The 288,358-nt window shown below is 37.2% G+C and overlaps 10 protein-coding genes across 41 annotated transcripts in view; 6 read left to right on the forward strand and 4 right to left on the reverse strand.

The window, feature by feature from the left end:
- Nucleotides 1-4,610: 4,610 nt before the first annotated feature.
- LOC306847276 (tubulointerstitial nephritis antigen-like) lies at nt 4,611-30,499 on the forward strand. Its single transcript, XM_079381125.1, has 12 exons — nt 4,611-4,979; nt 9,103-9,419; nt 12,788-12,854; nt 16,696-16,788; nt 16,907-17,021; nt 19,896-20,019; nt 20,132-20,282; nt 20,384-20,570; nt 21,336-21,381; nt 22,376-22,499; nt 28,506-28,551; nt 28,638-30,499. Exons 2-12 carry the CDS (start codon nt 9,110-9,112, stop codon nt 28,800-28,802), a joined length of 1,428 nt encoding a protein of 475 aa, XP_079237251.1. The 5' UTR covers nt 4,611-4,979; nt 9,103-9,109; the 3' UTR covers nt 28,803-30,499.
- A 2,065-nt stretch (nt 30,500-32,564) lies between these two features.
- On the reverse strand, nt 32,565-137,482 carry trioa (trio Rho guanine nucleotide exchange factor a). 2 transcript variants are annotated; one of them, XM_079381123.1, is made up of 59 exons: nt 137,227-137,482; nt 115,415-115,468; nt 95,027-95,101; nt 91,607-91,721; nt 88,849-89,041; nt 84,160-84,702; nt 82,511-82,633; nt 81,326-81,517; nt 79,777-79,908; nt 79,296-79,526; nt 77,752-77,874; nt 76,297-76,488; nt 75,456-75,625; nt 70,205-70,379; nt 69,435-69,630; nt 67,678-67,844; nt 67,449-67,568; nt 65,410-65,601; nt 65,074-65,223; nt 63,712-63,826; nt 61,412-61,527; nt 60,850-60,972; nt 60,565-60,759; nt 59,709-59,824; nt 59,518-59,584; nt 59,261-59,370; nt 59,039-59,108; nt 58,859-58,948; nt 58,643-58,735; nt 58,447-58,558; nt 58,180-58,370; nt 57,993-58,094; nt 57,115-57,144; nt 56,843-56,994; nt 56,561-56,660; nt 55,088-55,331; nt 54,711-55,006; nt 54,448-54,618; nt 45,835-45,930; nt 45,598-45,746; nt 45,448-45,514; nt 45,254-45,357; nt 45,052-45,121; nt 44,871-44,960; nt 44,571-44,663; nt 44,416-44,466; nt 43,527-43,604; nt 43,231-43,422; nt 42,936-43,116; nt 41,915-42,666; nt 39,734-39,981; nt 39,457-39,598; nt 39,344-39,371; nt 39,077-39,239; nt 37,365-37,486; nt 37,182-37,260; nt 36,869-37,069; nt 36,623-36,761; nt 32,565-34,322 (listed from the first exon to the last, which is right to left on the reverse strand). In XM_079381123.1, exons 1-59 carry the CDS (start codon nt 137,282-137,284, stop codon nt 33,777-33,779), a joined length of 9,285 nt encoding a protein of 3,094 aa, XP_079237249.1. In that variant the 5' UTR covers nt 137,285-137,482; the 3' UTR covers nt 32,565-33,776. The 2 variants fall into 2 exon arrangements, with proteins under 2 accessions (XP_079237249.1, XP_079237250.1); XM_079381124.1 differs by lacking the exon at nt 57,115-57,144.
- A 1,494-nt stretch (nt 137,483-138,976) lies between these two features.
- On the forward strand, nt 138,977-148,125 carry LOC306847311 (uncharacterized protein). 8 transcript variants are annotated; one of them, XM_079381190.1, is made up of 14 exons: nt 138,977-139,200; nt 139,345-139,413; nt 139,531-139,599; nt 141,598-141,622; nt 143,857-143,943; nt 144,218-144,366; nt 144,453-144,569; nt 144,679-144,721; nt 144,831-145,566; nt 145,702-145,765; nt 146,400-146,477; nt 146,563-146,664; nt 146,747-147,317; nt 147,500-148,125. In XM_079381190.1, the coding sequence occupies exons 2-14, from the start codon at nt 139,354-139,356 to the stop codon at nt 147,721-147,723; spliced, it is 2,325 nt and encodes a 774-aa protein (XP_079237316.1). In that variant the 5' UTR covers nt 138,977-139,200; nt 139,345-139,353; the 3' UTR covers nt 147,724-148,125. The 8 variants fall into 8 exon arrangements, with proteins under 8 accessions (XP_079237316.1, XP_079237317.1, XP_079237318.1 ...); XM_079381191.1 differs by having other exon boundaries at nt 144,834-145,566; XM_079381188.1 differs by having other exon boundaries at nt 139,198-139,249.
- Nucleotides 148,126-148,641: 516 nt separating this feature from the next.
- LOC306847092 (nuclear transcription factor Y subunit gamma-like) lies at nt 148,642-172,596 on the forward strand. Of its 18 annotated transcripts, none has more exons than XM_079380856.1 (11): nt 148,647-148,756; nt 157,778-157,887; nt 158,099-158,170; nt 160,700-160,813; nt 164,200-164,295; nt 165,745-165,921; nt 168,419-168,490; nt 169,875-170,030; nt 170,210-170,317; nt 170,520-170,579; nt 171,373-172,596. In XM_079380856.1, exons 2-11 carry the CDS (start codon nt 157,789-157,791, stop codon nt 171,493-171,495), a joined length of 1,077 nt encoding a protein of 358 aa, XP_079236982.1. In that variant the 5' UTR covers nt 148,647-148,756; nt 157,778-157,788; the 3' UTR covers nt 171,496-172,596. The 18 variants fall into 18 exon arrangements, with proteins under 18 accessions (XP_079236980.1, XP_079236982.1, XP_079236975.1 ...); XM_079380860.1 differs by having other exon boundaries at nt 148,673-148,756; nt 158,102-158,170; XM_079380857.1 differs by lacking the exon at nt 148,647-148,756 and adding an exon at nt 150,960-151,903.
- Nucleotides 172,597-181,376: 8,780 nt separating this feature from the next.
- On the forward strand, nt 181,377-222,461 carry LOC306847439 (potassium voltage-gated channel subfamily KQT member 4-like; the record flags this gene model as incomplete). The annotated part of the gene is made up of 14 exons (XM_079381393.1): nt 181,377-181,678; nt 205,605-205,695; nt 207,827-207,953; nt 209,307-209,482; nt 209,701-209,826; nt 210,575-210,685; nt 210,774-210,869; nt 211,016-211,104; nt 212,088-212,213; nt 216,496-216,722; nt 217,307-217,406; nt 220,666-220,797; nt 220,914-221,052; nt 222,258-222,461. The coding sequence occupies 14 exons, from the start codon at nt 181,377-181,379 to the stop codon at nt 222,459-222,461; spliced, it is 2,046 nt and encodes a 681-aa protein (XP_079237519.1).
- Nucleotides 222,462-227,120: 4,659 nt separating this feature from the next.
- On the forward strand, nt 227,121-233,722 carry LOC306846797 (protein JTB-like). Of its 5 annotated transcripts, XM_079380417.1 has the most exons (7): nt 227,137-227,309; nt 228,282-228,469; nt 228,575-228,615; nt 228,709-228,800; nt 231,694-231,773; nt 231,985-232,114; nt 233,674-233,722. In XM_079380417.1, exons 2-7 carry the CDS (start codon nt 228,366-228,368, stop codon nt 233,683-233,685), a joined length of 459 nt encoding a protein of 152 aa, XP_079236543.1. In that variant the 5' UTR covers nt 227,137-227,309; nt 228,282-228,365; the 3' UTR covers nt 233,686-233,722. The 5 variants fall into 5 exon arrangements, with proteins under 5 accessions (XP_079236541.1, XP_079236542.1, XP_079236540.1 ...); XM_079380415.1 differs by lacking the exon at nt 233,674-233,722 and having other exon boundaries at nt 227,121-227,434; nt 231,985-233,551; XM_079380416.1 differs by lacking the exon at nt 233,674-233,722 and having other exon boundaries at nt 227,128-227,434; nt 228,363-228,469; nt 231,985-233,551.
- A 4,826-nt stretch (nt 233,723-238,548) lies between these two features.
- On the reverse strand, nt 238,549-239,913 carry LOC306847726 (cocaine- and amphetamine-regulated transcript protein-like). The gene is made up of 3 exons (XM_079381851.1): nt 239,437-239,913; nt 239,026-239,106; nt 238,549-238,941 (listed from the first exon to the last, which is right to left on the reverse strand). The coding sequence occupies exons 1-3, from the start codon at nt 239,560-239,562 to the stop codon at nt 238,834-238,836; spliced, it is 315 nt and encodes a 104-aa protein (XP_079237977.1). The 5' UTR covers nt 239,563-239,913; the 3' UTR covers nt 238,549-238,833.
- A 5,175-nt stretch (nt 239,914-245,088) lies between these two features.
- On the reverse strand, nt 245,089-254,945 carry LOC306847157 (uncharacterized protein). 2 transcript variants are annotated; one of them, XM_079380959.1, is made up of 5 exons: nt 254,788-254,945; nt 249,526-249,615; nt 248,889-249,007; nt 247,244-247,363; nt 245,089-246,024 (listed from the first exon to the last, which is right to left on the reverse strand). In XM_079380959.1, the coding sequence occupies exons 1-4, from the start codon at nt 254,864-254,866 to the stop codon at nt 247,289-247,291; spliced, it is 363 nt and encodes a 120-aa protein (XP_079237085.1). In that variant the 5' UTR covers nt 254,867-254,945; the 3' UTR covers nt 245,089-246,024; nt 247,244-247,288. The 2 variants fall into 2 exon arrangements, with proteins under 2 accessions (XP_079237085.1, XP_079237086.1); XM_079380960.1 differs by having other exon boundaries at nt 245,089-246,049.
- Nucleotides 254,946-269,570: 14,625 nt separating this feature from the next.
- On the forward strand, nt 269,571-275,524 carry LOC306847634 (acidic leucine-rich nuclear phosphoprotein 32 family member E-like). The gene is made up of 7 exons (XM_079381692.1): nt 269,571-269,875; nt 272,256-272,405; nt 272,835-272,957; nt 273,108-273,270; nt 273,445-273,563; nt 273,651-273,708; nt 273,792-275,524. Exons 1-7 carry the CDS (start codon nt 269,822-269,824, stop codon nt 273,872-273,874), a joined length of 750 nt encoding a protein of 249 aa, XP_079237818.1. The 5' UTR covers nt 269,571-269,821; the 3' UTR covers nt 273,875-275,524.
- A 9,124-nt stretch (nt 275,525-284,648) lies between these two features.
- The window catches only part of LOC306847334 (pleckstrin homology domain-containing family O member 1-A-like), a 16,763-nt gene continuing 13,053 nt past the window's right edge, over nt 284,649-288,358 (reverse strand). Inside the window, exons 5-6 of one of the 2 annotated variants that reach the window (XM_079381230.1) lie at nt 287,339-287,440; nt 284,649-286,204 (exon numbers count right to left, since the gene is read on the reverse strand). In XM_079381230.1, coding sequence (XP_079237356.1) covers nt 285,137-286,204; nt 287,339-287,440 — 1,170 coding nt within the window. In that variant the 3' untranslated portion in view covers nt 284,649-285,136. The remainder of the gene's footprint in view (nt 286,205-287,338; nt 287,441-288,358) is intronic. The other variant, XM_079381231.1, reaches the window with a different exon arrangement.

Below are 288,358 nucleotides of genomic sequence, written 5' to 3' on the forward strand. Positions count from 1 at the left end.
GTCCTAGCTGGTTTAAGATGGTTTCCCAACCTGAGCCGAGCTGGTATTTAGTTGGTTTAGATGTGCAGCTGGCTGCTGATCTGCTGCAAACTGCCAAAAAAATCACTTTAAAACTAACCAGTTTACAAACCTGACCAGATTGAGAGACTAAGACCAGCAAACCAGGGTAGGCTGTTTTAAGATTCATTCACAAATTATCCTTGTGTGTTCCACAAAAGTCAATGGTTGAGTAAACAAGGACAGAATTCTTAACTATCACTTTAAATGAGAATGAGAAATAGAGGATGTTAACTTGGTAGAACTAACAAGAACAAGCAAGAGTTCCCACGTTACAGTTGACATTAGAAATGGCAGCATGTCTCAGCATGTGTTAATTACAGTCACCATAATACTCTGATCATCAGCCTTGTTGAAGCAATGCAGAAAAATGAAAACAACTGTTTTCTTGTTGTGCAACACAAGATGCCTTAGGTTTGCTTGAATGTTGAGTAATCATCATCAAAGATGAAAAATGAGTTCAGGTACAGCTCAAGAGTGCAGAGCCACTGTAAACTGAAGAAACTGAAGGAAACAAGGGGGATGAAAGCAGGTCCAGGCCTGCTGAAAGTGTCTAGAAATAATCATACAGTTAATATCAAAGTGAAAACCGTAGAAGTGCAGTCGAGAGAAAGAGCTTAAGTTTAACTAATCAGACAATTATTGAAAGACTCCGCAGACAGACCTGCTGAAAGATGGGCTAAAATTAAATGATTCAGAATATGTCGTGATGCTTTTTTCCACTGAAATAATACAGATATTCCTGTAAATCATCTGCACTTTGTCAACTCTTCAAAAAAAAAAAAAAAAGATTTTGCAATCTCGTTTGAATCACTTGTGGAGTTCAAGCCTAAATTCTCATTGTATCTAAAAGGAATGATAAAGGAACATCTTTCATGAATTGGAACCATTCCTTATGGGATCAAACAAGATAACTCAAAAATATTCATTCATTCAATAGAATTTTATTTGATTATAAAATGACTCTTGTATGATCCCCTTACTATCAGTTTCAAATAATTTTTAGGGTGTAATTTTTGAGGGATTTTTAACATCTTTTATGGTGTTCAGGAGCCAGTTGTAAATGTCAAAAACCTCAAATAGTAGTTAGTCAAAGAGAAACTGAGAGTCAAACGTAATCTCTTATCTCAGTCTTGACTCTGAAGTAATAAAAGCCTCACATCATGACTAGGCCACAAAGGACACTTTGAGATAGGTGTGAACTTTGTACATGTAACGGGGCGAACGAGACGTGAGATGTGCGGATCCATGTGCAAGCTTTTATTAATAAACAGTCAATAACAGGCAGGATTATCAAACAACAGCGAACAGGTATGGCACGGGCAAGACACAAGAGTATTCCAACAATACAACAAATATCCAACAAACAAAGGGTTAATCCAGGAAACACGGGCAAGAATCGAAATACTAGAAAACACAAAAGGCAAGGCAAGACTAAGACAACAAAGAGGGTTCCTTATCGCAGCTAGAACTAGGAGAGTTATAAATGCAGAACAATACTGGAACTAAACAGAAAAACACAGAATGGCTCGGTAAGGCAGCTAACACTAGGGGAGTGATAAACGCAATACAATACTCGGCAGAGAGGAAGAGGAAGTCCATGGTTTATGTAGGGTGTGTGATCAGTGCAATCAGCTGTGTGTGTCATCAGTGCAATGGATGATGGGAATTGTAGTCTGAGGTGGTGTGCAACAGTTAGTGTGGTGCAAGAGTCCATATGGTGAGCGAGTGACCTCTGGTGGTGAGTTAAAGGAAGTTCATAGACCAGATTCAAGACGGTACAGAATAGCTGTTTTGCTGTGGGAAAAAAACAGTTATAGCTGTGACAGCAGCACCTGAGCTAATGAATATTCTGATCATTTTGTTGTAATTCAAAGGGAAGCCTGCCATTTGTGTTGCCAAACAGAACTGACTGTTAATGATTGTTTTCACACAGGTTTCCCCAATAAGTGGTCAGGCAAATGGATAGTCTGCCTCTAGACTTATGTCTTTGGTTGAGTCAATGTAATTTTGTGTTTTTCGTGATGACAAACAGAGAAATTATTTGATGACGGCCCAGAGCCTTAGTGTTTACACTTTTCATAGGAAAACAACCTATAAATGGTGTGCTTTTATTTTTATTGAAAATGTATTTCAATTTAGAACAACAGCATATTTAGTTTTCTCTGTTCTATTTAAATCTAGAACATGGAGATCTACAAAAAATATGGGGGTTGTGTTCCTGGGGACACATGAACTGAAGCCAAATTCTTTTGGATATTTCCACGAGAAAGGTTCAGGACACTTTGTCCTTTTGACTAGCATATCTGAATTTGTCGTTAAAACTGCTTCATGAGCTTCCATCACTTCTGACTCATTTGCAACTCTCATAGGCTGCTGAACACTTAAACATGCCAACAAACTTGCACACGAGCAGTTGTTAAAGGGGAGTATTGAGAGCCTGTTGTCACATTGCATCTGTTCTGAGGGTCTTTTGTGGGTTTCTTCTGCTCAAGGAGACATCTTGTTCCAGATTGTTCCAGAATGACTTTACGATGGGTCACATCAGACCCTTTACCAACTTTCTTTGACACATGCACTATCAGTATTGTATTTGGGAACTGATTTTTCATTCTTGATAGAACAACGGATATTAATATAGTGAATCTGCTCATTTCTGACTCACGTGTCTTGTATATCCACACTCCCTTGTGAAACTTTTATCATGTGCATGATGTGAATCATTGTGCGTAGTCTCTGAATCACACATGCGTGTACAGTAACTCATAGCAAAGGCTAATGAATCGGGTCGAGTAGGGTAGGGACCCTCAGGGTTATCTCAGCCCATATGTTGCATACTTCTATGCTCACATCTGTGGCTAAACGTAAATATGTGGTGGGCTCCCAATCTGACTCATTCATGCAAGCAGCTTTAATGTAATGTTACTGATATATGTTGGAGGTTACTGTACATGACTCACATGAACAATTCAAACAATACCACCAGTGTAGGTCAATACAAGCAGTCACAAGAGGAAGCATGCATGCAAATCTGTGGTAAGGAGGCTTTTCCTTTCGACACCGTATGGCACTTTCCATCAGTAGGGTTAACAGGTTTTTTTCTGCCATGTTTAGTGAAAGGGGGTGCTTAACCCTTAGAAAAATGTGGTTTTCAACCTCAAAATCTGTTTTTATTTTAAATACATATTCAGATTTTTTTTTTTTACTAAAATTTCATCTCTCTCTCTCTCTCTATTTATATATATATAATGCAAATGTCAATGCTACTTGTGTGTGTGTGTGTGTGTGTATGTGTGTATGCGTACTTATAATGTATACATTGCAAATGTCAGATTTTTATGTGCGTGTATGTGCATATACACATAAAAATATACAAATGTGCATGTATGTATGTATGTATATGTATATATATATATATATATATATATATATATATTAACCAATACATATGCATTTATGTGTGTGTAAATTTTTAAAATTACAAAATATTTCAGAAATAAGTAACACTTTACTGTGCATTATAAAGTGTTATTACAGGGTATAATACATTATCATTATTCATAATATGCACTGTAATACATTATATCTTGTCATAAATAATTATAACCAAATTTAAAATGCATAGTGTAACAATGAATTGATAAGTGTTATAATGTATTGACTGCTGTTATAATTATTCATGAGATTGTATAATGCATGACAAGGCATAATTAATGCATTAAAACGACTTTTATAATGCATTATACATAAAGGCATTAAATTGTTACCTATAAATATTATAGATTATAAAATTATGATTTAGTTTGGAAAATAAATGTTTTTGGGCCAGTCAAGCAATATTAAGAAAAAATTCATTTGGTGCAAAATCACACACGTAATTTTCTTCTAAATTAAAATTAGATATAATTCTATTCTATTCTTTTTTTTTAATGGGGCTGTGTAATTCAAGGCGTTACCGCAAATTCAGTTAAACGGCACTAATTTTACTAATGCGCGATTAACGCAGCGCGCATTTTCTGTTTGACCAGTGGCCTGACCCGTAGTTGGAGAAATGGCACAGCGTTGCCGATTTAGGGACTTTTCAGACCCTTTTAATACCTTTTTTCCCCTCAAAAAAAGCGCCTAACAACAAATCTTTAGGGTTTGCCCAAACCTTATTTAGTTTCTGAGACTGCATCCATACTTGAAAATTATTAGGCCTAATTTAAGGTACATTTAGAATAGATCAGAACAGCTGATTATAAAGCAAAACTGGCAATATAAAGTGTCCTCTTGTCAAAGGCATGTCAGCTCGTGTTAAGTGAATTGCAACATGCGCAGAAATGAGCGTTCAGTTGTGTAATCAGATCAGTTGCCGGATATATGCAGCTCTTGAGAGCGTTACAAACAGCAATTTATTTATTTTTTCACTTTATTTTTCTGTTTTTCTTCTGGAAACTTCATTGGTGGTAATTCAACAGTTGATGTGATATAACATGAATTGTAAATGTAGTTGTCCGACTGACCAGCAGGTGGTGAGGGAAGAACCTACCTCTGAAATGACATTTGTGTACACAGAAAAACAAGAAAGAGAAGTGCAGTGGTGTGAGACAGATTATATAATGATCCGTAATGAATTAACCAACAGGAAAAGTGTGGCATGGAAAGATTACATGCCCCAAAAATGGTACAAGCAGTCAAAACCCTCAAGGAAAGGGGATTAACCTAAAGTAGCTCCTGTGGGAGGGAGAAAGTAAAGAGGGTTGGGTCGGAGGGCTTGTCCTGGCTCTATATAGAGAGGGAAAATCCGAGTGTGACTAGGGGCCAGACAGGAGGCTGAAGACAGTACTCTGTTCAATACTTTGACCTGTAGCTGAAACAGACCAGCTCACATTTTGTTCACTGGATATAATGAGAGGAAGGATTTGATTTCACTAAACAAGGTGGGGGATTTTTTTTTGTTCCAGCTATTTAAATCCTGTGCTTTCTGTGTAACTTCCTCCCTCCCTATTTTAATGCAAGTGTGTTAAACAGGTGCGTAGTTAAGAGCCGCAGACCGGCAGCACAGCTCTACAGCCTACAACATTCATTATCCTCTTTACATGTTCCAAGGATGGCATTTCATGAAGTAAAAGTAGTTTAAGTTGTGAAATTTAAAGCATTATTTCTCATTTTACTTAAGCTGTTATTGAATCTAGAATATTCTACATCAGTCTTCAACCTTTTTCAAGTGTTGCATTTAAAGACTGGCCTATAAATACCATTTTATTCTTTAGTCTTTTTTGTGTTTTGTACTATTTTAATGAAATTATATGATTTATTACACTTGTATAATCTTAGCTGAACTTTGGGTTAGGTTGGATTTAATTGAATGCTGTATTTTTAATGCATAATTTGTTTGAAATCAGACAATAATTGGAGATTGCTGCATTACATTTAGTTTTGTGTAGTAATATGATGAAAGTTATAGTTATTTGTCAGAAGAGTGTACTTCATTAACTCTATCACATAACTGAATGATACCACATTCAGATAAATTACATATGTAATGAATATAAAATATATTATAATACAGGGTTAGTGGATGCATTTAAACTGCAAATGTGTCTTATGTGTAAACTACACGACGAGTTAAAGAGTCATGGAAATCACTGCATGAAAATGATGTATGATTTCAAATATTAAATATCACTCAGGTCATCAGAGTGGGTGAAACTCACTTTCAGTATTACAATACATGTAAATGAGAAGTAGGCGGTGTCTGCTTTGACAGCCCAAGAAGCTGTGTCATAACTGTTATGCATGGAATCTGCTAGAAAGTCTCCTCAGTCTGCTATCTGTCTGTTATTTGATACTGATATGGAAGCTTCTAGACCTTAAAATGTAGCATTTTTCTAAAGAGGGGTTAAAATGAATCTTAATATTTGTTAGTGAAATTAAATTTTAAAAGTGAAGTTAAAGTATGAAGACAAGACCCGCTGTCTTGTGGTGACCCGCCAGCCTATGATTGTGGTGTTTGGATCAGCATGTTGTGTTGAACCACCTGTACAAATGTATCTAAGATTGGAGATATGACTATAATACTGTATTTTCTTTATCAACTCATTAGTTAAGTTTTGTGTGATCAAAAGCGCTGATGTAAGTCTTGATGAAAGCGAGTTCTGTATCATTTGTCAGACAGTAGATTATAATTCAGGGATGTGTGCAGGAGCAGCAGTTTTACTCTCTGCTGCACATCAAGCATCATACGGGATGCTTGTGATGTAAAACTCAACACGTCTCTACATGTTACCGTCCCGTCGAGAGCAAACAGGCGAGCCTTCAAAAAGCCAAAATATCCACATTACTGTAGTGACATCATTACTGATATTTACCAGAGTGATCGCCATGGTAATGGGGTCAAACGAGCATTTCTTTCACTGTTGTGACACTGCTGTCATATGTTTCAGTGTGTGTGAGGCTGAGCTCTGGTCAACTAAAGGCACAGTCATGCAGAAAATTGCACAGCAATGGACTTTGTTTCCGGGGCTGTTCTTTTGTCTGTTTGGGGGACATGGTGGCTGATTGGGTAATTAATGATGCTATTTCTGTAATTTGTTCGCCGGCATCTCATCTTTGTCAAGTCTCTTTTCTTTTTAACCCGAGACCACAACAGACAACTTGAGCGCAATTATGTGTGAACTTTAGACATTGTTTTCAGGAAGGAGGATCAGTGGAAGTGAGGAGCAGTAATTTGATCAATTAAATGAGGAGGAAGGCCACCCCAAACGATGACCTTTAAAAGGCTATTTAACTTTAAAGCCATATGTTATTTCAAAAGACACAAAATAAAGATATATAAATCTAAAATAAAAAAAATATATAGAAATCAGTTTAATGTGTAACTTTTATAATGTTACAAAAAAATTATATTTAAAATAAATGCTGTTCAGTAACTTTCTGTTCATCAAATAATCCTGAAGAAACAAATCATTATTAATAATTGAGCAGCAAAACAGTATTAGAATAATTTCTGAAATATCAGGAGACACTGAAGACTGGAGTAATGGCTACTGAAAGTTCAGCTTTTCCACCAAAATAATGAATTACATTTAAAAATATTTAATAGAAAAATTGTAATAATAGTTCACAATATTTGTATTTTTACAGTATTTTTTATAAAATGCAGCCTTGATGAGCATAAGAGATTTCTTTCAAAGACATTAAAATATCATAATTATTCCAAACTTTTGGCCAGTTATATATAATCTGTATATACACTGCCGTTCAAAAGTTTAGGATCAGTAAAAATTTTAATGTTTAAAAAAAATTTATGCTCATCATGGTTGTATATATTTAATAAAAAATACATGGAAAATATGTAATTTTGTGAAATATTATTGCAGTTTAAAATAACGGTTTTCATGTGACACTGAAGACTGGAGTAATGACTGCTGAAAATTCAGTGCTGCGTCACAGAAATAAATAATATTTCAAAGTATATTAAAACAGGAAACCAATATTAGAAATTCCAATAATATTTCACAATATTACTGTTTTTTCTGTATTTTTGATCAAATAAATACAGCCTTGATGAGCATAAGAGACTCCATTAAAAACATTGAAAATCTTACTGATGCCAAACGTTTGAATGGCATTGTACATATGCAGTCTAAAAACAATGATTTATATTTAACATATATAATGCTTGTGAAGCCCATTTTGTGTATAAATCTACATGAAAATGTGTTATTTTGTTATCAAAGATGGACAGCCTTTATAAGACAGCCTTACCCTGTTTGTGCGCCTGCCTTGGTTTTGCCTGCAGGAAGTAGCTGTTTCCGTAACTATGATAAGTTTTGGCTCCATTAGTTTGATACTGACATTATTTCCACCATGTCAGCTACTGTGTCCTTTCTTGGAATATGAAGATAAACAGGTCTATTTTCCTATTTAAACCAAACATTTTAAAGGGACATTCATCTTATCTTGACATTTTTATGCAAACACAATTTTTAAGTAATCAAGAAAGAAATAAAATAGTATTTACCATTGGGTTTTATAGTTTAAATTCTCCAAAATGATTCCAAGAGAACCAGGTAACTAAATGGATTAGCGGCACAAATGCAAAACATGAATTATCCTTGCACAATAATTAAGCAATTACATACAGATTTGGAGCGTATTGAATCAAATATGAAGCACATTTCTTGAATTCCGTTTAAATGTAAATACTCCAAGTGGATTATGTAATGTTTTGGTTTGTTTATGGGTTTAAGTTTCCACAGACATTTTTTCTGTATTGCTCAGTATGTGATCCATGATGTTGACATGATAACTGTACTGCGAATATCTGTTTTACTCATAGCTCAAATATTATAAATGTGACAAAATGTCTCAAGAGAGATCAAATATAGACAATGCAGTCAGTGGGCAATGGCCATTCATTTTGACCTTTTGTGCTTTCTCTGAAAAGGAAGAGCCTAGTGTAAGACAATATTTACATAGAAGTAGTCACTGCTGTGAGTCTTTCCTGGAAGTTTAGCAAGTACATAAAGACTGGTGGACGTTTACAGTAACTTCAGGCCTGGGTCACATGACCCCACCTTGTCTATTAGACACACCTCAATGTATGGACCGTCCCACAGAAACCCAAGCACACAGATAATAGTTTCAATCATGGACAAAAGTCAAGAGTGTGCTTACAGTTTTTTTCTCAGAATGATATTTCTAACCTCGTCTACTGCTGTGCTGTTATTGCGTTTGCAGGATGAGTGCATTATTAAAATAAGAACAAGTGGAACGTCTGTTTATCAGTGATGTTTATATTGCAGATTGTTGGCTTATAGCCTCGAGCTCAGTCTGCTTCAGGAAAGTGCAAAACAAACCATCGGCGTTAGGAATTGCATTGCTCTACCTAACACTCAAAGTTCTGTTTCCCGTATCTGTTGCTGTTTTCACTCAAATGTTAAAATATTATTACTGCTGCAAACATATTTTGAGCATAATTTTGTATTGGTGCATTAGATTCAATTCTGATTTGAAAGTTATGGTTGATGTTTTGCTATACTGATTTCTTTATGACAGATAAGCAATGTTGAAGCTCTTGATGCTGGCCGCCATCACAGCGCTCCTCCTGCTGGTGGAAGGGGGAATGTCGGCGAGGACTCAGTCCCGCACCAAGAGAGAACTGGCCAGCCCGCTGCACCTCAGGGGGATCCGGGACCCCTATGGCTCCTACTGCCAGAGGAGAGGAGGCTGCTGCGTCGGCCGAAATGACCAATGCACTGTGCCTTACCTGGACACTATCTGTTACTGCGACCTGTTCTGCAACCGCACCGTGTCCGACTGTTGTCCTGACTTCTGGAGCCACTGCCTGGGAACAACTCCTCCATATCCTCCCAGTAAGTTGTATGACAACATGAAGTCTGAGAGTGTGAGAGTGCTGGTTGCTCTTTTCCTTGTATTTGCCTACACAATGAATAGGGACTAAGACTTTCAAACTTCAGAAAGGATCCACAAAAGCACCGTAAATTTAATATAAAAAGGATCCATACGACTACGCCACTATATATTATATGTATTCTGAACCCAAACAACAGCTTCATATAATTAACAGACCAAAGTTTAAGTCATTATTCACTGATAATCTAATCTCTGGATTGATTTCAGCATAATAAACAGCATTTATGAGATAAAGCAAAGCAAAAGCAAAGCAAGTTTATTTATATAGCACATTTCATACACAGTGGTAATTCAAGATAGTTTATCCATCATTTACACTCATGTTGTTCCAAACCTGTAGAGTTTCTTTCTTATGTTGAACATAAAAGAAGATATTTTGAAGAATGCTGGTATTCAAAGAGTTGATGGTCCCCATCAAATCAAATCAAATCAAATCAAATCACTTTTATTGTCACATCACCACAGCACGTGTGCCTTCGTGAGTGAAATTCTTGAGAGCGTGCTCCAGACACTGCAGAAACAATTTACATATAAACAATTTACATATAGACATTACCATACATACGTACAGACTTATACAGATGACAATGTGTAATATACACATACATATACTCAGTACACATAGTGTACTATTTCCCTCCAGGACATAACATTGACCCTACTATGGAAGTCAATGGGGACCAACAACTGTTTGGTTCTTCAGAATTCTTCAAAATGTCTTATTTTGAGTGTAACATAAGAAAGAAACTTACTCAGGTAAATAATAACAAGATTTTCATTTTTGGGCGAACTATTCCTTTAATGCTGATTTGAAATATGTTAATTTTTGAGTTTGGCCAGCAGTTTTTGAGATTTCATTATTTTCCCTGTCAAACAGATAGGAGTTGGTCTTGCATGCCCAAAATAGCTGCTGGCATTGCAAATATGGCTGAAAATAGGGAACTTGAGAACCAGATCTTTTGTGAATCAGTTGATAAATCAATTGTTTGAAAAGATTTGACCTTAAAATATTTTTTGTTTCTCAAATCAGACATTGCTAGTCCTCTCGTGAGCATATTTGGGCTAATATCAATATTTTGATGCAGCAACAACTTAATTTTCAGTATGTTCCTTAAACAAAACACTTTATTGCGATAGTCCTCTTTAGACATTCTACTAACTATAAGTAACTTTGTAACTATATCTCAACTACATGTCAACTAATTCTCAGTAGGGTAGGTTTAGAGTTAGTAGAATAAGTTGACATACTTGCAAAGTTTTAGTCAGTATGTTGTATGTTGTGCACGCATCAAAATAAAGTGTTAGAAGATATTAAGCAGACAGTCTACTAATACTCTAATGACTGCTAGTTGACATGTAGTTGCAAATTTACTTACTGTTGTTGAATGCCTAAAGTGGACTATTGAAATAAAGTGTTACCAACAAAACTATTGTATGACTTCAGAAGACTTCATATATGGGGCATTAGTCATAAGGACTAATATCGTCATAAGTGTTTTTTTTGTTTTTTTTTTCAATTTGGACCCCCAGATGTCAGAGGTTCAGGTTTAGTCCTGTTTTAGCTTCCTCCATAACAAGAAACATACAACTATGTTCTCATATAGAAAAGATCTATAGTTTGGGATTAGTCATTTTTAATCAAGATGGGAAGCCAATCATTGGTATGCTTAGGGAACAATTTTGGCCCACAGCCAATGTTTGAAGTCTACACCATTAAGAAAAGTTTAGTTATTTTCTAGAAACATAATGGAAACCCAAGTCCAAATTCTTCCCTGTTAATGTTTTCCTGCCATTCTTGCTTCATGGATCTCATTGTGGTTTTGTAGTACCACTGATGTGTAAAATGTTCAGTCGTGGGCCTTAGAATGGGCAGAGAACAGTGGCAGTCTCATGAAAAGAGCAGAACAGGGCAGCGGAAGGCAGGGAGCAATGAATGGAGGTCAACTGAAAGAATGCCTGTAATGTACGAGGAGGGAAGAGGGTGGAAGGGTAACTGCAGGCAGGGGGGGGGGGGGGATCACAACAGGTATGTGCACAATGTGTGTTTGCTAAAGGAGGGGCAATCATGTCTATAGAGCAGGTATGACTTCACAGATCAGAGCTCAGCATTACTCAGACTGAGAGTGTTGCTAAATCTCAGTTAATGTTTTCTATGGAAGTCTGCTTTCATTTACAGTAAAAATAACATCTGATAGTTCATGCTTCCTATTCTTTCAGTACTTTGGGCAATTGCAGCTTAACTTTTTGATGTTTAAACTTGAAACTTGCCTATAAAAACATTTAGTTTAATAAAAAATAAACTAAATAAATGCAAGTCAAATTTGAATACTTAACAGTGAAGTGTGCAAATGGCAACACCAGACAGGCACAAATTTAGCAAAAAATATTCTAGAAAAATTTAACATGCTACAAACACAGATGCAAATTCTTCCATAGTGTCTTTCCCGAACGTAAAAGGAGGCAAACAAGAGAAAATGTCCCGTCACACTTTTGAGAGCTGTTAAGACATCTGCTACAATATAATATATGAATCTTTATTTGTATGTCACTTCAAAAAAATAAATTAAAAAAGATATTGTGACCACAAATTAAGAGTTTGTTCCCATGATTTCTTAAATTAGGGTGGTGTTTTAATAATTTGTTTACTTATTTTAATTTAATTGTGGCCAAATATGAAATACTGCATGTCTAGAAAAAAACAACTAGATATCAGGGCCACAAATTAAGAATATCTTTTCATTTGTCACTAATGGAGAAAACCTCATTTTGGGCCCAGATGGTGTAGTTACAACTACCAGCAGCGGCCAACTGAATCATGCTAACCAGCCAAAGAGTGCCCCTGTTTCCAAACGAGTTTTAAACATTCCTCTCCTCCCATTTTCCAGCATTCGGTTGAGCCAGCGTTATGTAATTCTATTCGGTGCCATTAATTGTGCAGAAATTATGCACTTTGAGATTAAAATGATTTTTATTTACATGATTCATGTGTGTCTGTTATAGTGTCTTACATAGACATCCTACTCCTCTTTAGTTCATTCTTACTGTAGTTTGTACTTTGTGTATTAAGAGGAGAGGAAAGATAGCCTGCCCATTTCGAGCCAGGCAATGTGGCAATCTCTAATTAAGCTCGTCAAGGCATGACGACAGCAGAGTCTCTGGGAAAGCAATGGAAAGCCAAAAAAACATTCCACGACGGGCACCACAGACTACATCAGACAAACCTTTAATCCAAGTGTTTAGTATGTGTGTGTGGTTCTTCCTCAAGTCTCCTGCAGATTGATTCATGATTGTTGTTTGTTGATTTCAGGTTCTTGTGAAAGGAACGGCAACAGGTTTCACTCAGGAGCAACATACAAAGAGAACTGTAATTTATGGTGAGTGTGAAATCAGGTCAAAGCTATATACAAATCCTCATTCTTTCCATTTCCATAGCACTGACAACACGGCCTGTTCAAGGGCACTGTGGATCTCTCAATCCAAGGCCATTGTTTGGCTACATCAACACTCATGTTGGCAGGATTTATTCACAGACCGAGAGAGTCTTGACTGGGCTGCTTCAGTGGGCAGGACAGTGGGACCCCTCGGCCCTGAAAAGATTACACATATTTCTGAGTTCCCATACATATGCTTCACCTTCAGTGCCCTTGTGATCCTGACAACGTGAACAGTACAAACACACTTGCAGGATAATGTACAGCACATATATATCCATAATATTTACCGCATGTCTCTCTCTCTCTTTACACAAAACCCCTTGCTAATAGGATTAGCTCTCCTCGTAGAATCTAATCCGTCGCACCAGCCATGGTCGAAGCACATTCCCTTTCACTGTTTGAGGAGTCAGTGGACACATAAACCTCCTTATTTAATGACCAACACATGGCAGTATATAATTGTGTATGCTGAAATTGAATATAAAGTGGTATATAGAATATAAATCAGTAAACTAACTGCTTTGGCTGTAAAATGACCCTTCTGTTTATTAGTGATGGATTGTTGTATTTTTGTTTTGCATGAAGAGGTAGTTATTCGAGCTCTTCATGTGCGTTATATGATCTCCAGCTGAGATTTGCTGTGAAAATTGTGGGTAATTGGTGAAAGATTCCACACATCTCTCCAGTTTAAGTCACTTCACAACCTTAAAAATGTAAAAATGTAAATTTGCTGTGCCGCCAATAGCCTCGTGGTTAGTGTGCCAACATAAAGCACATGGCCACCTGAGTTCGATTCCGGTCTCTAGGTCCTTTGCAGGTCCCACTTTCCTCTCTTCATCCAATGCTTTCCCGTCTGCTCTCTACTAACCTGTCTAAATGAAGATGTGAAAATGCCTTTTAAAAATTACGTTTACTTTAAATTTAAAACACTCAACTACCCATATATGCTAAATTACATTAAATTAAATTATTGCTGTCAAAAGATTAATCGCGATTAATCACATCCAAAATAATATAAAATAAAATTTTGTTTACATAATATATGTGTACTGTGTATATTTATTATGTATATATAAATACACACTCATACAATATATATTTTGAAAATATTTACATGTATTTAAATGTATATATTTATATAATTTATTTTATATATAAATATATTTAATATAGAAATATAACATATTTTTCTTAAATATATACATGCATGTGTGTGTATTTATATATACATAATAAATATACACAGTACGCATGTAAACAAAAACATTTATTTTGGATGCGATTAATCGTGATTAATCATTTGACAGCATTAAATTAAATTAAATTTGAAAGCATATTGTGATATAAAGTCGCAATAATAAAAAAATAAAGTTACAATTTTAAGAAATAAAATCACGGTTCTGAGATTTTATTCTCCATTTTTTGTTGGCTTCCATGCGGTCTTGTCATCCAGTTTGGGTAGTATAATGTTTGTTGGTCTACAAGCATCTGATATTACTATATACAGCTTTTTACTGTATTTTGCCTTGTGAGAAACTATTGATGATTAGACAAAACAGAAAAGCAGGAATTTCTTACCTCAATGCCAAAGGTTTGTCACACATCAGTAATATGGGTATTGTCTCTGGGAATACAGTGTGGTGTTGTCTCCAGTATTGTTTGTTTTTGGTGTAGTGTGTGCACGGTCACATATTGCAAATGTTTATGACAGGGTGGATTTTACTTGTTTTTGAACACATTAAGACCTAAATATGAGAGCAGTCAATACTTGCAATGCACTAGTGCTGGTTTTGAGAGTCTTGTGAGGAGAAAAGCTATTCTACAAGCTTGTACAAATGGTCGGGATGATAAAACAATCTCTGTGAATTTAGATATATTTGACTTGAAAACTTGATCTTGAGTTGAAGGCATTTTATTGTGAAGATTTTTTCATATTAGCTGCCTCATCATGTAAAAGTAGACAAAGATGTTCTGTCTGCAGATGTGTTTTTGTTTGTATGTCTGACTCAGTCTGTTGTTGATGTGATATGATTTGATCTGTTTGTTAGGCGTGATGGTGCTTTCTGTGATCACACTAACCACAAGATTGGCACCTCCTGGCATTGGCCCATTCTCTCCCCTCTATTCAGTTCTCGTTTTATCAGGATCTTTTTTTACGTTCTTCTGCATATAGGGATCTGCTTCCTGTGGTGACAGAGATTGATGAAATACTGGCTGCTGTCCCAGTGGAGTTGTTGTTCCCTCTGGTTCACATTCACCTCTGTAATGCTGAGATTTCCTGAGTTCAAGCCTCACCGTACGTTTGGCATGTAGCAGTCGCAGACCCACAGGCTCCTGCAGGATCTGATCCTGAGTCAGTGATGTGCTGAGCACTACTGGTGTCTCAATATAACTATATCTTTCTTACTCTTTCTCTTTTACATACACCTGGCTATAATGTCAGAAATTATTGCAATATTTGTGCTAGAGTTATGAGAAGAATGTAAAATCTTGGTCAGTTATCCAAATCTTATCCAGTTTTACTGGAAATCAAAACACAATACTGATAAAGAAAATTATATTTTGCAGACAGTTTTATCTATTTTGGCAATTGCATTTCTATAAGCCTCATCACAGCCTCTATATGAATCCCATGCATTCGTGTGTGAATTTATGTCTCAATCTGAACTACTATGTGAAGGTTGAACACTAGGACTTTGAACGTGTGTCACATGACAGAAGAGGTCACAAGATCTGCTATGTGCAACTAGATTTTTACAGAGAAAAATGTGAGTGTAAAACCCATAGCTATGTTGGTTGCCCGGTTGTAGCATACTGGTCCAAATAAAAAAACAACAGCACATAAAATAATAGCCAACCTTTCCTTGTCATGCGATTTGAGGCATCATTCATGTGCATAGTATAAATGGGCTGGACATAACCTGCTGAAGTTGAATTCTTCTCTTTGCGACTCATCCCGCTGCTCTCTAGTAATGTCTCAGCAGTAGTCTACCTCTGCTCTTCCTCTTTTAATCCACGTTCCTCTCAAACGTCAGGCCTGAACCTCCTCCCAAAGCACAGACTGACTAAAAATGGATATTTCTTCAAGAGCTGCAGCCTTAAAAGGCTCATAGGCCTCTCTCTCTCTATTTCGGTTTCTCTCTCTTGCTGCTTTTGTGTCTCGAATATGTCTGAAATGCTTCATTGTTTCTCTCTATGGTTTGGTCTGACGTCTGTCTACATTTTCTTTCTCTGTTTTAAAACACTTATATAAACACTGTTGTTTATTATTCTAAAAGTTAATCTACAATTTACTTCAGTCCTCAGAAACTGCACTGTTAATGAAAGAACAATGAGGGGTCACTTTGCTTTCCACAAAAACAGTCCCATGACTTACCTAACATAATATTAACCATGATTAAATGTTTTTAAACACACAAAAATGTTTGTTTCCCACTCTTAAAATGATAACCTCTTAAGAGGTCTTGACCCTCTCGACTGTAATTAACAGATAAACTCATAGTAAAAACCCCTGCGTTTTGCCATAATCTTTTGCATTAAGTGCACAGATCAGTTTCAAAGATTCTTATTTAAATAAACATTAGACCTCATATCAAATGACCAGAAAATTATATAATATTTACTTTTTCATCCTGAGATTGACAAGCAATATTTGTGTAGATCACTTCCTGTCACTGACTGTTTTTTCATGTATTTGTTCAGACCTTATTTTGTACTTTATTTGTATAGATTGTACATTTTCTGGATGTGTTCAATAACAGTTTTTATTGGTCTCCCACAGCACATGTGGTCAAAATGGGCGCTGGGAATGTGAGCATCATGCCTGTCTGATAGAGGATGACATGATCCAGGAAATCAACAGGAGAGGTCATGGGTAAGCATCAGGAATCCCATCTAGTCTGCCATTACTAATATTAAACATATATAAACAAGTGCACAAATAAAAGTGTATTCCTCTTTCCTGCTCCCTCTCTCTCTTTTTACCCATACAGTTGGAGGGCCTCAAACTACAGTCAGTTCTGGGGTATGACTCTGGACGAGGGTCTGCGGTATCGTCTGGGCACACAACGCCCCTTACGGACCATTATGAACATGAATGAGATCCAGGTAAGAGCCGATGTTCATTATTGCAGGACCCAGATACAAAGCGGAACATCACATTATCATTTACTAGGTCTTGTTTTCCACTAAAAATATATAAGCATCAGTTTTCACATGTTTATACTGTATATATAATGACATTTTGTGATGTTAGTTTTGCTATGCAATGATGTTAGTCTCTATAGCTGCATTTATTTGATACAGTAAAAACAGTATTATGAAATATGATTTGGCACTCAACAACATTTCTTATTATTAATGTTAAAAATATTTGGAAAACATGCTACATTTTATGTCATGTGATACATGATTCATTTTGTAACATCATAAACGTCTTTACTGCCATTTTTTATTATTAAATTTGTTCTTGCTGAATAAAAGTATTTATTTATTTCAAAAATCTTACTGACCCCAAACATTCAACCAGATATTAAAAATTACCTTAAAGGGTCACACTTTATTTTTAGGTTCAATTCTCGCTTTTAACAAACCATTAACAATGACTTTTGCCTCAATAAACGACTAATTTTCCGCTTGTTAAATTAGGTATTGGGTAGGATTAGGGATGTAGAATATGCCTATTAATAATAGGCATGCTAATAAGCAACTAGTTGATAGTGAGAATTGGCCTCTATACTAAAACGTTACCACTTAAAGATGTGATCTCTGAAATCAAGTCTTCTTATTTTATACAAAAAGAAAACTTAAGATATTTTTTACTGGAAAACAAGATTAAAAAAAAATAATTACGAAAACAAATTGCTGTGTTTAATGTCTGTTTATTTCACAGCCATTTACTAAATAAATAAATTAACTTAAAACATTGATTTGAGTTGAATGTGAGAATAAAGGGATCATGTGCTAGAGACATGAAGCTTTCCCAGAATGCCACGACTGACTAGTCAGAATCAAGTATGTAGATAATCTCTTTATTCATCTCATTTTTATGACCATTGACGGCTCTTTGATTTTCCACTCTCACACTCTGCGCAATGCAGTATGCCGTTAGAAATCATCAAAGCAAGAATAAAAGTCCGGATTCGGAAATCAGACTGTTGTTTGATCTTTGCTATTCATCAGCTGGTTGCAGTGCAGTGCAGTGAATGCATCCTATATGTGTCTGTCTGGAGGTGTGCTATTTGATGTGGCTCGCTGAGGCTTTCAATGTCTCTCTGCAAAAAGCTGCCCGTGATCCATAGCAACACATTACATAAGAGCTGATTCCGCAATGTGAGAAGGCTAGAAAGGATTTGATGCTGTTGATCGGTGAAACTCATTTATAGTCTGAAAATGTACCCTCGCTAGATAGGAACCCATACCCGTATCTTCCTCGCCTTCCTCTTTTCTCTTTCCTCTCCAACCCACATCCTCCAACACGTCTCCACCTGTCTCTAGAGTCGAGCCACTGGTCGTTTATGAAGCCTCTATCTGCCTAAAACACTAATGAATGTCCTGAGTGCTGCACACACTCTCACACACTCTTTACTTTCTCATTGGAGTATTCTCATTGCTCAGCATGAGTGCTCACTTTCCCTGTCAAGTGTTGCTGTGAGCCGTAGCCCTTCAGGGGTCCTTTAACCACCACAATTCACCACTGCAGTGCTGGACGCTTGACAAGCACCTGCATTCCACAGGATCATATCTGGTAGTTGTCAGGGAGAATCATGACGATATCACAGACTGGAATGTAGGAGGGCAACAACCAGCAGCTGTGTATTACCAAAGAGGGAGAGGTGCACAGCAGCCTTTATGAGAGAAAGTGCTAATACATTCCTTATTCAGGACTGATGAAACTTTGGGGTGTAAAATATGACTGAAAGTGGTCTAGGGAGTTATAGATTTAGGAGGTGTAAAGCAAGCATAAATGTGACCCTGTTAAGGTTAGGTTTAGGGTTATATGTTCACACCTGGTATTAACATCAATTTTGGTTATTCCAATCACAAGTGGAAGGCTAATTACGGGTGTAAACAGACCCTCAATTCAATGAAATATGATCATAAGTAGTCATCAGGATCATAACTTGTCAAAAGTTTGGGTTCAGTAAGTTCTTTTTATTAAATTAATATTTTCATACACTAAGGATGCATTAAATAGATCAAAAGTAACAGTAAAGATACAGTGTTACAAAGGATTTCTGTTTAACTACAAAACAGCTATGTAGCAACAGAAAGGTTGCTGTTATTATTAACATTCTATTCATCAAAGAATCCAAAAAGGACAGTTTCCAAAAAAAAATTGTATTCTATTATCAACTTTAACAACATTGCTAATAATAATAATAATAAATGTTTTATTGAGCACAAAATCATCATATTAGAATAATTCTCAAGGATCGTGTGATACTGAAGACTGGAGCTGTGCCATCACAGGAACAAATGACATATATGCACAAAACACTTATTTTAAATCGTGTTAATATTTCACAATATTATGATTTGTAAATAGCATGTGTACATGGTAATGTGTTTCAGCTGACCACTTGTGATCAAATCACCTAGAACAGATATTAATACCAGTTGTAAAGTGGACCGTTGAACTTGTAAATGAGATTATTTGGATGTTTGGATTTCACTAAGACTTTTTTTTTTATTATCGATGGAACAGGTAAAAAGTTGGAAACTCAAGATTTCTGGATTTACCATTGGAATACTTTTGAAAACCCACAAAATTTACAAATCACCATTATATAACCACACTAAGGCTTTATATAGTATTTTGTAGAAATGATTGCTGCATATGGAAATTATTGTTTTATGCCACCAAAATCACTCATAATCACACCATGGATGCATTTATGGAAATCTTTATTCTGTGTTATTCATGTCTTCAATGCCAAACACCGCCATTAAGCCATAAAAGTCACTTCCTTTTTTCTGCAGATGAATATGAATGGAAATGATCATCTGCCAAGTAACTTTAACGCAGCTGACAAATGGCCAGGGAAAATCCACGAGCCCTTGGACCAGGGGAACTGCAATGCATCCTGGGCTTTCTCAACTGCAGGTGAGTCAGAAAAGACACGACACAGACCACAGAATACAGTACTGTTTGTATGTTATATAATGCAGTTCCTCTGTCCTGTCGCTCATATGTGAACCCTGTGACTCACTTCTAGCTGTTGCATCAGACCGGATCGCTATTCAGTCAATGGGTCACATGACCCCTCAGCTCTCACCTCAGAATCTGATTTCTTGTGACACACGTCATCAGGGCGGCTGCTCTGGCGGGCGTATTGATGGGGCCTGGTGGTACCTAAGGAGAAGAGGGTAATTCACTTATGTTTTACACACAACATCAAAACCTTTAAATGATGCACATATGAAATAAAATTAGTCTTTTTATTTAAATATCTGTATTTTTCTCTCAGGGTCGTGACAGAGGAATGTTACCCTTTTTCTCCGCCCCAGCAAAGTCCTGCTGAAGTGGCTCGCTGTATGATGCAAAGTCGAGCGGTGGGCCGGGGAAAGAGGCAGGCCACAGCGCACTGTCCCAACAGCCACAGCTACCACAATAATATCTACCAGTCAACCCCACCATACAGATTGTCCTCCAATGTAAGTCAGCTGACCCCTCGAATCAAGCAGAAAATCAGTTTCTTTTAGGAAATGACAATAAGTCTTATTAGCTTATACCATACTGTTTCTCAGGTAACTTTATCTCGTTTAAATAATGTTTTACTGGAAAGCAAGTTTCATGTATAATCAGGCATCCCGTATGTTCTGACACGTTAGAATTACATTCTCTGTAAAACATGCAGACCTCTGCCCGCATATTACCAATGGTTAAAGCATAAGTGATTTACAATTTTTTTTCCCTCACACCCAGCATCTGTGTGCTTTTCTGTATTCAATTTCTTCATCAGTCAAAACCCTTCAACTCAAAGCCAAAGGGAGGAATAACTCAACTGTCTGGAGAGGCATTACATTAGCAGTCATGTCATGGTTGAACATATTTTCTACCCGAGCCATATCTTACCACCCATTTGTCTTGTTTAATGCATAGTCTAGGTCATATATACATGTCTCTAGGCATGTTTTAGATCATATATCGTTCACAGATGTGAATAAGGAATGTGATAAACAATTTGTTGTAGTAATACTGTATATGGAAGCATGACTGTTTAATATGTGTACAAAAATATTTTTACCCATGCATTTTAAGACTGCTCTTACTGTATATAAAATAATCGTTAAGTAATTTCATTATAAATGCATATTTCTTTTCATGGTGCAATATATATGCAGAATTTGCAGTGTAAAAATAGCATTAGGCTGGAGTATGCTGTTAACTGAACTCACTTGTTGCTTTTCCACTCACAGGAGAATGAGATTATGAAAGAGATTATGGATAATGGCCCCGTGCAAGGTATGGATTTCTCCAGTTGGTGTGTGTGTGTGTGTGTGTGTATCTGCACAATACTGTGAGCCAGAGTATAAGAATAGTAAAAAGCCCATGCCTAATGACTGTTAATGCAGTCAGCAACGATCAGTCTATGTCGTATTAGTCGCCATGGAGGTTGTAGACGACCATACGGCATTTAGTTTGGACAAAAAGCCTAAACTCATCATACATGCAGTGAATTCTTGAGAAAAGTCCCCTGCAGTAATATGATGAGGGTGTGTGTTTGTGCGTCGTTCAGAGCAGCTCCGTGATCCTGTGCCAGTGTTCTGTTGTATTGTTCCAGACAGGAGGGAGCACTGGGTTTACGCCAGATTTCACTTCTAATCTTTGCAAAAATTCTGCCTAACCTCTGGCTTATATTGAGGAACAGGAGATGAAAAGATAGTCTTCATGTGCAGCAGTGTGTGTGTTCATCAGACTCTGTTTACTGCTTAGGATCTCCAAGTAATTTTTTGGAAAAACCCAAAGTGTGTGAGAGGGTGCAGGTAATTCCTATAATGCAGTGTTTTCCAGAATGTTGAACCCAACTGATTTTTTTTCACATGCTGTCCTCAGGAGGGTTGCTGCTGGTACTCACCCACAAAAGTTTTGGCCTGTGAATTTAAGCAATGGGTCTTTATGCCATGTGGATTTGAGCTTATTTGAACTGCAATACAGTTACTAGTGGTCACTGTGATCTCACTTTGATCTGCAAGGGCACAGGATGTTTGGGTGAGCTTGTGCAGCCATAGTATTTCCTGTAGTATGACTGTGAGTGATAAGAATGAAGGATCGGCTTTTGATTCAATGATGTCTGAAGGTCAAAGAACAATTTGATTAAACAATGGAGATCAACTATTTTTAGACATAAATTCAAGACTTCTATATTTAATTGCTGTACTACTGTAATTTGTATTATATTCAAAATAGTGTAATCAAAGATACATAATGGATGTTTTATTTGTTTTTCCCTTTTTAGCCATCATGGAGGTCCATGAGGATTTCTTTGTGTACAAGAGTGGAATTTACCGACATACAGATGTCAATTACCACAAACCGTCACAGTATCGCAAACATGCAACGCACTCGGTCAGGATAACAGGGTAAGCTCTAGCATTGCGTAACCTTTCAAGAGGAATGAGTGTTTCAGAGAAAAAGTTCTTAGACAACAAAAGGTCTTTTTTTTTTCGTTTTACCATTTGTAATTTTCTCATACAGATAGATAGATAGGTCGATCTTTGGGTTCTTAAATTCATATAAATTAAAATACATTTACAAAAAAGTATAAACAACCGTAAAACAACGAAAACTAAAACTGTAAAATATTTTTTTTTATTTTAAAAAAATTTATTTTTAGACAGTTTCTTAGCCCATTTTTCTTAATTTACCTCACTAAATATAATAAATGATATAAAACAATTTACTATATGGGTAAGAAAAATACATTTTATAAAGAAAAATTGTACGATAATATATAAAAAGTAAATATAAGCAGTTTTTACTCTTGTAAATTAATCTTGTTTTAAGTATGTTTTTTTAAGGATGTGACTTTCTTCTGGTCTGAAGTGAAGACCTGAAGATTTTAAATGTAATATAGACAAAGTATTTTAGTGATTTAGGTCTTTCCCATTTAAGCAGACTGGAGCTGTATTTGCATGACTGGGGGCGCCACCATGATGGCTGTGAAGTGAACTAATTTGCCTTGAAAGGACTTGATAATATTTAAGACATAAACTCCATGGCCCCACTTGTCTGCCGAGCAGACATGTTTTTGTTGTTACTAGCAGACAAAACACCTGGATGACTGGTCTTCCAGTCCCACCCCCAGACACACACCCCTCAAAGCCTTTGTCTGGTTTTGCTAAACTCACTCATACATAACACACCTTAATAGCACTGCATCACTACATGACATAGTAAGGATTCACTTTACTTTGTCATAAAAAAACCTTTGTTAAAGTGAGGGGAAATACAACTCAGACTACTATTTTATTATATTTTATTTTATTTTAATTTCTCTCTCTAAAAATTTTGCTTTTTTAACAAATATGCCTCAGAGATTCCTGCTGTGCATAAATGTGGTTATTTCCCAGTCAGTGATTGTTTAGTTGGACAATGAGGGCACGGTCCGGTCCGGTCGGGTCGGGTCGGGCCATATTCCCCAGGTATGTGTCCGAAAACCTCGCCTGACCTGCCACTGGTGTCTGTGAGTGTGACATGCTTCAGTGGTGACGGGGATATGAGCGCAAGTCTGTCTGAACCCCGGCTTTTCTCCTGGCCTCCTGTCACTCGCTGACGCTGCGCTTCTCGCGCTGCTCTAGACGTTCAGAGGATGCTGCATAGCCCAATGAAGTTGGCATACGGGGGGGGGGGGGCAGCGGCAGTGTTTTTACTGGGAAAATCCCACCATGGTGCATTCGGCTAAGCCCAGGGCCTGGGAAAGTTTGTGGAAAGCTCATTGATGTCCAGTGTAATGGAAATGGCATTGTTCAGAGCAGACAGAGAGGCCTAAACCCAGCGCAGGTCAGGGGCTGGTTGGATGCGGTGGTATGTCTGTCATTGTCCAAAAGCCAAGGACATAAAACATGGTGAGATAAGAGCGTAGCAGAACTCTGAGCCGCATAGATGCCGGTTTTGACCCTCCAACTCTCCCATGTATTTTATATGGAGGCGCATTGCTTTTTTTAGGTGATTTTGTTTGTTATTTTTCAGATTGTACTGAATACTGAATTTATATATTGCAGAACTTTAATATATTTAACTTATGGCAAAATTGGTAATTCTGTATGTTGTCTGAGCATTGGCATCCTCTGAGGTCCTCTGAGGGGCTGGCATTATCTTTTCTCAGGTGTTCGGTCATCTCAGATAATTTAAGGGTTGGATCCAGACTGAAGCTTCTGTAATTCCTAGTTACCACGGGATGTTAATCCGTGACAGAAACAGAAACAAATAGAGACATAATTAGCATAGCTGCTGTTCCATCTAAGCAAAAATGATTTGTTCAACCCAAGCTAAAGAATAATAATAATGTACATTTGATCAGATATAACTGCAGTACAAGATTATAAGATGCATTATGTGAATGCTTGGCTAAAGAGATGTGTCTTTAATCTAGATTTAAACAGATAGAATGTGTCTGAACCCCGGACGTTATCAGGAAGGCTATTCCAGAGTTTGGGAGCCAAATGTGAAAAAGCTCTACCTCCTTTAGTGGACTTTGCTATCCTAGGTACTACCAAAAGTCCAGAGTTTTGCGACCTTAGGGAGTGGGTTGGATTGTAGCGTGGTAGAAGACAAGTTAGGTACGCAGGAGCTAAACCATTTAGGGCCTTATAGGCAAGTAATAATATTTTGTAAATGATACGGAACTTAATAGGTAGCCAGTGCAGAGACTGTAAAATTGGGGTAATATGATCATATTTTCTTGACCTGGTAAGAACTCTAGCCGCTGCATTTTGGACTATCTGTAGCTTGTTTATTGAAGATGCAGGACAACCACCTAGCAGTGTATTACAATAGTCCAGTCTAGAGGTCATGAATGCATTTATTTATTTATTTAGTCATTTAGCAGACGCTTTTATCCAAAGCGACTTACAAATGAGGACATAAGAAGCAATAATAAATAAAAAATAAATAGAAGAAATATTCTTAGAATATTAAAAATATAAAAAATAGTTGATCTCCATTGTTTAATCAAATTGTTCATAAATAGAAGAATGCATGAACTAGCTTTTCTGCATCAGAAACAGGTAGCATGTTTCGAAGCTTGGCAATGTTTCTAAGATGGAAGAATGCTGTTTTTGTAACATGGGAAATAAGATTTTCAAAGGACAAGTTGCGGTCTAATATAACACCCAGATTTTTGAGTTTAGAGGACGTAACAATACATCTGTCTAGTTGTAAATTGTAATCGAAGAGATTCTGTGTAATGTTTTTTGGTCCAATAAGTAATATCTCTGTCTTATCTGAATTTAATAGGAGGAAATTATTGGTCATCCAATCTTTTAAATTTTTTACACAATCTATTAGCTTAGATAGTTTAGATGTTTCATGAGGTCTTGTTGAGATATATAGTTGAGTATCATCAGCATAACAATGAAAACTAATCCCGTATTTCCTAATAATATTACCAAGAGGCAACATGTATATTGAAAATAGCAGAGGACCTAGGACACATCCTTGTGGTACTCCATACTTTACTGGTGATAATTGAGATGACTCCCCATTTAAATGAACAACGTGGTAGGATCAGGTAGGATGTAAACCATCTTAAAGCCTGCCCTTGAATACCAGTATAGTTTTGTAATCGATCTATGAGTGTGTCATGGTCTATAGTGTCTAACGCAGCACTAAGATCAAGTAATACTAGCAATGAGATGCAGCCTTGGTCTGAAGCAAGAAGCAAGTCATTTGTAATTTTAACAAGTGCAGTTTCTATGCTATGGTGAGGCCTGAAACCTGACTGAATTCTTCATAGAGATCATTTTTTTGCAAGAAAGAGCACAATTGAGCAGACACCACATTTTCTAAAATTTTAGACATAAACAGAAGATTTGAAATGGGTCTGTAATTTGCCAGTTCATTAGAATCTAGTTGTGGTTTCTTAATAAGAGGCTTAATAACCGCCAGCTTGAATGGTTTTGGGACGTGGCCTAAAGATAACGATGAGTTAATAATATTGAGAAGCGGTTCTTCTGCTACAGCTAACAACTCTTTCAGTCGTTTAGTGGGTACAGGATCTAATAAGCACGTTGTTGGTTTAGATGCACTGATAAGTTTATTTAGCTCTTCCTGTCCTATAGGTGTAAAGCACTGCAGTTTTTCTTTGGGTGCGATGAATGAAGCTGAAATACTAGACGCAGTTGAATCTACATTTGATATTGTATTTCTGATGTTCTCTATTTTATCAGTAAAGAAATTGATAAAGTCATTACTATTAAACTGTGAGGGAATATTTAGATCGGGCGGTGTCTGTTTATTTGTTAATCTAGCCACTGTGCTAAATAAAAACCTTGGATCTATGAGTTTGCGGATATGCTCTGCCCTGGCAGTTTTTAAGAGCTTGTCTATAGCTGGACATACTGTTTTTCCACGCAATTCTAAAAACTTCCAAGTTAGTTTTTCTCCATTTGCGCTCAAGATTACAAGTTTCTTTCGTGAGAGAATGGGTATAACTGTTGTACCATGGAGCAGTACGTTTTTCTCTAACCTTTTTCAATTTGAGCGGGGCAACAGCATCTAATGTATTAGAGAAGATAGTGCCCATGTTGCTAGTCATTTCGTCTAGTTCATGTGTATTTATGTGTACACAAAACAGTTGAGATAAATCAGGCAGGTTATTTGTGAATCTCTTTGGTGGCTGGAACAATAGTTCTGCCCGGACGATAACGCGGAGCCATATAACTAATATCAGTAATACTCAGCATGCACAATACAAGGAAATGATCAGTAACATCATCACTTTGAGGTACGATATCTATATCAGTAAGATCAATTCCATGCGATATAATTAAATCTAGCGTATGGATGAGTGGGCCCGGTGACGTTTTGCTTGACTCCAAAAGAGTTTATTAGGTCAGTAAACTCAAGTCCTAACGCATCATTTGTATTATCAACGTGAATGTTAAAATCTCCGACAATTAGCACTTTATCAACATTAACTAATAGATCTGAGAGGAAATCTGTATATGGCCCTGGCGGTCTATACACAGTAGCCAGAGCAAGAGACAGGAGAGATTTCTTTTGCATATCTAACTGTGTAACATTAAGCAGAAGTATTTCGATTGAGTTAAACCTCCTGTATCTTGTTTTCTGAGTAACATTGAGAATATCACTATGTATTGTTGCCACACCGCCACCACGACCAGTCTGACGGGGCTCATGTTTATAACAGTAGCTTCATGAGTAGACTCATTTAGATCAAAATATTCATTTGGTTTAAGCCAGGTTTCAGTCAGGCAGAGTACATCAATATTATTATCTGTGATCATTTCATTTACAATAACTGCTTTGGGTGCGAGTGATCTAATGTTTAGGAGCCCAAGCTTTAAAAGTTTTTGTTCATTTATTTTGCGTTTTTCTGGTTTAATCACGATCAGATTTTTTCTAGGTCCTGCATTAAATTTATATTTTGACCTCGCTATTTGGGGAACAGACACAGTCTGTATAGATTGGACAACGCAAGTACTTCTATCATTTAAGTGGGTAGAACAAAAGTCATCATAGTAGTTATTTGAGAATTGGCTTACTAGTCATATGGAGCGTATTGTCCTTCCCTTAGAATAGACGTGGACTAAACTATATTTATTCCAGACATATATAAATAAATAGCCCCTTGACGCATATAGTGATTGACAAGCTGAATGTTTTGAACTCCGATAAAAAGACATTGGAGGTCAATGGCTTCCTCTTATTGCTCAAAGCACGAGGACGGGTGGAGGAGCATAAGGAAGTTCTTGGCTTGGTAAAAGTTTGAACCCATCGGATTGTTGTTGACTTGAGGAGATGTAAGGGGGCGGGTGTATGCTGCTTCTTGATGCTCACGTCCTTCCTCTGCACCATTTCAGGATGTGTTTTGGTAGTCTAAGTATTTTCCAATTTTTACTCAGTTTTGAGTTGAAAGCTCTCAGGTGTGAATACAATTTTTCAAAAAATAAATAAATACACAAAGTTATTATATTATATTATAAAAAGACCAAAATGTGTATTTAAATTAGACTCTTTGACTGAAAGTGTGAATATTCCTCACTGTTTAATGAATATTTTTACCTTGTCTTCAAGCAAAATATGAAGATATAATATATTATATTATTATTTTGTAATTTAACCCAGCATAAATCAAAAATCATAAAAATATAAACAGTTTATTTAATATTATAATATATTATATTATTTTTCTTAATTTAACTAAGCATAAATGTAAATAATCAAAAAACTAAACTATTTTAATAAATAAAGATTATATTATTGATTGATTTTTATTTTATATATTTCCTGCATCTGTAGGCCTACCCAACTTGAGTTGATGAGCCTGTTCTTAGAGAGCTGATTTGAATACTAATGTCTAGTGAATGCACAGTAGCATATTGATTTTTATTGCACTTTTCCAGATGGGGAGAGGAAAGAGATTACAACGGCAGAACACACAAATACTGGGTGAGAAATTATATCCATCTTTCCTCTTCAACAGGAGCTTTTACACACTTTTACACATTGTAAACATGATCTCCTTCACGCCATAGATTGCATCCAACTCATGGGGGAAGAACTGGGGCGAGGATGGTTACTTCCGAATCACTCGTGGCGTAAATGAGTGTGAGATCGAGGTGTTTGTGATCGGCGTGTGGGGCAGAGTCACCATGGAAGACATGAACAACCATCACCATCATCACGGACGCCGCAAGTAGAGATCTGCAGTGTATGCCTCACTGTATGATTTAAAAGTCAATCAGGTCTTTTGCAGGTTTGTTAGAGTCTGATTTCCACCAAACCCCAGTGCCTTCTGAATATCTCTTCACGCCATATGCATAAAAAGTGGTGTCCACTGCCCCCCTCTGTCCAAATACACATCTCCACTGCAATTTTGGTTTGGAGGAATGTAAAACTCTAGTTTGTGTACACGGCCTATATCGTCTTATTGGTGGAAACCGTGACTACGTTCCCTGACTGGACCTCAAATAACAGCCACAGCCACAGGACTCAGACGCACTCAGGACTTAGTACTCCAAAGACACACTTCACAGGCACACACATGCGCTCGGCATCACAATGTAATTGTCTCAAATGTCTAATATTGTGATTATATTAGGATGTGTCTTTTGTTTTGTATTTTTCCCTATGTTTGGGAATCGTTACACACCAAGGCAGACAGTCAGACAGCACTCCATACGTTCTGCTATAAAGATAGAGGGATGGAGGAATACCAGGATGGCGGAAGAAGGTTTTAGGACCAATAATTTATTCCAAAAATAGCCTAGATTAGATTTATGACAGTTCTCTGCATTCCATTGAGGTTAAGGTTGTTTAAAATCTCTTTAAAGCATTTTAACCCACTCCAGTTTGTTTCACAGTTAGATTCTGTTAGGTTGGCTGTTAAATAAAGTTAAAGGAGGACTGTACAGATACAGCCACTGTTATTCACTCTCATTTTAGAATATAACAGGAAGCAAACCAAAATGTTTTTTCAAGCTATGAGACCAAAAAATGGACATCAGTTACTGTAATTTTAAAAATCTATAAGAATTGAAAGGCTGGAAGTGGTTTGGTCAACCTGGAGCTTAAATAGTGACCTTAAAGGCAAAGACAACTGTTTATCATCAGGAGCTTTGGTTGAAACTGTTATAGTGTGTTGGCTATATTGCGCTGGAATATATACATATAAATACCACAGATTCCATGTAAGAACAAAATCTGCTCAAGTCTTAAGCTATTGTACTCTGTGAACTAGTAAGATTGTACACAACGATTGACATAAACCTTATTTTTTTTGTTCTTGTCTGTTTTGTTGAATTATTTAATTGATTACTATTACCATTAGTATTTAAAAAAAACTTTATCTTGTACATAAAAATGAAAAAAATCTTAAATATGAGATTTTGGAAGTGAGGAGAAAGTGCACATGGGTTTGGGATCAGTGCTGAATTACTACTGTCTTGCTATATAAATCAGGCAAAACTGCAAACAGGGGGTCTTTCAGTATAAATTCAGCAACAGATGCTATAGTCTGCCCACCGGTCCATTAGCATTCTGTGAAACGTGTTCTCTATTAGTCATGCAAGAAGTTTCTACTAAGATAAAGCAGTTATATGCAGCCAGATGAGTCTAGCATATGGGTTTATGTCATGAATATTCAGTGTCTTAATATTGCTAGATTTTACATTACGGTTCGTTATACACTGATTTGAGCCCAAGCTGGATCGTTCTCCTTTAGACATTCTTCAGTTCTGTCTTCCAGTTCTGTAATTATGAATTAATGCTGTTATTTAAGAGCAAAGTGTGTTTGTAAATCGCTGGTTACTACTGTGCAATGCTACCATGTTGTTCCTTGTGTTGTCTGAACACAACGCAAACCACCTTTGTGATGCAATAAAAGTCCTACAGCCCACTTCATTATACTTGCACCTGTTTTTCTCCCCTACACATTAAAGTATTGTATTATAAAAGCTGTTTCACCCCACCTTTAAATCCACATTATCCTTCAGTGCAACACAAGTCACTGGTTTCATCTTCTGCATAATAGCATAAAATGATCTTACAAGTTAGTCTGTGGGTTAAGTAGACATTGCATCAAGTGAGGAGATTTCGATTTTTCAGTGATTCAGGTTTTATTAGCAATTCTTTTGGAGAACAGGAGTTATTTGAGGGAAAATACACTTTATTACATTTACTGCTCTCAACAAGTTTACAACTGATTCATAACATTTTTACAAAATGTGTTTATATACAGGTTGTTGTGAATGATTTCTAGTATTTTATATTCACTAAAAATAACTGAAAGAGTCAATTGTTCCAGAATCAGATCACAGTATCATGAGAAATCGGATTCTCCTTCAAAATCTGGTCTGGACCCCATCAAATAACTTGCACTCTTCATGGCTTGATAGTCATTTGAACTGTTATATAATGACCATTTGTGTCTGTTAATATTATAGTAGTAGATCACTTCCAAAATGAAAATTTACTCACACCCATGCCATCCAAGAAGCTTTTTCTTCAGTCACAAAGAAAGGTTTTTGAGGGAAATATTAAAGGAATTTTCCCCATATAATGGACTTCAATGGTGGCCAATGGGTTGAAGGTCTGATTAAACTGCAGTTTTGTGGTTAAAAAGTACATGTGTATTTTTCTTTGAAAAGTACAACTCGTTTCGTTAGAAAAGACCCATATTTCTCAGCTGGGATCCTGTAGAGCCTTTCATGAAAGTTGTCCTAAAACCAAAACAGTACCTGTTCTTGTCTTTGATGAACTTTTTTGATCCACTTCAAATGTTGACTACTGTAATTCTATTTGGAATCAGACAACCCTGTATGATTCATGCTGTAAATTCAGTATCGCTATTGTTGTGAATCGGAGTTCAGGGAACTGTTTGGCCCTACATTCACTTAAGAAACAATAAATGGAACTGAAAGTTCCAGTATTTAATTAATCAATCCAATTTTTTTTTTTTTTTTGATGGAAGCCAAAATAAATGAAAACAATTCTTGGTGCCCAAACCAAACCTTCAAATAGTCTTTACAAATCTGCACTGTTTTCAATCACATCTTAAAAATTTAAACCAAAACAGAATAAAGCACAGACGCCATGAGAATGTTCCATATGTTTAATTCCAAAATAACTGATGACAAAACTGAAAATATTTACAGCACATATCGCGTAAACACTTATGGTTTCTGTACAAAGAAATATACACATGCAAAAAGTATAAAATAATCCAAATAAAACAAGTCTAAAATGATAATACATACATTAAAATACAGTGAGATTAGAACTAAAATTAGACATTCAATGAAACACTTTAAAAAATGTATCCAGTCCAAGTTCCCACGCTGCAAAGGCATCTGTACAACTTTACAATGACAAATAAATTAGGGGACATGATGAATTGGGTCTATACAGATGAATTAACAATGTTCCTTCCTACCGGGAAAGAGTCACTGTCCACCACTCAAACATTTCATAACGCTTCAAAATCTCAAATATAACAGTTGACTGATGTATGACGCGAGGATCACTGGAAATCAACGTACTGAGAGCTGAGGTTACAGACTGCAAACCAATATCGTTCCAGTGACAACTTAAACTGTTGAGAGCTTCTTATGACTAACCTGTCACCAAAAACTATCAGAGGCCTTACAACTAAAAGGACCTACATTTGCATTAAAACTATCTCTATGAGAAGATAAATATCAATTTAAAGGCTTCACATTTTTTTGTCCATGATATCTTGCCATGACGAAATTATTCTCATGTCAAGGACTGCCTAATCTAAATGGGAGGTGCGTTTCAGAAATACTCCAATAATGCACAAAATATAAAAAGTTTGATCTGTGAAATGTCTATAACATGGACACAGAGGAAAATAAACAAAGAAAAACAATTCTTCCTGAATGTAAAGCTATGAATAACTCGTGTAAATAACCAGTCATAGCTACCGAAGGTATAAAATGTTCGTCGGGGAACAAAAAGAAAAAGAAAAACTAATTCTCATAAAGCATGGAGAGCTTTGGCATACCAATATGTATATCAACAGAAAAGTGACTAGCATAAGTGCCATGTAGACAACAACCCTGTAGAATGACAGGGCTATAATACTTAACGATAAAGACCGGATTAAATAAACAACAGCAGAACTGCAGTACCGAGTACGTGCTATTCTATGTTTTTATTAAAGGTATAACGAATGTCTTCATAAATAGTTGCATAAACCATCGAAGTTGCAACATTGCACGTGATAAGAACCGGAAACAATGTGAGTGCATTTACAGTATTCAGTCATTCTTCAATGCTGTCCCGTCTGCAGCTGATGAGCACAGACGTCTGGCCGCCCTATGGCTATCTCCCACTGGAGTTCTGCTCTCCACCCTATGTGACATTGCATTTAAAAAGGAAAGAAAGAAACAGGGCAGACACATAGTATAGAATAAGGCGTATACATCTGTAGATTGCACAACACAATTTGCTCTAGTCGTAAAAAAACAAAAAAAAGACTTGCAGCCGTTAAAAATTTCGCAGCTAAATGTGGCGTAATCATCATTGTTGAAATAAGCAACTAATTACACTAGGAGACCAAAACAAGCTTTCACTTAAAACGCTTCAACTACTCATTTGCTCACGATTTGAGTGTTGCGTTCATTCAGACTTGAGTTGATGTAACTGATTTTATTGAAAGATGTACCTGAAAATGTCATCGTTATTATGCACTGTTCATTTTTCTCTAAAGGTTCATTAAGAAATGTTCAGAGTCGAACGCTGTAAAAGCACAAAAACAGCCACTTGCTCTCTGGCTCAGGCAAAACAGAAAGTGAAAAAAGGTTGTTCTCCTTGCTAAATTGCATTTGCATCGCTTTCTTCAAAAACCTCTGCCACGTTTGTGCAGGTACATTTTGTTCTACACAAAATATTAGTCCATTTATGTAGATTTGTTGATCATTCAGCAAATCAGAGAAATATTATATATATATTTATATTTATATTCCATTGTTTTAATCTCTGCGTAAAAGTCTTCATGAAATTGGAAACAAGGCAGCAGCAAACTGGGAAAGGACTATCGATCTAAACGAAGACGAAGGCTCTGATTGGCAGATATGGTTGTCAGCACACATTTTGATAGGCTCAGGACTGAAGTCTTAATTGGCATCAGAAAGAGGATGAAATTTCTCGGGTCAAATCCTGGGCTGTAGCCTGCTTTGCAGGAAGGCTCTTATGCCTCCGAGGGGCCGCAGGTCGTTCTGGTGTTTGCGCCGATCAATGAAGGAGATGAGTCTAGAGGTATCGATGCATTCGGCCGAGCGACGGCCACCTCCAGGTCTCAGCCAGGGATCCTGTAGGCAGGTGGTGGCCGGGGGCCGCTTGGAAGGTTCGGCCCTGAGAAGCAGGCACATGAAATCCCGTGCCGCCTGGCTCACGCCCTGGAAGTAGTCGTCGGGGAAACTGAAGTCTAGGCGACAGATGTTGAGGCACGTCTCCTCCACGCTCTCGTCTAAGAACGGAGACGCCCCGCTCAGAATCACGTACGTTACCACGCCCAGACTCCATAAATCAGAGGAGAGAGAGATGGGATCCCCCAGAACCAGCTCGGGGGCCGCAAACTCTGGGCTGCCCAGCAGAGGGTGAACGTAAGGGGTCGAGTTCAGTTGCACTGCGTCACCGAAGTCTGTCAGTTTCACCATCGGCTGGGAGGGGCTCTGGTCCACCACAAGGTTTTCAGGCTGATCAGAAAGTGGGAAATTAGCATCACTTTGTAAGATTTTTTAAATAAACTAGTCTGTAGGTTGTCTGAATGGCAAGTTCTATAACTCTTGTAGGGAAGCCCTGAATAAATAAACATTTTCGATCCACCAGATCTCGCATGTTTTCCTTAAAGGGATAGTTCACCCAAAAATAAAAATGCTGTCATTAATTACTCACCCTCATATCGTTCCAAACCTGTAAGACCTTTGTTCATCTTCGGAACACAAATTAAGATTTTTTTTTACGAAATCTGAGAGCTCTCAGACCCTCCATAGACATCAACAAAACTGTTCCCAGGTCCAGAAACATAGTAAGGACATCAATAAAACAGTACATGTGACATCAGTGACTCAACTTCAGTTTTGCAAAGCTACGAGAACACTTTTTGCGTGCAAACAAAACAAAAATAACAATTTATTCAACCATTTTTCTCCCCAAGTTACTATTTTCCACCATTTTGGATAGTACCGTGATACATGTGCGCGCTTTCCCCAGAACATAATCAACTTAATCAGCATTGTGTATGTTCAGCATGCATGCATTTTCTCCTTTATGTAAACAACGCTGTTTGCATTGCACACATGCATCGTGGTTCTCTCCAAAATGCCAGAAGGGGTCACTTGGGGAGAAGAATTGTTGAATAAATAATTTTCATTTTCTTTGCGTACAAAAAGTATTCTCGTAGCTTCACAAAATTTAAGTTGAACCACTGATGTCACATGGACCGTTTTACCAATGTCCTTGCTACATTTCTGGGATAATATCTTAATTTGTGTTCCGGAGATGAACAAATGTCTTACGGGTTTGGAATGACATGAGGATGAGTAATTAATGACAGAATTTTCATTTTGGGGTGAACTATCCCTTTAAGGGACGACATCCTTTTGTTCAAAAACATCTATCTAAAGGTGTATTGCTGTAGCAGTGCTTTAAAAATGAACAACTTCTAAAGAGAGCATGCTGCCAGCATGCTAATTAAAATAAACACATTCAAAAGACAGTAATAATTCAAAGTGCTTTACATAAAAATAAAAGTAATCATGCAAGCATTCATAAGAAAAAAATAAAATAACTTACAATTTATTATAAAAATGTTTATTAACTTATATTTATTGCTTAATTATATTTATTAAAGTTGCAGTCCGTAACTTTTTTTTGTTAAAAATGATCCGAAATCAATATTTGAGAAAGTACATAACCAGCCAGTGTTCAAAACTATCGCCTTACTTTAGCCCGATTCACAACAGTTAGCACATAATAATGTTTTCTAATTTGAGTGGAACGGGTAGGTTTTCGCGGGAAATTCGAGCATGGCACTGCGTCATTATGTCACGTCTGTAAACAAAGAAGTTGTCCCGGCTAGTAGGCTATCGCATGTGAGGATCCTGCAGGTGGCGCATCGTTTATAGCCTTTTCTCACAGCAGCTAGAATAATTAAATGTATCATTTTGATGGCGGATTGTGATCCAGAAAGGATTATGTGTTTATGAAACACGTGTGAATGAAATTAAATTATATTCCAGTTTTAAACGTGCTTCTGAGTACAGATAGCCTGGGATTACACAAGATTTGTATTCTAAAGAAAATAATTTCGAAAGGAGCATAGTTTGCTTTTGGGGTTAAAAGAATTTCTTAATATGAAATTTGAATGGTATGACAATTAGATTAGACTGTACAGAAATTGAAATCTACACGCTAATACACACTATACCCATAGTGACGCAATGCTGATGTTGTTAACATTAATAATTTGAGAATAAAGTATAACAATAATAATAATTTTCACAGTTTGATGTGATATGAGCTAACCGAACTTTCGATTAAATCACCACTGGTAGCGCGATTTATTGTAATGCTTTTTTCCTCAGTTGTTCAGAACAAACGTGGCAGGCTTGCTTACCTGTTCAGATGACAATACAGGTGCATCTCAAAAAAATTGAATATCGTGAAAAAGTTAATTTTTTTATTGTAACATTTCAAAAAGTGAAACTTTCATATTTTCTAGATTCATTACATGTAAAGTAAAACATTTCAAAAGTTTTTTGTTTTAATTTTGATGATTAGAGCTTACAGCTCATGAAAGTCAAAAATCCAGTATCTCTAAATATTAGAATATTTCCTAAGATCAATCAAAAAAAGGATTGAAGCCGTGCCGAAGCCGCACCTGGCTGCAATACTAGGTTTTCAACAGAGATGGAGACTTACGGACTGCAGCTTTAATGTTTTATATTTTATTTATTAATTGTTTATGAATTATTCAATTACATGTAACACTAACCTTTAAATCCAGATGAACTATTCTGCAGTTGTGCAGGTATTGCAAAGCTTCTAAAATGTCCCGGAGGTAAAAGGCCACTTTTTCCTCAGTGAGGTTCCCCCAGCTCACAATGTAGTCCAGTAGACGGCCCTGATCAGACCTGAACAATCACACAATACACAAGGTCACATACATATCTGAGTGTGACACAGTCCATTCTGATATTAAAGTGTGTGTGTGTGTGTGTGTGTGTATGTGAGCTCTCACATCTCAAGGACCAGTGCATAGCTGCTGGAGGTCTCAAAGGTGTCCAGTAGTCTGACTAGGTGAGGGTGCTGGAGTCTCTGTAGGACGATGAACTCGTGGGTGACCTGGTCTCGCTTCATGAGTTTCTTATTCACAAACTTGACCGCTACTGTGCGCTTTGATCCCCTCTGGTCACAGCGTTTTACTACAGAGAACCTTCCCCTAAGAGAGAGAAACAACATTAACACAATTGCAATGTTTCTCTGGTTTTTATAGAGGAATCCATGTGATATCATAACTGTGTATAAATATTCCCATATTCCCAAATATTCACCTGCCCAGCTCTGCTACCTCAGTGTAGAAGGACTCAAAGTTGTCTTTCCACATGACCCGGATTCCATCGCTAGTAGTTCCTGTGAAAGGCAGTCCAGTTAAGTTCATAGCCTTGCACAGATAGATCTTTGAAACACCAGGTGGACTGTTTGCACTGCCAGTTTGAAGGAGAACACATTCTTACCCAACACTCTGAGACTGGCTGATGATGTCACACTGCCTATGTCATTCGTTGCAATGCAGGTGTACATGCCATCATCCTCTGAGGTCACACCTACGATACGCAGAGTGGCCTCGCCAGTCTCACTGCGATGCAGCAGAAAGAAATAATGATTTATGCAGAAAACAAAACCATTACATTAGCAAAAACTGAGTTTAATAACTACAAAAAACACAATAAGATCAATCTTATTCAGTATTTTCTTCTTGCTTGCAGAGGAAAAAAACTAATATTTAATCAAATAACTCTTATTACAGAAATTAACAAAAACTTACTGAGGTCCTTAAAACAAAGCAGTATATAAATGTATATTGTTATGTCCCAAGACGTAATTACTTTTTATTTTGTTACATTTGTGCAGAATTTGATATTGATACAGTTTGCATTTTTGTGTTTTGTTTTTGCACTCTCTCTCTCTCCTCCCTCTACTCCATGCAAAGCTTAAAGATCAGCTGGTCCTAATTGTCATCAACTACTGGCTAGCTCTGATTGGCTGCTGGAGGGAGAGCTTGTGGATTAAGCTGGAGACTCCCTGTGAAGATGCCCCTTCTTTGCCATCGCTGCCTCCTGAGACTGTTTTCTCCTGTCCCAGACATTATCACGTGTGCTGGTAGTTGGTCTGTTGGCCTTCTGGTTGTTAGTGTACAACGTATTTACCTTTGAATCTTTGAAAAGATGTTGTTGCTCTTTTTTACTCAGGTAAATTCACAATTTGGTGGATGCATTTTTTTTAATGTTCATGTTTTCTGTTTTGGTTAGAAAGGGAGGAAGGTAAGACTTCTGTTGTTTTTAACTTTGTTTTGTGAGTTTAGAAAGTTGCACAACTTAATATCACAATCTAGTATTGCTCTAGTGTTTGCTCTGGGAAGATACCTGCCTCTACTAACTTGCTTTACAACTCTTTTATTGCTCGTTTACGTGCGCCTCTAGAAACTGTCATGTTATAAAAGTCAGCTATTAAAAGCAGATCTTTTTTTCGACAACAGTTGAACTTCAAAGGAGGAGACAGAGTGAACTTTATCAAATCGAAATCCATATTTTCAATAATATAGATCTTCCTCACGAACCAAAGTTTAAAGCAGCCAAACAAAACTTAACTATACATTAAATAACGAGACAGCGGAGTTCGCAATAATGAAATATAAAATGGATGTTCGAATTCGAATAATTTTAACAGATGGACGAGCCCCCAATTTTTAAAGTGAAAAAAGTGAAGTGACATTCAGCCAAGTATGGTGACCCATACTCTGAATTCGTGCTCTGCATTTAACCCATCCAACGTGCACACACACAGCAGTGAACACACACACACCGTGAACACACACCCGGAGCAGTGGGCAGCCATTTTATGCTGCAGCGCCCGGGGAGCAGTTGGGGGTTCGGTGCCTTGCTCAAGGGCACCTCAGTCGTGGTATTGAGGGTGGAGAGAGCGCTGGACATTCACTCTCCCCACCTACAATTCCTGCCGACCGGGGACTCGAACCCGCAGCCTTTGGATTACAAGTCCGACTCTCTAACCATTAGGCCACGACTTCCCCGTTACCCCCCTCCTGAGCATAGACTAGGAAGGCACGTAACAATATTGATAAAATAATAACATTATATACTGTACGCATATCACCAAAACTGAAAGACATTGTTTTTTCTCCTACATTTTTTTGTCTGTTTGTCCGCACCTGTAGGCTATGCTAAAGTGGCCGTTGTTGGTGAGTGTTTTCTGATCGGGTCCATTCCATGTGACTGTGGCTTTGGGGCGGCCACACACTTTACACCTCAGTGTGACACACTCCCCTTTATCACAGGTCACATCACTCAGCGGGACGAGGATCTCCGGGGGAACTGGAGGAAAAAGATCTACATCAACCCCTTATTATGTTTATGACTTTTTTAATATATATAATTCTAAACAAACAGAATGATGGACTTAAACATTTTGAACTTACCATCATATATATAATTGGGATTTAGAAGCTGCAAAATGGAAAACAAAGTTTTGAGCATACATTTTTCTGAGGGCTTTTTCTATAAATTAACATTAGAGACAGATTAGTGTTACCTTTACAGAGACCTTGTTGGTTAGTCCCTCTCTGGATTTCCTGTATCCATTTTCAAGCTTGGCCTCTTTTTTATTTTCCTTCTCTCTTTTCTCTGACTTCTTTCGAATACGGAGGGATGTATGCCATGATGATGATTTCCTGCTGGAAAGTGAATGTTTAAAATTATTACAACATATTAAATATCCAACAGATGATAACCACTAAAGGCATGTAACTAAAATAGGTTTGATGTTATTGCAGAATGTGTTATGTAAACGGTTAGAGGCGAGCTCTTACTTAATGGTCCCCTCTGGTACATCAGGGATAATGGCGGAGGTGTGGCCCAGCACGTATCCAGGGATCCAGCCCTCGGCAGCTGGGCATTGGTCGGTAGCGGCGCGAAACACCAAGAACATGTTCTGCTGATTGGAGGCCAGGATCTGCACCACCTCCCCTTGACCTACATTTATCTCATCCTCTTTCAGAGCCACATAGTCCTGAGTCACCAACATGGTGGAGATATTACTGCTGCTGCTGCTTTCACTCTGTGGACAAACAGACACACATACAGGTCTTAATATTAGAGACACCTTATACTTTTAACACAATACCTGTAGTGTACAACACTGTAGGTTTTCCTAAGGGTAAATGACAGTATTTCCACATTTACTTATTAACCCTCATGGTCTGTTTAAACAATCAGAAAATGATGATATGAATATCATTATTTTCATCTTTAATTTAAATAATTGTTTAATAAATCTCTAGGTCTCTCCCCTATAAATAATGCAATATTTGTTAGGGAGGACATTTGAAGTATTTTATAAAGTTAAAATCAGTTTTCATTAGATTAGGAAACGTTTCAGCTTGATGCTTCAATGGTAACAAAATAGAGTCTTAAGGTCTCTCAGACCCAAAACAGAACATGAGGGCTTTTGGATTTCATTTTTGGTATTAGATGATGACAAAACATTCCATAATAACTCCCATGCTCAATAATATTTACAACTTTTGATTGATCCTGCAAGTGCACTGCATTGAAAACATGCATTATTAAACGAGAATAGTCAAAGAAAAGATAAGAAACAGAAAAGAAAGAGAGACAAGAATCCATGTTAGTTACAGTAGCCTGTTAAAAAGATCTCAAATTTGGAAGTAGGTCACATGATCAGCAGAATTAAAACATCCACAGATGTTTCCTGCATTAGGTCTGTAAGATTAACAGTTAAGATGCGGTCACATTAGCAAAATTTTGTGGACAAAAAAGCCCAGTGTCTATTGTCAATAGTATAGTGAATCGATTTATGAAGCAAAGCTCACACAGAAGTCACTTTCTAATCAAGCAGCTTTCTGTGGTCAATGTAGCAAATCCATGTGACTAATTTAAACCATTAAAGGGATAGTTTACCCAAAAATGAATTACAGAATTCATGAAGATTTGTGTCTTTCCAAATTCGCAAGACCTTCGTTCATCTTCAGAACACAAATTAAGGTATTTTTGATGAAATCTGAGAGCTTTCCTACCCTCCATTTACAGCAACACAACTACCATGTTCAAGGCCCAGAAAGGTAGAAAGGACATTGTTAAAACAGTCCATGTGACATCAATGATTCAACCTTAATTTTTTGAAGCTAAGAGAATACTTTGTGCACAAAGAAAAACTCTCTTCCATATCAGTCTTCGTCGTGCATTCTGACGTGGAACCCCGGATGTGGTGCGCATGTGTCGTGGTTCTCTCATGAATGTGCGTCAGAAACTGACATGGAGTAGAATTGTTGAATAAAATCATTATTTTTGTTTACTTTGCACACAGAAGTATTCTCGCAGCTTCATAACATTATGGTTGAACCATTGATGTCACATGGACTATTTTAACGATGTCCTTACTACCTTTCTGAGCCTTGAACATGATAGTTGCGTTGCTGTCTATGGAGGGTCAGAAAACTCAGATTTCATCAAAAATATCTTAATTTGTGTTCCGAAGATGAACGAAGGTCTTACAGGTTTGGAACGACATAAAGGTGACTTATCCCTTTAAGAAATCTGTGTCCAGAAATCTTTCACCCTGATGCAAAATTTCCGCTCGTGGCTATTTCTATTGAAATTACTGTATTTCACCCACGAATATTATGAAAACGACAGTAAACCTGACCATACTTTTATTCTTTTAGAAAAGCTGATTTTCTTGTACATACCACAAAGAAAGCTTGAAGTTAAGAGCTTCTTTTTAAGGAAGGGAAAACCTATTTCTTGTTTTACAACTCAATAAACAGTTAGTATCTGGCCAGAAGCAGAACTGTGTTAGAATTCTGAGATGCAGAGCAAAGGATCTGTTGGAAGTCCACAGAGTAGAAACCAGGTTAGGAGAGGCAGAAATGAGACAGAATCCAGGTGGGTTAGAGATTCATTCATGAGGGAAGACAGGAGCAGAGTTGAGCTGAAGCGCTGCGGCCAACCGGGGCAGGAGTGTCTCTTACCCCGTTGCTCTGAGTGGACTGGACAGATTGCTCACTGGCAGAAGAGCAGGTACTCATGCGGTCTGCGTCCTTACTGTGGGTGGAATGCCGGTGACTTTGGTTCTGGTTTTGCCGTCCCAGTGTGTCACATGCTTCCCCGGGGAAAGTAAAGGAACCAGGCCTGCTGGCAGGGGATGCGGGAACGGAGCTCCAGAACGAGGTGGAGCTGCCGCCCGTCTTTGGCCCAGGACTGCAGGGTGGGATGGAGTCTTTGAAAGCTGGTGTGGCTAATGGGGAGGCCATAGGCGAGACCGTTCCAGGTCTGGGTTTGACCAGTACTAGTGGGGCCACAGTGGCTCGAGGGATCTGGGCTTTGCCGACTCCATCCCTGCTCTCTTTGGAAGCGCTTTCTGTAGAGTCCGTCTGTTTGGAGTGAGGGCTCGCAGGAACCTTCACCTTTGGATCAGGCTCTGTGGTGCAAGAGGGTGAGGGACCCCTGGAGAGAGGTCTTGGGGACATACCTGATATTTTGTCGGGGCCGTCAGGCTCATGGGCTCCGGGCCCCAGGGCGGGAGAGTGATGACGGAGTGGTTGAGGCAAGCGCGAGGGCTGGGGGATACGGGAGGGGCGGGAGCGGGAACCCGACCCAGCCGGGGGCCCTCCGCCTCCTCCGGGGACCATGACCTGACCCCCGCTACCTCCAGCCTGTATGCTGCCTGTGACACCAGGCCCCTCGACATGGTTCCTCTGGTAGTCTATAGGAGATGTAAGCGCTACAGGAGGAAAGACATCTAGTGAGGACAATGAATTTGCTCATGAGCATAACATCTCAGATTATCCAGATTTTAGGAGGGTGTAACAGGCAAAAAAAGACTTGCAAAACCAACCTAAAGATAATGTCAACTCATTAGCATTAGATAATGCATTAGACTTCATGAACTTGACATGTATATAGTATTTTATTAGTTCAAGTTCAATTCAAGATGATTTCTAGATTATTTAAAGACTTCTATATGCTTAAAAGTATTGCTAGTTGCTGTACCATTGAGGAAATTGCGTTGGCTCTCCAGGATTTGGCTGATCTGCAACATCCAGACTTGTCGGACTCCAGGGTTGCTTGAGTGCAGAATAAAGGCCTCTTTGCTGCCATTGGACATTCTGGAGGTCAGTGCGAATTTACATGGGTCTCCATCCACACTATCCTCAAGCCCCAGACAGCTCGCCTACAAACATACAAACAGAATGTTTTGACCTTCTTTATACAATTTTAGATTTATCACCAAATCTAACAAGATAAAATTAGCAACCAAGAAACTGTCAGACGAGGATGCCTGTACCTTGATGCTGTATTTGTACAGGTAACCAGGCATCGAGAAGCCCCTCTTTTTATCTAAAGGTTCACTGAAGATGACAATCTGCTCAAAGAGGAAGACTCTTCTCTCTTTCATTCTGTTCAGCAGGCCACCATCCGGTTCAGCCACCATGAAGGTGTCTTGCAGGAAGAGACGCCCCTGAGCAATGATCTTTCCCTGTGAAGGACAGAGAGACTGATCAAATGAAATAATTCACATGTAAAACACCACAATTGTTCTTGATAATAATCTCCTGATAAAAACGGTCACAGCAATCTTACATCAAATCCCTGGAGTCGACCAACATTCATCATGTCGTTGCATCTTTTTGGTACAATGTACATGACCTCAACCGCTTTCTACAACACATCAATAACGTCATCAGTATAAATACGACAACCAATCAATATATAAATATACACATATATACAATATATATCTATATATATATATGGTGCTATCTTCTAAATTGTGTATCAGATCCAGATGAAAATAACCTGTAAATAAAAGCTGAAACGTTAATCTCTCATCTCATATTCATATTTTGATGTCAAACCCAAATGTTTTCAGTCTACAACAAAAATAAAGGAATTGGCCTTATTGTTCCAATACTTTTGGAGGGCACTGTATATATATATATATACATATATATATATAGCTTATACATATATAATATATATTACATATACATTTATTTATTCTTTTATTTGACAAGGAGACATTAACTTGATCTAAAGTGACAGTAAAGATATGCATTATGTTACAAAAGATAAAGATTTATACTTTTAAACTTTCTATTCATCGAAGAAAAAAATATTAAGCTGTTACTAAAACTGTTTTCAACATTGATAATAATAAGAAATGTTTCTTGAGCTGCTAATCTGCATATTAGGATGATTTCTGAAGGATCATGTGACTGAAGACTGGAGTAATGGCCACTGAAAATTCACCTTTGCATTCACAGGAATAAATTACTTTTTAAATTATATTAAAATAGAAAACAGGTTTAAATTGCAATAATATATTTTACAATATTGTTTTTGTACTGCATTTTTGATCAAATAAATACAAACGTGTTGAGCACAATACACATTACAATAGGACAAAAACATTTAAAACACATTGATCCCAAACTTTTGAATTGTAGAATATAGCACAGAAAAAACTAACCTCCAATTCTACTGAATCAATTCCAACTTTTTTGGAAAATTTGAGGAACTCCTGTAAATAAATAAACCAAAACAGAGACATCAGAATCATGATTAGACTAACAACTCTGTCAATAGGGCTAAAACAATGAGATGCAGTGGACCAGATGGACAAACCTTAAGCAGCAGCTGGTACTTCATGATTCTCTGCACGGGTTTAATGAGCAGATCAGTGATCTGAAGCCTGTGACTCAGACACTGCTTCAGATCCTGCAAGAGAGGGTCAAAAACGGATCTTGATACTTACATCTAATGCATTTATTCAATATGACATTATAAATATTTGATTACATTCTATGTGATTTCTATTTGGTGGTATATACTGACATAAATGCAAAATATAGTTCATAAGGAAATAAAAGCTCTGTAATGGGCAGAAATGATGTTCAAATCAGACTAAAGACTTCAGTTACGCACCTCAAAATAGGTGTCGATATACTCTGAGACAATATGCTCAGATTTAGGTTTGTTCTGGCAGTAAACAATGTACATGTGCAGTCTCCGCTCCTGAAAGGCATGATGAGTTCATGAGTAAGCACAATATCATATTACAGAAAAAAAGTTTGGTTGGTTGCCTAAAAAAGCTTAAACATTTTACATGTTTGACGAAGAGAGGGCCGAGCCGGTCAGGATCCTCAAGGCACTTCTCAAGCTCTCCCAGAAAGAAACTGAAACATTAAGGGTTAAAAAATCTATTCAATATCTGTCATAAATTTGCTTAAAATGAACTGCCATAAAATTGCTAATTTTTCCCCCATCAATGTACATCATTTAAAAATAACTGAAAATATAATACTTACTCTTTGTGCCAGTCGTATATCTGCTGAATGTTTCCAAAAACTATTTTGTCTTTTCCTTTCATATCATCTGGAACTCCATCCTCCCTCATCCTGGTCATGTAGCCCTACCAGACACACGCAACATGTATGAACTTCGGATCTAGTCACATGACCACTCCCTGTATCTCAGCATCCTGTGAACAGTAATCATTTACCTCCACGACCAAACTGAGATCTCTCACATAGTCCCTCTCTGTCTCAATCAGTTCCAGCAGGACATAACTAAAAGGAGAAAGGGGATACATGTTATAGACACTGACAATGAATGAGGACAATAACAGAGAAAGAAGAGCGTGATGACATACTGCCGTCTCTTGAGGAAGCCGGTCTTGCGTTCCTCTATCTCATCGATCGGAGAGGAGGAAGAGAGGAGGGAGTTATCAGATGGGTTGAAAGAGGGGCTGCTGCTGTCCCCTTGCTCCATAGACAAAGAGCTGGGTCTGTCCTCCAGAGCCTGCGTGGACATGAGAAATCAGTCCAGTCAAATAAGATGATGGGTATATTGTAGTATTATATTATATATATATCTGTGCACTTCTTACCATTTTGCTTTTGACCAGCTCCTCAATGGCATTGACTAACTCTGCAGCGCTGGGGGTCTCAGAACTGGAGGGTCGGACGGAGAGACGGGAAGAGGTCTGCAGAAATAAAGAGAGTGAACGAGGGAAGAAAGCCAGACTGAATGACAAAGAGGAAATATGAACTATGTGGAGCTAAACTGTAATCTGGATTCATTCAGGCATGGATTTAGGGTCTAGTTTATTGTCTTTGCCCTCAAGGACATTTATGCAAATTTTGTTTATTACAGAATTTACAATAGCCTTATGTTGAATGCATCTGTAATTAACGGTAATTTTATGATGATGTGTCTGGAATCACACCATTGTGAACATACAAAATTTGCATCTGCAAACAGGAGATATTTTGATTTCAACCAAAGCTGTACCAATTATTCATAAAAAAAAGGCCCCATGAAATCAAAATTGCTTTAAAATAGCAAAAAAAAAAAAAAATCATGTGTGATAGCAATATATTAACATAATCTTTAAGCAGATATACAAATAAAATGTAGTCTTTATATTGCAACCAAACAGACCAAAATAGTAAATATATCAAAATAGGAAAGAAACCTGTTGAATTTCATGGGGTCTTAAATTCATACGGATGATCACACTTGATGTTAAATGATAGACTTTAGGTTCACAAAAGCTTGATGCTCGACACCGGAGATTGGCGGTGAGTATGAAGGTAAATTTGGTGCAAACCAACTGAGCGTCTGTGACAGCTGAATTTGTAGTTGTAGAGAATAGCCACACGTGTATCGGTAAATTTGAAGTCACAGACAAAAGTTGCAGACTTGTAATTTTTTTCTCTCTCCCACAAACACAACACAACAGTTACACCTTCTCGAATCCTTCATTGCAGGAGCACAAATCCTATTCTACAGATCACAAATCAAGAAACTCGTACGCTCACATGTTGCTACTATTGCTGCAGTGAATATGGTGCAAAACACATTCACACACCTGCATCAAAAATGTGAAGTCACGGACGAATTTTGTACATCCACAAATCAGTATTTGAATTCTTGCAATGAGACTTGCACACTTTGTGTTTTCATGTTTTTTTCTCAGATGCTTTTTCTAGCACAAACACAAGTACATAACGACAGCGGCTTGAATCTGCTGCTACGAGTCTTAAATGCTGTTTTTCACCTAAGTTTTTTGGAGTCATCCTTACGGTGATTACATCAGCTGGTAAGTTAAATTATAAGGTCAGTTTACCGAATCAATCAGGGAATTAATCAGGGAAGCATAATAATTCTACACTGCCTTTTTATCGCAGGTTATGTCAGACGTTACATATAGCTGCGAGCTAACGTGAAAATATTAAAGCAAAAAAATTTGTAGACACCGCTGTTATGTACATATTTTGTATTTTATTTTCAGATTTTGATCTATTGGTAATTTCACCTGCAATGGAGGTGTATTGGAGTCTTTTCTTGTGATTGAATCATAGAGGTGTTAACAACAGGCTACCATCAACTATATTAGCCGAATTAGACACAGGCTGTTGCTCACTAACCCACAATACATAGGAAGTTTGGCTAACAAATATTATGAATGTTGTTTATTTTATTATAACCTGTAAGTTCTGTTATTGTATGGTAATTTTTTCTCTGACCATAAACTACAATAACACTGACAGGATTGTGACTATGAGGGGCAGAATCATCAAATGGCCAGCTGTCAATTTTATTTAAATTAGGTAACCCAAAATACATTTGATTTTACATTATATTTACATTCATGCATTTGCCAGATGCTTTACTCCAAAGCAACTTGTGCTGCATTATGTACACATTTTATTGAGTTAAGTTATCAAAACAGTATTTTCAATTACTGCTTTTTTAAAATTATTTTCTAGTTTGTGGTCTGGATCATGTCATCTGCAATACATTCCAGTAGGAGGCTTTTTTTGTGATTGCCATAGTAACGGGGATAACATGAACTGGTAATGCCTGGCTCACACTACAGGATTTTTAGCCCGATTTTCCTCTCCCGAGAATCGGAGCAGAAATCTTGTCGAGCACCTCGCTCGGTCCCGATGTTCGGCGCAGATTATCTCGTAATGTGAGGCGTTCACAGATCGAATTTTGCACCTCCCGATCTGCTCGCACAAAATCGGGGCCGCCCCGATTAATATCAAACATGTTTGATATTAAGAATTTTAAATCGGGATGATGACGGCTATGATTACGTCAGTGCATTCACAATAGCCAATAAGAAAGAAGTCTACAAGGAGACGGAAGTGACGAACAATTTGAAATGGCGACCGCGAAACCTGTACGTATCCGTTGGAGTGCAGAGATGGAGGAGCAACTTGTTGAGCTGTGACAACATCATGATTGTCTATTTAATGTGTCAAAGCTGTATCACAACCGTAGCGATAAAGAGAAGAGCTGGGGGGAAATCGCGTCTGTTTTAAACGTAACGTTCCCAGGTGAGTATAGAAAGCTGCTAGCGCGCTAGGCTTGCAAATGTAAACAAACAGTTGAAGTGTCAGTGAACATCTGCTAAATGTCTGTCAAAAGATAACATAGCAACTTATCAGTATCAAACGACCACAAACCACCCCTCCCCCTCCTTCTCAAACACTCACTCTCTCACACACACACTCACATAAAGACGATATCCTCAATCTCTGTATGTCACATACACATGCAGTCCACTCTCTCAACAGAACATAAGGGTTAAAACATTACATCTTTATGAGCTCTATAATTGTTTGTACATTTTGAGAAAAATACTTCAAGGGACATTAAAAGTTTATTATAGCCTATTTATATTTTAATAATATTAATTCAGCCGAATGTAGTGAGGAGACTGAGTGTCAATGTATGTATTGTATATTTTCAGTGGAAGACATTAAAATGAGAGCCATGACATTAAGGACTCGGTTCACAAAACTTCTTAAACCCAAACCTAGCGGCAGTGGAGAGAAAGGGTTAACACAGAAGCAGAGATGGCTTTTAAGCAGCTTGGACTTTAAGAAGCATGTTGCCCAACGCCCCTCTGAGACCAGTGTAAGCATGCAATATTATGGACAGGCATGACATGTGATAATGTGTGTTTAATAAGTAATGTAGTAGGCGTCATCATGTATCCACCTTTTTCCTATACCCATGGCGTTTTGCATGAATTATGGGAGTAACTTGTGTTAAACTGTAAATAATCAGTGATGTGTTTTAAAAATGGGGTACAATAAGGTAGCATTATTCTCCTCACAGTTCAACCATCAAATATTAAAGAAAAATTACTTTCAGCAGACATAAAATTGCTGAAATTTGGAGCAGTTGTGGCCTAATTGTTAGAGAGTCGGACTTGTAACGCAGAAGTCATGGGTTTGAGTCTCGGTACCAGCAGGGATTGTCGGTGGGGGGAGTGAATGACCAGTGTCCCCAATTTCTCCCCGGGTGCTGCAGCGTGTGCACTTGGATGGGTCAAATGCAGAGCAAATAATCAGAGTATGGGACACCATACTTGACCACACGTCACGTCCAAGTAAATCCAAAAAATCAGGACGTGTATTTCCACAGCAATATTAATGAGGTGTTAAATATTACTGAAATACATAGAGAAAATAATCTGGAGGAAGAGAACACATTGAACTCTTTTGAATGGAAGTTTCCCAAACCTGAATTGCAATCCATAATTTAAAATGCAATATGCACGTTTGGAAAAAGGTGGATAATTATTGGGAGAATACAGTGAAATTGTTATACAATTGTTTTGGCAGTACTTTGCTGATAGATGGATGGATAAATGTTTGTAAACCCCACTGACATAAAATTATTAATTTTTAGCTTGATCAATCTGTGAAAGACTTATTGAGTGAAGGACAGGACATTGATGACCCCACCAGTGATGAAGACATTGCAGACACATCTGAGGCACTAGGTAGAATTATAAATGTAGATGTACAAGACTCATTCAGAGTGTAAAGTTGCACAAATCTAGAGACAATGACTTTTCATGCATTTTAAATAGTCTAGTTCTTCTATCATTAATTATTAGCATTAGTGTTTATACATGTCACTCATACATCACCCACTGGGGTTTTGGCAACATGCTTCTAGTAGGGCTCCAATTTTCACAACAGCCAAATCTGCTTCAGTTCTCTTATTATTACATACTTACCGTGTTTACTTGCCACAGGGAAGTCGTGGCCTAATGGTTAGAGAATTGGACTCGTAATCCAAAGGTTGCGGGTTCGAGTCCCTGGCCGGCAGGGATTGTGGGGGGGGGGAAGTGAATGTCCAGCGCTCTCTCCACCCTCAATACCACGACTGAGGTGCCCTTGAGCAAGGCACCGAACCCCCAACTGCTCCCCGGGCGCCGCAGCATAAATGGCTGCCCACTGCTCCGGGTGTGTGTTCACGGTGTGTGTGTGTGTGTGTGCATTTGTTCACTACTCACTGCTTATACTTGACAATACGTCACGACTTTACTTTACTTGATCATAATAATTCTAGTCTGTTTGTACTGCACAGGATGGGTTTAGAGATTTTTTTATTTTTTTTAATAAGTTAAATAGATTATTTTCGGATAAGGTAGCAACTCATCAATATAAAACATCCTCAAATTACACACACATTGTCTTCCTGTAATTCATGTGATTCACATGTTTTTTGAAAACCTTCAAAAGTTTACATAATTGATTCTTAATGCTGTGTGTCATTACCTTCATTGTGGTTCTTTCTTGAGTATCAGGGAATGTGTAAGACCTGAGAGGATGTTTCTGAAGAAAATTGAGCAGTTTTATTACTCATTACTAGTTACTCCTTTCAAAAGTAATATTGTTACTTTACTTATTACTCTCTGGCAACAGTAATTAGTTACACTACTAGTTACATTACTTTTTCTTCACGCCCCACAGAATTTGTAACTGTGTATCTTCCACATAAAATTCTTCTTGAATATTACTAATAACATATTTCTTCCTCATCATTTGGCCAAAATCCACATTGGATCGCAGTCACAAACACTCAATAGTGATTGATAGTGACATTCAAGTAGAAGTGTTGTATTAATCTCATTAATTGTCATGTGCAGCTTTAAGCTAATTATAAGTTCTTCATTACATTATGTATTTTATCAAATCACATAAGTTTGTAAGAAACGGTTTAATTTTTCAAAAATATTTTTAATTCTAGTAATATAATGCACCATATGCTGATCAGAGGGATGTGGGTGGGATGTAAAGCCAGAGTAAAGTACAGCCACAACTTACACATCAGTGTTCAGATCATCTTTTTTCCTGACAAAATCAATATAATGCAATATTTCTATCTGCTGAATGTAAGCTTTTCCATATTCCAAGCTTGCCTGCTGCACTGGGGACATCACATGCATGTCATGAAAATTATGAAAATAAATCTAGGAATTATTTGATTGTTGGATTTTAAATCAGCGGGGTTGAGGCATCAAACGTAACTGAGCTGTTTTATGGATAGTAACTGTAATATTATCACTGAAATCTTATTAGTAATTAGTTACTAGTTACTGCAAAAAGTAATATTATTACAGTAACTAAGTTACTAGTAACTAGTTAGTGCCCAACACTGATTAGGACTACTAGAAGGCTACAGGTAGGTGAGTTTTATCAGGGTTGGAGCTAAACTCGTTTAATATTTAAACTATAAACAAATGTACTGTACAGTATAACGGTGAGTGATTTCAGAAAAAGAAAGAAAAAACCTTTATTGGTTGCTGTTCTCCGCTCCAGAAGTTTTTTCCCCCCCCCTCCCCTGATAGGCACCCAAACTATAGCTCTTCTGATCAAGAGGTCCGTGGACGAAATCCTCCGTTGCCTCTACAGATGCACAAATCACTTTTGCTCCATTTGTCATACAGATATGTGATGCAAAACGGAGAGTGCGCAAAACTTTTGATTTGCTGCGAGCATTTAAGACTCGTAGCAGCAGATTCAAGCCGTTGTCGTTATGTACTTGTGTTTGTGCTAGAAAAAGCATCTGAGAAAAAAACATATAAGAAAACATTCTACAAGTGTGCAAGTCTCATTGCAAGAATTCAAATACTGATTTGTGGATGTACAAAATTCGTCCGTGACTTCACATTTTTGATGCAGGTGAATGTGTTTTGCACCATATTCACTGCAGCAATAGTAGCAACATGTGAGCGTACGAGTTTCTTGATTTGTGATCTGTAGAATAGGATTTGTGCTCCTGCAATGAAGGATTCGAGAAGGTGTAACTGTTGTGTTGTGTTTGTGGGAGAGAGAAAAAAATGACAAGTCTGCAACTTTTGTCTGTGACTTCAAATTTACTGATACACGTGTGGCTATTCTCTACAACTACAAATTCAGCTGTCACAGACGCTCAGTTGGTTTGCACCAAATTTACCTTCATAGGTGAGTTTCTTTACTTTAGGTTCGTAAACTGGCAATCAAAAACATTCATCAAATAGAAATAGAGGGAATTCCAGCAGAAAGTCTCACCCTTGCTGTGACTTCCAGACTTTCCAATTTGTGTCTGGGTGTGGCCTCAGGTCTGCTTAGCTTTTACAGGCCAATCAGACAGCAGAGTGAATAATGAGGGGATAAGCACAGAAGGAAGGGGGGAGGGGTGTGAATGGGCGGAGTTTGGAGGGTTGGTTAGAGGGGTGAAGAGTGAGGGTGGTCTCTGAGATTCAGAGTCATTGTAAGGCACATGACCCTTTTTCTACAGAATCGCAGCTCCCAGAAGTTCACATTCGCATATACCTGCACACGTACTTCTAACATCACATGTGCCCTTATACTCTGAAGCTGCATTTGAAAGTGTTTGAGGAACCCAGTCCGATCATAAACCAGCTCATTAGAAGGACAATCAATTAAAGGTGGGACTAAATCTATATAAATATTAATATATATATATATATATATAAACAACAACATAAAATAAGTAAACAAAATAATAATTAGAAGATAGAAAAAAATGAAAAGGATGAGTAAGGGCATTTTGAGGTTCTAAGTTTAAATCAGAAAGATTTAAACAACAGAAAGAGTCTTGTCTAGATGAAAGTGGAATAACGGAATCAAACCAAAATGAGGAATCCGCTTCTAAAAGAACACTACTTCAAAGTGGAATTCTCAGAAAGTGGTCTGCTTCTAGATCTCTACCAAAAAAAAACAAGTACCAGAAAAGACAGCAAATAAAAGTAGAAAGAAGGGGGTTCTCAGTTCTTTTAATAAGCTGGGGGTTATGGCAAAAGAAAGCAATGAAAAGTGATATGAAAGGAGGGAGGCAAGAAAGGGAGGAGTCAGATGGAGAGGTATGGGAACTGAGATAAAACAAAGACAGGACACAAATCAACATAATGCTATGGCAAACAATACAGCCCAAACAAAACAAAAGAGAAAAACAAATTAGTGTCACAAGCTGTTCTTGAGCAGCAATGAGACCAACTATAACTCAAGCATTTAATCCTACTGTAGCCATTATAAACGAGACTATAGGATGAAGATTTATATTCTATCAGGGGGAAAAAAATTCTAAGGCTGGCATTAACATGCATTTCATGTTCGGATTGTACGTAGACCAGTGGTTTTCAACCTTGTTGACTCGAAGGCGTCCCACTGCCCAACAAAATATTTGAAGGATCCTCCTTCCCCCAATGTAGGATATTACCAGTTTTTCTATTGTATTGTAATTACGACAAAACTGCTTGTTTTCAACTTCTAATTTAAAAGAACTGGTAGTGCTGACATATTAAACTAGTGAACCACAATTGATTTTGTTTTGTTGATCTTTATTTTAATTTAGTGTTAGATTATTTTAATATATTCATAATAATTTATTAATTTAAATACTTTTAAGTCATTTAGTGGACCCCTTGAAAGTCTGCTTGTACTCCATAATTTAGAACCACTGGTCTAGACATTTTTAGCCATATTGCATTTACACCTTCATTCCAATATACTGTGATTGGAAAAAGACCTGATTGCAAAACTGCAAATGGATAGTTAAAAATTTTGTCATATCCTGCAATTTCATAAACTGCAAACCCCTCAGTAATGTTAGAAGGGGGAAAAAAACAGGAAAAAGCACGCTTTCTTTGGGAGAGAAATGAGGAAAAACAATAATTCAATAAAAATATGAAATTGTTGACTGATTGTGAAGAAACACATTTCAGGCTTAATAAATGTGATCAGAATCCATTTAAGACCATCTCCAAATGACCCAGTCTTAAAAGCCGAATGTTAATGCCAGGTGTGATGGGGGTCAATATGACACAAAATTCCCATTTCGGCTTTAAAATGATCAGAAAAACAGTTTTACAATGCTTGCATTGTAGTCACACATGAATTGGAACTGAGCTAGAACTGGAAAACTGAAACTGAAAGTAAAGACTGCATATCCCAGGAGGAGATATTATTTAAAGCGGGGGCACACAGAACTGATTTGGGGATCTCTAACAGGATTGAGGTTTAATGGTTAGCAGTGAGAAAAAAAAAAAAAAAACCCAAAACAAAAAAAGAAGAATAATCAAAAAAAAAAATAAATAAATAGCCAATCTAAACTATAGTGACTCTCACTCGTACCAACCTCCCTCCTCTGTCGCCCCCCTCTGCTCTGTCATGTGCCGGCTCACCTTGTCATCCTGTGCGTCCGGCTGGAGGAGGCTGTGCTGCTGGATGGCCATGGGTGGAGGAAGTGGCACAGTATCAGCTCCTTCCTCTCCCTCTTCCTCTCCACAGCTCTGCATTCCTGACGACGATGATTTGGAGAGAGTTCCGCTGCTCAGACCCTCGTTACGCACCCTCTGTGGAGGTTCAGGGACAAAACGATAAATTAGGCAATATATTCAGAAAGCCAGTAAGACCAGCTTTGAAAAAGTATGAATAATATTCAAACCTCTTCCAGAGTCTCATCCTGTGGCGTGGCTGCGCTGTCGTCAGAATCCTTCTGCGAGCCTGCATCTGCGCTCTTTCTGACGTCACGGCTCTTCTTGTGTTTGTGCGCCAGCTTCTTCACGTGCCCGTCGGCTTTACCACTGCTGAGTCTCCTCACAGGGCTGGTCAGCCATTTCCTTAATGTGTTGCCAGTGCGTTTGGGCCCAGGGGAACTATGGGAGCCCATCACATGACCTGGCTGCAGGGTGGCAGAGGAGCCTGGCAAGATGGCATCGTTACTGCACACAGAAAGCGCTTCTGGAAAAATACAGAAAAGATTGTGATTATTTGATACAGGTCTGTGTGGATTATTGGGAAGCGTTTCGGACATTTGCCCACCTTTGTGGTTAAAGATGCCCTCCATCTCCATGCTGCTGCGGGAGTGGGCGATACAGAGCATGGCACAGGGAACCAGGCCTTCCAGGGCAGGGGAACGGTCAGTGGTCCGCACCAAGCACCAGTCCGGCTTATCGTGGAGCCTCTCTAGTACCTCTACCGTCTGTCCCCTTCGTACTGTCAGTTCATTACTGTTACCGGCCATGAAGTCATGGATGACCACTGTGAGCTCACAACCACCTGACAACTGAAGAAGAAAAAAACGGCAAGCAAAGAGCAATGTTTTAGTCCACACAGTTGTGTGGCCGCAGTGTGTGAAAACAACCAGCCTATAATGGTAAAAATCCACCCACTCATATAGTTATAATCTAAAAAAAAAAAAAAAAAAAAAAAAAAAAATCACAAACAGGCTCTCAGAACAAGCCGTTTCAGATTCTCCCTCTGTTCACGTCACCGAGGGGAAAAAGTCCCGCCCATTTGTGACACTGCCCTATAAGCATAGACACAGCCCTGAGTGAGAAACAGCGGTCCGACTCCACCATTACTGATTACTTGCTGTAGCTGCTGGAGATATACAGTGTCGGCGCCAAAGAGGCATTTCAAGTGTTGTGTTTTGGGATGCACTAACGAACATAGGAGTCTCCATAGACTCCCTCCATCTGAGCCGCTGAGGACACTGTGGTTAAGTTTCATTGTCTAAGGAAATGTCCCGGAAAAAATTGGTAAGGTCCCCAATAAGTGTAGGGATCGATACCAATGCTTCATCAGCTCCAGAAAAAGTATCACGCTTGTTTTCCAAATTGCCCTTCTGAAAGAGCTTCTTGGCACTCTGTAAGGCTAATGATGCTAAAGCTACAATCGTCTCTGCCTGTTTTCACTGGTGCTGCCCATGAATGATCGTGAATAGGAATGTGGTAGTTAAAAGTTGCATATGAAAGCAATGCGAGTCGATTGCTTCAGTTTGTTGAGCTCATAATCACGAGTGGCACTTATAATGTTTGTGATAGCATGCCATGCACCACGAGACCAGCTATGTTGTTATTTTTATCACGCTGTGCTCCATGTCTGTGTAATTCACAATCGCGAATTTATTATGCACAGTACAATCAGATGACTGACTTTTAAACAGAGTATGTTTTCTGTAAAGATTACAGGCTTGTACTAATAGTGAAATGTTTATTTGCAAAGGCTAGCACTGCTAATGCCGGAGCTTGAGCTCATGAATCTCCGCCCACTTCTCCGGGAGCACCAGCTCATTTGCATTAAAGCAATATACTCAAATACAGCACGTTTTGGCTCATGCCCTAAAAGTGGCAATTATAACAAGCTATAAAAAAAATGATCTGTCAGGTATTTTGAGCTAAAACTTCAAATACACACTCTGGGGATATCAGTGACTTATTTTACATCTTGTAAAAAGGAGCATAATAGGTCCCCTTTAAGTGTCCTTCTCATAGACAGGAGGTGTATCCTCACCTTGTCGCTGTCCAGTGTGTTCTGTGAGGTCCTGGAGGCCAGTGAGATGGTGTCTGGCTGACTGCTGCCATCACCCTGACTGTCAAGATCCTCTCCATCCCTGTACACATAAACACACACAGGAAATTAACTCCTAGTCTTAGTAAAGCTCCACATACTAAGAAAATGTAAAGAAAAACAAACACAGCAACAGTAAAATGAAGCTGAAGGGTAAAAATGACAAAATAATATTAGAAGGAATAATAAGAATATTTCAAGTAAGAAAAGAGATGTTTCACTGGCCTGGGGGTGTATCTGCGACCCTTGTGTTTGGCTGTGGAGGGTTTGGGGATGTGGATGGGCTCCTTCAGCGCCCCCTTCAGATGCACAGTGCGCTCCTGAATCACTTCACGGATGTGCTTTATCCAGTCCTGTTTGTTCTCAATACTGGACGCCTGTGTTTGTGTGTGTGGAGAAAGAAAACACAGAGAAATACAAAATGTTGAGTAAGAGTTCACATTGATTTTCTGTTCTATGGTGAACTAAGGGTGAGTTATCTGTGTGGCTGTACTCACCATGGATCCATGTTTGCATCCCTGACTTAGCTTCATCCGAAATATAGAAATATACAAGATTTTACTGCTTTATAAAATGCCATATCATACTGCATGAGACAATGGCCGATAAGACATAGGGACAACATTAATAAACATATTTTGTGATAATTTAGAGACAATTTTGCTAACGTGTTGTGATACGTTGCTTATACATTAGTCACTGCCATTTGAAGATGTAAATAGTGATGAGAAGAATTTAAAACTATTTTTCAAACAAAAAGAATATCAGCTACTGTCTTTTTTTTATATGAAATACATGACAATGATTCAGCTTATATGATGTAAACCACACATAAATGGACAGTAAATAACTATTTTGTCAAATTTCACTAAAGAGAGTTTTGAAAACAGTAGCCTTACAGTTTTAAAGCAGCATACAGTCAGTTACTGTGAGACAGAAGCCACTTGCAATGCACATAAGCCACCACCAGTAGAGACTATGCTTGGTCTTTGTTTCCTTGCACTTTATTAACATTAACCAAAGTTGCAAGTGCTCAAATCTGCGCATAGAACCACTGTCATCGTTTGATAAAAATATGTTTTTGTTGCCATTGACACTCTCTTAGGTGTTCTATTTTTAAGTAATATTTCATGTCAAATCATATCAAGAGCACCTGAGGCATGCTGTCAATTACTACAGAAAATAATTGACATTCCCCTTCCCCTGTTAGCAAAAACAAGTCTTCACATAGAATATGAGGATTTTGCCAATTTTCAAACTTTTACTTGTTAAAGTGCATAAGAGACAAGCTACACAGAGATGAGACATAGAAAGCTGGAGCAAAACAGTGCCATGCTTGTCAACAGAACAAGAGAAAGTCAAAAAAGAGGGTTACCTTGAGGACAATCTTGTTGTCTGAAGTTGGGGTCCGTCCAACCCAGAGGGCAAATTTACACGGATCTCCTTCCACATGCTCAGTAACACCCAGTTCAGAGGTCTGCAGCCAAAACAAAGCATTTGAAACAATCAGATCCTTTGCATAAAAAGATGCTTCAGTGCTTTAATCTTGATGTGAAACTTACAAAAAGCTTGCTCTTGTAGATGTACTTGCTCCTGCCATTGGAGTCTTTAACCTCCTTGCTGAAAATCAGTGACATTTCAAAGAGGAACAGGTGACGTTCCCGTCCTTTACGGATCAGGGTCTTGGGATCCCACACCTGGAACGCCTCCTGCAGGATCAGTTCTCCCTGGGACTCAATGTTCTCGTCAAACCCTGAAGACATTCACTGCAATCAGAAACAGTTTCATCTGCCCCATATGTCTTTGAGTGTCTGTGTGCATCCACTCACCTTCCAGCATGCTCAAGTGCATGGCGTCATTGGCTCTCTTGGGAACACTGAGCATAACCTCCAGGCCATCTTTGATTTCACCTTTGCCTTCCTCGCAACACGTCAAGAGCTCCTACAAATGCAAACCGAATTACCACTAAGTGTTTACAATCAAACCATTCTGTAAGTTTCAGATGAATTCAAGATGTTTTTTTACCTTGAGGAGCAGCTGGTACTTGGTTATTCTCTGAACAGGTTTGATGAGGTATGATGAGATGGAGTTGGCCAGGCGATGCCTCTGTTGGATTTCCTGTAACAGAAATTTTCATACACCGACTTTCACAATTGGGATTCAAATTGGCCACTGACAGGAAAATGATGAACGATCAAAATGAATAAAATACATTAATCATAACTGAAACATTCAACTCACATCAAAATATCCTCCAGCATGCTCAAGAATAAGTTGAGTGGAGTCTGGTTTGTTCTTGCAGTAGTTCACGTACATTTGGAACTTATCGGCCTGATGAAAGATGAAAGAGGCATTTCAATGACCTTAATTTGAAAGAAGTAGATACAATATTAGTATTCAAACACAATTAACTCTACTCACCCAAGTCACAAAACAGTGGCCCACATCTTCAGGAAGCTGCTCGTACTTCTCCAGCTCTTTGAGGAATATACTGGTGACAGAAAGAAAAAGAGTGATATATATGAGCTACTTACAGAGGACGGGAAACTAATTCATTGTATTTTGGATGGGAAAATGTATTCTTTAAAATTAATGCCATTCTTTAAAAAATGCTTAAAGCATTTGCATTATAAATGAACTCACTTGTGATGGAACTCGTAGAGGTCCTGCATGTTACCAAAAATGATATGCTCTTTATTAACGATCCCTGGTGGTATCTCCTCCACGCCACTGGTCATCTCCCACAGATATGTCTGGATGAGAGGAAAAGGTTCAAATTGACAGATTTATTTACATCGTAGTCTGAAGTAAAGGATTTTATCGTGATTTGCTTCGAATTTCTAGAAATCAGGACAAAAGATCCAAATAAAAACTTTTATAATATACAATAAAATACTCACATCCATGCACTCTCTTAAGTCTCGCACATAAGCTTTTTCTGTCTGGATCAGCTCAGCCATGATGAAGCTATTCATATGGAAAAAATACAATAAATCTGAAAATGTAGATCTTTCTCAATCTAAAAGTCCAAGAATTCGTTTGAATAGTTCAGTGACCTTTCCGTCAATGAATAACAGTAAATAAGACATACTCCTTCCTGCGAGCAGACTTGCGCTTCTCTTCGTTAAGCTCATGGGCAGCATCTCTGAGTTTGACCTCTGACCCTGGAGCACTGGCTGGAATGATGTCCAACTGCAGGTCTTTACTCTGGAAATGAAAAACAACTTGTTTTAGTCCCAGTCTTCTGACTGCATATCTTTTTCAGGACTATTCCCACTGATTAGGTTTACATACACAAAAATATTCTGATAGCAGAAATAAAATAAAACAAATATTATACTTATACTGAAGTTGAAGTACTAAAATGACTAAAACAGTCATTAAACTAAAACTCGCACATAACAAAATTACTACTACTTAAACTAAAATGAAGACGGAAAATATAAAAATAAACCCTAATTCAAAATATGAACAAATACTTTAACAGTATGTAATTTATTGCAATTTTGTGTCATTGTTATGGACGTGAATGAGAACTGTTTATTAATTTATTGTGTACAACTACAATTAAAACAAGTGTAAAAACTTGCAAGTGTTTCTAGAAAAGAACATCAGGAAATAAGTTTTAATGTACTCTGAATATGTTAATTACATACAGGAATATTCTAATAGCTGTGAATCTTGCATTACATTTTTTTTTTAAAGACTTGAGCAGAATACTGTACAGATCTTAAGACGACACTTGAAAAAAGTATGTAAAAAGGATTGACGCTTAATGCATTTTACAAATAGTTATCTTAATCTGCTGACAGCCTGATGGCAAAAAACAAACTATTTATCCAGATTATGGCTCCAAACCATGTGAACTCACTCAAATGCTAGCATGTGATATGTCAAGACTCAAAATGATCCGATATCACACTATTATGAGAAAAAAAAACACATACTGCTTTGTTTGAGTCTGATGATATGCCGAGGGCTTTCTCTAGAGACGTGCGATACTTGTCCATACGAAGGGAGAAGTCTCGATAGCGTTTGTCCACAGCCGTGACCCATTTCTTAATCTCAGTGGCATGGGAGTGGCCCTTATCACAGAAACCATCCGCTAACTGTATCAGCAGCTTCACCCGTTCTTTGGTTTGCTGGGGACACAGGAAGAGAATGAGCTTTAGGTAACTGCAGAGTTAAAAGGTGCAGCCCAGGTGTTTGTCATCGCTGTGGCGCAGTTGTACCTTGGCTGTGATGTGGAAGTCTTCGTGCTCCTTCAGAAGCTCCTGTGTGTGGTGGATGCTGGAGCCTGTGGAGGTGTGTGTGGACAGATAGAACTCACCGGTGTCATGGATCCACTCCAGAGCCTGGACAAAGAGAAAGAAACACTTTAAAATAGTGATTCATAGCAAGTGTGCTGCAGACAGTGAGGTAAAACAATGTTAAATGCAAAAACAAAACACCTGAACATATAAATGGTTATAGGCTTTTTCCATGTGTGTATTATTAATGTCATTCTCCAAGCAAACGCTATGGCCCTAATCTGGGTTTTAAAACAACATTTTCATGACTAAACCAAGACTGAACTGAAAAGACATGCTATGGCATATGCAGACACGCACATCCCTATACACACACATACAAACAGAGGATGAAATAGGTAAATGTCTTAATTATAATGTCTCTGTGCAGTTTAATTAGAGTCATGGCAGTGAGTCATGAGTCTGTCAGTCTCAGCCTTGGGCTAAGAAAAAGTGAATAATCAGACATCAAAAGAACAGATGGAGGAAGAGGGAGACATCAGACCTGTTTGGCACTGCGTTCAAACACCACATACTGCTGACACTGGTCCAGCCTTCTCTTCCTCATGGTCCAGAAGTGCAGGACCCGATTCTCCCTTTGCAGTAACTCGTTCAGGATATCTACAAAATCACACATGATCATTTTTAACCATAATGCACAATGCAGTTCTGAAGCACAACACTTTGAAGACCAACCCAGATCTTTAACTGCTAGGGCAAGCCACTGAAATCATGTTAATCATTATATTCAATATGTGTTTTAACTCAATAGAAATTAGTAGATACAAGATGTACAGATTATTTAATCAAATTAATCTTTTTCTGAGAACGCCCTCAAATTAAGATAATTCAAACAATATTGTGGCAGACGAGTAAATCACTGAACAGACACTACAAAGAGTTGCTTAAGTAGTTCATATCTTGTTTATTTCTTGAATTATATTGTTTATGGCTTGAAATGCACTAATGGCACGCAAATAATGATAAAATAATGATTATTGTTTATTTTTATTGCTATTATTATTATTGTTATGGTTAGCCAACCATTAGTGCATTTCAAGCAATAAACAATATATTAACTTCTACTATTATAAAAAATATTATTAAATGATTATATTGTGAATTGAAATTTGAGCTATTAAAAATATTTTTACATAAAACTTTATCCATTTTGTTATAAAACTTAGTTAAATGGGTAATTGAAGCTAAAATAGTTATTGCTAAACTAATGGCAGGAAAATAATAACAATTATAAATGCATCTATTACTACTATTATTTGATCAAAATGAATGCATAACAAACATTTTAGACTAATTAATTCTATTAACTAACTATTGTTCATTTAAAATTTAATTATAAAAAATGTAAATTAAATGGGCAATGTTTCAATTTCTCTAATGTAGGAAAATCGATTATTACTATAATTAAACACCTTTTTAATATTTGATATAATTACATTTACATAATTAAACAATTTATTTGACTAAATAAATTTAAAATTTAGAGCACTAAAGATAAAATTGGTACTCAGGCGGATGCACTTTACAGTGTAGTGTGTGTGTGTGAAGCATGAAGGTAAAGTGACGATCCCCAGTGGAGTAATGCTGTCACCATTCTGCAGTAAGCTGCCCTATCTGTGCGGCGGAGGCCTGACCCATTTACGGTTTCCTTATCTGAGTCATTGTAAGCCCACTCAGAACAGAACAGGGCCTTATTCACAATGCACACATTCTAAACTGGGCTAAAGTGGGCCAAAGTGGGACAGCTGCAAAAAACTCAAGTGTGGGTGCAGCGCACTGCTCGGCCACTAGATGGCGTACCACAACAATTTTAGATGGCTTGCAGAATGTCAAATAAACAAGCACTGGATCTAAACCCCTATGGGGAAGACAGACTGTGTTTTGTCATATCTCCAGACAGGCAGCAGAGGGAAGACTGGTAAATAAGAGGAAGACATGCAGAGAGGCAGCATCTGTAGCATTGTAGTTTGAAAAGTGGAACACGATTTGAAATACTACAGGGACATATGAGGAGCTCCATGTGTTTATTATATGTCTCTCTGGAATGCTTGATTGATCAGTTGTGGTACTCTACAGTTTGTGTGTGACCCTGGACCACAAAACCTGTCATAAGGGTCAATTTTTCAAAATTGAGATTTATACATCATCTAAACGTTGAATAAATTAACTTTGCATTGATGTATGGTTTGTTAAGATCGGACAATATTTGGCCGAGATACAACTTTTTGAAAATCTGGAATCTGAGGGTGTAAAAAAAATCTAAATATTGAGAAAAATCACCTTTAAAGTTGTCCAAATGAAGTTCTTAGCAATGCATATTACTAATCAAAAATTAAGTTTTGATATATTTACGGTAGGAAATTTACAAAATATCTTCATGGAACATGATCTTTACTTAATGTCCTAATGATTTTTGGCATAAAAGAAAAATAGATAATTTTGACCCATACAGTGTATTTTTGGCTATTGCTACAAATATACCCCAGCGACTTAAGACTGGTTTTGTGGTCCAGGGTCATATATTTTTTTGCATAAAGTCAGCTAAACTGTATAATTGACTGCTAACACAGTCATGTCTGTTGCATCACTTCACTGCCTCCTACTTCTCACGAAATCAGCTCGTTAACACTAAAATTGATATTTCTTGTCCATATATTAATATATTTAGTCCACATCTGTTTCATTAGCAGGATAATACACAGTCAGTCTGTATATCATCCTTTATGCAATATTTCTAAGCAATAATCAGGACCGTTTTGACGTCAAGCTGTGGTCAGAACTCACTTTTGACCTGCTGCTCTGGTGCTTTGACGTGACTCAGCATCCCTGGCATGCTGACACTGTTTCTGTGCATGTATTTCAGGAACACGTCAGCATTCCGTCTGGCCAATGTGCATGCCTGAAACAGAGATAGCAACGAAGAATTACCCAAACACTGTCAAAACGGTTGTTGCAAAAACAACACTAAAAATTCAATAAATGCTCATGTTAAAAATTAAACTCTAAGCGAGGTTTTATTTCTGCTAGAGTAAGCCTGCTATTCGTGTAACTATTACACACTTATGTAAGACTTGAAATTCTTTAGACCAAACTACCAGAAATAGCAACAGTACAAGTTTATACAGCAATTGCATAATTGAATGTCCATCGACCGCTTAGGGATGTAATGATGCACGTGAGCCGGCTGATACATATATGTGACAATTAAAATCGGTTGAGATGCTAGACAAATCACAATATAATTGGGGGTAGGAGTTTAAGTGAATATCTCTCTGAGGGAACGGACTATCTTTAGGAAAGTTTAGATGGTATTTTCTTTTCATCTTGCCTCTGATGCATATTAAAGTAGCGTTCATAAGCGCAGCGCTGCTTTGTTTGCAGCAGTAACCAAGGAAAGGCTATATTTCCGCTGTTCCATAAGTGCCACCTGCTGGCAGAGAGTGAATCTGTGTTTTCCTTCAGACCATCTGCTGTTTTTGTTTTGTGCAGATGTGTTTTATATATAGTTTCACAAAACTGAAGTCAGACCATTTTGCTTGTGATTTTGTGATTCAAATACAGTGGTTGCCTCTTGTTATAAATTGAAAGAGCACAGACAAAGCTTTAGTTTGTTTTTATGAAGCGATTTCTTTTATTTGTGTTACTTATTTGATTTTGGGTTTGTTTTAAAATTTAGTTTTGTTATTTGACATTTAATTTCACAAAGAAATGTGCAGCATTTTGTCCAAGCAGTAATAAAAGGACACCTTTTCATTTATAACCGGTCTTAAATCACATTTTGTTAAAAAATCGTATCGTGAAATCAATATCGTGAGTTGAGTGAATAGTCACATCCCTATCTACCACGTTTACATAGAAAAACACCTGAAAAACAGTGACGGAAACATTGTGTGTGTGTATGGCTGCTTATTCACATGACACAGCTGTGGCTGAATCTTCTCGAAGTTAACTCAAAAAGTAGCTTTCTGTTTGTAGGTAAATATTTACTTCGACTAATGATGTTAGTACTCTGTGTTAAGTATCTAGACGCCATCTGTTTGTTTTACTGATTGCCTGACTTCAGATAATTCAGTAAGAGATTGATTCAGACTGTTCTGAAAGATTTGACTCAAAGAATGATGTGCCCTCTAGTTTTAGATACGTTACCTTAAGGAAGGCCTCTTTCTGCTCCAGATGCTTGCTGATCATGGGGGTGACGTGGTCGGTTTCACAGTTGGGCCCGAGTTTGTCCGCTCCTCCGCACCAGTCCTCCTCACGCTTGTACTCCTGCTCCAGACTCTCCAACACACTGCATACCTACAGCATAGACAGGAAGATGAGCCTTCAACTGCCTGTTGGCCTTTTAAACTCATTACAGTATGAATTATCAAAGACCCGGATGTGATTGGTCAATGAATTTAGTTCAATCTACGCTTAAATGCACGGCTATGATGTAACAACAACTTGTGACACAACGTGAGTCACACAAACCCTTCTACAGACCTGTTCGGAGGTCTTATAGAAGGCCACAGACGCATTGACCAGCTTGAGCCGGTCTTCCATCTTCAGCATGAGCTGCTGCCAGTGGGAGGCCACGTTCTCAGCGCAGTCTCGGATCATGTCCATGTCATAATGATTAGCCTGCAGCAAGGCCTCGGCTTTCTGCTGGACCTGTAGGGCGCTTTGATGGGTTTTCTATTGAGAGGAAGAGAAAGCATGTCAGATAAGACACACAAAGACAACGAATAAAACAGCAGGCCTGAATGGACAAAGATTTAAAAAAAAGATAGAGGGGCAGGAGTCAGATGGCTTAAGACAACAGACGGTAAGATACGACTGATAGTTCATTATTCGTCCACAAAGTGTTGTTTACAGATTCTATCTTGAAAAACAGAGCATCCCTGTATTCAGTACAGAGATGGCAAGAACAGGAGTGTGATGGTAGGAGGAAATGAGAAGGCTCCTTTGATAGGCAGTCTTTGTGCCTTCAGGTTCCCAATAGTGATACAGTGACAGCGGATCTGATGTTAACCTGGTTCTTCATTTAAGGAGGGGAAGTGGAGAGCAAACAGACTGTCTGAGCAGGAACACATGCGACAGAGGAAAGCTCAGGCCATGTCAGGATCATCTATGAGCTACAGCTGCAGATAAATGGCCAACTAAAGCAATCAATCAATATGTTCAGACATAAGGTTTCATGTTGCAGTGTGCATGTGCTTCTTCAACTACATGTTTAAGTTCAAGTGGGTGATTTTTTATTAAATAAGATTTTAACTTGTATATTAAGGTCACATTAAAACCTACACCATGCCTTCAGTTATCTTTGGTATTTTTCAAATACCTTTTACTGTATATAAAAGTGTGGGGTCTCACCAAGTCTGCACTTATTTGATCAAAAATACAGCAATGCACTTTGTACAATACTGTAAAATGTACAGTAAGGTAATTTAATTCTGTGATAGCAAAAGTGACTTTTCCGGTCTTCAGTGTTCCACAGTCATTCAGACATCATTCTAATATGCTGATCTGATGCTCAAGAAACATTCTTATTATTTAAGAAATATACAATATACTTACTATAGAAACCGTGATGTATATCTTTACAGACTTTACAGTCACTTGTGATTTGTGGGAAGTCGTGGCCTAATGGTTAGAGAGTCGGACTAGTAATCGAAAGGTTGCGGGTTCGAGTCCCCGGCCGGCAGGGATTGTAGGTGGGGGGAGTGAATGTCCAGCGCTCTCTCCACCCTCAATACCACGACTGAGGTGCCCTTGAGCAAGGCACTGAACCCCCAACTGCTCCCCGGGCGCTGCAGCATGGCTGCCCACTGCTCCGGGTGTGTGTTCACGGTGTGTGTGTGCGCATTTGTTCACTACTCACTGCTGTGTGTGTGCACTTGGATGGGTTAAACGCAGAGCACCAATTTCGAGTATGGGTCACCATACTTGACAATACGTCACGACTTTACTTATCATATTAATGTGCACTTTTGAACGGTATAGATTTTAATTTACTATTATTACTTGTTCCAGAACAACAGTGTGAGTGAGCTTGAGAAATATGGGATTAAAAAACAAAGAAGAGAGGTCACTTTAAACAGAATCTCCTTATAATGTGTCATTTCCAATCAAGCCATAATTTGTGTCAAATTATTAAAAAAAACTTCTTTAATTGTGTTAAGGCACATAAATTCTAGATATGAAATGAGCCTCAGCAATGATTTGCAGCAAAGAATGTTGGTACATAAACTGACATGTGGTGGAAATTAAACAAAAAAAAGGCAAAAAGACTTTACTTTTAGTTATTATTAGTGGGCAAATTAAAAAGTAGTTGGAGTGAAAACCGAGTTTATGTTTGCAACCCATAGGTAACTGCCCTTAGTTGAAAAAACATCTGTGCGCATATGTGGGGGCACGTTAGCGCAAATACATGTTGACAATAATTATGGTTTGAGCTATTATAATAACGTTAATGAGTCTATTGCGAGAAAGAGGCAAGGAAATGTTGAAAAGATTTGAACCAAAATATGAGGAGCACTGACCTCGATAGCATGCTGGAACTGCTCATGCTCTCTCTGTAGCTGCTCAGCTTCTTGAAGTGAACTGGCCGTAATCAGACCTGCATTCAGCATTGACTCGCCATTTCGGATCCAACCCAGAACCTGCAACAAGTGAAGAGATTAACAAACACAAATTGTTATAAACCGTGAATAAAGTATATATTGAGGAGTATGTAGTAAGTTTCCTTTCTGAACATAGCCTGTGCATTACCTGTTTGACTTCAGCCTGTAGGTGGCGCAATTGCACACACTGCTCCAGGTGTCTGCGGTGCTGCTCTGCGGCCAGGTCCAGCTCTTGTTGTTTCTCATGTAGAAACTCCAGGAGATCCTGTACACGGGTGGCCATGTCCACATCACGGTCACACAGCAACTCGACACCTGAAAAACATGAAGAAATGCCACATTCTCAGCTCTCATGTTATTCACTAACGATCATGAAACTGCTGGACAGCAAACTCTTGTTTAAGGACTGAAGTGCTACAGATGATGTCGTAACTGTCATTTCCTATGACAGTGAGAGCAAGATTACAATCAAACATCTACATCTCCATCTCCAATCTGCCCCAGAGACCGGTCCAAACACCCACTCAGTCCTCATGTCTGTGCAGAGACCGAATTCAGTGAACAAGCTCAGTAGGAAATATAACCTTACATAACCTAATACATATGTATACTGCCCCACAGCTCTGTGGCCAATGACAGCTGAATGACCTATAGCATCATTTATGTGAGATGTCTCCTTTATGCCAGTATGAGCTCAAAGATCTGAGCACTTGCTGAGGACAATGTTTTAAAGTAGGTGAGTACCCTGTACATGTGACCCTGGACCACAAAACCAGTCTTAAGTCGCTGGGGTATATTTGTAGCAATAGCCAACAATACATTGTATGGGTCAAAATTATCCATTTTTCTTTTATGCCAAAAATCATTAGGATGTTAAGTAAAGATCATGTTCCATGAAGATATATTGTAAATGTCCTACCATAAATATCAAAACTTAACTTTTGATTAGTAATATGCATTGCTAAGGACTTCATTTGGACCATTTTAAAAGGTGATTTTCTCAATATTTAGATTTTTTTTTGCACGCTCAGATATTCAAATAGTTGTATCTCAGTCAAATATTGTCTTATCATAAACCATACATCAATGGAAAGCTTATTTATTCAGCTTTCAGATGATGATGATGTGTGTGTTTGTGTGTGTGTATGTATATATATAAAAATTTACCATTATGATGTTTTTTAAATACATATTTATTATTTTGGTTTATATTAGTTCAGTTTTCTCTATCTGTACCTTGACCAATAATTTCTCTATTTGTACCTCACGCTTTTATGCTTTTATTTGGGCTTCTCGATACTTATCTGCTTCATAGACTGAGAGTAGGGTTAAAACGATGAACAAAAACAACACTGTTAATTGAGAATGTAAGTTGTTCACCAAGGCTGGATTTATCAGATGAAAATAAACAGTAAAAAACAAAAAAAAAAAGTAATATTGCAAAATACTATTACAAAATAAAAGCACAGTTTATAATGTTAAAATATTTTAAAATGTAATTTATTCATGTGATGGTAAAGCTGATTTGTTAGCTAAGCAGTAATTACTCCAGTCTTCAGTGTCACATAATAAATCATTTTAATATGCTGATTTGGTGCACAAGTAACATTTCTTATTAATATCAATGTTAAAAACAGTTGTGCTGCTTAATATTTTGTGAGAAAACTTCCCCGGGATTCTTTATTGAATATAAAGTTTAAAAGAACAGCATTTATATGAAATGCAAATGTTTTGTAACATTACAAATGTTACACTTTCGATTAATGTTATCCATCCTTGCTGAATAAAAGTATTAATTTCATGCCAAAAAATTGAAAATAAAATGCATTACAAACCCCAAACTCAAAGTGAAAGTAGCTATTATGCATATATACTGAAAAGCCCATATTGGCAGGTTTGACTCACCAGACGCCTGCACCTCGTTGACGTACTGCAGCAGTTCCTGGCCCTGGTGGATGACGTGGAAGGCGAGGTTGTTCATGGTCAGGGCTTTATCAGCGTGGTGCTGCAGTCTCTGTTCGGCCAGCGTCAGGTCCTCTGTGTCAAAGTCATTCCTCTGCTGTGACAGCTCCTCATTCCATGAGTCCAGATCTGAGATAATCTGAAAAATAAGATAGAATATATCAGTGCAGTCTGAGAGACACAGATGTCATTACTAATGCGAGATCAGCCAGGACAAGAAACAAAGTGACCTGTCCTGACTTGCTCTTATAAGTTTAGGGCAATATGTGTAACGTCCTCCATCACTTTATAAACTCTCTCTGAGTGTGTGTTTCTGTAAGTGTGCAAACTGGAGAAAGAGAGTAATTACTTTTGAGTGCAGATCATCCTTGAAGACTTATGATTTACTAACAATTATTAAGCAGATTAGTCATCAGGGAGTCAAAAACTGTGAAATATTACACTCAAAATGAGGATTCTGTCATTATTTACTCTCATTATTTCCAAACCCCTAAGACAACTTCTGTGGAACAGAAAAGTACTGGCCGCTATTTCCCATAAAATGAAAATTAATTTGAGTGGATTTGAGTATCCTCAAAACTAAATTATATGGGTTTGGAATGACATGAGGTTGAGTAAATGATGACGGAATTGACATTTCTCAGTGAATTATTTCTTTAAAACACACGCTGTCCCCCCCACAGACACTTGATCAAGGTATCCAGTGAACTCACATCAATGGCATCCCTCTCAAAGATCCTGAGCTGAAGGAAAAGCTCCAGTTTGATCTTCCTCTCCTGAAAGAGCTCCTCCATCTGAGCCTGAGCCTCATCCAGCTGCTGCAGGACGCTCTCGATGTGGTTGATGGAGCTGTTGTGAGGGGTCTTATTGCTGGAGATGGCCGAGTCTCTGCAGGAAAGACAGTGCAAGAGCCGTTACAGCAAATGTAAATTTGTTCTGGCGTGTGCAAGAGATACAGGAAGAAACACATTTACTTCTTACAATAATAAAGTCCTTTGGGAAAGTCAAAGCTGTAATAAATGTTAGGAATGTTAGGAATTTTCAAGCCCAAGTCTTATGGAATTTGAGCAATTTTTGCTGTTTTCTCTGTTTATAATTTCTTTACATAGGCACAATTCTTATATTTGGATTTCCCGACTCTTATCTCCTTCAAGGATTGAATGGGGTCAAAACAAGGAATCGCAGGAACCAGAAAGGATCAAAAATGACTTCAAGTTGTTATAAATCACGAGTAATAATACTGATTTATGAATCTGTTTGACTGATCCATTAAAAAAGTTTTCTAGATTTTTAAATACTGCTGCAAATGTTCAATATTTGAGATGCTTTTTTTCCCATTTAAACTCAATTGGTTTAGTATCTCCTAAAATTCATAGCTTCCAAATCAGATAATATTTGTAAATAAAACCATTTTAGATGAACAGAGAAAAAGTTGCTATGTAAACAACATTTGTTTCACTATGCAGCTCTGATCGAAAATGAGGAAGATTAAAACTCTTATCTTGCATTTAATACTGTTTTGTGAATCTGTTTTGCTGATTCACTAAAAAGAAATGTTTTCAAATGGCAAATAGATTGTAAATTAAACAATTGCAAATGCTTACTTTTTGTCACATCAATTTGCTATTTGAGATTCTATTTTATCATTTAAAGTAACTTGATCCAACATTTTCCCATCAAAATCTGCTTTTGATGTAAATACGTAACAAAATTCATAGATATTAATTTAGATAATATCATTTAATCAATATAGTTTATTTCAGACAGAGAAAACAAGTCATTGTGCAGCTCTAATCTCTGTGGGATATAAGTAAATGATCAGCAGAATATTGAACCCAAAACTAATGAAAACCGACAAATATTAAGGCGCGAAAGAGGATGTGACTTCAGGCTTGAAATTTAAATGTAATAAAACAAAAAGCCAGCACTAATTAGATTAAAATTTCATAAAAAAATGTAAATGATATGGTCCTAAATGCATTATCTGCGAATGGGAGAGAGGATTACAAGCCCGTTGGAAAGATAATATGTAAAATATGCAACATTATCCTCTTTTCATTAAAAAGGTTAATTATCAGGGACCGCTTTAGTAATAATTGTACAAGAGGGTGAGGGTGCGGGAAAATACGAGGCAGAAACAGTTTCAAATTAGTCTGTAAGGGATAGAAAAAGACGAAAGAGTCCTTTCATCCCGTCTCAAAGGATACAAGCGGGTTAACTCGGATTAAACTTTATTAAAAAAGTAAAAATCATAGTTATCAGGGTAATAAAGGCCCATTGCTTTAATTGATACTTCAATGCTGGATCGCTGCGGAAAGTCTGTTCCCACGGTGATGTATTTTTATCATACTGCAAGGCTTGCGTGACTGAGTGGACTTCATACGGAATAACAGAATCAACACTTTCATCACCGATTCTCAACCGCAACAAGCAGGGTTTTGAGATTAGACAAATACTATGATGACAGTCTTGCATCTGTAATGTGAGTAACTGAGTGTGATGCTGAGATACGGATATCTCTTGTGTGTGAGTTGGAGAGTTTGTGTAAGTGCGTAATGTCTCTGCGGTGTGGGCATTCTGTGTGTTGGTGTGTGCTGGGGACCTTTCTGTTTGTACCTGTAGGCTCTTGGGGTTTAAGTATTACCTCTGCATAATTAACTGGGCGGTTATGAAAGCAGGATTATGTAAGACACTAGAGAAAGAGAATAGCGAGAGACAGTGCACACGGAGGGATAGCCATCCTCAAAATCACGTGTGTAGAGAGAGCAATTTGCAAGCGGAGGAGGAGAAGAATTAAGCCACATGTCTTCATCTGCTTTTCTTTAAAAAAAAAAAAAAAAAAAAAAAAAACACTAGTAAGAGAAATGCAGTGTGACTGTTAAACTGACAGGTCAAACTGCATCAGTTTTTATACAAAAACAAGCTGAAAAGTTGAATGTATGAAATAAATGTTATAATATAATTTCATATATAAAACAAAACAAACATAATATATAAAATTAATTGCAATTAGTCAGTTATCAACATTTACAGGTTTATATTAAAAGTTAAAATTTTATAAATATTCCTATTTTCTATATAAAATTAAATGTATAATTCATATAAACTACTATTATTACTACAAATTATATGACATAATATTATAATAAAAATATATAATAATACATTTGTATTATAAATTATATTTAAAAATCTATTTTTAAAATGATAAATTAATGTTCGAATAACTGGTGCATGTGGATCAACTAATGAAACTAAGGGTGTATTCACACCCGTCTTGTTTGGTTCGACTGAATCGAACTCAAGTTAGTTTCCCCCCTTGGTGCGGATCTTTTGGGCAGGTGTGAATATAGCAATCGCACTCGGGTGCGCACCAAACAATCGTACCAAGACCCAGCTGAAGAGGTGGTCTCGGTCCTGTTCCAAACGAACTCTGGTGCGGGTGAATGGATGAACCAATGAATGGATGACATTAAGCACACGTGTGGTTTTGTTTACAGTTTCTGGTTCACTTGCAAAAAGGGCAGTGTGAAAACGAACCGCACCAAAAAAATAAAAAATCAACATTGTATTTGGTCCAGACCAAAGCAAGTGAACTAGAGGGCTTTCCTGGTGTGAATACACCCTAAATCTAATTAAGTGATATGCTGATAAATTTTAGGGATTTCAATTAATTACATGTACAAATATCAGACTAAATTGTTAATTTATCAGCATATGACTTAATTTAATTTCTTAAGGATTAATTGCACCAGTTATTATATGAAACTTAAATGTACTAATTCATATAATTTCATATATTACAAAAGAATATTTAATAAAATATTTAATATAATATATATACACAATAAAATGTATCTTTTAAAGTAAAATTTTTATTTTACTTTTTATTTCATTTTAGACAGTAACATCTTTCCTCTTTTGTGTTTTGTGGTTAAACCACTCTTTTCTGGCTCACGTCAATCAAACTCCAAACATACTGCATATTCAAAACATGCAACTGTGTTTCCTCAAAATTCTAAACCCATTATTATAAAATTACTATCATTATGTAATGAAAATAAGTCATTTGAGATGCATCAAACCATTCCTCATTCCCTGAATATCTTGTTATTTTGCAGTATTGTGCAGCCCACTGCAGTAGTGCTGGTAGTCAGGGATTCAGAGTTGTACTGATGAAATGTGGCAGAGCTGAACACGTGAGAGGGGCTGGAAGCAGAGCAGTGAGTTTGCCCTGAGGGGGCTGAGAGACTCCACTCCAAACAGCCTCTGGTGCTCTCTCCTTCGCCTGCTTAACTTTCTGTTGAAGCATCCAGCTTTACTGAATCTCAGCCTTCACGTTCCTCTGCTGCTGCAGCTCTTCCCACATGCAGATTATACATGTGACCAACCATCAGCACTAGCACTGGGCATCAAGTCTCAGCCAAATGATGCAACTTTACAGCTGCACAGACACTAACCAAGTTACAGTAAAGTAAAGACAGTACAGTATTCCAAATGCAAAGTGAATGATGGCAGATGGGGCCAAATGAGTGCTTGAACCATCCAAAGGTTTGGTCAAGAAAGGATGACTAATGGTATGCTCAAGTACAAATTCGATTCCACTTGACAATACCATTAAAGGGGACATCAGATGCAAAATTCATGTTTGCATGGTGTTTGAACATAAATGTGTGTTGGCAGTGTGTGTACACAACCACCCTATAATGATAAAAATCCACCCAGTTCTTTTTTTTTTATATCCTGACCAAGCCGTTCACAGATTCTTGACAGAGTGACGTCACACAGGCCCAGGCCGGTCCCACAACTGTAGACAGACACTGGTGTTTCAACATAGACCTGCCCTGAGTGAGCTGTCAACAGTCTGCCACTATTTCGATGCCAGAGCAGAAGTAGACAAGAATGTCTCCTAAGCGATTGAAGTTTTTTGTTGTTGGATGTAATAATGAGAATAGCAGTCGTAATTTACTTCCGACATCTGAGCTGCTGAAGATGCAGTGGATCTCTTTTGTTTGGAATGCGCCGATCCCCGATCTACATAAATGCATTTGTTTGCGCGAATCATTCGTGATCCAGCTTCAACTACAGAAGAAGTTAGTATAAGGTTCTTTAATGAATCTTTACAAATCGCCTTTCCTAATAATGTGCTAGTTAGCCAGTTCTGCGGCTAAATGCAGCTAAAGTTAGTCTCATGAGAACGGCTCATGAGAACGGCCCATGGAAGAGAGGAGCAGGGTGAGCAGAGCTCATTAGCATTTAAAGGGACATACACCGAAACGGGTCGCTGTGAACAGAGCAGTATTTGACCAGGTTAAAAGGGTGTTGTTTTACACTACCACTGAGAAATTTTAACCAAAGTATGTTATAGACTTTTCATTAAGACCCTAAAGAATCATACCAACTTGTGGAAAATGGGCATCTGATGACCCCTTTAACGACTCTTCTAGTACTTGAAGAGTTATTGGTGCTTAATACAGTATATACAATTATACTAAACCAAAAACAAATACTACTTTATGATAATATTTTGTAATTTTTTAAACTGAAAAGAGCAAAAATATTTCCCAAATGTGAATTTTTAATATTGACAATTAAAGTCCTTTTGTGCATCAAGAATACATTGATTCATATTAAGACATCATAAAATGGGCACTGTCTCAGTGAAGAATCACTTTGAACGATTCAATGAATGAGTTGTTAGACTGAATCATCACATATCTAAGCATCTTGGACTGATTCACTAAAAAGAACTAGTTCATAAGAGTTATTGTTCGTAAGAAGGACTACACTGGTTCTGTTGTTTGTGAGGAACCGCTGAAGATAAGTCTGTTTATTGTCTGTGTATTATTTGGTGGAACCCAGTCTTTCACTCTAGGCTTCAGACTGCAAACTTAAAACTCCTAGTTGGCTCCTTAGTGTGTGTAAGATTTCAAAAGATGGCTTTCAGATGAGAAGATTGTGCACCTGAGTTGTTGAATGAGATCTTCTCCCTCTTTGATGACATTTACAGTGAATTGCAGTGTGGTTTGCTGCTGCTGCCCAAAACGCTTGATCAGGTCCTGAACAGCCTCCACCGACTCAGCATACACATCGTCCAACAATTCCTTCTGCAACTCCTCCAGCCACGTCCACAGCTATGCACAAAAGACAGGCATTAATCACTTTTTACTTTGCTCAGAGAGCTCTATATTATTATTTAAATTGCACATTAATTTTGCACATTCATCTCATGCTTAATTTAGTTTCTAATTTCTGATCTGATATTGAGTGTTAATGTATCTGGTTCTGGCGCAAATGTGCAAAACTACACTCTTTCATAACTGGGTCGAATGACCAACTAAAACTATTTTTTACTTGACATTCTCATGGTGCACACAAAAGATAATAAAAAAATAAATAAGAATGCTAAATATCTTCATAATTTTAAGGCACAAAAATCACAGTAGTTACAAAAAAAACTCCACATTATGCATAAAAGCAGGAACATTGCTCAGAGCAGGCGATCTGAGGCCTCAGGGGAACTGTTTTGAAGTTTATTGTTGAAGGTGGTGAATTTGCTACAAAAGCAGTGCTTTGATGATTGCTGAGGAGATGCTCTCCAGAGGTGCTTTAAAGACATGAATTTGAAGACAAAGAGTTTAACTTTCCTGAGAGGATTTTAACAACCTGACAGTTTAACATACGCTGAAACTGTCCCGAGAGGTTGCATTTTTTTATTCAACCTTTTTTTGCATGACTGCAAAAAACATTCAAGTTACTATTTTTTACATTTAAATGAAACTACTCAACCATCCCTAGTTCTTACCTCCTTAACATGGGTGTGGAAAGCCACTGACATGTCCAGCAAGATTTTTCGCTGCTCTACACGCCTTACAAAGTCCTGGATCCGGTCCTCCAGCTGATGGGCGGCCTGATAGATCTCCTCTGGGTCACACTCACCTGTCTGGGCCAATTGCTCCGCAGCTTCAAGCAGCTTATCAGCATTTGTGTATGTATTCTGATAAAGAGAAGACATATATGGACTGTGATTATGATGTTCATGTTAACCGGTAAGAATATTTTGCTTCAATGCATTTTGGCACTGACTAGTCCAGTAGTTCTGCCACTAGTCAACATGACTGTGTAGAACAAATAAAATCATTTACATAAAGTTAAAAATAGTCCATGGACTAGTCTACTAGAAGTGATCAGTTATAACTAATTTCATGTTTAATGGATTACATAAAGGGAAAGTTCACCCAAAAATGAACATTTTGTAATCATCTACTCACCCTCATGTCGTTCCAAACCTGTACGAGTTTCTTTCTTCTGTTGAACACAAAAGAATTGAACACAAAATAATATATTTTGAAGAATGATGGTAATTAAACAGTTGATTGTCCCCATTGACTTTCATAGTATTTCTTTCCCTACTATGGAAGTCAATGGGTACCAAAAACTGTTTGGTTCTTCAAAATATCTTATTTTATGTTCAACATAAGAAAGAAACTCATAAAGGTTTGGAACGACATGAGGGTGAGATGACAAAATTTTCATTTTTGAAAACTATCCCTTTAATCAGATTCCAAAAGTTAAGTACTTTTAATTAGATTATATTACATTTTAAAATGCTTACAGTAATAATATAATTACTTTATATGGATTACATGATCAATTATTCATACATTATTTTCACAGTTCTCTGATGTTGGTTAATGGTCACATTGACATGCAGGTACAAACAAAATATTTATACTTTCAGTGTTCAAATATTGTTTTTATATTGAAAGTATTTATTCTTTCTTTAAGATGCACTTTTATGATTTAATTTAACTAGTTTCAACAATTCGTAAAACCTTGCAGTTCCTTCACAAACCCCAAAAACCATGATGTTTAATGTTGCACTCAACTCTAACAAGGATAGAATATATTTTCCTTCTCTTTGTATTTTTATAAATCCACAAAATATTCCTATTCAAAACTGTGATATAAACGAGTTTTGAAAAAGTAAGAGTAATCAAAAAAGTAGTCAGAATGCATTACCTAAAATGTGTAATCTTACTAAATACAATTTACATCACGCAATTTGTAATCGATAATATGCTATAATTTGTGAGTAATCTACCCAGCACTGTTAAAAATGGATAGTTGGGAAAGACCTTGCATGTTATATTATGTTTAGTGACTCCTTATTAGCTGTGCTTTAGACTTAATTAGAAGAATACAGAAAAGCCCGATCAAATAAAACTTGAATTAAAGGGGAGATTTTAGAGTGTCGAACCTGTGCAACTTCCTCAAAGTCTTCATGACGTTTCTGCAGGGCTCGAGCGCGATGTAGAGATTTCCCCACTCCAGTGTGTTTGCTGAGAAATGCTTCACCGTGGTTCTCAATCCAGTCAAGAACCTACTCACACACAATGCACACAAGAGGAAAAAAATTAAATTAATATGTGAGACAGCAGCAGAGCTTTCCAGTCCTTCTCTAGGTGAGAATGTGTCCTGTCAGATAATGGGAGTCAAATCAAGGTACCATGATACTGCAGGGTCCAAGACAGAAAAGAATATGCATAAAGGTGTCGTTCACAGTGTAGCTCTCCCTCTCTGCCGTTCATCGCATCCCCAGCACCTGAATAGTGGTTTCCATGGCAACACTTTCCCTCAGCCACAGAATGAGCTATTCTGCATTCTCTGGGTCGAACACCTCGCTGCAGAAAACCACAATCTCTGCACCAATAAACTGGCCCTGAACCTCTGAACACAATGTACAAGATGCCTAGTATAATGCTATGGCAGCGTCTTATCCTTGACTTTAAATTATGTGCAACTATTTCTGTTTGTGTGTAAACAATTCTAATCCCAGAGAAGTTGAGCCAAGATGTTGCGGTGGTGTTTTCTCTCCTGTATTAAAGCGGCAGTGGTAACCTTAATTACATGCTAAACTAAAGCCTGCCCAGAAGTATGAATGTGGAAATCTCCAAAAAGAAAACAAAAAATGTCTGCACACTGCAGTACACTGAGGAGTATAAAAAGGACTGGTACTTTAGTACCAAGTCGACATTGAAAAATAGTAACTATACCAGTCTTCCTTTACTATCGGTAGTTAAAAAAAAAAAAAAAAAAGCGCAAGTGTTTACAAAGGACACAAATTTTCAAATTATGTGCTATATTACATCATTAATATTAGTCAAACAGAAATATTTCAAACAAAAATAAAAGACAAAAAATATTAATATTTAGCATTTTTAAATCAACTATGTTTATTTTAATTTTATTTATATATTAGTCAAGAAATTATTTTTATTTTAACATTTTGATATTTTTATATTGTAAAAAAGTTTCTTTTTATTATTTGAGATTTAAATTATTCAAATTCATTAAAAAACGGAACATGGAAAATCTGTTTAATTCGAAAGCTATATGCCATTGTATTTCATTTATTTAAAAAAAATCCCTTTGTAAGTATTACCAAAATTATAATAAAAATACTTTGACAAAAATAGTTTTGTTGTGTATCAAAATTAGTATCAAGAATCAGGAAATCCCACTGATATTGACTACTAAACTTTTATGTTAGGGACAACTAAAATTACATCAGTTACTTTGGTAACACGGCTCAGATGCCTGTGGAGTCCTTCAGCTATTCATGCAGACTCTACTTCCTTTCCTTTGTATCTCCCTCTCACATCCTTCCATCCCATTGTATCATCTTGATGCTTTTTAAATCGTTCCTCAAGGGTATTAAGAAATGCCACGTGCAGTTCTCAGTACCACACTTGGGGTATTTTCAGGTGAATGAATGTGTGTGTGTGTGTGTGTGTGTTTTACCTGCTGAACATCTTGCTGGAATACACACAGCTGCAGACGTTGGTGCAGCCGGACCTTACGGTGCTGCCAGATGTTCTCCAGCTGTCTCTGGTGATGCAGAACCTCATGGATGATGTCCAAAACATGGTGTACTGCTTTGGAGTAATTGGCAGAAGCCGTCAGCGAATCAGCGCTGCCAGGGGTCAAGGGGCGCTGAAGTTTGTCCAATAAGGCTTTTCCATCTTGGCTCACCTGGGAAAGAGCAATGATGAGAAAACGATTGCACAAACCTAATAGACTAAATGAAGTTGTATTGTTACATCCACTGTAACTCTTCATAGCACTGCATTTTATAATAAATATAATTAGCTGAAATTGCCGCTTTAGACGTGCCTGTAATTGCTATAATGTGCAAGTACCATTTACTTTGGGATCAGCACCCTTAAATGGTTTTTCAAAAGTGCCTGGCAATTTAGTGATTTCGAGACACACGGCTCGGTACCTCAGAGTAGGCAGCGGTGATCTGCTCATACAGGCCTTGGTGATGGTGGATGGCGTCCTCTAGGTCCTGTAGCTCAGAGGGCAGATCCACCTCCCCACATGCTTTACACCAAGAATCAACATTGCTCATGTACTGCAGAGAGACACAAATACACACACACACACACACTTACAACAACAAAATAACAATAATATCAAGCCCCTCATAATAAAAGAAACAGTAATGAACAGCCATAAGGTAATGGACTAGATCTGTTAGTGCCAAGAACTAGATCAAACCAACTTATTTGGTTTAATTTTCAAAGCTTTTCTATGTAACCATTCTACACAAGCTTTGAAGAAGTTCTGAACAGTTAGTTTTTTCCATCTAAAGTGTACTTAGACAAACAAAGCGATTTCTTAACACAATTTTCTCCTCAGAACAAGATTTTATCCCAAATCTTTATTAAAATTCATTCAAAGACATTAAAACAGTATGTACTTTAAAAATTCACTTTAAAATAAAGGCAAGTTTTGAATTGAACATCTCATAACTCTCATCACAATGTTGTACATTATGTGCATATCTGATTATATATTCCAGTATATAATGTCCATATAGACCTCTGACATCAAAAGAAATGGAATGAATTAAAACTTATAAGGGCAAATGCAGGATGAGAGACATGGTTCATGTCAATTCAAATCAAATTGTCTTTCATCTCATCCCACTCTTCCTCAGAGATGAAGAGCAGAACGGGGCTGAGGGTCTGGTTCAACTCAAACAGAATCTCATGCATGAGGACAGCCGAAACCAGACTGTTTTGTGACTGGCAGCTGTGGTGATGCTTAAAGGAAAATAAATCTCTGGAAGGGAGATTGTTGTTGATATAGCCCCTCTATGAAAACACTGCATGTGTGAGAGGAATATTTTATTAGGGAAAGCAAGCTTCACCTGTCCTCTCAAATATGCTTTTTCCCACATTTTCCAAAGACAAGTGAATATTGACAACCTTTCATTATATTTCAATGAAAAAGAAAAGCCATCTAGGAAACTGCTCAGTATAATTGTGTTTCACTCAATATTTGTGTATTTTATGCTTATTAGAGTATTGTGCTGGTAGCTTAGCAACATGCTACCATCAAACTCCTTTAAAATCAATTGAAAGTTTGCTCATCAAGCGGTCATCTGTTTAAAGCCTTATGGAGAAACCACTTACAAGGGAGGGTTCAAGACCTTAGAAGGCAGCTGCCTATGTAGGTGCATGATCTTTTCTGAAATGATCTTGTCTTTGGATTTCTTGCTGATGCTTTATTCGTTATTCTAAATTAATCAAAGCTTAAGTCTGATTATCACTCTCTTTTAACAGCACAAGAAATCCATTCCTCTTTTCTCTCGCTCCAGAAGTCATTATGAAAAATCTCAACACATCGCTCATTGGTATTGGTTTTCATTAGAGAACTCGTTGGTTTTCAATGATACTGTTAAGTGCTTTGACACAATCTGTATTGTTAAAAGCGCTATATAAATAAAGGTGACTAGAGAAGAAGTTGCAAGCGTTCTCTCTAACCTGGTCGCATTTCTGGTGGAAAGTAGCAGACATCTCCAGCAGGGCGCTCCTCTCGTCCAGCGCAGCAGCAAAGGCTTTCCACTCCTGCTCCAACTGACCTGAGATCTGTTTGATCTGCTGGGACGCATAGTGGCCCGCCTCCAGCAGACGGTTCCCCACCGACATGATGCGGTTTATGTTTACGTAAACATTCTGCGGGAGACGGAAAATATTACTACCAAACAAAAAGCCAAACTGATTAATGATTAAAGCTTTTAGTATAGAATTTTAATATTAGCCATTTATTGTTTATTGGCTATAACAAAAAACTTCATGGTATCAAACAGAATTTTATTACCAGTGCAACACTAATTCAAACTGATCCCCTTTCACAATATCACATTTTGAAAACTGCTTCAGAATGGATTGTTCACAAAACACTGCTATTAGAGGACCACACTACTATACATCCCAGCAGATTCTTGTCTGTTGAATATGCAAGCCACCCATCAGGAGTAGATCAGTAGTGTGCAAGTCTGATTACTTTCTGATCAATAACAAAGCACAACGCAAGTCTGAACATGAATAACAAAATTCAAAAACTGCTCTTTGAAAATGATCGAGGCTCCTTTTAAAGAAACAAATATCCTACAGACCTCAAACTTTTGAAAGGTACTGACATGAGAAAAAAAAATCAGTGATGAAACATTAACCACAAGGTTCTTGAAAATACCTTATAATGGCTTATAACATAAAAAGTAAATTAATGCTATCATTAAGCTTTTAGAGCAACATTTGAAGACTTATCAGAGCTCAATATGCCCATCGTCTACATCCTCTTTCTGTCTCTTTAAACAGGAAGTGATCAATACTTTTCTCTACAGTAATGGGGCTTTTTAAAGGATGCCCCTAACAGGGCCCACAGTTGGTGGGCAGCCACCCAAACAGGAAGCACTTAGGTGGATCATGCTCTACGCTCCATCTCTGATTATATGATGAGTCACCATCACTGAATAAAGAATCGGTTCTTACATTGTAAAAACTAAAACCATTACGCCATTACACTGCTTAAAAGGAAGAAAAAACCTAGTTTGGTCAGTTATTAAAATAAATGCTATGAGGGAATTACAAGAAACAGGATGCATTTAGTGATGCAGTGGAAGGGACATTTTCAATCTTCTGTGAAAATTCTAGTTGAAATCTTACCATGCAGTTCATGGCAAAGTGGTTGTGCTGGGTCTGCAGCTCCATGGCGTGGGGGTGGTTGTTACCAATCTCAGTGTATCCAGCCAGAAACAGCCCTTTGTTGTGCATGATCCAGTCAAACATCTGCAGAGACACAGCAATCACACACACACATCAGGCACACGTTTGACTGGAAGCAGGTTAAGTGTATGTATGTGTGTAATGCAAGGTATCCCGTTGGGTGAATGTTTTAACACGTGCATTGTTGTGTTCATACAGCTGAAATTAGTAAAAATAGACAATCATAAAAATGACCCGTTTCTCAGGAATAAAGAATAGCTGCTGGTTTCCTAGCAACATGCAAATCTTCCACCCACTATGAGAAACATTGAGACGAATTAGTGAGAACTTGTAAATGTGCGCAGAACCAGAAAGAATGAAAACACAGGGTTTGCTTCAATTTAAAGCGGAGGTTCTCAACCAGGGGTCCGGGGCCGCAACAAACTTCCAAATGACTTAAAAGTATTTAAATTAATAAATTAAAATAACATATTCATAAATTAAAATACTAAAATAGATAAAGATTTAACATGAAATAATGTCCTTTTTGTCCTATTAGAACATATAGCTGTTAAAACATCTGGATCACAAAATGAATTATGCTTAATCCACTTAATATATCAATACTTCCAGTTTGTGTTAATAAAACAAGCAGCTTGTCATAAATACATACAAATATCATCCTATATGGTGAGGAGGTTGGAAAACTGTGTTGAACAACAGGGAACCTTCATGGTTGAGAACCACTGATTTAAAGGATATTCTGCACTAGGGTTGTGACGGTGAGGAAATTTCCCCACCAGTTAATCGATGTGTAACAACACCGGTAGTACCGGTATCACCGTGGGGGTGGTTGAGGGGATGGGGTTCCCCTCTTTTTCACGCTTTCCTTCGCTTTTAAATAGCTTGTAAAAGCAGGGTGCGCATTTTACGTTCACTTTCAAATTAGCAGCAATTCTGCGTAAAGCACTTGTTCGTTTGAGTTTTCCCTCTTTTCCCCACTTTCCTTCGCTTCTAAACAGCTTAAAAGTTATGTGCGCATTTTACTTTCACTTTCGAGCTAGGGGCAATTTAACGTCAATTCAAGCATCAACAAAATACAACTTCAAACTCAACTTAGCCTATATATAAATCATAGAACTTTTATTAACAAAACAAATAAAAATAGACCATTCTATAGGCTATGCCTAATATAAAATAACAAATAACTTACACAAAGTTTAAATGGCCTAGGCAGGCCTATACAAAACTGAAAATCAGCAAACACTGTGGAACCAATTAAATAAGAAATTAATGTTTAAAAAAACTTCCAAAATCACGTTAGATAAACGGTAAGTCAACATGGCTTTCCAAAATGCTAAATATTGCCAAACATGTGCTTTTGCATTTAATATTTAAACTAAATCTTCCGCTATCATCTTGTCTCTCTCACCCCACTCTTCTTGTCAGTCACTACAGTTCTACAGTCAGTTCTACACTCTACACAAGTTAGCTGTATCAACTTGTGGCATAACATCAAATTTTCCCTTGACCAAAGTAATTCCTGTTTATGGATTTACCTCTATATAAAACGTTTTGCATCTATATAGGTATGTATGTGTGGATCTCACCTTTTCAGCATCCTGCTCGAAAAGCCTGAGTTGGAAGCACTGGTCCAACTGCAGCTTGCGGACGTGCCAGGCCTGATGAAGGTTCTGCCTGGTGCTGTGCAGTTTTTCCAGTAGGGCTGAAATACGGGGCACCAGGCCCTGGGTGTCAGCGTTGGGTTGTCCCTGCCCTTCCCTCTGCCCTGGCGGGACTGGCACAGTTCGGTTAGCGTAGCTCTCGCTGCTTTGAATCCTTTGCAGCAGTCTCTGGCCCTCATTGTCCACCTCCTCCACAGGAGCCTTTATCACCCTCTTCTTGAGGGCCGCGTGCTCCTCTATCATGCGCCGGGCTCCCTCTAAGTCCTGCGGGAAGTCTTTACGTGTGACCGTTTCTTGCATCTCCTCCAGACGGGCGAGCAGGTGCCGAGCGTTGCCCGTGAAGTCTTCGAAGGCCACACGGATCTCGATCCACTCTTCGTGGTTGTAGTCCAGGCTGCCCTCAAAGTCGGGCGTCAACTGGGATGGGTCCACCACCTTAGATAAGCCCTCCAGGGAAACCATGGTGGTCTGAAGGTGGGTGTGATGGAGGAATGGAAGGAACCAGAAAAGGACAGTAAGGGTAGAGAGAGAAAGGATGTGGGTGGAATATGAAAATTAATCAATAGGCACAGTACTAGAATGCACAATAAGACTTCTAATGCCCTAAATCCTATGTGAATTGATGCAGCCGTTCCAGGCTCCATTAATGACCAGCAAGGCAGGACTGCTATTTTTAACTGGGGGCATAAATCTAATTTCATACAGGCACTCAGGGACCGCCTGAGGTCCAAACTACCTAGAGACAGACAGACTCCCAGCATGAAGCCTGAGGGCGTCAGAAAGGGTGATATCATCACCACCAGCACTGCAGTAACACAAACCAGCGCTGAACTACCTGAAGCAGGAAAGAGCCTCGGGTAATCTTTATACAAATGTATATGCATGCATACCAAATTTGTAAAATCGTTAAAATAATCAACTTTGGCTTTCGCTATGATCCAAGCATTCGTCAAGTGTCTAGCGGCAAATTCATGCTGAAAGTGAAACTGTGGCTTAACAACCATATCCAATCAGAACACATCTGATGTTTAATATCAATGTTGTTTTCAAACAATGAGATTCCACGTTGGTCCACATGATGCACAATAATGTTATGTTTATTATAAGCACACACTGCAGTTACGTCATCTGCCTCATTAATTGCCCAAGTCGAGTGGATTCTGATTGGCTGTCATTGTTTTTATTGCAAGTCAACTGGATAAAATGGTTCTGTAAGTGAATGCTATATTGCAGCAGAAATCTATAAAATGTCCTGTCAGCAGCCTGTTTGTAACATTTTCAGTCTTTGCATTGATTAATAAAGACTATTTTATAAAATATGACTTGCCTGTTTACATTTTTACATATTTAAACAATTTACACATTTTAGTACCTTTGTTTCTTTTAAAACAGCAGCTTATCAAGCTCCTCAAGTCTATAAAAGACGGTTTCATTACTACATTCAGTTGTGTGATAGATTTGAGTTAATTATTTTAGCCTTTTGATATGTAGGCCTATATTAAGAGAGACCTTTTTCATGAAAACAGATGCACAGATTTGATCTCTTTAGACAGATAATACATCTTTAAATTACACAGAATGAGTTGAACCAAAACATTTACTCCCATGATGTTCATTCGTGTCTCACGATTGGTTAGGAAAAAAAACGGAATAAACATGGAAGAGGTAGCTTTATGGCATGTCACTTTTTCACTGCATTCCTGGTTAGGAAAATTGACAGATATAGGCTTGAGAAAGTGAGTGAATGTTATTTTCGTATCATGTATAGCTATTATTTTGAATTAGCTTTTGCAGTTTTTATTTTAGTTGAAGCTTTAGGATTTTTCATGTGCTTTTGTCATTTTATTAGTTTTTCCTTTATTTTAGTAATATTAGTACTTCAATTTAAACATTTTATTTCTGCAATATTTTCAGATTAGATTAGATTTTAGATTTAGTTAACAATACTGATATCAAAAAAGTTCCACTCTTCCATTCATTTCTTGATCGCATATTGTTTGTCTGCTCCAAGAGAACTAAAAAAATAGTGTGTTATTCTTTCTACAAATAAATACATGGGAGGACAGAAAAAAGAAAACAAATGTGCACGAGTAGGCTTCATCAAAGCCGTGAAAGAGGAGAGAGTGGAGGTGTGTGCTTCTTTTGTGGATTCAAGGTAAACGCGGTCTAAACCTATTCATCAATTCAAGTCCTGCTGTCATACAGGCATCTGCAGCCTTTCACAGACACACATCAACATGAGCACGCTGCCCATTAGTCCATTAACTGCAATGAGAATAATGTGAGTTATGGACTGCATTTGCTTTTTTTGCCTTCTGCTCATATTTTGTTCGGTAATTATGAGAAATGTGGCATGTCATGAGCAGTGGGCGAGATGAGAGCTTTCAGCCGTTCCTATGACAAATTCCTTGACCCTGCCCACCAGAAACATTTCATCATGTGTTGTGCGCAACACTTGTTTGGACTTACATGGACCACCAGATGGTAGGGAGTGCTTCTGATCCTCCCATTGCAATTCATGCACAATATCACAATATTGTGAGAAGAAAAGCGGCCAAATAGGGCAAATTGATGAATATATGCAACTGACCCCAGCATGCTGACCTGTGATTGGCCAAAATAAATATCACCTACTTCAAGCCTTTCTAATACAATGTAATTTAATATTATTTATTATATTAATTTATAACATTTATACTATAGTATTTCTTAATATTTTAATAATAAATTAAGCTTTTTTTATATTTTAAGTTTTCATTTCAATTTTGTTAAATTATGTGGTCTGGTCAATTAATCTTAAGCTTTTTTATTTCAGTTAGTTGCCGATGCAACATGAAATTTTGCATCTCATATTTATACATTTAACTAAATTTTAATCGTTTTAGCTTCAGTTAATTACAATAACACTGTACTAAACTTTATTTAAGGCATTTTAGATTAAAGTCTGAACACTTCCACTGATTTTATGAGGAGTTCACACAGGCAGTGATAAAGTACCTGGGGAATGACTCATTTTCAATGAGAGTGAATGATTTTTATGGACCACAATCGCTATTGACACTGGTGAATCACTTGGTCAACAACTCGACAAAGCTGAGAAAAGTTTACCCCTATGCAAATGAGCAGTAAAGTGATGCAGCAACTACCAATGGGAGTAAAGATAGCGTAGCTTGTTCATTATATGATGCAGTTAACATGCAAACAGAATGTTCAGAATTTAGCCGAAAGAAAATAGAATTATTGTCCAAAATTACCAGCAATAGATCCCATTTGTGATCATATATGTGCAGCCCATTAATACCAATAGGCCATATAGCAACAGGAACTGGAGTAAATCACTGTCAGTGTGAATAAGGCTTTTTGAATTCATGTGTCAAAAAAAATTCTAATTTCTTGTGCTGGAAAGCTCCGACTTCTCCCATTTGACTGTTGAGGAGTCCTAAATGTCAGCAGCTTCATTAATTAAACGTAGTTCTTTGGCTACCTCTTCATATTTCTGTTTTATATACAGTACTGTTACAAACACTATTACCTGGTGCCCTTTATTTTTTCTTCAATATTTCACATGAGAAAATAGAGCAGGACTGATGTAGTGAAGAATTTACATCACAGCTGCACATTGATCTTTTTGGTGTTATGAACGTTGCCATAGAAACAAGTCCAAGGACGTGACGTGAAGCTCAGAGCAGAATCTCAGAGGGTTTTTTTTTTTTAATTATGGTAATTCCGACATGAAGACTAGCTGGCGGTGATGATGTAACTGTAACATACCAGGTCCCGATTGGTCTTTATCATATTTGTGTAATCATGTTTTATTCATGGTGGCTTGAGAAACTAATTATCATTTGATCTAAAACATTATTCTTTTGCACTGGAAATTTCTGCAGCTGTGACATGAGCTATCATTTTTTTCCACATGTGGTCTTTCACTGTCAAACTGAATGCATGCACACACAAAAGCCTCTCCTCCAATAAAAACAAACGCTGCTGCACTCAAATAAAAACAAGCATGATTAAAAAAAAAAGCTTTCCACTCTGACTGCTCTGTGAGCGAAAAAAAAGTTGCACCAACACCTTGCAATCGAGACAGCTCAATATATAACAAATGCAGAAAATATGCCGAAAAAGCACTTCTGCTGCATCCACATTTAAATTAATCTAGTCAACCCACACACACACACACAGACAGAACATCAACACCCACACACTCCCACACAACCAGAGCCACCTTCAAAGCTCACACCAACACAGATCAGATGTCACAGACAAACCTGCAGATTATTAATTAATAAGACGAAAAAATGCAGCAGAGAAGCCATTTCACCTGATATTTCAGAGAATTGCAGGAATAATCTACATTATTAGTAATCTACAAACACTGAAGTGTCTTTAATTCTTTCAAAATTAAGTTTGTGACGACAACCAAAAGCACTGATTTTAACACTGCTAATTATACATCAACCGGGTAAACAGAACAATCTAATTATAGCATGCAACAATCAAAATATACAAAAAAAAGTGAATATGCAGTGATGGACAGTAAAGCTCTAACGACATCAACATCTACCTCCAGCAACACAACCCTACAAGTAAGAGATTGAAAGGTGACCGTACCTCAAACTCAAACTTGGAGCTGCCGAAGTTGGTCCTCTGTTTTTGCCAGAAGTTGTCTGGTTTGATGATGAGGGCGACGTGGATGCAGCAGGGAAACGATTCCTGCAGGATCTTCAGCAGAGGCTTGATGGAATCCCATTTGGAGCCACGCATGTCCACGATGACCGTGAAGCCATGTTTGCACACGTCCTCGCTGGATGACGGGAAAAAAAGAGAGAGAGAACAAAATATGAGCTTTAATCTTCTTTGCATTACATAATCTATGGTGCATCCTCCTTGCTAAGAAACAAAAGCAACCGCTGCACAAATGCAACTGGAGAAACTAAAAATAAAGGGAAAAAATTATTTCCTTTATCAAAAAAAAAAAAATCAATGCAGGTACAACATAGCAGAAGGAGGGATGCATGGCATAACTTACCCATTAAGCACAGCTGCAACATATCTATTAAATGCACACAAAACCTGCTTTCAGAGAGCTGAAGGCATTCAGTATCCAATCTGTCAGGGTTCTACCTGTCTTAAAAGCTCTGACACAAGCTGCGCTGCTGACCGCATCAGTGCGTTACTCTGAAATCCAGAGCGCGTCTCACACAGCTATCAGTCAAACATCTGCCTGTCTGATTTCACCTCAGAAAGTGTCTAATCGAGGAGCTGTCGGTAATGATGAGCTATAGATGAACACACAGCCTTGTGTGACTGCGACACTGTTTTCCTCTCTCTCTCTCTCTCTCTCTCTTTCTCCCTCCCTCTCTTGCTCACTGGTTCACCCTCCCATTTTTTTCCTGCATACTCGCCTGCTCTCCATCTCTAAAGATGACTGCTCTTGCTCTCTCTCTCTTTATCATGATACATCTCTTCCCATCTTTCTGTGTGTTTCTCTTTTTTGTCTCTAGGGGATTTGCTTTGTAACAGTAGATCACTCTCTCTCTTTCTCTAGTGTGACTGTGTGGGTGCAGGGGACAGAGTTTGTGAGTGAGGATGATGAGGAGGAAGAGCTGTTGGCAGTGGCTGAACTGCGGCAGGTTCTTGATCATGCCCACGCTGCCTTTCCCACCAACCACTCTTCCCATCGCGCCCCCTCTTGGGTTTCTCTCATATCTAAATCTCTCGCTTTCTATTCCCCTCCCTCCTGTTAAAAGTATAGAGCGACTAAATACATTGCAGCATTACAGGCTGAGGAATGTTTTATTAAATATGTCAAATATGATGATAAACCATCCAGGCAAGCTGCTCTAAGATATAAAATCCATTCTGATAAGAGAAAGGGGTAGAACAGAAGCAAACCGCTATATGGGTGCTTCCTTAACTTTATTATCTGCCTGCTAATATCACATGATTGTGTCATTTTTTTCAATTTCTACAAAAAAAAGTCACTTTCATCACATTTCTCCATTCATTTTGTGGAAGAAATGACATTTTGAACATTTTTGGAACAAAATAGCAGATTCCTATATCTTGCCATGTATAATTTCATAGCTAGCATTTTATGCATCCTACATAAACAAATCATATTTTCACAACTCTTTGCATAATTTGAAAAAATTACAGCTTAATTTCTAAATGCCAGAAAAATGCAAAAGCTTGATTTTCTGAACGTGTCACATGCATCATTTTCAATAACGTTAACTGAAATAAAGCTGAAATAACGTATTTAAAACTTAGATGAAAAACTAAAATTAGAAACTAAGTCAAAGTACTAAATAACTCAAACTAAACTCAAAATAAAGCTAAATATCAATATAAAAAGCTAAAACTAATAAAAATATCAAATCTACATAAAATTACTAAATAAATACTGAAAATATAAAAAATAAAAGCTAACTTCATATATAATTAAATACTACAATAGTATATAAATAATAATTAAATAACACTGATCCACTGACACCAATGTCTGCTTGGTAATAAAGTACACAACTTTAATGTTCACTATCGTTAACATTTATTAGTTATAAATTGTTAATTGTGGAGGAAATGATCAGACAAATTGATATACATTTTTCACACAATGCATATTTAAATCTTTATGTTTTGTTGAGTATCTCACAGTTTGTTTTTTTTAAATGTAACTTTAATATGATTTGTATGCTTCATGATTTAAAATATGACTCTGCATAAAGACTGAAACAATAAAATTGATAAGATACAAATGAAGGCATGATGAAATGTTTTAATGTGATGCTCATGTATGAAATGTGTTATAATAAAAATCAACCCAATGGATAAAAGTGCCAGCACTTAAAGAAACCCCCATGAAGGTCATAGTGTGCTCTGCTCTCTGCACTGTACCAGAGTTACCACCCTCATGCTCCAACTAATGGACGCTAAAGGCTCCGTAAACACACGTTTATAGAGCATGACTGCTCGGCAGAGCCGTTTAGAGGAATTGAGCTGAAGTGCAGACTTGGTCTGCCTCATTCAATTTTTATAAGCACAACAAAAGATCACATATGAAGAGACACAGCATCCCTAGTTCACAGGTCAATTACAGATCAATGCACCCAACTATGAGGAAAAGAAAACAACACGGCGGTAAGCAGCAGGACAGTTGGCACATCCACTGCACAATTTGCCAGATTCAATCCAGTTGCTTTTGTTCTTTTTAAAGGAATGAGTCTGAACGGATAGTGAAAGAAAAGCAGTCAACAATGCCCAGCAGGTGCATCCTGGGATGTTTTTTAAAACATACTGAAGGAGTTCATATGCTCCTGGTGGGCAGAGCTCATTCTAGCTGAGAAGCGAGTGAGTGTGTCAATACCTAGGGATGCCGGCGAGGTAGGCGATGAGTCTGCGGAGATCCTCGTGTCGTATTCGGTCATGGTTGGTTCGTGATGGGAATGTTAAAACTGGACCGCCGCGCTTGTCCCTTCCCCCTGGAGAAATAACAATGCAGGAGTGATAAAGAGGGTCGACAGAAAGGGAAAGACATTAAATCAGCTAATAAAAACTGCCACTATTATCCCATAATCCCCACAACAAATACTCTGTATTTTGGTGCACATTTACCTGTCACTCGTGTAATTTGGTATTTAATGTCTTTATCAGGCTATACTCAGAGTAGACGGCATACAAAACAGCATATGGCACAAACTAATCTAAAAGGGCAGGAAGTACAGTCCATTCAATATGTTGTACACAGTCTTGTTTTCATGCCAAATTACTTCTACTCTGACTAAAGCCTATAGTAAAAAAAAAAAAAAGGACCATGAATGAAAAACACTGGAGCTGTAAAAAGCAGCACATTGCTGGACTGAAGAGTCTGATTCAAAACCTGTTGTTGACAGTATCAGGCAGTCAGTCATTATCGAAATAATCTCGTTACCATTAAATCAAGTCAAAGTTTTTCAGTGCAGTGTCTTCAGAGAATCCTGAATGACAGCGTAGACCGTTTTTGTGAGTAACTGTGAAATAATTCAAGACGAGACCGTTACATGATTTGATATCATAACTGTAAATCTCTCTGAATGACTCAGCTGCTGTTCACTTTTCAAGTGGTTAGACACTTGAAATAAGCGTCTCTGAAAGAACTTTTTAGTGTCTGGGAAAAATGTTCAGCTTATAAGTGTGCTAAGGAAAATGGACCGAATAAATCTAGATTTAGGTAACATTTATGTACAATTTAGTTTTATCCAAACGAGTCAAGATCAGTGGGCCAGGATGGTCAAGTAGTCACCCAACAACCAACTAGCTGACTAGTGAGGCTGACTAGCTTACTTAGATTTCTTCTTCTAATAAATATTAGAATTTATTTTCTGTATTTTTTTTCTTCTGTGGAAAACAAGAGAAGATTTTTTTAAATCGTTTTTGTCGCCAAAAGTCAATGAGGTCCAAAACAACATTGTATTTTCAATCCCATTGACTTTCATTGCATGGACAAAAAATAAATGATTCTTTTATGTTCCACCAAAGAAAAAAAGTCATACAGGTTTGGACAGACATGAAGGGTGAGTAAATTTTCCTTTTTTTTAAAGCTTTTCAGCTAAAGCTATTAAACATCACTTTTAACAAAGCCAACAAATTTTAAGACAATTTCATTTAGATTTTAAATGAGCAATGTGAGGACTGTGAAAATTGTGCACAATAAAAGAAATATCATTCTGCCCGTCTGAGTGCCAAGCGACTGTGCTAACTTCTCATTTCTCAAAAATAATGAACTTGGGTTTGGTGCATGACAAAGACCTGGATGATTCAAGGAATTTCTATTGGTATAAATAGTGGATAAAACTGTATTCTGATGTATAGGGTTAGGCCGATAGACGATGCCATCGTCCATCACCGATGGTGGATAGACATCCCGATGTTGAGCCAGCATCGTAATCCCCCCCCCCCCCCCCCATACCCCTCCTCCGCAATCCGCCGCATCCGGCCGCCTCACAATATCGTGTTCGGAAAGAAAATGACTGAACCCCTAAAGGGAATTAATATGAGATGGGAGGAAAATATCTATTTCAATACTTTCTCTCGCAGTTATATCATTGGGTAATTATACTGAGCATAAAATTGCGGGCATGAGGGAGCCGCTATATGCCTGGCATTGAACTGCTTTTGAAAGCGCGATCACTTTTTAGTTTCACTTTCGAGATTCACAATCACACGTACTCTGTTTATACTATGGAGCGGCAGTACTTGCCACACATTTTACAAGATTAGATTGTCAGTGGTGCTCAGGATCTGCAATTCATTCACCATCGTCCTCAGTCCTTACTCTGTTTATGTGGTAAGTTAAATTTTATGTACTGTAATGTAACAGGTAACTGTTAGAGATTGCTAGCCTATTTGTATTCCGTGCCTTTCTGAAAACGGATTCACACTTCTGGCACACCCCTAACTCCCCCAGTCTCCCATGCCCCCATCCACCAATCAAAGCCCAGTTCATTAGAAATAAGTAAACAATGTGCTGCTCCCACTGATCCTCCTCTCACAGCTCCAGTTCATACAGGTTGTGTTACTAAGCCAAAAGGCCTCAACTCCAGCACAATAAACTCATTGAGCGGCTGGGATATCCATGAGGATTTTCTCCAGCGAATGTGCTGAATCTCACTAATGGAGTGTGTTTGTAATAGGATAATCCATTTTATCCTCTGACGTTAAGGAATATAAATAAATAAAAAGCGCATAACTGCAAGCTTATGCAGAAATTGCTGGGTGTTCACACTGCAGGTTCAGTTCCTCTGATCGGTTCTTTATTTTTTAAGCACTCTCATGCCTGTTGATTGTGCTTGTTGTTGTATCATGGGACATGTATGTGACGGTTACTCATCCCTATGGAGACGCAGCCTTTGTTTCTGAGTCATTTTAGTGCTGGTCTGTTAGTCGTACAACTAAAAGAGCCAAACAGAAGCTCAGAGAGCAAGTGAGAAGGAGAGCTTTTTCAGTCTAAATCAAATTATGGCCTCTGTAAGGCCACAATGACACACCGACTAAAAATATTTTGGGAAGTTACAGTAATATTCAGTATTTTGGGTCAAAAACACGTGGTCCTGTGATTGTGGTCAAGGGTTGTTATAATCGACAATGACATAAACCTGAAAAAAATTACATTTTTTAACAACTAAAAACTTAATTAGAAATGTTGCTTTTGCAACTAACTGAAATAAGTATTTCAATTTAAGGGATAAAACTGCTAAAATTAAAATAGTTATAAATTGAAGCCAAATAGAAATATTTAAAACAAAAACTAAAACAAATGACAAAAATCACACAACAAAATTACAAACTTTAACAAAATGATAAACTAAAATTTAAACTGAAAATCAAAAATTAAAGCCAATTCAAAATATGAATAAATATTACAATAATAAATTAGTCATATTAAAATAACATTGATGTGACCCAAAATTTCCTGTTCAGGTCATTTCCTGATCCTATGGAAGCCTTTCTAAAAACAAATAAAATAAAAGTTGTAGCTTTTTACACCACAACGAAACTAACAATTTTTTAAAATCTTTTTTTATAATTATTTTTTAGTCTGAGATGGAACCTGGCTTCCATACTATCCTGTTGGAATACTCCTCTGTACAGGTATGAGTATTTTTCCATTTTTAAATACAGGAAATACTGAAGATACACACTCTTGTTAACCATATGTAAAGTACTTCCTTCTGAGAAAGTATGTTATGACCACTAGACATACAAAAGACACATAGTTATAACAATAGCACTCAAATCAACAACACACCTGACAAGAAGGCCACTTTTTCCTTTAGAATGGGCAAAACTTCCATTGCCTTCATCTCTTCATTTCTACGAAATCCTGAAAAACAAAACGACAGAACAGAATTTAGAATCCATGCAAACATATCATCACCAGAGCCTTGGTCTAGCGGTTAGCATACTGTGCATGCTCTGTTTTCTTGAGCAAATTTGAGTTTGCCTTTGGTCCATTTAAAGCCTACGAATACCAATTTAACATTCTCCTTTTCAGACACATTTACATGTATTTAACTGAATGTAAAGACAGTCCAGAAACATCATCATTTGTTCTTCTGTTCTTGGCATGATCAGATACCGCCTCGAGCGCTGGACCTCGTTCAAGCACTTTGCATGAGATCAGCAGCAACCTGGATGAAGCATCACTTCTGTTCATTTGTTTTTATGATTCACAGGTTTGAGCTGACTATGTTTGGTGAGTCTATGCCAAAGCTGAGTTAGTCATGCATAGCCAGCAGACTGACTTTGGTCTCTCAGAGAGCCTAGACTCACATTCGTGAAAACATAACCTTGCTTGGATTACTTAATGTACCTTTTTCCTCTCATTTCTAGCCTGGATTAGCTGAAAGAAATAATGTAAATAACATAAGAACTAATATGGTATTAGTTCATGATCTACAAGTATCCATTTCAGAGCAGGACAAATGCTGGAAGACTCTGCTCTGGCACAATGCTCGCTAGTAAAGCATTACGGACATGGATGGTTCAGTTGAAACATGCTGTCTTTAATTCCACTCCTACTATCCCTCCATCCCAGGGCTGCTAATTAAGCATGAAATATGGTTGAAGGAGCCGATCCCTCCTACACAGACACACACAGCTAAAAGATAGAGATGATGTCATTTATCCATTTTCCTGCAATGCTTCCCTGTGGTGTCTCAGCGCCACTCGCTGTACAAATGAACACCTTTCTCTATGTCACTCTGCCTCTTTCCTCCCCTTCTCTTTTTTCCATGCATCCCACTGGAAGGTTTGTTTTTCCACCACTGCTACTGTGCGAATCAGACCATGCGATCTACTGAAAACATGGAAGCTTCTGCAGATTATTTACAGAAGTTTACAGGAATATCTCATCCAAAAATGTACAAGATGACAAGGTAACTTTCCTCTGTGAATGACAGGAGTTATTTACAGCAGAATGTCCAAGCTGCTCACATTTAAGCAAAATTATCTATGAACATCTTTTTAAACCTGGTACAAAAGAAATCGATCATATGACTTCAAAAGTATTAGAATACAAAGCATGAATTGTGTGGACCACTTTAATGATGCATTTATAGTGCCTAGTCCCAATCCACTTTCATAGTATGGAATAGAGCAGCTCAGACATTCTGCTAAACCTCTTCTTTTGCGCTCTGGGGGAGTCATACATGATTACATACAGGTTACAGATGAACATTTATTTGTAATATAGTATAAAATGTATAAAATGTGGGGGGGGGGGGCAATTTTGAGCAGTGTTCTTCAGGAGTGAACAGTTAGGATAAACCGAACAGAATGGTCAGTTATGGTTAAATGTGGAGGCTGGGAGAGTTACAGACAGTGCTGCTGGTCAGAAAGGCTGAGTTTCAGTAACAGTACGGTTTTCTCTAAACCCCGCTGAGCACATGAGAAGACCAGGGTTTAGGTTCTCTTCTGTATCTCGGTATCTGTTTGCATGCATGAGTGTGTGAGGAAGAGAGCCCACACTCTTCCCTCAGGGTCTGAGCGAGACAGGCCGCGGTACGATGGGCCAAATGAGGTTCTCACTTCGGCAGCTGGATGATGTAATGGTGTGTGTGTGTGTGTGTGTGTGTGTGTGTATTTGTGTAAGTGAGCTCCACTGCAGTCGAACAGGAGAGGGTGAAGCCCATTTAATAACGGTTCACAATATGACTCCAATGACTGAAGCGACAGTCATCTGAACACAGATGTGCTTCCCTTGTAGTCCATAGAAACAAACACACACACACACACACACACATACTTGTATCATATATTCATATTATAACCCACATTCTAAAATCCTAAAATCTTTTGTACCAAAGAATACATTTAAAATGTAACTTAATAATAGTAATAATAATAATACATTTTATTTATACAAATTCTAAAACTCTATAGATTATTTTTTAGAATAAAAATATTTTTATAAACTATAATAAAAAACTTGTAATATTTGAATTTTATTTGATATATTTTGTTATTATAATAAGCTTATTATTTTAGTGAATACAATTTTTTGTTTTGTTTTTTTCAAATGAGAACACAACCCTGGATGTCTGTCAGATTTAAACAGCTTCTAGATTAAACTATAGCTAACACACACAAGGTTACCACCTGTGTAAAACTAATCATTCTAGGTTTAAATTGGGGTTTCCGCAAGGCTAACAATTTCATTTATCGCATTGATTTCACATTAATCTACTCATTTCCTCACCAATGACAGAAGACAAAGAAATGACCTCCATCTCACATCTGAAGTGCCTCGTGCAGGAGATGACCATTCCCAACATATCTCACCAAAATGAATCCCATTTCACAGCCGTGCCGCTGTCCTTCAAGCTTTGCGTGCAGGGTAACTGGATATTTCACTAACATCTAAAATCCATCATTTCAGCATCCAAACCACAGAAATATAACAAACCACTTCAACAAATAGAGACATTACGCTTGGAGAAAATCAGACAGCTATTCTTTTCCCAGAGCTGGAAGAGCTCTATATGTGGTTGGGAATTCACAGTCTGTGGAAAAAGAACTAAGGAATCTGGGGGAAAAATAACATGAGCATTTTTTTTTATAAGAGAAACTTCAAAAGGACACTGTGGTACCAACAAACTCTTCTTTAGTGACAGGAAGGTGAATCGTGGGTGAGTTTTAAGGTCACTCAAAACAAGCGATTAAAAAGGAGGAAGAACGCACACAGCCATGAAATCAATCTGTATCAGTGCATCAGTAGGTTCCTCCAAGCCTAGCCTTTTTCTCTCTCACAGATGATTATTTTTTCAGGGCTTATCAGGTATCAGAAGGAAACAGACAACAAAACATGTCTGAAAACATAGCCTCACTGTTTCCAGGTAATAGGTTTCTGATCTTCCCGATATTGAAGTAATGACCCGAGATAACAACAGTAACTTCAGACAATCTGAAACTGGCATCGCTTCACATATACCGGCAACAGTTTTCTCTACATCTAAACAGCAGAGCACCGGATTTTTGGTAGATGGCAGCAGAGCGGCCACACAGATTAACACTACAGTGACGAGACACGCAGAGAGAAGAAGTGAACAAGAGAGACAATGTAATGGATGTAAATAGCAGATAGGAAACAGTGTTATTAAATAAGAAGAGATTTTTGAACAAGAGAGAGAGAAAGACCAAGAAAGACAGAGTGAGCAAGAAACAAAGACACGCATATATGACTTATAATGTAATGTATTTGAACAGTATTAATAGGCAGCATTTATTGTACTGCTTTTTATACTTTGCTGTCAGTTAAGACTCTTTTTTTAAAATAGGGTTTATTCAGCAAGGACAAAATTTATTAGGCTACTTTGTAACAACAACAAAAATGTTTCTTGCACACCAAATCAGCATATCAGAATAATTTCTGAAAGACCATGTGACACTGAAGACTGCTGAAAATTCAGCTTTGCCATCACAGGAATAAATTACATTAAAAATAAATATATATATATATATATATATATATATATATATATATATATATATATATATATATATATATATATATATATATATATATATATAAACAGAAAATGGTAATGTTAAATTGTAGCAATATGGCACAGTATTATAGTGTATTTTTGACCAAAAACATAAAATCGACCCCAACCAATAAAGCATGAATTAATATACAATAATTAAGTAATGATAATTATCTTCTACAGTCTATTATGACAATGAGAATTTGTGTCTGATATATGTCTAATTGCAAAATACAAATATGTCTGAAAATGTCAAAATACAAAAGCTTTATTTTAAAATACAATTTCTCTTACAATTTCTAATTTTAACTCTGGAGTGAAATGTGAAATGAGGACATGTTTGTGAAATTCACACAAACATCAGTTAAATATATGTTCTGTAAAGCTTTATATGCATTACTCTTTGACAATACACACAAATGTGCTACTGTACATTCATAAATACAACTTAAATTATGAACAAATACATGAATAAATCCAATCATACGAAGCTGCAGATTGCTCTCAAATTTCCACTCCCCCATCACACTTCCTCACTGTGGGTCAGACTGAAGCAAACAAGGGTCAAAGGTTCAACGAGTATGTGCCTGTGTATGTTGCAGCCGCAAATCGCATCACTCTATGTCGGCCACATTAATGAACCCCCGTCCCACACCAGCCTCACACAACTAATGAGTTCACTCATTCGTTCATTTCCGACTGGTCCTGCTGAATGAACAGTAGACAAATGAATCCTGAACAATTCAGCAGCTGTAATGGTCTGAGCGGACGTTAAGCGGCCTGCTACAGATTCAATTCCTGTTTTGCTTCTATTCATTGGGGAATAATACATTTAGGCCTGTTGCAGTGCATAACATTAATCACTGAACAAATTTTAAGAATCAATACTGGATTAAAATGAGATTGCTTTTAAATGATAAATAGTTTTGCTTGATGCTAACCTCAAACTATGAACTGCAGTCATGTTTAAAGCAGACGGATATAGGCACCCGAGAACGATTAAAATTTCCACCCTGTAGCTTGTAACCTCACAACAGTCGGGTCAGATCAAATCACTTCAGCGCCACCGACCTGGCTTCTTATTGGGGTGTAGCTCGAGTCTGAATCTCAGCAATTAGCCTATTAACCTGAAATGCTCCAGAGGATTGAGATATCAAGAAGACAACCCATGTGACCTGTCCCATCACCCTGAGTGAACAGCTGCAGAACCGGGTTAACACTTGAGCTGGTGAACATGTAACCCTACAGGCCACCGGAGGAGCACTAGGAATGTAAGGGATGGACACTAGGGCTGACCACAGTGGAGCTTTACACCATGTCCTAACAAGTTGGAACAATGTGTCAAACGAAAAAATGCCCTAACCAGCTATGGCCATCAACAACGAAGCTGGGTCACAATGGGACAACTCATCCCCTTTTTAAAACATCAAATCACACATAATAATAATAATGTAGTAAAAAAATAAATAAATAAAATGACAACACCTAAATTAAATAAATAAAAATAGATAAAAGTAAAAAAAAATAAGTAAAAATAAAATAAAATAATTGTTTAATGTTAAGTTTGTGTCTCGGTCAGAAGGTTATTTTTGCTCATCAGAAGTAAAGGTATATGTGAGGAAATGCTTTTATTACAGAGAGCATGTGATTGGATGATATTTTTGGTTCGATTTCTGGACGAGAAAAACTGGCAGTTTTAATGAATGCCTGCTAACGAACTGTGTCAACTTCTAGGAGCACATCAAGCAGGTGGCTTTAAAGCTAATAAAAAAATAACTATAAGCCACAAAACTCCAATTTTGATTTTATGTGATCTTAATACTGTATGTATCTCAAATATACATGCATTTTTGTTGCATATATATATATATATATATATATATATATATATATATATATATATATATATATATATATATATATATATATATATATATATATATATCACAGAGCTCAAGCTCTTCTCATTGGGCCAATCATGTTGACACTGTTAACGTCATGAAGCATGTTACCAAACAGGGTAACATGAACTGCACAGGACTGAAGTGTACTAACAGTTGACAAACTGAATGAAAAGGTCACTTCAGCTTGCTGCATTACAGTCAATGCTGTGTGTGAAGCATGAAGGGAGAGTCTGTTAGCGTGAACAAAGCCTGTTTCTCCTATACTGTAGGCTTGCTGCGATAGACGTGTTGGCGGTGATACCGGTGTTTAGCTGCAACACTTACGTCACTTGCCCACTGCAGCACCGTCCCTCACAGTCATTTTGATTTTTTTAATAGTAATAAAAATAATTTAGTTCAGTTAGAGAACAGACACTACAATTAAAACTGAACGCGGCTGCTCAATGCAGCACACCGAACGAACAACAGTTGCACATCACATCAGATTGAATTTATCACGTGAGGAGAGTCGAGCTGACTGACATGACGAGTGAGGTGAGACAGACAAGACGACGGCAGACGAGTTTCAAAACTAAATGTAAAAGCGCCCGTTTAAAAAATATTTCGGATTTTGAAAAGCTTGTTGACCTGCTATTTAACTATGGTGATATTGGAATTTTATATATTTTTTTCCATTAGTTCTCCATTTATTTGGATCCACTTTGCGGATTTTTATTTTATTTCAACTGTGTGATTTTTTTCCCATTATTTTACAGTCAAGGTGTATGCAGTCCATACCTCCAAACTTTCTTAATCGTTTTGCTAATAAACCCCCTGCGTTTTATAAACATGTTCCTCAGTCTTTACTGATTTTCAGTTTTGTATACCTATTTAAAATTTGTAAGTTATTTGTTATTTTATATTAGGCATATAGCATGGTGTATTTTTATTTGTTTTGTTAAAAGTTTTTGTTATTATAAGTTTTTTGTTAATAAAAGTTTATTTTATATATATATATATATATATATATATATATATATATATATATATATATATAACACACACACACAGTATCTCACAGAAGTGAGTACACCCCTCACATTTTGTAAATATGTTATTATACATTTTCATGTGACAACACTGAAGAAATGACACTTTGCTACAATGTAAAGTAGTGAGTGTACAGCTTGTATAACAGTGTAAATTTGCTGTCCCCTCAAAATAACTCAACACAGCCATTAATGTCTAAACCGCTGCCCACAAAAGTGAGTACACCCCTGAAAATGGCCAAATTGGGCCCAAAGTGTCAATATTTTGTGTGGCCACCATTTTTTTCTAGCACTGCCTTAACCCTCTTGGGCATGGAGTTCACCAGAGCTTCACAGGTTGCCACTGGAGTCCTCTTCCACCCCTCCATGATGACATCACGGAGCTGGTGGATGTTAGAGACCTTGCACTCATCCACCTTCCGTTTGAGGATGCCCCACAGATGCTCAATAGGATTTAGGTCTGAGACATGCTTGGCCAGTCCTTCACCTTTACCCTCAGCTTCTTTAGCAAGGCAGTGGTCATCTTGGAGGTGTGTTTGGGGTCGTTATCATGTTGGAATACTGCCCTGCGGCCCAGTCTCTGCTTCACTATGTCACAGTACATGTTGCACTCAACTTCTTTGGTCGACCATGGCGAGGCCTGTTCAATGTGGAACCTGTCCTGTTAAACTGCTGTATGGTCTTGGCCACCGTGCTGCAGCTCAGTTTCAGGGTCTTGGCAATCTTCTTATAGCCTGCGTCATCTTTATGTAGAGCAACAAATCTTTTTTTCAGATCCTCAGAGAGTTCTTTGCCATGAGGTGCCATGTTGAACTTCCAGTGACCAGTATGAGAGAGTGAGAGCGATAACACCAAATTTAACACAGCTGCTCCCCATTCACACCTGAGACCTTGTAACACTAACGAGTCACATGACACCGGGGAGAGAAAATGGCTAATTGGGCCCAATTTGAACATTTTCACTTAGGGGTGTACTCACTTTTGTGGCCAGCGGTTTAGACATTAACGGCTGTGTTGAGTTATTTTGAGGGGACAGCAAATTTACACTGTTATACAAGCTGTACACTCACTACTTTACATTGTAGCAAAGTGTCATTTCTTCAGTCTTGTCACATGAAAAGAAAATATTTACAAAAATGTGAGGGGTGTACTCACTTCTGTGAGATACTGTAATTCCAAACCTTTGACCACTTTAGCATTATACTTGATTGTTTGTATGTTATCTGTTTTTGGTCTGCCTAAATTTAGCTAGGACCCCCATAGAGGTCCAATGTGGTGCCCTGCTCTCTCCACTTCAACAGAGAAACAGAAACAGAGGGTAGTCGCACCCTCAAGACACAGCCTTTCTATTTCTGTCCTCCCTCTCCATCAGTCTGTCGGTCCTTTTTTCTCTCCTCCCCTCCTTTTCCATAGACAGTCTGCACATCACACACCTTTTCAATCTCTTTTTTCTACTTGTGAAGTATGAAGTTTCTATTCTCTATATACAGCAAGCTGAGAATAAAAGGCAAGCATTGTGCTATACCTGCACTGTTTGTGCTATGGACATGAATAATACCTCAAATCATAGAGCTTGTTGATTACTTTTCTCAGCAAAACCCCCAAAAAAAATCTTGTGATCTGATCACTGACACCACATACAAAGGTCATCGGAAATAGAAGTTCAGGAACATCCAAACCAATTTCCTCCTGTCAGAAGCACAACCACAAACACTGACACATGTGCGCACATTTAGGAAGAAAACATCAGACAACACTTCACTGATCCAGATAGATGTGTTTGATTAGGGAAATATCCAAAATGTTTCCAGGAACAGGACTGGGAACCAAACGACTAGTTGGTTGGATGACTAGTTGAAAAAGGAGATGACAGATTCTCTCCCTCCATACTGAGTCTAGAACAACGAAAGGGGATATTTAGATGAGAGAGAGAGAGAGAAAAATGAGGATAAAAATAAAGAGCCCAGCAGTTAAAATCACTGCGGGACTACAGACAATTATACACATCAGGAGAGCAACCTCAATGTGGAGGAGTAAAGATGCCATTATTCTTCATCAATCAGTCATTTGTCCCTAAATGGTCCCTATATAGTTTATATAATTACAACAGAAGCTAAATCTTCTCATAATTATTCTTGTGCAAAGCAGAAGTGTGAAAATATCTCTATATTCCTTTAGATTTTTAGCATATAAAATCATTTCAGCACCACAAATATTGACAACAAAATATGGTACTATTATACAATCAATACACTGATTCAAATAAGATGGTAATAATAAAAGTATACATGAAATCGGTCATGTACAGATAAAGCCCATCTTTAAATCAAGCAGGTTCACAGAATTGACACTTCTAACTAAACTTCTAACTTATTTTACAATATATTAAAATATATAAACACATTTTGTAAAAATACTATATTAAATTAGTAGTAAAAATCAATACTTTCATAAATATTAATACAACATTTAAATATTAATTTAAGATATTACTATATACAAACATTTTCCAAATAAATAAACTAAACATTCCAGAACATAAACATAATATTGAATAAAAAAAGCAACTAAAGTTAGCTATGATGGACACACAAAAATGAATTTTGGCATTATTATGAATTTAAAATATTTTAAAATGTTAAATCTTGAATTATCATCAAAATATTAAATAAAATGAAATAATTAAAATTGTATAGAATTAAAACAAAATAAAATATAAATACATTGAAATTTACAAAAACTGAGGGAGGGAGGGCGTTTGGGAGCACACACAAATATGAATGACTGAGTTTAAAATGTGTCTTTCATTCCCTTAGTATCACATTCTCCACATCTGCGCTAACATTTTTATCAAAGAGTTTCACATTTTTTGTTTCCATATACCCTGCAAAACAAGTCACGACCAATACACAACTCAACAAAAACAGCTAGTCATTCTGCTAGGCTAATAACATGAGCAGTTTCAACCAAGTCACAGCCCTTATTTCACCAATGAAGGGTGTTATCCACAGATGGTGGGTTGGTATCAGATGTGCCCATGAGTGTCAAAGCTTTACCTGGCAGCTGAATCAGCGTGTTGCCTGTCTGTGCGTAGTGCCACCTGTGGTTGTCCAAAAGTGACACCACATTCCCATTCCACCAGCTGGACAGTGAATCCGTATCCTCAACAACACCGCAGTGCAGGTACATGACTACAACTTCTGCCACTTCCAACTCTAAAAACTCACTGGGATTCCTCAACGGGTCGTGCAGACCACGACAAGCATGAAACGTTCGCCTCGATGTTCCTCAAGATGTAGTTAGCGATAGTTTCGCTCTGCGTGAAGAGCTAGCGTATGTAAGCCCCTGCTAACAGTCGTCACTCCAGGATTTAGAGGAGAATAGGCTTTGTCCAGGACTGCTGCTAATCTGAACACAAAGTGAGTTTGAACTCAGAGGGGTGGACCGTCACATCCCAACAAAATCATTTAGCATTTTTCAACCTCGGCAGGCTTTCCTCCAGACTAAAAACACAAAAATCAACAAGCGCTCAAGTTACTCCAATGGAGAAGTATTTGAAGCATCACCTTCTGATTCACAAACTAGGCTACTCATGGTTTAGAATAATAATAAAGTAAACAAAACACGAAGAGGAAACCAAGTAAGGTCAAAACAAATCCGAAATTTATTGTGAAACGAATGAAGAAATTGCAGAATCTGTTGATGGAGCAGAAACAACTGCCTGTACTGGAGGATTACGCAGAAGCTGCTTAGAAAGTGATTAGCTCGAGTCTCGTCTCAGGCCTCCTCCCTCAAGCCTGCCCACAACAGACAACAGAAGGCCATTAGAAATGAAGAGACCCACACTACTGGACAGTGAAAACGGTCTTCATGTGTGACATTGGACTAATTAAACTAACAACCCATTAGTTGCACAAACAAAAAGTTACAGGATTAAGGGTTAAAACAGCAACACAACTAGAAATGCACCAATCTTCTGGCCAATAACAATAAGTCTGATATGGACAATAACCACGAAATATTAATATTCTACATTAAAATATTTCATAATATTTTTATTAAAAATGTTGTCTTAATAAATTAAAACAAAAATGTTTTAAATGGTACAAGTGAATTTAGGCATCACAATATACTGCTAAAAAAAGGCACGATCAATGAGTCATTGTGTTGATGCTGCATTGTAAAGGGTGTTGTCTAGCTCTGAAATTAAATAGAGGAAGTAGAGAAAGCGAGTCAAAAAGTGAAAGCGAATTCAAGAACAGCTTGTTCCTCCTTCAATATGAATACAGAAAAAAAACCACACACTTGTCCAAATCTGCTAAACAAAATACTCTCAAGGTGTCTACTACAAAAAGAGTGCCAATTCTTTAAAGCCTTTTAAAGAAAGAAAGAAAATGTATGTTTGCATGGCATTTTATAGGACTTGCGTTAGGAAGCTCATTGAGCCCCGCTGCTGAGCATAATGAACAGAATCATCCAGTATGAAGAAACAAAACAGAGGAACAATATGACTTGAATTACATGCATGTTTCTTCTTGTTAAACAAACACATCAGGTTTTCCATGTCTACTTCTATTTAATTAAAACACCCAACAGGCTCTTGCAACACAATTAAATCTTCCAGACTTGAACTTAAAGAGCTGAGATGAGTTTAGTCGGACCTCCAGAAGGGTGTGTGTCAGGGAGTACCGTGACTCACTGTGCCCTGGTCACTGCTTTAGAACATGCTTCATCCTGACATTAGCATTGAATTTGAGAGCACGCTGCTAGCTTTAAAAGACAAAGTCCTCTTCTGCTTCACGAGATGGTCTGGAGCCGTTCAGAGCTCGCACACGTGCTGGACGTTAAAAGTAAATTAAGAGGTCATACGTCGCCTATAGTGTGTGGCCGTGTTTTGCTCAACGCCAGCTGAAAGTTTCAGAGTCACAACAACATGAGCTGCTTCTATCTGCCAAATGCATCATGTTTGCACAGTGACCTATATCTCTGGCCTGCCTGAGAGAAAAAATTCACTTGGATGAAAAAAGATGAGGAATTTTGGGAAGGAATGTATGTCAAAGCACTAATCGGACAGGATTTGTTTTCAAAACAATTACGATATTTAGTATTAAATAAAAACAGTTTTCAAGAAAGGTCCAAATAAAACAAAAGTGCCGTGTTTACATTCCATAAAATGCCGCAAAACCACACGCAAAGAGATAATGTACAAAGAAATGGGACGTATTTGTTGGGACATGTCACCTTTTCTTGTAAAACCGCATCTGTAAACACATATCACCTCGGAAAACAACTTCAGCTGTATTCTCTTCCTGTGTTTAACCCTAGCGAATAAAATCAGACACTCCCCCATTCGCTCACATGCTGTATTACTGGCCATCCTGACCACACACACTCCAATCACTTCTGTTGCCATGGCAACAGGTCTGTACTCTACATTCCTGGGATATTTCAGGAAAAGGAAGTGTGAGAATTCTTCAGATTTTCTGTGATGAATCACTTGCTCTAGGAAGGCGTTCATCCATTCACTTTGCCCACAAAATACCCTCAAGCTTAAGTTAAAGGTTACAAAATCTATTGCAACCTTATTCTTAGGCTGAAATAACAGTAATCTGTCATTAATCATAACACCATTATAAAGTTACATGGGACCTCTTAAATAATGCAATTTTGACTGATTTTATTATTAATTTATACAATTCTAATAATATTATCATTATTACAATTTAAGTTAAATATTACAAGATACGGTAACCATATTTTTATACTAAAATAACAGTAACCCCATCATAAAGTAACATGGGACCTCTTATAAAATAAAAATGCAATTTTGATTAATTTTATTGTTAATTTATCATTTTAATAATATTACAACTTAAAACAGTTATTTAATATTTTTAAGAAGTAATTTATTCCTGCTATGGTAAAGCTACATTTTCAGAAGTTGGTGTTACTCCAGTCTTCAGTGTCACATGATCCTTCAGAAATTATTCTAATATGCTGATTTGCTGCTCAAGAAACATACCTTATCATCAATGATGAAAATAGCTGTGCTGCTTAATATTTTTGGTGGAAACTGGTACATCTTTTAGCAGTCTTTGAATGGCTGAATTGTATACTGTAATAATGTGCTGGTTTATAACGCCCACTTTCCAAGTCCCATCCTACATTTTTTATTATTTAATATTGTTTTACTCAAATACATTAGATAATGAAAGATTGGATGTGATTCTTGCAAAACTATGAAAAGACAATTAACGTTAAAATGAAATTGAATGGCACTGTAGAATGGACAGGAAGACACATCGGCCGATGCATAAACGTGCATATGGACGTGTAGATCTAATGTCAGTGAGTTGACAGTGATGAATGCAGTTGTCACTGCTGCCCGTCACATTCATGACACTGACAGACCTTCAGGCCTCACAAACAACCTGCAATCCTTCACTCTCACTCAAATGTGTCTGTTCTTTCTCACTTCAGTGCTCTGTTTACTGCTTGCCTGTCATACCTGTTTCTTCTAAATGATGAGCACTTTCCCCACACGTCTCGTATATCTTGCTTTTCTCAAATTCCCTCATTCGATATGTTTGTTGTTGTTCTCTCATTTTCTCATGCTAAAGAGCCTCCTTTAAATCACAAACACATTCTAACTAAATTGAAATTGTCATTTATCCACCATTCATTAAAAATGTTTGATATCGATACCGATACCGATACCGGTTCCTGAACGATACTTTTTTCAATACCAATTTTATGAAAACAGTTTTAACAAGATTACATTTTCTCAAAAAACTTTGGTTTAATTTTTTTCAGCTTGTTGACATGTATACAGACTCAAAGACGCCACTGCACAAAGGAACAAAATATAGCCAACACAATAAATCAGTACAAATAATTTTAATAAAGCTCAAATAGTTTTCAGTTTACACTAGTGCGTGCTCGTTTTAAAATGCATAGCTCAGACAGAATCATCATTTCTATTCATTTATTCTAGGTTGTTAAAGACTTCAAGAAATTTTAAATCTTTATCCACTTTCATAAGTGGATGTTTTATTTTCTTTCACAATATGTTTTATTGTTATTAAATTCTATGTTGTAGTATGTCTAATTATTTGAATGCAAACTACTTAGTTTATTCAAATTTATTCTTAAAACAGCCTTATGAAATGTTTTCTTTTTCCTCAGAAATTCTGTGTTCTGTGTCTGGTTTTCAAATGAAGGCATAAAACATTCATTTCATTTTTCTTTTAAATTATTGAAAATAAAATTTTATTTATTTATTTTGGCAAACAAAATTTTACTATTAAAATTAAAACATGGAAGAAATGTTGTGTGATAATTACTTAAAAAACAAGAGTTTTAATCATTTTAATAGTAGCCTAGTAGTAGCAGTATGTACTGTCTGCTGAACAATATTAATTTATTTCTGCCGCAGTGTCTTCCAAGTTAAACCGAACTTTTATTTTGACGGGTTTCCAGGAATACCTTTACAGTTCTGTGTGTATATGATATGACGCAAGTTTTACTCAAATCAAATGGTAAAATGCTCATGAAGTGACTCTCAGAGCAGTTCTGGAGCTGTTGTTCATGTGTTTATGTCCTCATTTAGTGAGACGGCAGAAGCTGAAATGCGACGCGAGCTTCAGTCTGTGTCAAGTAAGCGAAACTGTGCGATATAGAGAGCAGACTGCTCCATACACTTTCGAATTGCTCTCGCGGATGTCAAACACTGATCAATCAGCACCGTGTCACTTTTAGTGAAACACACCTAGTGCTGCAGGCTTATTGGCTCACTGACGTTAATGAGATTAACCCCTTAGGTATCGAAATTTGGTACCGAACGACAAGACGTTTTCCGATACTCGGTGGTATCGAGGCAATTCGGTTGGTGCCTAAAAAGTATCGAACTCGATACCCAGCCCTATTCATTAGTCATTCACCAAACTTTAAAAACATTAAAGGGATAGTTAACCCCAAAATTAAAATTATTTAATTTATCAACCTTGTGTCATTCCAAACCCCTAAGACCTTTGTTCATCTTCCAAACACGAATTAAGATATTTTTGATGAAATCTGAGAGCTTTCTGACCTTCATTAAGCAGCAATGCAACTGACATGTTCAAGGCCCAGAAAGGTAGTAAGGACATTGTTAAAATAGTCCATGTAACATCACTGGTTCAACCTTAATTTTATGAATCTATGAGAATACTTTTTGTGGCAAAGAAAACAAAAATGATGATTTAATTCAACAATTTATTCTCTTTCATGTCAGTCTGCGGCATGTGTTTACAAAAGAATTGTTGAATGTTGTTATTTTTGTTTTCTTTGCACACAAAGTATTCTCGTAGATTCATAACATTACGGTTGAACCATTGATGTCACATGGACTATTTTAACGATGTCCTTCCTACCTTTCTGGGCCTTGAACATGGTAGTTGCGTTGGTGTCTATGCAGGGTCATTAAAAATATCTTAATTTGTGTTCTGAAGATGAACGAAGGTCTTACAGGTATGGAACGACATGAGGGTGAGTAATTAATGACAGAATTTTCATTTTTAGGTGAACTATCCCTTTAACATTTTGATGGGAAAAAAATATTTTGTCCATTTCTTTCTGCAACTTCAGAAACATTTCTACTTTTAAAAGGAAGATAATCTGGATTAGAAGTCAAGAAAAGAGAAAATTATGTTTTAAAGCACCAACCGCAAAAACAGAGGATTTGGGGAGAGAAATGAGAGATTCCAATCAGTCCTCTGGAATAATTCATTGGATAATGTTCATTAAATTGAGTCACCAGATCACTAAACATCTACATTGCCTTTTTCACACTGCGAGAACAGAATAAAAGATAAACAAATTACACTGATGGATCAATTTAGAGCACGAAGAGCATTTGTAGGGCAACCTCTGCTTGAGACATACAAGTGCAAAGATGTGCACGTTAATATCTGTGCATTTCAGAGGGCAAACATCTTTACATTTCATATCTATCTTTTTTCCATGTTCATTCACCCTGCCAGAGAGCATTTGATGTTGCTCTCTCATCTGGCTGCTCCCTGCCAGCTTTTCTGAGGTCAGGCCCCCTAATAACAGGGTAGAGAAAACCAGAAGCTCACGCAACACACAGAAGATCTTCTGAAAGAGAGAGACTGAAAAAGCACAAAAACAGATTGGAAATATACAGTCATAATTCAAAACAAATGTTTCTAGTAATGACACTCTGCATGTGAGTGGGGGGGAATAATATTAGACATCTCTTCCTCAACATCTTATGAGAGCCAGCAGACGTCCCTGACTGACTGACAGGTATCTGGAGGTTATGTAACGGATGACTATTGGATCTTTAAAGTGATAGTTCACCCAAAAATGAAAAGTCTGTCACGATTTACTCACCCTCAAGTTGACAGTAGCCACTGACTTCCAAATTTTTTTCCCCCCATACTGTGGAAGTCAATGGCTACCATCAACTGCTTGGTAATGTTCTCCAAAATATCATCATTCAAACAGAAGAAAGAAACAAGTGCAGGGTGAGTAAGTGATGACGGAATTTTCATTTTTGGGTGAACTATTAATTAAAGATGGATTTGATTGATCATACATTCAGGCAACCCACAGACTAATTGCTTTTTATTTGATTGCTATTTATTAGATGTGCTAATTTTGTACATCTCTAACCAACAGAGCAGAAGAAAAAAAAGATGATCAATTATATTAATATCAATATCAGTTATATTTATTGAAAAAGGGATTATTTCATTTCTACACTTCCTTTACCCACCATAGCAACAAGTTTCGTCCTTTTTCTGGCCCTCAGAGCAGCACTTTTTATTTCAGAAGCTCAATCTCAATCAACCATTTCCCCACCGGAGCAATTTGAGGTCCTGACCGACAACACAAGCTGATCAGGGCAGATCTACTTCTCTAGACCACCCATTTCACGCCAGCCTCTCATACTACTCTGTCTTCTGAGTCACATATTCCCCCTCAAATCCTCCTTTAATTCACTTCTTCTGGCCACCTCATCGCCATACTCTACATAATAAATGCCTGTCCCTCACCCGCTCGTCCTCCCACCCAAATTCTGTCCATATCCTCCTATAATCACACCCATGTGCTGTCAGACACCAAAAGAACTGGAAATCATTAAGCATTACAGATTGTCTTGTCTCTGTGACAATTTGAGGTCTATATAGGGCTATGAGAAGACACCTTTTAAATATCTTTGGTTTGAAATAATGTAGAAAGGGAGCACATTGAGCTAAAATGGCTGGAGCTTGGCAAACTTTTTCCAAACTAATCATAAAAATGAGTGACTTAGTATCAGACTCAGACTGACTGAGCTTTCCATTATTGAAATTCCTGAGTCTCCTTTATGACCGTTACAACTCCAGAAAAGAGGAGACTAAACACAGTTTAAAAAGTCCAACATAAGTGCCTACACTAAGCCCTAATCCACAGCAGCACATACTGTAATCCAGTGAGCCAAAACACTTACAAGTACCTTATGTTGTACTATCACACTTCTCTTTTCCCCTTCTTTTCTTAATTTAAAAGACAGGCAACACACAACAACTTCAAATCTTATAAACTAACAAAACATTTCACTTTAAGTGTGCGCTATTATGCTATATTCGTTCATTTTCATTTGAACAAACCGTCTTATCCCTAATGTTATAAAAGTTATGTAAAGGCTGTGGGCATCAATGTTGCCTCAAATAATGCAGCTTGTGACAGGTGCACTATTCCTTTTCTAACCATTTAGATTTAGTTTTTAGTCTGGCAGACAATAAATGGGTTACAAAATAAAATATAAAAATTGATTCTAAAAAAAAAAAAAATTTAAAAATGAAAATACAGTATATTTAAAAACATTTTTGGACAGTTAGGAATGCACTTGAAAGCTAAAACACCCATGTAACCATAGTTTGGCTGGTTAGCATGATCCAGTTATCTTCTGCTGGTAGAATGTGGAAAAGAACAGACAAATAGATTTTTTGCACAAGCAACATTAAAATATATTCTATTTCATTGTATTACAGGAGATGTTTTACCACAAAAAAAACAACAAAACTAAATAAAAAATCTTAAGTGATCAGCCTCTTTGGTGCCTTGCATGTCACAAATCAGAATAAAATCGCTAACTAGATTTGAATGGGTGTTAACTTAAAATGCTAAAAACTACTTTAATTTGTTGAATGTTGTGGAGATTTAGGCTAGGTCTAATATTCAGACTCACTATAGTACTGTAACGCTTCGATCCAGGCCTATCTTGTTTGGACAGTGATCTCCTGTGACTGTAACGTCAGACCAGCCTATGAACACATGTTTGTGTATCCGTTGGTCATGTGCTCTGTGGGTACTGAGAGGGGCAAAGAGTCTTTGATGGGGTGGGTCATGACGTCTATTTATAGAAAGCACAGCTGCGGGACCCAAGCAACTTTTCTGTGTCAGGATGTTTGCGAGAGAATGCGTAGCCTATATTGTGCGATCAGTACTCCATTTATAACACTACAATGCCTGAACTGATATGAGTTTGTCTAAAGCTGTATTTTGAACTATGGTAAAAGAGCTGCAAGTGGTTCAGTCTCTCAAATGGAAGCCATTTTGGATTAAATATTAAGGGACAGCAGTTATTCTTTGGCACAGAGTCATGAATGCTTCCTCCAGGGGGCTCATGTTTGTAAACTGGTTGAAAGAGAGAGGTGAGAATGTGAGAGATTACAACAGCTGAGTCGTGCTGCTTTACCCAATAATCAAACAGACAGGTGCTCCATTAGCCAATCAGCAACAAGAAAAGATCAACAGCAGCCAATAATCAAACATAGAATAATCAGATCATTTAAAGCAAGGGTATTGATGGTGTACAGTGTGTAAACAGTTGATATCTTTGACTACAAATGACTCGCAACAAAACACAATTGAAACCAAACTATAATATTAACATTTCTGCAGCAAGTGCAGTATGCCAATTTTCTGTATGCAAGTGCAAATAACCATACTTTTGAGACAACAACCGGAAACCACTTCCAGAATGAGAAACAGAGGTCATGTGACAACAATGTAGCACACTGACATATTTGCCATTGCATACCGTTTCACATAACCTAGTATTCAATTCCAAACATAGGCACAAAGCCAAAGGCACAAACACAGCTGTTTTTCAGGTGCTATTTGAATGCTTGAGCTGAGAAACTATACACGTATTCAAACAAAAAGCCTTCACTTTATTATGAATGCAAAAAAAAAAAAAGTTGCTCAGAAATAATGCAACAGATGGTGGGTGAATTATGCATCACGTTACACTATACAGAGCAAATTCACATCAGACTCTCGGCTTTGTTGTTACAGCACTACCAAGATGTCATCTCATGATATCTAAAAAATAATGTCATCAATGATTGGTTTCTTTATAGCAACAGGTTATTCATATTTTCCTGACATTTTTCATGAATATAGCCCACCTCAGCTCTTCAAAATAAATGCAGCTTTTCTAATAACAAGCTACTTTTACCAAACAAACAGTGGTATAGCCAGACAAAACCACTGATTTATGTCACATTATAATGTGCATGCAGTTACAGATCAGTGAAATTAGCTCTCATGCTCTCCTAAATGGCCCTCTATCTTTCAAATCAATTTACGTCAATATAAAAGAAACAGTTCAAAAACAATTCACCATTTATTTGAGCCCTTGTTATCGAGAAATATTGAGTTAAACTGATGTTAAATCACACAAAGAGTGTGTTTCTAGTTTTATTAAGTGTAAAATAACATTTATGCTGTTGTCGAACTCAAAATGCGTACTACTAGAAAATGCTGTCATTCTAACCAAGACCCTCATTGTGCCATTATTAATACATTATTTCATCAGATCATCATATATTTAAAAAGATAATTAACTACTTTATCAAATGAGTAGCTTGGCCATCTAAGCTTCTTCAAAATAGAAGCAGCTTGGTAAGCTACAGTTTCACTTCCCCAATGCTGGATACTATTACTTTTATAATAGTATGGACTGGTTATTTGGAGAAGCATACTTTAGGGTAGTAAAACCTTCCTTACAGCAAGCACAGGCCATAAAAGTGTTCGTAACAGAACTGCTGGATGTCTCGCTCTGAAAACACTGGCAGATTCCTCCCTATTGCGCACATGTGGTTCATTTTAACCCCGCAAGTGTGAACTGTCAACATTTCTGTGGCTCTGGGAGCAGCGGTTTCCTGACTCAAAGTCATGTCAGAGATGTAAAGAATGTGTATCATACACAACATATGCTCCTGATCATGGCCAGCGAGCCATGTCCACACTATGGACAAAGAAAAAAAGAAGTTTATACTAATGGACGAATGGTTGATCAGAAACAGGGTTCAAGTCGCAGATAAAACAACTCATTGGTTGTCTGTGTATACACAACGTCACACACTTTCTGTTGTTTGATGTTTATCCAGCAGGCATGATATTTGCTGTGCTTCTTTTGCAGAAAGAGACATCCAGTCAAAACATCAAACCGAGACAAGAACCCTCAAACACGTCTTTCCTTTCATGATAATGTACAGACAAAACAAACAAAGCCAAAACCTGCCAAGCAGAAAAACACAGGTGAAAGTAAATAGCAAAATTAGACGTTTTTTTTAGGTTGTGATGAAACTGGAGGTTTTGGCCAATCAGACTCAAGAACACAGCATGAACATAAACCATCAACAGTTCTGAAGTTCTTTACCTGTTTTTTGATTGGAGACTTCGGCTTTGGGCTCACATTTTGAAAGTGAACAATCTATGAAGTTAAAAACAACAAAAAAGATGTGTTAAACCAATTAAAGATAGTCTGTAAAATAACAGCTTCGTTATAGTTGATAGTTATGATTTTTAGTGTGTGTGTATTATTTTAAGAACATTTTTATTAATAAAAAAAAAAAAAAAAAAAATTGAAGTAAAAATTCATCAGTCTGCCAGCAGATTCGTAGATTCTCATAAGTTTCAATATTATGTTTTTAAATAAATTAAAATAACAACATAAAATATTAAATACTACTGCCTTCTAAAAAGCAACATTTTAGACAAATTCTAAGGCAGCAATTTTTTCATCTTCTAATTTGTATCCTTTTGCATATATAGATTCTGAACTAATTTCATTAATTATTGAAAAATACGAATGAAATACTGCAATACAACTGAAAATATATAGCGTGTTGTGCATCATTGTTATCATTAGCTTAGCAAGATAAACTCTTACTTGAGGTTTTATGATCAAGTCAGTTGCTTGTGTAATTTATTAAATAACACAGTTAAATTAAATAGAATTTCAATGCTGACTAAAGCCTTTTAAGATCTTTAGTGCTAGTGGTGCCTGGGGATGATTTTTTTAATTCTCTCTAAACAGATAATAGATAAGAAGAACATTCGACTAACATCAGTTTTAACTCCATGTGCTTCAGTTCTCCTTTACTGGCAAATTAACACTGTAACTTCTGTCACTAAATAGTATGTGTAAACATACTTGGCCAATAAAGCTCATTCTGATTCTGATTAACACCACACCCAAGCTCTGGAAACATGAAAACTGTCTTTGCTTCATGCTGACATGCTCCAGTGACCCTAAAACGTGCTGATGTTGGCATGGTGGTTAAGCTCTGAGTCTGGGCACCAGTCACTGGACTAATCCAGCAGAGGTTCTGACCCCATAAACTGCCTGACAGAGGGGAATTATGGGAGCTTCTGTTTTGTAAGGATGCAAAAAGCAGTGCTACTGGCACATGTTGCATGTAGTCACATGTTTACGGGCAAAATATGGAACATGTGAGGGCAGGATGAAAGAGGAGCGTGTGCAAAAAGGATTCAAAAGCAAAGGTTGCACTTTGTACTTCTTAATGCCAGTTTTCTTATCAAGACCAGCCGTTTACTGCATTCACAGCTTAAAAGTGAAGCCATAGAGCTTGCATATGTCACAAGAAAAAAGCCTATCCTTTTCAGAAGATCAATGGCATTTTAATGAACATTACCAACTCAGAAATGTAAATAAATAAATGAATTTATCATTGATAAATCATTCACAATATGATAATTAAGATGCTTTTAGAAAAAATACTGAATGAATATCCATTTCTTATTCTTCAAACAAAAGCTATACCTGTAAAATTAAATGCTTTTGTATTTAGTTCACAAGCTAACCGATTAGCCAACTGGCTTTCCATACCACTAGCTGATTTGCCTGCTAGCTTAACTACCACTGCTACAAATGATAACTAAACTCTATTTTGATTATCTAGATCATCATTATGGATAGATTTTGGAATAAGCATTGCAAATGGCCACCTGACAAACAAGCAGCTGCTTTTGAACGACCACATTTATCATGAAATAATGAATGCGTTTAAAAATAGGATGTCAAACTTTACTAAAATACTATTTTAGTAGTCTTTATATAATATAACATTTATTTATTTATTTAGAATTAGCTTTTTGATTTTCAGTTTTCATTTCAAACATTTCTAATTTTCATTTAGGTTTTTCAAAAAAAAAAGATCAATTATGGAAAAAAGTTTAATTTTATTTAAAGGGGTCATTGGATGCAAAATTTACTTTTCAAGTTGTTTGAACATAAATGTGTGTTGGAAGTGTGTGTGCACATCCATCCTATAATGATAAAAATCCACAGTGTTTTTTTTTTTTTTTTTTAAACCCCATTTTAAAATCCCCTTTCTCAAATCAGGCTGTTCTGAGATTCCTGTCAGAATGACGTAGTTCTGTACAGAAATTGGTTCTCTCTAACATTCGCCAACGCTCCCCTCTGGGCTCCCGTAGTTCCGAATGGTCAGCCCTCCCCCCATGGATTTGCCATATAGGGTTGGGCCGATATACGATGCTACCGTCCATCGCCATAAACAGTACTGATCGTCACCCCACGGAAGAGCAGAGCTCATTAGCATTTTGCAACATGGACTAAAAAACGGCTTGATGAAAACAGAGCTAATTTTGACAGGGTAAAGGAGGTGTTTTTTACACTACCATTGAGAAATTTTAACAAAAGCATGTTATAGACCAGTGGTTCTCAACTGGTTTGGCCTTCGGACCCACGTTTTCCCCATGGTCATCAAGCTGCAACCCACTATATATAATTTGTTAAACAAAAACAAAGCAACTTTATTTCACAAAAATTAAGTAAAGCCGATAATACTGAATAAACAGCCTATAAGGTAAGGCTAATAGCAGTCCCAAACTAGTTTTTGTTAATACAATTAAGTTGGTATGAGCCACCACAGTCAAACATATACAAAATGACACGTGGAAATAACATGGTATTTTTGGGTTATGGAAACAACAGTAACCATGGTGAATAAACATGAAACGTGGAAACTGCTCCTGAATAGAATGAATATCATACCTTCACGCAAATCCTTCCCAGCTAACACACGCAGTACCAGTTATGTGATTTATCCAAACTGTACTTTTAATTTCAGGCTTGTAGATTCTGTGCTATGAAGTGATATACAGCGCGGTGCCACATTCGCGCATGCTATAGAAGTGTGCACGCTACGAACACAGTATAACATCTGGCAGGACAGGATAGTACGCTTTTCTGAGGTGAGAGACTTTTCATTTCATAAATTACAAAAATAACATTAGAATAATGACACTGACATTAAACCTGTCAACATCATCTGACCGCAGATACTGAATCGAGACCGCACGTTTTTCTCAGGCACTCTTTACTTAAACTGCATCTGACAGAAGTGTCAACAGATTTCATTCACATCTTTTAAAATAAAAGTCTCGCATCAGAAAAACATTTATGATTCGTTTCCACTGAGCAGTACAGTTCGGTACGGTACGCAATTATGTCCGTTTCCGTTGTCAGAAGTTGTGAATGGTACCAAAATAGCGAACCATATCGTACCACTTTTTTGGTACCCTTTCATTGGGGTACCTAGCACAGCAAAGGGTACCAAAAGGGTGGAGCTAAACTCATTGCAGAAGTTGATTGGTTTACCAGAATAGTCACTTTTGCGTGATACAAGGGGATAAAGGTCCTTCACTCGTTTCGCTCTGCTGTGTTCTGCTTATTACATCAGAGTGCGCAAACACACACAAAAAAAAAAATATAACAGTGTAATTTATACTTTTATATTTTCACACAGATAATAACCGTTTCTCAATGTGTTCTTGTGGACTTGTGAAACGTCATTGCCCAAAAACCCACGTAATTTTCTAAATATTACTGTTATTCTGTCATGAAATGTAGTTTTAAGAGTTTTTCAGGCGAGAATGTAGTTGTTTAAACCTCAAATCTGCGGTTTATTTATAAAGATCTAGCGCCTATTTGAAAATTAGCTATTCCGATTTCGAAGCTCCAGGGGATCAGCGGGCGCTCAGTGCTCATGTATCCGCCTCGAGCAGCCTTGCGCTCGGCTAGTCCTCCCGACATTTCTCTGTAGAGATTAAACGAGAATCAATTCGTTTTGTATATATTTAACAGGCATTCGTGGTCTCATGAATCTATTATTTTTTCCTGGTCATATCGGTTTGACTGAACACAAAGTTTAACTTTATAATTATTTTGAACTTTACCGTAGTAACTTGCAGCGCTGACTTTGTAGCAAACGCTTGACTGTGAATTGTTTGCTTTTGTCTTTATTTCCTCTTATATAAGCCTCTGATTCTTTGTACTTATACTTTAATAATGGCTATTATTGTTCATAAAAACTGACATAAAAGAGGCAGAGTTGTGCTTATTGTCGCACTTTATTGTCGATCGCTACTTTCCGGCATACACCCTGCCTATCAAGTAAAGGGTACTGCTGGCAGTGGAAACGCAAGCCTGATCAGGGTTACCCGTACCGAATCGTACTGTACTGAACTATACAGCACCGCTCAGTGGAAACGAAGCATTAGAATTATGTTTTTTGTCGTTGATGCCGTTTCTTTGGCCGTACACTCCACGACCCACTCAGAACGGACCGACCAGTTGAGAAACACTGTTATAGACTTTTCATTAAGACTCTAAAGAATCATATCAACTTATGGAAACTGGGCATCTGATGACCCCTTTAATGAATGATAACACTGTCAAAACATTGGTTTATTTTTAGTTTACATGCAGCCAATCAGATTTTCCTTTTTTTTTTTTATATTTTGAATTATTTAAAATTCAAATCATTGGATTATTCAATACCTGCCTGGATCATTTTAATATTTGATACTGCTGTTAGAAATCTGAAAAATTATTTTTTTTGTGGTTCAAATTCAACACCACACTCATAGAGGGGAACTCAATCACATGACTGCAGTCAGGCCATGCCACGTGACAAGAACAACATACCATAATTTAACGCTGGCTGTTAGACAGAGGACATATGACTTCCCACTACATTTCTCAACAGGTATGTTAACCATGCTCTTCCTGGAAGAGTCTTTGTGTGTTGGTCTGTGCTGTAGGTGTGGTGTGCTGGGCTGGCTGGCAGGTGGGGGAGGGAAAAGCAAAAGACTTGCAGACAGAAAAGGGTCCCTCTAATCAGACACAGGATCTGAGGAGCTGTACACCCCCTCTCTCTTCCTCTCAGATCCTCTTTCTATCAGAAACTCACTGCCACAACATCCCATCTGCATCTCTCTAATGTCATAGAGAGTGGTGCTGTGAGACAATGAGGTGATAAAAGTGTTATAAAGGCCACACACATATTATACACATGTCGTGCATAGTCATGGTATGAAGCTCATGGTGATGATAATTTGATATAAAAGCATGGTATTATTTGCATCTGAAAGAATACCATTACACTGGTAATAGTAAACCAGTGTTTGTATATATACCACTGCTGTATATACAGCCCCACGGAAAAAGAAACTATGTTGTGAGTTTATAGACAAAAAGACAATAGCAAGTTATATAGTTATAATGGGGGGGGCCATGGCCAAGACCAAAGAGCTGTCCAAGGATGTCAGGGACAAGATTGTAGACCTACACAAGGCTGGAATGGGCTACAAGACCATCGCCAAGCAGCTTGGTAAGAAGTAGGGATGGGACGATACACCTACCTCCCGATTCGATACTATCACGATACTCGGGTGCCGATACGATATGTATTGCGTTTTTTGTAGGAATTTTGATTCTACAAGTATTGCCATTTTTGTTTTTAACTCTAGATCATGGGAAAAAGTTGAATGATACACTTAATATAGGCTACAGACTGTATTAGCAGTCACTATTGCGATTCGATATTACAATATATTGTAATTTTGTTTGCTTATTAAAGACTAGACAAATATTTGATTATACCCTTAAAAGAGACTGCATATGAGTCATTAACAAAAACAATGCATCACATCTTTCTAAACTTTTATTTCAGGAGCATACACATGCACAGTGTATATTTAAAGTACCTTGAACCATGAAACTTTAAAGTACCAAAACCCTGAAACCCAGAAAAAATACTTTCTGAAATAAAATAAAGTGCTATGTTACATTGCATACTGTTTTAGTCATGTTTTCCCGGCAGTTGGGATTCAAAACGTGAAGGTGCAGAGAAAACTCTGGAAGAGGTTTGATCCTCTGCCTCCGTCATTGTTTTGCTTTCTCACGCCGGCTTTAAATGTATATGACATCATCTGATGCAGTGGCACTGCGCACGCAGAATGATCGTTGTATCAAAGCACCGCGAGAGCTCCAGAGAACAGACGGCTCCCACTGATCTATATATAATGACGGCTCCGCATGCTTTCGAATCGCTCTCACGGTACTTTGATGTCATACACTGATCGTCTGCGTGGTGCTGCTAAGTCGAACACACCTAAAATTACAAAGCGCTAATTACAAAGCAGGAAGCGGGAATTACAAAGCGCTAACTTCTCCCCACCACCTCTTAGGAAAAATAATGAAATAAAAATGTATTCTGAGGTAAACCAATCAATTTATAAATAGTTTTAAAAAGAATCGCTATAGTTAGGTGAATCGATTTTTTCTCCCACCCCTAGTGAGAAGGTGACAACTGTTGGTGCGATTATTCGCAAATGGAAGAAACACTAAATAACTGTCAGTCTCCATCAGTCTGGGGCTCCATGCAAGATCTCACCTCGTGGAGTTTCAATGATCATGAGAACGGTGAGGAATCAGCCCAGAACTACACAGGAGGATCTTGTCAATGATCTCAAGGCAGCTGGGACCACAGTCACCAAGAAAACAATTGTTGACACTACGCCGTGAAGGACTGAAACCCTGCAGCGCCCGCAACGTCCCCCTGCTCAAGAAAGCACATGTACATGCCCGTCTGAATTTGACCAATGATTCAGAGGAGAACTGGGTGAAAGTGTTGTGGTCAGATGAGACCAAAATCCAGCTCTTTGGCATCAACTCAACTCGCCGTGTTTGTAGGAGGAGGAATGCTGCCTATGATCCCAAGAACACCATCCCCACCGTCAAACATGGAGGTGGAAACATTATGCTTTGGGGGTGTTTTTCTGGTGTTTCACTGCACCGCATCAAAGGGATGATGGACGGGGCCTTGTACCGCAAGGGCATTGAAGCCAACCAGGGCATTTAAAATGGGACGTGGATGGGTATTCCAGCATGATAATGACCCAAAACACACGGCCAAGGCAACAAAGGAGTAGCTCAAGAAGAAGCACATTAAGGTCCTGGAGTGGCCTAGCCAGTCTCCAGACCTTAATCCCATAGAAAATCTGTGGAGGGAGCTGAAGGTTCGAGTTGCCAAACGTCAGTCTCGAAACCTTAATGACTTGGAGAGGATCTGCAAAGAGGTCTGGGACAAAATCCCTCCTGAGATGTGGGCAAACCTGGTGGCCAACTACAAGAAACGTCTGACCTCTGTGATTGCCAACAAGGGTTTTGCCACCAAGTACTAAGTCATGGTTTTTGAAGGGGTCAAATACTTATTTCACTCATTAAAATGCAAATCAATCAATAAATAACTTTTTTTAAATGCGTTTTTCTGGATTTTTTGTTGTTGTTGTTATTCTGTCTTCTCACTGTTCAAATAACCTACCATTAAAATTATAGACTGATCATTTCTTTGTCAGTGGGCAAACGTACAAAATCAGCAGGGGATCAAATAATTTTGAATGAGACCAAATTCCAACATAATTCCAACCTGTAGCAGGCATCATGAGCTTAAATCAGCTCATTTTGTGCATAAAATTGTAAAATTTCTCAGTTTAAACATTTATGTTCTCTATGTTCTATTGTGAATAAAATATTGGCTCATGTGATTTGAAATTCTTTTAATTTTTATTTTATTCAAATTTAAAAAAACATCCCAACATTTCCAGAATTCCGGTTGAAATAATTTTATATTTGAATATTTTAAAATGTAATTTATTCCTGTGATGACAAAGCAAAATTTTCAGCAGCCATTACTTCAGTCTTTAGTGAGAGTGCAAAAAAGACTTCTACATAAAACAAGGTAGGTACTTTTTTTAGCAAAAGATGGTAGAAATAACTCCATCTGCTATGTTTTCTTTCTGTAGGGTGGAATATCAAAGTGAGGTTGAATAGAGACTGGAGACCAAATATAAACACGTGGGACATACTTGCAATGCCAAGCGCATGCCTGACACGGTTACTCACAACTGGGACATTTAACGTGCACCGTGCTAACACATGTACACAGACCACACAACATAGCCTCTAGTAAATCAAAAACGCTTCTCAAAAATGTTTCAGTCAAGTCTGTTTACGCCCCATTCATTTAACGTAAAGCGGACTAGATGAATGGGTGACTTATGAGGTGGTAAAGATGAATCGTTCGTTTCATTAATCCACTCTAAATTATTTATTCTAAAACACAAAAACTTGCCAAAAATCACACAAACATGCACAGCCCAGTGCTCAAAAGCAAACCGTTGAAGGCAACAGATTACAAGATCAAGCACACTATTCCAGTCCAAATAAGGAGAAACAAGCTAAGCGGACGGTGGAAAAGGCCTGGTTCAAATCCACTCCTGAGGAGAGAAATCATTTTTCCACTTTCATTCCCAAATCCCCAGCAAAGAGCCGTTTACCACAAACTATTCAGTAGCTCACAGAAGACAAAAGAGCCATTGCATATTGCTGAGAGTGATTTTAAGACTTGGATTTCACACAACCGCAAAACATACGCCAGCGGCAAAACAATACACACAACAGGGTTGTTGTGAGGTCACTTCTTTCCTTTTGGTGTGACCAGACAGGAAATGAGCTAGTGACGTAAAGAGGCTCACAATACAAAGATACACACAAGGTCAGATTGTGTTTGTTACATGTCTACAACTTTAGTCACACCCAAAAGCCCCTCCACTCAAAGCCAAACAAGAACAAAAGCAGAGGGCTGCTGTGATTCAAGCTCCCATGTCTACAGCCCTGCCACTCTCTTACGACACAAGCCCAGTCATTGTGATCGGACCCTCCTTTTGTAGAGCAGCAGGCGGATAGTCATCGATCGGACTCATACGTGAATCATGTGTTTGAGGAAAAGGGGCCTCTCATTGCCACATGCTTGCTATCTGGCTCATCCAGGCCTAATCAGGTCTCTGTAACGAACAAATAACAAAGCTGCGGCAGAAGTCCTAAGCATGTGAAATTGTCTGAATGCAAACTTAACGCAATGACGTCATAAATATGCAAATTAATATAAAACATCACCTGCCGCCACAAGTGTCACAAAATCCTGTGGGAAACACTGCGAACGATTTCTTCGATTTCATAATCGTTTGATTAAATTGTCTGCGATTTATTTGCGTAGCTTGTCAGAGAACTACAGCTCTGTGTAGTAAATGCTGCTCCATCTGAAAGTAGGTGATGGAGATTTACTAATCACAGAACCGGCTTTACTGATGAGATGTGCATGAAAATCGCATCCGATTAATCGTGCAGCACTAAATCTGAACATTTTGTGAAATATTTAGTGGGGAACAAATAAAAGTGAATAAGTGTAGGACTAAATCTGGTAAAATGTTACACATTGCTCTTTGTATTGTTGTAAAACACATTAATGAAAACAAGTAAATATACGTATATATAAATATAAACTATAAAATTAAAAGACATTTATTTTAAATGTATAGTACAGTAATGAAGGCAGCAACATATGATAGATAGGTGTCCTATCTATCAAATGTTGCTGCCTCCTTTACTGTGCTATACATTAGATTATTAATAGCCTCTTGTTCTGTCCTATCATAGCTCCAATAAAGAGCGGCACAAAGTGCTTATGCACATCCCGTGTGCAGAATGATGCGCTTGATGCAACACGAAGTCACAGCGTGTAGCGCTCCACATAGAGAAGTTCAAAGCACAAAGGAAAGAGATATTGATGCGCAGTATATTAAATCTGTGCGATAGTTTGAGTCTTTTTCTTTTAACAGTTTTAAATTTCAGTTACTGTGCGCTCTTGGAGATAGTTTCATCGTTTTGACTGTCCTAACCAAACATGACACGCAGTTTGAATGCTGAATGAAGGTTGACAGACAGCCGCAACGAAGAGAAGAGTTTTCATGAACTTGAATGTAACGACTTAAATATTCATCTGTACCTCGCATTCAACTATAGAACGGCTTCAGAACACTTTGACTTACTTTACAATGTTTTTGTGCTTTTGTGGGGCTTAACAATAACACAGTTAAATATATATGTCATATGTCAATAATACAATATCGGCCGATACTCTATCTGGCAGAAAATGCCAGTATCAGAGCCGATACCGATAAGTATCGGATCGATGCATCCATAATATAATATAATAATTAGGGCTGTGTATCACCAGCAAATATAAATCACACAACCTATTCGATATCCATATATCCATATATATATATATATATATATATATATATATATATATATATATATATATATATATATATATATATATATATATATATATATATATATATATATATATATATATATATGGATATATATATAATAAAGCTTGTATTTTTAATTTCAAATATTAAAATGGGTCATTTCATGCTATTTTAAAGATCATTATTTTGTGTATTTGGTGTAACAGAATATGTTGACATGCTTTAATGCTCAAAAACACATTATTTTTCAAATACTGTACATTGTTGCAATTCCTTTATGCCCCGCCTCTCTCAAACGCATTGTTTTCTACAAAGCCCCTCCTCCCGACAAGCGCAGTCTGCTCTGATTGGCCAGCTGACCCAGTGCATTGTGATTGGCCGAAAACCACAAGCGCGTGGAAATGTAACGCCCCTTATCATAATCGCGAGCTTCAGCTTTCAAAGTAAATATAAAGACAGTTAATAATATCCTTAGTTTTACCATCAGTTCAAGCCCGAAAGGGGAACAGAGTCACGTGACAGACACAGTGATGATGCTCATATGTATTTGCAGTACAAAAGCGCGGTTAAGACAGCTGACTCCACTGTGATGTGACCCTCTCTCACACACACACAATGCGTTACTCTACACTGCGCAAAACTCTGCATTTGAACAGTCAATAGTAAATACTTAAACTAATAACAAAACATACTTACAGTGGCTGATTCAGAAGCACCAGATTGTCATAGCAGTAGGATTTGTTTTTTTTGTTTTTTTAGAAATAGCCTTCGTGCACAGCCACCCTTGTACTCTCCTAGGTTCACGAAACTGTCGTCCATAAAATGCATTGCACAAATTCGAACATTTGGGTTGTGCTTTTCTGTTGTAAAGAAACCTTAACCAATGATTCCTAATTGCCTCTACTTTCGGAAGGCCAAATAAAGTGCTTTTGCTTTCGCGTAGAAACGCACGGTGTCTCCCTGTCATGGCTGCATCAACACTACTGCGGTTACTAAAACCACGGCTTCTTTCTTTGCGTGAACATTTGGGCGGCATTACACAAATATTTCCACATCGTGACTTCGATATGTGGGGGCATGTTTGAATGAGGCGTTTAGCCCGGTCTGGATCAGCCTTCTCTTTTATATAAAATAAATCCTTTTGTGTGAGACTTTGAGCTTTATAACTCTGCAGATCTTATACACGCACAAACAGCTACATAACACACTAAAGAAAAGGAAAAAAAGACATCGCATCACATATGAACCCTTTAATATTTTAAAAATGTAAACAATTTAGCAAATTATAAGTAAAATTAATTCTCAAATGAATTCCTCAAGTAAAAAGTTTCTTAATTTCTTAAAATAATTATGAACGGTGTCTCTTAAACGTCAGTTCATATTTTATTACCGTATTTGATTACTGCTGTATAAATACGAAATAGGTAGAATAAGATCAAATCCAGAGGTATGAATGATATGAAAGAAACAGTTTGTGGAAAAATACAATGAATCTTGACAAGTTACTCCTGCGATCAGAGACATAGCTCAAAAGCTGCACAACTCCTGTAGGCCTCTGCAAAGCAGCTAAAGAACACAGAAGCATTATTCTGAGCCACATCCATGTTAGACAAGTATGAGCTGATGTGGTGAAGTACGCTTGTGTGAGAAAAAAATAAATAAAAAGACAACAAATAAGCGGCAAAGGCCGAACTGTTTAAAGACCAAAAACACATAGGAATCAATCAAACAAAACCAGGACACAGACGGAGAGAGCAAGAAAGAGATAGAGAGAGAGAGAGATCTCCCCATCCCCCTGCTCTCATTCCCAGATCTATTTTGACAGTCTCCATTTCTTCCCTTCTCTCTCACTATTCTTCATCCTCCTGTCGTACTACTCCTTGACCTTAACAGCGATGAAGAAGGTGATGCTTCATGACATCCGAAAAACAAACCCCTATAAAGATTGGTTCAGAAGACCTCACAAAAACCCAGATCAGAATCAGATCAGTACCTATGATAACACAAATACTCTAAAGGTGTCATGAACAACCCAGAAATCAAAAATGCACATATTTATACCAGCCAGTGGGCCTATTAATCATTGAAACATCCCAGTGACAAGTCATTTATGACATTACGTAGCTTTGCACTTCCCTACTTTAAACATGAGTGCAACTGAACATAGTAAAGCGCAATGCATTTAATGGAATTAGACTTCATGCTCTCAAAGACAGGAACCCGCCTCATGTTTAAATGATGAGCACATACTCAAGTCTATGGATTTTATGAAGGCCTTCCACATGATTCATTCATGCCTCCAATCAAGCACTCACAAACCTCCTCCCAAATGAGAGTTGAGCTCTGAGATCAAGTGTCTGCTGTTATATTAGAGCTCATTATAGCATCGTTTTAAAACAAGCCCCAGGAGAACAGCACTGAAAGAAGAGGAAAACTCACTGGCATTATTATGCAGGTCAACACGTAGTCAGTCCCAACAATCCTTCCCTTTTTTAGATTACAATTTAGTACCATGTTTAGCTGAACGAAGAAAGGTCTAACTTCATTATTTTTTACTACAGTTCATCTATAAATAACTCACAGCTTCTCAACATGTATACACTCTTAAAAATAAAGGTTCTTTATTGGCATCAATGGTTCTATGAAGAACCTTGAACATCTATGGAAACTTTCAAATGCAAAAAGGTTCTTTATGGTCGAAAAAGGTTCTTTAGATTTTTAAAATAGTCTTCAAAAAGGTTATTGAAGATTAGAGTAATGGCTGCTGAAAACTCAGCTTTGCCTTTACATGAGTAAATTACATTTTTAAAATAAACTGGTTATTTTTAATTGTACTAATATTCTGCAATATTATTACTGTGTTACTTAGTGAGCATAAAATGATTCTTTCGAAAATAATATAAAAAAAATATGAATTATCCAAACTTTGGGTCAATTTTAGACATTTTATGTTTTTCGGCTGAAAATAATACCCCCTTGGCAGAATAAAAGTGTTGATTTTCCTACTTTTTCTGTTTCAATTTAATGTAGAATATATTGACATTTTATTTAACATTTTACATTATGTGCACATATTAAAATGAGTGATAATTCAATGATGTCATTGAACCATAAATATTTCTTGCTCGTCAAATTTTAACAGGAGGCGATTCAGTCACAACTAACGTCAACACGGATGTCATAACATTTTTATCAAAATGTGGACCTTTTTGTATTCTCAGAAATTATGGAAATTAAAAATGTAAAATGGGAAATGCCTATGAACTATTGTGCTTGATTGTTCTTGTTTACATCCCTCAAAAAGGTCTATAGTTCATACAATAGCTGAGCAATTGCCATTGAGAATAATGGGAATGTTAACGATAAGCTTTCTACAGGTATTTCAAAACTCCTTGGTGAGAATGTACCTTAATGACAGGCTGAGAGAGACAGAGCACAATGTTCCCTGTCCCCCATCTCTAACAGTGAACAGTGAGGAGATGCATGAAGTATACAAACTTCCCAAATTAAGTATCATATCAGAGGAAGGACGCTTGGACAACATCAACAAGAAGAGAATGAGAGAGGTTCAGATCGATCTGTGAAACGATACGCCAACCTAGCTGCAACAAGGGAATCTGCAGGCTGTATAGAGTAAACTGAAAACAGAGCATGGGCAGAGATGGGATGAGAGAACAACTGACCCCAGGCACTGGACTGAATCCGCAGTGTGCTGGAGCCGATGGCTGACTGAGGAACTAGGCCAACGTGATGAAAGCAAAAGCTCATGTCAGTCTTACACAGCACACAAAGTGATGCAGATGTGCCTTCTCAAGTCCTCCAAGTTTTGAAGAAATGCCAAAATTCACAACAAACCTATGACAATTAACATTTAGGCAGCCCTGGATGAAAAGAGGAAGAGCTAAGGCAGTTTGCAAAACAAGGCGGGCATATGAATGCATGTTCTGAGAAAATCTATTTGAGGATGGATGGCATCGCCCTCCAAACATTTGATGTCTTTTGATGGTTCAGGCAATGCCCCTACGTATTGTAATGAATGAACTGGGCCACGTGTCAGGGGGCTTTTTAAACCAAAATTTATTTCAGGTGTGCCTTTTAAGGGACCCTTTAATACACAAACATTTCTTTGCCACAGTTGTTTTCAAAAAGGGAAGTTGGACTTCTGCACTATTGTATTCAAACAACAATGCTTTCCTTTTGTGAATGATTCCTGATGATTACTGGGAATGATACTGTCATAGCTTTGTCAATGGCCAAAGAGCTGTAATCAAGAGCTTGATATCACCTCATATAACCTACACTGTAAAAAAAATGAAAACTCAAAAATCTGCTGAAGCTGGTTGCCTTAAAATGGCTCAACTTTTTTTTTTTTTTACAGTGTAGCCGCATTGCTCGTGTGGCTAGTAGGTTGACGCAGATGTGCATTTTTATGGTAAAAAAACAAATAAAAAAAGTGACGTGACATGTGGCCAAGTATGGTGACCCATACTCGGAATTTGTGCTCTGCATTTAACCCATCCAAAGTGCGCACACACACAGCAGTGAACACACACCTGGAGTAGTGGGCAGCCATTTATGCTGCTGCGCCCGGGGAGCAGTTGGGGGTTTGGTGCCTTGCTCAAGGGCACCCAGTCGTGGTACTGAAGGTGGAAGAGATTAACAATAAAATTAGCAGGTGAGGCATAATATACAATCAGCAGGTCATAAAAGCAAAATAAAACAGAGTGATCAAGACTCACACTATGTATCACCAGCTACCTCTGGCTATAGTTTCAGAGCATATGCTTATTTGACTTGCTTCTTCATTACGTGAACTCTAGAATTAGAACATAAATTAACTACTGATGCAGTCTCATAAAAAAAGTTGTCAAAGTTAACATAAAACATATTCGACTAATATATTCACAATTAATAATTGACAGTAAATATTTTCCAGACAATGTTATTTCTTTTAAAAATTTTAATAATAATAATAATAACAAAGTCTGATTAATATTTTCTCCACACAGTATAAATTAATTTTTATATATAGTCGTATATTTAAACGTCATTATATTTTAAGACAAATCATATTTACAGGTCCTTGGCATCAAAAAGTTTGAAAACCCCTGTAATAAGAGCAATTACTATTATCTGTGCTGAAGACCAAATATGCCGTCAATACAGGTTCTCATCATACTGACAGCTTCCACCAAACAGAATAAATGCCAATAACTGATGTCATCAATAACACATGTTCCTGCACACACAGTTTCTCTATGAGAGATGTTTCACCTCTCACCCTCATTTCAGGCCTTATTCTGTCTCTTTTTATTCTCATCTGCCCTCTCCCGCTAACTATGTCCCTAGGCCTGTCGCGATAGTCGATAAATCGATTAATCGCACGATAACAAAAAATGACCTCGATAATTTTTCCGGCTGCGATAATTTAATTTGCATACTTGTTTGTTATCCGCGACTGAATGACAACTCTCGTTTCCTTAGCATAGGAGAAGTGAACCCTCTTGTCAGTTGCATTGTCTTTTGTGTGGGGAGGCGGCGCTTGTCAGTCACATGGACTTTGTGTGGGAAGGCGGGAGTGCTTGAGGCGACTGCAGAGAAGAGCGAAAAGACGAGACGCAAGTTGTGACATGGAATTGGTTTCAAAGCCAAACGCGACAGCTGCAGTGTGGGAGCACTTCGGATTCAAACCGAATGACCGTGGTGAACCACTTAACCTGAGCGAGCCGGTATGTCGCATTTGTTTTAAAACAGTATCGACTAAAACCGGTAACACAACAAACATGCACATGCACCTAAAACACAATCATCCGTTGCAGTAAATAAAAAAAAATAAAAAAATAAAATATCATCATCCGTTGCAGTTTTCCCAGATGGGAAATAAAAAAGCTACAGTTTTTTGCATATGGCTTGAGGCTTTTTTGTTTGTTTGTTTACAAAGGTCCTAACAGGCAGTTTTGCCTGTTATGGAATGCATGTTGCGCCTATTGTTTAATATTTTTTGAAGTGCAATTTTGTTTACATCCATTTTATTTATTGTTTTTGGTATTTATTCAAATGCATTTTTTGTTAACAGAGACTGAGAGTCCATTGCTTTTATTGTTTTTGGTTGTTTTGTTCATTGTTATTGTGGATATTTAAAATGTTTTCCATTTTCAGTGTTAAATAGTCTTTGGAAATAAACGTTTATTGAATTTTGAAAGGTGTATGTGCATTATTATGCCATTATAATTATTCTAGATGAAAATGGTCTCAGATCGACAATATTATCGTTTATCGCGATAATTTCTTGGACAATTTATCGTCCAGCAAAATTTGTTATCGTGACAGGCCTATATGTCCCTCATTTTCACTCAGGATGATCCAGCATTGGCCTCTGTGATTTACTGTCGGAAGCTGTCTTGGCGTGTCTCTCTCTGCAGTTGAATAAGTAGGATCTTCTTGTGCTGTGCCAGGAAACAGAGGGGGCAGCGAGTGCACCATTCCTAACCCAGCAAATGTAGGTCAATACGACCTTTCCCTACCACACATGGAGACAGAGAGAAGAGCCGAACCAGAAACTGGGGGAAGGAAAGAAAAAAAGAAAAAAAAAGGATGACAGGGAGAAGGAGAGATAGAGAAGCTGGATAAATCAAGAGGCCATGACACAACAGAGACATAGAAGGAGAAAAGGAGAAAGAGAGAAAGAGCCTGGGGTGAACGGGCTGAATGCAGGGACGATCCAGCTGGGGTGGTAACAGTCAATGACAGAAAATGTAACTCCTCAATGCTAACCACATGACGTCTGTGTGTCAGAAAAATTCATCTAACGCTACAGAGAGAAAAACGGAGCCACTGCCAGGCCTCCAAAAACTACCAGGGGGCCTATTAGCCAAGGACAAAGGCACCATCAAAATCAACAGAAGAACAATTTAGCACACAATGTAAAGTTCAAAAAAGTTATACAAGAACGAGAACGAACATACAACTATGATTTTAATAATAAGAGTAAGTACTCAAAAAGAAATAAACAAACAAAAAAATCAGATATATCCAAGGACATTTATAGTGATGTGCAATTAAGTAAAAAAAAAAAAAACCTTCTTCAGTCCTAGTTTGACACCACTATAAATCATTGGGTTCCATTCCCAAAGTGTGCGTGAAATCTGCCAGCTGCATTACGGCATTACTGAGTTGCGAGGTTTCTCTTTAAAATAACATATAACTGACTAACGAAAGACACGTTATCTGGGTCTGTATAAAGGTGTTTATGGTGTTTGAACTGGTTTTGAGGTTGGCACATTTGTCATTTCTTGAGGTTCTGTCTTTGGAGAGTGTCATATTTGCTAAACGTGACGAAAAGCTGGAAAGGTTGTGTGGAAAGCCCTTATGGAGATGATTTGAGCACATGCTCCCTCATTTATAATACTCAATTCATAAACATTAGAATGAGATCAAATTCATGTGCAACAATACACATTGTGAATGCAATTATTTAGTGCAGGGCTCCAAACTGCGACTAAAATGGTCGCATTTGCGACCAAAAATATTAATTTGCGAGTGAAGTTTTTGCTGAGGTCGCCACTGGCGACTATATATAATTTGCATGAAAGGACTTTTTTCCCGATTGTTTTGCGCTCACATCTTTTGTTATGTTCACGTATTAAACTTACATAAGACGGTGCGCATCAAAGTTTGGAAAAGAGTTTCAAACAGTCCTCGTCTCTGCCGCACACAGTCTGCTGAACGCAGTGAGAGAGACCTGAAAGGGCCTGTTTACACCTGGTCACTTCATGCATTTTCTCTGATCGGATATCTATATGATTTAAAACGTTTCCCCATTTACACTTGGCCACATAAATGTGTCTTCGCAAAACGGATATAAATCCGTTCTTCAATTCCCGCTTCATATGCAAATATAACGGAGTTCACGTCAATGAAAGCAATGGATAATTTTATTAATTATCAGCTAATTTCAATATCAAGAGAGCGCGCGGCATCAGCACTGGAAAGATAGGCTAGTCTCGCTACTTTTAATGAAGAAGATTGTGTGTTGAGCGTCTGCGGCTTACTTTCAGGTTCATTCAGTTTGCGCGTCGCTTGCTGAAGAAATACTCCGCTACTCATCCGCGGTGATGCTTGTTGCATTGCGCTGTCATATCTGACTATAACATGCCATATAGCCTATAAAACGCTCTCACACGTCTATTATTTTAATATTATGGGAGGAGTAAAATTACCATATGTGGTTTCAACAACCAGATGCATTTACACTTGTCCGGTCGATCTTCTTATCGAGATCTTAGTCTATATGCTGTGTTCTGTTAATGCATGGACTTCCTGTTATTTGAAGCGCACTTGCCATCCAGTAATCGCAAAAAGCTTTGTGCTGTCTTACTTTTTAATAAACAAAGTATCAGCTTTAAAATGCTACGAAATTCAAATGATGCGGTTTGGGTGCTCTTTAATGCGGACCACAAGCGCACACTTTCGGTAATATAAACACCAGTACCCCGCGTCCACACGGTCCGTGTATGCGTCCGGATCGCGCGAGCGGAGAGTATCGCACTTAATGCTCAGGCGCGATCTCTTTAGCACCTCAGTTAAAGCAAGTGAACCCATTATATATTTCCATTTACTACTATAGTATGAAATGAACATGATCAAAAGGTAGGCAATAAGAAAGCCTATAGTACAACTTACTGAAATGTTTTATGTAAAAGCTCATTGTTTCAAACTGAGGAAATGTATAAAGCTTGTAAACATTGCATTGTAATACATTTACCTCAGAATAACCACTCAGTGTCCATAAACTCATCAGTCAGCTAGAAAAATAACTATAAAGAGGAGCGTTTTGCTATATTCATGCGCTGTTGCATATTAATATTTTTACTTATTCTGTTGTACATGATTCAACTCCTCCTATAAAATTGCATTTTACTAATGAAGAAAAACAGACTGAATGTGTGAAAGACGTGACAACATTTATAGGATGCACTGCACTCAGTTGCCAAGTGATGCTTATGGTCCATGATATTGGTACAGATTCTATGTAATGAACAATTCTTTGTGACTGTATATTTCAAGTTGTAAAAGACATTTAATTCACACTTTAAGTGAACCTTAGTCCCCCGGTCGACCTGATCATCTACAAGATGGATTAAAATGCTGATAAAGCCTAGAAAAGATAAGACATAAACACATGACAAAATGATTGAAATGTTAAAATAGGGGGGAAAAATAAAATGATAATAATAAAATAAACCACTTTTATTCTGTGGCACCTAAAAAAATAATTTGGCGCCTACGTTTTTCTTTTATAGGAGCCAATGGCTCCTTACTCGATTTTTTTGTCTGGAGCCCTGTAGTGGGATGATCAATTATATATGGCTCAACCAATGGCACGTGTTTGGGGGTGGGGTGATCTGTTTGGGCTAATGGCAGATGGAAAGTGTTTGAGAAACATGTTTGAAAACAGTCATTTTTGCATTTCCATTTGGTGGTGAAAATTGTGAAGTCGTTTCAGCAGCCATTACTTTAGTCTTCAGTGTCACATGATCCTACAGAAATCACTATGATTTTGTGCTCAAGAAACATTTCTTGTTATTATCAATGTTGAAAAAAATTGTTTTGCTTAATATTTTTGTGGAAACTGTCGCTTTTGATCAACTTAGTGTGCCATTGCTGAATAAAATTAGTAATTCCTTTCCAAAAAATAAAAATAAAAATCAAACCCACCCAAACTTTTGAACTGTAGTGCGTATCATCATTGATTTATTAGACAGCAGACAAGAAGATTAATATCTATGGCATGTTGATGGATGATAAACACGGGGTCAATGTGTTTAGTGAGGACAAGGGTGAGGAAGTGGGGTTAGAGACAGAAACATGGTCTGTGAGCTACTGCGTGTTCAAACATGACGGTACACTAATATGTGCAAAAACTGAATAAGACCGAACTTACTCATACAGTCAGACGGGACAAATAACACAAACATCAAGAGGCTGTAAAATGGGTAATAATATTAAACCGTAACGTAGCAGCTATGCTGAAAAGAAGCAAGATGCTTAAAACCAAAAGCCTCTTGAGGGTTCTGGAACAACCAAAGATTTCCGGTGTGAAAACAGAAAGATGCAGTACTTCCAATTGTGGTTTCACTACCTAAACCAAAACAAAACCACTTTGCTTGTATCTCAAAAGGGTACTGCAATTTGTGTCAAATTTGATGTAACACATAATTTAGAGAAATACTTTACAAAATAAATACGTGTCTACTTTCGAGAAGGTTACCCAACAAAAACAAGCTGTTATAACCTGATTTTCTATTTAAGGTGGTTGCCAAGCTGGTGTTCAACTGGTTTAGCTGGTCAACAAGCTGGTCCCCCAGAATGACAAACTGAAAGTCCCAGAATCCATGTGAAGCCAGCCTGAACAGTCCAGCTTAGGCTGGTTTAAGATGTTGTTTTCTTCAGGATAGGACTTTGTGACCTAGTCTTGGACTAAATATTTCCTTAATGCATTCTGCAGAAGCATTAAAATGTGTCTTGTGAATGATTAACCAGGGCTGGTAGATCCTGCTATCAGAAAAACAGTAAGATGTGTGTCATTCTCTATATATGTATGATATACAATACTGTATACATCATCATCAGATAGCTCTCGATTATTTTCCTGTATATACCTCATTGCATCTTCACTAACAAAAAAGCAATCTAATATTTGATTAAAATGAATATAATATTCCATAAGCTAGTTCAAGGCTATGTAATTGTGTCATCAATCTTTCTGGAATAGCTTTGCTAACTTAGCAACCAAATGCTACATGATCAATCAGGCTACCGATTAATCCTGTTTCGTAGCTAAATCTAACCGAAATAACCACAATCGTGTCTGCCGATGTCTTTTACATGAATAATGGCCTTATAACGTTACGTGCTGTGGTATTAAATAGCCTTTCACCACATCAATCTATCACACCATGCTAGCTAGTTAGCAGGGAGTTAGAGAGTGCCACGCCAGGTCATTGTTTACATTGCTGACTACATTTGATTCTCAGATCCGTCTGATATTTCGTATATTATTGACTGTCTGGCTAACTGACAGCCTTGTGTTTGAAAATAACAGCATTTCATTTATATTCGATAACAGTTCATTTAAAAGTGGCATAAAGAGGACTGAAACTCTGAATTTACTTCATTTTTATGGCTGCCTCTAAGATACTACAGTATTGAAAATAATACTAAAGATGATAATGGACTTCATGGAGGTTTGTGGGGGAAAACTGTATCTGTGAGTATTAATTTATGTATGCAGAAGGTGGCCTGCACAACACTTCAGCTAACCTTATTTCTAGCTACAAGCTCTTTATCAATAAGTTGCACGATTGACCCAAATATACTTAGCATAATGATCTCTATTATCCCTTACTAAGCGGATAAAATCTATAAGAAGTTAAAGTGATTTCTGTAAATATCTATCTGAAATCTTTAACCAATGGCTCGCATGAGCTAACGACACAACCAACAGATATTTGTCCAGCTGGGCTGTTATAAAGCACATTTTCAACCTAATGTAAGTTGTCAGACCAGCATAGTAGCGATTTTTGCACTTAATGCATTATATGGTACAAAATCGACTGCAAATGTCCAGGACGATCCAGCTTGCCCACCCACCCTACAGGGGCCAGTGCACAAACAATGTCCCACAGCCGGCGGGGCCTCGCGCCATTCAATCAGAGCAGCCTCGCGAGCTTCGCTTACCAGATTTGAAGAACGTCGCTATATCAGCCGCCTCCTCGGCCCCTTCCCCCGAGCTCATGGCTGTGGCGAAAAACACAAAAAACTAATATCCAAATCCTAAAGTTGTTCTTTATTTCCCCCACAGGCAGGAGGATTCAGAAAAGATGTCCGCCCCTGTGTCTGAGGAATCTGACACGGACGGGAAAAGGATCACTTCTGAGTGCTGGGGAACATCACAAAACCTCCTCCATCTTGGGTAACACACATTAATAGCGCCGGCCGGCGGCTCTCCCGAGCGTAGCTGAGACCGAAAGTCAGGAAAGACGGCAGGGGGCGGGAGTTTGCTTCCGAAAAAGCCTCTTTCCTGCCTTTTCCCTTTCCAGTGACCTTAACTGGGTCCTCATGGGCCCCATAATGAGGTTTGCTTTAGGTACAATATCATGGATTTTGAAACTTTCCCTTGACACTACAGAGCGTCTTTATGATAGATCCTATATTTATTATAAAATACAAATTGATGTACCAAAGATGTCTTCTCGGAATTGATCATCTCTCTCAAAGATAAAAGTTTTTTGTAAACCCATTTCTGCTGTATAATTTAAACAAAACAATGAGGTGACTTAAGCCCCAATAGTTTATTAAAATGATTACACTCTCATATTTTCTTCTGGTCATTTCTGCCCCAATTTACTAAAGGCACTGTCATTGTAGCAACTCAACAAATAGTTATTTTTTATTTAGTTTTTTTTTTTTTTTTTTTATGAGTGAGGGTGAATGGATTTTCTTAATTTTGAAGTACACAATTTGCTTGACTGCAATGAAATAATACATTAATTATTATAAAACATGAGATAATATGAAATGCTAAAAGAAATTGCATTTTTTTTTCAGGACATACATTAAGACCTTAAATATAGGCTATATATATCCAATTCATATATAAGCAGGTGGGTTTCTTGAAGCATCTTGGAGTCGTGGCCACAATTCTTCTGGTTTTAGTCCATCTCTGTTTCTTCATGTCATTCCAGACAGACTGGATGATGATCAGATCTGATCTTTGTGTGGCTGTTGTCAGACAAAAATCTCACTGGATTATTATGAAAAATTAATGTTTGGAAATGTAAACTGATATTTCCTACTGACACACTACAGCAAAAGATAGGAATAACTGACTTAAACCCTTTTTTGGTGAAAATACTAGTGTTGTGATAATTTTGGCCACCACTATGCTTTAAAGTTCCTCTGTTGTTGTTTTTATTTGATAATTTTATCAATCTTTTTTAAATTAAATTGTAAAAGAGAGGTAGAGCATAAAGTATTTGTGTATAGTTGCTGTATTTTATTTTTCCCTGTTGTCTCTAAATGTCATGAAGCCTTCACTTATTGCATCACACCGACATCTGGTGGAGAAAACTGCGTAGGATTCAGATAACCAATGTGTGCTGCATTTGAACAGAATGCTATTTCTAGCTCATCTATATAAAAATCAGTCAAAATATGAAAAATCTGTCATCTGATTTGTCCCAATCCTGCATGAATTTCTTCAGTGGACCACAAAAGATTATGTAAAACACTAACAGAATGAGTCTCGGTCACCAATCACTTTCAATGTGTGCATTTTATTGTGAATGGTGACTGAGGCTGTTACTCGCTTGAATTGTACGTAATATTTAATTTTATGTTCCACAGAAAAAGAGAAAGTCATACAGGTTGGGAACAACACAATTTTGATTTTTGACGAACTATTTGTCACCCATCCACTAGAGGTAGTACGAACGTTTTTGCAGCAAAGAGAATTGTACCACAGAAGAAGTCGAGGACTAAGGAAGTGGCCAAACGGGGGAAACACTTCATTGCACCGCTTTTTGTTTTTACTTTTCAAGAAGAAACCGGAAAGAAGAAGAATACGTTTAAGAAAATAGTTTCGTGTTGAGTGCATTAAAAGCACAGATCACTAATTCGCGTAATCTTGTGATAATTCTTGCTTCACAGTAGGTGCGTCGCAAATATGATTTATTACGTAGATGTATTTGATATGCTAAGTGTAATACGTTTACTTGATTCATGGTTTCTCATGGCTTGACCAAGAACATACTGTGGGAATAGCACTTAATAACACAACACCGTGTCTTATTTTAGTTTCGAAAGATGGCCGATTTACTGACGGTGTACGACGATGAACAGGCCAACAGCTTCATTGACTGCACGGTAAATGATCCGAGTGCACAAAAACAGCTATTAATGTTGAGCTTGTTTATTAAAACTTCATGTAAATGCTTTGACCTAGCTCTGTGGGACTTAATATTGATAAATGTTGTTCCTCAGATCTGCGATAAAAGAATACGGGGAGAAACGCATTACAAAATCCACGTGACCACATTACAGCATTTGAAGGTAACGTTAAGGAGAAAAAAATCCAGTGTTGTGACTGAAGGAGTACAAATAATGATTGATGGTAACTGAGCACCAAATCAGCATTTTCGAATGTTTTTTTTTTTTTAAAGAATCATGTAACGGGCTGCTGAAAATGCAGCTCTGCCCATCACAGGAATACGTTTCATTATTAAATATAGTAAATAGAAACTATTCTTTTAAATTGTAGTATTTTTTCACAATGTTTTATTGTATTTATGATCAAATAGCATAAAAATAGTATCCTTGGTGAGCATAAAAGATTTTTAATAGCATTGAAAATATTTTATTTTTCCAAACTTTTGACTGGTAGTACATATATAATTTAGTATTTGTGTTTTGAGGTATAATATTTCAAGTGGTTTCAGATTATAAAACTTCAATGTGGTGTTTTACTCACTTTTCTGCTTCGTTCAACTTTAGGATTTCTAATGAATAGAGATCAACCAGCGAACAACATCTTGCCTGTTCATTTCTTGTCTTAGACACGTATACACAGGTTATGACCTTGTATACGGGTTATGTCTGCACTTCTTTACCAGTCCAAAAAACTACTCATTCTTCTGCTTTTAAAGCAAATTACTGGAGTGTTTTGGACTTTGATTACATTTTTGCCTTTGTCTTTACTGTAAGACAGTGAGATGCCAGTCCAATTACATTTCATTTTGAGGACCAAATGCACTTTATCATTTTAGAGGTTTATCTTTTTGCTTTAACAAGGCTTTCGATCCCAAAACCCTTGATTTGATCTGTCATTGAACCTTGTCATGGATCTTCGATCTCCAGAGCAGATGGAGCTGCTTGAAACGACATGTCAATTCTTGTACACTTCTGCATATTTGAGAAGATTCAAGAGCACTGCCACATATTGCATTGTTTTTTTTTTTAGTCTGAGGGCATCCTCACACTACTCAAATAGTTGTAATCTGCACTAAAATGTGATGTAGTTTGGCAGCCTATAGCCAATATGGCTGTTGTTGGTGCAGCAAGATGATATGCTTCTTCACAAGACTGCTAAAGGATGATTGGATGCTGCGTGCTGAAATGGTAGGAGCTGTGAAAATCTACCAGTTCCAGTCTGATTGGCTGGCCACAGTGTTTCCGGGAGTCAGACTGCACAGCTTTTCTTTTGAAGTCTCTCAGCTGTTCCTTTGGTTTTCCAAAGCTTGTGAGATTCTTGTGAAGATACTTGAGTGACACTCCTCAAGCACAGTCATATATTCAGCTTGATTTCAGATTTGTGCATTTGAAATAGTTTATACTTATGTGTGGTCAAATGGGAATTCTGACCGTACAAATCTTACCATGTTATTTGTTTTGTGTATCCTTTGTGGTGACTGCTGTGCCATTATAGCTACTGGCTACAAAGGGCTGGACAGAAAATAAGCCAAATTTACTTCTCTTGTATCACTTGGTTGTTTTATGAAATGGCACAGGATACTGAGTCCTGCTTAAAGCCAGTAACACATTTTCAAGTTTTTGTTATTTTGAATGACTTGTATCAAGAATGTTCTGACTGGACTCTGAACATTCTCATTCAGATCTTTTCAGCTCTTACAGATCCATCATGACGTAACTTTTTATGAAATGCCTCTTTCATCTTATTTCCTCTTAATTAAAACCCAACCTTATAGTTTTTTTCTGGAAAATTTTGGATTCATTTTCCCACACACAATACTTCCTTCATCATAACCATACTTGCGGTTCTTTAAACTTGAACTTTTTATCCAGAATGATGCACAATATGGGTTCCACAGAGCACCTGGGGTAAAGTGCCTTAATCAAGAGGCCAGTGATAAAAGGTCTCCCCCTATTGGGGTTTGGACCATCTACCTCTACCGTCACAACACTTTGTTGCTTATGTGTTATTAACCTCTGTTTACTTTATTTCAGCATTGCAAGTAGGTCCTATGAAGTGCACATAAGTAAAATGTTTAAACACCTGTGCCTGTTTTTCCTCCACTGTTTATCTCTTCAAAGAAAGAGGACACCCTAGCTTCACAAGGTAAGTAGTAAAAGTCACAACTTTATCCAGAATTACTTCTAATGTCTAGGCATCTCACGGCCCCTGATTCTGCTGGATTTATTAAAACAAATTACTTTATAGTATTCCTGTGATTAGTCCTTATTGTGTTCAGCAAAAAGAAGTCGATTAAATTTTGTTCAGACAGAGTTATCATCAATGTAATAAGATTATATGAAATGTCCTGAAATCAAATTAATTACTTTTATTTATTTATTTTGAGATTATATTGAAATTGTGCTATTTAAAACCATACATACTGTATCAAATCAGGAAATTCAACAGAAATCTCAAGGAGTTTGTAAGTATTCAGATTGTCAGGTGTCATCTCATAAGTTCAGAAGGGTTTCCTTAGAGAAGGATGTCCTTCTCTCATCAAAATGTGTGGACATTGCAGCTATAAAACTCACAGGATTCACCACTGATGATAGGAATCATCACAAGAACTGATTTTTGTCCTTAAAGTGATATCAAGACCTACAAAATAGAAGACTTTTTTTTTTTTTTTTGTCTGTCATGGATTTGAAGACAAAGAAGAAACATAATCCTTTTGGAATCACACAGACCTGGATTTTTTTTTATCCATTAAGTGGATTTTTATATTTGCAGTGAAACCATGGAAGATTTAAAAAACAGGAATAACATTTTTTTTTGTTATTCAAAGAATAAGACCTGAATCTGTTTCAGGATTTTAAGGGGAACATGGGTGAGTTTTTCAACTTTGCGTGTAAGGTTGGGCATGCAATGGAAAATCCAACCTTCTTTTCTTTCCTATTATGCCGTGTATCGGAATGATACAGCTTCTTGAATGAGGAAAAAAATGGGACTTGAGTTTGTTTATCAGGATTTGATTGGCCCACTGCGATCGTTTCATGTAGGTGACCGGTTGTTGGGAAGTATTGAAACTCGTTTGGCTATTGGACAATCTTATTGTCTCGGCTTCTCTTCTCTGATGTGTACATTTGATGTTGCAATCATGTTTATAACTTAAAGATTATGAGGACATGTTTCAAAAAAGTAGTAATGATGATGTGCACAAATCTTTATAGATCTGTAAAATTCTAACTTTCAGGACCTTATGGTTCAATTTATTGTTCGTGCTCTCCAGTATATTTTTTTATATTTTTCTTTGTTCAGTGCGAGATGATAAACTTGTAAATTTGTTCCCCAAAAAACATCATACATGCTGTAAATAGCACAATGCTTCCAGTGTGCTCAGCAGATTTTTATTTTTTTTTTTTCAACTTCAAAGTGTCCCCTTTCAAATTGGTGATTACCAAAGCAGGCATTGAGGACAACAGAAGTAAGCATGCCATACACATTACGTGTATGGACAGTATCACGGGAGGATAAGTATGAATTTCTATAGCATCTGGACTGGTCACCATCCTGGGGATACTGTTTTGCCATGGCAATTTGTAAATGCTAGTACAGTCGATGTACCAGCTCATCACCTGGGCAAAACCTGTTTCTTGCACTATGAAAGATCACTTTGCTATGAAACTACTGGACCTTGATGCTGGAAGATTTTCCAAAAGCTTCTTAGATTCTAGAGATCTGGACGCTAATATGGATTCTAAAGTGGATTGGATAGTTTGGTCTTGTTTCAGCGTTATTCCACAATTCGAGAGCAGATTGTCATTCAACAAGTGACGTCTTTCATGATGGCTGAAAATTAGATGGACTCCCTGGATTCTGATGGAAGAGGTTTCAGCACGGATATGGTGGAAATAGCTATTATATACCAGTACAAAGAATGACTCAAGAACTGCTTTACCTGCCAAAAAGCCCCAGAATCTAGATTAATGTGTTTAAGCAGAAACGGTGTTTGTAGAAATGAATTTTTTTCTTGTCTGTTTGATAGTATGTCAAATAGAAACGCAATTTTGAAGCAAACACCAACATTTTTTAACAGAGAGGAGTCTTCATCAGCTAATTTGTGGAAATGTTTCTGAAAGCTTAATACACTGTGGTTACCTAGTGGTAGCACTGTGGTTGCAAAAAAAACCAACCATTACTGTGATCTGACCTGTTTAAACGGGTAGAAACAGCTTATAAAAACAATGCGTGACAATGCACCTTTTACAACAGTGTGGGTGTATTTTCAGACTCTGCTGCAGTAAAAGAAATATAGGATCTTTTAGACAGAATATATTTTTTTGTACATTTGTAAACTTCTGAAATGATTGTTTTATGAGCTGATTCTGTCCTTATAGGAGAGATTCCGAGACCACCTCCACTGCCAGAATGGACAGACATAATAGAATATTTGAAATACCTGAATCTTGATGAGCCCATCATTGGTAAGATGACTTCATAGCCAAAACCATTCAAATTAACATACAATTAAAATATTTGGGTAAAGTGGACTTAAAGGGATAGGTAACCCAAAAATAAAAGTTTTGTCATCATTTACCCACCTCACGTAACATCACCTACACTGAAAGAAGATGGCATCCAAAATAACATTGGAATTTGGACCCCATTGGCTTTTATTGAATGGCTGATAAACAGACATTTTCAAAATATCTTTTTCAATTGAAATGCACCACTCACTCTTCCTTTTTTTTTGTTCAGGTCTCCACTCCCTGATACAGATTCCAGATCATGTCACTGAAGATGGCAAAACTGTGTTAAAGTACAAGTGCCGAATGTGTGTCGTGGAGATGGACCTTTACAGCATGGTGGCCCATATCGTTGGACGGAAACACAGACAAAAACACTTGGTATGGTGATTTTGTTCCTCGTTATACTTTTACCCTTATACTGTTCAGAGTGAAATAAATTGTTGGCATTTGATCTGTCTTGGCAGGAGCTGAAAAGACCAGACTTGGTGACATGGCAAGACAACAATCAGAAACAGCCAGGTCTCGTTGCCAGAGCCAAAGCTGCAGTAGTCGAAAAGCAGGAGGGATGGGGAAAGCCAGTGGTATTATGTTCTTAGTGGATTTGTTGCTTGTAAAAGTGTATTATTTTGAATAGTTTTGGATGGAACACACAGAAATATTTATTAATATTCATCTGTAATTTAATTTTAGGCACTCAAAAGACCTCAAGAGAAATTCAGAAATGTTTTCCAAGGTGAATATTTGACCTTTTAATCACCAGCTGATTTTTCATAGAATAGAATTTATTTATTTTTTGTATGAAATTCCCTTTTTTTTTAACAAAACCTTTTCTTTGTAACAAGCAGGAAATGATTTTGGGGCCAGTGTTCATGAACAACCCTACTATGGACAAGACTCTCTTAGGAAGCCACCTTTCCCTGAACGGGTTCAAAAACAGACATACTTAGATGAAGAACGACAAGGAAGACCCTATTATACGGGCGATAAGTATGACCAGTACAATAGTCCTAATAATCAAAGTCACGCAATCCACCAACAATTCTATCCAGAAGAAAACCGACATCAAAAACCTTACGAAGATGCTGACATTCGAGGAAGACACTCAAGAGGTGATGATTATCCTGAAAGAGCTGAAAGAGAAATGCATGCAAGGCCCTATGCAGACCAGGGTGGACGGAGATTTCAAGAAGACTATGAAGGAGAAAGTCTTGGCGGAGGACAGTTCTCAGGAGGTAAAATAAATCGATTTAATGACAAAGACCTCAGAATCCGCCCGGGAACATCAGAATATCAGCAAGAGCAAATGGAAGGTAGGCTGTATGCAGATTATGAAGAGAGAAATCCGGCCATGAATCCCATGTCAATGCAAGGAAGAAGCTTTAATGAGGAGAAAAGGGGGACTGTCAGAGAAATGCACAGTAGGCCTTGGGACAAAGCTAATGAGGTACAAGGTTACCCCACTATGCTTAAATCCAGAGATCCAAGAGTATATTCACAAGAAGCAGTTCCAGCTAAAAAGAAAAAGAAGAGCAGATTCTCTGATGCTACCGCAGAGGAAATAGCACACGCACATACGAGGTGACGTGTTGATCATTTCATGTCGTCACATTCAGAAAATACGTTGCTCAATATTATGAAATTTGATGGGTGTATTTCTACAAAAATTTATATAAGGCTGTTGTCTTTAATGTTTCCCTTTTTTTTTTTCTTCAGACATTCAGATAAATCCACCCTAAAAGAGAAACCAGGAGGAGCACCGTTTAGAGCAAATCCTCCGGTAAAACTGCAAAGACAGTTACTCTTATTTACACGCAACTCAACGGTGTATAAAATGCTATTTTAAGATAACTTGTTTTTTTAAATATAGTGTATAGGTATTCCTATGATATACTTTGTCATGAACTGCATTTAGATGTAGTTTAATTTACGTGCACTTAATTGGACTAAAGCAATAATTTTGCTTGTTAAAATGTAATTTAAATGCTTTAGTCCATTTTTGTGAAATCAGACTAATGATGCAATAATATTGCAGACAAATTCCAGTAATTTTAGTAGGAATACTGTAGGAATTCACTAATTCGTACCTTAACGTAAAAACATAATGTGATTGTAGCTGTTCTTTGTTTCTAGCGTGGACTGTACAGTTGGCTTCATTGTTGTCCGCATACATGACAGAGTGATGTACCACATGTAGTCTATCTTTCAAATGTTCAATCTCACATTGTGTCATATATATATATATATATATATATATATATATATATATATATATATATATATATATATACTTCATCAGTCAGATGAAGACTGTGGCTAGACTATGCACTAACCCACTGTAGCTCCATTATGTTGGTGATATAAATTAACTTGGTGTTTGTTGGAATACTTATTGTGTTTTTTTTTTTTTACAGTCGTTAAATAACCAATTTGTGGATTCTGGAAGTACATCCCATCTTAATCCAAAACATGAAAATGTTCTGGACATACTTGTGAGTGCTGAATATTTGACAAACATGAGAAAGACTACCTGATAAACTGGAGTTTTCATTTGACCATATTCTGTTTAAATTACAGAATGACATTAAGATTGATAATATGGACGAAGCCAGATTTCTTAAAGAAAAGCTGTGCACAGTTTTGAAAGAGTTTCAAGAAAACAAATCCAGAAGTACTGGGGTAAGCACAGTGTCATCTGCTAAGAATGATTCTCATTTAATTGAGTCTAAATAATTATCTATTTGTTGTCCTTCATCTAAAGGGTCATACTTCACAACCTGTCGGTGATCATAGAGGGGTGAAGCAGACAAGGGATGACCCAGATGGCATGCATTTGGAAAAGAGAGGTTTCCAAGAGGCCAGACGATATGATGACGGTCCCAGAAGTTTCCAAGAATCCAGACAATATGGAGATGACCCTAGAATGTTTCGAGAAGCCCGACAAATTGGGGATGACCCTAGAGGTCTTAGAGAGCCCAGACGTTATGAAGATGATTACAAAGAGTCAAAACGATTTGATGGCTATCCCAGTGGTCTTCAAGAAGCAAGGCCGTATGCTGGTGATCCCAGAGGATTTCAAAAGACGATGTTACAAGAGACCCCACGAGACCTTCCAGAGAGGAGACGTTATGAAGAAGATCCTAGACAAAAGGAACATTTCGAAGATTATTCAAGAGCAGAAGCTCCAAGAAATACTCAAGAGGCAAGATATTATAATGATTACAGAGGCTTTGGAAATTTGGATCCTGAAAGAAATTGGGAGCATCAGAAAGGACGTTCATTAGAGCGTTTTGAGAACAGAGGCCCAGCAGATGCTGAGAGGGGTTTTCAAGGTAATCATACATCCAATTTTTTCAAATGGTTGAAGGGCAAACTAGTCTTCCTGAAGAGCAGATGCCAAGGAATAACCTTGTGATTACAGTGTTTTGAAGTGTTATGAAGTTGCACCAGTTTTTGTATATAAAATCTTCTATATAAACTTCTGATTGATTCCACGTGATTATCTTGATTTCAGAGAGCTTTGGCAAGCCTCCTGTTCACTTTCAACCAACCTCTCTACAAGAAGCAAGGATGTATGCTGGAAGAGCACAGCAGAGGTCTCATCAGAGTGACTGTCACCCAGGCGATGAACCCTATGACCCATTCCACCCATCATCCTCGCCCCCTCCAGAAGCATCCAGCTCCACCAGTCTCGACAAGATTGCATCAACTCTTCTTGAGCTTGTGGCTCGTAGATAAAGTTAGGCTTATGGTTATAGCTTAACAATAGTCTACAGTGATTGATCATCTTAATGTAATTCATAAAAAAAAAAAATCTTTCAGTAAATGGAATACTGTTTTCATCCATACATACTGCTTATCCTCTGCAGGGTCACTGAGGGCTGGAGCATCTCAGGGCTCCCACGCGCGCGCACACACACACACACACACACACACACACACACACACACACACTCTCTCTCTTTCATTCATACTGTTTTCAGTTATTACCTAAATTCTCACTGCTTTTAGTTTGTCAAGATTTGTAGCCTGTTTGCTATTGTGTTTTTAGTTTGGTTTGTGTACTATAAACTGTAATGGGTTTTGTTCAAATGGTTTAATTAGAAAGATGATTGAAAATAATAAACAGTTCAACCCAATTTTAGCTGTCCTTTTTTTTTTTTTTTTTTCAATAATTCCTCTTTTATTTAATATATTGACATTGGTTTTGATGTGTGGCGTGTATAACACTTTTTAAACACATAGTGCCAAACCCTTGTAAATAAAGAAAATTTGATTTTTTTTTTTTTTTTTTTTTTCAAAATCCCAATATTATAATATTTGTGTGAAAAGCTGAACACAGAACTGGATACACCTATCATATAAAGTAGATTTTTAACTGTTAATTTTGTTCTTGGGATAAGAGTGTTTTTTTTTTATGTATTTTGTGACGTATGTTATTTATTAGGTGTTTATATATATTCTAAAATAGAAACTATATATATATTTTTTTTACTTTTAGAAAAATGAAATACTGAGGTTAATCTCTTTATTTTGATTCCACAGACAGATAATAAGACGATAATAACAGTTACATTCAAAGCAAATGCTCAACCTCTAGCTGATCTGAAGAACGATCACGTTCAATGGCGAGAACGTCACAGTTAACGTAACGCTTCTTCCGGTTAAAAAAAAAAGTTGTCAAATCATCGGCCATCTTGTTTCCTGTAACAGCCTGAAATAAATTAAATATTACGACGAACCGGACTACACTACGATTTCATCGTGTAAAGTGAGTATAAAAATTACATAATTTGCTGCGTTACTGTTCGGTTGCTATCTACGGCTTGGTTTGGATGAAACGGGTGTCGTTTTGGGCTCGTGGTCCAATAAAAGTTTTCATCCAATGGACGATTGTTTTGGAGCATGAACATGGGCGCCATTTCCCTCCTCGCTCTCTGAAGCGCTTATTGGTGGCTATTGGAAGGGAATGGAGGCGGTCAGGAAACTATTGGACATAGGTCGCCATTTTGGCTCTCTAGCGTAAAAGACATCTATTGGCTAACTGGTTCATTTTGAGCCTAAATGGTGGCAGTTTCGTAACTACCAGAACCCTTAGAAACCTTGATTGGTGGAATCTAGTCCGAGGTTTGATTGGTCTGAAGGACAGATCCAAACGTAGTCTTTATTGGTTAGACTGTCTTTACACCGCTTTACAAATATTTTAGGTAAACTCGCTCAAAGCCTTCCAAAACCATCAATATTTCACTTTTCCTAATTTGAAGGGATTCACAGTCAATGCGGCCTGCTAACGTAGCGAGCACTGTCTCTACCTTTATGTCGCTCTTTTTATAGTCCTTGTCTGTCCATACAATCTTACTGTCTGATGTTTTGAGATGTAAATCATTCTCACAATTAAAAATAAATCGGACACTTGGTTTAATCTTTAACAATGTTACACACACACACACATACTGAATGATTGCATGGTTTCGGTTAGCATGTCTCCCGGTTAGCCTGCAAATGCTTTGCTGACTTCGTTAATGAAAAAAAGCATCCGTAATTTGTATCAATAATAGTGTTTATTACGATTTATCAAAGGTATAAGAAATACCTGTCCGTATGTATAATTTATTCGCGATGGAATTTACTTTTCATTTTGCAAAATGTGCCGATGGTATACATAATGTGCCATCGTATACATTGCATAAACAAATACGCTTCTAATTTGTCGCCTATGAATGAATACAGAAAACAAAATACTAACGTCATAATTGCTATATTTAGTAAAAGCTGTAATTTAAGACCTAATTAACATGATTGTAATGTACCAGGTTAAATGGAGGTCAATTCGTAGCACACGAACTCATTATTTACCATTGGTTCATCAGTGAGAGTTTCAAAGCAAAATCATTGCTTATTGACCTTGATTTTACAAGAATTATAATGGCATTCATAGCAACTGTTGCCATAATCTTTCAGCACTGTTGCTGTAAATAATTTACTTGCTTTCCAGGTGTATTTTAACAACAACAAAGTATAGGAAGCATTGTGCTGCATTATGTTGCTTTGGTTTTCATCTATCTATCTATCTATCTATCTATCTATCTATCTATATATATATATATATATATATATATATATATATATATATATATATATATATGCTTAGCCCTCATTTTGATGCTCATCTCTCACATAAGTAAAAAAAAAGTAGTATCTGTCCTCACTGGATGTCTCAGCAAAGAGTTGGCTCTTTATAAAAAAAAAAATGGAAATCTTAAGTCTGCTGTGCTTTGACTAGTTTTGGGCGGAAGGTGCGTAGGCCGTTTTGCATGTAGTGACATGAAGTTTCTGGAAATAGGCCTAAAGAAACTAAAAGAATCAAGTGATGATGTATGATTCAACAGATCTACAAGTAAAGGTGTGATTGCATAAGCAAAATATTGTGGGCAAAAAAAAAGTGTATTGACAATAGTATGTAAATAGATTAATCTTAAGCAGAAGTGACTTCAATCAAAATTCCAGATTGCATCGATTCCTATTTGAAATAACTGGATTCTGTTGAAAATTTAATGTGAATTAGCTTAACAGTGGTAAATGTGACCATACCATTTGTATGGTTGTTGTACGAATAAACAATTGAATTAAAAGTTAACAAATAAGCATAATTTTCAGTCACATGAGATAGTGCTGTATGGTTACACTTATTAAAGGTTAAACCATTTACCATGAACCTTCAGGTCAACTTTATATTTATTTAGGACACAACTAACGTTGTGTTTCAGTTTCATGTGCTGCACTGCATGCATGTTCCTGCACTCAAATGAGACTGCAAGACAAGTCTGACCTGAGTGACTTTCCACTTTAAATCATGCGGCTACAGCATGCGGCACCCTCTATGAGACCACCCTGAGCCAATCACTGTCCACAGGCTCATTTGCATCACTGCACGGCCAGCCACTCCGCTCCTCCGAGGGGCGGGCTTTAGAGACATTTAGTTTGACATTGTAAATAAGCAAGGGACAGTTGTTTGAGAAGTCAGTTGTTCAGTCCAGCCACAGTAGAGAAGACGATCTGCAGGGGACAGATTTTCAGAGGCTTGCAAACCGAGATGATCCTCCGCCCTTCCTGCGTCCTTTATGCAACTTTCTGCTGCTTTTGTCAGGTTGTTTTTTTTCTCTCTCGTTCTTTTCATTCCCTGACCCCTATCCTGCTGCTCAAGGTAACTTAAAACAGGAAGTTGAGTGTCTGTGAAAGGGGGCGGAGTGGAGAGGGTAAGCAGGGAGGAGGGGGATGACACGTCCTACAGGCGGCTGGCTAGGCCAATAGCGGCAGAGACCGACTCGGGCTCATTTGAAGAATCCAGCGAGGGGGTGGGATCTCGGAGACAGGCGGGCCGAGAGTATCGTTTAGCAAGCTAGATTGATTACAGTCGAGTGTTAAAGGGAAAGCAGTCAGGAGATTTTTGCCCCGACTTGTTCTACTGCTCTGCATTGCTCTCACACTTTTATTTCTTTTTATCCTTCCCTTTTTCTCCACCTCTCCCTCACTTTCTTGCCTGTTTTTCCGGTCACTCGTGCCGAGGCAGGGGTCAGCTGAAAGACAAACAGTAGGGTTGCCAGGCAGAGGCCGGCTCCAGGCGGCTTCAGAGGACTCGGACAGGGGAGGAATGGGAGGGGGTTGTGTGTTTAGGAAAGGGGGGAGGGGGGTGGCTCAAGAAGATGGGCTAGTGGAAGGGGGAGGGGTCGGATCGGGGGGCGGTAGGTGATCGCGCTCCCCTCGGCTCGTGGCTTTGAATGCAGCAGCAGATCGCCTGTCCCACACAGCCTTTTGTCTCCTCCTGGGACAGAGCCTGTGGACTTAAGACAGTTAAGGAGATTCTCGAGATGTCCTCCCGTTCTCCACCGTCCACAGCGTGGCATATGAAGGGCACGGGGTAAGTGTGACTTACGACTGCAATCAGACAGTAAAGCTCTCTCTCTCTCTCTCTCTCTCTCTCTCTCTCTCTCGCTCTCGCTGCAGTAATGGGATGCTTCCTCTGTCCTCTGCTGCGCGTTTCTCCTCCTCCTTTCGTCCTGTACTTTTCCCCTTGCTTGAAATCTGAGTGTACTTCTTTGTGTTTCCTGTCCTGTTCATTTTGAAGTCCTTATCCTGACTACCAATGTTTGACATGATGTAAACATTAACCAGCTGTAAATTTTAACGGAATTTTAACTTTCCATCGTTGATCTGCATGGCGTACTCTTTGATCGCAGTTGACCTCTAAGTTCAGATCATTCAGTTTGACTTCTTGATGGTCCCGTGCTGTTGAGTATCTCTGGTACATCTGTGATGCTTACAGAGACAGATAGAGATGATGACCCTGGCTGCATAGGACCACTAGTCCCGGTTCACCTTTCAAGGCCCAGTTTCATGGCTTGTTTACACTTGTGACAGTGAGGCAGAGCAGAGGACAGTATGGATGTGGGCTCTACGTGACCATCATGGATTGGGGTTTATATGGGAGCTCTTAGCCCCCTAGTTCATCATGTACAGATGGCTGTCCTCACACGATGCCTCGTCACGGAATCCGGTCGGATTAAAGTCTCTTTTTCGCTCGTGTACTAAAAAGTTTCCATTAGTGATGGTATTAAGGTCCTTTTGGGGAAAGGAGTTACTAAAAATAACTAGGTAGAGCCTTGACTGCTGCGTCTCAGCAGTTCTCAGTTAAGATTTTAATATAAGTTTAGCTCCTTACTGCACCAGTTTGCAAAGATGTTCAAGGGTAAAATGTCACACCTGACTAAGGTTTTTGCACATTCCCTCTCGTTCTTGGGGTTTTGCGCTTGAGGTTGTTTTGAAATGTCAGCACAGAACCTTTAAAGTTTACAGTTGGCTTTCTGGTGCTGGCGTCGACACGTCATCGCACCTTGCCGTTGCTAACGGGCCCATCAGTGGATGAAGGTCACAGGAATGTGAGAGCGGCTCCCGCATTCGATCCGTCAGTAGGGAGAGTGTGAGACCAAGAGGACAGTGCATCCCTCAGGGGCGCACAGACAAGAGGGGGCCATTCACCATCATGCTTCTCTAGGGACGGCATCATTACACACAGTAGGGTCGCCAAGTTGCTGCAGTGAAAGTTGAAAAACCAGTCTCCGTTTTCTTTCTTTCTGTGCTATAGTATATCCCTCACTCTCGCTCTCTCCCTCCCCCTAAACTGTTCTTTTCCCCCTTTCTGCTTACTGCTGAATGACCTTGAGAGTTCAGGGATGGCTTCCTGGAGTTGACGCGAGGCCGAACCAAGGGCAACTTTGGAATGATTGATCCATGAGATTAGACACAGATCAGAGTGGCGGTATTGCCAGCCCCTATGTTTTTTGCTCTGAACATTAGAGCAAACAAGCACGGCTATTTGTTGGTTAATTTGTAATTCATTGCCGGGTGCCTGGGTGCATTTTGTTGTGACCAAGTCGATGATTAACCAGTAACCACAGCAGACTTTGTCAAAAAAAAAAATTTCTGTGTGAATGTTTGGGTAGTTAATATGTCCAGAATGTAGCTTTAGAAATGTGACCTTTCTGTATGACAGAATGATCACAGAAAACATCATGTGTTCTGTGTGTACTTTTAATTATTGTGGCTGTATTTGGTTCAAGGTCTTAAGTAATATGTAATAAAGTGATTTATGTAGCCTATGTTGTATTATAAAAAGAGTAAGTATGCTTACATGCACAGTTATACACAGATTTTGCGTAGTTGTAAATATGTACAAATTAGTATACGTGACACAATACATATGTAATAAAAAAGTTGTCAGTAAGTGCATTTGCTTGTGCAGCTATAAGCAGGCTGTACATGAGACAATGTGTGATTGATTATTTATTGATTGATTAAAGATTTAAATCCTTATCACGTATATTGTATTACAGTTAATGTATATACATTCTCATCTCTGAGTCTGTATGACTTTGCAAAACCCTGACTGGTTTGATTTCAGTCTGACCAACATGTTTAGATGACATTTTAAAAATATACGTTGTTTTGGTGTGACTAAAATCAAACTATAAAGTTTAAGTAAATCTATTTAAAACTTCGGAAAGTATCTTTCTTCCATTATTTTCTTCACCTGTTCTTGAAAAACAGTTTCCCTCTGGAATGCTCCGATGTCAGATAAGATTGAATTACCTCTATGTGCATTCATCGTTTGGTATGCATTGAGATTTGGTATTCCTAAACTATGTAGGAGAGGCATGCTGGAAATGAGGAGTGTGAGCAAAATGGAGATGTATGACAGGATGTGGAGATAAGTATTTAATTTTAACAGCGTCTCCAGTGGGAAGCTGTTTCTTCTCAAATGGCAAGCAGTTCTGGGGTTAAGTTCAGTATGGGCCTGTCAAACAAAAAAGCAGACTTTGAAATAAAGTTGATTGCTCTGTAGCTTTTTAAGTCCTGGCTGTTAGAATTAGGCTCATTCTAGAGGTGGACTTCATGTCTGAGAGGTAGCTTGGATCTCAAGTCAACACAACGGCTGGCATCCACAACCCTGGTATTGTCTTATCAGCACAACTGATTTGAATCTTTCCAGCACGAGGAAGAGATTGTCCTAAATTTATATCTGCAGCTTAGGAAACAGCCCAAACTAATATAAAAGGCAATTGTTTTGCGAGTAGTAACTGTAAATGCAGTTCTTCTGTTGTGTTTGTGTCACAGCACTTTCTCCACTTATGACTCCTCCTTGGAGGCCTCAGGCCACACTTTCTCTAACCATTAAATATCTGCTGCACAACCAGCTTAACTCGTCTCTTGTCAAGGGGTTAATTTGCGATATCTCAAGTGGTGAGAACCACTCGTCCCTGATCACACTGAAATGTTTGAGCGTTCCTCTGCTGCAGTCCTGCACGGCGAAAGCCAGACTGGCAGTGATGTTCTTGCTGATTCAGCCTCTGCTAGCGGCATTGACTTTCTGAGACACAGAGCACCAGCGGCCATTGCCGTCAAGGCAACCGAACAGGTCAGGAGAAATTCTACACCACCATTGCATTCTGACTTGCTGAAGGACGATCGTGACTGAGAGTTGAAGCATGTGCATCGACCCTCACTTACCTTTTTGTGTCCGCCTACAAGTCTTAGTGTGAATTATATTGTGATGTATTGCAGTTCCATGGTTGCAGTTGGGTCAATGACGTGACACGTTTTATTTATTAATTTCTATGTATTTTCTGTATCTTAATATAATTAAAAATGCAAAAAATGGAATTCATTTGAATACACATCATCTACGATGAACATGTTTTTAACTTCTGAATTAAAATTTTGATATTTTTGGAGGCAAAAATTCTAAAATGTCAGGGTGATGCTAGAAATTAGAAAAATCTTGAAATAAATTTAAATGCTGTAATCTGATGCAAATCATGGGCAAAAATGATATTTTAACAGTTGCTTCATTGTAACTAGCTTGTTAATATTTGAAAGAAGCCTCTGTTAATTATTATTTTGCTTACAAAATAACACAACACAATACAAAACATAACATAACCTCAAAAGAACAAGGATTCTAACCACAATGCTAAACCAGAGGTCTCGCTCCTCCCATCTCAGGTTGTGTGTCTCGATCTCGTTAAAGGAGTCAAAAATAGCTCCCACTCAAGCAGCTGGTCTAAGCGAGCTTTGATTTAACCTATTTATGTCTCCTTTAATGGCGTGTTATCTCATTTAATTTGCCTCACAATTTCCCAGGTCCATGACAGTAATTGCCGCTGTTATCGCCTGCTAATTATCCAGCTAGTTTTCTTAATGGTCTTACTTGAGACGTTAAATTATCATTTCTTATCAGGCCGGAGCTGGCACATCCACACTCACAGATGTACGGCAGAAGACCGTCATAAGAGCGACACCTGATGCTGTTGCTTCCCAGCAGCAGAGCGGCCGCCAACGACCTCCAGAGTTTTTCTTATTATAAGCATGCATAATGAATTTGACTGACAGTTGACTGCTTCAATCAAGCCTGAAATGATCTAGAGCTTATCAACATTGGAGTCACATGAGCCATTGATTTGTATTGTGCTTGTCTAATGCTTCTGATCATGATTATTTTGGAGGGAAATAAAGACTGTGACACTAAACGTGATTTTTACTGTCACAGGGTGATTGTAACCATCCTAATCCTTCGATATACGTAAGAGGAGACGGAGATGAAAGCAGGTCACCGCTTTTTGCCAGTAATCACGCACATTTCACTGTGTTGCTCCTCCGTTTGACCCACATAGTGAGGCTGCTCGGCAGTCCGACTGCTCCCCCTCCATTAAGCCCTTGGCACTTTGTCTTGTTATTGGATTATGGCTGAACTGCACGAGTCCGAGTTCTTTTTTACTGCCTCGCTCCTGCTCCGGTGGCACCCCACCCTGCTATTTCTGGCCCTGTGTTTTCTTCCAGAGAAAGAGAGAGGTGCTTTTGTAGCGTCCGAGGCGGTGCAAGCTCAGGCAGGCTGCCTGAAGAATTCCTCACATGCCATAGTAACCTGCCAGCTTTGCTCCTCTTGCGTATTCGGTTTGCGTTAGTTTGTTTGGTTTGCCTCCATTGCGTCAGTGCCGAGCCATACTGTCAGAACAGCACATTTGGTCCTGTTCCAAAGCTGTTTGGGTATCCAGATGTGCACTCCAGGCTTCGGGTCACTGGCACGAAGGAGGACTTTGTTCTCCAGGTTTTTCACTTATGGATTCTTGGCTTTGTTTAGACATGGCTGAGTTGACCAATCACACCATCGACAGTTGCGCCAGGCATTTTACTGTAGTGACGCATGGCTATCACACAAAATTATACGGACTTCTTCAACCCAAACTAAACAGTGTACAGGTACATCTAAAAAAATTAGAATATCATGAAAAAGTTCATTTTTTTTCTTGTAACTTATTTCAAAAAGTGAAACTTTCATATATTCTAGATTCATTACATGTAAAGTAAAACATTCCAAAAGTTTTTTTGTTTTAATTTTGATGATTAGAGCTTACAGCTCATGAAAGTCAAAAATCAGTATCTCAAAATATTAGAATATTTACATTTGAGCTTCATTAAATGACCATCACTACAGTATAAACTCCGGGTATCTCTTATTCTTTGAAACCACAATAATGAGGAACACTGCTGACTTGGCAATGATCCAGAAGATGAACATTGATGCCCTCCACAAAGAGGGTAAGTCACAGAGGGTAATTACTGAAAGGTTTGGCTGTTTACAGAGTGCTGTATCAAAGCATATTAAATGCAAAGTTGACTGGAAGGAAGAATTTTGGTAGGAAAAGGTGCACAAGCAACAGGGATGACCGCAAGCTTGAGAATACTGCCACGCAAAGCTGATTCAAACACTAGGGAGAGCTTCACAAGGAGTGGACTGAAGCTGGAGTCAGTGCATCAAGAGTCACCACGCTCAGATGTCTTCAGGAAAAGACTTCTGAACCAGAGACAACGTCAGAAGCATCTTACCTGGGCTGTGGAGAAAAAGAACTGGATTGTTGCTCAGTGGTCCAAAGTCCTCTTTTCAGATGAAAGTAAATTTTTGCATTTCATTTGGAAATCAAGGTCCCAGAGTCTGGAGGAAGACTGGAGAGGCACAGAATCCATGTTGCTTGAAGTCCAGTGTGAAGTTTCCACAGTCAGTGAATATAATATATGGAAATGAGTGACAAAAAATATTGACCTTTTTCATGATATTCAAATTTTTTAGATGTACCTGTATAATGTGGTTTACTGTGGTTTATTATCTGTCAATTATGAGGCTTTCTATGTGAACATTAAGCCTGACATGTCTTGTTTTCTCTCCCTCTTTATCTCCTAGCAGATCTGGAGATGTCGGCAGACTCATTTGGAGCAGGCGGCAGCGATGCCCAGCAGAGCCTACAGTCCTTTTGGCCCAGAGTGATGGAAGAAATCAGGAATCTTACCGTGGTACGGGTTTCTCCTAGCTTTTTTAATCTGGTTTCTCACTTGGATACAGTATAAACACTGCCTTTAAAAAAAAAAAAAAAAAAAAAAAAGTATTTAATAGAAAATTGTAGTCTACAATGTAGTATTGCAAAAAGAGTCTACCACTGTTCATTAATGGGAATTCTTAATGTTATTATGAGTTCTCCTCTAATGCACTCTCGCACTGTTTCAGAAGGATTTCCGTGTGCAAGAGCTTCCTCTTGCTCGCATCAAGAAAATTATGAAACTGGATGAGGATGTGAAGGTAAGAGCAGCCATGCTGAATCAACACAATCACTCTAAGCTGATGGCAGCGCTCTTCCTGTCTTTGATTCTTGAGAAAGCAGCAACCCAGCAGTTGTCAACTGTGCATCAAGTGGCCAGTTGCATGAATAATTAGTGGAGTTTGCTATGGCAACCTTCACTATTACTCCTACTTAGAATTAGTTTTTTTTTTTTTTTTAAATTCTTACCCATAAGTATTGAAGTTATGTATGTTCTACACCATTTGTCCTATAGACATCAATCAAATAATCAAATCAATCTTACTCGCCTGCCAAAATAAAATAAAATCTCGTAGATTTTCATGTAGGGCGTAGAGCCATTTCTAGGGACCGTATAGGATGGTGATGTACCAGAATTTCTACAACTAAAAGTAACAAAAAGAGCATTATTGTTAGTTTCATCCAGAACAGTTAGCACATCTCTGATGATGCATTTTGACTGTAGCTGCTTTTCCGTTACTGTTCAAATTGCGCAAATTGAAAATTGAAAATACTTCCAGTGGAAACGCATGAATTTTTAAAAAACTCACATATTGCAAAAAAGGTTTTATGTTCACATGAGGTGGTTTTTCAGGCAATTCGAAACAATGGAAACACTTTTTTCACATTTACAGGTCACCTGGCATACGTAAAAATCACAAGATCATTCTTTAATGTACCATAACCTCTAATAAACACCTCATTCGTAGCCGCTCTCAAAAATAAGGAGCTTTCCTTGCCATTAATGCTTGGATAACTCCTTATTTACACTACACACGTAGTGCTTGTGTTTGTACAAGGCGTGCTGCAGCACGTTTCAGAAGCGTCCCAGAAGCTGCTTCGCTAAAGATACACTCATACGTCTCCTTGATTTAAACTATTGATTAGTGTGGTGGCTGCGGTTATACATAAACCTACCAACATCCGTCGCCATGACTTATCACGAGAGGAAAAAGTTACGTTTTAGTTGCATAACATTAGTTAATAGAAACGCCATCAATTCACAATATTTTTTTCATTTATGAAATATCACAAAAGTTTTGCTCAAATCTGTAAAGGAAATTCAGTCAGTCAATGTCAGCAACGATTTTGCACACACAAAGTTGATAAGCTACAACAAGTAAACGTGTCAGCAGTCTAGACATACATCACCATACATTACATTACATACATTAATTTTAATATAAAAAAATATGAAATATTTATAGGCGGCCGAAAAACTACCATGACTAATGTTAGTTTATGACCTGTGGACACGACACTCTGAACAACATACCAAGTTCAGTTACTTTATTACCAAACTTTAGTTACCAAGACTTTATCTTTGGTTTTGGTTTTTGGCTAAACAAAATCTATAATTTTGGCTTCAGTAAAAAAAAAAAAGTTTTGTAAAGCTAAAAATAAGGGTGCGTCACTACTTTGGGATCCTTTTGCTTAGTCCTAGAATGACCCAGAAGTCTCCTAGAAACCATCAGAGCACGCTAGCAACCGTATATCGACATGCTAGCCATTTTCCACTTCACCCTAGCAAAGATATTTTTTTCAGCACGTACAAATTAAATAATCCAAATATGATTCACAAACTGCCATTAATGACAGCGCATGATTATAAAGTGTGGGTTTTCTAGTTGAATATTTTGTGGTCTTCTCCAAATGAAAAGCTAATATTTTCAGTGGCTTCAGCTGCAGTGCGGTTTGATTTGAACCACTACAAAAACAGTAATCTGTTATTTTCTGAGCTTTGTGAATAGAGAAACTATTAGATCCAACTGAGTCATCTGGCCATTTTCTGTGAAACAGCCTGATATCGGGTAGTGTGTAAACATTGAATAGACTTTTTCCGAGAACTAAAAAGAACTTCTCTCATAACAACTTCAGGTCAATGTATCACCAATATTTACTCTATTTGCTAAATCCTTTAACAAAGCAACATGCATATAAACAAGCCTTCAAGTATAAATAAGAACATGGCATCAGCTCTGCCGAAAGAGCTAGAGGACATTTCAAGAGTGCTGCGAGCCAAGTATTAAGTGGCGGTAACACACTAATGCCCTTGTAGTGCAGTTTCATAGAGTGAGAGAAATAAAATGACCAGACATAAGGTTTGGTATATTTGCTTGATGGTTTAACCCTTTATAATGAGCTGGATTAACCCTAAAGCAGACAGCTATCTCCTTCGTTCTTTTGTGCTACAAAGATAATGTGATGTTGTAGATGCCACAGGGCATGATCTTCCCACACAGCCTTAGCCGCATGGGAAGCAGGCATCAGGTCAGGGTGTTGTCCAGATGCTTAAAATAGCCTACAGCTTAGAGAGGGAAGAGAGAAAAGCCAAGGCAATTAAGAGCTCAGGAGCAGCAGCATGGGCAAGACCCTGGGTCAGGTCTTGACGTAGCCTCTTAGGCCACTACGCATGTCCATCTGATGGCAGGCCAAAACATGATGGGCATGGGCGTAGTGAGTGTCCGCATATGATTGCATGTTGTCGTTTTATTCCCCCAGTATTGACTTGCTTTGGTAATCCTCTGTAGATGATCAGTGCTGAGGCACCGGTGCTGTTTGCCAAAGCGGCACAGATCTTCATCACAGAGCTCACTCTCAGAGCCTGGATTCACACTGAGGACAACAAGCGGCGCACACTACAGGTCAGTCATGATCATTCCCGACTTCCCTTTGTCCCCTCGCCCTAGCCAGCTGAGATAAGCTAGTCTCTTCTGTGACAAAGTCATCTTTTTTGTGTGTTCCTTTTTTGGACAGAGATGGTAAAGGAGACAGGAAATGATAGAGAGAAGATGGTGGGTGGGATCAGGAAATAACCCTTAGCTGGTTTTAAATTAGGGTCACTTCCACAAAAGTGCCACCCTGTATTTCAGAGAACTACCCGCTAAACCATGTGTCCAGTGATCTTCACATGTATAGTAGTTCAATCTCAGTTTAATATGAGCTTGGGTTTATTTCCTTATTCCACCCACCATCTTCCACCTATTGTTTCTTGACTCCTTCACCATCTCTGTCCAAAAAATAATAATTTTGCCTTATTTTTAGTGAATTTAATGGTAAAGAGTTACATTTGTAGATCACTTGTCAATGTTTAGTACTTTCAAATATTTTCAAACATATTTGGATTATAATGTTATGGTTCAGTCACTTTTACCGTTGTTTGGCGACATTTCATAGGCAAAATCAACCCTGTGAGAAAACTTTATCATTCAGTTAACTTTTTTTGAAGAGATTTTTAACAGAGTTAAGCCAAATTCAGTTTTTAGTGAAAGTAAATTGTAAAAGCCTGATATAATTTAGCTATAATTTTTTTTCACCATGAGAATAGCCACAGAAGCTAGCATGGCGTTAAACACAAGCAAACAAATAAACATAGGCAAAATCCATTAATTTCGATAGAAATAACTGCAAACTGGATTTTTACGTCAAGTCAACAATATTCCTATGCAGAGTTCTCTCATATTCAAGTTGGTCATGCGAACCCATTGTGTTGCCAACAGAAATCTGCTTGATTTGAAAATCACTTCTGTGTGAGCCCTGCTTCATACATCTCTACACTATTGACAATGGTCCTTTTTTGCTGTAAAATTTTGCTAATGTGCCTGCACCTTTAGCCATTGTTCCTACTACCCTCTGGGGCCAGTTGCATAAACTCAGCCTCTGTGTTAAGACAATATAAAAAAAAAATCAGTCTCATTTTTTTAATTTAACTTAGACTTATCCATGCTGATTTTGCCTCCCTGGGCTGTGAAACGCTGCTTTGAACCCTGAATGATGCTCATATGGCGCTTTTCCACTGCATGGTACGGCACGGTACGGTTCAGTACGGCTCACTTTTGGGGGGTTTTCCACTGGGTACAGTACCTTGTACTTTTTGTAGTACCACCTCGGCTGAGGTTCCAAGCAAACTGTACCGTTACCAAAACGTGACGTGTAAACTCTGCTGATCACTGATTGGCCGGAGAAAATTGTCACTGCCTGCGTCATTGAACTTGCGGCACGGACCTTATCCACCTTTTTCTTGGTGTAAAAATAGGCGCGGCCATTTGTAAATTCTATGGGTCTAGCTTCCGCGTCCAGCTATTTTTAGCTTTACAAAACAGTTCATTTTGATGCTTGAGATTGAAGATTGGTGTGTCTTATCATATTATTTTAATGTATTATCTTAATTATGATCACAGTGGTTTGTAGTGCAAACAGTTTTACCGTTTACAGCACGTTGTTATTCTCCTCGTTATTTATTTTAGCGTCTAATGATCCAGAAGTCTCACCCAAAAAGAATAGACCGCTAGATTTAAATCAGCACAGCCAGCAAAGGATCGAACGCAACTGTTTTGAATGAGCGCACCTTTCTTTTAACAACCAAAAAATGGCTGTTTCGTTGTCTGTTGAGGAAGTACAGACGTTCCTCTCATTGTTAGCCAAGAAGCGTATCCAGCGAGAGCGTGATGGAGCGACGCAGAATGAAAACGTTTTGGCAGCGGCTATTTGCACTGTGTAAATAACGATAGATGCTATTTACACTGTTAAAATAGCAAGATTTTCTTATTGCAAATAGTGGCAATTATCTGTACCTCAGTCTTGTAGTAGGCTACATTATAAAACAATATGCAATAATAACGTACTGAGTGTAAATTATAATTTTAATTCAAATTATTAAATGGCTGCCACCTTATTGGGACAATAAAGCCCTCCCTACACCTACCCTAACCCTACCCGATACTTTTATTTTCAACTTTTTGATTATTTTCTTCATTTTTGTTGAAAATAAATGCCTTTCCGATGCGATATGAGATTTGAAAAGGGAGGAAAAAAAGTTTGGCAAAAGGCGGGCTCGAACTTGGGTCGATCGCATCAAAAAGCATGCACATTACCATCTACGCCATTGAAACAGATACTGAATGAGTGTCTTTTTTTTAATGTTGACTAACCCAATCACATGTTGGTGGGCGGAATTAGTGTAAATAGTCTTTGCCAACAAGTGTAAATAGACACGCCGAAAAGTTTTTCAGGAGTCACGGCAGTAGAGGCAGTGCAACTATAACAACACGTGAATAATCCCACCCACTCTAAAGTGGTACTAAACTGTAGTGGAAACGCAAACGGAGCCAAACTGAGCCGTGCCGAGTCATACAACGCAGTGGAAAAGTGCCAATAAAGTGGTCTCTTAACGCTCTTAAATTGCAAATATATGCATTTGTATAGATTTCATTATTATTATTATTGTGACGTGATAACATTTTCTTAACCCAAATTACTGAATGTTAGATTAAAAATATATCTTAAAAATAATAAATATATAAATATGTATGAAAATATATGAATAACTATATTATATATGTGTGTGTGTGTGTCTATCTATATATATATATATATATATATATATATATATATATATATATATATATATAAAAAACATACTGTATGAAAACAGTTCAGTGGCGTACAATGTAGCAGCCCATGTCAGCATAGCCTTTTTCCGACATGGTGTTCAGCAACAGATTTTGTCACTGAACAAAGCTGTAATGACTGTTAGACCGTCTCTTTAATATGTAGATTGTATTAGCGCTCAGCCTGTGAGCTTGCAGCTGGCCCGCAGTTCCATTGTGAAGGCATCACGCCAATCGTGTCGCCACGACAACAGTCGTCAATGGAACAACTGCATGGATGTGACCCTTCACCACCAGATATTAATCATGCTGCTAAAAATAGCTGCTGATCTGGGGGGTGACAATGGGTGGTCTTTGCAGCCAATATCCTGTGGAAAATACCACTAGTTGATGGTCTGTGGGGTGAGATTGTGTCACTGTTCACTAAGAATAGTTGATGTAGTGAGTGGGATACGTTATCATATTATATAATCAAATATTGCTGCAGTTTTATTTTGAAAAAAATTAGCATCATCCTTTTTTTGGGATTTTTTTCATTTGTATGTCACCTCAATTCCTGTGAAAATACAGAAAATTAAATGTGATGTTTTATTCTTTTTGGATTTGTTTTTGACTGTCTGGTCTTATTTTCTGTTTTCCAGAGGAATGACATCGCCATGGCCATCACTAAGTTTGATCAGTTTGACTTCCTCATTGACATCGTCCCCCGCGATGACCTCAAGCCTCCAAAACGGCAGGTGCGGAAAAGAGAGAAGCTTCAAGCTGTCAAAATTGATCATCGTCATACAGTTAATTTTTTTTCCTCAGCATCTGTGAAGAGGAGATGTTGCTGTGTTGTCTTTGGCAGCCTGGGGGCGCTGTAAACATCCTTGACTGGAAGCTGGGTGTAGGGTTTGTGAAGGCTTTCAGTCGGATGTTTGCAGCACCCTGCTTCCCCTATCTCTGCACAACCAGACATCATATTTAATCATTTCTTCTATGTTTATTTTACAAACGTGGCTGTAGCACCATGTGCCTGACTCCAAAAACAACCATGTGCGGTTATGTCCCACAGCATTGGCAGCAGAGCAGTGATTGGCAGGCAAAAATATTAATTTCTGACCCTGCCAATCACAGATTTTACCAGCCACTCAGATGCTTTACCAGCCATTTTTATTCTTTCTGTTGAAATAAGGGACTCACTACATGAAATTATAGAAGTATGTCACACCCTGCACACTTCCCTGAAATAACTTCTGTAGAGCGCATTAGCAACATAAAGATAAACATCTAAATTGCCTTTCAGGACTTTCTGTTTAAATCTGTTCTCTGAGATTTATACTTTTTAGAATTTTTCTAGTTTATGTGATATAATGTTTTAGCTACATATTTAGAAAGAGAGAGAGAGTAGAGAGTGTGTGTGCTATATAGCTTATATATGGGTGTCCATTTCCAAAATTTTCAAAAAGCCTTGGAAATCAATACAACAAAACTAACATTCCTTAAATTGGACTTTCATTCTTTCATGAACGCCAGGGACGAAAAAAACAAAACCCCCCAAAAGATAATGAAATAATGTGAATAGTCAGCACATGTAGACAGAGGGAATTTACCCAATATATCCAATGATCTGAGCCCTTCTTGCTCAGCAAAACTACTGTCTTTGTTCGACCCGATGGCTTTATGGTCCTGTGGTGTTTTTGTGTGTGTGACCAGGTGTGTAAACATCCTACACTCTCAGCTGTGACATCACCAAGCTGGGAGAGGGATGTTTACTCTCTTTGTCACAAATAAATCTTCAGGAATGGAAGGACACGAAATATAAAGATACACTTCTGGGTACAAAACGTTTGGGTATTCCTGCTGTTTGTGTCAGAATAGCACAGCTGATTGCCTGCCATTACGCTGCGGTTGAGTGTGGGAGTTCAGGCCACAGACTGCAGCTAAAGGTCTCGTTTCTGTCCAGCTAGAAGATTGCATTACTCGCTCTTGTTTTGCCTATAAGTAATTTATCCTCATCCTGCCTCTAATGTTACAGAGCAAACATAATTTATGGAGATGTAACCAGCAGATAGGCCTTATGAACTCTTGATTTCATGTGTGTGTTTATGGGTTTGTTGGATGCTCTCTTGCATTTATGAAGATCCCGTTGAAGTATGCTGCAATATAAGGTATATCTTTCTCTATAATTGTGCCTGTCTGTGTAGGAGGAAGTGCGTCAGTCCGTCGCCCCGACTGAGCCGGTCCAGTATTACTTCACTCTGGCGCAGCAGCCCAACGCGGTGCAGGTCCAAGGTCAACAGCAAGGCCAGCAGATGGCTGCTCCCACCGCCACCACACTACAGCCTGGACAGATTATCATCGCTCAGCCCCAACAGGGCCAGGTACTCGCCACAAACCCAAGAACACATATATGGAGTATCGCTTTTTAACTATTAACTTTGAGACTGAATCCGAAATCACATAATTCTCTTCCAACTAGTAGGTGGAAAACAGTATGTGAACAGAGTAGTGTGTCCGATTTCACTCTATTCATAAAACATTAGGCGAAATGATGACCGAAGTACACATCTGATGGACATTGACATTCACGTGACAATGACATCCTGCCGAATATAGTATGTCAAGAGTGCATTCATACTATATAGTTTTTAGCAGTCGCAAAGTACCTGCATATTCAGAGAGCATGTGATTTTGGACACAGTCATCATTAACATATAGTAAACATACAAATTTTACACAGGAACAACAGCACATATATCAATGACTCACCTTGCGTGACACAGCAAGAAGCAAATCGTGATATATGGCTATGATGTAGCTAAAGCCTCTTGACTTTTTAAAAGACACGGTCTACTTTTTTGAGTGTCCTGCCCAAACGTCCTGTATTGATAGGAAATATGTCAATACAGGAAAGAAAACTGGCATCTGGAGGAGACTGTTTGCCCTTGTAATTACCCTAGTGTCTATTATACTACGGTCTGGTGGACAAAAGGCTGAAACTTTATCGTACCTACTCTCTCACACAACACTTGAGCCCTGATTACTTTGATCAGCCCATTACAGGATCATTTGAAACATGATTGGTCAAGGTTGAAAGCTCAGAGGTGTCATTCACACGTTGCTATCAGGTGAACGGTAGAGAGTCCAGTCACTCTCTCATGTGATATCTGTCCAGAATCTTAGCATTAACACAGCAGTCCTCTCCAAGCCTCTCCTTTTTTGTTTTTGTATAATTAACTTTTATTTTATTAGGTTATACTGGTTGAATTCCACCAGTGTGAGGCTCTTTTTCACTGTCGCACTCTTCTTCTCTGTGGTGAACCTCATTCTCTCTCTAAAGATCAGTGCTGCTTCAGCAAGCTGCAGTTTGCTGACCTGTCAGACTTGGGCAAAGTTGCGCTGCAGTCACCTTAGAGAGCATTTGGGACAAAAATATACAGTGGGGTTTAAAAATGTCAGGCCAACATGAAATTAGATTCAAAATCTAATTTCAACCTGAAAGTTTTGAAATATTGAAGAATGAAAACCGAAATGTTATGATGTAAAATCAAGAAAAATATTTTATGTTTGTGGACAATTTCATGCGAACTTCATTGTGCAAAAGATTCCTTTATTTTTATCTTTTTCTTCATTTATTCCCTTTTGCTGATTATAGATTTTTTTTTATTATTATTATATTTTTATTCAGCAAGGATTAAAATTGAAAAAATACAAATAAAATCAAATGTGACAGGACAGACATTTGTAATGTTGGATTTCTATTTCAAAGAAGTGCTGTGTTTCTGTTCTTCAAAGAATCCTGAAAAAAATACATATTAATATAATATTTTTAAAATATTAAGTATTTTAGTGCAAACATGATTTCTGAAGAATTATGACATTAAAGATTCAGTTTTGCCATCAAAGGAATAAATTGCATTTTAAAATATATTAAAATATGATTTTCTTTAATACCATTTAACAATATTACAATTTTGCTGAATTTGATCAAATAAATGCCTCCTTGGTGAGTGTAAGAGACCTCTTTCAAAAACTTAAAAAATTGTTTTGTTTTTTTTAAAGACCTCAAACATTTGAACAGTAGTGTATATACAAAAGTAGGAAAGAAATGAGGTGTGAGAAAAAAGGCAACCACGTTTATTGAATAATTTTGACAAAACATTTGTCAGATTGTGACCTGTTCCTTCAAGTGCTCTGCTCAAGCTCTCTTCTGTTTACTCTTTAAGTAAAACTGTATTGTTAGTGGGTTTTTATCTTCATACCTGAGGACCGAGTCGGTTTAGCTTCATCTCGCTGTCTGCTCGCTGCTTTGTGCCACTATTTGCAGTCATTTCCCCAAATCCAAATCTTCCATAAACTGCCGTTATTTTCAAATTTACACCAGAGCTTGCACTCATCTGTTGTAACGGATGCTTAATCTCCACTGCTGATTTAAACTCTGCTTCAATTAATGCCTGTTCACACCAAATCTGAAACTACAGAGTGACACACAGTATCCAGTATTCACAGCAATTCTTCACACTTGAATTATTCACACTCAATCCAATGCAGAAATTTCCCCTCGTAAATATTACGTTATTTGTAAATTATAAATTTTAAATATATATTATTGCAGTGTGATATTTCAGGCTTGGTATGAATTCGAGTTGTTTATTTTTAAAAGCTTTATGCATGATTTATGTCATTGCAAAATGTGAATATGGTGTCTGTTCATACTACATGTGACACATGCTTTCATTTCTTTATGCTATTTCTGGCTTTCCAGTGCATTGCCTTTTTTGTTGCTTTTTATGACATTGAAGAATGCGCTTTGCATGTGCTTGCTTGTGTTGTCAAGTTCACTCTCTCTTTCTCGCATTATTTCCTCCTCTTCCTCAGGTATTGCAAGGAACCACCATGCAGCAGCTGCAGCAGGTGCAGGTTGCTCAATCACAGGCAACCCCTATCACGGTAAACACTTCAAACCCCTCAAAATGGCCCCCTATTTTTCCAACAAAAGTCCTTCTTTGAAACTCAAAGGAGCTTTTTCGTGGCTTTTTTTCATGACAGTTGAATAAGAACTGCATTTCAAAGCACAAAACATCAGCAAAAATATCCCTATTTCATATACTATACATTAAACAATGCAGCAAACAAAAGCAGAGGTATGATAAAAATGTGTTAGTGCCTTAAGGTCAGTCCTGTTATTGGCTGTATGAATTTTGTTGTGTTTTACTTCTTTTTTTTCTTTTTTTTATATCTATTATTGTTAAGTTACTGGTAGCAGGATTTTTTCCCGCCAAATTCACCATTGCAAGATTTTTAATCACATTGAATTTTTTTTTGCCAGTTTGCTTGAACGAGCACTTGACATTCATATGGGGTCATAAAAATGTAATAAAGTTGTTTATCATGTCACACCGCTGGACTGACCATGTCAACTATCCATATTCAAATCGAATAAAGTACCATTGTTTTATGGTTTAGTCTTAGATCTTGTAATATGGTCTTCGCAGTAGTAAATAGGAATTTTTCTCGATTGTGCGATGTGACCACAGACCTTGTGTTTTATTGATTTGATCTTAAATCTAGTGGTTACTGAAAGTGAGACTTCAAAAGGAACCTTATAACATTTTGCAATGAGAAAACTATTATATATGAAAACAGCTTTTTGCTGTTTATATCAATATTATGGAGATTAGGGTTTAGCCATTCAGCTTTGCCATCACAAGAATAAATGACATTTTTAAATATATTTAAATAGAAAGGTTATTTGAAATTGTAATAATATTTCACAATGTTTTTACTGTATTTTTGAACACAGTTGACTGGTATTGTGTCTGATATATTAGATTAGCTAAGTGGTTAACCGAATGCAGAAGGCACAATTTTCTCCTACCAAAAACCAAAAAGAGGAGCAGATATTATTCACACAGGGCAAAATCTGTAATTCATATGCCCTCTATTTGATGCTACATGAGGTCACTGCACGTCTCAGGCAGATAAAGTTGTACTGCTTAATAAATTGCTGTCGCCTATCGGGTGTCAGTTCCTGAAGAGGAGAGATCATCTGTCACAACTCCGCAGTCAGCACCCAGGTTTCTCCGTTCAACACGAGAGGCCCAGGATCACAGTCTTGCATCTCTCCCCTTTCCTCAAAACATCTTTAGTTTCACTTTCTTTTGAAGGCCTTCCCATCCCACAGTACAGTGAGCTGTAATGCTAATGCTACTTGGTCTATTCCAGCGTTTGTGCTGAAAGAGACTTGAAAGGCACACAACAGATTGAAACTCAACTTGTATGTAAGTTTGAATCCGCAGTCCCATCCTCATGACTTCCGTGCTTCCTCTTTCAGAGCGCTCCGATGACCATGCAGGTGGGCGAAGGCCAGCAGGTGCAGATCGTGCAGGCCACTGCACAGGGACAGGCGCAGGCAGCACAGCCAGCTGGACAGACGATGCAAGTTATGCAGCAGATCATCACCAACACGGGAGAGATCCAGCAGATTCCAGTAAGAACCTAGGAGAGAAGATGTTTAGCATTTTTGTCATTTGGATCTTTTAAAAAGATTATAAATTGGTAAAAGGGAAGGCAGCACACCTGTGCTACATGAAGACCAGGCGGCAAACATGCTCGTTAGTCAGAGGTAATGATATGTGCTCCTCATTGCCCCCTTGTGGTGTCCTACAGGTGCAGCTCAACACCGGCCAGCTGCAGTATATTCGCTTGGCTCAGCCCGTCTCAGGAACACAGGTTGTTCAAGGACAAATACAGACGCTTGCAACAAACACTCAGCAGGTAAATTATCATCTTAGATGGTTAACAATATTAGCTCAATTAATGGGCACAAGTTAGGGATACTTTAAAAGATCATTTTCATTTGGTGACACTATTGGTGCAGATGTTACACAGTTGTAAATTTCATATAATATACATTTCCTTAATTTGATGAATTTAATTAAGTTGATGGGTGTCATTTTGTTGAATTGTTCCTTCACAGATTTCACAGACAGAAGTACAACAGGGTCAGCAACAGTTCAGCCAGTTTACTGATGGGCAGGTAATTACTTTTTCTTCTCTTTTTTTCGTTGTAGTCTTTTTTTTTTTTTTTTTTTTTTTTTTTTTTTTTTTTGGTTTTAAGGTTTTTATACACATACGTTCAATAAGTTTGGGGTCAGTAAGATAAAATGTCTTATGTTCATGGCTGCATTTATTTGATGAAATATACAGTAAAACAATAAAATTGTGAAACTGAATTATAATTATTATAATAACCTATTTTCTCAAATAATAATGTTTTCTATTTGTATGTGTTGTTTATTTACATGATGGTAAAGCTGTATTTTCAGCTTCAGTACTCCATTCTTCAGCGTCACATGATCCTTCAGAAATAATTCTAATATGATGATTTTCTTCTCAAGAAACATTTATTATTGTCATACTAAGTCATAATCATTATCATTATTATTATCAATGTTGAAAACAGTTTTTCTGCTTAATATTTTTGCAAAAACTTTTTTTTTCAGGATTCTGAGCTAAATAACAAGTTAAAAAAGAACAGTATATATCTGAAATAGAAATTGTTCTTCGTGGTCACTTTTTATCAATTTAATGCATCATTGCTGAATAAAAGTATGAATTCATTTCAAAAAAGGTTGCTGACCCCAAACGTTTGTGCTTAGCATTAAAATATTAAAATTACTATTCTACTATTCTATGTGTTATAATTACATGCTCTTCTGTCTTAACACACCAAACTTTCTGTTAGCCTTATTACCACAGCTACCGTTTCAATGCAGATATTTATCACTTCTGTAACACACATCCCTCTCTTTCTTCCTGTGACTCTACAGCAGTTGTATCAGATCCAGCAGGTGACGATGCCAGCAGGACAGGAACTGACCCAGCCCATGTTCATTCAGTCCACCAACCAGACGGCTGACGGGCAGGTTACCACGCAGGTCAGTGCGGACTGACGCTGTCTGTCAAATCCTCACTGGTCCACAGAGCTCCCGACATCACCACAATGAAGGAGAGGAGCCACCACACACCAACGCCCAGTCCTTCCACTTCCCTTCATCTCATGCCATACTTTGATCAAGTTCTCCGACTGGTTTAATTCAGCAATCAATTAATAAACTTCAGATTTATGCTTCATAATTTACCGTCCAAAATACATGTATTGCTGTTTTGTTAACAGAGTTTGGGTCTCTTTACTACAATGCTAGAAGGATCAATGTGTAGTGGCAGAGATTTGATTCCTGCCATATTGATTTCAACTGTATGTCTTCTGCAATATGGCTATGAACCCACTGTCTTCCTTGCAGTATAGTTAGAATATGTCCTTGTTTCATAGTTTAATGTGGATATGGGTAGAGATTATGCTTTCAGATCTGTTCAGTGATAGTGACATTAGGGTGAGGCTTGTGAAACCCGAGCTGGAGGGCACTTCTTTTGTGGGGAAAAAAAAATCAACCTTTTTTGTTTGTTTTTTGGGCCCTCATCCATTTTGACAGATTATGCCATCTCATGATGTGTAGAGTTCTAAACTTGATAAAAGCCATAATCTACACATTCTGCATCCCTGTAGTTTAACTCTGTAATTCAATAGTAATTGTATTAGTTCAGTTATAGTATCTTGTATAGTTTTGAAATTTGATAACGTTGTATTTGTTAAAGGGCTTCTTATTGTTGGGTTTTCTACATGCAGAATGGTCCTCTTTGTGTGAATGTGTAATTGACGTGCTTTTCTTGCGTGTCTTTCTGGACCAGTTTTAAAGAGACTTCCTTTGCCCCTTGAAAGTGAACTGCTCCACTGTTACCTACTTGTAAAAACAACACCTTAATTAAATAAAAACCCCTTTTATATAAACCTTTTTAATACCAGTTGCAACCTTTTTATTATTATTATTATTATTATTGGCCTCTTGTTTTTTTCGTATTATAATTGTTGGTCATGTTTTGCATGTAGTTATGACTGCCAGCATGATATGCAATACCTAGCTACAAATTTTATTTTTGTGTCTTTTTTTGTAAACAGACCTTGGTTTGTGAGAAAATAAAAACTCCCAAAATGGTTGGAAGTTGTTTATTTTATATCCGAGTCCATTGTGGGCGTGCTTCCTAGTGGTTTGAGATGAAGGTTTTAAGTCATCTTGTGTCATATCCTAGTCTCATTCTACCAAATGAAGGTTATTTAGAATTATTTATCTATTGTTTTCATTAGGTTATTAACTTTGAGTACATTTATTTTTAACACAGGGCATTAGATTTGCCTCTAGGTTTGACATCACAGTTGATCCTGTACTGATGGAGAGTGGTGGTGTTTTTTGAACACACGGTGGCGCCATTTCAACCTGACTAGTGCTCAATCACTGTAGGCACATTAGTGATTAGGACAGGGCTGTCCAAACTCGGTCCTGGAGTGCCGGTGTCCTGCAGAGTTTAGCTCCAACCCTAATCAAACACTCCTGAAGCTGCTAATCAAGCTCTTACTAGGCATACTAGAAGCTTCTATGCAGGTGTGTTGAGGCAAGTTGGAGCTAAACTCTGCAGGACACCGGCCCTCCAGGACCGAGTTTGGACAGCCCTGGATTAGGAGAACTGCGAATCGAATCTAGTTTTCAAAGAACCACTTCTAAATGCATATCAAGCCGTTGTGTTATTAATAAAGGTTTTATTGTAATTCTGTAAAAAAATAGTGTCTCGGTCCGTTAATTGCTGATATGACTCAAAAATAAATAAATTAGAACTTAATAATAGCCTACTTTGCATTTACATCAGATCTTTCTAGTGCATTTGCTTACAACAGTTCTTCTATTCGGATTTAAAAGATCGTTTTCATATTCTCAGATTCTCTTACTCAGTAATAGGCTAGTTCTTGGCTCATTATAAATCGACTCATGTTCGAGAAAATATTTCTTGGTTCAGTAAAATAATCATTCATAGGACTGCTCGGACTGTTGACCTCAATCATTCTGAATCAAGTTCACCTACGCGATCTTCATCACATTCCAACTTAGGAAATCATCAAATGCAGCCAAAGATCATTTCCGAGGCTTTTGTTCATTCGCGCAAAATCACAAAAACAAACTTTAAATTTTCCATCTCGGTTATTTTAATGTCAAAAAAATGCAACGGTTGAGTCACGGGTTTGAGAATGAGCTCTAAGCTTTGGGAGGTCAGGCGGCATTCCTTATCCGGCCTAAATCTATAAAGGAAGTCTTGATTAGAAGGGCACAGAGAAAGTAGTAGAAAGAGTCAGATGTGTAGTCAGAGTAATGGCTGGAAACTCATCCTAAACATTCAGCTTTTGAGAATACAAGTAGTTTACTAACTCTTTTTAATGAACCCCAGCGCAGCTATTCTTTCATTTCTTTTCTTTCATTGCTGTTTATTTTATTTAAACAATGTTTCTGAAAGCCTTCATAGAGTGTAAATAAGCGTACACTTCCTGTAAGTGGTGTGAGGCCAGGACTTCACCTGTGGACATGCTAATCGTCTTATGCGGTGAACAATTACTGCAGTAATGAGTGAGGATTGGATCTTAATATTTGAGATATGGGATCTGGTGAATATCTGTACCTAATCCTGGCATGACTTGGATTTATTAACTGTTTGTCTTGGCTGTTGAGTTTCTTCAGGTCAAGGAATCATCCAAAAGATTAGCTGAAACCAGTCATCATGAGAGACCATGAGAGATTTGTTAATTTAATACTACCATCAAAATCATGTACAATAAATCATCTGAGCATTACACGGTTGTTGTTGTTTTTTATTGTAGCCTGTCACCTTGTACCAGCCTTGTTGTCATTGAGAAAGCACTTCTAGCTGTTTGCTTGGCACAGCCGTTGTGTTGATAGTTTAGACACCTCATCATATCAAAGGGGAAACCCAGCGGCTCAGGCTTCAACTTTGGACGTGGTTCTAAATTCCATTACATGACCCTCAGTTACTGATCTCTCATACTGATTTAGTACTGCTGCTCGGCCTACCTTAACGGTATAAAACAGTCTTTATTCAGTTCATTTGCAGTATACTTTATTTGTACAACAGCTTTACAGCAAAAAAAAAAAAAATAGAGCAGATGTCACTAGAAAGACATCACTAGTTTTTAACATAACCTGTGCTTTTTTTGTTAATTTTACAAAGTATAACCAATAAATGACTAAATTCTATACAAATTTGTCTGAATAAAAAAAAAATAATAATAATAATAAAATAAGTTGTTTTATCTTCTACAAGTGAATTTAGGCATCAAAACATTATAATTTTCAGTAAAAAGTGGATATTAATTTTGAGATTTATCTATTTAAGTAAATAACTGTTGGATTAAACAGTTGGACTCTGAACTGGAATCTTAGTAGTGCTGTGTTATATTGAGGATAATCCATGTTTTCCTTGTGCTCCGTTCAGTTTTGGAATCTGTGAATGACTGACCCATTTGTTTGAGACAAAGCTTTAGGAATTTGGCTCCTTACGATATACCAATGTCTGTACCAGTAATCTCAGAGAGAGTCTGGAGCTACAAAACCCTTGTCCAGACTCTTGTGGACATGCCTGAGGCCTGAGCTGTTCAGGTGCTCTAGTGTTTGGGTGTTTGAGGTGACAAAAGTGGGCAAGAACTTAGGCTCTGTGTCCACCAAAGCATTTTAAACCAGCTGAAAATGCCAGGTACTTTTTTGACAATGCCCAGCTGTGAGTGCTTGAGAGCTCTTATGGATAACGAAATGCAGCTCCAAGCATTTTTCATGTTAGTATCGTTGTAGTCCGGAAATGCACATTTCAGAAATATGCTTTAGCCTCAGGGAAAACGCTCTTTGGTGGATACTGCCTTACAGATGTGCTCTATGGTATAGGTCAAGGAGTCTAGATACAAAAAGGCCTTGTATTTGGGTGGGAAAAAGGTGTCTCAGCCCTCACAGGTCTTTGAAAAGGTCTCTTTCATTCAAGGCACTGGAACCACACCAGTTCGTCCTGCTCAGCAGAAGATATAACCGTGCTTCTGTTCCAGCATCTGGGCTGCACTTGAGTCATGACATCATTTTGGAAAAGGAAGTAATGGATTTGGAAGTTAGTTTAAGAGAGGCAGGTTCTAGTCTAGCCACAGACTGCACAAACTGTGTTTGTTTTGTGCTTGTCTGACCCACAGAGTGTAATTTGATGTATAAATAATTTCTGTTTTAATTTTCAAAGGTTTTACGTTGTTGTATCATTATTATTGTATGTTTCATTTCATTATTTTGTACCTGTCATTAACTGAATAAGGAATAGCATACTTTTACTGTTTCTCTTACTATTCTGTAATATGATAATAAGCTAATATGCTATTCCGAATTCAGCCATTGTTGATGTTTCCTCTTCCTCTTCTATTGATTTATTCTTTAGTCCTGTCTTGTTATTGGTTGCTGTTCATCAGTCCTGTTTAGTCCTTGTGTAGTAGATGTGTCTTTTGAGCTTGTTTCCCATGTGCTTATAAAAATTCTCATGTCTTGTCTTTGGTGTCATGTAGTGTTGTTTTAGAATAGCTTGGTTCTTTTGTGAATTGAATATGTTTCGGCTGTTTTTGCTTCATGTCATGTTTTTTATTTATTTAATTATTAATGGTTCTGAACTGTTCTTGAACTTCTCGTGATTATTTTTGGGTTCCTGATTCATTGCAAAGCAGTTAATAAAGTACATTGGGGTTCACTAGTGGTAGGGGATAGGATGCTTTTAAACAAATTCTAATGAATATAAGCTATTGCTTTGTGAAATGATTTCAAAGTTCTCGAAATGCCACAAAATGAGCACATCTGCTAGATGTAATTGAGTCGAAATTTGGATAAAAAAATAAAGGTTTTGACTACCCGATCTCATGAGCAAACAACTAGGCTATTTTACAAGGTACATATTTCACATTAATTCTTGTGATGTAATTCATATGGGAATGGGTGATTTTGAAAAATAGTAATTGTAAAGAGTATGAAAAGGTGTCTAAGCCCCTAAGAATCAGTGGGGGGTAAGCACACAAATGAAATTGTACAAACTCGAATGACTGCAATTCACCTTACCTGATATCTACAAGACCAGTTATTGAACATCTGTTGTTTTTTGTTGACTGTAAAAAAGATGTATTGATGAAGTCAATGAAAAAGAAACAATTTAGTAAGCCAAACAATATTTTTGGTGTGGGAAACATTGCTGAGCAGTCGTGTTCTACAGAGCACAGCGGAAGTGAGGGCCTGAGGTCTTACCAGTCCTGCTGATGTGTGTGTATTTTTAAATTCTCCTAATGCCCCTCTGTGGGCGTTCAGTTTTGGAAAACACAGTGCTTTCTGGGACGTGAGTGAATGTGTCCTGTGAGTGTGAGTATTTATGTGTAAAGAGCTCTTATAGTTTTCCCATATTGCCTCATCACATTTGTTGTCCATGCGCCAAAGGAAGGTGAGAAGGTGTTTATGTCTTTCAGTAGATTTGTCTCAGCAGTGACATTTGGCCCTCAAAGAAACGGGTACATTTCTCCCGTGTCCACTGACCTTGCACAGCTGCTGTGTGTCATCAGAATTCTGGGCTAGAGGTTTGGGACTTGTATCTGTCAGTTTTCGTGTTAATTCCTGGTGTTAGGAGGGGACTGATTCTCTCTTGTGAAACGTTTGAAGTTAATCCTATGAGGTTGCTATGGGTCACCAACTCTTACACAAGAGCACTAAACAGATTAGAATTTAAGAAATTATATGTAATTAAGTAAAACCGAGCTCGGTCTTGTCATGTCACATGTAGTTGTCTTTATTGGTTTCTTCAAGAACCTGTCTCAAGTTCAAAAGAAGCATAGAAACTCCATGTTCAGTGTTAACCCGTATGACATGAAAATAATTAACCAATCATATCTGCACTGATATCGATTACATTTAATTGCTATTATTGTTTATTTAGTTATTATTTAAAGTTTTCAGGATATAATTACGTTTACATTTATACATTTGACAAATGACATTGCATTTAAGGTGTACATGTTATCAATTCATGCACTCTGTTGGAATCGAGCCCATGACTTTGGCGTTGCTAGTGCCATATTCTACTGTTTGAGTGTTTCCAGACTAGCTTTTTCCCTTGTGAAAATTTCACCTGATGTGGAAAGTAACCCTTAACATTTTTAAAAATGTCTGAGCCACAAGCATCATTGTAAACTTTTAAACTTTTACGCATCTTTCCTGACTAAATGGATGGATGCAAAAGTGTAAAAAGTTAAACAAATTAATAGCGTTTCGTTTTTCAGTCTCGCTCATTTGCACACATTTCATTGCAAAGCTTTAAAGGAGACCTATTATGCTCCTTTTTACAAGATGTAAAATAAGTCTCTGATATCCCCAGAGTGAAGTTTTAGCTTAAAATACCCCACAGATAAATTTTTATAGCTTGTTAAAATTGCCACTTTTACGGTATGAGCCAAAACGCGCTGTATTTGAATATGTTGCTTTAATGCAAATGAGCGGTTGCTCCCGGAGAAGAGGGCGGAGCTTCAAGAGCTCAAGCTCCGGCATTAGCAGTGCTAGTCTTTGCAAATAAACATTCCACGATTAGTACAAGCATGAACTTTACAGAAAACATACTCTGTTTAAAAGCCAGTCATCTGACTGTACTGTGCATAATAAATTCACATTTATGAATTACACAGACAGGGAGCACAGCGTGATAAAAATAACAACATAGCTGGTCTCGTGGTGCATGCTATCACAAACATTATAAGTGCCACTCGTGATTATGAGCTCAACAAACTCAAGCGATCGACTCGCATTGCTTTCATATGCAACTTTTAACTACCACATTCCTATTCACGATCATTCATGGGCAGCACCAGTGAAAACAGGCAGAGACAGTGACTACGTTTACATGCGCACGAATAATGCAATTATTTCCAATAATCAGATGTCATGAGCAAAGCTCTTACTCCCGTTTACATGCAATTTCCATTATTCTTATTATTCGCTAAGAATTGTGTTTTTTTTTTTTACTGCCATTATTTACATATCCCATTGCACAGCACAAATGATGGACTCAGAAAGAGCAGGTGTGTTTACTGGCCGCCGTTTTAATTTATTTACGCTTTTTCGGCGCCATAGAAATGTGTGGAATTTGTTTGCCTATACGCTGCCGTTGCGTTCTCGCCATTTCTGTTAATACGATTATGCTTGCTGAGATTATAAGCTTAATCGCATTATTTAAATCGAAGTATTGCGTTTACATGAGGTAAAGTTTAATCGCAATATTGCCAAAATGTAATTATAATCGCATTAAGAGGGTGCATGTAAACACACTCAATGAGAGCTTTAGCATCATTAGCCTTACAGAGTGCCAAGAAGCTCTTTCAGAAGGGCAATTTGGAAAACAAACACATGATACTTACTTTGTCTGGAGCTGACGTTCGCGCACAAAGCATTGGTATTGATCCCTACACTTATTGGGGACCTTACCAATTTTTTCAGGGACATTTCCTTAGACAATGAAACTTAACCACAGTGTCCTCAGCGGCTCAGATGGAGGGAGTCTATGGAGACTCCTATGTTTGTTAGTGCATCCCAAAACACAACACTTGAAATGCCTCTTTGGCGCTGACATTGTATATCTCCAGCAGCTACAGCAAATAATCAGTAATGGTGGAATCGGACCGCTGTTTCTCACTCAGGGCTGTGTCTATGCTTATAGGGCAGTGTCACAAATGGGCGGGACTTTTTCCCCTCAGTGACGTGAACAGAGGGAGAATCTGAAGCTGCTCTTCTGAGAGACTGTTTATGATTTTTTTAGATATAAAAAAATGAGTGGGTGGATTTTTACCATTATAGGCCGGTTGTTTTCACACACTGCGGCCACACAACTGTGTTCAAACACCTTATAAAGGTGATTTTTCCATAACCCTTTAAAAATAAGCGGTTAATGAATGTGCACTGAAAAGTTTAAAAACAAAAAAGGGGTTCACTGTGAAAGAATGTTGCAAACTTGCACAAGAGTGCATGCAGGGAATAAAGCATAGGGCTTAAGAGGCAAAGGACTAATGCATTCCACGATCGCTCTAAAGCAGCAGCAGCCGAAGCCATTAGGACGGTCTGCATAAAATCACATAAACGAAATGCAAAGTATTGATTGTTGATGTCCCTCTTCTTCGCTCCATCATCAGCCATCAACACCACATAATTTAGGCATTAATTCTCAAACTTTTATAACCATAGTTTACTGCAATATAACAGAGTGACGAGAGACTATTACTATTCTTATTTTACTTGTGTCCTTATGGTTAGGTGACACATGCAGACAATATTGGCATTTACTGAAGCACATGTCCAGAGCTTAGAATACTGTACAGCACATCCCCAGCACCTGTTTCAGAGGGTTTATCTTGGCCTTGACATCAACAAGATGGCCTTTTTATTGATTCTCTCGATATGACTGAGTGCTCGTTTAAGCAGAAGTACATTGATCCAGCATATAGTTGGCTAAATGTTTGATGTTTGCACAGTGTGTGAATTACAGCCACTACAACTTTAAGGGGGATTTATATTTTTATTTTCTATTATACTTTCTTGTAGTTTTAAGGGTGCAAAATTAGTATTGTGCAGAAATCTGTGTCACAGCAAGTTAACGTAAATAATTTGACATTTTAAACAAACACACTTTATTTTTGTTATAAATTAATTTCATAAATATATAATATCGAAGGAAGAGTAGTTAGTAGTTGGTCAATTTATTTAAGTAGCCTATGTTAATTGTCATGTTTGGTGATATATCAACCTCCTCGACTATACGTGCCATGACTGACTTTTTGGCACGGTAAGTTTTATTTAAAATGTCTGTTAATTTCTTTTAGAAGGTTCGAGTCTTTATTAGAGGAGCCAGACCTCCCCAAACCCCCACAATACGCACGCTGTGTTGAGAAAGCAACTCTGTTTTGACAGTTGACTCACTGAGGTAACGTTTGCACAAGGGCGCTTTATTGTTGTTAAAGCATGTCTCTGAACCAAACCCAGTCGTAGCATCTACATTCGTCGTGCCGAACACCTCAATGGAAATCTCGGAAAAGATGTGACTTTGTCCTGAGGGAAAACAGAAAGCATAATCCGTTCATCTAAATTTGGTGGCGGTGCCAGCCATCCCTCCCTCTCCTCGAGTCTATCCTGCTCTCACTTTCATCAACATCGTGCTGCGCGCAGCACGTGTCGATTACGCACTCTCTCCGTCTACACCGCTGAGCGTCTTGGACTCTATAATATGTCACGGACTTTTGGGACAGTCTTGAAATGACCGAACTACGGGCACGACTTTGAATTCATCTCTCACGGACTGGCTCCGCTTCTCCCCAAGAACCGGAATGAGCGTCGCGCTCCGGAGGGGGAAAATCGGGCATGTCTTTTAATTCTAAACATTTATTGTGTTTGCTTAGACAGGAAAACTTGAGTTACGGGATGCTTTGGGATTTTTTTGTGCCGCTGGATGTATTCCAAACTTTTGAGTAATTAATTCGCACGGTAGCATCTCACCATGAAGTGCTCATTGTCCAGTTGAGCAATGTGGAGTCAGGGTTAATGAACGTGTCTTTGTGATTAGTGATAGTGACCTTAAATTAACAGTAATAACATGTATCACTATATGAATTATTATTAATTATATTATTATAAAAAATAATGTATTTTTATTGTAGTATGATAATTATTTACCTATCATGGTGTTAGAAATTTGAAAAAAAAAAAACAGCTCTGCGAATCAGCTGTAAGACACTTAAACAAATACAAATAGGCCTAATCGTTTTCAGTCATTGGGGAAAAAAGACAATATTGGCTAATCTTAGCTGTAAATGGTGCACTAGTTTGCGTGTGTCAACACAATAATGTTGGGTAGCCCTTCAAATAACGGAGGCATTAGGATGCTGGACCCCCCTGCACCCAACGATGACAGGCGGGTTGAGTTTGTGGCTCTCACGGCTGTTCACACTGAAAGAAGCGAGCCGTCAACCCCAGAGCGCGGACACCCGTCTCACCGCACCGGCCTACTGGGCACACCACTGCCGGTGCCACCGGGCCGGAGGGCGACCCCTTCTGCCTCCAGCAAACGCTACAGAAAGTTACAGAACAGCCTGTACAACGTGCTGGAGAGACCCAGAGGATGGGCGTTCATCTACCATGCCTTCATGTAAGTCACCCACAATTTTGGGATGCACTTTTTTGTTTCCCATTCAGTTTTTGTTTGTCAAAGTCTTAAGCTAAGCAAGAAGCGTGTTGATAAATGACCTCAGAGAAACAGTTAATGAGTGGAATGTAATTTGCTCACACATATGGCCCACCTGCCATGCGCTCACCTGGAGTCAGTGGCAGTCTCTAATTCTGAACAAGCTGAGTCGAGATATTTTCCTATTAGGTGACCCTTTCAATAGACCATATCATTTCAGCATCAGCCAAGATTGATTTTCATCTCTCACAATTGGATTAAATTCCCATGCTGCGTTCTTTCAACAAATCAAGTTTGCTTGAATGGGAGAGCGCCCGTTTGTCATTTACAGATGCATTGTATATGGCTTTAACTTGGTTGAAATCATAAAACGCCTTGGGATGCTCTAATACAGCACATTATTAAATGTTTATTCATTGTTGCTCATTGTGTTGCCAACTTAAAGGGCCGAGTATTTAGTAAGAGATGTAGAGCAAGTGCTCCACCATGCTAACTTTGACAATTGTTTATTCAAAGTTAGTTATTAGCCCACTTCTCTTTGGTTGAGAGTCCTGAATGGTCCCTATTCTAAAATAATCCACTATATCATTGTATTTGACTGGTCAGAAGTTGTTCCCTGCAGGCAGGCACGTCAGAGGTCATTTATGGATGTCTATGACTATTTAGCCCTGTGCAAAGGAAGCAGGTGTTTGATGTCTTTAAGTGTTGAACATTACGATGTATTTCTTTCTTGTAATCTGATTTTTCATAAGAAGGCCCATTTTGACAGTTTTTATCCTCTGAATGAGTAAAAGCGGAGAGATAGACATTAAAGCGGAGAGATAGACATTGCTTCCACTCTCTTACAGTTTGAGTGCAGAAGGGAGCTTATCAGAGTCTCTCATACCTCTGCCTGTCATTCATCTCCCTCACTCAAAACCACAATACAGAATTCATTCACGATCTCCTATTGACTGCTTTTTGTTTTCAGGCCCAATCTAATTGCAAATTCCAAAATAACTTGTAATTGCACAGCTTCAGGGTAAACAATTCAAGTTTGATTTAAAAATATGTATATTTTGATTATTTGAACAAGTATGGGGTGCAAATAACATTATTAATCTTTTTGCACTTTAAAGTCAACATGATTTGCTGGTCTTTTTTTTCACTTTTACTACTGTAACATGACGTACTTCCAAGTGAAACAGGAAAATCAATGAGAAAAAATGTAGGGTGGGACTTGATTTATCCACCATGATTAGCACGCGGAAAGTGGGCGTTGGATATCAAAAAGGAGCCAGACATAATGTTATTTCCTAAAACAAGACCAGGGACTGGGTCACAAAAAAAAAAAAAAAAGTGTATAAGATAAATTGTGAGAAGTTTGTAAGGTTTAGTTTCTGAGAACATCTGGTTTCTTTTTTTTCTTTTTTTTTGAATAAAATTATAGATTTGGTCTGGTCTGTATGTATATTATACTTATGAGGTTGACTTTAATACAATAAAAACTAAAATAGGCAAAAATGTACAGACATTTTACCATCTATGGACCTTTTTTTGAAGTAGGACACACCTGACGGCCATTTTTAAATGTAAAGTATGTGAAGTGTGAGTCAGAAGGTCACTAAAGTTCCAATACTAAATCTAGGCTCAGCAACTATTTCTGTAAGTGTTACGTGAAGTACCTTTATTAAATGGTAAATCACTTTTGGTCAACCTGCTAAAAGAGCCTTCCCTTTGTCCATGAAGAGAAGATGTCTGGTCTGGCGTGTTTCTCCCCAGTGTAGTTTAAACAAGTATAGCGGTCTCTAAGCCACTGCCACTATTTGTTTACACCATCTATGTTGAGCACTCTCTCCCTCTTCCTCTCTCTCTTTCACTCTTTCCCTCTCTCACCCGCACACTCATACTTACTAAATGCACACAGAGTCCGTATATATATTATAGGTCATTTTAATATATAAGGTAAATTTTTAGCAGTTCATTATCTTTGTTTGAAATCGGGATTAATAACAATTATTTTATTAAACGGAGTTTATACATCAAACAGTACTCAAAACAGTGGATATTTGCTTTCTATACCTAATGGAATGTAAATATTTTCCAGAATTAATATTTCAGTTTTTCACTGTATAAATGGGTCTTCATATATGAAAATAAATATTAGTCTTTATATTTTTGGAGGATCATAATTGGGGCTCCATATACTTTTATCTGTCCTCTGAAACAGGTTTGGTGCAGCTACGATACAGAGAAAATTGAGAAATACATTCAAAAACTTTTTTTTTTCTTACTTTCGGTATTGGCGTAGTTTTTTTTTTTACGGCAGATTAGTTGACAAACTTCAAGGTTTAGGAAAATACTTTTGCTCTTGAAACTGAACACTTTGGAGCAACACGGTAAAAATGTAGATGAGCATTCTTATAATAACATTGGCTCTCTGTCCAATGAATGAAATACAGTGAGGAGTTATTAACAGTACCTGATATGTCAAGGTTATGGCTCTCAAGTTTCAGACACCCTGTGTCTAATTCTCTGTTTCTATTAACGCCTGGCCATGTGGCATTTGGGTGATGTAAATTCTGTCAATGTATAGCACTGGTTTCTGAATATACCATCCAAGAGCAATTATCATGACATGGGCATCAATGCAAGTAGATGTCCGATAAATAGTGTCTATACACTTCTTTGACACATTCCAGTTAATTGCTATAGTGTACTTCAGCCAGAGTCTCTTAAATGTCTGAATTAGCCTGCGAATATATCCCTGTGATAATGGGAACTTTAACTGTAGATTAGAACCATACTGCGTGGCTTGGGGAAATTAAGTAGCACAATGATCACTAAATTGAGACTGCGATTAAGCAATGTGTAATTTCTTAATCACTTAATTAGCTCTGCCCTGCGAGGCTGCTGGAGGCAATGTGTTTTTCTCATGGTACCTTGTTTTTGGCACAATTGTTGTGTAGAGCTTCTCAAACACGCTTTTTCATTCTGATCTCATGCTGAACACTCTTTCTCTATCTAAAACCCAGCAGTTAGATGGGTTTTTTTCACACAGATTTTAAACATGCCTTCTAAATTAAATGATAGGGAATAAGGTGAAGTGGTCGATATTTTGACTCAGAAGTGGAAAAGTTCTAAAGGACAATTTGGATGGAGTTAGCTTTCTAACCAACAGTTGACTTACACTTTTTAACAGAGGATATATATTATTCCGACACACTGTATATATTATTCAGATATATGTTATTCAGAGTGTCTTGTCTTAAAGTTGTCATTTTATATATATATATATATATATATAGATAGATAGATAGATATACATTATATAATATTGTATTATTATATTATATATATATTTATAGATTAAATATTTTTATCAGAGATAATATAGATTATATAATAATGAGTTAATTGAATATTATAATGTGAATATTATACCATGCACTGATACTACAGTGACAGTTGTGAGCATCTTTGATTTTATTTATTTATTTATTCATTTATGTATTACATTTTTTTTATATATACAATTGATAGTATTGGCATTATTACTTGAACCACCAACTTATTTTACCCTGAAGGATGAAGGTTCACAAGGCAGCACAATAAGAAGAAAATTTGTAGATATTTAAATCTTATGTTGGAAATCTGTAATCAGGTAATCTGCTCTGTGACTTTTACTGAGGCTGTGGGAAAAACAAATATAAATCTTTTGATTTGGACAGGATTTAAATCACAAATTACATCTGTGAAAATGCATTTTCTCCACTCAGTTGGGTGAAAATGGAGCATTACATGCAAATCAGACCGAAAGGACACCTGCTGCTGATACTGACACAAATTCCTTCGGTTGTGACACTGAGTCTGGAAGCCTGTAAAATGTTTATGCATGGGACAGGATTCTTTTTTCTATCACCCCTACCCCAGATTAAGATGTCTTGTCAGAGGCTAAACTTACAAGCTATCAGAGTGTTGACGTGACGTTTGTAAGAGATGAGGGTCAAAGGTGAACATATGTAATGTACATGAGCGGATGCCTAGGATGCAGCTGGAGTTTTAGTAGGCCAAAGCTGACCTTTATGTGTTTTCCACAGCACCACATATAGAAAAGGAAAAGGTTCTTGGACTGTAAATGAGGGCAACGATGCCAGGAGTTGTTAAACAGTCTCAAACTGAAGAGGTGAACAGCAGTGATTACAGTGGAAAACATCTTCATCCCTCGAACAGCCCTTGAGTCACACTTCAACCTCACCCTACAAATTAAACAATAAATGAGCTCTCATTTTGTTAAATGACTTCTCTATTTATGAATGACTTTATTTATTTCTTTTGTTGTTGTTTTTTATTAATGGAAACAGCGTTGCAGCTTAATATAATAAAAATGCATTGGTATTGGCTGCTTTAGCACAAAAGAAATGGACGTAGCCAAACAAGAAGGAAAATATGGACGTGAGAGAAGGGAAAAGTGAACAGGCCTGCATTTTTTATCTCCTTTAGGATTCAGTATGTTTAGCAGTTTTACCCATTCTTTAAATTTAAGTAGTCAGCCAGAAATAACAGCTTGTCCAGAACTGATGCTCGGTCCCTCAAAGTGCTGTACACTTGAGTTTGAGTAAATAAATATATTTTAAAAAAATTGCACTCCCTCGGCACAAACATGTAGCCTTGCGCAGTGGAATTGCGTGTGTAAGAAATGCTTTTGTGCTCATAGTGCTGTTACGCTGTTCAATAATGCATTTTGTGCTTTTAAAGAAATTACGCAGCGATCATAAATCCAACGGGGATAGGACCCACCTCTCCAGGGAAGGTCATTGAGTTTTCTTCTGTGGTGGCCGTGACCTTGTCAAGTCTAGCTGCTGACCAGAGGGGCCACCAGGAGTTTTAGGATATGCAGCATTAAGGATCCCAGATTTGCACAGTAGATTTGTAGCAAAATGATTTGTAGACCCCAGACAAACCACAGATAGTTGGTTCTGTCCACCTCCAGATGACAAGGCAATGATTTAATGCACATTCTTTAGTAGGCTTTTAAACATGATGATGGCAGACACTTTTCCAGTAAGCTATGATAAAGAGTGTTGAATGATATATGGAATTGTATTTCCAGCTTTGAGTTGCCTTTTTTAGTGTTTAGTGAGATGTTTCAGTTGGATTTTATTTAATGTTTGTTTTTGATTTGGTTTGATATGTTTATCATTTCCTTTTATTTTGTTTTTGTTTTTATTTAATTATATATTTTTGTATTTTATTTTGTTTTTCATTTTGGTTTAATTTTTTTTTAATAGTATGTTTAACAGACAATAAATTACACAATTATGATTTTGTGAACCAACAACATCAGCATCAGAGCGCTGGGTGTCTTAATCACACATCACTTTATTTTAAAATGAATCGAATTGGACCCAGGATGATTCTGAAAGAATACTCTGCTGTTGCTGTAGTAACGAAACTCGTGCGCATCTGATTGACAGATAAACTGCAATATCAGTGTTGTTTTTTATTTTGTGGATATTTCAGCTAACAGTTTGATTTGTCCATTCAATTGAACAACATTAATTTAAAGTTAAAGTCTCTCTGCGGCGACTCAGGATGCTGTTCCAAATCCTGCTGCACCACACTTACTTACTGCTGCCACTTACATAGTTTACAAAAAAAATAAAATCACATTATATTTGTCCCAAATTATTGTTGATGTTCATGACTTTATCATAGGCTGAACTCAAAAATCTGCTGAAGCTGCTTGCCTTAAAATTTTAAGTTGGCTCAACTTTTCTTTTCTTTTTTTCTTTTTTTACAGTGCATGAACAACTATATTTTTTGTATGACCATCATCATCATCATCACATCAAAAAGTTTAAATCCCTAGGCTGAGGCCGTGCAAAATAATTCAAGGTTATCCATTTTCCATAGTCTCTTCATTTTCCCTGACATCTCTCTTTCCCTCGTGTGTTTACTTTTTTCACTAATTATTTTCATCAACACATCTCCACCTTGTTGCAAAACAACCACCTCATTATAATTTTACCTAAATGTCAAAATTGGTACAACAATAGCTACATCCTGAATTAACACTGAACATGTTTTTGCATTATCATGGGTCATGTTTTGTTCTATAAGGAAAATTAACCATGGTATTATTAGGCCTATGGTGAAAGTAACCTTTTTTTTTTTTTTACCAATTGTATAACCAGAGTTTTACTACTACAAATACCATGGTGAACTATATAGTGTAAAACTACAATAGTCTGTTTACAGATGCAAATAAAAAAGTGTCAGCACTTGAAGTCCTGAACAAGACAGCTTTGCCTCTCTGCTCCACCTGGTCGCTTCCACTCCATTCACGAGTCTCGCATCCTTCTGGCGGAGCGTGCGCGAGGCGAAGCGCGATGCCAGTCAAGACTGACCGTTTCATGATTTATTATTTTAATTCGTTTTTTTAGTATTAATATTATTGAATGGCGAATTCGGAAAGAATCACTTTAGTACATTCGGCAGGCAACAAAAATATGTAGGGCAGCCTCCAGCGGGCCAAATTGGCTGCCAGGCCGCCGGGAATTCTCCCGGTACTCCCGAGTCCGCCCCTGATAGGGAGCTAATTATAGGCATAGATCGCGCTCTCTTTCAGTTTGCTCTGTTTTGTCAAACAAACACCACTTCAAACTCATCGATCCAACTTTGTTCATTCCTGAATGTGGGTTTTTATATGAACTGTTTTGGACTGCTGTCTTGAATTGGGTGCAATACCTGTGAGTTGTTCTAAACACGGCTGTGCTTCTCGTCCGGTGTGCGACTACATTCCGCACATGTATTCAATGCGCGCCCTTGAGAGCGTGCAGTCTTCTAACGTGTTTTCTTTAACTTGTTAGGTCATATCTATGATTTGACGTTTCAGATGCGTCTGAAATGACAAAAACATATACATATTTTGAATTATTTGATCAAAATTATTGCTAGGGACAGTCTGGTAGTGGCTGGATATTGGTAGGGACAGGATTGGTAGCAAACCCCCCCCAATTCTACGCCCCTGTCAGAATGGAAGCTAGTTATGCTATTTGAATGCTTGCTTCAGGACCCGTATTTTATATTGAAAATCATGAGGTGATCCATCACAGTATCAAAATGGTTTATTGAATATAACTTTCTGCTCAGCATTTTCATTCATCCTGCTCATGACTGCAGTGTTGCTTGTTTCCCATTAGCCTGTTTTTATTGGTTAGCGTCAGTGGAGTGTGTAAATTCTGCCCCATTAAAAACACCCAATATTTATTTAGCTATCACTCTCCATTCCATGAAAAGCTTCAGCAGTGTATTATCTCTTTTTCTCACACCACCTTTAATTTCCGCTCAAGCTACGGCTCTCCCTCTCATGCCCATACTACTCCACTGCAGTGGCTATCCACTCATTTGACTAGTGGTAATAAGGTGAATTAGGTGGAAGAAGAGGAAATGCCTTTTGAGTCTTTCTGCTAAGTGCTAGTTGAGGGCACATTTAGAATTGATTGTTAAGTACTTGTGAGTGGACCATAGCCTCAGGTCTTTGGCTTCACTTAAGTATCAATATGATAGTCCAGTCATTCCAGGATGAAACATAGACGTACATAGTTTGTTTTGAATTAAATTTGCTAGTTTTGTGTTGTTTTGTACAATGAAAAGGTGTTTCATAATGACTTGTTTGTTTGTTTGTTTTTGCAGTCATTTTGTTTGTTGAATTGTTTGTTTTGGGTTCTGTTTGTTTTGTTTTATTTATTTATTTACTTTTTTTCATCTAGGTTTTTTTCTTGTTCTTTTTTTTTTAATAAGTTGGATTTATTTTTTGTCGTGTTTTTGTTTTAATTTTTTCTTAAGTTTTGTTCTGTTTTGTAAAAAACTGTTTTGTAAAAACTCTCACAAGGTGGTGCCCTGTTTTACGGTGGTGCTGTTATTTTCTCAGTCTAGGACTGAAGGCTGTTGCTCAGCAGATTGAGTTAAATGAGGTGTGTGTTGTGAATGCTCTCTTTATCTGCATTAGTTCACATTGTTTATTAAGGCTTTGAGTGACTTCATTATGTTGAATTTTCAGAGGAAATACAGAGTAGGCTGCTGAAGGTTACTGGTCCTATAGATGTTCTTATTTCTCTCTCTCTCTTTCCTGGGAAAAAAAAAACAATAATTAAGCAAAAAATTAGATTAGCATCAAGCTAATTGTATTTTATTAGAATGGATGAGGTGATTATGCAGCAATCACTCTCACGGCCTTTAGATGTTTGGGTGGTGGGTCACTGTAGTCCAATCAGGAATTCAGGAAATGTGAGAGAAATTTTGCCATTTCCAGTCAAGACCAAACATGCATGGGGAGTTTTGTTCTCCGGCCTCCTTCAATGAATGTTGCATCCCTAGATTTCACGCAGTCACTCCTCACATCTGTGGCAGTGCCTGCTGACACTAAACTGATGTCTCATTCAATACCCTGTCACATTCTGTACATGGTGAAGCGTCCAGCTGGCACTACCGGCTTTATTCAGGTTCCTGATAAATTTATACCATTGGAACGTTATTCAGTGCTAATGTTAAGTACGTGTGTGGAGAGAGAGAGAGAGAGAGAGAGGGTTGTTTTTTTTATTTTGTGTATCCATGCAATGGCTGCTGCCAACATGCCATCCTTTTCTAAAGGTGATTGACAAACAGACTAAAATAAGATTTTTTTTTGCCAACACTTATGGTGAGATTGTAAGTTAAATAGGTAATATTAATAACAGGAAATAATGATAAGCCATTTTTATATTCCATAATTTTGTTTAATAATTTTAATAACAACATTATGTTAATTTATACATATATTACCGTTCAAAAGTTTGGGTTAATGTTTTTTACGTTTTTTTTTTTTTTAATTAGTATTTTATGCTGACCGGGGCTGCATTCATTTGATAAAAAAATGTAAAAAGAAAAAACTAATAATAATCTTGTTAAATAGTAGAATTTAAAATAAATGTTATCTATTTAAGTATATTTTAAAATGCATTTTGATCCTGTGATGGCAAATCTGAAATTTCAGCAGCCATTACTCCAGTCTTCAGCGTCACGTGATCTTTCCATTTTTTTTCTTCCATCAAACACAAGAGTTTATTCTTCTCTTGTCCATACAATCAAAGTCAGGGAAAAACACCATTAAAATGTAAAATAAATAGTCCATACAACTTCAATTTCATTTTGTTCTTCACACAAAGCTATGCAAGTTATTATTCACTCTCTACTGCAGTTGTCATATCTCATTCATGTTTACGCATATCCAAATATATGACGTCATGCTGACAACCATCATTGCTTCTTTAGATGTGCCTTGTAGCCAATTGTGATACAGAAATGTTTATATGTGCATTTTCAAATTATGTAAAAGATGCAAATAAATTTCAATTATTGCGAGAGCCGTTGCAGTAAACGGTAGCATGGTGCGGTGGTTCGTCCTTGTGACAGAGCGCTGGAGAAGAAGTCCTTATGCGGTGTATTCATTTCTCCTTTCGGGGCAGAAATGTTTCCCGCGGGACGACCTGTCTCTCTCAGGATGAGGCGCAGCGGGTTTTAAGTTTCCAGGATAATGACGAAGAGGAGATTGGATTGTTCTCCAGCTGATAGTCTAGTGTTCTTACTGTAATTTACAAACGCTGACTCAGGGTTAAGATTGTGTGTATTCTGCGCTTTGTTAGTGTTATTTTTTTTTCCCAATGAATCACAGTGATTAATTGCCATGTTAATCTAGCAAGTGCATAACTGCCAGTCAAATCACTGCTTTCGCAAAGTCGGCCATGCTTAACAGATTTCCTAGAGCGGGTAAATAGTAAAGCAACCATGTGTGATCACAAATTTGTATTTGTGCAACTTTCGTCATGTTTATCATGCAAGGAATGCAGGAACACTCTTTATTTATTGACCTAATTCAGTATCCATCTGAATCTGTGAGTCAAAACACCCCCTCCCGTGGAGATAAGACAGCGACCTGCATTTGAAAGCACAGAGTGAGACGGAAAGACCAAAGGCCCAAAAGTGCATAACCGTCATAGCGTGTAACGTGATCCAGACTAGTGTTGATACCCCTTTAATCTGCTTTAATCTCTGTTTATGTAATGTTATTTTTGCCAGGCAAGACTCAGATTCTGGTGCAAGCCTTTGACCGAGGCTTATTTTAAGTGGATGTAACCATCTTACTGCACTCAGGTGGTTTTTACAACTCCAGACATCAAAGTTCACCACCAGAGATGTAAGCATGATAGGGATGCTTCAAATACTTCTGCCTTTAGAACATTGTCTTGTATAAGTGTAGTTGAGAGACATTTCTAGCATTTGATCCTGCTTTCATAAACACCTTAACAGTGAATGTTAGTCGTTTGATGTTTGCATTTTTGAGGGGTTTATGCTGGGGTCCTGAATTTATTTTGGGGTTAAAATAAGGTTAGCCACTCCTCGTTAGCAGTGGCATCATGAATTATTAATTTTATTGTTTGCCAACCAAACTAGTTAATAATACTCTGCAAACTAAGAGGGTTCGTCACAGGGGGTTTATATGTGTATTATTAATGGTTAAAGCACCATTAACTTAAAATGTCTGAAAGTCACACTCAGCAGTATAAAATGCTGTTTTTATCAAGTGCATGTGACCTACATGCTGTTTTAACCTTATATCTGTATATAAGTGCATGTTTGTGTACTTGTGCGCATGTGTATGTACACAGACAATAACCACTCGCACTTTTTATTTAAAAGTGCTCTGAAAATTACCTGTTTGTTTGACTTATAACAGACAGTAGATAGTTCAGACAAAAACTGAAAATTCTGTCATCAATTAATTATACCGCTATCATGTTGTTCCAAACCCAATAAAGCTTTGGTTAATCTTTGGGATTACAAATTAAGTTATCTTGAAACCTGAGAGGTTCCCTCCATCTAAAGTCCAGGTATCCAATGTGACAATTATCAGCCGAAGTGCCCGTGAGTTCTGCCAGAGGGCACTCCACCCCATTCCCTTGCCACTCCACCCCGGACTCCATTTCAGTTACCCTCTGCCTAGGAACCAATAATCTGTTGTCACCTGTTTCAAATCAGGAGGACTATAAAAGATGCACTCACAGACAAACACGTTTGTTTTTCTAGTAGTATTCCTAGTTTCCGTGTTTCTTCCTGTGTTTTCCTAGATTCATAGTTTTGCCCTGCCTGTGTTTTGACCCTGGACTGTTTCCTTATTTCTGATTGTTTGCTGCCTGCCCTGACCATTGCCTTTTATTGGATTACTCTTTTGCCTCGCCTGATATTGTCTGACACGCCTGTCTGACTACGCTCTTAATAAAGCCTTGCATTTGGAACTTCAACTCCGTTGTCACGTCCCCATGTTACAATTAAAATTGAGAAGATCCAAAAAGGTCATTAAGGCATTGTAAAATTAATCCATATAAATTGAGTGGCTTATTCAAAAATAATTGTTTAGATGTAAATAAAAGTATTTTATAGTTTACAGGAACAATGAAATGTAGTGATTGAAAACATATTAATCTTCTACTTTTGCAGACTAAAATGGTTTAAAATGTTAAAATGGCTCAAAACTTGTCACACTACTCTAGTGATTATTTTACATAAAATTTTACAATAGACACATACCTTAAAGTTTTGACTACAAAAAACGCTATTGTGCATGAAAAAGATACTATGCATTGACTTTCGTGAAAACGTGCCCCAATTGTTGGTGGAGAAAACATACTTGTGTAATTGGACATTTGACATTATGACTTATTATTCTTAAAATTCTGATTCTTAATGTAATTCTGTGTATTTAATTTGCATAGAATGATTAGAAATGGAGATTTTAGTAAATAAGGAGCCCATGTGAAAGTCTTTACTGAAAAATGGACAGAGCTAACCTCCCACTCCCACCTCCCTGCTGGTTGCCGGTCGGCAGCTGATGTCTTGTGTAAGTCCCCTTAAGTGTTGTTAAGGCACTTTAATTTATAATGGCAGGTTCTATAAACATGTCGGGAAACCTCACCATAGCAACATGACTAAAACAAATTCATAATACAGAGAGGTATTTATAAGGGCTAGGATCCTGACGACTCTCACAAAGTGGTTTGTTGTTTGTGTATCTGATGTGAATGAACATTTTAGTGAACTAATAACCACAAACTTTGTTGCTAGTACCAACATCCATTTAAAAAATACTAAAAATGCTATCAGTGATGTTTTATAGAATTTTTGAATACAGAGAGTCAGTCTGGCCCATTGACCTCCTAATTTTTGGTCATATTGACTATCTTTGCACTTTTTCTATTAGTTGCAGTTAAGGTCTGTCACATCATTATCTACTATAAATCAATTTATTCATTGCAAATCTTAATAATTAATAGTGTTTTTTTCTGTGATCGTAGATTTTATTTCCATGAAAGAATAGTTTTTATTTTGGAATATTTTTTATGTTTTCCCTGTGTTGTTAGTTATGGATAGAGCTGTACTGAGTATGTATTTGGATATGTAACAATGAGGTAAAGTTTTTACAAGTTATTTATTAGGCCTGACAGATCCAAGTAGGTGTGTGTACAGTATATGTGTGTGTGTGTTTATCTGTGTATGTGTGATACTATGCATGTTTTTCTTTGGGAAGCTACCAAAGCTTCCTAGCATCTGCTGGCCTGGATGCTCTTATCTTGGCTCTGTTTCCTACAAGAAGTCATATGATGAATGAGAAGAATTCACAGATGATCTTGGTGTTTCTTGTTGTGTCTCTCTTCTTTGCTCAGTGGTTCTATTAAGATAACAAGACAGCCAGAAAAAAAAAAAAAAAAAAAAAAACAGATCATTCAGATCAGCATGATCTCTTCAGCCTCACTTTTTCTCCATAACCTTGCTTCCTCTTTATATATATTTTTCTATAAACTATATAGCAATTGTATTTTTATTAATGGATTTTTTTTATTTCTTTTAGGATATTAAAACAAATGTATTTATTTTGCTTATTTAGCTATTAAACAAAATCAATTCTTGTCTTGGCAATTACAGATTTGCTGAATTTTCAGCAGCCATTTACATCATTCTTTCTACTCCAGTCATGATAATTTCTTATTTCTTTCTTAACATCAATGTTGAAAACAGTTATGCTTGTTGATATTTTTGTGGAAACCATGATAATTTATTTTAGGATGCTTATATGCTCCTTATATGCCATAAAAATGTATTTTATTCGAAATGGAAATGTAACAATGTAACAATGTAAATGTCACTTTTTTTTATTAATGCATCCTTGTTGATAAATGTTCTAAAAAAAAAGAACTCTTACTTTCCTACTTTGTTGAGATATCTCTGTTAGGTTAGATGGAATAATATTATATATCTAACATGTGTTTGCTGCATCAACTGTAACTGTATCAGTAACTCCAGGTTAAACCTCAGTAGTGATGAGACAGCAGTGGTGGAGTCTCTGTACTGTGTTTTGTGTCAGTTTCAGCAGTGTTGACAAGGTGCTGCACCCTTGATTACACTCTTGCGTGCCACTGTAGTCGTTTAGATGAACCAGAAGGACCATGTTTGAAGTCTTGGTCAAAGATGGTAGCCTGCTGATCTTGTAAATAGTACTTTGAATGATAAGCGTAATGGTGAGATAGCATTTGGCGTGCTCTATAAACGTCTCTTGTTTGCAGCCAGCCAGATTGTCAGTTAATAAGGCTGTCTTCAAAAGAACGTTCCCACCCGAGGGTCAGAGGGACGATTCTGTGGCATCTCAGCCAAACACAGACACTGACGCTCTGTGATGAGGCTTGTGTAACTTTGATTGGCTAAATCTTTTTACATAATTCAGGGGGCACTTATTTCTAGGAATTGTTTTAGATTTTTTTCCGCCCACGGTGTTATGCACATTTTAGGATACTGTGTAAGTGTGTGTGTACATATTTCTAATACACACAAAATATATACACTTAAATTGAGGTAGATACATTTTTTTAATTATTTGACAAGAAGACATGTACATAAACTACTATGGAAACACTTTTACCAAATAAATGTATATATGTGCATCCAAAAAGTATTGTTCTAACCTATTATACTGAAAGTTTAGCCTCTAAAACAGATCCTTAAAAGCTATTTTAACTATTTAGGGTTGTGAAGTTACATCCAAAACACTTGTTGGTGTCCTTTGACCCTTACCTATAAATCTATATGTCTTTCTATGTTGTTGTGTCTTTTTAAGACACACATACCCTTCAAAAGTCACCTATGCTCACCAAGGCTGCATTTATTTGATAAAAAAAATGCAGTAAAATCAATCATATTGTAAAATATATATATTTTCATGTAAATGCATTAGGTTTTGATTTGGATATATATTTTTAATATATTTAATATATATATATATATATTTTAATTGATATATTTATAACATTCTAATATGCTGATATGGTGCTCAACATTTTGTGTTATTATGAAAGTAAAAAAAAAATAACATTGCCTAATATTTTAATAACGTTGCCTAATATTTTTGTGTAAACCATATTAAAGTTTTTAAAGATTCTCTGAAAAATAAAGTTTAGAAGAACAGCGTTTATTTGAAATAGAAATCGTTTGTAACATTATAAATGTCTTTATAGTCACTTTTGATCAGTTTAATGCATCTTTGCTGACTAAAAGTATTAATTTCTTTCAGAAAATTAAATCTTACTGACCCCAAATCTTTGAACAGGTAGTGTACTTTCACTACCTAACACTTAGAAAGTAATAGCCTACACCAAGTGCAATATCTACTGTTGCGCTATAATCTTGTTTTGAAGTAAAGATTATTTATTTTTATTTTTTTATTTACATTTTAATTTAGTAAATGTATGCATGATAGTAGGGTTGTGCCAATAGACGATAATATTGTGTGTCAAGGATAGTCAGAGATATCGCATGTGGCTGATTCCTTTGACAATAGCAAGACTATTATTATCATTGTTGTTAGTATTATTATCAGGCTAGTAATACTATGTATGTAATATTAGGGCTTATTTGTTTTTTTCTTTTGCATTTTTACAGTGTTGCGCATTATAACCAATCACATACGATTACGTTGAGCTTATAAATGCTATGACCAATCAGAGGCATTCAGATGAGTCATCGCTGAAAGCGCCTGGCAGACTGCATTCAGCTCTCTCGCAAATTCTCTCATCATAAACAACAAAGTTCAGATATACGTGCGATGTAAGTTTTAGAGATTTATTCATTATGCAGTGTAGACAGCTTCACTGATTATAACGGAAGTGTTTTTTAAAGTGTATAAACTTGCGTTAGACTGAAGTCAGTTGATGTTCTTTGGTAATGTAAATGTTCTTTGCTCGTTTTCTGTTGCTGCTGTTTGAATAACTGAGGAAATGTAAGCCTTATAAATTATAATTAGTAACTTACAATGTTTCTATTAACTTATCATGTTAAATACAAATTTAGTCCAATTAAAACATTAGGCTGCTTTTAGCCTTATGCTGGAGTTGGTTCTCATTCTGGCACTGAAACTAAATTAGCACGATAATATTGTATATATCGGCGATCTCACATGCTGACGATTGGACGATATGACAATACAGCATATCACCCAACAACGCATCATAGGGTTAAAGTTATTACATGCCACATAAAGGCTTTGCCGCTGACCACCGAGGATGTGTAACCTTTTCCTTTTTCTCACACCCTTGAATTCCTAAACATCTTAATCCAGTCAGTCTCAGGTCAAATGTTAAAGCCACTTCTTTCTTTTGTTGTTGTTCAATCCACTGGCCAGTTCCTGTTAATCTCATAATCCACTAAAGGAAATTCCCACTAAATGAACAGAAGTTCTGTCTATTTCTGACCATTTAATTGCAGTTTCACTTCTCTAACCGAACAAAGACCTTGGCTTGACCGCGCACCTATTAAACAATTATCCATGCTCCATGCTGAACGTGTTACTCTAAATCAAGAGAAAGTTTGGAGGTTCGTATCCATACAAAGTGGATTAGAGTAATGAAAAATGATCAGACATAAGTAGAAATATTTGGTTGTCCCATAAATTTAATATTTTTAGATTTAGAAATAATTAGTGCGGTCAAACGATTAATTGCATCCAAAATTTAAGTTTTTGTTTACATAAAATATGTATGTGTACTGTGTTTATTGATTATGTATATATAAATACACACACAGTATATATTTAGAAAATATTTACATGTATATACACTTATATATTTATATTATTATATTTTATATTATATACTGTATACATATATTTAATATATAAACATAACATATTTTTCATATATACATGCAAGTGCACTCATATATTATGTAAACAAAAACTTTTATTTTGGATGTGATTAATCATTTGACAGAACTGTAAATAATACATAATGCAATGTTTTTGAGTGAGCATGCATGGTATATCCAATGCGATCAAATAATAGTAACTTAAAAGAGTAGATTTTAAACTTATCAATCATTGTTTGAATCAGAAAGCATCCAGTTTGGAATGTAATGAATATATGAAGGAAATATACTGTGTGAGAGCTATTATTTTGATCAATGGGGCTGTTTTAGATTCATTGATCCACAATCATGTAACCTGTCCTGATATATGACTTCGGTATGGCTTGATGCCACTATATTTATATGTAGTTTAGATCAGAAACTTACAATCTGATCAATAATCAGAACATAAGATTGTGCAGGTAAGTGGATGCCGCTGGCTGTCCCTGCGCTGCAGTATAATGACAGGGAGAAAAAAAGGATACATTTAGAAACAAGTCTGCATTAAATCAAAGCTTCTTTGACAGAGCTGTGGGCCACATGCACCAGTTTCTCCTCACCTCATGTGTAAATAAAGGCATTATATTTTGCAAGGGTTCGGGCTTTTAGGGGTGACGTTAGCAGTGCATTGAGCGGTGAAATGTCAGCACATAAATACTGGAAATCTGGGCAATGAACTGTGCGCGTGAAAGAGTGCAAGTGTGCAAGGTGTGTGTGTGTGTATGTGTGTTTTGAAAGCACTGCTTCAAATCCTTTGCAACTGTGCAAGTTTGTGTATATTTGTGCGATATTGAATGTGGTGTCAGGCACATTTTAGGAAAAATTTGATATTTTCACAAAATACATATTCAACTTGGTTTGTTTTTTATTAAACTTTATATTTAAAATATTTACTAATTAAATATGTAATTAACCATTAATATTTGATTGATATTTTATGATTATTAGAATATTTTAGTTACATTTTTCTTTGCTGTTAGATTGTCGGTCTATCTGTAATACCGTTCAAATGTTTAGGGTCATAAGAGTTCAAATCTCTTACTTTATGTTCCACATCTGATATTTACCATTATCATGCAGTAGTTTGTTTTTCAATATAAAATTGCAACATGGAAGGTAAGAAGTTTTTGCATGTGACATCGTGTTTGTTCAGGATATGGAGAGGATTCTCTAATTGTCTGCTCATGGTAACAGCATTGTCTGTAAATGTCAAGCCTCTCATCATCCTTCTGCCGTCCAATTAACATCTCTCACTGCTCTTCTGCTTTTCCTCTCAGCAAGCTCAGCATATATCCCACTCACAATACAGCAACTCAGTGGCCTGTGATTGTGCCCTTTCAAACTATAGCGTGAATGAGAGTTTCGAGATAGCTGAGTGTGTTCAGAAGGCCACAGAGTGTGTGTGTGTGTGTGTGTGTGTTGGTGAACGGATGTGTGACATGAATGAATAGTGGAGACGCAATGATAGATGCCATTTGCAGTTGGCACAACAGTATATCAGTGATCTGATTAAAATGAAGTAATTTATGATCTTCCGCTTACATAAAGACTGCAGAAGAGATGGTGTTCTCACAGCTGAATTTGCACTAAAAAACACTACAACAGCATAAAAGTGTCATAATAGTAGTCTGGATGCGAGCCTCAGCAAAGGTGAATAACCACTTTTTTATGGTTTGCTCCTCACACAAAGGTATGGAAATCTGCTTCTGCCTCAGAAATAAAATAAATAAATAAATGTAATTACAACTTTTCTTCCTCGTAATTCTGAGTTTATATCTTTAGTCAGAATTGCAAGAAATAAACTCAGAATTGTGAGATGTGAACACAATTCTGAGAATAAAAGTTAGAATTGTGAGACATAAACTGTAAATTGCGATAATAAAAGTATGAACTGTTAGATAAAGCAACTGCCTTATTTATATTTTATTCTTTGGCGGAAGCAAAAACAGAATTATGACATGTAAACTTGGAATTCTGAGGAAAAAAGTAATCTCTGTTTTACCAAACTGCACGAAACAAAGTCTGAATTATGAGATAAAAAGTCACAGTTATCTTTTTTTTATATTCCATGGCGGAAACAGGCTTCCTTACAAAGCTGGTATATACTGTTTAGTTCTTTCATTTGTTCTTTGTTCATTTTGGACTTGACATCGCATGTTTACTATGATCTTAGATTATGTGGTAATGATTCAAACATTTTTACTTTCGTGCTCCTCTGATAAAATGATACAGTTTTGGAACGACTCGAGGGTGAGTAAATAATGACAGTAAATTAATTTTTGTTGAACTATTGCTTTAAGTCAAGCAAAACATAAAACTGAACCAAACAACTTTGAGGACTTGAGCAGTAACTAGTATTCCCTTTCCATATGGGAAGTGTGCTTTTAAAAATATTTAAATGACCTCATAATAACCTCATTCCACATGCAGGGCAGTTTTTCATGATTCAGTAGCTGGAGCCTGTGCCTTCTTCTGGGAAGTGTCTGTGTTCATTTTCACTGATAGTATTTCTGTTTGTATGATAGGTATCAGTGTTAACCCTGTTTCGCTGACATTAAGGATTTATGCTTTCCAGACTGGTTACAGCTTTACTTCCTGCTCTTGTGTTGTCTGCTCCTGCTTCTTCTTTTTGACATCTTTCACAACTGTGTACAGTGTATTAAACACTGACTTCCAATTCCACTTTACAATTAAATGAATTATTTTGAACTTAGCAGGCAGCTCTCTAGACTGTGGATAACAGATTTGTGTTATGGATGGATTGTTTGGTTTTACACAGTGTTTCCCAGCAGAGCTTGTGTTGCCAAACCTGTGTCTTGTTTTATTTATGCTTCAGAAATATGTTTCCCCTCATTAGAACAGTTGTTTTTTTTAATTTTCAGTTCTTGGAATGTGAAGATGGCCGTATACACTCTTAAAAATAAAGGTGCTTAAAAGGTTCTTCAAAGCGATGCCCTAGAAGAACCATTTTTGGTTCCACAAAGAACCATTCAATCAAAGGTTCTTTAAAGAACCATCTCTTTCTTACCTTTTTATAATCGGAAGAACCTTCTTTCGCCACAAAGAACCTTTTGTGAAACAGAAAGGTACTTTAGATGTTAAAGGTTCTTTATGGAACCAAAGGTTCTTCTATGGCATCATGATGCACCTTTATTTTTAAGAGTGTTAACTCACCATGCTTTTGCAGTATTACCATTATTTTGCTGTATTTGTTCATTTAAAAAAATAAAGCCAACAGTTTGCATGGCTTTAAGTTTAATTATAAAATAAATAAAATGTTAAAACTTTCACACTATTACGTTAACTTTAATCATTTTAAGTAAAGTTAACATAATAGTGTGAAGGTTTTAACATTTTCTAAGTTTTATAAACCCTGTTTGCTGGGAAGAGTTGAATGGGACTGAACCGCAAAATCTGTTTTTCCTAGTAGTCTTATAGTCCTATAGTAAAATCAATTCAAAATCACAGTTTATTGTTATAGAAAAGCTGCATTAAGATGCATTGCTTGGATTCCTGAAAGCTTTACCACATTACCAAGTAAGCCAAAACTACAAACTACGATTACAATAATAAAACAATTGTTGGTATTGTATCAATATTTGCTTGAGGTCATCATTTTTAACAGTGACAGATGTTTAGATGTTCTTTCTTTTGTTCAGGTTACCATACACACGTAATTGCACTATATAAAGCCTTGTACAGTATCAAGGCATTCATCTTCTTTTGCGTCTTCAGCCTTTCTTTCCTTTTCTTATATTCCCTACGGACACCTCGCAGCATTAACAATGTGGTTGTGTGTACTGGACAAATTTGCAGGCTGTCACAATTCAAGGTACGTGGATATTTATAGAGCTTTCCACTGCTGCCACCTTTGTCCTCTGCTTAGAGGCACAATCTTTTTCTCTTCTGTCTCTGATTTGCTGTACTATTTGTTTTCTAGCATTTTAACCCATATTATTCTGTGTGCGTGTTGTCATAAAGAAATCATACGTAAATCACATGACACCTTCCACTTTTTCCATTTCCAAACATTTATCCTTCTTCCACTCTCAGCGAAGCTTAATGTTTATCTCTCTCCTTGTGTAACTGATACCTGGTCCATCAGCCTGCCCTGATTGAATTAGGGTCAGAGACTCTGCCGTTATGTGCAGATGTTTTGTGGCGTACAGTCTACAGAGTCCAGCTCAGCAATGTGTAAAGCCCTCACTATTCATCATCCCCTCTGTTTACCCACATGGCCCATTTCTATGTCCTCATGCTTTCATCTCACTGTGGCTTTTATGGCATATTAACAGTCCAAGTGATGAATTTAGCCTAAGATTTAGTCTAATGAGGGCCACAGCAGTGTCCAATACAGCATACTTCATCTTAATGTATCGCAGGGAATGAGAAGAGAGAAACGGGTCATGCTGCATTATTGCGAGGATTATTTCATAACCCACATTCAGTTTTATAAAACTAGAAAAGATGTTACTTAAAAGCCGTAAAGCCTTCTTAGGTTTACCTATGGTTTCTGTTTTCTTTGTGCCAGACCTGGATTGGTGGATTGTTTGGATTCTGTATGAAATGTCTGATGATGAATACATTTATGGTTAAATTGAGCAGTTTACCTGGAATTAAAAGGATAGTTCATGCAAAAACGAAAATTCTTTCATAATTTACTCACCCTCATTTTAATAATGATATGAAATATGAGATATGAAATAACAGATATAAAAACTAATAACAGATATAAAAACTAAGTTACTATTCCATATATCTGATATATAAAAACTATTCCATATATCTGATATTTATCCAAATATATTTGAATTATTATTAATTTATATATAATATTGTAATATAATAGAAGAGCACAAAAGCAACAAAAAAAACTTTAAATCACAATTTAAAGGCAGTTTGAAGGAGAGTCAGTAAGGTTCATTTGTTGTCTGTGAATTTGATTTCACATGGGTTATAGCTTCTCAAAACTGTTTTTCCTACACTGTAAAATTTATCTTGATTAAGCTTTTTTTACATTCTAAATTTTGTATTATTATTTTTCAAAGCTGTAAATAAAACAAAGATTGATGTAGTACATTTTGAAAGAAAATAGAGTTTTAGTCATTCTGTACTTCAGAATGTCATGTTTACTTCAGTGTGTATTTGCCGTTTCTGAAATTTAATAGCAATTTCTGAGCAAAAAAATATTTTACTACCCTTTTTTCAGTATAAAATTCAACCTGGACCAACTGTCAACACAGGCACACCATCAGAGAATGGTATCGACATGATTTACAGCCAAATCATGTGTTTACCAGGAAATACAATCACACGTGGCACTGCATTGTTTTCACCTCACGAGACTATAATTTCTGCTGATTTGAGGATTTGATTTCTGCTTTTGGCAGATTGACTTTGGGCTTGGAGGTTGGGTTCAAAACTTGCTTCTCAGCTGAAATGCTAGCCGCACATTGTCTTTGCATGCTCCAATGTATCTATTTTTTACTGCATTCATCGTTTTTTGATGGAAAACTTTTGGGGGCAGCTAAGCAGTTTCTGGGAATTTTCTTCCTCTGTCCATCCAGTCAGACTGTTGATGATTCAGGACTGGGAAACTGGGCCTTGGCTTTTAGTGCTTTTGGCCTTTTTTTTCAGTCTGTTGTTTTATGAGGGATCGTTTTACCTACAGTACATTAGTTTGGCAGTAATGAGTCACACTCAGCAGAAACGGTTCAGGGATGAAGTGACCTTTTAGTCTTTTGAGGTTTTGCAAAATATTATTTATGCATAAAAAATGTTTGAGGAGCATGTTTAAAACTAATTGACTTAAGATCAATGCCCTAATAGTTCCCATAATATTTGATATATCTTTATTAGACCCATCATTCTCTCAATCTACATATATACTTAGAAAGATACTAGATACTAAAAAAAGTATCTAGTATCTTCTACTCCGCACTGCAAACCGATACTGCAGATGGGGGAAATTTCAACCTTTCAGAAACTATTTAAACGTAAAACTTTGGAAAATGCCTCCAGAAACCAAGTCCATTAAATACGTTTGAAAAGTGTTTGTGCATGTTAAATTAACACTAAAATCCATGCATTATTATTTCTGTTTGTTTACTTTAAACAACAGGTGTTTCCACTCACCCGTGATTTGCAGAATAGGAAAGGATTTGCAGGATTTTTTGGACTCTTTCTTGGGATGGTAAACACTGTAAACATTGGAAAGTGTATTATTATCCGTGGCTGTTTGCCAGTCTTTGTCTCCTTTCTATTTTCTGAGTGAATCAGATCTGTCAGTCTCATAACGCTCTTCATTCCTTAGAGTTTGTGCTATTAGCAACCTACTGTTTCTATCAATAATTGATTGTGAAAAAAGCCCCAGGAGTTGAATTTCAAATGTCCTTATGGACCTCATTAAAGAGTTAGGCTAGTTCACCCAAAAATTAACATTCTGTCATTAATTACTCACCCTCATGGCATTCCAAAACCGCAAGACCTTCATTCATCTTCAGAACACAAATATTTTTGATGAAATCCGAGAGCTTTCTGAGCCTGCATAGACAGCAACGCAACTACCACATTCAAGGCCCAGAAAAGTAGAAAGGACATAGTTTACAAAATTAAGGTTGAATCACTGATGTCACATGGACTATTTTAATGATGTCCTTACTTTCGTTTCTGGACCTTGAACGTGGTAGTTGCGTTGCTGCCTGTGGGATTTCATCAAAAAGATCTTAATTTGTGTTCCGAAGATGAACAAAAGTCTTACGGGTTTGAAACACCATGAGATTGAGTAATTAATGACATGATTTTTCATTTTTGGGTGAACTATTCATTTAAGCAACAAGGTTCCTTTGTTATGACTGTTTGAATCATCTTGCTTGTCCTTACAACCAAGCTCCTAACCATCACATTACGCCCAAGAACACAGCTGAAAAATTTAATTCTGTCCTCATACAGCTAGATCGCAGAGCTGAGAAGTAAGCTTGTATGAGTGAGCGGGCCAGATGTGTCCGGTTTGGCATCATCCCCAGCAGCAGCTGCTTGCGCAGAGCCAGTCGGACTACAAGAGCTTCTCTGAGAATCCAGCTTTTATTTTACAAAGCTTCAGCTGGGAGCACCTGGAGCCGTCTGGGAGTCCCAGTTCTTGCGAAAAGGCCCCTTTTTCCAAAGAGTCTGAGTGCTCCCAAGAAATGGCAGGAAGTGGGGCTGTAATCTCTGCTTTTATCCACTCCATTTTGAGTGGGCATGCTGGGCTGTCCAAGCGGGGTCTGTGACAGCAGTGATTAAGAGCATCTGTGTGTATGAGCTGAATGCCAGCTTGGATTATGGGGTGTCATGGCGAGTTTCTCTGTCCACCAGAGGCCAATAGCCATCAGTACGTGTAGAACACATGTTTGTTTTTGAGTTTTTGGTCAGTCTTTGCTGTGTTGCTGTGATATTTGTGGTTTTGTTTGTTGATTTGTTTATTTTTAGTTTTGCTGTTGTTTCCTGAGATGTTGAGGTCTAGATTAAAAAAATAATAATCAAGTAATAAATGTGCATTAATTTAACAGTTTTACATGATAAAGTATTATTTAAAAAAAAAAAAAAATACAACACTCGCCCTAGTTTTGTATTGTATTTAGTTTGTGTGTGTTTGTTTGTGTTTCAGTTTTCTCCTAGTGTTCAGCTGTCTGGTGCTTTCTGTTTTCTCCACCATCCCAGACCATCAAACATTTGCCAACGAGTGGCTCTTCATCCTGGTAAGGGGTTAAAATGACACAAACTATACCTTAAACAGTAACAATACTAATCACTTTAGAGGGAAACTATATCATAAGAATGCTGATTCGTTTATGACATCACATAGAACATGCACAGTCCCAAACCCTTTACTAGCAGCTTTCCCTAGCATGAGCATCAAAGGCAGCAGACTGGGAAAAAGTTACTATAAACAAATATTAGCAATTTATATGTTGATTAGTTTTTCAGAATGCACAGCTACTTTTAAATGGCCAGGCTCTTTTCGTACCTAGATGGTATAATTCCAAAATCTACCAGCAGGGCCAGAAGCAGCCACTTTGCATGTTTATTTATTAAATATTTTGGCTAATTTTATATAGCTATTAGCTACGAATGAAAGTGTAAGTACTCTCAGATCCATTTAACGCATTTTACCATATTTAAATACTGAAATGTACTGAAAAGTGCATAGTTCACCCAAAAATTAAATTTCTGTCTTTATTTACTCACACTCATGTCCTTCCAAATAAATCTCTTGTATGATGAATTTCTTTTATATTTTAAGAAGATATTTAGAAGAATTTGGGTAACCAAACAGTTGACTTTAGTAATTAACTTCCATTGTATGGAGAAAAAAAAAATACTGTGTGAAGTCAATGGCTACCGGTTTGGAATGACATGAGGGTGAGTAAATGATGACAGCATTTTCATTTTTGGGTGAACTAATCCTTTAGCTATGCAAGTGTAACAATTAATATTTTCTTTTTATAAAATGGAATAATCACAAAAGTCGTTCCTTTTTTCTTAATTATCGAATGAATCTACCTCATCCCTCATCTCCTGACAGGTATAAGTCTGCCACAGTACACATTGTTTCATATCTATTGAATTACATTCAAATGAATCCACTGACTCTCTCTTACCTGTAGAACAAATGGTTTGACTTCCTTCCTGTGTTTTATATCCCAAAACGTTAGCAGCCGTGGACTATCTGATCTGTCTAAGCTTCACTAAACAACATCCACATTGTCTGCGCGTCTCTAAATACATTCATAATAGCACATCATCTGAATAATTAATCGCACAGGGCTTTCTCTGTGGCTGTTAGTCCATCCAATCGCAGGCTGTATATCTTTTTTGAGGTGTATTTGGAGGTGTGTCTTCAAAAAAGGTGAATTGGATCTTTTTTTCTGTTTGCCAGCATTATGGATCAAATGTGCCGTGTATGCAAGCCTGTTTTGCTGTCTATTGTGTTACCAAGAAGTTTATTTTATTAGTCCAGCCGGTATTGTTCTGAAATTCTTCGTAAGCATAAACACGTCGTACATATGCAGTAGAGAGTTACAAATTATTTTACTTGTGTATCAGTGTTCTGTGTACGGCTCTATTATAACACATGAGGGGAGCGTTTGCTCACTTTATAACTTCAAGGAAACACATTTTTTAAAATTATAAGGCCTTATTTTCATTACCGTTTTAGCAGCATCTCAGGCTGGATTAATTTCTCATCTGATTGGCACACGGTAAGCATTCGTGTACTGTCTCATGTCTCCCTGTGGCTGCGTTAAGTGTGCATTTTGTTTTCCGCTGGGATCTTTGCTCTGGGAAATGGCAGTGTAAGCACACGGCAGGATTCAGGTGTTGTCGAGTATGCAAGAAGTAGCCGACTCCATCCAATAATCCTAGCTGCAATTCTATAATCACTCATTCAGTATGAAGTGCTTTCCCTCTCACACGACTTTCTCTCCCAATTTTTTCCATTTAATGGTCTCCTTCAGGAAAGGACTATGTTGTCTATAATGCAAGTTTTGGTATTGACTGTACACTCAGTCTGTAATGTGTTTGTTCACATTGAGAGCGCGGGTGCCACTGCAGGATCTGTAATCAATACAAGCATTTAGCGTGGGCCTCTGTGAATCCAAGCCGTCTGTGGCATCTTTAACAGGAAGAGAAGCAGTCATTTGAGTTAGCGTAAATTAGAGCTATTTGGCCAGTCTAGTAGTCTTTACTGCCAGGTAGTTTATTTTTATATTTATAGATTACTGGCAGAACGTTTTTAGTGCTATTTTGATAAATTTGTTACCATATTTAAAGTACAAGATGGACATTATTAAAAGGAATGACTTTGATTTCATGTTGTTTGACTTGCAGGAGTTTGTGATGATCGTGGTTTTTGGGCTGGAGTACTTTGTGAGGATCTGGGCAGCCGGATGCTGCTGTCGGTACAGAGGATGGCAGGGTCGGCTAAGGTTCGCCAGAAAGCCCTTCTGCGTCATAGGTAAAGACCAGGAGTCTGAGATCAAAAGCACCATGTCTATTTAAAGTTAAGGGGAATAAAAGGTGTTTGTATAAAGATCTATGACAGAAAATAACATTCACATGTCTAAATATAGTCAGTCCAATCAGGTTTCTTCTAAATATTCTGTCATAGTCTACCCACAATCATCTGTATCAAGACATATATGTGACCCTGGACCACAAAACCAGTCTTAAGTCTTCATATGATGTATAAATCTCAATTTCGAAAAACTGACCCTAATGACTGTTTTTGTGGTCCAGGGTCACATATGGCTTTTTTTTTTACTCTGGAGCACAAAAGGAATTATTATTTAAAGGTCAAAGCTTTTTCATATTCAACAAATGTACACTACTGATAAGATTGTCTTCATATATGTTGAAAAGTACTCTCATGCTCACCAAAGCTGCATTTATTTGATCAAAAATAAAGTTAAACTGTAAAAATATTTAAATAATTTCAAATGTAATTTATTCATGTGATGGCAAATCTGAATTTTCAGCATCATTACTCCAGTCTTCAGTGTCACATGATCCTTCAGAAATCATTCTAAAATGCTGATCTGTTACTCAAGAAACCTTTCTTTTCAATGTGAACAACAGCTGAGCTGCTTAATGTATTTGTGGAAACTGTAATAATTTTTTTTCAGGATACTTTGATACTTCAAAAAGTATCCAAAAAAGTTAAAAACAGCATTTTTGTAAAGCAGAAATCTTGGTCAAAATTTATTGTAAGGTCCAATTCTCGCTATTAACAAACCATTAACTACGACTTTTGCCTCAATCAACTCCCTCCTAATTTGCTGCTTATTAATAGTTAGTGATAGTTGTTAAGTTTAGGTATTGGGTAGGATTAGGGATAAAGAATATGGTCATGACGAATATGTGCTTTATAAGTAATGAACAGCCAATATGCTAGTGATATGTTTGCTAATAAGCAACTAAGTAATAGGAAGAATTGGTCCCTATCCTGAAGTGTTACTGAATTTTTTTGTAACTTTGTGATTGTCTTAACTATCACATTTGATCAATTTATGTCCTTGCTGAATAAAAGTATTAATTTCTTTTTAAGGAAGAAAAATGTTACTGACCCCACACTTTTGAACAGTAGTGTGTATTATCAATGTACAATAGGTTGAGATTTTAACCCATTGCACATTAAACATAAATGACATCAGTAGATGTCTTGCAAAAAAAAAAGATTGTTTGTTGCTCTATATTAGTGGAATAAGATGCATTTAAATATTTTTTTAATAAATGCATTTAAATATTCTATTTTCTTTGTTTCTCCTCTTCTGTTTTTTGTTCTTGTCATCTATGTTTTTTCATTTTGTAGACTTCATTGTCTTTCTGGCATCGCTGGCAGTGATAGCAGCGGGCACACAGGGAAACATCTTCGCCACATCTGCTCTGCGCAGCATGCGTTTTCTGCAGATCTTGCGCATGATGCGCATGGACCGCCGGGGAGGAACCTGGAAGCTGCTGGGCTCCGTGGTGTACGCTCACAGCAAGGTGACGCCACACATGCTAATCCATCACAGGATGATTCAATATAATGTCACTGTGACATTTGTTTAAATCATGTTTTAACTTATAAAACATATAGGCTATATAATCCAATACAATACAAAGTTCTCCAGTTAAGTGTTATAAAATCTTCTGAAATACTCTTTTTATAGCTTTCCATTGTCCACTTTTTTTTTTTTTTTTTTTACTTTCCTCTGTTTCAGGAGCTGATTACAGCCTGGTACATTGGCTTCCTGGTGCTGATATTTGCCTCTTTCTTGGTCTATTTGGCTGAGAAAGAGGATAACCCAGAGTTTTCCACTTATGCTGACTCCCTCTGGTGGGGAACAGTAAGTACAGCCCTCGACTGAACTAATGACCCGTGTCCCTGCCTTCAGTTGTGTTCTCTCAGTCAGTTCCCTAGCTCAGAATAGCTTTGTGAGAATTGATGTTGCAGCTATTTTGTTTGATTTCTACTGGGATTATACTTCTGCCTCTAATAGACTGATTGCTGAATAATACCCTGAATCTGCTGAGTTAGAAATGATTTTCTCCCACAGTGGGACTCAAGTCAGGGCTATTATAGTTAAAAAAAACTGTATTCATATTGAAATTTTCATATCTTTCAGAAATGTCAACTTCATATTTTTTGTGTGTTTTTTTGCATTAAAGTTAATGCGTTAAATGTTTTTTATGGTTCATAGTCAAAGTTCTAATGTTATTGCTGTGAAGTAGAATTTTCACGTTCAGTGCTGGCAGGTTGTAAAGGTTTTATAATCTAATTTAAAGCTGTATAAAAGCTGACGTTTTATTATATTTTAATAAGTTTTGGAGTCATTCATTTTAAATGTATTTTTTTATTGAAGTTTTATTCATTTTTATTTGTAGTTTTATTTCAGTTGATAAAATATTTTGTATTTTATTTTGTTGTTACTGGCACTGCCTTAAGCTTTTCTTTTCAGCAAATTGTTGATTTTCCTGACCTTGCAATGCACTTCAAACTGATTAACATATTCTGTGATTTCGAAATTTTGAAATTAGACGGAAAAAGCATTATTTGTATTATATGTTATTTATACCTCCATTGTTTTTACCCAGATCACCCTCACTACGATCGGCTACGGTGACAAGACGCCACACACCTGGCAAGGTCGGCTTTTAGCAGCTTGTTTTGCCCTGCTGGGAGTATCCTTCTTTGCCCTGCCGGCTGTAAGTACTGCCATTGATTTTTAGGCCAGTGACATTTCTTTTCCCACCGATCCCAAACCATCTAATGGTCCCCTGTCCTTTCTTTAAGGGCATTCTGGGTTCAGGTTTTGCTCTGAAAGTGCAGGAGCAGCACCGGCAGAAACACTTTGAGAAGAGGAGGACTCCCGCTGCCAACCTCATACAGGTAACTGCTCAGTCAGCAACACACCTGGCGTGAATACAATCACGATTCCTATTTCCACGTCCAAATATGTGTATGTTCTGTGTGTTGTGTACATGTACGTCTGTGTGTGTCATCTTGTGCTGTGCTGTATCGTGTTGTCTCCCCAGGCTGCATGGCGTCTCTACTCTACAGATGCTCAGCACTCATATCTCACAGCCACCTGGTATTTCTATAACAGTATGCTGCCGTCCTTCAGGTAAGTATGGCCTGTAACGGAGTTGAACTGGCATTGTGTGTAACTGATATTACTGACAGGTGGCTTTGCCGTTTCGAGGTCATGATTTCAAAATGAAGGGGTTCAAAATATCCCAAATAGCATTAGTCAAAAAATTTGTATTCATGATAAACACACAGTCAATGAATCCTCCCTGCACACGCACACAATGTTATTATGAAATCCCTTTCACTTTAATTAGAAGTGGTACTTTGACCCAGAAATCATGATTTAATTGATAGTTTTTCAGTTCCTTTTATGGTTTTGCTTTATTCATCGGCAACATTAATTTTTTGCATGTTCTGAAAGCAAAGATTATGACATTAGTTTTCATGAGTTACGTGAGATTTCATTTTGGTCCCAGTTAATGTGGGATAAAAAATGTGGAGAAATAGAAATTGTAACCAGCATTTTATACTTTCTCTGAAAACAGTTCACATATCTGAATTTGTTTTAGAGAGTTATACGTATTTGTAGACGTAACACTAATTAAACAATAAGAAGTCATTTTACAGTGCATAAAGATCCTGTGTAAAATATTTTTGAAACTCACAATTTTTTTCACAATTTTACACAGTTTTTTGGTTCAATAATTGGTATTCAATATATGATTTAAGTCCCATAAAAGCATCTCAGTGTTCCACATTTTTTGGATTGTTCATAATATATTTCTATTTTTCCCTTAATAATATTTATCCCACATGCATTCTTCTTTGTATGAATTAATCAGACTAATTGTCATTCATTTAAAATGACAGGGAAGTTTGTATTTATGTTTAACATTGCTTAGACGTAAAATCTAAATATTTTTTAAAACTGAATTGTCCCTGTCTTTTTAAAGTGTTTTAATTGTTAATTTGCCATTTTTAGTCTTTTGTTTGTTTGGCAACTGTTTTCTTTTCTTTTTTGTTTTGTTTTGTTTCTTTATCATGTTTTATTATTTTTATTTTTTGCTTATGGGTCAGAGAACTGACATTACTGTTCAGTCATCTCCAACGGCAGCGTAGCACCAAGAAGGTTCTTCACAACTCCTACCACACCTTGCTGTCGGGGCTCCGGCCGTATAGCTCCCCCTACCTGTCTGGGGACAGGTACGACACTGTCCAGTTTAACTCTCTTCTAGAGGACACTAACTCTTCCCTGCAATTTACAGTAATACAGTTAAATTTACATACTAGCATACCATAGTGTAGTCTCAGGTCATTACTTAAAGCATTTGTCAGTATGTAAGTTGTTTACAGGAAGTTCAACACCTGACACTCCAATAAGCTGCAGTTAATGCTGCTGCAGTAGTTATACTTGTTGTGTTTTCTTGTCTTGTTTTTTGTGCTGATACTAATACACATCTATACTGGGACATTGAAAGATGTATCAGATATGTGATTAAGTTGTACTCTTTGATTTATGGTAGATTGTTTTGAATTTTGAGGGTAAAAAACTTAAATAGTAGTTAAATATAACTGAAAATCTCCATGGTTGATCACCTATCTAATGCTGATCTTTACAATGGCCAATGGCCTTTGTGTGTGTGTGTGTGTGTGTATATATGTGTGTGTGTGTGTGTGTTTTAATGCCTGCACACATTTTTGTGCGAGCATTATCTCTTTACCCTTTGACCTTTCAGTGTGTCTCACAACCCATCTTCATACCCCTTCGTTCAACTTCTCCATTCTCCTCCTCTCCTCCTCATCTCTCTGCCATCACTCCATCCATTCACGTTTTCAGGAGGACAGACGTTCCATGCAGGTTTGTGGTAGGCTTTTGAGAGGACTGTATTTCGCCCAATGGGAAGTGTCGTTGGCCGTGCTGTGTTTACAGTTTGAGGTGCTTTTTATTTAGAGTGACGATGATGATACAGATTAACCGGGTTTTAGATGCAACGATGGTCCAGCTGCATTCAAATGCATTGAAATCTAATCAAATAACCTCACATGCCGGTATCTGCATGCCACCTCATCCCTGCCTGCCTCGACTTTCTCACTCTACTTTTCCTGAATTACCTTTCACACCTATAAGTTGCACATGTTGGAGCTCTTTCAACTGATCCTGGGGCAGTTTTTCATTTCAGCGCAAAAAAAAACAAAAAAAACCGAGATGTGCTGAAAGGCTGCATGTGCTGATCCTGAATCCTGAATGTGTGTGAATGTGACCCTTTCTCAAGAAACACTTATTTCTCCAATTATTACTGAGTTACACTTTGTTTTGAAGTGCACGTTATTGTCCACAACTAATAGTGAGCTTGAAGTTGCTCCAAACCGGTGTTATTTTCATTCATCTGTGGAACACAGAAAGAGATATTAAGCAATATTTACAATAAGAGTACATGGGGGCTGGAGCTGTCAAGAAAACAAAGTGAAAGCACTATAACATCGGTTCATACAACTTATGTGTTATATTCCAAGTCTTCTGAAGCTGTACAATATATTTTAGAAATTATGAGATTCGAATACATCGATGAAAAGAAATATTTAAGTAGGTAGCGGCTTAAATTTTGGCCTGTTCCTCACACAAACCTGTATATTATGGTTTGAAATATAGCATATTAGGCTACTTTATGCTATTTTTTAATGATGTGTTTTGTCATTTTTAGAGCTTGACCGCACAGCCCTGTTGAAAAAAACCCAGCATATGCTGGTTAGGTATGTTTTGAACCACCGCTGCTGGTTTGAGCTGGTTTAAACTGGTCCTTAGCAGCTCATGACCAGCTAAGGACCAGCTTAAACCAGCAGCGATGGTTCAAAACATACCTAACCAGCATATGCTGGGGTTTTTTCAACAGGAAGTCCACATTGACTTTAATTGTATAGGGAAAAAGCAGCAAGGACATTTATCAAAACATCTCCTTTTGTGTTCCACAGAAGAAAGAAAGTCATACTAGTTTTGAAATAAAGAGGAATGAATTTGCATTTTTGGATGAATTATTCATTTAAATTTAAAATCTGAATTTAAGTTTTTATGTTAAGATACGCTAACAGAGAGAGATGAATCCATTTCCGCTTACAAGAAGTTGTACTTACATAGTACTTACTTACTTGCACACTAAAAACAAGTGTAACACGTGTGTCCTGGCACAGCCGACTAACCCCCTCACGACCCCTCACAAATCCCTCCCTCTGCCTTGTGTGTCTCTTCAGTCAGCTCATACCTAAAAAGAGGGGTTTCTTCCGGATTCATACTGGCAGTAAGCAGAGGTATCCATCTGTGATGTGCCTGTGCACACTGGGCACGATCCGTCCCACCCCTGATGTCTGAAACTCTCTGAGACTTACTGATCCAGTGCAGCTCGACCCATTCTGGGAGATTCGTAATGCCTCGTTCATAATGTGAAGAGAAATTCATAGTCAACGTGACTGGATTACATTCTTCGTAAACTGTGAAAGACAAAGGCTGCACTAGCTCAATATTCTCAGTTATCTGCCCTTTAATCTGTGAGAGGCTGACCAGAGAACAGAGTACTGTATATCTCTGCTGAATGCACACAGATGAGGCCTGCATGAGCTCACAGGGCAAAGATAAACCATGCCGTCGGGTGTAATGAAAAACCTGAATAACTTTTCTTCATGGTTTATTTCAATACGCATGTTACTTTTACTTAATGAGGCTAAATCACTAATGGCATTTTGTAGCGTTTGGAAGCAGGAATATCAAAAATTCTTCAGAGCTGTTAAACATTTTGTAGGAGAGGTCTGCATGTACGAGTCATGCTTAGACTGAGATCTTTCAATATTTTAATGTGTTTAAGCATGTGTTTGTATGCTAAATGTTGCCTAATCTTATGTAGATTTGTGGGTTGCTCAATTCTGCGCTTGACAAAGTAAGTGCAGTGTGCATGAGGTTTGTGACCTCTATGTGCATGAGATTGAAACAATAATTGAATTCAAGGCTTTTCACACTTTAAATAATTAACCCTGGGTTATTCTAAACCCAAGGTTACGTTGCTTCATGTTTCACACTGCTCATAATTTACCCGGGGTTAGCAATTAATCATAAAATGAGGTTTCACACTGTACGTAAATCCTAGGATAATGTTCTTATTCGCTGTGTCAGTGTCATTTATTAAACGAATGCAGCACGTGACCAGTTTACATAAATGCTCTAGAATTGCGCATCCTCAATAAGCAGATTACTATCAATTTTTTTTTCTGAATGCACCTTTCGGACTATAAAGGTAAGAATAGAATAGTCTCTCGTTCACTACAATTCACGCATTTTCCGTCACCATTCAATATTTTCTGCTAAAACACTGAGACGACTGTTTATACTGCGCGCAATATTTTCATGACCGTCCAAAGCATATGAAAATGAGGCACATGATTGGCTGTCATAACATTCTAACACTGAATTGTTTCACACTGTGCATGTTTGCTAAACCTGCTCCGGAGCAGGGGTTCATACGGGTAAAAGTGGTGCTGACACCGCTTCTAAATTTCAAGTGTAAAACGTTAAAAGTGGGTTTAGAATGGCAATATGCAGGGGCTAAGCGCCTTGTGAAAAGCTGAAATGATGACTGGAGAAAATCTTACTTTCTAGCATGTTTTCATCAATTATTAGTTTAAAAAAAAAAATGTCATTATTTTCAATGAAGTTATGGGTTTAGTATGGTTAACAAAATGTTTCAGCTATAAATAACCACTTCAGCATGCTTGTGCTTGGTTCCATGGATTCAAAGAGTGCTCTTGCATTTCTACTGTTGCTCCTTTTGATGGCATGCTACAGGTTAATACACTATCACCCCTCATTCAACTCAAGACATTTAGCTCAATATCTGCTATGCTTTCTTAACTTTTTAAATAATAATACAAATAAACATTTTCATGCGTTCTAACAGTTTGTTCAAGCTAGTGTGACACTAGATCCTTTTACTGAAAGTGGTGTACTGCAAAAAAGCATTAATTTTGTCTTGAAAATATGTTTGAAACAAGAAAAAAAATATTTGTAAAGAAAGGAGTAAGAAAAAAGCAATCTTGACATTCATTTTTTTAGTGGAAAAAAAAGACAATACTTAGAAAATTGTTGTTTTGCAGTGTTTTCCAGCTAGCACAAGCTGTCCCGGCAATATTTAAATTTTTCAATATTTATTTTATTTTTCTTGTAAACCATGACATTATGTGATGCTCACACAGGGCAACATATCTTCGATTAGCCATTTTCCTTCTGTGTGGTGTCAACATTACCATGTAAATTAAACTAATCACCTGTTGATAGCTCTGTCTGTTTTCTAACCCTTTTGTCTGTTTGTCTTCATTGAAATGTATTCTTACATAAGCAATCATAGTCTCTGAATAAAATGTTTTACATTATGGAACATGTTGAAAAAAGATTAATTTCCTTGTTTGTCACCAAATCAGACAATTCCTCTAATTTTCTTGCCAGTGGGAAGATGGGCTTCCGTGACCGCATTAGGATGAACAATTCACGCTCCTCTCAGGCTATCCGGAGCAAGGCTTCTCCTTTACCCCCAGGTAATGTTCGGCGCACCCCCAGCACGGAGAACATTCCTGAAGCCACCAGCCCCAGCAAGGTCCAGAAGAGCTGGAGCTTCAATGATCGGACTCGATTCCGTACCTCTCTCCGCCTAAAACCACGTCCTGCTGCAGATGGTAGCTATCTCGGTCCATATGTTTAACTTTATACAAATACATATTTAAAAACATAAACTACTGTTCAAAAGTTCAAGGTCGGAAAGGTTTTTCAGTGTTGTTTCAAAGTCTTTTATGCTCACCAAGACTGCATTTAATTGATCAAAAATACAGTAAAAACCGCAAAATTGTGGAAATATTATTGCAATTTAAAATAACTGTATTTAATTTTAATATATATGAAAATGCAATTTATTCCTTTAATGGGAAAGTGAATTTTTAGCAGCCATTACTATAGTCTTTAGTGTCACTTGATCCTGTTGAGTTGGTTCTCAAAAAAACATTTCTTAATATTATCAATGTTTAAAAGAGTTGTGCTGTATTTTTGTGGAAAACGTGATACATTTTTTCAACATTCTTTAATCAAAAGAATGTTCAAAAGAACATAATTTATTTGCCATATAATTTTGATAACTTTTGATCAAATTTAATGAATCTTTGCTAAATAGAAGTATACATTTCTTTTTAAAATAATCATACTGACCCCAAACTTTTGAACGGTAGTGTACGTTTTGCTCTTCTCATTACGGACTGATCTCTCATAGTGGAGGGAGTTGGAGAGGAGTACACTGAGGACAAATCTTACTCTGATGTTGCCATGGAGGATGTGATACCAGCAGTGAAGACCCTAATTCGTGCTGTTAGGTGAGTCAGGGGTTGAAAACACCACCACAGAGCTCTACAGAGTCCTATAGTTCACTTAATGACCAAGTATTCTCAGATAATGTCACCTTGCATGCCGTTCAGTTTGAATGAACAGTTGGTCTTTTGCAAAAGGGACCTCAGTATAGAATCTGCTCCGTCAGCCATGACCTTTTCATGGTGCAATTACATCAGTTGACCATTATGGAGACAAAGCGGGGTTAGACTCATAGAGGGTATGGCAACCTTCAGTTGTGGTTCCTACTTCTTGCTTAAACAAGCAGAATGTAATAGAAGATGTTCTAAAAATATTGTCAAGTTCTTACTGAGAAGCGAGTGGCCTCTCTATGATTGGTCAGTGCAGCAAGCTCCTAGTTCATTGAGTACAGGATGTTATGGGTGATTCTTCAGTTAGGGGGACATTGGTGTCCACATGGATGAATTTAAAGAAAAACGACTTTTGGGGGTATTGAAATATTATATTTAGGCAGCAGCGATAGATTCTATTTACACTATGTTAAAATAGCAGGATACATTATAAAACAGTATGCAATAATAGTGTTACAATGAGTGTAAATGATCATTTTAATTCAAATTATTAAATGGATGCCACTTTGTTGGGACAATAAAGCCCTCCCTGCACCTACCGATACTTTATTTTCAGCTTTGATTACTTCCTTCATTTTTATTGAAAATAAATGCCTCTCTGATGTGATATGAGATTTGAAAGAGAGGGAAAAAAAGTTTGGCAAAAGGCGCGTTCGAACCCTGGTCGATCACATCGAAAAGCAGTTCAGGCCGTTATCAGATCTTTATAACAGGACATGTGATAAATGTTTTAACAAAAAAAGAAACAGTTTAAAGAAGTTTCAAAAATGTGCATATATTAGACGAATCACCCATATGTAGAAATGCATAAATCTCATATTTTCACCTCACTTCACCATACTGCACCTGTGAATGTCATACTTTCTGAGAACAATCTCATCCTCTAGCCTTTCGTCCTGACCAGTATACCATGGGTGATTAGGTCGCATTGCCCAAACAGATTCTCAAAGCAGAGCTCCAGGTGTGTACATACTCACAGGTGCATCATTTCCTGTTATCTGGGAAAGAAGATTCTGTGTTTTACATAAGAGCCCTCAATAAGATTGATGTCCTTAAGGAACAGGCAAATTTTAGCTTCACCACAGTGCTGAGGTTTCACTTTTGTGGAAGGGCCACAGTTTATCAATGTTCTGCTGCACAAATGTGTACAGCGTACTATTCAGGACAGAAGAATGTAGAATGCTCTAAAACCAGATTTCCCTCAAATAAACTTTGAGTTACTTTCTGCACAGTTTATAATGTAATAATTATTGAAAATTGAATATTTTATTTTATGTCATTTATTTTCCTGGTTTTGAGTGAGCACATCTCGAAAAGCGTTCGAATGATTTCCATGAATTAGGTCTGCTTGATCACAAAAAAATATTTTCTATACTCACAATTTTTCATTTATCCCTACCTCTGATAAATTATGAAGGCTGATATTTGTTCATGCAGCTATTCTTAGAGATTCCATCTCAAATGCTTCTGTGGACTGGGGTATTCTAAAGCTGACCATATAATGATACACCCATACAGTGCATTGCCATCAAGTGAGCAAGTCAGCATTTTAAGGAAACCCTTGGAGGATGGAAATAAATGGGATTTCTTTTTTCATTCCCTCTCTCCTTCTCTTTTTCCTTACCCTCTCTTTTATCCACACCTGAGACCCGCCCTGCAAAATATGCAGCTACCTGCAAAATTAAAAGTCGGAAAAAAATACATATACAGACAGCAAAAAGCCTAAACTCTAGAGTCATCAAGAAACTTGTTTCTTCTGTGGGGGAGGTTGATGTGTTCTGAGATCCGACTGAAACTGCACCATCACCCGGGCAGAGATGTACAGCTCAACATTTGCTGTTGCACACGCAAGCTGTTCCTGTGAAACAATGGCTCTTAAAAAAAAAATAGTCCTCCTCAGTATGTAGAATTAACCAGCACTAGACCAGCATTAGACTTCTGTCCAAGCTTGGTTTCCCCCCCATGCTGATTGCTAATGAATCTGAAGGATAAGGAAGGTTCTCCTGCATGTATTCTGAGAACAGATGCTCTCTGTAACTGAATCTTATCCCAACATAAAATGCCTCTTTACTAAAGACAGGATATCCTCTTTGCTTTGCTGGATAACCACAGTGAGTGAGATTAGAAAATCACCGGAGTATGACAGTTTGAGTGGATCTATTTGCCCATGTTCTGTTTTCTGTTGAGCCAGCAGGGCTTGATAGTGCACTGTGACAATAATAAGAGGGATCAGTGCTGTTTTAGAGAGGGCTAACCTGTCTCTGACTAACAACTGGGAAAATAAAAACACTTTAGGAGAAAAATGAAACACTGTGGCGGTCAAGGGCATCTCTGCTCATACTCGGGTGCATACAGTGATGTTTAGTACATTCTCAGCTGCTTGTGCCTACGAACAGTCTCAGAGATTTACTGAATTATCATAAGAGTGCAAAATTACTGTGAAATTTGAGAAGATTAAAAAACATTCATTTTTGTTTTGCATGTTGCCTACAAATTGGACAGTATGTATCAGATAGGCAACACCCATTTTAAAATTGTATAATAAAACAGAAAATAAATTATGAAATAGGAAAATTAGTGTTCGTACAAAACAGTTTGTTTTTACAAAGTTTTAAGGGAGACAGTATAAAAGAAAATGAGCTTAAATAATATATAATAATAAAAAATAAATAACTGTACAGTTGTCTTTTTTCTTAATTTTCTTGATTTTCTCGATTGTCCTCTAGCGAGTACACACAATAAGGCATAAATCTGTTTTAAGATTGTTGTTTATCTTATGCTTCAAACACTACAGTACAGTGACGTGGATTTTCCCCCCCCGGTTCCTAGGAGGTTACATTACACAATACACACGCACACGCTTTCCCTCTGTGTAAAGAAGGTGTCATCGTCAGAATAATTACCAGCCATGAGGTGGGGGATGTATTCTCTCTCTCTGTGCTGACTGTGTATGAGTCACTCTTGTAATTGATAAGGCCTCTTTCTGTAATTAATCTTCTTACAATTATTAATCTTGTGACTTATTTAACAGCTGTTTGCTTTTGTTTGCAGTATTCCTGTTTTATCTTTTCCTGTAATGCCAGGGAGGCTTCCACGTCATTCTGCCTAGATTCCGGGTCATTCTAATGTGCTTTTGTGTCTCACGTGAATGTAGGATTCTTAAATTCCTGGTGGCCAAGAGGAAGTTTAAAGAAACCCTGCGGCCATATGATGTGAAAGATGTGATTGAGCAATATTCAGCTGGACACCTCGATATGCTGGGCAGAATCAAAAGCCTGCAGACAAGGTTTGATCAATATAAATAAAAGTCAGACAAGCCATCATTACTACAATCAGGTTTCACTCCTAACACAAAAGCATTTCCTAATAAGTCTCATTTTTAAAAAAAACTTTTGTTTTAAGGGTGGATCAGATCATAGGCCGAGGTACCATTCCATCAGATAAAAAAGTTAGGCCTGAAAAAGGGGAGAAAACTCCTCCTGAACTGGAACAGATGGATGAATTAAGCATGATGGGACGCGTGGTGAAAGTGGAGAAGCAGGTAAGCTATGAATATTAATATCTATCTGTATCTATCTATATCTATCTTTCTAAAGATTTAGGGTCAGTAAGTTTTTTTTACACTTTCGTTCATAGAACTGATGTTTATTAAAAGAAGTCTCTTAAACTCGCCTATATATTTATTCAATCAAAGATCCAGGAAGTAATATTGAAAATAAAAGGTTTTATTTTAATATATTGCAAATAATTGTAATTTATTCCTGTGATGCAAAGCTGAATTTTCAGCATCATTACTCCAGTCTTCAGTGTCACATGATTCATCAGAAATCAGTCTAATATGCTGATTTGCTGCTCAAGAAACATTTCTTATTATCAGTGTTGTAAACTGTTGTGCTCTGTAATATATTACATTTAATTTAATTTATTTATTTGTATTTTTTTATTTTGTAAACCATGATACTTTAAAATTATTTAACATTTAAAAGTTTTTTTTTAATAGAAACCTTCTATGTATTATAACTGATTTACTATCACTATTTTTAATAAATTTAATGCATCCGTAAATAATAAAAGTATTAATAAAAAATCATACTGACTCCAGACTTTTAAAAGGTAGTGTATTTAAATAAATACAGGTAAATGAATTTCAGTTCATTTTATATCAAAATCTGAATTGAGATTTAGCATGCCAATAACTACCTACCACTACCAAATCTTGTTTTCCATCTAATCAAAAAAGTTTTTAGAGGCTATTTATTATTAATTTAATAAGATATCTTTAGTGTAAGTGTGCTTAGTTTTCACTTGAAGTAATTCATCACCTGTAGTGTTTATAGTGCAGCCCAACCACACATACATATTTTTTCATTTCAAATTTGTACATATCAGACCTGTACACACATAATTGTCTATATTATATATTGTGTTTTTGCTATTTTGTACATTGCCTATTTGTATATTTGTATATTATTCTTTATTATCTGTGTCCTGTCCTGTTGCTGTCTTTCTGTTGCACTGTGGAGCTTCTGTCACTAAAACAAATTCCTTGTATGTGTAAACATACCTGGCCAATAAAGCTCATTCTGATTCTGATTCTGATTGTTTCACATAATAGAGTTGTGGTTTTGAAAACTGCTGATATTCAATAATATTCCAAACTAATTTCCTGAACATTATCGATTCATCATAAAATAACACTAGATGTTGTTGTAGCCTGACTACAATCTCTTTTTATCCCCTTCTCAGGTGCAGTCAATCGAAAACAAGCTGGACCTGCTCCTAAACTTCTACTCGCAGTGCCTGAAAAAGGGCTCGTCCCACTTCACCCTGTCGTCCCTGCTGGAACCTGACTCGACCTCTGACTACCACAGTCCCACCGATCAACGCGACCTGTTCCCCTCCGCAAATACCCTTAATATTTCCCACTCAGACAGTGGCAACATGGAATGACCCCAGAGACACCCGGCAGCAGTCCCGCTCTGACTGTAGCATCAAGACAACTCTTCCAAAGGCTAAATACCTCCCTAAATTAACCTAGCACAGTTCCTCTAAACAACTGCTGTATCCTTGCATGGATTCATCCTTTGCACAGTGGATGGTGGCTTCTGGCCAACCTTTTTAGACTTTGCCTTGCAAACTATGCCCTGATATTTCAGAATGTCCGGTTTTTATTTTAACATGCCTGTAGTAACAGTCTTTCTTCTTTTTACTTTATTTCAACTGATTCAGGAAAGTTTTAGAGAAATATTCTTACACCGATGAAGATATTATTTAGGTTTTGTCGAACATTTGGACTTCTTACAGTAGATGGCAGAGTTTTATCTGAAGTGGTCTTCAACTGTCACTTTTTATCAGTCTTCCAAAATATGTGGGGATGAATCTCTTGACTGCTACAAAACTGTCCCCTTTACATTTCATTGATGGTATTTCTTTCTGGAAGTCTCTGTGCCAAAATATAGTTTCTTGGTTTTGTTGAGTTTTTGATAGCCAATTCTATTTTTCTCTGTGTCTTTTCTTCTAAGAAATCAGGGCATTGTGAACTGAATTTGAATTTTGGACTCTCTTTCTTGGCCTTGGCCTTACACTTTGGCCTGATGCAATAGACTCCTTGTGCCACCAGAAGTCGCTGAGCTTCTAATGAATGTACTGCATCCAGTACTTTTCCTTTATTTATCATTGACATGACTTTGAGAAAATGGCATCACAGTTTGCTATAAAGAACAGCATGATAGACTGATGGACAGTATTTCCACCAAAGCATCATCTCCTGTCATTTTGATCTTGCATGGTTCCTCTTGCCACTTCAGGAAGGAAGGAACTTCAAAATGTGAGACCCTCAGGTTTCCTTCTCACATCTCTTTGGCTTATTTGGCTTATCCCTCTCCTGCGATAGCACCCTGCCACTGCATCATCTCTCAGAAGCCCACCATGCAAAAAAATAAGAAAATCAAATAAATAAATAAAAATATTCTTTGATGAAATAGCCAGCATTAAAGTGCATGTTAATAGTTTGAATAGTTCAGACAAGTTTGTTTTAATTTAGTGGGGTTAGTTATAGAGGCTGTTCATATGCCCTTCTCTCTGATCCTCAGCCTCTTTGCCTTGCAGCCCATCTCTTCATTCAGCATGTGCATCAGTCTAACTGCAAACAAACAAGAGGGTCAAAAGTAGTCTATATCTTCTCCCCAAATGAGACTGTTACAGTGTAGGGTTCTCCAAAAGCAGAAGTCTTCATAGTTGTAGAGGCTTCTGTTTAATGGTGAATGAAAGCAATGGTAGTTTTAGTTTAGGAATGGTAGTTATTCTGACTTTCCAAAGCAGAAAAAAAATCTTAATAGATTGATTACGTTGGTCTGAAGAAGATTGCTAGAATTATAATAATAGCAGTGGAAATGTGGCATCACAGTCTGTGAAAATGGTCCATTTTCTTCCATCTGTGGAACACAAAAAATATTTTAGAAAATGTCTCTGTGGCCCATACAATGTCAATGGGGTCCAAAACAGCATATGTGACCCTATACCAGGGGTCTGCAAGTAAGTTTGGCATCGGGCCAAAAAAAATTCACCACTAGATAGCGGGCCAGAACATAGTCAAAGGATAATTTAAGATATTAATTGATGAAAAATGCAACCAGAATTGCCTGTGACTGACTGTTACAGTGTATTTTGTAACTGGTAGTGAGCTGTTACACATTTGTGTGGCGGTGTCCGATCAGAGTATGTGAAGTGGAGCGTCAACAATTTCCCCTCCGCGCTCTGAGCATTTAACAATCACTCCACTCCGCTCACATACTCTGATTGGGAGTAACTGTTGCTGTCATGACAGATCTATTTCAGAACCAGCCGCTGTCAAAAGAATCTGGCTATGAGCGCGGCCAGATATTATTGCTGTGGGGCCACTTTTGGCCCGCGGGCCACCTGTTGCTGACCACTGCTATAGACCTTAATCAGGTTAGACGCCATATTAAAGGGATAGTTCACCCAAAAATGAAAATTACCCCATGATTTACTCACCCTCAAGCCATCCTAGCTGTATAGGACTTTATTCTTTCAGACGAATACAATCAGTTATATTAAAAAATGTCCTGTCTCTTCCACGCTTCATAATGGCAGTGAATGTTGGTTGAGATTTTGAAGGCCAAAAAAGTGCATCCATCCATCATAAAAAAGTAATCCACACAGCTCCGGGGGGTTAATAAAGGCCTTCTGAAGCAAAGCGATGCATCCGTGTAAGAAAAATATCCATATTTAAAACTTTATAAACCGTAATCTCTAGCTTCCGCTAACTGTCGTACGTGCGTTCACGAGAGTTTCAGCGGATGACGAAAGATGTAGGTGAAGCATTAGCTCCGGTGAGAAGTGATGAATGCGGAAGCACAAAGGAGAATGCAAAACAAAACACCGGTCACAAATTAGAAGTACAAAACGAGGATTTATATAGAAAAATGTTGGAGGATTTTGATATAAGCCAAGAGAAGACTGGTTTTCCTTTGCTGTAAACAAAACTTCTCACAAGACTAGCATATTCTCGCCAGAGTTTACACTACACCTAGATTATGGTTTATAAAGTTTTAAATATGGATATTTTTCTTACACAAATGCATTACTTCGCTTCAGGAGGCCTTTATTAAACCTCACGGAGCTGTGGGGAGCACTTTTATACTTTTTTTGGCCTTCAAAATCTCAACCACCATTCATTGCCATTATAAAGCTTGGAAGAGCCAGGACATTTTTTAATATAACTCTGATTATGTTTGTTTTAAAGAAGAAAGTCATATCCATCTCTTTAAATTTGGAATACAAGATTGTGAGGAACAGACTTGTAGTCTTTACAATGGTCCTAGATCATGTAATTTTCACAATTTGCAACTTTCAAAACTTTTCTATAGTGTTTTTGTCTTCTAAAAGTTTTTTTTTTTCAGACAGATGTTTCGTCAGTTGAACAATCGGTATGTTGTTAAACAACAGACCAATCTATTGAACACACTGTACTTCTATCCCTCAAGCCTTGTTCATTCTTGTCAAAAATTAAATACAGTGCTACCCTCACTAAGATCTATTAAAGCCATACACATTTGAAAAAGTATGAGTAAATGATGACAGAATTGTCATTATTGGATGAACTATCCCTTTAATTCAACTAGGTTTCACCAAGTTATGTTTCACCAGGTTATGACCTCACAGTGAATGCCTACATTCATCATCCCTTAAAGATCAATAGGTCAAAGATCAATCCGGCATGAAGAAATACTTATCATACATTATTTTCCTTGTCCGATTATTCAAGAACAAAAAAGATTCTCATAGTGTCTCACACGTGACCTTAACCATGTACAGACTTGCCACTATTTTTGAAGAATTGAGTAAACTGGGAGCACTGAGATTAATCCGAGTCATTAAGATGAGCATTGATGCATGATCTCAACATTAATATCTATGCATGCAGTTATGGGACTGGTTCCAGCTTTATATGACATGCAGTTCACTTAATGGACAGCATGGAGGGGATTGTAGGGAATACAGCACTCCTCTGTCTTACTGACTTAGCGCGAGCACACTGACCATGTGTCAACAGTGGACCTAAGAGATCGTTTAGGCCACTTGTCATGGCATTCATTCATCATTCTAATGGACAGAACTGGAGTACACAATTCAAGCAGAATTGTCTATTTACTTTTCTCTTGCACCTTCACAGATTCCAATATATGCATTTTGAAAATCTCATTCTTCTTTCACCACATTTGTTTCTACTGGACTGTATTTGAAAACAAACACTTGTTTTCAGAAGTTCTTGTTTCCTGAACACACACTCTCTAACTTTTCTGTACCTTTAAACAGAACTCTGAACCTTCAGGCATTACGTAATACTTTTTTCCTCATTGACATGATTGGTAACTGCTAATGTGAGAGGTAACTTGATCTATAATATGTATGTTTAACTCTGACATGATTGTAAAAAATTAATAAATCCAGATTTTGTTTATGAAAAGGGGTGTAACAGATATGTAAATAATTTGCAATAATGTAACGCTCTTCTGTATATATTTTTAGCTGGTGAGAGTAAAAATGTACTGTCAACAAGCGCATCTTATGAGCAGTTGAGTTAAACTATATTAGTAAGAAATAAAGCTGTAGCGGTTATCAGCTACTATAACCATATATTAATATAACTAAACTGTAAGAATAGTGTAGACTCATAAAAAATTTAAAAAGAACAACATTTATTATAAATAGAATTGTAGTAATGTCACTTTTAATCAGTTTAATGCATCAATGCTAAATAAGTGATTTCTTTCCCCCAAAAAACTAACTTTTTAATTTACAAGCACAAAATGTAGACCAAATTATTAAATTTGTGCGTAATTCAAATTTATAGAATGCACTTTTATGGTTTAAGATATTTACAGTGGGACCAGACTTAAAGAAAAGTGAAGTTAAGAGGAAATCCCAATTTTGAAACACAGTTTTTTTGCAGACGAGATTTGATTCAGTACTTTGTATGTAATATAAATAAATCCATGCATACATACAAATACATTTCGAGAGGATATACGGACATGGCGATGGAGAGCCGATCCACTGGAGGGCGATACACTTTAAATCTGATTTGAGAGCCACATTCTCCTGTGACGTAATCCTCTCCGGTTCATTATGGCAGGCAGGCCCTTATCTAGAGGTCTCTGTAAATAAAGACATTTATACGGTGTCTTCAGAAGTAACAGTCGTGTTTATATGTAGTGATCGATGCTCGCTGGCCGTTAAGTGTTTCAGAGATCCTCTCGGGTGATATGATTTGGGGTGAGTACTGCGTGTTCCCTGCTGATGTGGACCATGTTTACTCTCTCTGTTTACGAGACTCGGGAGCTCATCAGCGATAATACTTCTGTATTTCTGTGTGTATCCACAATCGACGGTGAGCAAAGGCAAGATATTTATGTTGATTTAACGGTAGGTGTTTTTCAGTTATAAGACTGTTCTCAAAACCCAGTTAGATGTAAACACTGCTTTGATTTAATCATTTGATCAAATAGGTATTACATTTTAAGTAGCTTTGACGTAGTTTACTACTTTTTGTCAGTAACTTCATGTGTGGCTTCTTTGTAACGTTAGTTTAAACTACTAGTGTTTTTAGCTTCTCTGCTAACATAGTTTCCACTGTAGTAGAAAAGTGATACATTTTTTATTACTGTTTTCTTTAACATTTTATTTGTTTTGATTCATCGCGTAAGTAGCTTAGATAATAAGATTATGTCCATCTAGATTTAGTTGCCTTCAAATAGCCTCTCAGGCTGATGATACACGAGGCAGCTTTTTGAGCAATGTTGCTTGGGCACTTTCCCATTGAGAATGGGTAACAATTATAGAAAAGGGAACACTTATTCACTATTAACTACGACTTTTCCCTCAATAAATTCATAATTTGCTGCTTATAAATAGTTAGTAAGGTAGTTGTTAAGTTTAGGTATTGGGTAGGATTAGGGATGTAGAATAAGGCATTAATATGTGCTTAATTACTACTAATAAATGGCTAATATTCTAGTAATATGCATTCTAATAAGCAACTAGTTAAGAGACCTTAAAATAAAGTGTTACCCAAATTTCTACCTGGATAATTTAGTGTCTGGTTGCTCGTTGGCAGCAACATTGCCCAAAGTTGCCCAGTAACATTGCTCAAAACGTTGTCCTGTGTATCATCAGCCTCACAGTGTGAGTTTAGTGTTTATATGAGGTTCGGTGTATTCATTTCATTTTTCACGTGTGTCTTTGTAGGTACTTTGGAAGTTTTACTGCTCTGAGGAATGAAACTTTACTATGAACCGGCAGTAAACGTCAGTTGTGTTACTATATAAGCGCATGTGCACCAGAGCGATGGAGAGTGACTGTAGGATCCCTATGGCATGTCTGAGACCCCGGATCCTGGCACTGCATGCTTTATTCTGGGGCTTAGTGTCTCTTAGGTGAGAAAATGACCATTGCCATAAGTGTTTTTCTTCTAATGCAGTGTAATGTGAAACTAAGCTTTAATCATGCTCATTCATTCCATGTTTAAACTTTTTTTCTAGAGTGTTTGGAGCAGCTCTTCTTAGCGATGAGAAGGCAGCAGGTACTTACAAAAATCAGGATTTCATTAAAGACTGTTCTCTAAAGTGTACTAGGTTCATATACTTGTAATTGTCCTTATGTTTTTATTTTGTAGTTGTGGTGACAAAGGCAGTGACAGCACCATGTTGGCAGCTGGAGGAGTTTGTGGTGGCTAAAGAGTGCAGTGCATGCGAAGGTTTGCAATCGGTGAGGCCAGGGTATACACACACACAATTGTTCAAAAGTTTTAGTTTTTTTATGTTTGTAATAAAAAAAAGGTATTGTACGCTAACTGAGGCCACATTGATTTATTTACAATATTACAATTTAAAATAGCCGTTTTCTATTTTAAGGTGACATATCATGAAAATCTGACACTTCCAGGTTTAAGTGCTATAATCGGGTCCCCAGTGCATCTACCAACCAAGGAAACGTGAAAAAGATTAACCCAGTAGCTTTGTTTTAGTAAGCCTTTTTCTGCTAGCTTCTGAAAAAACGAGCGCGTCTGATTTCGCTCCCTTGGTGACGTGGCAAAGGGATCTCATTATAATATTACCGCCCCTTAATCTGTAAATTTCCATCCGCTGCGCCGTCATTTTGATTTCGCAAGCGGCGGCGGTGTACCAGTTCTAATGCCATGGTGAAAGCTTGAGCAAAACACGCTAACTGTTCTGCCTTTGGCTGCACAGACGAGCACAGAACACGATTTAGTCCCAGACTCAGAGGAGACGAGAGCAGTGGATTTATTGATTTATTTACTGTATGCTGCTGCCACAAAGATCTAAAATAATCATGCGATTTAGTTCCCTGCTGTTTACCTTCACAGACATAACTGACTGTTTTTGTAACTGGTGTGTTTTTAACGTAAACTTGTGTGTGAATGAGAACTTAGTTTACTCACATGCTGTGACAGTGCGCTCAGAAAACCGTATATCAGAAGTTTAAACTCATATGGTTTAAAACACATGATTTCAGCGCGATAAACATGATAATCAGAACCAAAACAGATGTTTTTAGCCGGTACAAGCTGAAATGGTACAGCTTTATTCTGGAAAGGGGGCAGGAGCAGTAGCTCATTTGGATTTAAAGAAACAGGCATGAAAATCAGAGCGTTTCTGCTTCCACTCAAAATAGGCATTTTCAAAATGATCTATGGGGAATTTTGAGCTGAAACTTCTCAGACACATTCTGGGGACACCAGAGACTTATATTACATATTGTAAAAAGGGGCATAATATGTCTCCTTTAATATATTTTAAAGTGTCATTTATTGCTGTGATGGCAAAGCTGAATTTTCAGCATCATTACTCCAGTCTTCAGTGTCACATGATCCTTTAGAAATCATTCTAATGATTTCTGATCTGGGGCTCAAGAAACATTTCTTACTATTATTAGTGTTGAGAACAGTTGTGCTGCTTAAGAACAGCATTTATTTAAAATATTAATATTTTGTAACATTCTAGAACTTCAGTGTATAAATTGTGTACACTCATATACACACATATCCGTTTAGTGCTGTCAAGCGATTAATCACATCCAAAATAAGTTTGTTTACATAATGTATGTGTACTGTGTATATTTATGTAAAAATAAATAAGCACACATGCATGTGTATATATTTCAGAAAAAATGTTGTTTATATATTACATTTATTTATAATATAAATTATATGAATCTAAATATAGACGTAAATATTTTCAACTATATAGTGTATGTGTGTGTATTTATGTATGCATAATAAATATAAACAGAACGCACACACATTATATGCAAACAGAATTTTATTTTGTATGCGATTTTGTATATATATAAAATTGTCCTTAAACCAAAATGCATGCTTGTCTTAGACTTAGGACAACGTTGATGAACTTTGTTTATCCATATTGTAAGGTCCACACATTTGGCCCAAAGAAGGTGTCCAATGGTGGATGAAGGTTTCCTGCGTGTTCGGTCTTTTCAATGTGCAAAGTTCTTCAATTTAAGTTAAACTCTAATCTGACTCCATTTTATTATGACCTCGTATTTAGCTTGAAATGCAAATTGATTGCTTGTTTATTTCTAATTAGTATTCTTCTGATAATTGATTATTCTAGTTAACTCTTGACTTTATATTTACTCGTTCATTCGGTTGCTCATGTCTCTAACAAGGATGCAACGTAATCTACTAGAGTCAATAATTACAGAGTAAAACAGAATAAGGTCAAATGTAACAATTTATTATCAGTCAGGTAAATACTGTATGTTTATGTCAATTACACAGCAATTCAAAGAGATCAAATCATATCAATACAAAACATTGAATTCTCAAAGATAAATCTATGAGTAGAGGATGCATACCTGACTTTATAGAAATACATAGTGTAAAGTATTGAGACATACCACACTACGGGCTTCTGGCTACAGAATCGCCCCGACCCTTTTGCAACATTTCCTTAAGTACTTCAGACCAAGACCAATACCCCCCGAGGTGGAGACAGGAATTAACAATTGTAATTTGCTTTGATCAAGTCGAGTTAACACCTTTTGGGACAGAAGGTAATTTGCATGAAAGGCACTGGGAACTGACCCACCCTCTACAGTATGCAAAATATCTCTGAACTCTTACGATCTGTATTACCTTTTAGTTTACTTCTTATAAGAATGAGACCATTGTACCAGACGCCCTGAGACAATTCAGATCATACCAAACATGACTGTAAATATCACTTGCATTAATGCAGAACATTACATTCTACTATTGACCATTCAATGAGTTGAGTGAAGGGAAGGATGGGTGAGGGGAAGGAAGGGGATGAAAAGGAACTGATGCATATTTCAGAGAGGCGTTTTCCCGCATTTTCTCTCAGTGGGATGTGGAGACAGATGTCTGTATGTTAATGCACTGTGTGTGTGGTGTCCATCTCAGAAGTTCAAAGTGTCTGAGGTTCTATAATTCTTACAATATCAAATATTGATTACTGTGTATATGTATGTACAGACAAGGTATACAAATATAGTGCTTGATAGCTTATGAATTGTGATTGTTCCAGCAGTAGAGCTTTTGCAAATTAATGTAAAAGTTTCCTCTGCTTACCTTGTAAACCCGCTGTCATTTTTACAGAAAACTATACTAGCCTGCAGCCAAACAGGATTTGTAGAAAAGATCAACTGCACTAAATCTAACAGGGATGAATACAAGAGGTGAGTGGCTCTCCACCAAATATATATTTTGTTTGGATAACTGTAGCCGGTTCTCCAACCATATTCATTTATGCATATTTTGCATATTGAGTCGTTTTGTTTTGTCTGCATGTTCTAAACCCACAGGTAATTTATTACTTTTAATAAAAGAGTCACCGTTGCTATCCTAATAGCTACAACTTAACACTCTTTCTCTTTGTTTTCCATTCAGCTGTCGCTCTACCAAAATGGAGGAACATCTCTTTTGGAAATTTGAGGGTGCAATGCTGGCTTTCACTGTTGTCTTTGCAATACTGGTGGTCGCTAGACAACGCTCACTTGACCGCCAAGCCTCGGACAAGGTTCGGCGACAGATAGAGTCTATTTAATAGACCAGACTGTACTAAACGTTAATGGGCCTGTGGCCTGGTGTTATAAACTCTCAGCTAAGGGCATAACCCCACAGTTCACGGAGGCTTCCAGACTTTATCACTGGTTTCATCTTACTGAACGCACAAAGACAAAGCTCTGAATGGGCACAATGTGCTCTTACTCCCCAGACTGACATTACTTGTGGATGCTGCTTCTGTGCAGGACTTAACTAACTAGATGTGAATCTCAAGATCATCCCATCAAATTGGCAAACATTATGCAAGACAGGAGTCTAGTCCCTATTTTGTAACAGAAGATGTACAGATCTCCGTATACTTGTTCTTTCAAATGCTGTGAAGGTGGTGTGTGTTGAACAAAATATGGGTGTGTGTTGCATGTTTTCAATAATCCAAAAGCACATCAAGTATTTTCTCAAGCCGAGAATGAACTGTATGGTCAAAGTCTTGAAAGAAGATTTTCTTTCATCACAATGGGTTTATGTTAGTCAGGGTGAGTTTCAGTGAATATCAAAAGTTTGGGGTTTGTTCATTTGGCTTCATTCATTTTGGAACACGCTACCATTCATGAATTCACAGATGTCTTTTTCCTGACTTTCTCCAAACTGACACACTCGTCCATCCATTAACATTGACATATTTCTTCCTGGAACATTAACAGTAATTTAATTAATCTTATATGTTCAGTTGCTGTTTGTTAAATCCTTATTTTCAGTATATACTTTTATAGTGTTTTTGACACATTCTTTAGAGACTTGTAGGTGCTCTTTATTAAAGTTTTATTTTTTTCATTTATGGTGTTTACTTTCAGTCTTTGCCCTCCTGAGTCAAAAGAAATATTTTATATAAATTGGTGAACAAACGTCTTGGTTCATAATGTCAGTCTCAAAAATACCAGCTCTGTACTCATATCTGACTGATATATGCAAGACTGCTTTGTAGTGTATGTTAAAGCTGCTTGACTTGAAATGACGAGGATGAGATGTATTGAAACCAAACCACCTTTTTATATTATTATTTTTTTTATTTTGCAAGCACTTCACAGCCAATTCAATATTGGATCTGCATCTTGTTTATTGACGGTGATATTTTGTGCCATCATCTTCAGAAAGACTTTACTCTCCTGGTTTTCGGTACAGATGTACATTTCTAACTTTTCCCCATAAGTTTATTTACATTATGATTGGTTTGACAGAATAATGCCTTTTAATTAAGGCTGATTGGTGTTTTTTTTAACTACACAATTTTAAAAGAAAGCCATGTGAATTTGATTGAACTTTGTCCCATAACTGATTTGAATGATCTACTTAAAATGTAAAAGGTGTATTTTTATGAAAGATGAGTGACATTTCCTGTCCTCTGTTGATGATGAACTGAGGAATAAATGGGGGAAAAGGAATGGTCTGCCCTAGTTTGTCTGTGTCGCGTGATTCTGTCATGATAATTATGTATTGTGTGATGAAAGTAAAAAAAACAAAAGAGGTCACAAACTCCATAAAAAGAAATGATTGCACTTTGATCCTTTTGGACAGGAGCAGATGTGACCATGCTGAGAACGTGTCATCGCAGAACAGAACTTTGCTGTGTTACACTGTGGAGAGGAACAAAAAGACAAATGGTAAGAAAGATTTCTCAATTGCACACGTTTTTGCTCAAGTGTACACATTGACTTGAACCCAGAGTTTCCTACAGTGGGTTTTAAAAACCAGAGGGACTTGGGATTATCTAATTCCCATTAAAATAATGACCATTAAAATGTGTCTCAAGTAAGAAAATGTTTGTCTGCCTCTCAGAAAGTAGGCTACTACTGCGATGTAAATGTTCATCTGCCAAAAAAATAAAAAAAGTCTGGGAACTTCTACTACAAGCCATTGTTTTATTTTGTTGTTTTTTTCATGTGGTCTTCCTTCTTAAAGGGATAGTTGACCTAAAAATGAAAATTTGTGTATTTATTCACCCTCAAGTTGTTCCAAACGTGTATGAATTAATTTGTTGAATACAAAAGACGATATTTTAAATAATGTTTCCAACTCAACAGGTAGCCATTGATGTAGTCGTCGTCGTATCTGCCAGTCATCTGTGTCACTGAATTAAAGTCACAGACTCACAGTGCATCTTTCTTGATCAAAATTGACCCGATTAACGTAAAAAAAATTATAAATTTTGCCATAAAATCAAGTAAGTGATGTTTCGTGTTTCACAATCACCATATGAAAAAATAAAATGCACGAAAACACATCACTTCCACGAGTTATTGCCCAAACTTCAAAGGTCTGTTAAATTAATAAAACTAGAGGCGTTTGTTAGCTTTAATATTACTTTTTCAATTCAATTATTCAGTCCAATTACACTTTATTGTTGGAATTCTTTCCAAAATTTGTCTTGGGTCTCACAGCTTGTCTCACACCAATTCACATCGATAATTACTAAACAAATAATACAATAATACAGAAAACAACAGTATATACATAAACACACGGCTACAGTGTGTACATTAGAATAGTGAGTCCTTTCTATTTTCCAGAGCCCAGAGGACTATTTGATCCCCCCCATTCTGATTTATTAATTTTAAAAACTGAAGATTTACTTAACATAGCCAATTCAATCTAGCATATGCAACTCTAAGCCTTCTGTTAGATGGCAAAAATTAATATTCCTCATACAAAATGTGAGAAGGGACAGACATAATTTTTCCTGACAGGGTTGGACATTTTTTCGTATACACATTTTGAATCCTTGTTTATCGTGTAAACTACCATATATATATATATATACAGTGTTGGGTGTAACGCGTTACTGTGATTAAATTACTTATCCACTGAAAAAGTAAAGTAAGGGATTACTGTTCATTTTTAGGTAATTTAATTACAGTTACTTATAAAGTACTTGCGTTACATACAGTAAATAATTTCAACAGTTCTAAAAGCAATATTGAATTTGAAATCTAAATTTACCGTCTAAAGATATTGAATGCAGCGGCTTTAACCCTCCGCGTGCGGGTGCGTTCACTTTCAGATTTTCCTGATTCACAGAGAAACCTTAAATACTTAAATCAGGGCCGGCACCAAGAGGGGGCATTCGCGGGCAGAGTTACGGTGCCCCCCACTTTCCATCCTCTCCCCTTCTTGCTGAACGTGATCGTTTCGAAAGCGAAAGTGAAACCGGTAAAACAGCGCACATAAGAAAGCGATTGCACGCTTTAGCGAGCGTCAGAAACTGCACGCAATCACAGATTGCACGCTTCCCATCCCACCCCGACCCCCCCACCACCACCCACACACACAAAACGTGATTTGTGCCCCCCCCCCCCCCCCCCCCCCAGAAATTCAAATGCCCCTCTGATGGAGGTGCCCTGGCGCCGGCTCTGACTCAGATACATATAAGACTAAAATCAATAGAATCTAAAAATCTTGAAGTGTCTACTTGACACTTGAACGAATTCAAATTAAAAACTAATGTTTCTGATTATGTAATCCGTATGAAACTAAAGCAAGGTACAGTCTTTCCCGTGTCTGAGCTCATTATATGCAGTACCTGCGCGCATATGCCCTTACCTAGATACAATTTTTTTTTTAAAATATTAAGAAAAAAAAAAAAATCATCTAATATTCATCATTTTTGAAAGAAGACCTGCTATGATAACTTTACCTCATAAGAACAGCGCGATCTGACATTATTCAGCAGAGAAGATCATTTCTGTAATTTATTCTTTCCTACATTAGTTAACGTGTTATTTTGACATAAACCTGTACAGATTTTACTAGTTGGGCTTTTCCTGAACATCTTGCCAAACTGAAATGTATTGTTTAACTTTTAAGCCTTTTTGTTATTCAGATATTTTGCAGAGTATTTCTATTTGTTAACCAAAGGTGGTAAAAATTTTTTAATAAAAATGTTTAAGTATTACAGTTGTTTTAAAGCTAAAAGGCTAAACTATTCTATGTTTGACTCGAATTGAAAGAATATAGAATTTAATTTCTATTAAGGTTTATAGGGATTTTAAGATGTAGCCTAATTAGCGATTTGAATAATTAAGTTACTTATTGAGTAACTAAGTTAATTTTCAGATAGAGTAATTAGTAAAGTAATTTAAATACAATATTGATGAAGTAATTAGTAACTGTAATTAATTACTTTTTGAAAGTAACTTACCCAACACTGTATATATATATATATATATATATATATATATACATATGTTATTTACATATGTGTGCGGGACAGATGGGAGGGGGACACGGACGCATCACAGAGTATGCTGGCCATATCATACATCAAAGCACATGGCCTACAGTGTTCGGAGGAGAACGCTGGAAAATATGACAGAAATGACTATACTCGTCTGTTTTGCTGTACAAGCCGCGCGACAAACGCTGCCAGTATGAAACATAGACTGTAAAAAAAGATGGGCGACGCGTCTCCGCTTCCTTCCATTATAGAAAAGTGAAGCGAATACATCTCATTATGGCCGCTGCCATTGTGAGTAAATGACGTCATTTGGAGCCCGAGTTTGCGCAGTAGAGCTTCGTTTGGACCCATTCGGCGTTCCATACAGTAGTGTCTTGAGGCGTGTATGAAAGCACAATGGGCGCGCGTTGCTCGTGCTCTCGGTGTGAAACGGGCTTGACGTCACCTGTAGCTGTTTTTTCCCCCCTATTGGCAAAGGAATGGATCCGCCCTACTCTGCCTCTGATTGGCTTACCTTTATGTTCTTTCCCTCATCCAACCAATCCTGAAGCCTAACTTTTAGATGGAACTTTCGGATGGAATGCATTTGTATCTGCTGTAAATTATGGTCAGCTGCTTCAAAAATGCGAGTGCTGAAATTAAGATTTACTGTGGTTTATTTCCCCTGGCTAAGTTCATGTAACATCTTAACAACAATCCTTGTTGATTGTAGACCGTAGTTGTCGCTCAAACGTCTTTTAATCATATTAAGGTGTTTATCCTTGAATGGTGCACTACTTAGTTTGTCTTGCTTCTAGTCCAAATATATCTAAAAATTCTTAAATCGAGAAGCAATTTCTAGACAAGTAAAAATTATTGTCTTGTTTTCAGAAAGAAAAAAGTCCAAATTAAGGGAGTTTTTCCTTAAAACAAGCAAAATAACCTTTTTCACTCCTGACGAGTTTGCACCCCTGGTTATTGTTTAATTAACTAACCCTTTAAATCCCAAATTTCGCATGAGTTATGTTACGTTCATGCAGAACGTACTCGACAGTTTGTCAAAGTATTATAAGCAAAAGTGAAGTACCAGAATGGTTATCCTCCTCCTTTTCAGACGTCTGCATACGCCTGGAAGACGGTTGAACTTTCTCTTCAAAACGGGCACGACCTGTCTTTGAAGATTTTCTTTATATTCTGTCACTGCTCTTGTCTGAAATAAACAGTAAGTTTTCTGATTATCCAACGACCTGCGGTCCAGATCGCCAGCGCGCAGTGTTTGCACTCACCGCTTCCGTCGGCTCATAGTCTGGCGGTCTTGAATCCACGCCGCTGATTTTACAATAAATGTACACAGCACAGTGAAGCGCTACGAGAAGTATATATAAATTTGACATTATATTTTTATTATAGTCACGTTGGAGTGCTTCTAGTCGCGAGGGGTCCGGCACGAGTTTTCACGCAAAGTCTTGTGGGACTTAAAAGGGTTTACCTGCTTCTACGTCACATTGATCACCCCTGCAGGATGATGAGATTGTCGAGGATTTATCACGGCCATTATATGTAGATTTCCCTTCCCTCTGAGTCATTTTCTTCAATTCATATAATAGTGATTGATGACCACATCATTTCCTGTGGACAGATCTCACAGCAGCCTAATCCTATTTGTTTCAAAGAGGATTAAAGGAACAGAATGAGTCTAGATCTTGGACCAGGCTTTTCAACAATTATTCTTATTTATTGTTACTGTAAAGTGTTTCTGAGAAAATGTAGCCTATACTTTGTTTAAAAATATATAAAGTAGGCTATGAATTATTTGTATGCGTATGTTTCAGCAACGTTTCAGTAACCACAAAAGTTATTTTACAAGTTTTGCGCTAAACAGACGCTCACTAATTCTTGTTTGCCTGAGAAGATTAAGTTAACAATAGCAACTGCACGATTTCTAGCGATTTCCGATGAGTATTAGATCACAAATATAATTACAAACCGCTGAGGCTTAAGATGACCCCTCAGAAGATAATTTTGGGAGCTCTAGAAGAACATCAGATTGCGCACCGAAAATCGCTGACATAATTTCCACCAAACAGTTAAATCTCAGTCATTTGTTATTATAAGATTCACTAGAAACCAATGATTTATGATTATTCAAATCGAGATTTTAGCTGTTGATCATGCCACTTGTTGATCATCGTTGATCACACCCATTACCTGTAATGACTCACTCCGCTCCAGACCTTGTTCTGAGAGTTTTTACGGTTTTTATTAAACAGTTACATTATAAACTCACAGAGAATGTATACATACTTTCATTTCGAGTAGACAATGTTCAGAACGAAAGAGCCTTAAAGATGTTTTATTAACTTAAAATAAACACAAACACCTATAGACAAGATTACGAACAAAACAACACTATCAATACATCACCCGTGTAATTTTACGCGTTAAATAGATGAGGTGTCCCAAGCATTGCTGTTACGAATTTCTTAGCACAGTGCCTGAGAGAGAAGAGAGCTGCGCGAGCTCCATCAGTAGCAGCGCAGGAAGAAAGTATTGCAGGCTGTTCCTCGCATGCAATCACACAGTCGCCCGATGCGCGGTCCGTGCTTCATGGCGCAGCGCTCCCCCACATCACACTGAGAAACACGGTGCATCGCATTAGATACTTGTATAGTCAACCTCTTTTACTTGAAGAAAACATTCAAACTGAACGAGTTTACCCTTGGAATGACGCTAGCTTTTTTCTCCACAGATATCCGATTGTCCTGATCTCCATCCAGAAGTTCATCGAGCGCCTCTGCCTGAACACAATAAACGGCGAGAAAGCATGCATTTCGAAGATTAGAAACGAGAAACTAAAGATTCCTTTCTTAGCTCTATTTATCCAAGCAAGTGAAATCTTAGTAACAGCTATTTCTACTATGGAAATAGAAGTTACAGTGAATTTCATGCTTTCAAAGTGATGAACATAGTTTCAATTTCTGAACCCATTATACGTAGAGAACTCAATCCTGATTTTTTTTACGCTGCTTACATGCTATTTTTCAGATGTAACGGAAACTTTTTGTGCGTCAACAGGTTGAAAATGTACTTGTTGAGTTATGCCATATGACACTCGTTTATTCTCTTACCAGGTCTCTTTTGATGAACTGCTCCTCTTGCGCGCTCAGTCGGTTGTCTAGTGACATCTGACCCCTGCAGACGCAGAGCAGCGAGAGGAAAACGCTCAGGTAAACCGCCGCGCGGACGCTGTCCATGGTGCTGAGTGCTTTGGCGTCAGTAAGGTAAAACTGAGAATTTCAAATATAAAATCGTTTGCTATTTTCTGTTTTAGCGGTAACAGCGTTTAAAGTTTTCTCGGCGCTTGTGCTCTTCTTGGCGCTTTCTATTGCTTCACTGTGTTGCTGGGAAACTTTCTCTATTTATACGATGTTCCTGCTACCTGATGTATTCACGTAACGTCACTGCATCCGTATTCAGTAGGCTTTTTTTATATAAGAACCAGCTGGGAGTCGTTTTGAATCAGAGATGGTGTCGCTTTGACATCCGTGCAATTTAAATCCGCTGTTTGTCCGCTAAGAGAATTTGTTTAATTTATTTATTGGCATGCAATTGTTTGAAATGACTGTGGTTGCTTGTAATAATGCACCTTGACCTCTTAACTTAATGAAAAGAACACTGTTTCATTTAATTACACAATCTTAAAAATAAAGGTTCCAAGGGTCTTTATTTAAGGGATGAAAGGTTTCTTGTAAGATTCTTCATGAATCTAAATGTCAATTAAGACCCGTTTAAAGATCATTTTCAAGAGTGTAAAGTGAATTTAGGTAAATTGAGCAACCTTGTGACATTAAGATGTCCAAAAGGGTCCCAAATTACCTGTAAGATCATAAAAGTATAGTATGTCTTTTCTCTTAGTATATTCTTTTCTCTCTCTTTGAAACTGCATAACTCCATAAGCATGTCATTCATGTATTTAAAATTCAGTCTTGGTATTTTTTCTGTTGATTGTTGTGTCAAAAGTTCCGGGAGCCTTTAGCAGCAGTGAGCACAACAGCAGTAAATGCTTGCTGTAAAAACACAAGCATCAATGAAAGTTTTTTTTAATGAAAGGTTTTATGAATCACCTCTGTGAGTGGGCAGTCAATTCCACTGATGTCTGGAAGGTTACACACCTCTAATTGGCAGTTCACCAATATGTTCACCATATAATTAGTAGCCTTGCCCATATACATTCTCACACAGAATATTATCTATGTCCAGGTGTCACATTGGTTTGTGACCTATATTTCACAGTGCAGATGAAGGAAGGTGTCATTATATTTTATTCTGCTGTACGTCTATGGCCTAAATATCATCTGTCAATGCACTTCAGAATAAAAATGGATCCATTTTCATCCAATACTGACTTGTTCTGACCTTTTTATGCCAATGTTTACTTGAACCGTGTGAAATGTTTTGTGTTTGACAACACTGTTTTTTTGTTTTGTTTTGTTTTTTTAATTGGGATGCAGTATGCGAGTATTTTGGCATTTTGAATGGACAGAATGTTTCTGCAAAAAGTGCTGTGATGAAATGACAGGACAGTTATCCAACATCACAAGTTTAGATATTTAAATGTGATGTAAAAAAAACCATTTTACAGAATACATCGCACATTTTATAGTTTCTCTGAATCTTTAATCTCTTAAAATCTAAGATATAAAATCTTTTTAAATAATTACCTGACAAATATGAAGTGAAGGATCAATCTTAGTTAATAATTACATTGAAAAGTATAGGTCATTTTTAATCTCACAGTTCATTTCGAAGTATTCTAAGCATTCTCTTAATTCTTACTCATTATTTCACTCTGGGTTTTTTCCCATAACGTCCTGAGCAGACCATGACAGGATGAAGACAGCTTCTCGACAATGTCGTACATTCTGATTAGGTGCAGTCAGATGTCTGACATTTTCACCACCTCAGTATGTCTCATTTCTCTCCTCTGGGGTAGTCACTCATCTTCTCAGCAGCTTGTAATTAAAGCCCTGCTCTTCTCATTCCAAAGCTCACATGCTTGTGAAAACGGAAGAGTGGGAGCCATTAAAGTGAAGGTACAAATGTATTTATTTAAGTGTGAACATAAAAGTGGCTCATCCATACCAGATCTTTGAGACAAAAAGCACTGGTCAGGGAATTCATCTTCACTTTATCAAGAGTTCAGTTCTGTCACCTTAAAGAAATAGAGAAAAATGTATTTACCCTTAGACCAGATGAGTTTGAGTTTGTTTCTTTATATGAACAAATTTGGAGAAAAACAGCATTATATCATTTGCTCACCAATTAATCCTCTGCAGTGAATGGGTGCCGTCAGAATAACAGGCCTAACCACTGATAAAAACCACAATAATCCACAAGTAATCCAGATCACTCCACTTATCATCTTGTATAGCGAAATGCTGTTTGTAAGAAACAAATCCCTTATTAAGGTGTTTTTAACATACTATTGCCTTCTCCAATGAAAAAGTCATCTTGTCTGAATCAAGGGATTACTGATTTTTGTGATTATTTTATCAGTGGTTTGGACTCTCATTCTAATGGCTCTGCAGAGGATCCATTGGTGAACAAGTGCTGTAATGATAAAATTCTCCAAATCTGCTTTGATGACGAAAGAAACTCATCTACATCTTGGATGTCCTTAGGGTGAGTCAATTTTAAGCAAACGTTCAATTTTGGGTGAATTAGACTTTTAACAGAGTTAAGACAGCAAACTGATAAAACTGATATTTACTGTAAATAACACAAATTACATCTGATAATTCACGTATCTGATGTGTGTGTGTGTGTGTGTATGAGTGCGTGTGTTAATGTGTGTGCGCTGATTGTTTGCTCCTTGCATTATTCAGCAGCGCTGGGTCTGCCACAGATCCACATCTCTGGATTGTCAGACCATTACTCAACCCTTCACCTGGTTAGCACAGTAACCTTGTGGAGCACACGGAGGAGCCAGGTTTATACAAAATGTATGAACTGATGCATCTGGAATCAAAGGATTCCAAGAAGACGCATGTGCTCCAACGTCACAAATCAGTTCATGAATGTGAATGCCACTGTTGCACACAAACATGTGCGTCCCATATTTGCCATTCAACCATACAAATATAGATAGTGTCAAAGGTCCTAAATGCTCCTCCTTGGGGTTGTGTGTGGATTTTGTGTCAGCAAAAGCTCTTTTCCTGGATATAAATCAGTAAACCTTTACCTTCTCTCTCAAAGCTATTTAAACACCTAGGAAATGTATTGTGGTAATCAAACAAAAAGCTGAAATCCCGTCACTGGCAAAGCTCTATAGACATTTGTCTATGCATGAACTGATAGCCTTATCATTGGGAAAGTGTCCTTAAAGGAACAACTTTGTTCCTTATCTACTGCTAAAAGTTGCATAGTAGTAACATGTAGCCGTTATGTACCTAGTGGTGGTAAACAATGTATAAAGACATCCGTTTAAAGTGAGAGTCGGCCCAAAAATGAAAATTATTTAATAATTTTCTCACCCTCAAGTTATTCAAAACCTATATGACTTCCTTTTGTGGAACATACACCAACCCATTTCAATTCTCATTGCCATCCATTGTATTTTTGTCAGTAGGCACCAAAACTCTTTGGTTACCAATGTTAAAAAAAAAAACGTACCAAAGTATGTTATTTTATGTTTCACAGAAAAAAGAATGCCATATGAGTACGAGGGTGGGTAAATGTTGATAGACTTTTCATTTTTTGGGTTAACTTTCTGTTTAAGTTTACTGATAAGCACATTTTTTTTCATTGTTTAATACTAAAAAAAGAACCTTCAGACCAGAGCTTCAAATTAGCTTAGAGTAAACCTGTCAAGGCGACACATTTAACTAATGTGGAGCAAACATTTCTGACACTGATGATCTGATATAATCAAATATGACATGCCAAGAAAATGTCCAGAGATAAGTCACATAATTAATTTGCCATCAAATGATATGAATCACAATGTAAACACATCACAGAATCCATTAAATAGATTCAACAGACAGAACTCAACAGTTTTTAAAGGCAGGATGTGAAGAATGCATTGTGACATCATCAGCTGAAGAGATACTTTGTAACTGTGGCCAAGTCTCACCAGATGTTTGCTTGCATTGATCAATTACAGTGGCAAATCACATTTCTGATTCTGCTGGCTCATGATGGCTTTGGTCTGTTTAGAACAGAACTGAAAGCGCTCTGACTGTGCACGGTGAGAGATGAAGAAAACTCGCCTCATCTCTCCTTTTCCTCACCGTCCTCAGCTGGTCTTTACCTTACGATTGTCAAAACTGATATGAAAGTGTTGATATGGAAACACAATGGAGCAGGAAAACCGAGAACATGACTGAAATGAATGATTACTGGAGCATGACCATGGGTGCGAATGATCAGTTATACTGGATGAAACATCAGACTGGCTGCATAAACACACTGATTCACAAATTAAATTTAAAAAAGTAACATGACCGAGATAAAAAAAAAAAAAAAAAAGGGAAAAAAAGACTTTATTAGATTTGATTATTTTAAGCATATTTCAACAATGAGCAACTTTTTTGCTATTATAATTCTGTTCATATGTCCTGAAAAGTTATGTTTGGTGAGCAAGTCAGATAACCTTTCAATTTGTAATGGATTTAACGGTTAAAATGGGAATTGTATTGGTTTTAATGGAAGCTGTATGGTCCATGGGTCTTTACTCTTCATGTGTAACCTTCTATTGGTGACATGTTAAAACCACTAAATAAAATAGAATATGGCCCAGAACACTATAGGTAATGGTTTTAATGGTTAACAGTTGATGGTTTGTAATGTTTGGGATAGTATTTGTGGAGAAAAACATTAGAACTTCTGTGATGGTTTCTGCTGTTTTCAGCATAAAAAAGACTGCAATTTATCTGAACAATTGTAGTCTGGTACTCTGTCTGAAAGTCAGTCTGATCTATTCCTCATTCCTTATCCTTTCAGAGCCAGTCTTTAAACAGGGAACATATCGGCTAAGTAAAACGTCTGATTCAGCCGGTGAGATTTTCCAGAGCAGAACTGGCTCCCTTTATCGGAAGCACATCTCAGAGAGCTGCTTTAAAATGAGCGGTACAGAACATAAACTGTCTGAAGAGTTCTGATAAGAATCCATTTTAGATATCACCTGTCGTCATCAGCGCTGAGCCACGTTACAACGTTTCTGACCTTACTCTGTTTGTTTATAAACACCCCCAGACGCCTCTGTCTGTGTTTTCTCCCACTGACCTGTTGACTCAGGCTTCTCTATTATAGCAGAGTAACAGCTAAAAATCATGAATATCTTACAGATTGTTGCTGAAACCGGCTGACGCATATACAGGCTGCATGATATTTTTTCTCCTGTTTTAATGATCTGATTGACACCCAATGTCAGCAGTTAAATTAATAAGTGCAGAGAAAAGGCCGGAAGTTAATGCGTGCTGTTGATACAGAAAGGCTATTCTGGACACATTCGTGGCATGTTTTCAAGTGCTTTTTATTGGCTAATGTTGACTAACCTCTGACTATCTCTTAGAACGTGACCCAGAATAGTGTTCGCCTCCTTATTAATGAAGGCATGTATGGCTTTGAATACAGAACAATGTGACTGCATTTGAAAATTGATCAGGTTTAACAAACATATTATTCTGAATATTAAGTAGGCCTAACACATTTTTTCAGCATGTTTTGTATCATCTGTGTGATCTCAGTCATTGGACAAATTAAGACAGCAGTGTATTACTTGAAAAAATATTTATTCAGTATTGGTAACAATACATAAAAAAGCTCAACTGGCTCACAAATTCATGTTTTGGTGTAAATCACCATTCTTATTTGTAAAAAAAAACAATTAATAATATTAAATCCATTACAAAATTAAAAAATGTGCTTGTATCGAGAATTACTGAAGAAATAGTGAGGCTTAGAAGTGCAGTGGCAAAGGAAAGTGCCTACATGTAATATCTGCAAGAGGTCATGATGCTTAAAATGACTAGAAAAGCTCAGTCTAATTGTAAAACTTCAGTGTGTCAGTTTGTGTAAAGCTTTGCTTTAAGATAAAACTGGCATACTAATATTGTACATTATGTAACTCTGATTTCTGATTTTCTTTTTTGTCAGTTACATCTTTGACACATTTATTTTTGTCATGGCAATCAAAGGATGTGCACATTATAAAAAAACGTTTAAACAGACAAAGTCTCATAAAAGAGACAAATGTATTAATTCTGATTATTGCCAAAAATTTCATTGTTTGACATGACAGTGGACAGCATGCACATCTGTGCATTAAAAAAGAGAAAGATCTTGTTTTTCTCAGTTTCTTTGTTATTCAGTCTCCTCAAATCACCTCATCTGAGTCTCAACCTGAACAAATACCCACAAAAGAATCTGTCATTTAGTTTAGCCCTATTTCACATTCATGTTCCATTCCATTGATCCAGTCTATGAGACCTCTGACCTCTGTGCGCCTGTTTTGCTGTGACAAAGAACAGCGAACAATGTGTCTTTTCATTTACAGCTTGCAAGCCGTGTGTTGTCATGGTTCGTCATGGATCCAACGTTGTTTTTGCTTTAGCTCTGTGAGTGCATGAGCATGTGTGTGTCTGTCTGTACTGGATGTCCAGATGTCTTTCGCTTAGGTTATCTGTCCATCTGCTCATCTTCTTCCTGGACTTCTAGAATAATTGGAGAAACAGAAAGCTACCGAGTCTAAAATATTAAAAGATGTTATCGCTTGTTTATTGGTTAGATATATATCTCATGATGAGTGCAGTTGTATTGGGTGGAGAGCAGAGAGCACATAAAGCAATGTACTGCAACTTAATGAGTGTCAAGAAGTCTAATCATTTTAGTCATTTCAAATCACAGTACATTGTTCCTGTTACACCACCAATGTTTGAGTGTCCTCTGCAGGCTGCAAAGAGAATCACACAACTGTTCACCACTATTTCAGCAGTCCATTCAAATAAATTCATTCACAATCATGATATTCTATCTCACACATTTTTCTACACTTAAAATAATTTTTTATATCATACATTTAATTTTAGGGATGCACAATACACTTTTTAATCAGTTTATTTATTTTTGGTTTCCGTCAACAATTTTCAGCGCGTTTACATACAAATACGCCACAAAGGTAAGTAGGTTTTTTTAATAGTACCCACATGAAATAATACTATAGTAATTTATAGTAAATACTATAGTGTTTTTGAACCATACTATAGTAATGTATTTGAATTAATTTGTTGTGGTAATTCTATAGTTGCTGTGGTAATATAACAACTAGCTATAGTAGGCTAATATAAACAAAATTAATTTACCCAATACTGTACTAAGTTTTCTACAACTATGGGTAGGCCTATATTATACTACAGTTTAGTGTAGTAAAAACTGAATTATACTACAATTTAATTTATTACAGTTAATCAGTTCACTATAGTTAATACTACAGTATGCTGTAGCATTCATTAGCAAAGTGTTGTAATACTATAATATCTACACTATAAAACACGTTACTATAGTATGGTTCAAAAAACACTATAGATATTATAATGTTTAGGATGACTTCCTAAACATAATTGCTTCCTCTATTGTTGTGAAGACTTTTTTTTAAAACTCAAACACAACAAATAGCAGAATTTTAAATAGGAATATGTATTGTTGCCTTCATCAGGTTGTGAGGCATTTTAGCATACAAATCTTTTTAGCTTGTAGAGTTGGCCTGATACTTTTATTGTAGACATATTGGCTAATATCAGTCATTTATCAATATGGGCCAGAATTTCAGTATGAGTGCATCCCTGATTAATTGATTCCATAAATGAATTTACTGAATTGAAATGAACACTGCATGGTGACTTTTATATTAGATTCAGATTTAATTTTACTTACCTGTTCAGATTGTGTAACAGGGTCCTGTAATGTGCAGCGTGTCTGCTATAGTAGTCTGAGCAGCGGATGAACCATCAGAACCAAAGTAAGAAGGGACCATAGAGGCGTTGACTGAGATGCCTAAAATAATAATAATAATAAAAAGGTATTGCGTAAATATTCTGCTGCTGAACAAGCTTGAGATTTTTTAGATGCTTGTGGTTGACGCTTGTGAAAGATTCAAGTATAAAAAAAAATATTCTATTTAATGTTTTAAAGGGATAGTCTACACAAAAATAAGAGAATATTTTGAAGAATTTTTGTGAAAATCAGTAGGAACCGAAACCATTGGTTTACCAACATTCTTTAAAAAGACTTCTTTTTCACAGAAGAAAGAAATTCATACACAGTTGGAACAACATGAGGGTGAGTAAATGAATTTTCATTTTTGGGTGGACTATCCTTTTAATGTACATTATTTGAGTGTGAGCTGGATAACACTTTTGTAATGCTTCCTGTTTGGTAGTATAGCCTACTTCTTATCTTCTTATATGACTTTAACAACATTTTGATTTTTGCTTCTCTTATGTACTTCCAACAATCTAGTTTGTACATTTGATACTTGTTGACACATTAATTAGTTCAAATGGATCATGCGCTTTTGTGTTTTATAGTTCTCTCCACTATGTGGAGCAGTGTGACAGTTTTTTTTGTTGTTTTTTTCCATTGTGTGTATAAAGCAGATGTTCCAAATGAAATGCATTTGCATTCTCACAGGAATTCAAATGACTTTATATAATTAGAAGCTTGTTTAATTAAAAGCGCATGCTTAAATAGGTTGAGTGTGGCACCGCTGGGACTGTCGTTCCCTCCGCATTTCCTCTATTTGTCTTCCTTTAATGCAGAACAAAGCCATTGTTTAACTTCCCAACACATGAGGATAAGCAGATGGAGCTTTCAAAAGGATTCACGTTTTTAAAATAATTGGGACACCTGTTTACATTCATGTTCACTCCCAGTTTGCCGCGTCAGCAGGTCTGTAGTGTCTCATCAGACACACACCATGGCTAATCTAATAAAAAATGACATTTCACCTTGCAGAGTTTTATTGCACTCATTAAACATGAATATTATCTACTCCACTGATATTTTCACAGCATACAGTGCTGGCATTAAATATAGAGATGGTATTTAATTTCTAATTGCCGCATAGCATAAATGTGTTTTATGGAAACGATGTGTTCTTGAAATAGTCCAGATATTTTAAAAGTTCAGCAACTCAGGATTTCACAACGTTTGTTTCTTTTCCTGGGGTGTAAGAACAGGTCAGTGACATATTTCTCAAATTTGTCACAGAAGATAACACTCCTCTATTACTGAGCATATTTATCATTTGTTTGTCATTTTGTGAATACAGGGTTTAAGATGCTGAACATCTGACCTCAGCGTTTCGAAGTCCTGTGTGGAGGAGATCTGTCCACCCACAAAAATGGTAAAGTAAGCCAGCCCCCTTTCATAATCTCATCCCAAAGACACAAGGCCTTTGTTTCTCAGGAAAGACGAACCACATTACTCAGGACTGTATTGGCTGACTCATGTGAGTGTTTTGTGTATTCAGCATATTGTAATGCATCAAGAAGTATAACAGAAGTGCTTCAAGGAATACCTGATCCGTATCAAAGATTGTTGGCTCGGTAGGCTTCTCTTCATGCACACCTCCAACTGATTCTGTCTCAATTTCTCTTCCCATTAAAAACTTCTCTAGTTCTTCACTGCTGGCATTGCCTAGTGATACAGATACAGTGGGTCATAAAAAAGAGCAATGGTTAAGCTTCATGCAAATAAATATACACATACGCTACTGTACTGTTCAAAGATTTGAGATTAGTTTGATTTATTTTTTAATGTATTTAAATTAAGTCTGTCTCTGCATTTATTTGATCAATCCAGTAAAAAAAGTAATATTGTGAAATATTATTAACTTTTATTTGTTTTAATATATTTTAAAATGTAATTTATTGTATCCTTGCTGAATAAATGTATGACTTTCGTAATGTATTTTCATACAAATAAAAAAACTGTACAAAATATGAAATCTATTTACAAAAGACATCATGTTTACAATATGATATATTGATCATCACTGATGATGATCAGTATATATTGATATGATCTTCAATTCAGTCCTATAGTTATATATTGAGACTTTTCTTGTCTTTTCTTTTGTCATTTATTTACTAATTTTAAGGGGGATGGGGGGCACATTTAAGGATTCATTAAAAATGTGAAAATGTAAAACCTACTGAAGAACGAATACTCGAATGTTGAATTGTAGTCGTACTCCGGGGTTTGAGTAGAATCGTAGTCAAAATTATATTGGTCATCCTCGACACCTGCGTGGACAAAATAGATTGGATTTAGCTATTATTTATGAAAAACGTCAAATTTTACATGGAAAGCAATGCGGAGGTCAGTTTCTGGACAGATCAATCAACATGTCTGTCCTTCTGATGATCTTACATTCACATCAGTCAGTCAGTGACTGTCAATGCTTGTTAGCCATCAATTATGACTTTTGTTTCATTTCACAAATACAATTAATGCTTTGAACATTATCTGGCCATCTTTACTGCATCACAGCTCAGCACCTCACTGAACCATAGAGGACATTGTTTCCCATTGAAAAGAAGCAGTGTCAGTAACTTGAGATCTTTGTATTGCTTCTCACATACTATTGGCATTTGTCTGTTATGTGAGACTATTCACCATGACATTTCTTTCTTCCGAAGCATCCTGTCTTTTCCTGATATATGTGATACTGTGAGATTACTAGAGACTGAGATGTTGATGAATGAAGAGTCAGCAGTAACATCTGTGAAGCTGGTTCTGTCAGGCTCAAGAGGTCAGGAAGTCATTTGGTTAACAGATTTGATAACTTACTACTAGTGTGACTCACCATTTACAGTTTGAGTCTGTAAGAATTTTTACAAGAAGTTTTTGAAAGACGTCTCTCATGCAAGCTGTATTTTTTTAATGAAAAATACAGTAAAACAATAAAATTGTGAAATATTATTAAAACAAAAAAATATATTTATTTTAAAATGTAATTTATTAATTTGATGGCAAAGCCGAATTTTCAGCAGTTATTACTCCAGTGTCACATGATCCTTCAGAAATCAGTAATGTGCTGATCTGGTGCTCAAAAAAAACATTTCTTAATGTTGAAAACAGTTGTGCTGCTTAATATTTTTGTGGAAACTAATACATTTTTTAAGGATTTTTTGATTAAATAGAAAGTTTAAAAGATCAGCATGTTGTAATTTATAAATATCTTTACTGTCACTTCAAGTTAATGCATTCTTGGTGAGAACAAGTATTAAATTCTTTAATTTTCAAAGAAAGAAAGAAAGAAAAAATAAAAACTAAAAACACACTGACCCAACATCTTTGAACAGTTGTGTGTCATATACCAGATCTTTTCAAAGTGAAATTAGTAAGATCCAAAATGTGATTTATTCTTATTTGGGAATGCTTGAAAAAGGAAACCGTTCTTAATTCTGTAATAGGCAGACATGGAGCATCTGTTTCAGGATCATGGCACTATAAAAAACATCAGTCTCTTGATGATTATTCTTCAGGATCATACGGAAACCCTCTAAAAGTTTGAGTCTCTGTGTATTTATGGGACTTAATGCCCCTGGACACACAGGAGTCCCTTAAGTGCTGACCCTTCACAGAACTCAGTTTTAAAGTACAGAGGATGGGAACTGACCCGAGAATGTACTTCCTTAGGCTGAAAAAATAATCTCATAGGTTTTTCCTTTTACATGTTATTCATTTATACAGCTGTTTAGAAAAGACCAAGGTGATCAGTGTCAGTATTGTTTCTTCAGGGAATGGGAATGATATCCAGACTACACCTGGGAGTTGAGCTCAAGAAGCCCACCTCATATGCCTTAGGCTTATCTGGATTTGTCTGACTCCATTTACTTTGAACTTTTTAGGGAGGAAGGTAAATATCAGATGTCAGAGCAGAAAAACATAACAAATTTCCAGTTGTAAAAGCTATTTTGCATTGTCATTTACACCTACACACTGTATAAAGTGGTAACCTTCAATGTTTTCCCTAAGGAACTATTTCTGTCTGATCTAATCTTTAAATGTTGTATTCAGTGAGGTGAATACTCTGTTGACGCATCGTTACCCAACACTAGATATCTGTTCACTCAAAGGATAACTGAAGCCAGAAATACTTTCGCTAGTTTCATACAAAGCACCATATCAGTAATCTATGATAGTCCATTTCCACCACATAAGAAAAAAGTCATGCTTTGGTGATTTTTATGTCCTAATTTTGACTTCTTATTTCATAGGCATGACTTGTTTCTTTGAATTTATTTATTTATGTATTTATTTATTTAAAGTGGAAAAACCTGCTAGGTGTAGAAATTAATGCATTATAATGTATGATTAACATTTATTTTAAATGGTCAATCTCAGCTTTGTAATCATGGAGGTTATTTTAGATACAAAACACATTACATTATTTCTTAGAGGAGTGTGTTTGATTGACAGCATCATGGAACATAATATAAAGCTAAATGTTTTGCCACACATGACCAAGAAATGGCACTTGGCTTTTGGATTATGGATGTTTGCCAGTACCATTAGGACTCTAAACATTTTCTCAAACTTGCCTTGCTTTATCCTTACAATCATCCCTGAAGGAACAAGCAGTAAGAAGAAAGCCTTGAGTACTTCTTTCTTACCTGCATCATCCATAAGTTCTTCATGAACTTTTCAAACAAATCTTGATCAAACTAAAATGCAGTCATATTCCTTTGGAGACTGTCGTCTATGGGATACTAATTATCTGTAAGCATAATCTGTTCACTTTCTCTAGAGATTCGTGGGGAAACAAGGCTGAGTTAATACCTGGATCAACACCAATAAACGTGGTACCATAAACAGCATGAGGCTAAACACTTCTAGCTATCAGCAAGCGGGGTGTCTGGCCAGGTCTGTGGTGAGCATGCAATGTGCTGTTTATTTAAATGTTATCATCCCTAGAGTAAAGCAGTCACTGTCTATAAAGTTGCATCTGAATACTGCGAATGGAGTCCCATGCTACTCCACAACTCACAATATGGGTTCTTATCCAATCATTATCGTGCCCCTTAATCAGATAGCTTTGCCAAATAAAGAAACAAAAATAACAGTGTTGTGTTTTGTCTGCAGATTGACATGGTGGATTTTAGGATGAAGGTATTCACATGCCCCACTAAATGAGTTTTTCTTTCAAGTTCTCCTTTAGTGAGGAAAGTTAATGGAGCTGAGCTGTGAACCTATGGATCAAACATGTGGTTTTTGCAAGTTTTACCCCATTGTTCACCCCATTATATATGGTCTTTATCCCTTTCACTTATTATCCTTGTGTCGTTGCCACTGAGATATGAGCAAAATTCCAGAGTTTAGACATTCAACATACTGTGTGGCCTTTGTCCAAATTCATGTTCCCAGTATAGACTATAAAACCCAACCTGGTCACACCAATCAAACAGAGCAAACAAGCTGGAACACGAACACTAAAACATAGAGGACAGCAATGAAAGCTCGAAACAAACCTCAGAAACATTATTTAAACTAAGAGTATAGTGCTTTGAAGCTGAGATTGACATTTCGTAGCAGTCACTGACAAACATAGTTTGTTGTGAGGCATTGGGAAATTTAGTCAGGCGGAGCTTGACCCTTCAACTCCCACCAACCACCATCAGTCATTCAGAGCCCCCAAACTTGTGATTTCAAGATGTTATCCTAAAGAAATGTCAAAACAAGCATGAACCTAAAGTTACGAAAATATCCTTAAGGTAAAACTTCACTCCCATAATGATTTTGGCAAACCCTTATCGCTTCACCCAAACCCCAGGACAGGAGGTGGTGGATTCGGACCAACAGTAAAACCAAAAGCATACATGTTACTCATCTCATGACATCTGCTTTATTAATTCTCAGATTATCTTCTGTTTTCCAGTTATTCCTTCCTAAAATCACCAGACTCATTTGGACACATCCCCCAGCGCAGGCTGCCAAGTGCTGTCTTAACAACACATTTCAGCGTAAATATTCTGTGCACTGAAAGCAGACAACACATTAGTTCATTCCACTGGTGTTTACCAGGAATAATGTGGCTGTTTATAAAGTTTGACACTTTGTGTATAGTAGTTTGGGGGTAAATCTTTACTGTGAAGGTTTTATTCTCTGTAAGGATATCATTCAGTCTTCTACTCCTAATTATCACTTATTGTAGTCATGGATGTTCTGTCACTTCCTCAACACAAAAGAACAAATTCCTGCTTGTTTCTGTTGGTAGTCAATGAACAAAAAAAGAAGGAAGTCAGAGTTGTGAGTGTGCGTCGACAGAAAACAGCTGTGCAGGGAACACGGAGGGATTACTTTGCCCTCGTGATTGTTATGACCCCCTGGGGCCCGTCTGTCATGCCGAAGAGTTTGCACTGAATTGCACTGTCATACAACTCAATAAGGATGCATTTTTTTTTCAGCATTTTCCAAACTAAGTTATCTCCAACTGAGCTTCAAGAGCTAACTTTAGAGAAGAGGATTAGACTGATTTAACAAGTTCCATGCTGACTAATACTGTTTCTTCTTTTGTTCCTAGTCATTTTGCGCAATCCTTTTTTTTTTTTTTTTTTGACAAAATGCAAACATGTTTTGTGGTCTAGCAGTTTTCCTCTTCTGTCTTTAAAATCATTATTCATTTTTTTCCTCTTTTGTCTTTTAAATCACAATTTAACATTTAGACGTTTGCCTCATTTTCAGTGTACCTGCTGCAGATCTCTAACCTAGATTGAAAATGTAGAAGACACAAATTCTGAGAATGTAGAAGACACAAATCAAAACCACATTCTCAACACACACTTTTCCTGTCAGTGGATCTCTGCATGTTCAAACATTTTTTGTGTGTCAATACAATGGAAAAATGTGTAAGCTAATAAACCTTTTATCAAGCAAAATGCATTAGGTTAAACCAACAAAAATAAACAAACTATGCCCTTCTTTCTTTCTTTCTTTCTTTGGAACATAAAGGATAAGTTCTGAAAAATGTCTCAGTGGGTTTTTGTCAACACAGTGAAAATCAGTGGGGCCAGGTGTTCTTTTGGACCCCATTTACTTTCATTATATGAACAATTAAAATAGTTCGGACATTCTTTAAAATATCTTCTTTTGTGTTCCACAGAGGAAATACAGGTTTGGAGCAACACGAAGGTGAGTAAATGATCATTTTTGGGTGAAATATACCAAAAACAACGGCAAGCTCCCACTTTGTACAGTGTTCTCAGCCTCAAATACAATAACACATGCAAACATAGTTTCAAATGCAAATATTTTTTATAACATCCCCTAGGAGTATTTTTGGAACTTTATCTCACAGTAGATCTGTGCCTTATTCCAAACATTCACACATAGCAAGTTCCCCCATTAAAGTCATAATCAGTCTCAGCCTCGCTCTCTCTCTCACACACACACACACACACACACACACTCACCCAAGCAGAGCGGCAGCAGTAGGAGAGCTCCTGCCAAACACACTGATATGATCACACAGCGGTGAGGTAGTCTTGCCATGTCGCTCTAAGCGTGTTGATGTGTGTATGTGCAGCCTCCACGCTGTGCCTCTGAATGACTGCAGCATGTGAGTGAGTGTGAAGAGAGGAAACCGCCAGGAGAAGGGGTGGGAGGAAGGAATAGGAGGGGGTGGGAACTCCAAAGTTTTAGATGCCTCATTAATCTGTTAACTAGAGCACCGCCTTTAAACAATACTACTGTCTCAACCCCGAAAGTGGATTTGCACCATAGCTGTCATAATTCTCATTAATTTAAGAAGATTATTTGTAGTAATATTACTTTTTTTATTGACAGGCAGTGAGATGAAAAGACTCAGCCGAGGTTGGGATGTAGGTCACAGATCCCACAGAAGGGTCAGTGAAGTTGTTCGTAGGTCAGCAGATCTAAATGTCATCCAGGCAGCTGTGTGACTCTGGTGTTGTATCTGCTGTTTGTCAACTGATCTTGAATAGTGATAAACTTGGATGCCTGCTGTGCAGCTAATGGTTCGGAAAGGATGTTCCAAGATCAGTTAACAAAGGCATTTAATGTGTCACCCTAGCAAGAAACTTCAGAAAAGTCATACAAAACATTGCATGTTAGGTATTATCATAGTTTTATAGACATGATTTCATAATAATATGATGATGTGTATCATGGTACCACTTCACAGCAAGGTTTTCAAACCTTTTAATGCCAAAGACCCCTAAATCTGACATAGCTCCAAACCAGCCTTTGTAAACAAGCTAAAGAAAAACATCTAAGAAAAAAGAGATTATAATAGTCCTTATTCTAATATATCTTTTAATATTTAAATGTTTATTTATAATAGTTTAATGTATAAAATATTTATTTTTTTAATAAAGCATTAATTAAACATTTTAATTCATTTTTACCATTATTATTTTAAATAATATTACATTTTTTTGCTTAAAAATTCACAAACTATGTGCATGTTCTCCTTTTATTTCTTACTGTAAAAATACATTTTGTACTTTTCTTTTCTCTTAAATTTTCCTCCTGCAGCCACTTGGATGTCCTTGGACAACAGCTTGAAAACTTCTGCCCTAAAGTACAGTTAAAATACTATGGTATACCATTATGGTCATCATTCTAAATCAAAGTAACATGGTATTACAATCTGATACTGTTGCTGCATCGGTGTGAGAATTTGAACTCTCACTTGAAACTCGCAGTCAAGGGCACAGAGACGTTTAAACTCACACACAGTTGTTTTCGTTTTACTTAAAGATGTTCTAGTGTCAAATATCTTTTTTTAAAAAGCCTGAATATCTTTGCATGCGGGTCCCACTGTATGAAAAACCCACTGCTATGCCAAGTGCCAGATGTTTTTCATTTCTGCATTGAGGAGGCAGGGGGCTTTGATCTGTCCATCCTTTCTACTCAGCAGGGGCTTGAGGAGAGGCTCAAGGTACATAAGAGTGGACTTCAGTAGCAGGAGCAGAGAGAGAGCGCAGGGGGTATTTGTTAGTGATGTACGTAAATGAGCGAATATTCTTGGCCTTTCAGTCTTTCTTTCCTGTTTTGCAGCACTGATGGGGTCTGTTCCCCAGTCATTGCTCTGAGTCAGCCAGACTTGGCTCTCTTCAAACCCTCTTCACAACTCCCAGCTGTGTGAATTGGACTGTGGGACTGTGTGGGTGAGCTGCGCATACGTGAGTCAAGACAACAGCCTCCTTCCAACAGTTAAGATCTACTTTCCTGCTTTAAAATACCTAGTCCTCTTATTTCAATTCTAGTCTGTGCCCGTGGGCTGTAGACACACCCTGGGCTTTTGCTGAAATCTGAGAAGCCTCCCATTGAAATGAGAGCAAAACCTCAGGTTGACTGCAAGGAGACTGTCAGTGCCCACATGGGTCATATAGTGGGAAATGTTAGCAGGCAAAGTTCCAACCCCCCCCCCAAAAATACTGTTTTATTGCCCTTCAGTTGAGATTGTTTTTAATGCTATATTAGGTGCCTAGTATATTCATTTTGTGTTGCTCTATTATATTCTTTTACAATTCATTTTTATTTATTTATTTATTTTATTTATTATTATTTATTTTTGACAGGAAAATATGGGGACCAGAGCAGTACTGCTGGTGGTGTGAAATAATTGTTTTTTAAATCCTAAGGAAAATTCAAATGAAATGAAATTCAAATTTAAAAATATATGCAATAAACATATGATATTTATGAAGCTAAGTTTCATTGGCCCCTGAACATTATTATAATTATTATTATTATTTATTTATTTTAGTTTAGTTTTGCATTTAATAGGCATACATTCAAAATCTTATGGAAGATTAAAATTAATTTTGTGAAAATTTATGCAATAAACCAAAATACATTATGGATTTAACTTCAAACTAATCTAAGGTTAATCCCTTCCAACATTTTTTGTTGCATAAAATATGCTAAAATTAAGTCAAATTGAAATACACTGTAAACACATAACACTGTTTTGTACAGTATTTGTTCATCAAGAGGTTCTTGGCCTGAAAAAGGTTAAAGACTTTCAGTTGTTGAAACCAAGTGCATTTTAGAGGGATTTGCAGTTGGAGTGATCAGCTAAAAGGCTGAATAACTGTTGTGTCAATCATAAATAAATAACATTTTGTCCCAATTGCTAGTTTTTTCTCAGTACTATTATTCTCCTCTGAAATGGAGTCAAAAGGAAGCCACCCTTGGCTCTGTCTTTCACAGAAGAATTGGAACTGGATGCATGTGTCACACATTTTGGCTGATATCCTAATACCAGACACACATCTGATGCTTACAGAGTGGTAAAAACCAAAAAACAGTTTTAAGCTATTAACTAGTTCATTTGCATCCTGAATTCAGCAAGAACAAAAAAAAAAAAAACAATAGTCACTTGTTAAAGCAACCAAAGTATTACATTTTTCCCTCTCAAAAATTGTGTATAACATTTTGGCTTTTGTAGTAAATTTTGTAAGAAATTGCTGTTTTGAAATGAAGCTAAGCTGATAAGAATTGCCACCATGGTGAAGCGCGCTGGAAAAATAGGATAGGATTTCTCTGGTGAGGGATAAGTGGGGGAAAAGAAGGGATTAGAGATTCATATCTTCACTCCCTACCCCTATAGAGAGATCTAGCTTCATCTAATGCATTACTTTCTTTTGTAAATTTAATTAACTGTATTGCAGTTGTTATTAAGTGTTTTGGGGTAAATATAAAATACCACTTTTGGATCCTGAGTTATACAGGGATTGAGCCATAATAGGAGTGTGTTATGACTTTGTTGCACAGGCTCTGTGAACATTATCCAATGGGATGAATTTCTTGGCTTCTATCTTGATTTACATGTGAGCGGGATGTTAGCCACACTCCCACTGATATCTCAGCGTGGGCACGGCTGACCAGCGCATCAAATGGGATGTGTGTACGTGAGAACAGAGAGAAGATGAGTCTCGGGGGGTCACTGGGGACCCCCTGCGGGAGCGGGATGGGTCTGCTGCTCTGTCTGTGAGGTCCCACAATGGACAAGCCAGTGGGAGAAAACATTTGTGAGTGTTTAGCAGAGAACCTTTGCATGGAATCTGGGCTCTTATCCAGAAGCTGTTTTCCATGCACACTGTAAGAACAGGCCTGTGAGGAATTCTCCATCATGCACCGCTTACACATTCTCTCTCTACTGTGTGAATTTCTCTTGATGATTAGAGATTAAAGCAGTATTCTGGGTTCAAGTTAAACTGAACCGACAACATTTGTGATGTAATGTTGTTTACTGCAAAAATGTATTTACACTTTTCTAGGGAAAAAATCTGGGTAACAAGGAGAAATTTACAATGGAATTTAATGAGGTCGTTCTGTGAATCAACTATAACCGTTTCAAAAGTATAGACACAAGATGTGAATAATTTTCTTGTTAGCTTGATTAAGTGTGGGGGAAAAAATCAGTTACTAAACATTTTTTCAGTGTAAAATTATATCTACTTTTACAATATTTTACTTTTACAATTTAATTGACCAAAATTCTGTAAGTGCATTAATAACATTATAAGATTCACATTTGCCCTGAAATTTGCCCTAATTTACTTCTTCAACCTAGATTTTTTTTAAAGAAAGAAAGAAAGAAAGAAAGAGAGAGAGAGAGAGAGAGAGCGAGAGAGAGAGAGAGAGAGAGAGAGAGAGAGAGAGAGAGAGAGAGACAAGTGAAAATGATTGTGTTTGGTAATTAACATTATGCCACAATTGGTGTTTTATGAGTTTCACTTTTATTGAGCCAAGAAACGATGCATTAAGTCATGACAGGTTTAATGTATTTACATTACTGAATGGTTATATATTTAAAATGACATGCCGTAACACACATTCCATGGTAGTAGATTAAAAATAACCAACCGTACCACAGAAAAAAAAAAGACAAGACATCGCCTAAAACTTTTAAAAATATCACTTTCCATGATGTTAAACACAAGCTCCAACATATGAAACCAGATAAACATGGCCATAATATTTGGTCCAACATCTAATATTTTTAATGCGCTACTTGCTGAAAGCCAAGAATAAAGCCTGAAAGCAGCAGACTGTTTACACTTATTCCCCCTTCTGCAGATCATTCATTTAATGCTGGCACGGAGAGATGTTCTCAAGTGATAAGAATAGTCTTTTTGTTACGCAGCAGGGACTCAGGACAAGACAACATACATTAAATTGAGAGGATGCAGTTGACACAGCTGGGAGAAACTAAACCGCCTCTGCCATGAAGTATATAGCCTTGTGCACCATAAACCAGTTCTATAATGTAGGATATCAGAGACTGAATCAGACAAATTTAAGATGCGATCAGACCATTGAAACATGAGGAGCTGGAATTCCCAAGGAAACTGGACAATGTCATAAATTAGATTCTGGCACCACTAGTCTGAAGCAAGCAAACTAACCAACTCTTTCACAGAACAGCTTACAACCTTGAGACAAAAGAACACATATTGATAATTCCAATTCAGGAAGGAGACTGTCAAATTTGTTGCAAGTAATCAAGACTGATGGTCACATGTAAACCTGTGATAGAAAATCAAGAATTTCAGACTCTCTTGGGCGGGTCTTCCCCCATACAAGACAAAGACTTGAATTCCTTAGGAGACCTTTTAACCTCTCTCTGGTCGTCACAGAACATGCCTCTTATTATCCATAGAACTACACACTAGAGACAATCTGTTCATATGTACTAAAAATCATCTTAAAAGGACCTATGAGTTATTTCTCTGCATAGAAATAACCTATATTATGTTTGTAACCCACACATTAGATTATCATGTTTTAATCAAAGTTCAGCTCCGACTGCACCCGCTTCAAACTTCAACCAGACCAACTCCGCATCCTCAGCCAACGCCCAAGACCTCACTTCAAAGACTATTGAACTTCCAGCCAATCAGACATTTCTTGGAACCCCCTTTCTGCAACGATGACGACAAAAGGGATTCCCTTAGCAAAGCAAGCAAGTACCTCCAGGTTCTAACTCAATCGGTGCAGTTAATATAAATTTGAGCCTCATTGAGAAACTCAAAGCGAGGATTAAATAAGTGATTGATGGTTGTTCAGGTCTATGCAATTGAACATATTGCTATAAACTTGGGATATCACATTTCCATTCTCTTAGCTCATCCTTTCCTTACTTTCTCTCTTTCTACAACGTGTGAATGCTTGTGTTCATGTGTTAGATTAGTTTATGTCTTAGGTTTACCAAATAAAATCTTATATTGAAAAGAGAAGTATCTTGTGTTTTGTGCTCACAAGTTAGTCTTAATCTGCCGATCTAGTTACTGTGCTATTTAATAGTGTTTTCACTATATTTTGGATTTTAATATCCAGTGCAGAGTTTGTTATACGGCTCGTTCAGTGAATCGCTGTAACAGTGATTCTGTTCAAATCTCTATAAAATCATAAATGATTCCCTTTGAGCTAAATTAAACTATTTCTTTAAATTAAATATTAATATTACGTTTTTATTACGTTACAATAATACTTGGATGAATCATTGCACACTACACACTATTGTATTTGTTAGAGTCTCCAAAGGAAAGATGCCAACAATGCATTAAGTGGAATACCTTAACTTTCTGGACAATACATATATTGTCACCATTTGTTGATGCATTTGCAGACAAAGCTGGTTCAAATGGAAACATTTTGAATATTTAGGGTTTATAGTTTTTTTTTTTTTTTCTCTAAACCCACCCACAGAGCAGAGTCCGTGGAGAAGTATAGGAAAAAAGAGATTTGGGATAGAGGCCAAAGTTTGGGGTACCTGCTAAATCTCTGGTTCTAATCGTTCCCAAACTTGAAGCATGTGCAGGAAATGAGCTCACTAGGAAAAATGGTCTGTGACTACAGCATGGGCAAAAATGATTGACAGTTAGCTGTTAAAACCACACGGCTGCACAACATCCACATGTGTAGGATAAACTTGCAGAAATTATGATTTCCAAGCAGAGCAGTTAATCTAACAAGAAGGTGGAATGAGAATAGCAGAAATGAACAGATATCAATATTTCCAAATACGTTAATAAAAACCATTAATGAGACTGCAAATAAGAATTATTATTATTATTATTAAATATGTTTCTTCAACTGTTTTCCCAATCTAAAGTTTCTTTTGCTCTTACTAGGGATTAAAAATGCACTGATTTAGAATGATTTATAGGTTCTCGTGTATCTCAGGAATGGTTAAAAGCTTAGTCCCAAGTCAGCATTCTTCTTGTCCCCACAGGGGGAGTTGAGGACCTCTGTCCTTGACCTTGTACAGTGTTCAGGTTCATGTTCTTTTTCCTTTGTAAATCAGCCATGGATTATGGTCAGAATGTCCATCATGAGAAGCCTAAAACAGAGCCTGGTATTCTCTTGGATTGATTTGTACGTGACCTTAACATCACACTCCCAGAGTCAAGGAGCCCCAGCTAAATTAGGTCTATTGTGTGTCCACTGATGATGTCTGAATTTTTTCCTATTCCTTTTGCTCATGGTGGAAGTTTTTAAGGTGTTTGTGGATTTGGAGAGCAGTAAATTACGGAAAAGAAACAGGAAAGGGGGAAGGGGAGAATGAATCTGGGCGTAAACTGGATTTATTCACTATACAATGAACACACAAATAAAAAAAAAACTAAAACACTTCTTTATAACTGTTTGCATCATATAGATGGATTAAATATTTTGTCATATCTGAATTAATCAGTTCACAAATTAATCTGCCTTTCCAACACTTCATGTGAGAGAGTGGACCGTTTAAGATTAACTACTTAATTAAAATGAATCAGACTTTCAAACGCAGCATATGAAAGCAAGCAAGCTGAGAATGTTTGAATACTTCAACTCGCTCACCATTTTGTATATAAAAAGCAATGTTGTTTGGTTATTCTGCACCGCTAATCATTGGAAAAAACATCTTGATGGCAGAAAATGTACTCTGTTTCAAAATAATCTGAGATACTGAAAATGCAGTTTTGTAAATTAATAAGTTAGTTAGTCCCCAACACTTTCCTATATTTCAAAATGTCACAAATAGTAAAAAACAAAAAAACAAAATCAGTGATCTTTCAAGTGACATATAGAAAGTGGGTTCAGGGACGCTGCTGGCCAAATGGATGCCCTATATAAGCAGGATTGTATTGTTGTGCCCCCTCCCTCAAATATTATGGAAGTAAAAAAAAATTTTTTAATAAAATATAAAAGTAAATTGTAATTAAATTGCATTATTTACAAATGACAATTGTAGCTCTAGATAGTTACCTATGGCAGTAATACAGTTGTCTGATTGATTTAATCTCAAGCATTCAGAAATAACGCAAAAGAAAATTAAGCAGTTTCACTACGATAAAACCATAATGGTTGTGATGTCCACATGTTTTTGTTGAAGAAATTATAGAGGCTGTGTCATCTATAGCAAAAAGGTGGCCAATAATTAAAGATTAAGTGGATATTTGAATTAAATGTTTGGTCAATAGCTTATTAAACAAGGATATGATCATCCTGTAAGTGTAACAGCAGCAATGACCAGGCCTTTGGCTCCCTTTCAAGGCAATTTGTAATAAAATGTAATGTTGAAAAAAACAATAGACACCATCACAAAATTTGTAATGGTTTTACTGGTTATAATGGGACTTGTATTGGTTTTAATGGAAACTGCAATGGACCCTGTTGGTCTCTGATGGTAATTGGTCACCTTCTATTGCTGGCTTGTTAAAACCAATAAATCCTAATGGAATATGTCCCAAAACACACTACAGAAAACCATTTTAATGGTTAAAAGTTGATGGTTTGTAATGTTTGTAATGGTATTTGTGATTCATTTGTGATGGTATTAGAATTTTCTGTGATGGTTCAATAGTTTTTTTCAGCAGGGGCCTCATTGTTTTTAGGCTATATAATGCATTTTAAGTAATTTTAAAGGCTGTTGTTTGTTTTTATAACCACAAAAAAATTATCTTAATGTTTCCTTGTAAATTATTATTTGAAGTAACAAAACCATGTTTAATTTTAATTGAAAAGTGTATGGTATCAATGTTAAAAGCAGATGTTAACAACCACCTAGACCCACTTCAGTTTGCTTACAGGAAAGGTAGAGGAACAGGTGACGCTATCAGTACCTTGATGCATTTGGTTCTAAATCACCTGGAGGATTCAGATGCTTATGCTCGACTGCTTTTTATTGATTTTAGTTCAGCTTTTAACACTATTCAACCACATGTTTTAATGAAAAAATTAAACCAGTTAGGCGTGAATCCTGCAATCATACAGTGGTATAATTCCTTTTTAACAGATAGAACTCAGAGAGTCAAAGTAAACGATAGTCTGTCTCAAGTGAAATACTGTAGTACTGGTGTTCCACAGGGCTGTGTCAGCTCACCAGTTCTTTTTACATTGTACAATAATGAGTGCTCAAACAGGCACCCACAGAATTGCATTCTTAAGTATTCTGATGAAACTGCTATTCTAAGTTTACTGAAAAAACAAGACTCTTCTTCTATTTATTATTCAGAGATCACGTCATTTATTGATTGGCGTGATGTTAATTTCCTAAAAGTGAACACAAAGAAAACTGAGGAGATCATATTTGATCCTAAGGGTATCGGAGATCATAGACCTGTATTTGTTCACAATCAGGAAATTGCACAAGTTTAATCTTACAAGTACCTAGGTGTGTATATTGACAAATCTCTTACATGGGACATGCATGTTCATTGGGTTTGTGAACGACTTTCACAAAGATTATATTTCTTACGTAGACTGTGGTTTTATGGTGTTGACAGTAAAATCAGCTTGCTCTTTTATCAGTCTGTATTAGAAAGTGTCATTAGGTATGGTTTGTCTACCTGGTATGGAAACCTTAATGTAAAATCAAAAACAAAGATATTGTTATTAAAGATAAAGATATTAAAGACAAGGTATTGTACGAACTGCTATGAAACTGACAGGACAAAGACTACCCCAGTATTCAGTCTCTTTTTGAACAATGTACATTGAAAGAGGCCAAACGGATTTGAAGTGATCTGTCTCATGTTTTACATTCCAGCTATGAACGGTTACCTTCTGGGAGAAGGTTTAGAACTCTACATTGTAAATTGAACAGATTTTAAAAAAAAAATGTTTGTGCCTGCATCTATCAGGCTGCTGAATCTGGAGCATTGAAGCATTGGAGCATTTAAAAAATATATATGTATATATATATATATATATATATATATATATTTGTGATAGTGTATATGGATGTGTATGTTTATTATGTATTTTTAGGTGTACCAGGTGATGTTGGAATGTTGGTTTTGAGTCTACTCCAAATTTCCCTACCAGGGACATAAAGTATATTTCATTTCAATTTGTGGTTACCATGACTACAAGAACCATTCGTTTTCTTCTCTTTTTTTTCCCCCTTTTTTTTCTTTTCTTGGCGGCGGATTGCTGATGTCATAGGGCATAGTTCGCCATCATGCAAACATGAGGTGCGAGGGTTGCGGGCGCGGATGCGGGAATGGCAAGTCACGTTTTTAATTTTTTTATTTTAGTGCAACTGGGATGGTGCCCCTCCTGGGAGTTGGTGCCCTACGCAAACTGCGTACTGTGCATATAGGGAGCGGCGGTACTAAGTGGGTTCATTCGTTGTGACAAAATTATACAAACAAATCCAGCGTTTTGCAAATAAACACAATCTGCTTTGCAAATTAATAATAATTTGTTACATTTATATAGCGCTTTTCTGACTGCTCAAAACGCAAAGAAAAACTCGATTTTCAAACAAACGCAAAGTGATTTGCAAATACAAAACTCTATTTGAGAGAAAATTAAGATGTATAATGGACAAATATTTGTATTGTGTGTTACAACTTTGAGATTCATTTGCCTTTTTATGAGGAAACTTGGCTTGATTTTCTCACACGCGTCCGGGCAGATTTTCTCACAAATGCAACTGAGCAACTTTCATTTCCAAAAACAGCAGATGGCACTGTCGGTCAATTTACACTAGTCTCCCGAGACCCAAAACGCCTCTTTACCTTTTCAGACCAATATGAGTGGGGAACAGGTGAGTTTCTGTCTTACTATATCTATAATTAATCATTTAGATGTTTTCACAAAGCGACCCTATACAGTGTCAGTGAAATTCACAATAAAGTTGTTAACATGATTGATTAGTTCAAAAATCAGTAGTGACATGGCTAAACATTTAACTAGGCAGTCTTTCCCTATAAAAACTGATCCATTCTCCATATCTCTTATCCTCTGTTGGAGGACTCATATTGGTCTGAAAAGGTAAAGAGGTGTTTCGGGTCTCGGGAGACTAGTGTAAATTCACCGACAGCGCCGTCTGCTGTTTTTGGAAAAGAAAGTTGCTCAATTGCATTTGTGAGAAAATCTGCCCGTATCTGCCCTTTCCTCATAAAAAGGCATATAAATCTCACAGTTGTAACACACAATACATATATTTGTCCATACCTCTGCATTTTCTCTCAAATAAAGTTTTGTATTTGCAAATCACTTTGCGTTTGTTTGAAAGTCGAGTTTTTCTTTGCAAAACAGATTGTTTATTTGCAAAACGCTGAATTTGTTTGTATAATTTTGTCACAAAATTCACTCCATATTATTCTTTAAATGTAGCTCTCGAAAAAACAACAACAAAAAAAAACAGATCAAGTGTCAGGCATTTTGCTATACACCCTTTTTGGCATAATTCAAGTTATATTGGAAACCTCCCTTGACACGTGGAGCATGCTCCCTGACACCCTCACAAACACACCCTCACAAGCCTTTACATGTTATACAGCAGGGTGTGATGTACTGAGACGTATGCACAAAAAAAACCTTTGTTAACGCAGTGATTTAGAAACATGCTCTAGTACAGATGCTGCTTATGTGTGATCACAGTCCCTCTCTTAATGTAATATGTTCATTCACAAAGCATAAAAGACTTGCACAGCAACATGAAATAAGTCTTCCTCTTCGGCTGTATATGATGAATGAACAGTGTTGAATCCAGCGGCTTACGAAAAATATTACAGGCTTGCTTTTCATGTGCGAAAATAACGTGATAATGTCATCTTGTTTACAATACAACCCATTGCCTAAGACATTACTCAAGCTTTTATTGCCTCTTACAAAATCTAGGCTATCCAGTGCAGCTATCAAAGTGCATTTTTACAATTCATCTAAGCACTTTATTAGTCGTGCAACAGCACTTTCCAGTCTCTGTTTTCATTATAACTGTACTTTTTTCATCTGTGCTTGTGATTTACACAAGGTTGTCCTAAATAAGGCAGCATTTTCCCAGGATTTGATATCCATATCCAAAACCGTTACAGCCAACAGCTTCAAATCCCACAAACCCACGCACACTTGACCTTGTTTATGTGGGCTAGCAGCTACACCTGGATCCAATTAAAGGTCTCGCACATCCTTTTTGTTATTTTTAACCAAGTCCAGAACTTCATATTATTGCTTTGCTAGCTTTGTTAGGGCAACTCTGTGACTTGTTCATACAAGTTCAAGTAACACAGTAATTCATAAGACATTCACGAGACAGGATTTAGAGCAGAATGTAATGTTCTCTATTTTAAAGACTGACTAATTGCTCTAAATACTCTCCAAACTTGTAGTCTAAAACATCTGTCTTGAGCCTCTTGGGTCTGTCTTTTGTGCTTGGTGGTGTATTTCTCTCAATCACTCCAGTATTAAACACTTGTCAGAGATTCCCAGGGCTGCCTGATTGCCATTGGCCCATTGTGTTCTTTGCATGAGACTCTACCGTGCGACTCCACCGGGCAGGGACACCGGCAAGGGATAGTAGTAGCTTTTTATTTAATTTTTTCATTGATATGTTTATTATTGAAATGTTGTTGTTATATGCATGTGTTAATTTTATTTAATTTCTTTATTTTCTTAAATATGTGGGTAGATAGTATTTATAGAGTTGTAACTTTTTAGTTTTAGTTACTTTTTCTTATTTGTAAGTCGCTTTGGACAAAAGCGTCTGCTAAATGACAAAAGTAAAAAAGTAAAGAGTGTAAAGACCATCGACTCTACCGTGCGACTCCACCGGGCAGGGACACCGGCAAGGGATAGTAGTAGCTTTTTATTTAATTTTTTCATTGATATGTTTATTATTGAAATGTTGTTGTTATATGCATGTGTTAATTTTATTTAATTTCTTTATTTTCTTAAATATGTGGGTAGATAGTATTTATAGAGTTGTAACTTTTTAGTTTTAGTTACTTTTTCTTATTTGTAAGTCGCTTTGGACAAAAGCGTCTGCTAAATGACAAAAGTAAAGTAAAGTAAAGTAAAGAATACACTAGTATGTGTCTCCCATTATTCTTGCCTGAACGTGAAACCCTCTCCCCCATCTGTCTACCCTCTCAGCAGGCCACCATGGCTGCATGGGGACAAAAGGTTGCAGGAAACATTGAGAAGATGTGACAATGGCCCTCAATCACGGTCAAGCAAGAGAAGTTGCAAGGTTCAAGCACAATGAATTTTACCTGTCATTAGTTAAATTGGTGCAACACACGTCAAGTCAAACAACTGTCCAACTTCTTAAAGAGGTTGAAGTGCTTGTGTAAAAACAATTTATTAACATGTTAAACTGTAAAGTATGATTTGAAGTGTTGTATATGTACATTTAAACACCTATGTCCATGCAAAGCTCTAGTGCTCTATCTAGCGGCAGCTTCCAATAAGGCCACAAGGTACACAAGCAGTCCTAACCAGTCTAAACTGGTTTTTGCCATGTCCTTGCACAGTCTGTCATCTAGTGGATTTTTATGGCATTGTTTTTCAGTTATCATGCATCATAAAACGTTTAATTGTCAAGTTCTCTCTAAATATAAACATTAGTTTGATATAATATAAACTAAAATGTACTTTAAAAAAAACTAATATGATTGAAATAGAAATCAAGTGTTCATTTGTGTCTTTCAGAGCAGACTTTTGCGGCATTTTATCCGTTACCACTTTGCTAGAGCATTTCCTGTTTCCTGTCTGCCTACATGTGCTTCAACCCAGCATCTAAATATTGGGGCTTCCTATGAGCTGTCTATTGTTTTCATACAGACACAACAACAACAACAAAGGAATATCTTAATCACAGGATATTATATCACTCTACCAACCTGATACATTAGATTGTTCATCTAGCATTTGGGACAGAATGACACATTGACCAGGGCTCAGGGGAAAAAAATGCCCCCCAGGTATTAAATAGTTAAAGGCAATAATGAATACTCTATATATTATCAAAATGCAGTGTTTTATATATTTAGAAAAATATGCCCTCATAGAGGTAAAAAATGCCCCTAAAAATCAAATTTGCTTAGAAAATACCCTTAATTTAAATACATTTGAAAAAATAAGTTAATTTCTGATATTGTTTGAGATATAGTTATCACTTGTGACGTATTCACAAACAAACAAACAAACATGTAGTCTATCCTAATGACTGTTTTATGCAAAAGATTATTCACTTCTTCTCTGGCAGCCTGGATAAATCAGCTTAGGAGATCTGTTGTGGTGTCCATTCCATTTCAGGGTCAGTGTGCCATGAAGCCCTAGTGGTCACCTTGGTGTATTGCACTAATGCACATTGCTGAAAGCATTCATTTTACATCAAGGCTTATTTCCGTCTACGGTGGGGACAATCGTTGTTAAGATTTTTTTTTTAAGAATGTTGACATTTTTTAAAGAAAATTTGGATCATGAAGTTTTATTAGTTTAAAATAACAATGGCCTGCTGGTACTCTACCAACAAAATGGGCTTTAGTGAGTTCTGTGGAGAAGCGATCAGCAGCATGGGACAGATGGCGCAGCCTTTAAGCCACCATGACTGTCTGGGTTTATGGTCAGCCATTTTGTGGAATTATTGTATGGAAGATACTCAACGTTTAAGAGTATAATGAGATCACTTGTTTAAAACAATACAAATTTGTTTGTAAAGAAAATGTGTGCATATACCAATAGATTTTTTTTGTAATTATGTATTCTCTCTAAAATGTTAGTGTTCACTTTAGACTCTTTAAAATACATAATTTTAACCTGGTCTCCAAATTGATTTCGGTTTACTGGAGTATTAAAGGACACAGACATCGCTTCCAGGCGCCAATGAGAACAAAGAATGGGCGGATTTACATTTTGAAAGCTTCATACTGACGTTCTGACCGACCCGTCTAAAACCTACTGCGCGCGTATTTCCAACCAATCACGACTGTCTACAAAGACCGATTATGTTGATAAGCGTGATCAATTTGAGCGACAGGCCGATCCACCAATCACGCTTTCATAAATAACAACGATCCAATGAGAGCGCAGTGGGGGCGGGACCTCAGGAAGGGGGTTGGGTGCGAGGTATCATGGAGGATCAGTTAGAGAACGGCAGCCATTGAAGATAGCCGAGCCGTTGGTCCGTGCTCCGGAGTTTCTGAATTTTTTTTCTTTAAACGGTCTAATCGAGTGCAGCAAATCACAAACAAAATGGAGATGAAGAAGAGGATCAGTTTAGAGCTGAGGAACAGAACTCCAGCGGAGGTGAGAGCTTTAATTATTTATTTTTACGGAACGCGACATGATGTTAGTTCTTATCCTGCAGGTCAGCAACAGACTCCGCTGAATGGCAGCACCACATGGGCGCTTGAAACGATGCGAATACAAGTTTTAGTCACGAATGAATGCATCACACAATGCATATATAGATCTATACAACATTATTTTAAAACATGTAGTTAGTATAATTGTTATATGTGCGCGCTAAACTCTTAGTGAGTCTTTTGTGAACTCGTTACATGGTCTCCTTCGCCATTGCATTAGACTTGTCTTTGTGGGCGTCCCAACTAGAACCTAAAAATAATGTACTTAAATTTTTATTTTGATGCTTCAGAAACAATTTTTATTACTCAACAAGTGACGTCCAATTCGCTTGCGACGTTATTATAGTCCCCCGAAACGACCATATTCTCGCTTCCAAAGAGAAACAGTAGAAACTGAAACAAAACGTCAGTATTATTATACGATTTTATAGTCCGGCCGTCCATTAATGCAAAATACCGAGCGAAACATCACGCGAATGCATGTCTTCTCGTATGAAAAGTTTATTGTAGGCAAGCTTCACCGATGCGTAACGTTACCTCGGTGGCTTCTCTAACCTAACGTTAACTGTTTCTTCCAAAGGCGGACATCTTACTCTCCAGCTCTTCGACATTTAGGGTCACTTGCCTTCGGTCTTCCTCCTCAGACCCTCAAAGCCATTTAAGTTCAGGGTTTGAGGGCACAAGCACATATGGAGCTAATGTCGGGTCAAACAGTATAATTAAGCTGCTTCCGCAGCGCCTCGCAGTGTGTGCGGTGAGGATGCTCGAGTCTCCGCGTCGACGGGCGGGGAGTGGAAGTCATTTTGTTGCATCAATAGTTAAGGCGCAAATGACGGTGTTTTGTGGCTTTTACCGTGTTTTTATTCACCAGAGTAGAGCGATTTCTGATTCGCTGTGTTTACGTGCTGTGGCGCGTAGAGCCAGAAATAGCTGCTCGACGGATGCGGTTGTGCGAAACGTTTTTAAAAAACAAGTTGCCATTTCCCGCCGTGGTTACGTTAAATGGCGTAATTATGTAACCTTCTGTAACATTGTTTATCACTGACGTTAAACAATATGCATTCGACTTTATGAAGCATATCCGTCACTGTTTTATTAATTGAAGGAATGTGGCAGATGGTGAAGGGGCGAGCCCCCCTTCCTCCCATCCGATTTTAGTAGATTATTGTAGGCTTGCCTGAACCGGAGTGGAGAAGCACGCTTGTTTTGAATGGATGGGATCTTTCACGTATATTACAGTAATCGCGAGCGTTCTGACAATCTTCTTGTGAAACGCTGGCAGTAAATTCCTTGCAAATCCTAAGTGATAAAGGGGATGAAGCATTACCAAGACTACATTACACACACATCACGTGCTGAAAAATGTCGTATCTTTCCACAAGGGCAACAAGTTATTGAATATTTAAATTTGAGGGCTGCAGTGCACTACTTTGTGCGCGCGTGCGTTATAAGACCAACACGTTACTTAAAGCTCATAAACAGTTTTTATTTATTGTAAAATAATAATAAAGTTTTTTTTTTTGTCTTGTCCCTATTTAATATTATTCATAAAATTATTTTAAAGACATTTTCATGCTCTCCCTGAAAAGTGTAAATACAGTGGAGCTCCTAAAGTATTGTTCGTTTCAGCAGTCCAACATAGCAAAGAGACGGGGCTATATGTTTTACAGACCAATAGCAAGGAGGTGGGGGTTGAGAAACCTGTTTGAAAACACTCATTGAATACGTTTACTTGGACATCAGTAATCTAATTATTTGCCTTATTCTAAATAAGACAATATTGCGATTAAGGTGTTTTCATGAGTTGCTTTTAGAATATTCCTTTCATGTTCCCGTTTTACATGTTATAGTACACAGATCGATTACACAGCATTACGTCCCACGCAACGCCATTCGACGCCCCCTCCAGAATTTCATGTATAAACATAGTTCATCTTCGTTATGGTGCCATGTACAGTTTTGGGTGCTTCATTTTTAATTTTACGAAAACTTCAAGTGCAGTTAATTATTTGTCTTGCTATACATGCAAACAGATGACAGATTATTGTTGTCTATGTAAACGTACTCGTTGTTGCAGTACCGTTTGGTGCCACTAGTAGAACACCAAGTGAAACCCTTCGCCTCAAGTGTGTAACAAATCTCAAAATTTCAGAAATTGAAAAAGAAAAGAAAAAAGCTTATCATTTGATGGGCTACTGGACTGACTGCCACTATCAGTTACATCAGCAGTTGTCAGATGTTGCAACTTTAACCTGTTAAATCATGCCCATAGTACGATTCTTTGTTTACCAGTGTCCTAACTATGTTTATCTCTCTTGCAGGTAGCAGAGCTGGTGGTAGATAATTGCCGCTCAAGTGATGGTGAGATTGAAGGCCTGACAGATGCGTTTAAGGAACTGGAGTTCCTCAGCATGGTCAACGTGGGTCTCACCTCCCTGGCCAAACTACCCGCTCTGCCAAAATTGAGGAAGGTCAGTCAAGAGATCAAGCGTTCAGTACACGCAAGACAAAGTGCTCTTAACAAGAATATCTGTTGTGTTTTAAGTTTAATGTTCTAACAATGCAGAAAACGGATATCGTAACACAGTTTATGTATTAATGTAGACGCGTTGTATTGTATAAAGTGCATAAAAATGGATGGAGAATGCCCAAAGGAAACTTAAGAAGTGTGACGTTGAAAAATATCCACTTTGAATTAGTGTAGTTGTAAATTGTCTTATAAGCATATAAATGGGTATTTACATTAATGTCGATTGGTATTACTCAGTACTTGTGTAATTATTCTGTAACAGCTCAAAGTTGTTTCTGAACATTCATTGCTTTAATTATCCGGTTAGTATTTGTTTCAACCTTTCCAGTATATGTTGTTTATTTTAAGAGCAATTCTCTCTCTATTACAGTTGGAGCTGAGTGATAATAACATCTCAGGGTCACTGGAGACACTTGCAGAGAAATGCGCCAACCTGATTTACCTTAATTTGAGTGGCAACAAGATCAAAGAACTCAGCACACTGGAAGCCCTGGTAAAAACACTGATACATTTACACCACAACATATTTCTGAAAAAAAATAAAAATCTTAAGTGAAGGTACAGTTAATGCAAAGTCAGATGGTCATTATCCTAAGTGTAATTTTTTCAACCTTGATTGATGTATGACATGCTCTTCCCTCAGCAAAACCTAAAGAACCTGAAAAGTTTGGATCTGTTCAACTGTGAGATCACTACGTTGGAGGACTACAGGGAAAGCATCTTTGAACTGCTGCCTCAGGTCACATACCTGGACGGCTTTGATGCAGAAGACAATGAAGCTCCAGACTCTGAGGCTGATGATGATGGTAAGAACCATGAATTAAGATTTAATTTTGATTAAAGTCCTTTTTTGGTGCACATAATTATGATCCTCATCCAATGGATACGTAGGTAATTGTAAAAAAAACATACATATGGTGCAAAGTAAATTACTTTAAAGTAAGTTACATCAAGTCATTATTTCTACTACTTTTATGCAGATGAGGATGGCGAGGAAGGAGCAGGGCAGCTGGGAGAATACGAGGAAGAGGAGGATGAGGAGGAAGGCTCAGAGGGTGGAGAAGTTGGACTGTCCTATCTAATGAAAGAGGACATTCAGGTGATGTATCTTCCACCTGTTTTTAACATTCACAACCAGTTTTCCAAAACGTTACAGCTGGATAACGACCGGTTCCTTCTGTAACAGGATGAAGAAGATGATGGCGACTATGTAGAAGAGGAAGAGGAGGAGGAAGAAGGAGAGGGTAAGAATTAATCATGCAACCTAACATTGTGAACTTGTCACTTTTATGTTGAACTCTTTTTGTAATCACTGTGCTTTGTGTAGAAGAGGAGGCTGAAGTTCAAGGAGAGAAGCGAAAGAGGGACGCAGAAGATGAGGGCGAAGATGATGATGAGGATGACGACTAACCCTTTGTTCGACTTCTTGGAAACCATGTCCAAGGTGTAGATCAACCCTGTAAAAGACCGTGATCTTGCAGATTGTTTTTTCTCTTTGTAAAACCATAGATAAATCACTGTAGAGGCTAAGTGTTTTCTTTTATAAATACATTATATATTACACTATATAAAAGGGGTTAATTGATAATTAATTTATAGCCATTCCAAGTTTATTCCCAACGCGTATATCAGTGTCATCAGGGGGTGGTGGGCACAGGGAGGTTGGCAAGGGCGTGAGATTTGAGATTTCCCGATTGTAAATAAGCTGTTGAACAGCCCATTCGAGACAGCGCTAGGATTTCACCACTGAGAGGAGACTGCAGTATACGTTTGTCCAAATCCACGAACTCCTGCTCCCCAAGACCTCTGTGAGGAGGCAGAGGGTTTCCTGCTCCTCATCTACCTCTCCAGGTCTCGTTCTCAGCCCAACACGGAGCAGCAAGCCAATCATCTCCAACAGTCCACCCCTTTGTTCCTGGATCAACCAATCGCTGCCAAGGATCTTGTCACACTCTTTATATGGGATGGTCTCCACTTGATTCAGCTTTTCTTGTAGATCAGGCTCACGTAGGCAGACCAGATGGTATGTGATCTCGTGAGTTTTAAAGTGTGATGTATGTAAATGTGATGTAAACTGAGCAAAAATGGGGAGTCAAGCTTGTAGGTTGGCAAAATCAAATTTCAGTTTTAATCTCAAAGTAGTTTTTTAATAAAGAGATCAATCATGTGTAATCTATGAGCAGTTCGCCCTTTCTCATGTTTTATGCAAAAGTCACTTATTTTTGACAAGATGTCGTCTTAGACGTTAAAATCGAGATTTGTTCATTTTTAAGAGAAATGCCATTGCTGGAGATTTCTCATGATGTTCAGGTTTAACAGCTTTGTTGGATTAAACAGTACCCTTGAGTACCTTTCTACCTTTGTCTTGCTGTGGAAACAGGTTAGTTTCTACCTTTTGTTGAGGTATTTTACAGAGTAATACCTTTAATCTAATGTTCGTATGGCAATATGTATATAGTATCTGTTTCAACAGGTTGTTTTATTTTCCTTTTCTTTAACTAATCTGTTTGGTCAGTTGTTTTAATACAAAGCACATGTCAAAGGACTTGCATACACACAGGTCACCTGTTTAAATTTCAAGTACTTGGTTGTTGTGCGAGTGTTGTATTTGGGGTTTTATGTGCTGTAAACCTCTCTAAAAGGATTTTAGTTTTGTTGGATTTTGATGTTTTGTTTTAATGGGGTTAGGGATTTTTTCCTGTCAGATATTTTTTAAGTTTGCAAGCTCCTTTGTCCAATTATGAGCTCCATTTGAGTTAGTTGTAATGAATGAGTGAATTGTCCTTTAGATTATTAAAATGACATGGGATGTTGTTCAAAGATGGACCTTCGTCTGTTAAAAGAGTTCTGTAATTTGATCTCAAACTGAGAACCATATGGGTGAAGATGCACTGTTTTTAATGTCTCCGGAATTGATGATAGAAAAATGTGTTCTGATAAAAATTGCAGTGATGTTTCAATCATTTTTTTAGATAAATTTGAAAGCTTTATAAAACCCTTACAATGAATGCATCCTGGTGTAAGTTTGATGTGGAAAATAAAGGAAAAACCTTCCACCATAATGTCCTTGTTTAATATATATATTTATAGAATTTTGAACTCGTTAAAAACGATGTGCAATGTAGACTATTAAGTGGAAAGACTTGTAATATAATTTCACTAATCCCAGCTCAAGTGTAACTAGGTGAGTTTTTCTTGAGCTCCGCAAGCCTGTAAACTTTAATTTTATACTACACTGCCATCTGCAAAGCCTCCTACTTAGATCATTTCTTATTAATGAGTTACACAAACTTTAAGCAGCAGAGCATAGTGGAAAGTGGTGTGGCATGTGATCAACAGACAGAGTTACCAAAATTTTCATTAATTAATCAGGAGTAAAGCAATCACCATCCAGCCAATAGAAATGCAGCTGCAACAGTGGGAGGGTGGAGTTACTGTGATGTACATTAATTATTCATAGATTTGATAAGCCAGAGTGTTTCACTAGGTGATTATTAGTAGTAAGAAATGTTAAAACTAAAAAAAAGGTTGTGGCCTTTATATATGTCGGGGGCCAGATATAGACAGGCATAAATACTGGTTTTGCCCAATCAGAATTTAGGCAGAGACGGCATTAATCTTTTATATATTTATTTGTGCATTAAGAGATCTGAGATTTGAGAAAGTGCTAAAGACTTTTTTGACAAATGGGTTTATAGGTTGTGGTCAAGACAGTCATTTAGCTTATTAAAATACAAAAATAGACAAAATGAATTAGCAAATAGATCAAATGCATTACTTTACAATACACTTGAAATATATTTATTTGTCTCCTTTATTGCTTTAATTTTCTCTTTTTGAAAAAAAAAGTGTCTGCAGCCTTTGTATACTGGCTGGTCTGTGCTCAAAATGTAAAAGGAGAGTATAGACAATATAGACCAGTTAAAAAAAAAAGAAAGAAGAAATTGCCCACCCAGCATATATGCCAACCCACCCTTCTATAGCTGCCAACAACCAAGCCTGTCTCACATCAAACTTTTACAACATTTTTTATTACCATCATGAATTCAAAATTCAAAATAGTTGAGTTTAAAACACCCTTGGACCTTTATTTACAATTTAAGAGTTCATACCATTCACAGAGGAGTGTTTATTTTTCATGTTATTTTCTCATCTTCTTTTATTGTTGCATTCCATAGCAACTTTATCATCTGATCTTTTTAAAGTCCTTCTGCACTTCTCTGGAGAAAGACTTTCAAGATCCATGCAAACATTCAGTTTAAAAATTGTTAAAAGGTTTGTTTGTTTGTTTGTTTGTTTTTCTCAGAAATGTGTTTTTGGAACAAAAGTAGTTTTTAATAAATATCAGGTTTGGCCAAGCAACCACACACTTTAAATGTTATACATAATACAACTTATTTGTTTCAATTTTGAGTTGAAACTTACCCCATATACTATGACAACATACCACATTAAGTGTCAACGTGTTCACAGAACTATCTTTATTATTCTGAACTGGCATCCAAAATAAATAAATAAAAAACTTGTTTCTTATTCTGTCACTCTAACATGGTCTTCAGACCACTAGAGGGAGCTAATGTACAAGTAATGCATGACTTGGGCACATAATCATACCCACATTATGATCATATACCAATAACTCAGGTGGCTTTAAGAAGCTTTAATCATGTTAATATATCCCTGTCATCACAGTTTTTGACTATGAGTGACGATAACAAGTCTTTGAATCTTCTTTTGCACAGAGGACAGTGATATTTTGTCTGACTCTAACTGTTTCCTCTAACTCTAGCACTCTCTATTCTAATTCTATTTTATCTATCTGTCTTTTTATTTATAAAACACACACACACACACACTTGACCCTCTATCAATTGCATATTTATTCTCTAACTGCTAGCTTTTCTTGAAAAACTAACACTAACTTTCTTTTTTCTATATTCTATCTAATCGTTTTCTTTTGTTGGTTTTGATTACTTCCATTGTCTTCATTTGTAAGTCGCTTTAGATAAACGCGTCTGCTAAATGACTAAATATAAATGTAAATGTCTGAATGCAGAGTCTGTTCGTGATGCATAGTGTATTACAGACACCACACCAAAAGAGTACTTCACAGAATGTTTCAGCAGTGTTCATGTACATTACAGCTTAGATGAATCTGCACACACACACACACACACACACACACACACACAGGTTTTTGTGGTTTATGGGGACTCTCCATAGGCGTAATGTTTTTTATACTGAACAAACTGTGTGTGCTATTGCCCTACACCAACCCTACACCTAAACTTAGCCCTCACAGGAGACTTTGTGCATTTTTAGATTTTCAAAAAACACCATTTAGTATGTTTATTAAGCCTTTTGAATTATGGGGACATAGGCAGTGTCCTCATAAACCACCTTCATATTGTAATACCTCTGTCATACCCATGTCATTATACAAATTCGTGTCCTCATAAACCACATAAACATGCACACACACACACACACACACACACACGCGCGCGCACACACACACACCCTACAGCTCATCCACGTACATGCTGCCTCAACCCCCACAGCAGCTGATGAGCTGTAGCATCCAATCAGGAAGCCCGAGTCTATGTAAGCCTTAAAAGGAGCCAATGCAGTGAATGGGCAAGATCTGATGAGCAGTTATGATGAGTAGCCATTTAGCTTTTGTGATATGACACAACATCTCCATTGCTCCCAGGGGAAACTTTTATATTAACAATGCTTATATGTGCCTTACATCAAATATTTAATAAACCACAAAATCCCCAAGAGGCCCAAGGTAAATGAATAAAACACAAGTGGCACGGAGACACACTATACACACAACAAACCATTCTAATCTTATTTTGAGAAGTACATTGATGGCAAAACCATTGTATAATCTGTAATCTGAGACAGACTTTGATTTGAATAACAGACAGAAGTCCATTATTTCATATTTAGTGTTGGAAAGTCCAATTTATTATCATTCAAACATATACAATTTTAAATGAACATACACAATTGTGATTCAAGTCCCTGTACAATGCTTTTGACTCAGCCAGTTGTGGTTTTGTTGTATTTAGAATAAATATAATTGATAGTGACATTCAAAATCTCTTCTTTTTTAACATTTGTAAATGTGAATGATTAAGTTTTATCACTGCATAGTTATTTTTGTATTGCATATTTTGTTATGTAAATTTTCTATACATAAATCTGAATCACTCTGAGGTGATATGTACTTTGATAAGTACATTTATTGCATATTTTGAGTGAAACCCACTCTATAATCTGTAATCTGAGGCAGACATTGATTTTGTAACATTTATGATCTGATATTTTTAAATCTTTTTACAGCATGCAGCTGTTCGTCTGTGCAGCAGCCACCAGCAATAAACATGAATTAAAATCTGGATGTTTGGCCAGGTGACTCAGAAATCTTTTTGATGAGCATGTATACCTAAATGTGACAATTGATTTTGTCACAAAATACTGCTTTGGCCCAGATCTTCCAGAAGAATGCAGGTGACAATAAACAGTTGTACTCTATCAAACCACACAGGGCATTTGTAGACATAGCGCCATGTAGTTTGCTTAACCTTAGAGCGATCGATCATTATTTCATCAAAATCATGGGTTGAAGTCATTTTAATTGATTTCGTAAAACTGCCTGCACTCTACACTGAATGGAGGTCATAGACATCACTGTACTGAGAGAAACAGAGCGTATATAGAAACACTGAACTACCGGTATCAGTAATTTAGGGTCTTTATTCATTTTACAAAACTATAATCATCCTTGCAGTGTGTTTCATGAATTAAACATGAGAGGGCACACAGCACCAGCTGTTATTAGCCCAGGGTTCAAGTGATTGGCTGCAATTATGGCTGAATCCCCTTTACTTTTTATCTGGTAAAAAAGGTTGAAGGAAGTCTTTAAGGGGAAATGATTTATTATAGAGGATGTACAGCACAACAATACAGATAGGTCTGGTTGTTCATTAATGCAAAAACTAGAAACTGAAAATTTAAAATGCATGTTAAACAAACTATTTTATATCAAGACTGTTCTACATAAACCAGTAGTATTGTGAAAAGAGTAAGTTTTGCCCCTCAGAGTTGATTATCCAAGTGTTTACATGTGGCATGGTGGCTCATCCTTTAAATATGCAAAGCCCAGCATCTCTCTAAAAGCTCTCTGTTGTCATGTTATTTTTATAAGTGGCCATGTGCACTGTGCGCTGGTCCGAAAGAAATGACACATTAGGTTTAGGCCTTCGCTCTCCCAGAGAGCTATATAGCGTGCTTGTGTTTTATCATGTGGTATTAGTAAAACTGCATGTATTTTTAGCTCTGTTGCTAGCATCCGCACAACACTCACACGGGGGAAAATCCTCTCTCAAAAGGAGGAAGCAATGTTATTGTTGAAAGGTGGAAACAGAGATGTAATTTGGAACTGGAAATAAAACCGGTGACCGAGGCGTGTATTTTTAGCAGAATGGTAATCTGCAAGGAGTTACTGGCACATGCCTGTGCTTGTGAGATTAGTCATAGTTTTTAAATCGCTTTGTGTTGGGCAGTAAGTAACTAAAAGCACCAACGCTTTTAGTAGCTTAACATAAGTTCAGTTGTATTCAAAGAAGTGGAACTGTTGCAATAAGCTACACTTCCCAACAAGTCGCAGTATTGTAAGTCCTGCATACGTCACCAGAGAGACGTCTGTCATTTTCACTGGAGGATCCGGTTATGATTTTTGATTCAGTTATGGCAAAGTAAAAACAATGAGGCCAAATATATATTTAAAAAATAATTCACAATGAGATCTATTACATGCATTTTAATTTCTAATACCGAATAGTTGACGGAATAATGAAATGTGCTCACCTGTTCTTTCTCTTTCTCTTATTTGTAATAGCGGTGAAAAGTCTGATTCATTCTACGGAATCAGACCCATTATATTTAGTGTTCAAAAAGTCAAATTAAAATGATATTTTATGTATTTTGTGTTTATAAAACACACTGCACATTTAAGTGTCATGAACTGAGAAATTCCTTTGATCTTTTGATATATGAGTGCTCATTGTTCTATAAAACCATTCTGTTAGTTTCAGAACTTAAACCTTTGTCATTAGTCTAAAAACAGCTTATATTGAAGCAGTGCCGATCCAAGGCTTCTGGGGGCCCTACGCAAACCAGTGTGAAAGAATGGATGAAACGCATTTGTCCGTGTTTCACTCCATCTCGAATCGTGCTCATGGAAAGCGTTCGAGAAACAGTATCTCTTCCACGGCTCGGTACGCTTTCAACTCTGTTTTTTTTGTCTCAAGCAAGAGACTGTACGACATTCACATTACATGATTTTACGTAGAGAGGGTGACAGTGCACCTGAAATGATCATTCATGTTTTCATAACCGCTGGCCAAACTCAAAAACGAAACTAAAATTAAAACATCTTTGAGAGCAAGGGGGCCCCCTGGTGTTTCGGGGGCCCTACGCAGCTTGCGTATTCTGTTACGAAAATATAAATTTTGTATATATTTCAAATCCTCAAGCTTGTAAAGCTGTAAACGTTTGTCCACAAAATGTTGGAAATAATGCAAATTAAATGTGTAAATAAAGAAACCTAGCACACTTTGCATTCCTAAATGCACATTAAACTTACCGCATATGAAGAGATGGAGTTTACTGCATTTACTGTGAACCGAACCACTCTGGGACACAGAATACAGTGAATCAAACAGCAATTAACATGCAGCCCCATTTACTTATTTTCATTTGATTTGACAGAAATTATTATTAGCTTTTCATCATCTCACAAACCCACTGCACTGAAACCCTCTAATGCTAATGCTATAATGTATTGTTATCTGGAAAAAACTATTAATACCTAAATATGTAAATGAACCAGAATTCAGTAAGAGCCAACTTACTGAAGTAAACTGGTTTGATTTGATAAATTGAGCATAAATCATACTTATTAAACAAATGAACAAGGCACATATGAATCCCACTCGGTGTTGGCGCTGTGTCTGATCTATTTGTGAATATAGGTCACATTCAACAGCCATTCTTTCTAAGCCGTTCTCCTATGCAGAAATACAATTTTAGGGTGAGTAAGGCTTTACCATTTAGCTTCAGGCTTCAAACCAAATAATGACGTCTCTGGGATGTCTCTAGTAATCTATTTGAATCAGTAGAAGCTCACCAAAACCAGATGCTGCAAGGCTAATGAGTAACAAAGCAACACCCCACCCCCTTCACACTTACATACACGCTCTCATTGGCGCAGATGAATCGGTTGCCTCAGTGTGAATCAGGTGTTGCTGATCTTCCGCTCAGCCGCTCGAGTTCAAGCCCTGCATACAGAATAACCCTTCAGAATGCTTCCTTCTGCAAGAATGTTAACATGAGCCCAATAAAAAATACATGTGAAAGCAAAGCAGTCCTTCAAATGTATACCAATCCTACAAGCCATGTTGGATGCTACATAATCTCTTTTTGATTACAAATCTACACAGCTTTTTTTGTGAGGAACTGTAGTGCTGATACTCACAGGCCCCAGAGCTTATTAAGAATTGTTAGAAGTGAGAAACGGAGGGGAGTGAGACATAAATCATTTATTCTAGTCATGCAACAGAATCAGTTCACACACATTAGATAATTTGTTTCAAGTAGTGCTCATCTTTTAGATTTTCCAGTTAGTTGTTATGAGGCAAACATTTGTATTGTTTTAAATTACGCAAATTCATATAGTGCATGATAATACAGAAAATAAATATAATATTGCAATGTGAAATTAAGAATACTAAATGCATTATAGAACTGTTTGCAGGCTATTGTGAGTAAGTGAGTAGACCTGGGAGTTATTTTAAACCATTAGTTTCCATATAGAACAACAAAATTTTGCATCCGGCCATACCACAGATTTTGATGATAAGACTTTAAAGCCCCACACAATGAACTGGATTCATCGTGGATTGGAACTGGGCCAAGAGGATGACTCAGTTTTGTATCATACCCTAAATTGTGTCAGTGATGTTTCACATGAGTACACTATGAATACTAACATGTGTAGTGTATACAGGCTGTTACTCAGACTGAATGCATCTTAATGCATTAAGTGCATCACTGAACAGATGTGCTAAAGGATGTGCTGCATGCATTTGCTATATAATATAATATAATATAATGTAATATTATAAACAATATCTGTCAAATGTCTGGAATAATTACAATATTTTAATGTTTTTAAAAAAATAATTCTCACCAAGGCTATATTTATTCAGTCCAAAATACAGTAAAAACAGTAATATAATATTAAAATTTTAAATAACTGTTTTAAAATGTAATTTACTCTTGTGATGGCAAAATAGAATTTTCAGCAGCCATTACTCCAGTCTTCAGTATCACATGATTATTCAGAAATCATTCTAATATGCTGATTTGGTGCTCAATTATTAAGCATTATTTGGGCTCAGTTATCAATAATTGTTCTTAGTATCAATGCTGAACTCTGTTTTTGCTGCTTTATATTTTTGTGGAATCTGATGCATTTTAAATTGAAATATTTTGTAACTATCTATGTCTTTACTTTCACTTTTGATCAATTTAATGCTTCATGGCTAAATAAATTACATTTTAAAATATTTTTAAATAAATATATTTAATCTCTCTCTCTATATATATATATATACAGTATATGCACACAAATCTATCTATACATTTAGTTCATGGGAGGGCTTTTTTCAGTGCATTGAATAAAGATGAGAACTTTTTTAGTTTTAGTTTAAATGTGTTTTAGTTTTGTCACATTATCAGAATCTGTCACTCTTATAGTAACCATGTAATTTAGGATCGGTAAATGTCTTTAATGTTAAAGAGCACATGAGAGGTGGGTGGTAGAGCAATGAGGTTAAAAGCTGTACGCCACGACCCCGCTTGGCCTTAAACCAAATTTAATTAGCCATGCATTTAGTGATGTGAATAAGCTTTTCATGTTAAACCTGGCATGCTGAAGTCAAGCCTGCTTTGGATAGCTGTGGCCTAGATTACAGTCATAATTAATTTAGTGGTCTATGATTTATGCTCATTTTGTCATCTAATATGGCTAAAACTCTGGGCTTTCAGAACAGCCATAATCTAATGGGTACTTGTGTTTCCTAATAAAAACTTTAATTTCTGTTACAATAATAGACTGTAAGTTCTATTAGATGGCCCAAAACAGTGCGCTGACTGAGTACATGGGCATTTGTTGACTCTGTTCACCCACCCACCTGATTCGAGCTCATATCAGTAACTGATGATCAGGCCTGTAATTATGACCTCATAATTACTATTCATCCAGACAGACAAAAGATGTTAATAAGCAGCTTCTTCAAATCACAATGTATCCCATTCATAGGTATTCTTTGATGGAATTCAGTACAGTAATTATTCAAAACAACACCAGGCCTCTAAAATGAGGGGGTCAACCTGCCTTATGAAAAATGAATCTCAGAGTGATGCAATTCAAGTGTAAGAGTAGTATCCGGCTAGATTCGCCTAGCAAAGCCTGTTTCTAAGGCATATGGATAGATTTGTGTGACCAAAAAAAATAAACTGACTAACTGTGTCTAATTAATAATCTAATTCTGTCACATTAGTATTGTTGAATAAAAACATGGTATATGGAACAGTTAATTCCTGTTAACCCTAATTTGATTGGACAAGTGGCATTCCAATAATATTTTGTATATAACTCCAATTCTATGTTTTTAACTAATTCTACAAAATATAGTTTATAATATTCAGCACCACGACAAAAGAAATCATATTTTACCTGAGCTGTGAATGTGAGTACGTTGAAGACTGCGAAATAATGAGTTGTCCTCATCACTGGCTGCAAACGATTGCGAACAAACAGTTAACACAACCAGAATTCTCACCAGAATGATTCACGAACAAATGACTCTTGAACTGTGTCTTTTGGAATCAAGTTCAAAAGTTCAAAAAGTAACTTTTGAACCAGTCTTTAGAGCATGATCAGAAAAGAGAATTTATTTATATATCTAATAATACGTAAGCAAAATTGACCAAATGAATCGGAATCGAATCAAAAACATTATCGAATCGAGAGCTAGGATCTTCACTCCTACCAACAAGACTGCTCTAGTTAGATACTCAAACTCTGTTAAATAAAACCTACAGTAACAAGAAAAAACATTTTATTTTTAAAATGTGTGCGTCTTTAGTAAATTGGGGGAAAAATACAAATATTCTGAAATGCTTATTATAATTCATCCACTTGATATTGGGGAGTATAGATTTGCTCAAATACATTTGTGTCTAGGACCATTGCTAACTTTTACCTTTTACTTTAACTAAAAACTATGTTTTTGCGAAGAGAGAAGCATAAACCAGTTTAATCACGAGTAACATTACACATTACCAATGCCAAAAGAAGTAGTACAGCCTTGAAAGAGTCACAAGGAAAAATGCAATTGTTCTAAGTGCAAAGACAAAGGGTTGAGGTGTCAGAGGAACAACAGTTAATATATAAACAATAGACTGTGAGATAAAACAGAACACTGGTTTGTGATGTGGGCAAAACGGAAAGTTCCACCTATTGTTCTCTTTCCTTGAATTAATTTGCAAAGGCTCACAAGTCTTGGAAAGCACTACTGACTAAAGATTTGGTCAGGGGCTTTTTTGCTTGCGATTCTGTGAGGGTGTTGTGGGTGTTCCAGTTTTTCTGTGCTCTGCCCGCTGCTGTCTGGCTTGTAGCTCCTTTACCTCAGCCAGAACCTCTCTAGCTTCTCGCCAAGAGGAAATGGCCTCTTGTAAGAGCCGCTCAGCAGCTGCCCTCCTGCTGTCCCAGTCCAAAGCTTCACTGAGAGGAGAATCAGTACCCTTCATGCTTCTGAAATGGGGCGAGTAAGAGATCCGAAAAAAAGCGAGGTCTGTAGACTTCATATGGGGCGAGTTTGAGCCAGTGGACAGAGGCGATTCTGAACCTTTAATGTGGGTCAGATCGATGCATTTCGTATGGGGTGAACTTGATTCTTTTGAGTCGGGTGAGTCGATGCTCTTCGAACGAAGTGTGCGCTTGGAATGAGGGGATTTGGATGACTTAAAACGGGGCGAGTCCTTTGACTTCACATGTGGCGATTCTTTCCCTTTGGAACCAGGTGAATCTTTCACCCTTACTGATGGTGAGTCTATGTCTTTGCTGTGGGGTGAGCTATGTGAGCTTGAGCCCTTGGAGTGCGGTAAATCAGAGGCCTTGAGGTGGCGGAGACGGGGGGAGTCAATGCCTCTTAAGTAGGGATAAGATCCCATCCTTCCCCGATGGGGTTCATGTTCCTGAATTTCCGCTAGCAGCTCTTGAGTCCTCTGCAGCCGCTGGCTGATTAGTTCCTGCAGGTGGCCCGTGGGACTCTGGGCCAGTGTTGCCTGGACCCCATTCTTCTTGTTTGGTTTTCTCTCTCCTCGGGAAAGAGCGTCATCCATGGAAGCACATCGGTTACGGCCCTGAGCTTGCTTCTTTTCGTTTTGAGGTGTGTGAGGCTGGTTTTCATGGCTCCAGGAGAACACTTTGCCATCTGTAATGGAGGCCGGCGGCCTGGAAGCATCAGTGCCAGCACGTCGACGGCCAGGAGCCAGTTTATCCAGGCTTAACTGATGGTCCTTCAACCACCCATTCTGATCAGCATCCTCCTCATTTACCAAGTCCAGTGTCAGCATTCCATCAGAGGAGGCCGAGGCCTAAAACAAGAAAGCATGAAACACAATTTTTTTCTATTAAAGAGGCACTCACTTTTATTTGTTTTTCTAGCAGATATGCCTGATTTATGACAGATTCATCTTAAAAGGTGTCATGTACCAAATGTATGTACATGTAGGTTTGGGGTCAGTAAGATGTTTTACATGTTTTTTTAAGTCAGGAAGACTGGATTTATTTGATCAAAAAGACAGTAAATGGCAATGTTGTTAAATAATATTACAATTTAAAAGAACTGTTCTATATTTTAATATATTTTCAAATTAAATTTATTCCTGTGATGCCAAAGCTGAATTTTCAGCAGCCATTACTCCAGTCTTAAGTGTCACATGATCCTTCAAAAATCATTGAGGATTTGGTGCTTAAGAAACTATTCATATTATTATCAATGTTGAAAACAGTTGTGCGTCTTAATATTTTTGTGGAATGCATGATGCATTTTTGTCAGGATTCTTTGATGAATAGAAAAATCTGAAGGAAATCATTTGTAAAATTAATAAAAGGTCTAATGTTTAATGCATCTATGCTCTTTGGTGAAAAGTATAAATTATTTTTTAAAACACCTTATTTACCCTAAACCTTTGAACAGTGGAGTACATTAAAAAAGGATTCTTTGATTAATAAAAAGTTCAGAGCTGCGTTTATTTGAAATAAAACATTTCTAAAATAGAGATTAAGTCTTTACTGTCCGTTTTGATCAGATTAATGCATCCTTGCAGAATAAAGACAACTAGTAAAGAAAACTAATTTCTTAAATAAATAAATCTTACTGACCCCAAAACTTTTATTTGGGGTCATTAAAAGCATTTTGACAATTTAGATGCACAACGACAGATAAATTAAATAACAGAATCCTAGTCAAAGAGATAGAACTGAAAGGTAAACATTCATATTATGTGTAAAACTGTTAAATTAGGAAAAATGCATTTAAATAGTTAGGTTTCAGTAAAGTTTTCTGGACTATCTGTTATGCAGTCTAGTTATAAATAGCTGCATATAAGTTTCATCTCTACTGCGCCAAACAACCACCTAGTGCCATGAAGTCAGTACATTTCCACCGGCGCACAACAGTATAAACAGACAAACAACAACAGTCATCTGAATCAAATGCCACCCACCACCGCCATGAGATGACCCCGCGTGGGCAAACGGCGCCCAAGTGGGATCTTGGCCCGATCGCGTGTAGGGTGAGCCAGAAGACTCTCCTCCTCAATTGTGACCTGCAGAGAAAAACAAAACAAAACTGGAGCTGAGATCATTTTTATTATATTAACACAGTCATTTTCAGCAGCCTTATATGGTTTCTAATTTACACAACACAAAAGGCCTATATGACATCAAGTGTTAATTAGTCTCACTTTCATCTCAGTTTTATCCAGCAGTTGTTGGTGTGAAAATTAATTTGCAGATTTATAAATAGAAGTTGATATATGCAGATGATGTTAAATTCACACAAGTGGGTTTCTATGTGAACTGCAGTGATTTTACAAGTGAAAACAAGACTGTGTAAAATCCTTTCCTACATATAAAGTTGTTGTTATCAGTTTCTACTAGATCATTTTCATCATTAGAAAAGATAATTGGAAAGCTCATTTTAATTATTGTGGCTAGAGCAATAAAGAAGACTTTGAAAAGAAGTCTCTTATGCATTGGAAAAAAATACAATAAAAAAAAGTAATATTGTGAAATATTATTATACTTTTTTAAAAATTCTATTTTAATATATTTTAAAATGTTATTTATTTATTTGATGCAAAGCTGAATTTTCAGCAGCCATTACTCCAGTTTTCAGTGTCAAATGATCCATGAGAAATCATTCTAATATGCTAATTTGGTGCTCAAGTAACATTTCTTATTATTATCAATGTAAAAATTATTATTTGATAAATAGAAAGTTCAAAAGGACAGCATTTATTTGAAATATTATAATTTTTTTTATGTAAAAGTCTTTACTGTAAGTCTTGATCAGTTTAATACATCCTTGCTGAATAAAAAGTAAATTTCTTAATGAGAAAATTAATTTCTAAGATTTTTTTTACTGACCCCAGACTATACATATATATATATATATATAATAGATAAAAAATTATATATAATGTATTGTATCAATTACATAAATTTTATTATAATAATATTTC

This window comes from Barbus barbus, assembly GCF_936440315.1.
Source record: "Barbus barbus genome assembly, chromosome: 27".
NCBI lineage: Eukaryota > Metazoa > Chordata > Actinopteri > Cypriniformes > Cyprinidae > Barbus > Barbus barbus.

Bases quoted from the DNA above. Each gene is read 5' to 3' on its own strand.
- LOC306846797 (XM_079380415.1), top strand. From the start codon at position 228,366: ATGTGCACCAGAGCGATGGAGAGTGACTGTAGGATCCCTATGGCATGT. The intron at 228,801-231,693 runs GTGAGGCCAGGG...TCATTTTTACAG, and splicing joins CATGCGAAGGTTTGCAATCG to AAAACTATACTAGCCTGCAG. The intron at 231,774-231,984 runs GTGAGTGGCTCT...TTTTCCATTCAG, and splicing joins AACAGGGATGAATACAAGAG to CTGTCGCTCTACCAAAATGG.
- trioa (XM_079381123.1), bottom strand. From the start codon at position 137,284: ATGAGCTCGGGGGAAGGGGCCGAGGAGGCGGCTGATATAGCGACGTTC. The intron at 44,664-44,870 runs GTGCGTAACTGA...CCTCTCTTGCAG, and splicing joins ATATCGACACCTATTTTGAG to GATCTGAAGCAGTGTCTGAG. The intron at 43,605-44,415 runs GTTAGTTTTTTC...GATGTGTTGTAG, and splicing joins TTGATTCAGTAGAATTGGAG to AAAGCGGTTGAGGTCATGTA.
- LOC306847157 (XM_079380959.1), bottom strand. From the start codon at position 254,866: ATGGCAAGACTACCTCACCGCTGTGTGATCATATCAGTGTGTTTGGCA. The intron at 249,008-249,525 runs GTAGGTTTTACA...CTGTATCACTAG, and splicing joins ATTCGAGTATTCGTTCTTCA to GCAATGCCAGCAGTGAAGAA. The intron at 247,364-248,888 runs GTATTCCTTGAA...TTATTATTTTAG, and splicing joins CAATCTTTGATACGGATCAG to GCATCTCAGTCAACGCCTCT.
- LOC306847311 (XM_079381188.1), top strand. From the start codon at position 139,214: ATGATTTATTACGTAGATGTATTTGATATGCTAAGT. The intron at 139,600-141,597 runs GTAACGTTAAGG...ATCTCTTCAAAG, and splicing joins CCACATTACAGCATTTGAAG to AAAGAGGACACCCTAGCTTC. The intron at 145,766-146,399 runs GTAAAACTGCAA...TTTTTTTTACAG, and splicing joins CGTTTAGAGCAAATCCTCCG to TCGTTAAATAACCAATTTGT.
- LOC306847726 (XM_079381851.1), bottom strand. From the start codon at position 239,562: ATGGACAGCGTCCGCGCGGCGGTTTACCTGAGCGTTTTCCTCTCGCTG. The intron at 239,107-239,436 runs GTAAGAGAATAA...TATTGTGTTCAG, and splicing joins AGTTCATCAAAAGAGACCTG to GCAGAGGCGCTCGATGAACT. The intron at 238,942-239,025 runs GTAAACTCGTTC...CGTGTTTCTCAG, and splicing joins AAGCTAGCGTCATTCCAAGG to TGTGATGTGGGGGAGCGCTG.
- LOC306847092 (XM_079380856.1), top strand. From the start codon at position 157,789: ATGTCGGCAGACTCATTTGGAGCAGGCGGCAGCGATGCCCAGCAGAGC. The intron at 158,171-160,699 runs GTAAGAGCAGCC...AATCCTCTGTAG, and splicing joins AACTGGATGAGGATGTGAAG to ATGATCAGTGCTGAGGCACC. The intron at 170,031-170,209 runs GTAAGAACCTAG...GGTGTCCTACAG, and splicing joins GAGAGATCCAGCAGATTCCA to GTGCAGCTCAACACCGGCCA.
- LOC306847634 (XM_079381692.1), top strand. From the start codon at position 269,822: ATGGAGATGAAGAAGAGGATCAGTTTAGAGCTGAGGAACAGAACTCCA. The intron at 269,876-272,255 runs GTGAGAGCTTTA...TCTCTCTTGCAG, and splicing joins GGAACAGAACTCCAGCGGAG to GTAGCAGAGCTGGTGGTAGA. The intron at 272,958-273,107 runs GTAAAAACACTG...CTCTTCCCTCAG, and splicing joins TCAGCACACTGGAAGCCCTG to CAAAACCTAAAGAACCTGAA.
- LOC306847276 (XM_079381125.1), top strand. From the start codon at position 9,110: ATGTTGAAGCTCTTGATGCTGGCCGCCATCACAGCGCTCCTCCTGCTG. The intron at 16,789-16,906 runs GTAAGCATCAGG...TTACCCATACAG, and splicing joins ATCAACAGGAGAGGTCATGG to TTGGAGGGCCTCAAACTACA. The intron at 20,283-20,383 runs GTAATTCACTTA...TTTTTCTCTCAG, and splicing joins TGGTACCTAAGGAGAAGAGG to GGTCGTGACAGAGGAATGTT.